Raw genomic sequence first — 210,668 nt, 5'->3', positions numbered from 1 at the left:
AGTCATGTACCAAAATGTTCATTGCAGCTCTATTTACAATAGCCCGGAGATGGAAACAACCTAAGTGCCCGTCATCGGATGAATGGATAAAGAAGATGTGGCACATATATACAATGGAATATTACTCAGCCATAAAAAGAAACGAAATTGAGCTATTTGTAATGAGGTGGATAGACCTAGAGTCTGTCATACAGAGTGAAGTAAGTCAGAAAGAGAAAGACAAATACCGTATGCTAACACATATATATGGAATTTAAGAAAAAAATGTCATGAAGAACCTAGGGGTAAAGCAGGAATAAAGATGCAGACCTCTTAGAGAACGGACTTGAGGTTATGGGGAGGGGGAAGGGTGAGCTGTGACAGGGCGAGAGAGAGTCATGGGCATATACACAGTAACAAATGCAGTAAGGTAGATAGCTAGTGGGAAGCAGCTGCATGGCACAGGGATATTGGCTCGGTGCTTTGTGACAGCCTGGAGGGGTGGGATGGGGAGGGTGGGAGGGAGGGAGACGCAAGAGGGAAGACATATGGGAACATATGTTTATGTATGACTGATTCACTTTGTTATAAAGCAGAAACTAACACACCATTGTAAAGCAATTATACCCCAATAAAGATGTTAAAAAAAAAAAAAAAAAAAAAGACTACTGAATAATATATAAAGCTCTACTCTTGTGGTCAAGCAAGCTGACACAGAAGTTGATATATAATTACCAAATGTGATAAAGTGTCATGACCAAAAGGAACAGAAACTTGGAGAGACTGACACGGGAGACCAATTGTAGATTGGGTGGTCAGGGAAAAGAGCCTTTGGGGAGATTATATTTAAGCTGAAACCTTAAAGATGGAGTCAACCATTTGAAGAGTGGAAGTGCAGGCAGAAGAAAAGTGTGTGGAAGAGCCCTAGAGCAGGGAGGTGAACCCCCGGAAGGGGTGGGGTGAATGCAGAGCGATGAGGTTTATTCTCTGAGTTTGAGTCCAGAGCAGTTTTCTTCCTCTTGGTTAAAGTGGTGAATGCCTGTAGTTTTTCCCTCTTGAAAATGGGCATAATACGTTTTAGCACTTAGCTGTACCATTGTGTGTGTATGTGTGTGTGTGTGTGTGTGTGTGCACGTGTGTTGCACAATGATAGGGACCCACTTGGGAACAGTCAAGTATGTTCTCCATATCATATGATTTTAGCACCTGCCTGCAAAGAGCCTCTGCTGGACTGAGAGCTTCTTCAGGATTCACTTGGAGAGATCGGATCATAGAAAATGTGTCCTGGGTTTCGGCAGATCCTTTGCAACCCAGGCGTATCGTGGGCGTGAGTGTGATGGGTGATGGGGGGAGGTGGGAACGAGTAGAGGTGTGATATGGGAGAGAACTCTGTCCTACCTGCAACCTCTCTGCCCACTCCACGTTAGTTCACTAACTGGAGATGTGTATCCGCTATCTACTGCTGCGTAACAATGCACCACAGACCTAGCAGCTTAAAACAATGCCCACTCATTAGCTTACAGGTCTGTAGGCCAGAAGTGGGGCACCATGTGGCTGGGTTTTGCTCAGGGTATCACGGCGTCAAATCAAGGTACTGGCTGAGGCTGTGGTTCTCCTCTGGACCCCGTGGTCCTCTTCTGAGCTCTCTAGTAGGTGGCAGAACCCATTCTCTTATGGCTGCAGGACTACGGTCCCCATTTTCCCCACCGCTCTCCATCAGCAGTTCACAGCATGGAGCTTTGCTTTCTTCCAAGCCAGCACAGTGTGTCTCAATGACATCCCCTTCTGCTACCCGTTGGAGAAGGCTCTCTGCATTTAAAGAAGCTGGTGTGATTAGGTTAGGGCCGCAGGGATAACCTCTCTATCTTAAAATCAACTCATTAGTAACCTTAATTACATCTACAAAATCCCTGGACCATGTAAAGTGACATAAACCCAGGAGAGACCCTGGAGGGTGGAGAGCGTGGCCATATTACGATGCTGCCTGACACGGGAGGCTGTTGCTGGTTTTGCACAGTGACTTAATGGAAGCGTAACCAAAAGTGGGGTCCGGCCGCTCGCCGCTCAAAAGCCAATGAAGAGGCAAGGTTGGTGGAAAGGAAAGTTTGCTTTATTTTGGAGGCCAGTAACCTGGGCGGGAGGGCAGACTCCTGTCCAAAGGCCAACTCCCCCCACTGACAATCAGGGGGCAAGAGCTTCTGTAGACGGAGGGAGCAGGCTACGTGCAGAAACAGCACAGGCAGCTCTGATGGTCAACTTCAAATTGGTCATCGGTGGTCTGATCAGTGTCATCTTGATTGTTTTAAGTACAGTTAGTCTTTAGTTCCAGGGTCGGTTGCTTCCCATTTCTTTGAGGCCAGTTCTCGGAATTGCGGCAGCTTATGTCATGGCTACAGCCTGGTCATGATGTAGTTAACTTCTTCCACCTGGTGGAGGTTTTAGTATCTACAGGACAGCTCACACGATAGGGCTCAGAACGTTACCTACAGCCCTTGAGGAGGAACTAGAGGTCCTTAACTATGCTCAATCACGAAACTATTATTATTTAGTCTTGTTGGACTATTTTCCTTTGTTTCTGCATTTGCTCACTTCTCTGGTTAAACGTATTCTTTGGCTAAAGTTTTTCTACACACAAAAGGCAGGCTGAGCACATGGGGAGGGGGAAGGACCATAGGGTCCTGCTCTGTTGGAAGGACCCAGCTTCCATGAATATACAGCTAAAAAATAATAATCTCCTCTCCTTCTTATCTCTCCCCATACTTAGTACCCATTGTATTAATTTCCTGCAGCTGCTGTAAAAAGTGATCTCAAACTTTGTGGTTTAAAACAACAGAAGTTTATTCTCTCACAGTTCTAGAGGCCAGACGTCTGAAATCAAGGTGTCAGCAGGGCTGCACCTCCTACAGAGGCTCTGTGGCGCAGGTGTTTCTCCACTTGTGCCTGCATCACTCCAATGTCTGCCTCTATCTTCATATCGCTTCATCTCTGTGTGGGTCTGGGTCAGAACTCCTTTGTTTTCCCCCCTCTGTTATAAAGACATATGATTTCATTTTGCACCCACCTGGATAATTCAGAGCAAGAGACTCAAGTTTCTTCACTTAATCACCTCTTTGGCCATATAGTCAGCCCTCCGTACCCGTGGGTTCTGCATCCGCGGGGAGATTCAGAACCCGAAGACATGGAGGACAGACTGTACTACGACATTTTATATAAGGGACGTGAGCATCTGCGGATTTTGGTATCCACGTTAGGGGCAGGGAGTATCCTGCAACCAGTGCCCCATAGATACCGAAGGAAAACTATATAAGGTAATATAAACTTTTTTGCCACATAAGGTAATATTTACAGGTTCTGGGGATTGGTACTTGGACATATCTTTGGGAGACCGTTTTTTAAATAAATTTATTATTTTTGGCTGTGTTGGGTCTTCGTTGCTGCGCGTGGGCTTTCTCTAGTTACGGAGAGCGGGTGCTACTCTTCGTGTGGTGCGCAGGCTTCTCATTGTGGTGGCTTCTCTTGTTGCGGAGCACGGGCTCTAGGCGCGCGGGCTTCAGTAGCTGTGGCACACGGGCTCAGTAGTTGTGGCACACGGGCTCTAGAGCTCAGGGTCAGTAGCTGCGGCACTCGGGCTTAGTTGCTCCGCGGCATGTGGGATCTTCCCGGACCAGGGCTCGAACCCGTGTCCCTTGCACTGACAGGCGGATTCTTAACCACTGCGCCGCCAGGGAAGTCCCGGGAGACTATTTTTCAATCAATCACACCCACTGCCCACATTCCTCATTCCCATGACCTGGGTACCAAGTATCCAGTTGTCAGATGGCAGGTATTTGTGACATTTTTACCGATTGCTCTGAGATACTGAAGGTGATTTCTTTTTGTCTTTTTTTTTTTTTTTTTTTTTTTTTGCGGTACGCGGGCCTCTCACCGCTGTGGCCTCTCCCGTTGCGGAGCACAGGCTCCGGACGCGCAGGCTCAGCGGCCATGGCTCACGGGCCCAGCCGCTCTGCGGCATGTGGGATCTTCCTGGACCGGGGCACGAACCCGTGTCCCCTGCATCGGCAGGCGGACTCTCAACCACTGCGCCACCAGGGAAGCCCTCTTCTTGTCTTTGACATGAAAAAACTAAAACATTCGTTTAGTCTGTATTCATGCTCGAAACTGCCTGATCTTGTTGGCAAGTCCAAAGATACGTCACCTCAGTCTCCAAAACTCTCTCCTTCTGGAGGCTGCATGAACCTCCATCACGTCCCTTGTGGACCAGATGTGAACCTGAGATCAAACATCTGCACGGACCATACAAGGTCTTCACCAGGATCCTACACACCACAGGGGGACTTGAGGGCTGGTCCCTTCTGCTTTTGAGGGTTCTTTTTGAAATGCAAAACCAGAGTTACCTACAGGTCTCTCCTACCTTTTTTTTTTCCTTTTGATACTTTTCTGTCTCAACTGTCTACTATGGTTTAATATAAAAGCGATTTCTTAAGAATAAAGGAATCCCTAAAATTCAAATGATGCATACAGATTACTTTTCAACTCATTTTACAATACATGATTTGTAAGTAATCTTAAGATGTGATGATTTCTCGTTAAATTTGGGATCTGATTATCCTTATCTACCACCTGGAAAGTGTCTGTCTGAAGCAGAACTGTAAGAATAATGAGAGAAATGAGTCCACATTGATTAATCATCATGTCCTGCAAAAGCGACAAAGTCCCTTTCAAAGTGATCATTGCAGGGAATCCTGAAAAGGATGGGGCATTACATGAAATAAGGGCAGGGTGGTCTTAGAAAAAAAGGTTCTCCATCAGTAGCAACTGCGTTAGTTTGCCTGACACAGTAGCATTTTCAATGCGTATTTCAATGCAATCATTCTAAACGCCTATTTATTTTTATTCAGACTTTCAAATATTGTTTGAGAAACATACCATACAAAAAGAGTGTCTGTAATGTATATGTACAGCTTAAGATTAATAATGAAATGAACATGAAGCATTTTTTTTTTCAAAGCAGTCGGCTTAGAAAGGCTCAGTATCACTGGGGTATGAAATACTTGACATTCTATCGTGGAAATGCCAACACACAAATTATCCTTGTTCGTGTATTGTTGCGGTAGCTCTGTGTTTCCCCATATAATGCTGTGCAAACATTTTATCAGAAATGGTAGAGGAAAGAAAACCCTATTGTTAACCACAGCTGATAAAGTAATTTTGTTGCCGGTATGACAGTCTCTGCACTTGGATGGCTATGTTGTTTTCTACATTCAAGGAGGGGCAAAAATAACACATTGAGGGTGGTTATAAAGAAGCAGGGTGGAAGTTAAAAAGGCGATATGCCATCATCGTTTCGCCTCCTTGCTTTCTTCATTTGAAACCCATTGTGAAAATATTACAGAGGCGCAGCTCACAGACAATCTGTGACTTTTAACACAGCCGGGAGGCCCTGGGGTGCGACGGGTCTGGACTGGGCAGGTCACACAGGGAGGCGCCAGGGGTGGTTTGGTCCAAACGCCAGGTGGTAGTGGGGTGGGGGGCGGCCTCTTTAGCGTCAGCCTGGGCTACGTCCTCACGCCTCCTGTACCTGGGTTTCTTCCTCCATCACGTGGGCAGGATAATGACACGAGCCTACCTTTGTTGTGAGGATGAAGCGAGTCAACACAAGTAAAGCCCGGGAAGGCGGCCCCGGCCTCGGTAACTGCTGATTGGCCGGATTCGTGTTGTCGCAGAATCCCAGCTCCTTCCATGCCTCCCTGATGCCACCTGCTTCCTCTCCATCCACTCCAGCCTCAAGCCTTTCTCTCCTGACTTCTGCCTTGCCGGCTGTGTCCTGGCTCCCTCGGCCTGCGACATTCCTCCCCGCCGTGCCCAGATGTCAACAGAAGCTTCCTCCTACCCTCCACTGGTAGCACATCACCCGCCTTATTCCTTGGCCTGTATCACTGTCTGAACTTACCATATTTATTTGTGTGCTCGCTGATGGCTTGTCCCCCACGTGGCGTGACCAACTGGTCCCCGTTTGCCCAGGATTTGCCCAGTTTTCGCTGCAGAGTCCCAGGTCCTGGGAAGCTCTGTGAGGGCAGGGACTCTGCTTCCCCACCTCTGTCTCCCGGGCCTAAACAGTGCCTGCAACACAGCAGCCCCTTGGTGAGTATTTGCAGAATAAGCCAGTGAATCACTAAGTGCCTGGGTGAGAACGAGGCCGGGCAGAGGCTTGATAAAGACAGGCCTGGAATCCTGCATCAGAACTGCATCAGTCCCCGAAGCTTGAACCCTAAGCCCACCACCGCCTGCTTCCTGGCATCCTCATCGATGGGAATGTTCCTGTCTCCATAGCCCCCGAGATGCCTCCGAGGCCGGCAGCAGTTCTGCATCCGAGATCAACACACACAAGTGTCTGGAGACCCCAGGCGATCAAGGCCAGGTGGAAGTTTTGGAAGCTGACACGGTATCACATGTCACTTCCTCACGGACCGAATGCCTGGAGCCAGCGTGTCAGAGTCAAACTTCGCGAGTCGGGCTCTGAGCTCTCCTGCGGCCTGCAAGCTGTGACACAGAAAAACACAAAGAACAACCGTTGACCCTCGAAAAACGATTTGAACTGCGCAGGTCCACTGATGGGCGGGGTTTTTTCACTAAATACGGTCCGCGGTGGGTTCCATTCGCGGATACAGAACCGCGAATACCCGAATACCCCGGCCAACGGGAAAGCTATATGTGGAATTTCAACTGTGTGTGGGTCAGCGCCCCTAACCCCTGCATTGTTCAGGGGTCGGCTGTATTCTAAATACGAGCAAAAGAAGTTGTAAGGAAGTGTCGTGAGGGGAAGAAAACAGAGGCTACCAGATATTTAGGAAGGAGCGGGGGGAATTTTGCAAAACTGGGTTTCTCGCTCTCTCTGTGATGATAAGGAAGCCCTAGCATTTGGCTTTCTGGTCAGGAGAAACATACACACAGAAATGCAAAGGAAGCCTGGAACTCATCCTATACCTAAGGAAACTACGCTAGGATGATCTGGTGAACACATTATCGGGCTAGAAGTGAATATCTCTCTGGGGGACTGTGAAATTCGTACTTCATTTTCTCCATTTATCAAGCAGCAATGGTCATCTCTACCCTGACTTCCCCATGTAACGAAGATGTTACGTTATCGTGTGATGATCATCCTGATCCTATGGGTTCAATGAAGTAAACAGCTCCCTCTCAGGGGATGTGTTAAGTGGGTCGGGTCATTCCAGTTGAGTGACTAAATCAATTTCAGTTGACAGGTTGGTTTCCTGCTGCTCCAAAAGTTTTTCCAACAGGGAGAATTTACTTTCTTTTTATCAACAGAGACAGCTGGAGCTCAGAGCTACTTGAGGTCTTCTAAAGAAACAGCCTAAAGAATCATGATGGCAACCTAACATTGGTACACATAAGAGTCATCCTTTAACCTATCAGGGTAAACGATTAATATTTTAGAATCCAGACTTTTAACACGAGGGGAAGGGGCGGGCGTTGGGCTGTGCACTGTCGGATGGAGATCCCACCAGCACCTGGGGTCCAGCTGGGGACACAAACCAATGTCTGGATATTCCTCTGAGGAAGTGCTTCTGAGGCTCTGATTCCTTGTCTCGTACTAAAACCTGACTTGTCACTCCTCTCCCTGCAAACCCCGTGCTTTAAGGTCACCTTCCCTCCTCACCTTTGCTTGTCTTGGTGCCTAGACTCTCCTGACCTTCCAGAAGCCATTACTGAAGCCCAGCTCAACGAGAACCCCCTCCAGGCTTTCCCTGCCAGGAAGCATCTCTCAACGTCCCCTCCCTCAGTGGCCACTGCTACCATGCAGGGTCTTTGGGTCTCCTCTCACATTATAGATCTCCTTTCCTTCTAAACAGCAAACTTCCTGGAGCTCGACCTTGTGCATTTTAGTTGTTGGATTGCCTGGAGCCTAGTACAGTGTGCTGAGCCCCATAAGGGTACGATAATTATTCACTAAGTTGAATCCAAGTGGGAGAGCAGCTGTGAAATCTACAAGCCACATGGAAGCAGGAATGTGAGTCTGGAGGAAGCAGGAGCGTGAGTCTGGAGGAAGCAGGAGCGTGGGTCTGGAGGAAGCAGGAGCGTGAGTCTGGAGGAAGCAGGACCCTGGTGCTGACTGTGATCAGGGCAGGTTTCAGAGGTTAGGTCAGCCCTGGTCCTCAGATGAGCGGGCACTTGTTCATGTCGGAACTGTTCTGCCCTGATCATGGGACGGACATTGTCTGCGTGATGTCATTCATCTGGAGATGCAGAATCTTTGCTGGCCAGTGTTCCCTTCGCAGGGATCCATCTTTGCTCCCCGAGGCCAGGCATAGGTGACCTTGGTGTCTGAGTCCTGCGGGGTACTCAGAAGCAGGGTCTGGGCCAGTTCCGTCCCAATGTCAGGAGAAAAGGGTGCCAGGAATGAAAGTCAACAGAGCACCCTAGGGATGTGTTTGATCATGAGAAACCACATGGAGGAAAAGCCTCCCATCTCCATGGAAAAACTGACAGCTTTTCCAGCCAGCTGTGTGAGTGGAGGAGAGATGGGGAAATTTGTAATAATTTGCAGGTTTGCCCAGAGGATGGAGTTGTGTCATTTTTCCTGCAACAATCTGTGCTGCTGGCTGACAGCATGGAATTTCTTCCTGGACTGAGTTGACGATTATTCACAGACTGTGCAAAACTGAAAACAGTGGCTTGTCCAAATCTGCTACAGTGGAGGATGGATGGAGTTCCCCAGCGGCTGCTGCTCTGCCCTGTGACCACTGCAGGGGTCCCTTTCTTCTCTCTGATTCACCTGGCCCCCTGGCTTCACTGGCCACTTGCTGGCTGGCCTGACCTCTTGACAAACAGTCCTTAGGCAATTCCTTCCTGGGCCTGGGCTGCAGCCTTCTCTCCTACACCCACAGTGCCTCTCCTTGCAGGGACCTCGGAGACAGATGGTGCAGTAATCCGGGAAGCATTTCCCAGGTCCAGCAAAAGGGATGCAGGTTTCTGATTGCTGGGAGGGATGCTTTCTGTGTTACCAACAGGCTCTGAAACTAGGGAAGCCAGGCCTCCCTCCCCGTGCACTCCCAATTGTAGAGGGGTTGAATAATCAAGCTGAAAGAGACTCCCCCCAACTACTAGCAAGCTGCCCTTTCTTAACATTTCAGACACCTTTTTCTCTGACTCAGTGCCTCCAGGTAAGGCTAACCTCAGAGACTTAGTACCCGCCCTATGAATATTCTTATTGCCTGATGGCAGGGGCCAGGAGTTGGCGTCTGGTGTCCATCTCTCTTAATCTTTAGCTCGGGCCCACTTTTACACACAGGTGCCTTCTGTGTAGTGTGACTCTCGCAAATCCGCCAGAATAGGGTTGCCAGATAAAATACACGAGGCCCAGTTAAATGCGTCATTTAAATGAACATCGAATAATTTTTTGTATAAGTCTTTCCCAAATATCGCCTGGGACATACCTATAGTAAAAATGACTTGATGTTTATCTGAAATTTAAAAGGATCTGGGTCCTGTGCTTTTCTTTGCTACCTCTGGCTACCCTAGCCAGGCAGTCCCTGACCCTCTCTGCGACTCCTAATTATCAGGCATCTGTTAGGTATCTCAGCAGCAGGCGTCTCTAAGGCCTGGTAGATCATTTAGCTGATGCCACCGAAATGCTGCTCAACCAATGACCTCAGAATTCAGTGGTTTAAAATAGGAATTCTTTCTTCTTGGGGATTTGTGGGTCAGCAGGAGTTGGCCGATCTAGGCTGGCTCGGCTGGGGCATCTCTGCTCCAGATCTTTCGTCCTCTTCTTGAGACCCGTGAGCCCAGGTAGGTCCTCGTCAGTGACAGCACAGGAGCCAAAGAGCAAAGGCAAATGCACAAGAATTTCAAGCCTTGGGTCGCATCACACAAGCTAACGTTCCCTCAGCCAGCAGGTCACATGGCCAGACACGCCCTCAGGACGCGGAAATGTCAGTGGCGTGGATCCAGGGAAGGGGGAAGAGGTGCCCAAACGCTCTCCCCTATGAGAAGAGGCGCAGTGAACAGCTAGGCAAGCCTAGGCTCTGACCCCACTTTGTCACTGTGCAGCCGTGAGACCTTGGAAAAGTCTCTCTGAACCACTGGTTACTTACCCCTGAAGTAGGGCTTTGGCAAAGGTTTAGAGTGACTTGACTAAGTGACCACTAAAGGGTCACCGTATCATTATGGTCAAGAGCAGGAGTAATATAAGTGCCACGTGCTAACCGATCGCACCACTAGCCATTAAAATAGAATGAAATAATGCCATTTGCAGCAACGTGGATGGACATGGAGATTATCCTACTGAGTGAACTAAACCAGACAAAGACAAATAGCATAGGATATCACTTATATATGGTATACAAAAAAAAGATACAAAACAGAAACAGACTCACAGTCTTAGAAAACAAACTTATGTTTACCGAAAGGGAAAGGTTGGGGGGAGGGATAGATTGGGAGCTTGGGATTAACATATACACAATAGAAACACATATATATTTATTTCTATATAAATTAGATAATCAACAAGGACCTACTGTACAGCACAGGGAACTCTGCTCAATATTCTGTAATGAGCTAAATGGGGAAAGAATTTGAAAAAGAGTGGATATAGGTGTATGTATAGCTGATTCGCTTTGCTGTACAGCAGAAACGAACACAACATTGTTAATCAACTCTACTCCAATATAAAATAAAAATCAAAAGAAAAACAAAACAGGGGTCATTGGGGGAGGCCATGGGGTAGCCATGACTGCCAGTGTCCACCTCTGACCCCTAAACTTCTGATCCTGCCTCAGAGTTTCCATGAAGGCTATGGCCAACAGGCTACACGGAGGACTGTGCGGTGTGGGTGCAGCAGTGTGCTGGGCCCTGTTCTGTGCCCGTGTCTCTGCCCCTCGGCCCTGCAGCCTCCCCGCCACAGACTCACCCCTACTGTGAGCCTTACCCTCCCTGCTGCAAAGGCAAGGCTGAGCTGCTGTCGGCTTGATCTGCTTCTGAAATCAGAGCTCCTTCCTTCTCTAGAAAGGGGTCTGCTTACAAGGGCTGAAGCCCTTCTTAGAGCTCCAGCTGTGGGCTCAGCTCTACTTCTGGATGGTGGGTTTGAGGATTAAATGACCTAATACAGGTACAGTCCGATTAAGAGAAGGCCTGGGGGGCTTCCCTGGTGGCGTAGTGCTTGAGAATCTGCCTGCCAATGCAGGGGACACGGGTTCGGGTCCTGGTCTGGGAAGATCCCACATGCCGCAGAGCAACTAGGCCCGTGAGCCACAACTACTGAGCCGGCGCGTCTGGAGCCTGTGCTCCACAACAAGAGAGGCCGCGATAGTGAGAGGCCCGCGCACCGCGATGCAGAGTGGCCCCCGCTTGCCGCAACTAGAAAAAACCCTCACACAGAAACGAAGACCCAGCACAGCCAAAAATAAATAAATAAATAAATATTTAAAAAAAAGAAGGCCTGGGGCTTCCCTGGGGGCACAGTGGTTAAGAATCCACCTGCCAAGGCAGGGGACACGGGTTCGAGCCCTGGTCCTGGGATCCTGGAAGATCCCACATGCCGTGGAGCAACTAAGCCTGTGCACCACAACTACTGAAGCCTGTGCTCTAGAGCCCGCGAGCCACAACTACTGAGCCCACGTGCCACAACTACTGAGGCCCACACACCACAACTACTGAGCTTGTGCTCTAGAGGCCATGAGCCACAACTACTGAGCCCACGAGCCACAACTACTGAAGCCTGTGCACCTAGAGCCCGTGCTCCGCAACAAGCCACCACAATGAGAAGCCTGCGCACCACAACAAAGAGTAGCCCCTGCTCACCACAACTAGAGAAAGCCCGCACACAGAGATGAAGACCCAAAAATAAATAAATAAAATAAATAAGTGTATTTAAAAAATAAAAGGAGGCCTGTTACAGTGTGTGGACTACATGACTGTTGGGGGAGACAGTTGTGTGGTATTTGTTGTGATTTTCATCATTATTATTATTACATTCTGGTCTTGTTTTGTGGTTGTGATAGCTTCTACCTCTGAAGGTTTAGTTCCTTTTTTTTTCTTTTTTTTAAAGTTTCATTCTGCTTCCTGCATATTTTGTTTTCTCTGAATTCCTTTGTTTCTCTTTGTTTGGTCTCTTATTTATTTTTCTCGAATGTCTGGTGGTCTTTGTCTCTGTTTTCACATTGAAGAGAGACAGGAAGGAGGTGAGGGGGGCTTAGAAGCCAGCCTTCAAAATGGTACCCACTGATTCGCACCCCCTGCTATCTGCACTTCCTATGTAGGTGGCTCCTACAGTGACTCAAGCAGCCTGGGTCACCAACATGATATTGCAGAAATGATGGAGTATGACTTCCATCCAGGGCTAGATCATAAGAGACATGGCGGCTTCCAGCTTGCTGTCTGGTACCCCTTGCTCTGGGTGAAGCCGGCCACCATGCTGTGAGGAAACTCATGGGGCCCTGTGGGCAAGTCTGTGTGGTGAGGAAACAAGGGCTCTGGCCAACAAACACCAAAGTGCCAGGGAAGGAAGGGATCACCATCTTGGAGGTGGTGACTCCTGCTCCAGCCAGCGTCCTGACCTCGTGAGAAACCTTCAGTCAGAACACACAGCTAAGCCCTTCCAGAATCCCTGACCTACAGGAACTGTGAGGTAATGAATGTTTATTTTTGTTTTAGGCCACTACATCGCCTGGTAACTTATTATGCAGCAATAGATTACTAATACAGGAAGGGTAGCTGGCTGACTAATACAGGGAGGGTAGTTGGCTGACTGGTTAGAGAGAGGAATCTGGGTATCTAACTAGTCATCAATTAAACTTTCAATCAACCCTGGGTGTACCTCCACCCTACACCCCGGTGTTTAGAGGTACTTGGTCCTCCAAATCCTGAGGCTTTCTAGAGTTCTACCAAGCAAATATGTCCCTACTTTGTAAAAAGTAGGTTTCAGTTTCCCTGTTCTGTGAAGTCAGTTATCATTTTTCCATCTGCTTTCACTTTTCCAAAATTTTATTGCCATGGCTTGTCTGCTGCCAACTCCCCTGTTGATCTCTTTGGGCTTGTGGGTTGTATCATTGTTTTTAATATACTGTCGTTTAGTAGGGTGTGGGAGAGGGCAGAGTTCATGTGTGTGTTCAATCTGCCACATTTGGTCAAAGTCGGAGGTGATCCTTCAGCATTTGGAAAACCTCCCTGGCTTCTGGGGAGCACAGCTACGGCCACTCTATTTTTAGAAGGTTGCTTGTGTGAGAACACAGAGCTGAGAAGTGTTTGAAAGACCCAGCAGACCCCTTGGTGCTGCAGTGCGGGTGTGGCTTAGGGAAGGGAGAGGAAGTGAAGGAGGAGGTCTACCCCAGCCCTTTGAGGAGGAGTCGTGTAAGATGATAAAAGGAAAGGCCTCTAAGATGCTAAGAACAAAGACATGTAATCAGAAATGGGCATGTAGAACGAGGGTGTGCATGTGATAAAACTCATCAATTCCATCCTCTGGATACCTGATGTTATAGACAGACCCATGGCTTCAGACAGCGTCATCCTCTACTCTACGGAAGATGAGGAAGAAAAATCAACTATATATAATACTTTTCAGTATTGTTTTAAGGAATACAGTACTGAAAAGGAGTGATGAGAGCAAGTATCCTCGCCTTTTTCTTGATGTTAGCAGGAAAACTTATAGTTTCTCACTTATAGTTTTTTGTTCGTATTCTTTATCAAGTTGATAAAGAATTCTTTATCAATTCTTTATCAACTTCTGTTCCTAGTTTATTGAGAGTTTTATCATGAATGAGTGTTGAATTTTGTCAAATGTTTTTTCTGTATCTATTGATAATATCATGTGGTTTTTCTTCTTTAGCCTATTGATGTGATGGATACATTGATTTTCTATTATTGAACCAGCTTTGCACACCTGGGGTAAATTCCACTTGGTCATGGTGTGTAATTCTTTCTATACATTGTTGGACGTGATTCATTAATGTCTTGCTGAGGATTTTTACATCTATGTTCGTAAGAGATATTGGTCTGTAGTCTTCTTTTCTTGTAATGTCTTTGTCTGTTTTTAGTATTATGGTAATACTGGCCACCTAGAATGAGTTAGAAAGTATTCCCTCTACTTTAATCTTCTGGAAGAAATTGTAGAGAATTGGTATAATTTCTCTTCCTTATATGTTTGGTGGAAATCATCAGAGAACCCAACTGAACCTGATGCTTTCTGTTTTGGAAGCAAACAGAATTGTTGATTCAATTTCTTTAGTAGATTTAGGCCTATTGAGGTTGTCTATTTCTTCTTGTGTGAGTTTTGGCAAGTCGCGTCTTTTAAGGAATTGATCCATTTCATCTAAGTTATCTAATTTGCGGGCATAAAGTTGTTCATACTATTCTTTGATTACCTTTTTAATGTCCATGAGATCTGTACTGATGTCCCCTCTCTCATTTCTGATATTAGTAACTTTTGTCCTCTCTCTTTCTTTCTTAGTTAGCCTGACTAGAAGCTTATTGATTTCTTTGATCTTTTCAAAGAACTAGCTTTTGGCTTCATTGATTTTTCTCTGTTGATTTCCTATTTTTAATTTAATTGATCTCTGCTCTAATTTTCATTATTTCTTTTCCTCTGCTTACTTTGGATTTAATTTGCTTTTCTTTTTCTAGTTTTCTAAGGTGGAAGCTTAGATAATTGATTTTAAATCTTTCTTCTTTTCTAATATATGCATTCAATACTATACATTTCTTCCAAAGCATTGCTTTTGCTGGATTTCACAAAATTTGATAAGTCGTATTTTCATTTTCACTTAATTAAAAATATTTTTAAATTCCTCTTGAGATTTCTTCTTTGCCCTATGTGTTATTTAGAAGTATATCGTTTAATCTCCAAGTATTGGGGGATTTCCCAGCTATCTTTCTGTTCTTGATCTCTAGTTTAATTCCATTGTGATCTGAGAGCAGACATTGTATGACTTCCATTCTTTTAAATTTGTCAAGGTGTGTTTTTATTCCAAAATGTGGTCCATACTGGTGTATGTTCCATGTGAGCTTTAGAAAAAATGTGTATTCTGCTGCTGTTGGATGAAGTCGTCTATAGATGTCAATATATCCAGTTAATTGATGGTGCTGTTGAGTTCAGATGTTTTAATTTTTACAAGGAGAATGTATTCATGCCTTGCATGTATTATTCCTGTAACTTATGAATGCAATCAAACAAAAACAATGAATGAAGTTTTTAAAAAGCAATAATGAGCCAGGGCAGAAGGCATTTCTGGGGAACAACCTTGTAATCGTTGCCACTCACTCAGCCAACCTTGCCAATCCAGGTGGGGATATGGCAGCCATGGCGATCCAAGACCTTGGACCCACTGCACTGACCACAGTCAGTGGAGGGGAAGAGCCAAGGGATGGGCTTTGGCTTGAAAGAGGGTGGCGTGTCTGTGAACTGCTCCCAAATGCAAGCACAAACTGCTGGTGATAGATGACTGAAGTCCAGCCAAGCCTGTTCAACCATGATTATAATAACAGGCATGACGTCTACGTTCATGCTCTAGGCTTGTTTATTGGATTAAGCAATCGAAGGTGTACATCATGTTTGCCCTGTGTTGTTTTGCTTTGTTTTGTTTTTATGAACTCACCCTTTTGAACTTTTTTTTTTTTAATGTATTTTTGGCTGCGTCGGCTCTTTGTTGCGGTGCCCTGGCTTCTCTCTAGTTGTGGTGCGTGGGCTCAGTAGTTGCGGACGTGCGGGTTTAATTGCCCCACAGCATGTGACATCTTAGTTCCATGACCAGGGATTGAACCTGCGCCCCCTGCATTGGAAGGTGGATTCATAACCCCTGGACCACCAGGGAGGTCCCATTGCCCTGTGTTTTTGGCTGGACGCTAAGCATGCCAGCTCACAGAACCGAAGGTACCTACCTGAGAAAAGGAAGACAGCACAGACGAAATGACATCTCCAGCCTTCTCTTAGGCAACTGTCATTGAACGTGTAACGCTTCTTTGCAGTATATAACTTGTTACTGCTCCTCCTTTCCTAATGGACGTGAGCTGTAAGAAATCTCAAGTTCAACAAGAAACCGTATCCACCAAAAACTGTCCAGTAAATGAATATGGAGCGTTGAATGTAAATAACCTAATGTTGCTGCAAGAGCTTCTCCCGAGCATTGCATCCAAGTTCTCTCCTCTGGGACTTCCCTGGTGGCGCAGGGGTTAAGAATCCGCCTGCCAATGCAGGGGACATGGGTTCGAGCCCTGGACATGGGTTTGAGCCCGTGCTCTAGAGGCCGTGCTCCACAACAAGAGAAGCCACCTCAATGAGAAACCCACACACTGCGATGAAGAGTAGCCCCCGCTCGCCGCAACTAGAGAAAGCCCGCGCACATCAACAAAGACCCAAGGCAGCCAAAATAAATAAATAAAAGTAAATAAAATCTGTTAAAAGTTATCTCCTCTGTCCCTTTCTTTATGTAACTCTCATCTTTCAAATGGGAGGAGTGCACTTAAAAGGAAGGGCTCTGTGATCTATTAAATTAGAGAGTCAGGTCCTGGGCAAGTCAGTGGCACCATTTTCCAATTGTTGACTTGTTCATCTGATTTATCAAAATTAGTTTCCAGATACCAACCACAGAGAAACTTGATTTTTATCAATATAGCAAGTGTGAGAGGTTAACTTAAAACAAACAACTGGTGCAGAGGGCGAGGGTGTGGGCATACATGTTTGCATACATATCTAAAGAATTGTGATAGGGCTTCCCTGGTGGCGCAGTGGTTGAGAGTCCGCCTGCCGACGCAGGGGACACGGGTTCGTGCCCCGGTCTGGGAGGATCCCACATGTCGCGGAGCGGCTGGGCCCGTGAGCCATGGCCGCTGAGCCTGCGCGTCCGGAGCCTGTGTTCCACAGCCGGAGAGGCCACAAGTGAGAGGCCCGCGTACCGCAAAAAAAAAAAAGAAAAAAAAAATTGTGATAAAATTTCCATGGTCATACTCAGAGGTGGCAAGAAGTACAGTGAATTAGACAGGATTCCTTGATCATTAATTTCTTAAGTTAGAATCATCTAGAATACTCTAAACGCTTTTTACCTCAACATGAGACTGACTTTGTGAGAGAAAGGGTAGGTGAATGCTGCATGTGTGTGTATGGGACTGTTTGGAAGATATGTTAGTTTACTATAGAGCCAATGATGTCGTGGGGAAGGACAAAGCTATCAAAAAATTCAATTTACCTGCTTGTTTGTAATAAACTCATCGTTCATGGGGAAGAAAAACGTTTCATAAATCAGCCTGTGTGTTGTACACAAATTACAGTATTTGGAGGAATAATGACTTTTGTTACAGTTTTATGACACTTCTCAGTGAATAAATTTCTCTAATCACTTCTAAATCAAATAACTTTCAACTTCTGTATTCAAAAGCAATTTCCTTACTAATTCTGCCAACCATTCCATTGTTTTAAGAGAAGAGCTCAAACTTATATGTAACTATGCTACAGGAGACCACCATTCTTAGAAATGTTTGATGTGAGGTGTCGTTTTTTGTGTTAGAGAATATAATTTTCCATTGAAAATGCTTTCCAAAGACTAGAGAAAATTAATGTGCACAGTGGCTCCCTCCAATAAGTCATTAATGTATAGCCTTTCTAAACATATATTTGCCTCGATCTTAAACGTAACTAGTTGGGGGCTGAGGAGAGATAAATTAGGAGTTGGGGATTAACAGATACACACTATTATATATAAAAGAGATAAGCAACAAGGACCTGCTGTATAGCACAGGGAACTCTACTCAATATTTTGTAATAACTTATAAGGGAAAAGAACCTAAAAATATATATATATATATAATATATATATATTCCTTAGAGTCCCTACGTGTATCTAGCTCTATACAGAAAAGTTACAAAATTCCAAATTCTACTTCCAGTGGTACCATAATACTTCTTTGGGGCGAAGCATTGCTTTTCCTGATGTCCTCTTACAAGGGCAAATGTGCCTGAGAACTACCCTCAGTGAATTCCAGGACGCAGGGTGGACAGGCCAAGGCTGCTCCGTGGATGGCTGTCAGTGAAAGAAGGAGCAAAGGGAACCTTTGTCTTATGGGTCACTGAGGATTAGATTTCGCTGCATGAAACACAAATATAAAAACTAAGAATGGCTTACACATGCTAGAAGCCTATTTCTTCCTTCCATAAAGGAAGTCCAGAGGCGAGCATCCAAGGATGGTGGGATCTAGACTCCACCTATGTTTCTGGGGCTCCATCCTAGCGCCTGGCTTCCCTCCTGAAGGTTTCCTCAGGGTCCAAGACAGGCTGCCAGGCTGCCAGATCTGCAAGCCAGGAGAAGAGAAGTAAATGCAAAAAGAGGCTCCACCCTGCTGAGTCAGCTCCCTTTAGCCGGCCTTCCGGGAAGTCCCCCAGAATGCATCACCCTGGCCAGAAGAAACTCACACGGACACCACAAGCAACAAAGGAGGCAGGGAAATCAGTCTTTTACTCCCGGTCATTATGTGCCCAGTTAAAAATAGGGACAAATAAAGAGGAAGTAAGGAGTAAGTTGAGAAGGAATGCTGGGAGTGGCAATTAGCCGTCTCTGCATTTGGCAAGACGTGAAGGTCACGACTGCCCTTGCAACATCTGGGCTGAAGTTGTTCTGGGCTCTCATAAGAATGCCTGCTTTGTCCAGGCTTTTCCTGGGTGGGGGACCAACCTAAGGGCTGGAATAGCCCAGTCCTGGCAAGTGTGTTTATTTGTCCAGAGGAATCAGGTTTCAAATCAATACAAACGCGCAAAGATTCACTGAGCGTGTTCCGCACAGCCCACGTGGATGCAGGAATAACCCAGGTGGGGGCCGGGGGGTGGGCCGCCCATCCCTGAGTGGCTTGTAAGCTGGGAAGGCAGCTCAGAACAGCACTTACAGACACTGATTTTTTCTCCAACCCATGGCAGACTAGTATGTGCTCCTATCATGATGACCCCGCGAGTTCAACACTCAACTTGGTTTATTCCTTCCTCGAGAAGACTAGTCCTCTGATCACACGCCTGGATGTCACAATGTCAGCTTTCTATAAATGTGTTCTACATGTTTGTTCTCAGTTTGGGGGGAGGTAGGGGTTGGGGCACGTGGAGAGATCATCCTACTGATACAGCCAAACCCGTCAAGACAAACTCCTTGCACTTTGGGAATTTTTCATTTTCATTGAAAATGATGTTTGAGATGAATGGATAAAGATGTGGTACATATATAAAATGGAATACTACTCAGCCGTAAAAAAGAATGAAATGTTGCCATTGGCAGCCACATGGATGGACTTATGCTGAGTGAAATAAGTCAGACAGAGGAAGACAGATAGTGTATGATATCGCTTATATGTGGCATCTAAAAAGTACAATAAAATAGTGAATAGAACAAAAAAAGAAGCAGGAGAGGGGAGGGGGGAGGGGCAACATAGGGCTAGGGGATTAAGAGGCACAAACTATTAGGTCTAAAATAAGCTACGAGGATATATTGTACAACATGGGGAATATAGCCAATATCTTGTGATAACTGCAAAGTATAACCTGTAAAAATTGTCAATCATGATATCGTACACCTGTAACTTCCCTAGTATTGTGCTCAACCTCACTTCACTTAAAAAAAAAAAAAGACTGTGGTTGAAGAACAAAAAATAAATAAAATAAAATGATGTTTGAAACATGTGGGAGTTGGATGGAGTCTGAAATAATTTGTTATACGGCTATGTTCTTAGTATCATGATATTTGTGGCAGAGATACTTGACTGGGGAGACACCTTGCATCAATTGATGACAAGAAAGAGATCACAATTGTAAAACATTTTCACCGAGGTGTCATTTACATAGACTAAAATGTACAGCCTTCAAATGTGTCTTTTGATGAGTTTTAGTAGTGTCTGCACTTGAGTAACCACCTCCTTAGTCAAGATATAGAACATGTCCATCATCCCGGAAAATCCCCCCGTGTCCCCCTCCGGGCCATCCTGAACCCTATGTCTCTGCTCCAGAGGCAAGCACTGCTTTTGATTCTATCTATCTAATAGAATCTTTTGATTCTATCTATCTAATAGAATCTTTTGATTCTATCTATCTATCATAGCTCAGATTTTTTTCCTAGAACGTCTGGGACTTCATACAAGGGGAATCATACAGTGTGTATGTACAGTTTGGGTGCGGGTTTCTTTTGTTCAGTCTTCATGTCTTGAGAATCATCCATGCCGTCTTATCAGGAGTTGACTCCTTTTGATTCCTGAGTAGACGTGCCTGCTATGAACCCACCCCGCTTCATGAATCCGTTAGCAGTGACTTCTACTTACTGAGTACTCACTACTGCCGAAAGCTCTTCTGACCATGTCTCATAACAGCCAGAGAGGGTAGGTGTGCCAGCCGTTGGAGGGGATTTTTGTTTGCGATTCTGTCTTTTGCTGTCCAGCAACAGCTCTGCTCTTACTAGACCTGGTCTGTCATCCTGTGTGGTCCTGGTGGGGGTGAAAGGCTGGGAATCTGAGCTTTCTTCTTGATGAAGCTGCAGCGCAGCCCAGGGGGAGAAGGTGGGGGGACCTTGGCCTGGCCAGTCCCACGCCCTCTCCAGGGACAGCGGGGGCCCTGAGCGAGTGAGCGAGGCTGTGGAACAGCAGGACAGCAGCACGTGGACCCATCCTGCTGTGACTCCAGGCCTGCCTCTCTGCATCCCAGCTTCCTGCGCCTTCTCCCTCCCTCCAGGGTTCCACCCACTGCGGTAACTTCCCTTCCGGTTTACCTAGGCAAACTTGGTTTCCGTGCCTACGAACAAGGCCATTACTGATACACCGGGTATTATCCCCATTATACAGACGAGGAAACCAAAGCCCAGGGGCAGTGAGTGACTCTCCAGGGGTCTCACGGCTGCCACGTGGCAGGATGGGGTGTAGCGCTCAGTGGATCCCAATCCAGGAAGAGAGAGGCAACGTCAACCTTGACCTTGGGAGCATCAGCCTCTCCACCCCCACGACCTTGTCTCCATCCTTGCCCTGCGGACAGGGTGGTGTGCTGTCCTGAGGAGAAATACACTCACCCTTTCTCAGCAGTCAGGGAGCTTGAGATTCTTGTCTCAAACCCCTGCCCGTTCCCACCTGCCCAATCCTACATGGGACCCACTTCTCTGTCTTCAGATCAGAAAGGAAAACCCCTCTCAGAACAAGGTACAATCTTCCATGCCTTTCGGTGGCTTAGCTGAGCATTACTTTAAAACTCTTATTCTGATCTTTGTTTCGTGTTTACAGAAGTGGATTCCTTTTATTCCTTTCCCCTGACAGGAATAATCCCTTTGGAATTCGAGCTTTTAAAGAGTAGCTCCTTGGGTTATCGAGAGGCCGCCCCCCTGCTGCTGCAGACAGGGGTGTGAGGCTGGCCCAGGCCTTGGAGGACACACAGCTCCACGGATGGGGGAAGTACGGCAACCCGAGGCTACGGCGTTCCGCCTCCCAGCTCAGATCTGGCCTCTCCCTTCCCCACAGCTTCCCCTCCATTTCTTTACTAGTCAGCATCAAGGGCAAACAAGAGGCAGAAGAGGGAGAGGCGGGCGTGGGGCGTGGGGGTGAGGTGGAGGAAGGTGGCCCTGCGACATTGCCCGCAGCCAGGGAAGGATGATGCCACAGCCAGCCCACCCTGGATACTGAAACCTGAAGACAGCCTGGAGGACGGAGTTGAGGGGGACTGATTCATCCCCAGCTCCCTCCCCAGTGGCGCAGCTGCCAGGAGGAGGGCTGTCAGCGGAAGGCCTCAGCTGTCACCCCCTTCACCCACTGCAGGGAGCCACCGTCACCTGGGTGCACCTGCCAGGGGTGGCCCGCGGCCAGGGATTGGGTACAGGCCTGGCTGCATCGGCTCAACTCAAGACGATGCTGAAAGGCTTGGGCCCTTCTCACAGCCTTTTTCCCTCCCTCACTCCCTCCCACAGTTGTTGGACCCCAGGGTTCTCCCTGCTCACAAACTCTCTGAGTTCACTTCCCGGGGAGCCCAAGCCAGGAAGCAGAGATTGTGGACATACAGGTTAACAACCTAACACCTGAAAAGACAAAGCACTGTGGTTGTCCTTTCACAGGACAATGACGAAATCAACGTCATATGTTGATTCGCTGCACATGGCATCAGTGAATTCCCTCAATCCTGGGTGGAGAGCTCCATCTCTATCGTAAGGAGATTAAAAGTCCTCAGAGGTGGTTACTACCCCCATTTTACAGATGAGGCCGCCAAGGACCAGGGAGGACACAGGATTTGTCCAAGGTGCCACGGCTCAAGGCAGAGCCAGGGCTGAGCCAGGAGGCTGGTTCCAGTGTCTGTGCTCCCAGCTCCAGGCAGCTCCCCTTCCTCTGCCCACTTGGACTAGCTCTTCCTTCTGGGCTGGGACAGGAGGTCAAAGGCTGGGTCTCAAACACCGTCAGGGGCAGGAAGGCGAAAAAGCAATGTAGGAAGACGAGAGAAAAGAAGAGCAGAACTTGAATATAAATGGCAAATCTCAAAAGACATTTTTTTCAAGTTAAAAGCATGACTCTCATAGAATATAGTTCAATAAAATGAGCACAGGCCAGACGTTTGTTGAACTGATTGTATTAGTGTCCTAGGGCTAGAGTAACAAATTACCACTAACCAGATGAATTAAACCAATAGAAATGTATCCTCCCCCAGTTCTGGGGGCCAGAAGCCCCAGTCAGCGTGTCCACAAGGTCACACTCGCCCAGAGGCTCTCAAGGAGAATCCTTGCCTGTCTCCCAGTGACTGGTGACCGTCAGTCATCTGCAGCCACCCTTGCTGGAGGACACACCTCTCTGCTCTCTGCCCTGTCTTCTTCACATCATCTCCTCCTCCGGGGCTCCTCTCCTGTCCCCTGTAAGGCCACTTATCGTTGGATTTAAGGCCCACGTGAGGAACCCAGGATGATCTCCGTCTCAAAATTCTTCATTTCATGACATCTGCAAAGACCCTTTTCCCAATAAGGTGACATTCACAGGGACACCCAACAGATGTGGACACGGCAGAGGTTTTGGGAACCACCATTCCATCCGCTAAGCTCATTAATGATGCAATCAGCAGGATGGTAAAGTTCATTCAAAGGAAAATCTGAGAAACAGAGATTTATCTAGTCAGTTAGCAAAGGTATGCAAAATAACTGTGCTTAGAGATAAATTGAACAGTTCATGTCTCACAGGGCAGTAAAACTGGAACCTTCGGGGTTGTCTTTTCCCACAGATGGAAATCTATTTGGACAAAAATCTTTAAGTTGGAATGTGACTTATAAGCTCACCCGAATCAATAGTGAATGGAGGAGCTTCCCTGGTGGCACAGTGGTTAAGAATCCGCCTGCCAATGCAGGGGACACGGGTTCGAGCCCTGGTCCGGGAGGATCCCACATGCCGCGGAGCAACGAAGCCAGTGCGCCACAACTACTGAGCCCGCATGCCAAAACTACTGAAGCCCGCGCACCTAGAGCCCGTGCTCCGCAGCAAGAGAAGCTACCACAACGAGAAGCCGGTTCACCACAACAAAGAGTAGCCCCCGTTCGACGCAACTAGAGAATAGCTTACGTGCAGCAAAGAAGACCCAACGCAGCCAAAAATTAATTAATTAATTAATTAATTTTAAAAAAGTTAATGGAGGGACTTCCCTGGTGGTCCAGTGGTAAGACTCTGTGCTCTCAATGCAGGGGGCCAGGGTTTGATCCCTGGCTGGGGAACTAGATGCCACATGCATGCCGCAACTAAGAAGTCTGCATGCCGCAACAAAGATCTCACATGCCACAACTAAGACCTGGTGCAGCCAAAATAAATAATAATAAATAAATAAACAAATACGTAAATAAGGAAGTTTTCTTAAAAAAAATAGTGAATGGTAAATTAAACAAAGTCCAACCGTTAGACCAGCACTCTCCAATAGAACTTTCCGCAATGATGGAATATTCCACATCTGGCTATCCAGTCCAGTAGCCACATGTGCTACTTGAAATGTGGCTACTATGGTTGAAAACTGAATTTTGAATTTTAGTGGATTGTAATTAAAGCTTAAAAACAAAGCCACCGGTGACAAGTGACTACAGTATGGGGCGGCGCAGCCCTAGAGAGTTCAATAACCCCTCGCAGGACCTCATAGGCAATGTTCTAATGTGACATTGAAAGGATATACTGTTATCACTTACATGTGGAATCTAATAAAATGGTACAAATGAACTTATTTGTTCATTTGTTCAAAACAGAAATATCTGTTCAAAACAGAAATAGAGTCACAGATGTAGAAAACAAACATGGTTACCAGAGGATGGGGTGGAGGGATAAATTAGGAGATTGGGATTGACATATACACACTACTATATATAAAATAGATAACTAATAAGGACCTACTGTATAGCACAGGGCAGGCTCATTGCTGTGGCTTCTTCTGTTGTGGAGCATGGGCTCGAGGTGCACGGGCTTCAGTAGTTGTGGTGCACGGGCTCAGTAGTTGTGGCTCACAGGCTCTAGAGCGCAGGCTCAGTAGTTGTGGCACACTGGCTTAGTTGCTCCGCGGCACGTGGGATCTTCCCGGACTGGGGATCGAACCCATGTTCCCTGCATTGTCTGGTGGATTCTTAACCACTGCACCACGAGGGGAGCCCTGAAGGGTGTTTTATAAGTGACACATTAAGACGATGGAACGGGTGAGTGGATGCACACATTCATTCAACAAATGGATGCACACATTCATTCAACAAAGCGCCAGTGCTCGGCGCTGAAAACACGAGGGATACAGGTAATTAAAAGAGCCGGGTCTCTCTTCTCACAGGGTTTACGTTCTACCTGCATGAGACAAACGGCAAACAAGTGAACAGAGGCAGAAAGAAGCTAGAATTCCAGATCGAATTCTTCAGCCTTGAAGAGAGGAAACCAGAATGTGCGGGGGAATGAGTGGGAGCTGGGGGTGGAGGTAACTGGGTCGCTGCTCCCAGAAGGTGGCATTTGATCTGGGACCTGGATATCAAGAAGGGGCCAGTCAGGTAACAATCAAGATTCCAGGAGAACAGATGGCCGGGTTCTTAACTCTAAGAATCATTTGGTAACATTTTTTTAATAGCCAAACTTTTTTTTAAAAAAAAGCTTAAATAACATACACACACTACTATACATAAAATAGATAAACAACAAGGTCCTACCTTATAGCACAGGGAGCTGTATTCCATACCTTGGAATAACCCATAATGGGAAAGAATCTGAAAAAGAATAGATACATGTTTAACTGAATCACTTTGCTGTAGAATTGAAACTAACACTACATTGTAAATTACTATATTTCAATTTAAAAAGTCTTTTGGGGGACTTCCCCGGTGGTCCGGTGGTTAAGACTCCACGCTCCCAATGCAGGGCGCCCGGGTTTGATCCGTGGTCAGGGAACTAGATCCCGCAAGCTGCAACTAAGACCCGGTACAGCCAAATAAATAAATATTTCTTTTTAAATAAATATAAATAAATAAATGAAATAAAGTAACTTTTAAAAAATTTAAATAGGAAAACAAAGAGATTTGAGAACAGAAGAGAGAAAAACCATCTGTCGTCTTACTACCTCGAGACCACTCGTATTTTTAGATAGAGTGCCTGCCCTCCATCTGGGCCTGCATGCGTATGTATTTTATAGAATTGATCTGAATCAACTGTATATGCAATTTTACGGTCACATTATAAGCAGTGTCTGGGATCACCATGGTTCTGACCACTATCATTTTCCATTTCTGCATTATCAGTGGGCCCACATACAGTATTTATCCTTTCCTCTGTTACCCACTTAGGTTGCTTCACACATTTTCAGGCTTGTGAACATCAACATCTTTACACAGACATAGTTTTCCTTCCCCTCTTTCAGATACCTTCCTTAGGATTAACTTCTGCAAGTGAGAGCTTCCTGTGTCAAAGTGAGTACTTAGTCTCAGAGCTTCCAAGCCCTCATCCTCTGTGAGGGCAGGAGCCTCGGCTGCTGTGCCCTTTACTGTGTGTGTGGTGAGGACACATATAACAAGAGCTCAGTCGTGGAATGAGGGACTGACTTCCAAGCTCAGGGTCTGCAGCAGAACTTGTGCTTCAAAGGATAGAAGTGTGCCGTCAGGAACAAATACTTTGCATCACTCTGCTTTTGTAGCTTTGGCTTTTGATTAAAAGAACAAAACCCATCAGAATGGCCACCATCAAAAAATCTACAAACAATGAATGCTGGAGGGGGTGTGGAGAAAACGGAACCCTCTTGCACTGCTGGTGGGAATGTAAATTGGTGCAGCCACTATGGAGAACCGTGTATGGAGGTTCCTCAAAAAACTAACTATAGAATTACCATATGACCCAGCAATCTCACTCCTGGGAATATATCTGGACCAAACTATAATTTGAAAAGATACATGCACCCCTATGTTCGTAGCAGCACTGTTTATAATAGCCAAGACATGCAAGCCACCAAAATGTCCATTGACAGATGAATGGATAAAGAAGATGTGGTACATATATAGAGTGGAATAGTACTCAGCCATAAAAAAGAACGAAATAATGCCATTTGTAGTCACTTGGATGGACCTAGAGATTATCATACTAAGTGAAGTAAGTCAGACAGAGAAAGACAAACACCATATGATACCACTTATATGTGGAATCTAAAAAAATGGTACAAATGAACTTATTTGCAAAACAGAAATAGAGTCACAGAGGTAGAAAACAAACTTACGGTTACCAGTGGGGAAAGGGGGGAAGGATAAATTAGGAGATAGGGATTAATATATACACACTACTATATATAAAATAGATAACTAATAAGGACCTACCTGTATAGCATAGGGAACTCTACTCAATATTCTATAATAACCTATATGGGAAAAGAATCTAAAAAAAAGGATATATGTGTATGTATAACTGAATCACTTTGCTGTACACCTGAAACTAACACAACATTGTAAATCAACTATACTCTAATAAAAATTGTTTACAAAAGAACAAAAACTAAATAGATGTTTATGGAGATTGGGCCAAGAAAGCAGACTGAGCACATATTCTGGCCTCTTCTTACAAATTTCTAGAAAAGACTTAAGAGATACCCATGTCTTGTGTTGTGTATCCATTTCTATGTGTTTAAGCATCTGTTTGGCTCCTCCCCACTCACTGGACCCAGGCTGTGGAAATGGATGCAGGATTCACAGAGAGCCCTGCCCAGCCTCCACTTAAACATAAGCACTGTCTCTGCTGGATTCTTTTTTTTTTAATTGAAGTATAGTTGATTTACAATGTTGTGTTAATTTCAGGTGTACTGCAAAGTGATTCAGTTATACATATACATTTTTCTTCAGATTCTTTTTCCTTATAGTTTATTACAGAATATTGAGTAGACTTCCTTGTGCTATACAGTAGGTCCTTGTTGTTTATCTATTTTGTATATAGTAGTGTGTATCTGTTAATCCCAAACTCCTAATTTATCCCTTCCCCCATCCCCCCTCTGCTGGATTCTTTTTTTTTTTTATTGAAGTATAGTTGATTTACGATGTTGTGTTAATTTCTTCTGTACGGCAAAGTGACTCAGTTATACATATATGTATATATATATATTTTTTTTCATATTCTTTTCCATTATGGCTTGTCACAGGATATTGAATACAGTTCCCTGTGCTATACAGTAGGACCTTGTTGTGTATCCATCCTATATGTAATAGTTTGCATCTGCTAATCCCAAACTCCCATTCCTTCCCTCCTCTACCCCCTTTCCCCTTGGCAACCACAAGTTTGTTCTCTACATCTGTGAGTCTGTTTCTGTTTCATAGATAAGTTCACCTGTGTCATATTTTAGCTTCCACATATAAGTGATATCACACAGTGTTTGTCCTTCTCTTTCTGACTTACTTCACTTACTATGATCATCTCTAGGTCTCTCCATGTTGCTGCAAATGGCATTATTTCCCTCTGCTGGATTTTTATAAACAGCCTCTGAGATGAAGACTTATGGGGAAGCTGATGTATTAGGACATTCTTCCAGGAAGAACGGATAGGAGAGTGGGGATGTGGGACCAGGAAGGGAGTGGCCGCTCACTCCCTGAAAGCAAACAGAGGCCCTCAGAAGATAACTCTGGCTTCAAGTGGGGAGCTCTGGCGACAGTACAGGTCACACCTCAAAGGTGTCCCCATTGAGGGGTGAAGACCTGGAGGATTTATATCCTCTGTTGGCATTAGCACATCCCCAGGAACATTAACTCCCAGGCACTGCTGGCTCTTGGGAGGGGCGGGGGGTGCCCTGGCAGAGTGCGGTCCAGCAGAGACACAGATGCACGGGAGCCTGTTCATGAAGATGGTCAAGGGATTCGCAGGCAGGTGGGGGGAGGCCTACCAGCTCCTGCTTCAAGCTCACAACAGTAAGCACATGAAAACCACCCCATGGAAGGAGACAGAAAATTTAACAAATGGAAGGACGAACGTCTGAGAAAGTAAAGTTAATTGAAAAAGACAGGTGACTCAAGAATACGTTTGATCAGTATCTGCACGGACATGGAAGCAGATATTACATTAAGTGAGTCAAATGGAGGTCTTTAAGCTTTTGATCACTGGCATTTCAAAAAAAAAAATGTAGTTGGATAAAATATCAGAATGGGAACAGCTGAAGAACTAATTAGAGAGCTGGAAGATTGAACTAAGGAATTCCTTGACAAGAGATGAAAAGTATGAAAAAAAGTTAGGAACACGGAAAATACTTTCATACGTTCCCACATCCAACTGAACACATTTTCAGAATGAGAGGATAAAGTGGATAAGTGGAATAAAATACTTCAAAAGATAATAGCAGAAAATTTTCCAAAGTTAATGAAATATATGAGTCCTCTGAACAAAAGTAACCAAAAGACCAAAGCAGGAAAAATGAAAGATGCCATATGGATAACGGTGACATTGTGGTGAGATTTCAGAATACCAGGGACAAAGCGATAGTCCTGGATCTTCCTAAGGAAAAAGCAGATTGCAGAATAAAATTAAAAAAGCAGATTGTACACAGGGGAAAAAAAAAAAAGAGTATCACACTGACCTCATACTTCTCATCAAAAACAGTTGATGAGAGAAGACAGTTAAGCTGCATCTTTAAAATTCTGATGGAAAAAGCTTGTGAATATAGACTTTGAGTGAAAATATCATTCCCATGGGGAACAAATAGAGACATTTCAGACAAGCGAGAACTCTGAAAATGTACCATTCACAAACCCCGTGTGAAAGGATTGCTAGAGAATGTACTCTACAAAACAACAAAAGTTAATTTAAGAACAAGAGCATAGAAAAACAATCAGAAACTGAAGAGAAAATAACCTGGTAAAATGCAATGTGAAGGGCTTCCCTGGTAGCGCAGTGGTTGAGAGTCCGCCTGCCGATGCAGGGGACACGGGTTCGTGCCCCGGTCCGGGAAGATCCCACGTGCCGCGGAGTGGCTGGGCCCGTGAGCCATGGCCGCTGAGCCTGCGCGTCCGGAGCCTGTGCTCCGCAACGGGAGAGGCCACAGCAGTGAGAGGCCCGCGTACCGAAAAAAAAAAAAAAAAAAAGTAATGTTAAGAAAAACAAGTATTCATCAGGAGTCCCATTTATTGAACCCCTAAAGCATGTGCCACAACTAGTAACCTACGATCATCTTCAAAGAAAGTGTCAAGCCAGTGAACGTTTCCAAACGGGTAGCCTCTGTAACAGCTTAAGGAAGTTCACTGAAAATTGGTAAGTGCACAGAGACAGGTCCACCACAGTCAAGAGGATGACTCGGTTGATAGAGGTGTGAAATCAAGGTCTGGCCAGAGCCTCAGGGTCTGGCCAGAGCCACAGACCCCGACGTTTGTCAACTGGACCAACAGTCTGTCCATTGGAAGGGCATCCTGCATAGCCTAGTCCCACTGGCCTGAATTCTCTCTTCTCAAATTACAGATTCTCTTTTTTTGTAAAATAAGAGAGTTTGACTTAGAATGAATTTGTAAAATTTGCCCTTCTGCTCTTTCTATTAGAGCGCTTAAATGATTCCACGGAAACCTGCCAAGAGCTTTCAAACCTTTAGCAGGACTGGGAAGTGAAATTGAATAACAAATGAGCTCGAGTCAGGGGGAAGCTCTTGTCTGAAAAGAGAGGATGCAGCTGCTTTTGAACGTTTTGCTTCAGATCCCCCTTATTCATAACACCTCTTAGAAGTTTAAAACTATTTGCTTTTCTCCGATGGATCTGATCCTTTTGGAGCGAGCTGCCTCTCCCAGGGTGCGCAAGGGCAGGAGGGTGGCCGGCTTTGTCTCAAGAGTCGTGTCCACCTATAAAGACAGCCTATTTTTTGTTTCCACATCGGGAACTTCAGTATCTCCCTCACCTGAGGGATTAGAGATTGTTAATTACTTTCTGTGAAAGAGGCAGCCGGCAGCCCTGCGGCCTGGCAGGTTTGCTAAAAATAGTGGCTATAGGTTATTTTTAAAAACCGTCTTGGAGGAATCATGACCCTGAGTCACATTTCTCCCCGGAGTTTGCCTGCTGAGGGAAAACCACACGGCCACGTCTGCAGAACAGTCACCCCAGCCCACCTAGGAGGAAATGGAGAAGAAATTGTACACGTGGAATTTTAAGACCCACTTTAGTTTAGAATAGATATTCAGTATCCAAAGGATGTGTGCTATTTTCTCAGCACTGGCTCTTAACTAGTGTTTGTCATGCTCCTGTACAGCTCTTTCTACTGATTGTTTGCTGGTTTTTTTTTTTTCCTTTCCGAGGGCTATTCATAATCTAACGAAGAGATATTCTCGGAGGAGGAATTCCATGGTATGAGAGGTATCTGTCTTCTTGGAGACATCAATTTCACTTGCTTACAGAACATTAAAAAGAAATTTTAAGTGATAAATGCATTAATCTACAGCTACTTATGATTAGGCTGCTCTGGCTAAAATGGAACACATCTGTAAGACATCTTTCACACTCCCAAGGCACTTTAAAATAATGAAAACATATAAAATAATATCTCAGTAATTAAAGTAATGGCAAATAAAAACATAGCATTATATGGTACTGCCCTATTGGAGTCATCCATCTCTTTTTATAAGCCCTTTGTGACATTGCTATTAATTTTTAAGTAACAAAATATTGCTCTTGAACCTAAAATGGGATATTAACTAACACAGGCACTATTAATTGCTTTGCGAATGCAAAGTGCTGAATTCCAGTTTATAAAACTAAGCCTTGGAGGTTATCTAATAAAATCTATACACAGTGCCCACTTCTGAATCATCTAAGCAGTGGAGGAGACTCCCCACGGTAAAGCCATAAAAATAATTTCATTAGACCCTGTGTCTCTTCCAGGAGCTGATTTGTGTGCCTTGGGAAACACGATGACTCAGGTACTAATTCTCCCATCCCCTTTCAGCTAATGAGTTTTCTGAGCTAAGAGGAGGACGCTTCTTAAAACGATGTCACCTTCTTCTTCTGTCCCCAGACCAGCCTGTTCTCTTGGGGACCTCCAACCATCATGATCACTTTAGGTCCCTGTGTCCCAGGGAATTGGGCCAATGGCCTGATTTTTCTTTGTTCACCAGAGTCTGTTTGATTGCCCAGTCCCTGGGGACTCAGTTCCAGCGGACACAGCTCCCATCGTTGGAGGAGGGTGAGGGGCTGAGGGGGCAGGACTCCGGGAGGGACTCCCTCTTGGTTTTGGATAATTGCAGGCTCAGCCTCTGACGGCTCCCAGAGTGAGTGCTTCCTTCAACCTCCTGCCCTGACTTATTCACAGGCCAGCTCTCCAGCCCCCACGTTACAAGTAGGATTCACTGGAAATAGCAGGCGACAGGCAGAGAGGGGGGTCAAGACGACGATCACTTAAAAGTGGGCAGTAGGAAAAAGAACAACAATGTGACACCAGAAAAAATAAAATAAAATGAATATTAATGTGTATCTCATAGGTTAAAATATGTTTTTAATTATATAATAATGTTTATTGTAAATAAATTAATGTTTATTGTAAAAAATTAAAACAAGAGCTATTTTTTAAAAGTGGGTACCAGGTCCCTCCCCTTTTCTTGCTTCTCATACCACCGGCTGTCTGCAAGGAACTCAAGTATTTCATGAAAACTGGAGCCCATAGAATGGGCTCCTCAACCTGTGAAACAAATCGGGTGTCACGTCATGAACCACTTCTTACCAGCACAGCTATAGACTCTTTCCAGGGAAGACACGTGCTACGTGTGCACAAAATCATGGAATTTTCTAACATTTTAAAGGTTACCTCTTTTCCTCTTAGAGATTCTCAATGTAAATTAATATATTAAAGGTTCTGAGAATTCTTGCAGGAGAAAAAAGCAGTTGTTTCAACTGGTGTCAGGCACCTTTCAATCACAGAACCCCTTTTGGGGGGCGGGGAGCGGCATGTGTCAACATCTTACAGGACCGGTGTTCTGAGGAAGCTTCGCTGGAGGGAGATGGGGATGGAAGGCTCAGGAGCAAGGGGACCCTGTCCCCAGTTCTGTACTGTGACCGCAGGAACAGCAGCAGATGCAAAGGCCCTGTGGCTCATCCCTCCCCTCTTTCACGGGCAGCCACCCTCCTTGGCGGGTCACAGGGAAAAGGGATCTTGATATAAAAGTGTGCCAGCCCCCAATAGGTACTCTCTATTCTGCTCCCAGAGAATAAACTTTGAAGGGGTATCTCAGGAGAACTCAGGGAAGCAGCCTGAGCCCAGAAGTTTGCTCTCCTTAAATATGTCTGAAACACCAAAGGCAAAAACCAAACAGTGGGGTCACTGAGCAGTGCTACCCGCTCAGCAAGTTCAGAGCCTGAGAACAAACACAAGACCAGAAAGCCCTACCAATCCTGCAAACCCTAAACCTTTCAATAATTTTGACAAGGCTCAGGCTTCTGATTGTGTCAGAGTTTAGTGACTTCAGTTAATTTCAGCTTCGAGTAAGCCTTGCATGTTAATACTGATTAATGGTCAGCCCAATCGTTATTCAAATATATCAATACATTTAAGACCAACATAAAAAGGCAAATATTTGCCCTTGTGCTAATGTAAACGACTGTTAAATAATAAATAGACTTTGCTTGAATCCTTTTTCTCCCACGTTTTGAGAGCTCTTGCCTAGCAAACTATATTTACTACATAATTAATCTGTTTTCCCTGTAAAAAAATTAACCCAAACACATATCACTTTGGCTGTCTTCCCAGCCAAAAGCAAAGATACTTGCTATCTGGGTTCTATTTAGTCGTTCACTTTTAATTTGGGGTTGATTTTGTCTCAGTGTGGTTTATATTTAAGTAGATGTACAGAACTTCTGCGATTCTGCCGACCAAGCTACCTAATGAATACGAATGAACGCTGGCGCAGCTGACAGGTCTTTAAGGACTGGAATTCGAGCACATTTTCATTCATTCAATTGCTTGGTTTTCAGTGGACGACTCCGGGACCTCTCCTCAGGAGAGCTCATGTCCCACTGAAATTTCCTATCCTCGGTATAATAAACCTGTCACCAAGCTCATAAAAAATTGGTAGGGAGCGCTTATTAGCTGCAGATCTGGGATGCTCCCGAAGCCTCCTCCCTACCTGTGGCGGGCGCCCGGCCCTCTGCTCCCTCCCTCCACCCTAGACCTCCCAGAGCTGTCAGACCTCCCCTCCTGTCCCCTCAGGCATCGGGGTACAGTAGGGACCTCTCTGGGATTCAGGATTTCCCATATAAGGTACCAGACCCTAGTGGGTCTGGTTTACTTTGTCCTGAAATTCACCAAAGATAGATGCAAAGGTAAAGATGCCTTCCCAGCTTCCTGGGTGCCCAGCCCTTGCAGCAGAGAGGAATCAGACGAGTGATATTCAACACTGTGGGAGTAGATTAACCTTTCTGAGATGGTCATCTTTACCCATTCCTTTGTCCTAGCTTCCCCCCACCTATCCCACAGCTGGGAGCTCCTTGCCCCAGGGGAGGGCTGTGTCTGGAGAGTGGAAGCCAAGGTCTGTTCCCCCGCTTGTACTCCATCAGCCAACCACACGCTTGCGCTTTGCAGGAGCAAAATGTTAGAACTGATACTTGAGGGAAGGGGATTCCTGGAGCTGGAAAGAGGAGAGACCTGGGTGAGGCTGGACTGAGAAGCTACATGCCCTGCTTCCCAGCGGGACCCTAGATGGGCAGCAAAACCCAAAAGAGGTTTGTGGAACCCAAGAGCGGGGACACCTGCTTCCCCTGGAGCCCACAAAGGCGGTGAGACTCTCAGAGGTGGCTGCCCTAGCCTGTCTCTGAGATTTCTGTCCCCTGAGAAGGCACAGACACAGCGGGTCCAGGCCCCGCCCAGCACAGGACCCAGGCCAGCGGGGTACAGTTACGTGCTCTTGGGGTGACCTGAGTGAGTGATGACCGAGGCCCCCGAGAGCCGCCCTCCCCCGCCACCAATGCCTGGCACTGCAGGCTGCCTATGGCCCCCAGGAAAGGCAAAAACTGATTGAGGTTCTGCTTCCACCACTCTAGGGAGAATGGGAACTTACATCAGAAATCAGTGAGTGTTTTACAAATTAAGTTGTGTTTATTTTCTACCAGAGTTATGGGCTGAGATTCTATCCACAACCGGAGCTGGAGATGAGGGGAAAAGGGCCTTGCCCGCCCTCCCCCCAACCCCTCGCCCTTCCCTTCGAGCACGGTCGAGTCTCATCAGGCCCCAGGTCCAGAGCTCCCTCTCTACTTCTCACCCATCACTCCAAACTGGGGAAGCCTTAGCCCTCTGAGCAGCCAAGTGCGTCCTTCCCCAGAAGCCAGAAGCCTCCCCCTCAAGTGGTCAGCATGGGGCTTCATTGCAAAGATCCTGGGGAGGACCACCTCTCTGAGCCTGGGCCCAGCAGCCTGGATGTGAGCGTCCACGGTGATAACTGCAGGGGAAGAAAGCCAGATGGGAGAATCGTGTTGCTTTTCCATTCACCCAAATTCCTAGTCTTTGGGGTTTTTTCCTTCAAGTTTCCAGGAGCAGCAAATTGAGGGTGGTGTGGACAAAAGATGTTACAGCCATCAGGCCAGCAGCCCCTGCAGCGGCCAACAGCAGTGCACCCTGAGGGGATTCAGGATGGAGAGAAACAGGACGCTGGCCCTAGATAGTTAGGGTGCATATCAGAGGAATGATTTCAGTGAGCCCAGACTCTTGCATCTTCCCATACATAGAAAAGCGCTAACTTCCTTAACTTGAGATGTCTGGTTTTCTTTGATTAACAGCAATCTTTTGATGTTCCCACTACCTGGTTTTTTGTGGCAAAAACTCCTCTCTATCCTGGCTCCCCGCCTCACCTCTATGGAGCAGAGCCTCAGAGCGATCTGAGGGGCTGTCTCCTGGGCGCCAGCCCTCAGAAAGTCCACCAAATAAAATATAATTCTCAGCTTGTAAGTTGTGCATTTTTTTCAGTTGACAGTGAGAAGAGAAGAAAGGTTTAATTTGTCCCACCTTTGAACACATTACCCGCCCTTACTTACAATACTGATAAGAATTAAGTGCACACACCCATACCCTGACGAAACAGCGGTGTTCAAGAGGCGAAGGAAGCGTGTCTTTTTACAAAAATGAGAAACTGAATCCCCCGTTAATACTATAGTTTCACTAAAATCCAGTACTCAACAGATAGATTTTGGTAGACTGCTTTTCTTTGGAGAGAAAAGAATGCTATAAAACCCAAAAGTCTTAAATTTAAGCGTTTGCCTGGCTCATAGGCCCTCACCGCCCACTTCTGTCTGATACCCACCAATAGTGAAAAGACCAGAGCCAAGACATGAAGACAGAGGAGGTAAACATTGCAAGATCTGGTGCAACTCCGCCCTGAATTGTTGTCCAATTACCCATCTCCTTGCCGTGGAAGTTGCCTGGGAGGTCCCAGCATCGATTCCTGATTCCTGTCCTATCATTTCCATTCTTACATCAGATTTCTCTTATTTGGACCCCATCCCACTTCCCTCAAGTCATTTAAAATGGGGAAATTTTCGGGCTTCCCTGGTGCCGCAGTGGTTGAGGGTCCGCCTGCCGATGCAGGGGACACGGGTTCGTGCCCCGGTCCGGGAGGATCCCACATGCCACAGAGCGGCTGGGCCCGTGAGCCACGGCCGCTGAGCCTGCGCGTCCGGAGCCTGTGCTCCGCAACGGGAGAGGCCACAACAGTGAGAGGCCCGCGTACCGCAAAAAAATAATAAATAAATAAATAAAATAAAATGGGGAAACTTTCTTAAGATCCAACTCTCAGTAGCCCACCCAGCTAATAAACAACTCTGTCCGTGGAAACCCAAGATAATCCAAATAACTAATTCTGTTCATTAATTTTAGCCTCTCCTACACAGGGAGATTCAAGAGCTGCTGAAACACCAAGAAATAAATGATTGAATTGAGTTTCACTCCCCACAGCCTACAGTCTGGTGACGGCGCTTAAGAGCCGTGATGTGCCCCAAGGGAAGCAGGAAACTAGGGGAGGGGAGTGGACACAGGTGGTCCAAGGGCTGGTGGCCAAGCACTAGGTGACTCAGAGTGGCCTGGACTTTCAGCCAAATCTGGTGTGGGTTTTACTTCTCCAGGTTTCATTAGTCATTAGAAATGACAATGAGTTAGACTCTTCCAGAAAATATTTCCCTGCTTTCCTCCCTCCGTCCCTCCCTCCCCAGCAGCAGGGTTGAGCTTTGCTAGAACACCTGTCACCCTGGATTTTACACGGGAATGCCAGGGGCCTGAAAGTGGATGCGGAATGGCCAGTGTTTCCGCCAAGCTGCTATCAAGCAATAGAACTCTGGGCTCTCAATTCCAGGAGGAAAAGACAACTCAAAGGGGTCATTATAGGGGGAACTATTATTAATAAACCTTTTTTTTTTTTAACACCTAGAATGTTTGCATTGTCTCCATTTAAAAACTTGACCTTGTCTCTTTCAATATGGTCCCTGAAGAATGAACAAAGTGAAACTGCTTTTTTAATACGTATTTTCTTCAAACGAAGCTCAGGACACGTGAGCTAGAACTTTAAATGCAGATTTCTTCACGGGACATAAGGTGAAGGGTCTTAAACCTAAGTGAGTTAGAAAGTGCGGAACTAATAATGGATATAAGAAGCATTTGGCGATTCTGTTCCAGATATAGCAAGTGGGATAATAAGAGATTTGCCTTGCTATTGAAAAGTAGAAAAATCTGTGTTTTGCTCTAGAACACCCTTATTCTGGATTTCCAGATATCTATTTTGATTTCCACCCTAGCATTTTATTATCAGCATCTGTAATTTTGAAAATGTGTTAAAGTGATTTTTTGCTTAAATCAAATAAAAACATTACTTCACCAGACCGTTGATAGAAGAAAAATATAAGCAATCCTGTCCAGTTTTACAAGCTGAAGCTATGTTAAAGTGACTGATTCATCCTCTGCAGGCCCTTTTCCTGGCCTCTCGTAACCTGAATAACATTTAAACCATTAGCTATAAAATACTTGCCTTCTGAAAACAAAAGGAAATGTGGGTGGTATTTGCCTGTCTTTTTCAAGTCAATACCAAATAATAGAATTGTATCAAGTTTCCAGGAAACACAGCACTGGAAACACAGCATCTGGCAAAACCAGGAATCAGGTCCCCTCATCTCCCATATCCAGCCCATTTCATTTGGTTCTCTGTTTCTCCTCCCAGCCCTTATTTGTTATGAAATGCTAAATCTGATAAACACAAAAAATATTGCAAGCTGGGTAAGCGTATAAAACTTAGTTAAGGAAGAGAGGAAAGAAAATACTGTCATTTGCAGCAACATGGATGGACCTAGAGATTATCATACTAAGTGAAGTAAGTCAGATGGAGAAAGACAAATATCATATGATATCACTTATATGTGAAACCTAAAGAATGATACATATGTACTTATTTACAAAACAGAAACAGACTCACAAACATAGAAGACAAATTTACGGTTACCGAAGGAGAAGGGGTAGGGGAGGGATAAATTAGGAGTTTGGGATTAACATACACACACTAGCATATGTAAAATAGATAAACAACAGGACCTACTGTATAGCCCAGGGAACTATACTCAATATTTTGTAATAACCTATATGGGAAATGAATCTGAAAAAGAATATATATATATATAATTATTTATATATATTCAGTTATACATATACACACACACATATATAACTTAATTGCTTTGCTGTATACCTGAAACTAACACAGCATTGTAAATCAACTCTGCTTCAGTAAAAAAATAATTAAATTTTTAAAAAGGAAGAAGAGAAGAAAAAGAAAGGAAGAAAGAACCTAGACAACAGAACAGAAAAGACTCAGCATCAGAGTCAAGGAACCTGCTTGAGAATCCTAGCTCCACCTTTCAGTTTTGTGGCCTTGGACAGGCCCTTAACCTCTCTGAGCTCCAGTTTCGTCATGTGGAAAATGGTGTAGTATTACTTACCCTACTGGGTTCATTGTGAGAATTAAAAGAGACAACATATATAGAACAGATGATTAGCGCTCAGTCAGTGGTTTTCCCTGATTAGCCCATAGAAGTCATGGTTTAATAGCTGAATATGTTGTCACTTTGCATGGGTAATTTTTGCTTTCATGTTTTTATAAGACTCTCTGATGCATTAACTCAAAAGAGGAAGCCCTGTGGGAATTTCCCAAGTTGTAGCAGATCAGTTGGGAAAGACCTGCCTGAGACATTGGGACTTCAGAGAGTTTATCCAATTATGCCACCAAGATTTTTTTTCTGGCCTTTTAAAGAAGACCCACCCTGAATCCAGGGTTATCTGTGTCACCGAAAAACTCCTGGCTTCTCGGTTTCTGTGGGTGATATCATTTGTGCTGTCATTCGGACAGGTGGTGGCCTGGGGCGTGGCATTTAGGCAGGAGATACATGTGGGGTAAAAGCCACGCTTTTCTCCTAAGATCCTCCAGGGTGTCAGAGTTAGGGTGACTAAGTGTCCAACTTGTCAGGGACCATGCTAGGTTACCCCTGTTGTCCACAAGTCTTTTTTTTTTTTTTTTGGCAGCGTGGCATAGCATGTGGGATCTTAGTTCCCCAACCAGGGATTGAACCCGTGTCCCCTGCAGCGGAAGCCCAGAGTTTTAACCGCTGGACTGCCAGGGAAGTCCCCGGAGTCATTATTAATAGAAGCTCCCTTTTCACTTTTAAAATTATCCCAGTTTGGATGATAAACTGTGTAGTGACCTTAATCAGAGTTCTGCTTATATGAATAAGGACAATAAGTAAGAAAAGGGAAAATGATGAAGTGCACTAATTCATAGACTCAAAGATGCTTAGCTCGCATCCACTCTAAGATACACCATTATGTCATGTACCATTAGTAAAGAAAAAACCCACTGCATTTGTCTGCGGGGGCTGCCATAACTAAGAACTACAGGCCGGGTGGTTTAAACAACAGAGATTTTACTGTGTCACAGTCTTGAGGCTGGAAGCTCAAGATCAAGGTGTCAGTTGGGCTGGTTACTTCTGGAGCCCTCTCTCCTTGGTTGTAGACGGCTATCTTCTCCCTGCGTCTTCACAAGCTCTGGCCTTCCTGTGTGACCATGTCCTAACCTCCTCTTGTTTTAAGGACACCAATCATATTGGAGTAGGACCCACCCACCCTGAAGGCTTTATTTTAACTTTGTTACTTCTTTAAGGACCCTATCTACAAATCCAGACACGTTTTTTTTTAATTGAAGTGTAGTTGATTTACCATGTTGTGTTAACTCCTACTATACGGCAAAGTGATTCAGTTATACACATATATATATATATATTCTTTTTCATATTCTTTTCCATTATGGTTTATCCCAGGATACGGAATATAGCTCCCTGTGCTCTACAGTAGGACCTTGTTGTTTATCCATTCTATATATAATAGTTTGCATCTGCTCATCCCAAACTCCCAGTCCATCCCTCCCCCAACCCCCTCCCCCGGCAATACAAATACAGGCACATTCTGAGGTGCTGGGGGCTAGGGCTTCAACATAATAATCGCGTGGGACATAATTTAGCCCATGATATGCATCAATTAAACTCTGGCATGCCACGGGTTATTCGATGTATCCTGACGTCTGAGATGTCAACATGTAAGCAGCAGTGCACGTCAGAACTGCACGGTTTGCGACGGAGAGACAAGCTTCAGTCTATCTGCTTTGGTGATGATGAGCACGGACATGTACAAACCTCTTCCTTTGAAACTGTCACTTTCCACCCTTCACGGTCCTGAGGGACCTAGGAGAGGAAGGGAGAACGAAGCCGCCTGATTGTGATCTTGATTGCTTCCCCTCCCTGGTGCCTCACTTCCTGCCAATTCCTCTTGTGTAACAGCGCCCATGATGGCCCCTTCCTTTCTCCCTACCCACACCCGCATCAGCCCTTCTCTTGTACCTGGCCCGTTTCCACAGCTTGTGAACCGGTCTTCCCACTCCCATCCCCTTCCTGCCTCCTAATCCGCCCTGACACAGGCACTGATCTGCAGAACGGCTCTCAAAACTGCAGCCCTAGATAACTAACAAGGACCTGCTGTAGAGCACAGGGAACTCTGCTCAATATCCTGTAATGACCTGTGTGGGAAAAGAATCTAAAAAACAGTGGGTACATGTATGTGTATAACTGATTCACTTTGCTGTACACCTGAAACTAACACAACATTGTGAATCAACTACACCCCAATATAAAAATTTTTTTAAATTTTTTAATGAAATAAATAAATAAAAATATATTCTGGATATCAAAAACAAAATAAAACAACAACAACAAAACACAAACGTGTCTTAGCCTAACACTTAGGTCAACCTGACTGTACCAGCTCCTGCCCCGTCCAGCTGCATCAGATACCCTCCACCAGCAGCCCCACCTTGGGGCATTTGCATGCTCACGCCCTGGCCTGGAGGGCTCCTGCTCTGGGTCTGTCTGAATGGACTAAGTAATTATTATACATAGTTATTTATGTCTGACTCTCCAACTAATAGCCAACCAAACTCTCAAACCTGGAATGTGCTCCATTAACCATGCTGGCTGAGAAAGGATTCGTTTCTCCTCGTCTCCTGCAAAAAGAATGACAAGCATTTCCCCACCTCTTTCTGTCTCCCTCTCCCGAGAGAAGGTAACAGGGCTTTGTGCCTGGAAGTCTGACTTCCCTGGGCCCTGGGGAGACTTAACAGCCTTTTTGTGTGTTTTCTGTGGGAAAAGGGAAGCTGCCTGGTGAGGTGGCCTCCCCCTTTGTTTTCTGAGGTGTAGGCCACAAGTTAAAACTGGAGGCCCGGGACATCCTTTATTTGGCCTCGAAGCATTTGATATGAATTTTAAATATTCATTGCAACGTTCAAAAAGTGGGAGATTTCCTATGAAAATCTAAATTTCTTGGCTCTCTTGGAAAACTCAAAGACGGAGCATCTCTGGGCCCCTACATTCACGTGGCAAAAACTGGCAAGATCACGCTGATCCCCTTTAGACAGGTCATGTACTTTCCACTTTACCACAATCGCCACCACTCCCTAAGGTCTTATTCTGTAAGAAGATAGGTTAGGGGGTCCCCAGAGAAAGAGAACCAGGCACCGGCTTCCTTGACATAAAAGAAGCCATTTCAGTCTAAGCCACTTTGTGATCTAAGCCTGGCCATGCTGCTTGCCCTTGAGCAGGTCTCAGTAATTAATGATCTTAAGGGAACAAAGGAATGCAGAAAAGGCAGTCAGACAATAGTGCATAAAAACAGACTCTTAGTTCCTCTTCAAGGGATATACATAATAATATATCTTTGAGTCCTGCAGGAACTAAGGCCCCCACAAGGGTGGAGGATGGAGTGATAATGTTGACCCTCTTGACTTCAATCAACGAAAGCTTGGACTCTGTTGACCAATTCTATGCTGAATTCTCCTCTGCTCCAGGCCCTTCATGAATAGGCATGTACCCTGAGCTGAAAATTCCCCCAATTTTGTTGTTCCTTGAGACACTGCTTTGGGAAAGATCCCCAGTGTCCTCCTTACTTGCTGCAAGTAATAATAACTCCTTCCTTCTCCCAATCCTCGGCTTGGTTGTATCTTTCGGCTCAACACCCACCAAGAGACAAATCCAGTTTGGGAGGAACAATACCACCTGCATCTTTCATTCAGGTACCTGCCAGCTCTTGTGAGAGTCTGAGTTTTCAACCCCGGCTTAGGCCCACCAAGGGGATTAATCGGAAGTATGTCAGGGAAAGGAGATGGTGGCTGTGAGCTTCAAGAGCGGAAGAGAGTATGGCGGCTTTATAGGCCTTAGAACCTGGGTCTATTCTAACATTCCTTCCTGAGGGGGCAGGACCAGGGACACAGATGGCCAGGTGGGTGCCTGTGAGGACTGGGCTGTAAATGATTTCACCTTGAGAGTGTCAGCAAAAATCCCCACAGCTGAGCTGGGCCTGGAGAGCCTGGAGAGATCTGCCTCAAGAGATACCCACCTTCAAATGAACATGGGCAAGCAAACGCATCAGGAATCACATCAACCGAAGCCGGCATACTTCCGTTGCAGAAATAAATGGGGTGAGAGGATGGTCACATCCCTGATCTCAGGTGAGTCCCTGGGATGGCCATCAGGTGAGGGTCCTTGGCCTCTCCCAGGAAGGCACTCAAGAGTGAGCCAAAGTAGAGTGAAAGCAGATTTATTCAGGGAGATACATACTCCTCAGACAAAGTGTGGGCCATCACAGAAGGCGAGAGACCCCAGCGTACAGGGTGGTTAGTTTTTATGGACTGGTTAATTTCATAGGCTAATGAGAGGGAGGATTATTCCAACTATTTGGGGGAAGCGATGGGGATTTCCAGGAATTGGGTTACTGCCCACTTTTTGTCCTTTCATGGTTGGTCTTGGAACTGTTATGGCACCTGTGAGTGTGTCATTCAGATGCTAATGTATTACAGTGAGCACGTACTGAGGCTCAACATCCACTGGGAGTTGAATCTTCCACCACCTTGGGCCGAGTTGGTTCTAACCAGTTTATGTCGTTTCCTCAAAGGCTATGTCATTCTTTTAAAGGTTGTGTCCTGCCCCCTTCCCTTCTCTCTCACCTCCACTTTGCTGCCTAGCGTAAGGCCCACAGTTCTTTTATAACTAAGTGGGAGTAGAGGCTGTCACCCTGCATTACAACTCCAGTCATAGTCTATAGAATACCTCCCCCTGTGGCTATTCTGAGACAGGAGGCTGTTCTGGAAATGCAGAGGACTAGGTACCAGATGAAGGAACAAGATAAAACCCAAGAAAAACAACTAACTGGAGTGGAGTTAGGCAACCTTCCAGAAAAAGAATTCAGAAGAATGATAGTGAAGATGATCCAGGACCTCGGAAAAAGAATGGAGGCAAAGATCGAGAAGATGCAAGAAAACAAAGATCTAGAAGAATTAAAGATCAAACACCTAGAAGAATTAAAGAACAGACAAACAGAGATGAACAATACAATAACTGAAATGAAAAATACACTAGAAGGAATCAATAGCAGAATAACTGAGGCAGAAGAACGGATAAGTGACCTGGAAGACAGAATGGTGGAATTCACTGCTGTGGAACAGAATAAAGAAAAAAAAAAAGAAAGGAAGACAGACTAAGAGACCTCTGAGACAATATTAAATGCACCAACATTCGCAATATAGGAGTCCCAGAAGGAGAAGAGAGAGAGAAAGGACCTGAGAAAATATTTGAAGAGATTATAGTCAAAAACTTCCCTAACATGAGGACTTCCCTGAAGGCGCAGTGGTTGAGAGTCCGCCTGCTGATGCAGGGGACATGGGTTCGTGCCCCGGTCCAGGAAGATCCCACATGCTGCAGAGCGGCTAGGCCTGTGAGCCATGGCCACTGAGCCTGCGCGTCCGGAGCCTGTGCTGCGCAACGGGAGAGGCCACAACAGTGAGAGGCCCGTGTACTGCAAAAAAAAAAAAAAAACTTCCCTAACATGGGAAAGGAAATAGCCACCCAAGTCCAGGAGGCACAGAGAGTCCCAGGCAGCATAAACCCAAGGAGAAACATGCCAAGACATGTAGTAATCAAACTGAAAAAAATCAAAGACAAAGAAAAATTATTAAAAGCAACAAGGGAAAAATGACAAATAACATACACGGAACTCCCATAAGGTTAACAGCTGATTTCTCAGTAGAAACTCGACAAGTCAGAAGGGAGTGGCATGATATATTTAAAGTGATGAAAGGGAAGAAACTACAAACAAGATTACTCTACCTGACAAGGATCTCATTCAGATTCAACAGACAAATCAAAAGCTTTACAGACAAGCAAAAGCTAACAGTATTCAGCACCACCAAACCAGCTCTACAACAAATGCTAAAGGAACTTCTCTAAGTGGGAAATAAAAGAGAAGAAAAGGACCTACCAAAACAAACCCAAATTAATTAATAAAATGGTAATAGGAACATACATATCGATAATTACCTTAAATGTGAATGGATTAAATGCTCCAACCAAAAGACACAGGCTCGTTGAATGGACACAAAACAACACCCATCTATATGCTGTCTACAAGGGACCCACTTCAGACCTAGGGACACACACAGACTGAAAGTGAGGGGATGGAAAAATTCATTCCATGCAAATGGAAATCTAAAGAAAGCTGGAGTAGCAATACTCATATCAGATAAAATAGACTTTAAAATAAAGAATGTTACAAGAGACAAGGAAGGACACTACATAATGATCAAGGGATCAATCCAAGAAGAAGATGTAACAATTATAAATATATATGCACCCAACATAGGAGCACCTCAATACATAAGGCAAATGCTAACAGCTATAAAAGAGAAAATCAACAGTAACACAATAATAGTGGGCGACTTTAACACCTCATTTACACCAATGGACAGATCATCAAAGCAGAAAATTAATAAGGAAATAAAAGCTTTAAATGACACAATAGACCAGATAGATTTAATTGATATTTATAGGACATTCCATCCAAAACAGCAGATTACACTCTCTTCTCAAGTGCACATGGAACATTCTCCAGGATGGATCACATCTTGGGTCACAAATCAAACCTCGGTAAATTTAAGAAAACTGAAATCATATCGAATGTCTTTTCCGAACACAATGCTATGAGATTAGAAAACAATTACAAGGAAAAAAACGTAAAAAACACAAACATATGGAGGGTAAACGGTACATTACTAAATAACCAAGAGATCACTGAAGAAATCAAAGAGGAAATCAAAAAAAACCTAGAGACAAGTGACAATGAAAACACGACAACCCAAAACCTATGGGATGCAGCAAAAGCAGTTCTAAGAGGGAAGTTTATAGCCATACAAGCCTACCTCAAGAAACAAGAAATATCTCAAATAAATAATCTAACCTTACACCCAAAGGAACTAGAGAAAGAAGAACAAACAAAACCCGAAGTTAGTAGAAGGAAAGAAATCATAAAGATCAGAGCAGAAATAAATGATATAGAAACAAAGAAAACAAGAGCAAAGATCAATAAAACTAAAAGCTGGGCCTTTGAGAAGTTAAACAAGATTGATAAACCTTTAGCCAGACCCATCAAGAAAAAGAGAGAGAGGACTCAAATCAATAAAATTAGAAATGAAAAAGGAGAGACTTCCGGGAAGATGGCGGAAGAGTAAGACGCGGAGATCACCTTCCTCCCCACAGATACACCAGAAATACATCTACACGTGGAACAACTCCTACAGAACACCTACTGAACGCTGGCAGAAGACCTCAGACCTCCCAAAAGGCAAGAACCCCCCCCCCCCCCCCACGTACCTGGGTAGGGCAAAAGAAAAAAGAATAAACAGAGACAAAAGGATAAGGACGGGTCCTGCACCAGCGGGAGGGAGCTGTGAAGGAGGAAAAGTGTCCACACACTAGGAAGCCCCTTCGTGGGCGGAGACTACGGGTGGCGGAGTGGGGGAGCTTCGGGGCCACGGAGGAGAGCACAGCCACAGGGGTGCGGAGGGCAAAGCGGAGAGATTCCAGCGCAGAGGATCAGGGCCGACCGGCACTCACCAGCCGAGAGGCTTGTCTGCTCACCCGCCGGGGCGGGCGGGGCTGGGAGCTGAGGTTCCGGCTTCTGTCGGAGCGCCGGGAGAGGACTGGGGTTGGCGGCGTGAACACAGCCTGAAGGGGGATAGTGCGCCACGGCTAGCCGGGAGGGAGTCTGGGGAAAAGTCTGGACCTGCCGAAGAGGCAAGAGACTTTTTCTTCCCTCTTTGTTTCCTGGTGCGCAAGGAGAGGGGATTAAGAACGCTGCTTAAAGGAGCTCCAGAGACGGGCGCGAGCTGCGGCTAAAAGTGCGGACCCCAGAGACAGACATGAGACGCTAAGGCCGCTGCTGCCGCCACCAAGTGCCTGTATGGGAACACAGGTCACTATCCACACCCCTCTTCCGGGGAGCCTGTGCAGCCCGCCACTGCCAGGGTGCCGGGATCCAGGGACAACTCCCCCGGGAGAACGCACGGCGCGCCTCAGGCTGGCAACGTCACGGCGGGCTCTGCCGCCGCAGGCCCACCCCGCACTCCGTGACCCTCCCTACCCCCGGCCTGAGTGAGCCAGAGCCTCCGAATCAGCAGCTCGTTTAACCCCGTCCTGTCTGAGCAAAGAACAGACGCCCTCCGGCGACCTATACGCACAGGCGGGGCCAAATCCAAAGCTGAGCCCCTGTGAGCTGTGAGAACAAAGAAGAGAAAGGGAAATCTCTCCCAGCAGCCTCAGAAGCAGCGGATTAAAGCTCCACAATCAACTTGATGTACCCTGCATCTGTGGAATACATGAATAGACACCGAATCATCCCAAATTAAGGAGCCGTGTGGATGAAAGGCTCTTGGTGCTGCAGCCAGGAGTCAGTGCTGTGCCTCTGAGGTGGGAGAGCCAACTTCAGGACACTGGTCCACAAGAGGCCTCCCAGCTGCACATAATATCAAACGGCGAAAATCTCCCAGAGACCTCCATCTCAACGCCAGCACCCAGCTTCACTCAACGACCAGCAAGCTACAGTGCTGGACATCCTATGCCAAACAACTAGCAAAACAGGAACACAACCCCACCCATTAGCAGAGAGGCTGCCTAAAATCATAATAAGTGTACAGACACCCCAAAACACACCACCACACGTGGACCTGCCCACCAGAAAGACAAGATCCAGCCTCATCCACCAGAACACAGTCACTAGTACCCTCCACCAGGAAGCCTACACAACCCACTGAACCAACCTTAGCCACTGGGGACAGACACAAAAAACAACAGGAACTACGAACCTTCAGCCTGCAAAAAGGAGACCCCAAACACAGTAAGATAAGCAAAATGAAAAGACAGAAAAACACACAGCAGAGGAAGGAGCAAGATAAAAACCCACCAGACCTAACAAATGAAGAGGAAATAGGCAGTCTACCTGGAAAAGAATGCAGAATAATGATAGTAAAGATGATCCAAAATCTTGGAAATAGAATAGACAAAATGCAAGAAACAGTTAACAAGGACCTAGAAGAACTAAAGATGAAACAAACAATGATGAACAACACAATAAATGAAATAAAAAATACTCTAGATGGGATCAATAGCAGAATAACTGAGGCAGAAGAATGGAAAAGTGACCTGGAAGATAAAATAGTGGAAATAACTAATGCAGAGCAGAATAAAGAAAAAAGAATGAAAAGAACTGAGGACAATCTCAGAGACCTCTGGGACAACATTAAACGCACCAACATTCAAATTATAGGGGTTCCAGAAGAAGAAGAGAAAAAGAAAGGGACTGAGAAAATATTGAAGAGATTATAGTTGAAAACTTCCCTAATATGGGAAAGGAAATAGTTAGTCAAGTCCAGGAAGCACAGAGAGTCCCATACAGGATAAATCCAAGGAGAAATACGCCAAGACACATATTAATCAAACTGTCAAAAATTAAATACAAAGAAAGCATATTAAAAGCAGCAAGGGAAAAACAACAAATAACACACAAGGGAATCCCCATAAGGTTAACAGCTGATCTTTCAGCAGAAACTCTGCAAGCCAGAAGGGAGTGGCAGGACATATTGAAAGTGTTGAAGGAGAAAAACCTGCAACCAAGATTACTCTACCCAGCAAGGATCTCATTCAGATTTGATGGAGAAATTAAAACCTTTACAGACAAGCAAAAGCTGAGAGAGTTCAGCGCCACCAAACCAGCTCTACAACAACTGCTAAAGGAACTTCTCTAGGCAAGAAACAAAAAAGAAGGAAAAGACCTACAATAACGATCCCAAAACAATTAAGAAAATGGGAATGGGAACATACATATCGATAATTACCTTAAATGTAAATGGACTAAATGCTCCCACCAAAAGACACAGATTGGCTGAATGGATACAAAAACAAGACGCATATATTTGCTGTCTACAAGAGACCCACTTCAGACCTAGAGACACATACAGACTGAAAGTAAGGGAATGGAAAAAGGTATTTCATGAATGGAAACCAAAAGAAAGCTGGAGTAGCAATTCTCATATCAGACAAAATAGACTTTAAAATAAAGACTATTAGAAGAGACAAAGAAGGACACTACATAATGATCAAGGAATCGATCCAAGAAGAAGATATAACAATTGTAAATATTTATGCACCCAACATAAGAGCACCTCAATACATAAGGCAAATACTAACAGCCATAAAAGGGGAAATTGACAGTAACACATTCATAGTAGGGGACTTTAACACTCCACTTTCACCAATGGACAGATCATCCAAAATGAAAATAAATAAGGAAACACAAGCTTTAAATGATACATTAAACAAGATGGACTTAATTGATATTTATAGGACATTCCATCCAAAAACAACAGAATACACATTTTTCTCAAGTGCTCATGGAACATTCTCCAGGATAGATCATATCTTGGGTCACAAATGAAGCCTTGGTAAATTTAAGAAAACTGAAATTGTATCAAGTATCTTTTCCGACCACAACGCTATGAGACTAGATATCAATTACAGGAAAAGATCTGTAAAAAATACAAACACATGGAGGCTAAACAATACACTACTTAATAACGAAGTGATCACTGAAGAAATCAAAGAGGAAATCAAAAAATACCTAGAAACAAATGACAATGGAGACACGACGACCCAAAACCTGTGGGATGCAGCAAAAGCAGTTCTAAGAGGGAAGTTTATAGCAATACAATCCTACCTTAAGAAACAGGAAACATCTCGAATAAACAACCTAACCTTGCACCTAAAGCAATTAGAGAAAGAAGAACAAAAAAACCCCAAAGTTAGCAGAAGGAAAGAAATCATAAAAATCAGATCAGAAATAAATGAAAAAGAAATGAAGGAAACGATAGCAAAGATCAATAAAACTAAAAGCTGGTTCTTTGAAAGGATAAACAAAATTGATAAACCATTAGCCAGACTCATCAAGAAAAAAAGGGAGAAGACTGAAATCAATAGAATTAGAAATGAAACAGGAGAAGTAACAACTGACACTGCAGAAAGACAAAAGATCATGAGAGATTACTACAAGCAACTCTATGCCAATAAAATGGACAACCTGGAAGAAATGGACAAATTCTTAGAAAGGCACAACCTGCCAAGACTGAATCAGGAAGAAATAGAAAATATGAATAGACCAATCACAAGCACTGAAATTGAAACTGTGATTAAAAATCTTCCAACAAGCAAAAGCCCAGGACCAGATGGCTTCACAGGTGAATTCTATCAAACATTTAGAGAAGAGCTATCACCTATCCTTCTCAAACTCTTCCAAAATATAGCAGAGGGCGGAACACTCCCCAGCTCATTCTACGAGGCCACCATCACCCTGATACCAAAACCAGACAAGGATGTCACAAAGAAAGAAAACTACAGGCCAATATCACTGATGAACGTAGATGCAAAAATGCTCAACAAAATACTAACAAACAGAATCCAACAGCACATTAAACGGATCATACACCATGATCAAGTGGGGTTTATTCCAGGAATGCAAGGATTCTTCAATATACGCAAATCAATCAACATGATACACCATATTAACAAATTGAAGGGGAAAAACCATATGATCATCTCAATAGATGCAGAGAAAGCTTTTGACAAAATTCAACACCCATTTATGATAAAAACCCTGCAGAAAGTAGGCATAGAGGGAAATTTCCTCAATAATAAAGGCCATATATGACAAACCCACAGCCACCATCGTCCTCAATGGTGAAAAACTGAAAGCGTTTCCACTAAGATCAGGAACAAGACAAGGTTGCCCACTCTCACCACTCTTATTCAACATAGTTTTGGAAGTTTTAGCCACAGCAATCAGAGAAGAAAAGGAAATAAAAGGAATCCAAATTGGAAAAGAAGAAGTAAAGCTGTCACTCTTTGCATATGACATGATACTATACATAGAGAATCCTAAAGATGCTACCAGAAAACTACTAGAGCTAATCAATGAATTTGATAAAGTAGCAGGATACAAAATTAATGCACAGAAATCTCTTGCATTTCTATACACTAACAACAAAAGATCAGAAAGAGAAATTAAGAAAACAATCCCATTCACCATTGCAACAAAAAGAATAAAATACCTAGGAATAAGCCTACCTAAGGAGGTAAAAGACCTGTATGCAGAAAACTATAAGACACTGATGAAAGAAATCAAAGATGACACAAACAGATGGAGAGATATACCACGTTCTTGGATTGGAAGAATCAATATTGTGAAAATGACTATACCATCCAAAGCAATCTACAGATTCAATGCAATCCCTATCAAATTACCAATGGCATTTTTTACAGACTAGAACAAAAAGTGTTAAAATTTGTATGGAGACACAAAAGACTCCGAATAGCCAAAGCAGTCTTGAGGGAGAAAACGGGGGTAGAGGAATCATACTCCCTGACTTCAAACTATACTACAAAGCTACAGACATCAGGACAATATGGTACTGACACAAAAACAGAAATATAGATCAATGGAACAGGATAGAAAGCCCAGAGATAAACCCATGCACCTATGGTCAACTAATCTATGACAAAGGAGGCAAGAATATACAATGGAGAAAAGACAATCTCTTCAATAAGTGGCGCTGGGAAAACTGGACAGCTACATGTAAAAGAATGAAATTAGAACACTCTCTAACACCATACACAAAAATAAACTCAAAATGGATTAAAGATCTAAATGTAAGACTGGACACTATAGGAAAACATAGGAAGAACACTCTGACTTAAATCACAACAAGATCTTTTTTGACCCACCTCCTAGAGTAATGGAAATAAAAACAAAGATAAACAAATGGGACCTAATGAAACTTTAAAGCTTTTGCACAACAAAGGAAACTATAAACAAGACAAAAAGACAACCCTCAGAATGGGAGAAAATATTTGCAAATGAGTCAACGGAAAAAGGATTAATCTCCAAAATATATAAACAGCTCATGAAGCTCAATATTAAAAAACCAAACAACCCAATCAAAAAATGGGCAGAAGACCTAAATAGACATTTATCCAAAGAAGACATGCAAATGGCCAAGAGGCACATGAAAAGCTGCTCAACTAATTATTAGAGAAATGTAAATCAAACCTACAATAAGGTATCACCTAACACTGGTTAGAATGGGCTTCATCAGAAAATCTGCAAACAACGAATGCTGGAGAAGGCATGGAGAAAAGGGAACCCTCTTGCACTGTTGGTGGGAATGTGAATTGATACAGCCACTGTTTAAAACAGTATGGAGGTTCCTTAAAACACTAAATATAGAATTACCATATGACCCAGCAATCCCACTCTTGGGCATATACCCTAAGAAAAACATAATTCAAAAAGACACATGCACCCCAATGTTCATTGCAGCACTATTTATAACAGCCAGGTCATGGAAGCAACCTAAATGCCTATCAACAGATGAATGGACAAAGAAGAAGTGGTACATATATACAATGGAATATTATTCAGCCTTAAAAAGGAATGAAATTGCGTCATTTATAGAGACGTGGATGGATCTAGAGACTGTCATACAGAGTGAAGTAAGTCAGAAAGAGAAAGACAAATATCGTATATTAACGCATATATGTGGAACCTAGAAAAATGGTACAGATGAACCGGTTTGCAGGGCAGAAATAGAGACACAGGTGTAGAGAACAAACGTATGGACACCAAGGGGGGAAAGTTGGGGTGGGATGGTGGGATGAATTGGGAGATTGGGATTGACATATATACACTAATATGTATAAAATAGAGAACTAAGAAGAACCTGCTATGTAAATAAATGAATAATAAATAAATAAATAAATAAAATTTAGGACGTTAAAAAAAAAAAAAAGAAAGAAGGAAATTACCCAGCCCATGAAAAGTAACCACCCTGTACCCTGGGGCCTCTTGACTTCTGAGATGGCCCACACTCTGTCTATGGAGTGTGTTTCTCTCTAAATAAATCTACTTCTTACCTATCACTTTGTCTCTCACTTTTCTGCAATGAGACATCAAGAACCTGAGCTTCATTAGGTCCTGTGATGAGGTGTGTGATCTCAGTTGAAAGACCGTGGGTTTAAGTCCCAGTCTGGGTTGCAAGGTTTCAGTTCTGTGCGCAACCTGAGTGCTATATACATGGTAGCCCTGGCTGGAGACTGTGTGTGTGTGTGTGTGTGTGTGTGTGTGTGTGTGTGTGTGTGTCCTATCAAAATGACTGGTTTGGACTTCTCACCAACCTTAAGAGTGGGGGCCGAGAGCTTTAATTCAATTTAAAAATATGTAATACGACTTGGTCACCAAGTGTGGTTTAGCAACTGGATTCTATAACAAAGAAGAAATGCTTCTCACAGAAAGCATGTTTTTGTTCTTCTGTACTCCTCCAATGGTGTTTTGCAAAATAAATATGTGTCCATTCTGACTATGGACCTCAGCATAGGATTTCTCTCCCCAGTAAAACTTAAATTTCCCATTTTCCTGGGTGACCAGTCTTAGGCAAAATTGGCTCATGCCACCCAAACTCACTTGAGGCTCCCATGTTTTACAACAAAGAATTTAATTTGTAAGTGAGCTTCCACTTACAGAGACCAGTCTGTGTGTAATCTTTCCAGGAGGGAGTTTGAACAAAGCTCTCTGCCATTAAGGTTCTGTCCACAGACTTAAAATTGAGTCCCTTTGATCAGAAATTCCACTTCAAGAACCTTATCCTGAGAAAATTATCCAGAAATGTGAACCAAGATTCATGGGCATGGATGTTGTCATATATTAATTACAGCAGCAATAAAAGGAAACAATCTAAATAGTCAACCACTGGGGAGCGATGAAATACATTGGGATGCATTTATAGGACGGGGTACCAGGAAGCCTCTGAAAATAATGTGTTCAGGGTATTGAATGGAATAAGGACATGGCCACCACATATTTGTAAGACCTCTAAACACGTCTAAATATGTTGCTAACATTGGAAAAGTTGTGGCTATTGTTAAAAATATTCACTCTCCTCCCCTCCCTTGACTGTGGCTTCAGCTGTGAGGTCTATTTTGGCCACTGGGATACAAGCAAGTGAGATGCTGGGGAGGTTTGGAAAGCATTGGTGGGTTTGGCAGGCTCTCTTGAGCCTTTGCCATTGCCTGAGAACAGACCTAGGTGAGCCCGTTGGTTCTAGAAAAGGATGGCAGACATGTGCGGCCAAACCAGACCACCTCCCACCCACCCCCCAGCTGAGTACAACCTGGTCCAACCCCCACCCCCCAGCAAACCACAGATCCCTGAGAGTAAAGTATTGCAAGCCTACTGATGGTTTATTATCCAGCCCTTTTGTGGCAATCGTTGGCTAACACAGGAAGAAGGTCCGCTCCAATTCTAGAAAGATCTTTTCTCCAAAGATACAGCATTCGAGGGAATACCCTGGCGGTCCTGTGGTTGGGACTCGGCACTTTCACTCACCGGGCCCGGGTTTGATCCCTGGTAGGGGAACTGAGAGCCTACAAGCCACCCAGCATGGCCAAGAAAATAATAAAAATAAAAAATTAAATTCAAAGATACAGCATTGGAAAACTTATGCAAACAGTTCTTGACTTATGCCTTCAAATGTCCATTTGATCCATACTGAGTCCACCCAGGTTCCAGGAGAGGGGACATAAACCCCACTCCTCCATGGGAAGAACATCCAGGTCAATTATAAGAAGTATATGTAAGGACTTCCCTGGTGGTCCAGTGGTTAAGAATCCGCCTTCCAGTGCAGGGGACATGGGTTCGACTCCTGGTCCAGGAACTAAGATCCCACGTGCTGCGGGGCAACTAAGCCCACGTGCTCTAGAGCCCGCGTGCCACAACTACAGAGAGAAGCCCACACGCCGCAACAAAAGTTCCCGCGTGCCGCAACTAAGATCCAACACAGCCAAATAAATAAATGAATATCCAAAAAAAGAAGAAGAAGAAGAACATGTAGGATGGGAGACGTTTTATGGCCTTCTTTGGAAAATACCATCTACCGTATAAAATTCTCAGAACACTGCTTTATAAGCACGATCTGTGTGTTAGCTATTTTCATTCAACACGTGTTTATTGAACATCTGTTATGCACTAGTTACTGTGCTAGGGAGATAAGCAGTGAACATCACAGGGGTGGTCCCTGTGTTGGTGGGCTAGCCGGAGGAAAGTTGCAGGCTCAGACCCGCTAGAAGAACCCCCTAGTAAAGGACCAGATGAGCTCGCAGGCTGAAGTTAATTTCCTAGTGAGTCGGCCAGCCCTAGAGGAACAGATAATAATTCTGGCTCTAGAAGTATTTTGCTGGGATTGTGTCTGTTGCGATGGAAGCTTTCTTGGCCGCTTCTCTGAGTGTCGAATGAGGAGGCCAGAGCTCTCAAAGGGCTTAGAGTCCAATTCCATTTCACTCAAGCCGTTCCTATAGCTTTAATGCAAAGCAGGTGCTGGGACTGTTAAAAAGGACCTCAAGGCACCTGGCTCAGCTGTGCAGCAGCTTTTTGCTCTAAGTGAGGTCCCATGGCACTGGCCTCCCCTAGGAGTTGTATAGAAATGCAGAGTCTCAGGCCCCACTCCTGAAAGGCTGAATCAGAATCTGCATTTTTTTTAAAGAATTTTTCATTGTGGTAAGAATGCACATCTAAAATTTACCTTCTGGGGACTTCCCTGGTGGTCCAGTGGTTAGGACTCGGGGCTTCCACTGCAAGGGGGCGTGGGTTCAGTCCCTGGTCGGGGAACTAAGGTCCCTCAGGCCGCGCCGCGTGGCCTAAAAAAAATTAATTTAATTAAATTTACCCTCTTAGCCATTTTTAAGAGTACAGTTCAGTGATATTAAGCACTTTCACACTGCTGTGTAAACGTCACCACCATCCTCTCCAGAACCCGTTTTATCTTGCAAAACTGACTCTGGCCCCATTAAACAATGACTACCCATCTCCACCTCCCCAGTCCCTGGCAAATGCCGTTCACCTTCTGTCTTGATGAATTTGACCACTCAGGGACCCCAGAGAGAGGAATCATACAGTGGCTGTCCTTTGGTGACACCCAGCATCACCTCTTCAAGGCTCATCCATGTTGTAGCAGAATCTGCATTTAACAAGGTCCTGTGTCTGCAGGTTGAAGGCGGAGGCGGCTCTACTATGCCTGGGCTGAGACTGGGCTGAGACGGGGGAGGAGAGCGCATTCCGGACAGTCCTGCGGGGACTCAGGCTTTCCCTCCTCCCCCGGCAGTCCCCCCTCCCCCGCTGTCGCCTCCATGGTCACGTGTGTGTGACAGCCAGCTTGGATTCCTGAGATCAACCACGGGGGCTCTGATCTGGCAACAAATGGATGGCTAGACCGGCCTCTGGACATCAGAAGTTCCCTGCCCACGGGCCATCTGCTTGTGCTGTACCAGTACGAGGGTAACCTGTACTTCACTCCCGCAGCAGGGGTGGCCGGTAGGCGTCTGTGGCTGGACGGCAGTTAGGGTTCACACTTGTTTAGTAACACACAGTCACACATAGTGCTGGCCACGATTCCAGGAAGTTCTCGAGCGTTAACACCTTTAACTCTCATAATAATCCTAGGAGTAGGAACTAGTATGACCTGCATTTAACAGATGAGGAAACTGAGGCACAGACAGATGAAGTAACTGTCCCAAGGTCCTAAGGCTGGTACATGGTGGAGCTGGGACCCTGAGGACCACACCCTGTGCATCCTCTCTGCTAACTGCTGGACCAAGTCTTCTGTCCAAACTGAGCGAGAGGGACTCATACAGATTCGGGGTGTGCTGTGTGGAGGGCTCTACTTTTAACCATAGAGGTTAGTTTATATTTAAAAAAAAAAAACAAAAAGCAAAGCTAGAAGGTCAGAAAGTAAGTAGGAAACCCTTGTGATCTGGTGGATATTTTCTCACTGGGGCATTTAGATTAATCACACGATTAAATAATCAGATAGACAGGTTTCCCTCCTGCTTCCCCAGCCCCACTTACTGTCCCCTTCCCAGGCCCCTTCCCCTCAACCTCCTAGAAACCTCCCCCTCCCCCTGCCCTCTCTCTCCCCTCCTCCATGTTCTCCCTCCCTCCCCTCTCCCCTCCCCACACTCTGTCCCCCATTTTCTCCCTCCCTCCCCCATACTCCCTCTCCCCTCCCCCATGCTCTCCCTCCCTCCCCTTCCCCTCCTCTCCTTCCCTCTCCCTCCCCTCCCCCATACTCCCTCTCCCCCTCCCCCATATTCTCCCCTCCCCTCCCCCATGCCTGCCCTCCCTCCCCCCTTCCCCCCTGCTCTCCCTCACTAACCTCAGTTGTTCTCTTGGCTTCCCAGCAGATAACCCCCAATTCATATTGCTCATCTGTGATCTTTCTTCCTGGTTCCAGACCATATTTCATTGCTTCCTGGTGTCTGTCACTCCAAGATTTCAAAATCCCCTTCTGGGAAGATGAGCCACACTGGCTTCTACCTTGGACCTTGGAGGTTGGTGGGGAGCCCATGCCACAGCCTGCCTGCTCTGGTCCTCAGCATGCCCATCACCCGCCTGCCCAAGCCCACTGCCCCCAGGCCCCAACTCACCACTGACCCACGTCACCCTCCCCTCCCCGTGAGGCCTGAAACCTCCCTCACCTTCTCCCCCTCCTCTTTTTTTGCATCCCCCTCCTCTGGAGGTCTCGAATCTGTTTTCTACTTGTCTATTGTCCCTGGCAGAGCTCCAGCCCTGTCATCTACAGCATGTCCCGAGCCCCTCCCCCACCTTCTTTCCCGAGGCCCACCCTCCACGCGCCTGGCAGGTGTCTTCCCTGAACGAACACACAGCCGCCGGTGCCACTCCTTAGCACTGCCCTTTAACTCCACCCTGCATCCTGCATGACTTTACCAACTGCTCAGTGAGAAGGACCGCCTTCCTTGCTCTTTTTTTTAAAAAGCAATCTCAAACTTACAGAAACGTTGCAAGTATACGTACAAACAGCCCTTTCCTCCCTGAACCATTTGAAAGCCTCTTGCAGACCTGATGCCCTGCAATTTCATCAGAGTCCAACCCTTTGAAAAGTTAGGAAACTAACATTGAGACATCGCTGCCATTTAACCCTCAAGCTCCATTCAAGTCTCGACAAGTAGCCTGAAAACAGCATTTTCTCAACAGAGGGATCCAGTTCAGAATCACCTGTGCGTCCGTTGCCCTGTCTCTTCGGGCTCCTTCAGTTTGGAGCAGCTCCTCCTTTCTTCCTTGATTTTTATGTCCTTGACACTTTTGAAGACGACAGTCCAGACTTGTGTAGAATGTCCCTCAGTTTGGGTTTGACTTGATGTTTCCCCTGGGTTAGAGTCAGGCGGGAATAGGGCCTCTTTGGCGGGAATATTGCAGAAGCAATGCTGGGTTCTTTGCATCCTACCGTGTGGGGCGCGACCTCAGTTTGCCCCATGCTGGTGACGTTGGTCAGAATGGTGTCCTCAACAGTGATTCTCTCCTCTTTCATGAGTATTTTGTGGAGACCCTTGAAACCACATAAATATTTCATTGCTCATCAGACTTTCAATTGAGTCATTTGTTTATATCAGAATGGACTAGTGGCTTCCTATTTTATTCAGTGTGTTATATATAACCTGTTACTATCATTACTTTCCTGCCCTCTCTCATCCCACTGTAATTGCCTATAGAAAGAAAATGTTAGCCACATTTTTGGCCATGAAGCCCTGTGTTTATCAAAACCATGTGCTTCGTTCCTATACGGCGTATGGTTGTTATCTGAGAATTTGTTACCCAAGTGCCTACAGTTATGACTCGCTCACGAAGCAAAAGTTGTCATAGCATGAAACTCTCTCTAATGGACCATAACACAGTCTCTCCCTGTTTCACACCAGAAACCATCCCGCCCGCACCCCCACCCCCACCCCGGGCAAATCAACACTTGTGTGGTTTGTAGCAGCATCCAAAATTACAATTCAAATCGAATGCAAATCAGTTCATAAGGTGAAATTGCAAATCTTGCAGAGTCGCGGGGTTTCCTGAAGTGGGTGAAAGTCACTTAGCAGGACTGATCTCAGCCACCTTGACCAAGGGCAGTTGGCAACCACCAAAGAGAAAACAGAGAAGTAAAACGAGACAACGGGTGTGACAAGGATTCAGAAAAGGCCCTCAAAATTGACGAGGCCATCAAATATTTTTGTGGGAAAAAAGTGCCCTTTTTTTAATAAATGTGATGTGAAAGTCAAAATTGAAGTAAAGAAGACCATACAATTTTATCAAAAAAAAAGGTTCAGATGTCTTTATTGGTCTCAGAATGAGCACGTGGCTGGAAATATAATCTCCATAAAGTTATTTTCATAATTCTGGTGTCTTTTTTTTTTTTGGCCACACCACACGGCTCATGGGATCTTAGTTCCCTGACCAGGGCTCAAACCCATGTCCTGTGCAGTGGGAGTGCTGAGACCTAACCACCGGATCGTCAGGGAAGCCCCCCCCTTTTTTTTTTTTTCAGGATAAAATGCCAATCTAATCTTTTCCCCTCTTTACTGTGAAGTTTCAGTCCCTTCCGTAACTGGGTCCCCTTTCAATGTCTTTGTCTCGTCTCTGTTATCTGTGGGTCACGACCCCTCCTGCGCACTCCGCAGGGAACGCAGAGCCACTTGGAGCGTAAGCCTCTGTCCCCTTCATGCCCCTTGCCTGTGGCACCCGGCCTCCCACTCCCTAGTCTCCTCTTTCTCTCCCCCTTCTTTCCCCCAGGCTTGTTTTTTTTACTTTCTGATCTCACTTTCCTCATTGATCCAAGGAAGAAAATATCTTCAAAAGAAGAAAATGACTTCAAATGTGTTGTTATAGTCAAATGAGTTCATGGATGTTGACAGCAGTCGCCAACCTGTATTGAACCTTTATTCCATGCCTGACCGTGTGCTAAGAGCTTCACTTGGATTGTTGCACTGAACTCTCCCCGAACGTGTGAGGTTAGAGGTCGTTATGTTACAGATAAGCAAACTGAGGGCCCAGGAGGTTAAGTAATTTATTGAAGTTTTCTTAGTCATTGGAGGAGTGAAGATTTGAGTCCAGTAGTTCAAGTTCTGAACTGCTAGGTTTTACCCTGTATATAAAAGGGTTCTAGACTTGTGGTTGCCAGAGGGGAGGGGGGCAGGAGAGGGAAAGACTGGGAGTTTGGGATTAGCAGATGCAAAGTATTATATAGAGAATGGATAAACAACAAGGTCCTACTGTATAGCATAGGGAACTGTATTCGGTCTCCTAGGATAAACCATAATGGAAAAGAATATGAAAAACAATGTATATACGTGCACTACCAAATGTCAAATAGCTAGCTAGTGGGAAGCAGCCGCATAGCACAGGGAGGTCAGCTCGGTGCTTTGTGACCACCTGGAGGGGTGGGATAGGGAGGGTGGGAGGGAGACCCAAGAGGGAGGGGATATGGGGATATATGTATAAGTATAGCTGATTCACTTTGTTATACAGCAGCAACTAACACAATACTGTAAAGCAATTATACTCCAATAAAGATGTTAAGAAAAAAAAAAAGAATGTATGTACGTGTATAACTGTCACTTTGCTGTACAGCAGAAATTAACACAGCATTGTAAATCAACTATACTTCAATAAAATAAATTATTTTTTAAAATTTGTTAATTCCCTGGTGGTCCAGTGGTTAGGACTCTGCGCTCTCGCTGCTGAGGGCCTGGGTTTGATCCCTGGTCCCTGGTAGGGGAGCTAGGATCCCGCAAGCTGAAAAAAACGGCGGGGCGGGGCAGCGGGGGTGGGGTGGGGAGTCTCTGAGGACTGAATGATGGGCTCTCTGAATATGGGCATCACTGTTATTATGCTTCCCCACGTATAATCTGATCCCTGGAAGACACCGGATGATAGAGGAGACATCACTAAAAGACATTGTGTGTGGACTGGTCGTTTAGACCCCAAAATACTCCACTACCGGCACGCAGTGGCACCCATAGGCATTGCTTAACCCCACTCAGACCAATGAGTCTAATGGATTGGCCTTGGAAGATCCATTTGGCTGTGAGTAGTAAAATACAAGCAGACCAGCTCACCCCAAAGGACGTGTCACACAGTCCTCACCCCCTCCCCCAGCAGCTCGAGCAGGTGCTAAACTTGCTCACTCCGCCCCGGCTTTCCCAGGTCTAGGGGGGTGGGACCAGGCAGAAGGACCTGAAAGGAAGTTTGGTTGCTGTCAGATGACAGAGTCTTCAAGACGTTTGTGGGGTTCACCGCTGGCACTAGAATCGGCTATTGGCAAAGGCGAATAGGCATGTTAAATGCTCCCCTATAAGATGAGTACAAATCCCTGTGCTCCGCCCCCTGCCCCCAGGGGCTACCAGGGCAAAAGCAGGACAGGTAGGGGTATCGGCGCAGTGTCCCAGCCTTCCCTAGGGACACCCTTGTTTCACGGTCCTCCCTTTGCCAAGGCTGTGAGCGCCCGACCCCATTGGACAGAAGTCCCACTGCTATGCTTTGCATTTTCACTCTTTCAGACACACTGAGTTTGTCCCCAGCCAGGTTCGGCAGGGGCCCCAGTTGGGGAGTGGGTGGGTGCTCATTTGCCTAACAGGCAGAAAGGGGGGTTGTGAGTCACCAGTGCCTAGGGGAGGGAAATGACAACCTGAGGACGCCCTGGAGGTGCTGGATCTGACTAAGGCAGTAAAACCACCAGTTTCACACATCTGAAGAGACCAGGCTGGGGGAAGGGGGCCAGCAGGTGGAAGGAAGAATTGTTTTTGTTGACACAAGCAGTGGAAGGCTGGGAGGAAAGCAAAGACCACCAAACCACCAGACTCCTTCCCGATCGGGACTTTCTGTGGGAGGGGAGAGTACTTGCAAGGGTCCTCTTGCTTTACACAGGAAGTTGAGACCCACAGAGGCATCAGGACGGAAGCAGGTATGTCCCGGTGGTTAAGGACAGAACCAGCAAGCAAACCAGGTCTGGTCTCCTCCTCTAGCACGTCCCCCGTGAGTTAACCTCACATACCCAAGGCTGAACCAACATGAAGCCGTGAAACGGCTCACGCGTATGGCCTGCGCAGAAGCCACAGCTTAAGCCTATCGGGCCAGAGCCCTCGGGGCGAGGGATCTCTTCTAAGATGGTCTGGGTGGTTGTCAGGACATCTGCCCACCCAGCAGGGCCGCCGATCACAGTTGTTCAGGTTTCACACTGTACAAGAGAGGAGACTGGGCTAATATCCCGCTTTATCTCTGCTCACTCAACCTTGTGTCCTGGGTCTGGGGCTGCTTTCTGCCCAGAGGAAGGTAGGTGCCATCTGCCCCCCAAATGGGGGGTGCACAAGGCTGCATTAGCCTGGAGGGGGTGCCTGGCTACAATTCACAAGGGCTCCCACCTGGGCTAGCTACGGCATCCTCCAGCCATTCCCCCTTCTTCTGCAGCTGAAATGCCTTTTTCTTAGGGGGAACCAACCCCAACCCAATCTCAGTCCTCTGGTTTCGTGGAGTGGACCCCATTCCCATCTCCAGGAATGGACCAGCAACCCAAAGCTGTAAGCAGTTTAAGGATGGGCACCTCACTCAGTGAGAATTCATTCCAGAATCATTACAGGAAGTATTGGTAATGAGGCAACCCTTTCCTTGGAGTGGCTTATCTTGGGAGAGTCAGGGGAAGAGAAAAAGATGACGGCATTGTTTGAAGCCTCGGAATCAGTTTTGTCTGACCAGATTCACCCTCTTAAATTTCCCAGGTATATGAACCCATTCTCTTTTTTTGCTTAGGCTGGCTTGTACTGAGTTCTGTCTCTTGCAGTGTCCTGATCACTAGAGCAATAGTCGAAGTTTCACCTTATATGAAAACTCCTGTAGCCACCTCCACCAGATTGGTCAAAGCTTGACAAACAGGACTGTCAAGTAAAGACCCGCATTTTAAATTGCATTTAAGCTCTTTCTGCAGAGCTGGGGTAACCAAATGAGACAGCCATGGAAAATGTATGACTTTCATTATTATGACATGGAAAGCAGAGCTGTCTAATTGCTTTTGTCCACTGGTGTATAAAGATTAAGACCAGATGTATTTTAAAAAGAAGGTGGGGGGGAGAAAGAAAGAAAGAAAGAAAGAGAAGTCTGTGTTGGCCGTTGCTTTGAACAAAGCAGCCTGATTTCCTCTTTCTCTCTCTCTGTCTCTGTCTCTCTCTGTCTCTCTCTTTCTCCTTCTCTCTCTAAGGGGAGGACCACACAAAAGTCTTTTAACTTCTTTTAAGTTTTCAGAGCCTCATTGATTTTGCTTTTCACAGAAGATAATATTGTGACATTGGCCTCGAAAACTTTATTTTCGCTTTCCTCGATTCGAAGGAATGGCTGTGGAACGAAAGGGCTGAGCTGGGGTCTGTCGCGTGCCCTTCTCTGGGGACAGCAGCTGCCCTGAAGAGCGCCTGGGAGGGGTGGGTCCCAGCGCAGATCAGACCCTCCTCCCCTGCCCTGGCTCTGCTCCAGGAATAAAGCCTTCACGTGTGGATCCACGGGCATGGATGAGATGATGATTATCTTTAAATAGAACCACCCAGAGCCCAGCTTCTGTGTTTCATTTTCCAGAAGAGCCCTTAAATCTGCTTCCACTTTTTTTTTTTTTTTTTTTAACCTCTCCAGTTATTTTTAGCACACCCAGCCACAGAGCCCAGCAGGCCCGCAGAGGCCCTAATGACGTCCCGAGCCGGACGGGTGGAGTTCACAGCTCCTTCACCAAAGATGAAATTGAAGCATTAAAAAAAAAAAAAGGAGCAGATTCCAGAGGGGGTGATGTAGATGCCGGGTTGCATGGCCCTGATGCTTCTGTGTCCGACGAGGGCGGCCCGCTAGAAATACAGTTCGTTTAATGATTACCTCGTTCTTTTCAAAATTAATTATTTTCCTGAAAATTAAGTGGGTGTGGGAGGTATTGGGAAAAGAGAAGTCTTCCTGAGCGTCCTCTCCTGAGGGTTCCCAGTCACCGTGAAGCACGCCTGGTAGACGGGAAGGAAGAGAAGGCAGATTCCAACATAAAACCTCAAAGCAGGGACTTCCCTGGTGGTCCGGTGGTTAGGACTCTGCGCTTCCACTGCAGGGGGCACAGGTTCGATTCCTGGTTGGGGAAATAAGATCCTGCATGCGGGGGTGGGGAGAGACCCGAGGGGGTACCCCGAGGAACCCTGAACGGGAACCCGAACCGGAACCCAAACCCCCTCAAAGGGTCCCCTCCAGCCCCTTCTGTGGTGTCCAGGCTGTCGCTTTGTCACAGGATCTCCTTACCATTTCTGGGTCTGGCGCTGTCATTTCATCTCCGAATATGTACAGGGATCTCTCAGCTTCATAGGGGTCCCTTCTATGCTCTGCTAGAGCCCTCCCTGCCCCACAGTTAATCCCTGATTGGGGGAAGATAAATAATTTTAATTAATTCCCCTCACATATTTTATAAGCATCAGGTCCTCAGTGATAATACCAGAAGAGAAAAAAAAAAAAAAAAAAAAAGATGGTGGGTAAGAACCCGAGATTCTCAGTGCTTATGCTGCAGTGGGCAACACTCCCCAGGGCCGGCTTCCACACGTGAATCCCTGCAACCTCACGTGCATGATGGTGCCAAATCAGAGCGCCACAAAATCCAGGCCACTTTTCTAATGCAGAGCCCTTGGCATTAAATTAATTCCAACCTGATTTCCAAAGGGAGTGACTAATGTAAGGCGTTAATGAAAACAGCCACGGGACTTCCCTGGTGGTCCAGGGGTTAGGACTCTGCACTTTCACTGTGGTTGGCCTGGGGTCAATCCCTGGTTGGGGAACTAAGATCCCACAAGCCAAGTGGCATGGCCAAAAAAATGAAAAGAAAGTGGCCATTACAGAGAAGTTGCCGTGAAGAAGGCGACGGGCTCATTCTGGGCCAGTACTTGGCAGTCAGGTGAACTTGAACAAGTAATTTAGCTGTGATGAGCCTTGATGTCCTTGATGGCCCCGTGGGGTGGTGGCAGAGCTAGGGACTCCTTTGCAGCATTGTTACGACACTTAAGTGAGAAATGAAAGTGGTGATGGATCAGTGGGACCGTCATTCTGATTACATCATGACCAGAGCCTCCCTGGTAACGTGACCCCAGGATTCATGCTTACGTCTCTCCAAAAGCGTGACTTCTTTGTAAAAAGGAGTTTGGCACGTCGGGAGATGGAGCTCAGTCCCAGGGACACTGTGGAGCCCAAGATTCCACCACATTCTCCTTCAAGGGCCCGTGCAAGGGTTGTCTACCCAAATATCCCCCTTCTGAGGAGGTTCTCCGCAGCCCCACCAGGGAGGCCTGAAGGAGCGGGCCTGGAGGCCATGTGCTGAGTCACGTGGCTCTGCTGTCCCAGCCCCCTCAGGACCCCAAGTGACTGGACCAGGGAAAGACATGTGATCTAAGGTCAGCCTGTCTCGGGCTGGCCAGCACTTTTAACACTTGGGAACTTGAGCTGGGAAACCTGGAAGGCCCTAGGCTGCAGCTCTGGGACCCAAATCTGACGGTCATAAAGCTGGGAGATGGGGGTACACGGTGGGAATCAGAGCACCCAGAGGAAGAAAACAGAGCAGACCTGTCCTCCAATTCCCTTTCCTGCCCACTGGTCCCTGACCACAAAACGCCTTTCTTCTGGGGCCGAGGAAACGAGGGACACGCCACGTCTGGTGTAGCGGGCTGACCTTGGCTCCAGGAATGACATGTCCACATCTTAATGCCTGGAAACTGTGAATGAGACCTTATTTGGGAAAAGGGTCTTTGCAGATGTAATTAAGGATCTTGCAATGACATCATTTTGGATTGGTTGGACCCTAAATCCAGTGACAAATGTCCTTCCAGGAGACAGAAAAGGAGAAGACACAGAGAGAGACGGGGAGGAAGGCATGTGAGGACAGAGGCGGGGCCTGGAATTATGGCACCAGAAGTGGGGGGCGCCTGGAACCCCCCGAAACTGGGAGAGGCAGGGCAGGATTCTCCTCCAGAGCCTCTGCAGGAGGTACAGGGCTGCCCACACTTCTATTACCTACTTCTGGCCTCTAGAACTGAGAGAACATATTTCTGTTTTTTGTTTATTTGTTTGTTTGTTTTTATCATTGAGTTTTATTTTTTTAATTTAATTTTCGTTTTATATTGGAGTATAGTTGATTTACAATGGTGTGTTAGTTTCAGGTGTATAGCTAAGTGATTCACTTATACATACATATATATTTATTCTTTTTCAGATTCTTTTCCCATATAGGTTATTACAGAATGTTGAGTAGAGTTCCACGTGCTATACAGTAGGCCCTTGTTGATTATTTATTTTATATACAGTAGTGTGTATCTACTATATATAGTAGTGGTTAATCCCAAGCTCCTAATTTATCCCTCCATGTTTCCCTGTTGGTCACAAATTTCTGTTGTTTCAAGCCACCAAGTTTGTGGCAATTTGTACCAGAAGCCACGGGAAACTAATACATCTTGTGAACCGAAACGCCTGACTACAACAGATGTGTAAAAATTCAGGGAAAGTTTCTCTTTGAGGATTTATGACTACCTTAACCACCTCCTCAGTTTTCATCCCTAAATTTTGTTTACTGCTGCAGCTACAAGAAAATTATAATAGAAATGGCTACCGTTAATTGAGCACATACTATGTACCAGGAAATTTAATGTGTTTTATACTTAATCCTCACAGAAAATCTTTTTTCTTTAACCCTGACCTAATATCATTCCCATTTTATAGTTAAGGACATGGAGGTTTACAGAAGTGAGGTACCCAGGGCTAGAAGCCAGAGGAAGCCCTCCAGCCCAGAAGGGTGGGCATGTTCTCTGCTTCCACATCCCCAGGGGCAGAGGCAGAAGGGAAGGAAGGTAGAAGGAAGCCAGGTGGGAGAGGTCTCGGCAGGCTCACGGTGACACGTTAGATCAGGTACATGTGTCGGGTCCAGGTTACTTGGTTGGCATCGTGGCAGGTGGAAAGAAGTTGGTCTGAATCCCGGTCCCGACGCTGCTTCCTGGCTGAGGGACCTTGGGCCACTACTTACGCTCTCTGAGCCTTGTTTCCTCTCCTGGGCAAAAGAGATTAGAATACTCCTTGTCTAGCGTTAGGATAAAAATAGAACATTGTGCTCAGTAGGGCTCAGAAGTTCAGCAAAGCTTGTCTGAGCAGGGAGAAAGCATCAGATCCCAGGCTGGTCAGACAGGTGTTTACAGTCTCTCTCCAGAAAGCCGATTTCCCCCTTTTGTCTTTAAAACTACGTATTTTGGGACTTCCCTGGTGATCCAGTGGTTAGGAATCCTCCTTCCAGTGCAGGGGACACAGGGATCGATCCCACATGCCAGGGACAACTAAACCCGCACGCTGGGTGCTGCGTGCCGCGGAGCGGCTGGGCCCGTGAGCCATGGCCGCTGAGCCTGCGCGTCTGGAGCCTGTGCTGTGCAACAGGAGAGGCCACAACAGTGAGAGGCCCGCGTACAGAAAAAAAAAAAAAAATCCCTTTCCAGGGCATCAGCCTGGGTGCATTGAATGAATCTCTACTATGGGGAAGCCTGGGAATCTGAATTCTTTCATAAGCAGTCCCAGATGTTTGTTCAAATCAGAAAAGTTTAGGAATGTCTACACTAAAGCAGCACTTTTATTTTTTTAATTTAATTTTTTATTTTGTATTGGAATACAGTTGATTCACAATTTTGTGTTAGTTTCAGGCGTACAGCAAAGTGATTCAGTTATACATATACACGTATCCATTCTTTTCAGATTCTTTTCCTATACAGATTATTACAGAGTACTGAGCAGAGTTCCCTGTAGGTCGTTGTCGGTTATCTATTTTACATATAGTCGTGTGCAAAAGCAGCGCTTCTTAAACTTCAGTGGGCATGCCAACTGCCAGGGGATATTGCTGAAATGCAGGTTCTGGTTCTGCCAGCTGGGTGGGCCTGGGAGTCTGCATTTCTCACAAGCTCCCAGGGGATCCCCGTGTGGCTAGTTGGGGAACCACACGCTGAGCTGCAGAAGTAACGAACTAGCAGGATGTGAATGGAATTTACAAGCTTTAGTTACAATCCTCAAGGTCTATCAGTGCTTTAGTCTTCGCAGGACCCACACTGGTCTCCTTCAACCATCAGAACAATCGTAGGGGTGACCAGTATCCCCTTTCTACATATGAGGGTCCCAGCAGCAGGGCAGTCAGGCAGCTTTCCGTAGGGAAAATCGTAGTTTTCCACGGATGTGCATTTATCAAAGCCCGAGTTCCCGGCACACGCTCCCTCATGCCTGTGTGCACCCCCAGGGCAGAAACGTCGCCCCCCCCGAGGAGAGTGGGGCTCTCCGTGCTCTCTCCGCCTGTCGGGCTGACTTTCTGGTCCTGGAAGTGCTTTGGTAGCACTTTCAAGCTGTGTCATCCCTTACAGAAGTTTCCACTCTGGAATCTCCCCTTGAGCCACCCCGCCTGTCACTCTAACTGTCCCAGTTCCCACGCCTGTCTGCTCAGCGGGGTGAAGCTCTCGTCACTTCCCCACTTTCCTGAATTTAGACTTCCTTTGCCTTCGGCCTGGGTGCACACACTCATTCTTTTTCCCTAACTTTTTACATTAAAATAATTTCAAACTTTGAGACGAGTTGTAAGAACAGTACGCATAGCAAAGTGATGCAGCCACTTTGAAAACACAGTTTGGCAGCTCCTTTGACAAGTTAAGCATCCATTTACCATATGATCTAGCAATTTCACTCCTAGGTATATCCCCAAAAGAAGTGACAAAAGGGACTGGAACAGGTAGCAGCATTATTCACAGTAGACAAAAGGGGGGAAACAACCCAAGTATCCATCAGTGGATAAATGAATAAACAATATGTGGCCTCGACATAGAGTGGAATATTAGTCAGCCATAAAAAGGAATGAAGTCCTGATATATGCTACAACGGGGATGAACCTCAAAAACACTACGGTAAGTAAGAGAAACCAGATGTATAAGAGCACATAGTGTATGATTCCTTTTATATGAAATAGCCAGGATAGGTAAACCCATAGATACAGAAAGTATATATTCCAGGGACTCGGAGAGGCTGGAAATGGACATTGAGTGCTTCATGGGTATGAGGTTTTCTTCTGAGATGATGAAAACGATTTGCAACTAGATAGAGATGGTGGTGGCACAGCACTGTGACTACATTAAATGTCATTGAAGTGTACACTTTTACATGGGTAATTTTATGTTATGTGAATTTCACCTCCATTTTTTAAAACTGTGCTAAGATTTATGGGACTCTAATTTTTTTCTCTCTCTGAACCGTTTATGCCAACCAAATAGTTCAGCATGAACAAAGACCGCTTACATAACTCCAGGAAAATTATCAAATTCAGGAAATTTAACATAATACAATACTATTACCTAAGCTACAGTCCACGATCAAATTTTGCCAATTTCCCAACGATGTCATTTATGGCAATTTTCCTCCCAACGCAGGATCCAGGATTATATAACGCATGAGTTGTCAAGTCGCTTCACTCTCCTTTAGTCTGGAACAGTCTCTCAGCCTTTAAAATGTTTCTTTTTAAAAAATTTTATTTATTTATTTTTATTAAAGTATGCATTTACTTTTTATTGAAGTACAGATTTACAATTTTGTGTTAGCTCTAGGTGTACAGCAAAGTGATTCATTTATAACATATATATTATTTTTCAGATTCTTTTCCATTATAGGTTATTGCAAGATATTGAATCTAGTGCCCTATGCTATGCGGTAGGACCTTGTTGTTTATCTTTTTTATATATAGTGTGTATATGTTAATCCCAAACTCCTAATTTATCCCTCCCCCCACTTCCCTCTTTGGTAACCATAAATTTGTTTTCTATGTCTGTGGGTCTGTTTCTATTTTGTAAATAAGTTCACTTGTATCATTATTTTAGATTCCACATATAAGTGATATCATATGATATTTGTCTTACTCTGTCTGCTTTACTTCACTTAGTGTGATATTCTCTAGGTCTTTTTTATGGGGGGTGGCGTCTTTCCTGACATTGCCAGTTCTGAAGAGTCTAGGCCTGCTGTTTTGTAGGCTGTCTCTTGACATGCGTCTGTCTCATATTTCCTCGTGATTTGATTCAGGTTGTACACCTTTGGCAGGAATACCCCAGAAGTGATGCTGTCCTTCTCAATGCATCAGGTCAGTTTGTCCTCTTACTGACGACATCCACTTTAATCACTTGGTTCAGGTGGTGTCTGCTGGCTCTCTCCACTGTAAAGCTGCCCTTTGTCTCTTTGTATTTAATAATAGTGTGTGGAGAATATAAAGCTATATATATATATATTTATTTATATTTATATATAATTTAAGATAGCCCCTGCCTTCAAAGAGCTCATTGCTTTGTTGGGGTGATAGGTTCCAAAGTCCCCAAATTCTGGAGTACTGATTCTGCCCATTATATTAGCTACTTCCTTTTTTTTTTTTTTTTTGCGGTACACGGGCCTCTCACCGCTGTGGCCTCTCCCGTTGCGGAGCACAGGCTCCGGACGCGCAGGCTCAGCGGCCGTGGCTCACGGGCCCAGCCGCTCCGCGGCATGTGGAATCTTCCTGGACTGGGGCACGAACCCGTGTCCCCTGCATCGGCAGGCGGACTCTCAACCACTGCACCACCAGGGAAGCCCTTAGCTACTTCTTTTCTCAATTTTGTTAAGCTGACGGCAAGAGAGACCTGTATGAAAATCAAAGACAGATATAGTCACGCTGGCCACGAAAACCGAGCACTTGTTAAGCCTTTTGCCCACAGTAGGACGAATGAGTCTAGAATATTCCCCTGGATTGAGCAAAGAACTGAAATCATAGTACACAGGCTAATGCCCAGAGTTTTGTTGTAAAACCTGTTTCAATATTGTGTGCTTTTAAAATAATCATTGCTTTTCCTTTCAGCTTAATAGTTTTAGTGGGCTGATTCTTTGAATTGTTGGGATAAAACCTGAATTAAAAGGAACTGAGAGCGTAGTAAGAAGTAAGTCCCACCTGGGGGTGTGGTTAAAGGGCTGCCGTGTGTCTGCAAATGGGTGTGTTTTCACCTATTCACTTTCCCTTATGTGATTAATCTTTACTGTCTCCACCGTGAATCGTCAAAAGGAGGGGAAAAAAGCATACTGACAAAAATATATTTTTTTGTGCAACTTCCAAGTATTTATGAAACTGTGTCACTTTATTCATTCTGAGTGCTAGAAAAGTGATAAAAATACTATGTGGAATTAAAAAAACATTTTACATATGGCTCAGATATTTTAAAAGATAGTCCCCACTCTATTATTTGCTTGATTTGCATAATTTCAGATTGATTTGACTATTAAAATTACCTATTTTACTGCAAATATATATATATATATATATATATATATATATATATATATATGTATTTATTTATTTATTTATTTTAAATCACCTAACAGAATATAGGCTCAGTTTCTAACAATTTCACAGCAGCTTGGAATAAATGTACTGATCCAGTCACATTTTCCGTGACTTTTTCTAGAAAAGACAGGCACTATGGCCACAGTGTACCTGACAAAACACACAAGTAAGCAGCCCAAGGAGGGGGTCAATGGGCATCTTTAAGTCACTGCCTTCCAAATGTACGAAAAGCTTATTTGCTCTCAACTTGCCTTCTTGTAGGTCTGCTTACATTTCTAAATCTGTCAGCTGTGATATAGTTTTAAAAGCAGCTCTTACTTTGTACTGTTTAAGTCCTTTATACTCACCACAGAAAAGGTAGAATACAGCACAGGAAAAGAAAAAAATCACTCATAATTCCTATCCAGAAATAATCACATAGGAACTTCACTGGCGGTCCAGTGGTTAAGACTCTGCCCTTCCACTGCAGCGGGCATGGGTTCAATCCCTGGTCAGGGAACTAAGATCCCACAAGCCACGCCATACAGCCAAAAAACCACACAAACAGAAATAATCATGTGGAAATGATTGGATATATGAAACTTTTAAGGCATGCTGCGTTCCCTTTCATTGGTGAAATACATGTGTGTGTGCAATACCCAGGAAAAATGAAAACCTACCATCTCTCCCCCCGCCAAACCCCCGCCAAACCTTGCACAGGTCCTCTGAGGCCCAACCAGAGAGCAAAGACAGCTTTTTCTACTCTTTGATTGCTAGTATATACATAGGGGCTGTGCCTGCTGACCTCCCCAACTCCACCACTGGGCAGGCAGCAGGGGCGCCAGGCAGAAGCCACCCTGGCTGGTCACTTCCTGCATCTCAACTCAACAAGGTAATAGTGATGTCTTCAAAATTGGGGGCGAACAAAAGCAAGGCCTGGGTCCCTCTCTTTAGACCCGCGTGTTTTGGTGCTGAGGCACGAAGGCTCAGGGATCTCAAGGAAATAAAAGAAATGATGGAACGGCAAACAAAATTCTAGGGCAAAAGCTGGATGGTCCCAGTAAAAATGGCCAACATTTAACAAGCACTGCTGTAGGCCACTCGTTGCGCTAAGGACCTAACTTTTTTTTTTTTTTTTTTGCAGTTCGCGGGCCTCTCACTGCTGTGGCCTCTCCCATTGTGGAGCACAGGCTCCGGAGGCTCAGGCTCAGCGGCCATGGCTCACGGGCCCAGCCGCTCCGCGGCATGTGGAATCTTCCCGGACCGGGGCACAAACCCGTGTCCCCTGCATCGGCAGGCGGACTCTCAACCACTGCACCACCAGGGAAGCCCCAGGACCTAACTTTTTATTCCATCCTTCCTACAAGATAAAAACTGTGAGTACTCTCAGTTTTCCATAGTACCGGAGGCTTAGAGGGTATAGCAGACACTCCAGTCACTCCACCCATATCTCCTTACCATTTGGGAGCAACTGAGTCTGGCTCCCAGTGGCCTGCCCCTGTATCTTTGTAAGAACCGCCTTTAGGCTGCAAAAATCCACTTTGCCCATGAACATGACAGGCCAGAACTGCCTGGGAGTTGACTACCCCCTTGGGAGGCCCTTAACGGGTATCCAACATGTAAGGGGTATACGTACCCCAGCCCCTTCACCCCTTGGCTGGGATGATTGTGAGTTTTGTGTTCCATACTGCTTCCTGGCGTTTCCCTGCCGGTTGAAGCTTCCGTTGCCCACTGCGGTAGCTGGCTTAATAATGCACCCTGTTGGCTGCTTCCATAGACTGAATGTTTGTGTCCTCCCCAAAATGTATATGTTGAAACCTAACCCCCAATGGGATGATATTTGGAGGTGGGGTCTTGAGGAGGTGATTAGGTCATGAGGGTGGAGCCTTCATGAGTGGGATTAATGCCCTTATAAAAGAGACCCTTGGGAGTTCCCTGGTGGCCTAATGGTTAGGATTCCAGGCTTTCACTGTCATGGCCCAGGTTCAGTCCCTGGTCAGGGAACGGAGATCCCGCAAGCCGCGTGGCATGGCCAAAAAAAAAAAGAGAGAGACATTAGTTGCAAACTTCTAGTTATGAGATAGATAAGTCATGGGAACATCATGTACAGCATGGTGACTATAGTTAATAATACTGTATTGTATATTTGAGAACTGCTAAGAGATTGGATCTTAAAAGTTCTCATCAGAAGAAAAAGAAATTGTCACTGTGTGTGGTGATGGCTGTTAACTGAACTTACTGTGGAAATCATTTCACAATGCATACATATATCAAATCATTATGTTGTATGCCCCCAATACAATGCTATATGTCAATTATATCTCGAAAATTTTTTAAAAGGCCCTAGAGAGGGGTTTCCCTGGTGGCGCAGTGGTTGAGAGTCCGCCTGCCGATGCAGGGGACGCGGGTTCGTGCCCTGGTCTGGGAGGATCCCACATGCTGCGGAGCGGCTGGGCCCGTGAGCCATGGCCGCTGAGCCTGCGCGTCCAGAGCCTGTGCCCCGCAATGGGAGAGGCCACAACAGTGAGAGGCCCGCGTACCGCAAAAAAATAAAAATAAAAAAAGGCCCTAGAGAGCTCCATTCCTCCTTCTGCCACGTGAGGACACAGTCTGTGACACAGGAGCAGGCTCTCACCAGACACGGAAGCTGCAGGCGCCTTGATCTTGGACTTCCAGCTTCCAGAGCTGTGAGAAACAAGATTCTGTTGTTTATAGGTCACCCGGGAAATGGTACCCATTAGGGCAGCCCAAATGCACTAGGACAGCTGCATTTCCCCCTTTCCCTGGGCTGTTCCTGCACCGACCAAGTCGCTCCTGCCCCGACCACTCATCTGAGGTTGGCCTCTGCAGGGACTCGGCTACAGAAAAGGGGGGACGGCCTGCCAAAGGCACCGGTGGTAACAGCGCCAAGGTTGCAATTGTGAGGTCTCTCCAGAGCCAGCTCCCATAACTTCAAAGATGAGTTGCTTCCCCAACTTGGGGAACCCCACAGGGCTGGCAGGGATCAAAGAGCTAGGGGGGAGGAAGTGGCTTTCTCAGGCTCTGTTCAGAGGCCCTGCTGCTCAGCCCGCAGACACCACTACTTCAAGGCTCCCCCAGAGAAGGAGACATCCCTGGGCAGTCCTTGCGACACACCTGGCAGGCCACGCATGGTCCTCTGGTCTGTCAAACGAAGCTGCCTGTCCCGGCCTTTCTAACCTCACTCTGCGGTCCACGCCTATGTCTGGAGTCAAGCAGCCAGAGGGCGTGCGGGGACCCGAGGCTCACACCTGGGCCCTGGGCCCACTGCTGGGGCAGGAGCAGGGCTGTCTTTGTCCCCGAACAGCGTCCCCGTGGCCTGGGGCTGGCAGGATCCAGGGCTTTGCCCTCCGTCTGGCAGATGGGCAGAAAGTCTGGGCAGTCTGCGTGCCTGGCCCACAGCCTAAAAGGACACACAAATGTCTTTGTGGTGGATGCCAGGGCTGAGCCGTGCCACGGAGAGCCGTGCAATGCCTTTAGAAAAAAATGAGGCATCTTTCCTTTCAAAGGAAAGCCCGTGTTTCAGAACCTCTAGGGAGTATGCAGCCGACAACATGAAATCATTACCCTCTGTCCCTCTGGGACAGGGAGTGAGGTTGCAAGTTTCCCAAGGAAAGCATGTGATTCCTTTCTTGAAGGCATGATTCATTCCAGAAAAGTCCACTTTGTTCTCCGAGTGATGGGGAATTAGAATCAGTATCTTGAACGTAGAAACCGGAGCAATGTCCCCTGTTGTCACATAACAGAAAGCATCCGATTCGGTAGGACTCTTGGAGGGAGGAGGGATAATGGGGTTCAGGGTTTTCTGAACACTGTTACTATCTCAGATTGTGGGAAGAACCATTTTAGGCAAAAGTCTCTACCGTACATTAAAATCTGCTTTAGCACGGGTTATTACCTGAAATCTATCGTGGCAGCCCTGACGGGAGTACCCAGTGGCACATCTGAATTTGCAGGAAGGACCCAGGTCTGCGTGGAGCAGTAGGTGGCCCTCCACTCAGAGGCCAGCCTGCCACCCGCCGCCTGGGCACCACCCCACTTCAGGACAAGCTTCAGCTGCAGGCAGCCAGGCCTTGCTCCTGGGAGAGACCACCTCCCCGGGCAGGTCCCAGCAGTCAGATCCTTTGCTCTCTCCCACAACCCCCCAGCACCGTCCTCTCTGGCTCGTAGCAGCATCCCTGCCTCTCAAGCCTAGCACTGTCCTCCCAGCTTCCCTTTGCTTCTTGCCCTTTGGAAAAGCCCACGGGCCCTTTTCACAGGATGCTCTCATCACGAATTGCAGGGAGATGCACTAGGAGAAAGAAGATCAACAACCACGGGAAAGATATATATTTTTTAAACCATCATCGAATTACAGAATGGCTCTTGTGAGGATTAAGCGAGGTTATAGAGAAAGACTATTCAATGCAAGTTAAGTAAAAGAAATGGTAGAATTGCAAGGTTCTGATATGGGCCATGCCAAGATGAGCTGTCTCAGTACTAACGGCCACCTCTTTTTTTTTTTTTTGCGGTACGCGGGCCTCTCACTGCTGTGGCCTCTCCCATTGCGGAGCACAGGCTCCGGACGCGCAGGCTCAGCGGCCATGGCTCACGGGCCCAGCCGCTCCGCGGCATGTGGGATCTTCCCGGACCGGGGCACGAACCCGTGTCCCCTGAATCGGCAGGCGGACTCTCAACCACTGCGCCACCAGGGAAGCCCTCTTTTTTTTTTTTTTCTTTTTAAGGCCGCACCGTACGGCATGAGGGATCTTAGTTCCCCAACCAGGGATCGAACCTGTGCCCCCGGCAGTGGAAGTGCGGAGTCTTAACCGCTGGACCGCCAGGGAAGTCCCACTAATGGCCACCTCTTAATGTTCCCAGTCTAGAGGGCCAAATCAGAGCCATCCACAAGAAATATAATGCAAACCACATATATAATAAAATGTCTAGCAACCACATTTCCAAAAGTAAAAAGGAACAGGTAAAATCCATCTTAATAGCATATTTTTTAACCCAGTATTATCATCTCAACATGTAATCAATATAAAAAATTCTTGAGATTGTTTACCATCTTTTTTGCATACGAAGCCTCTGAAACCTGGTATGTATGTTACACTGAGAGCATGTCCCAGTTCAGACCAACCACACGTGGATAGTGGCTGTCATACCGGACAGCTTTGGTCTAACGTGTTATTTTATTTCTCCTCTCTTCGAGTTGAGAACAATTACCACTCCCGTTTTACAAACGAGGAAACTGAGGCTAAGGGCTGTTTAGTAACCTGTCAAAGTGATCAGCAATGAACAGTGGTTTGATCATTAAACAGGGTCCCGTATGAATCGTGGTTTTGCCACTTCTGATTTCCGTGACCTCTAGCAGGCTGTTGCAAGTCTCCCAGCCTCAATTTCCCCATAACTGAAGTAAAAGAGAAGAAATAACACTGACTCTTAGTTTGCAGGGATTAGAGGTCATGTATGTGGCTGGCACATTTTTAAAAAGTTGAAGGAATGTTGTCTATTCTGGTAGTAAGGACCGAGCAGAATATCTCCTCTCGGGGTAAGTGACTGACTGCTTCCCTAGGTCTGTGAGCCTAAATGGGCACCTCCCCCTTTGTCGATCTGTCCTCTGTGGCCTTGGCACCCTTGTGCAGACCCAGGCTGCCCCACCCACTGGTACCTGTCCCCCTGGCAGCTCCCATGCCTCCCCTGGGACGCAGGAATCCCCCCCATCCCTGTCTTTTTCCCTGTGAGACTCGCTTTCCACTGGGTGACGGTTAAACCCAGGAACCTCAGTATGTCTGGTCTAGTTGTGTATGACTGCATAAAATTGACCATAAAACTTAGTGGCTTAAAATGACATTTATTTCGCTCACAAATCTGCAACTTGAGCATAAACTCAGCTACAAAATTTGAGAGGAGTTTTGTGTGCCTATTCAGTGCCAGGCACCCTGAAGTTGTGGACATGGAAACGAGTCCTCCCCCAGGGGTGCCTGCCCACTCCCCCTCTGGCAGGTGTTCTACTCCTCAGCGAGGACACACCTCAGAAATTCCGGGTCCCTTTGTGGGGTGGGGTTTTAATCCAGGTAGCAGCTGTGTCTGCACTTCTAGGGACCTGCAAGCCCATGGCAAGGCAGGAAGCACTGAAGTGTGGAGAGGGTTTGGGTGGGACCTCCGTTTCAGAAATGTACCAGCAGCAAGTCCCACTAAGTAATTTCATTTGAATCCTGAAGCTGGAATTTCTTTTTCTCAGTGTTTTTTTTTTTTTAATTTTTGTTGAAATATAGTTGATTTACAATGCTGTGTTAGTTTCAGATGTACAGCAAAGTGATTCATTTATACATGTATATTAAATATATATATTCTTTTTATAAATTCTCTCCCATTATAGGTTATTATAAGATATTGAGTAGAGGGCTTCCCTGGTGGCTCAGTGGTTAAGACTCCGCCTGCCAATGCAGGGGACACGGGTTCGAGCCCACGTCCGGGAAGGTCCCACATGCCATGGAGCAACTAAGCCTGTGCACAACAACTACTGAGCCTGCTCTCTAGAACCCACGAGCCACAACTACTGAGCCCATGTGCCACAACTACTGAGCCCATGCACCACAACTACTGAAACCCACACGCTCTAGACCCTGTGCTCCGCAACAAGAGAAGCCACCGCCATGAGAAGCCTGTGCACTCCAACGGAGAGTAGACCCCACTCGCCGCAACTAGAGAAAGCCTGTGTGCAGAAACAAAGACCCAACACAGCCAAAAGTAAATAAATAAATAAATTTATTTAAAAAAAAAAAGATTTTAAGCAGGACTTAAGGTTTAAAAAAAAAAATCGAGTAGTGTTCCCTGTGCTGCACAGTGGGTCCTTGTCGTTTATCTATTTTATATACAGCAGTGTGCATATGTTAATCTCAAATTCCTAATTTTTCCCTCCCAGCCCCCCCTTCCCTTTTGGTAAACCTAAGTTTGTTTTCTATGTCTGTGAGTCTATTTCTGTTTTGCAAATAAGTTCATTTGTATTGCTGGAATTTTTTTTTAACTTAAGAAAACTTCGCTGTGCTATTGAGAGAGGAAACCCTAGGAGTTCTCATCCCACGTGAAGTCATACATAACAGGACAACTAGAGATCGTGATGAGTTCTGTGAAGGAATAAAGCGGGTGTTGAAAGAGAGTGACTGGGAAAGGGAAGGCTTCCCGGGAGAGGCGACATTTTTAAGAGACACTGAACCAGAGAAGAATCCAGCAAAGCGGGGAGCTGTAAGACTCCCTCTTGGGTTGACAGAAAGTAAGCGCAAACTCCTGGAGGAGGAAAGGGCGCTTAGCATGTCCAAGCAAGAGAAAGAAGCAACAGAGTGAAAGGCAGCTGGAGCAGGGGGAAGGTGTTGGTCTGAGAGCAGAGTGTTTGAAGTTGACCTTTGGTACCATGACTGGTGTTGCCAAGTCAAAGCTGCGACGGGGGATGGATGCTGGAGAGGGGGAACAAATTACTGACAGTCGGGGGTACTGAGAGACCCTGATGTGGGTGTCGAAATGACCAAGAATGGGGACAGGAGTCAAATGGAGAGGAAGACAGTACGCTGAGAAGGTAAACCTTCAGTGAATAAAGTACAGCAGGAAGGCAGCTGGTTGATGGCTGCGTGGGGCGATGCCAGGAACAGAGGGAAACTGACAAGACCTTCCTAAGTCATTTAGGTCTTTGAGAGAGAAAGGAGGTGGGATGGTTCGGCCATAGCTCTGGGGAGCGAAATGGACATCTCTTCCCCTCCCTGGCCTAATGGACAATTTTTTAACACCTCGAAAATGGTCTGGAATGACACGCATCCACCTAGAAGGGAGGGGCTCTCTGTGTGGCCCTAGACGAGGGAAGGGGTTGTGGGGATTGTCTCTTTTGACTCACATAGTTGTGTTTTGTTTGTTTTGAACAAGGAATGTCTATGCACCACGTGTGCATTTTTAAAACAATGAAAACAAAAGATAGGATTCATGGGGGGAAAAGCCAACATAAACACTACACCACCCCCATCACAACAATTAACAGCAGAATATTCACAGGCAATCAATGGGTCTCAGGGTAGACGGTAGGCAGGACAGGTTCCCCAGACCCTGGAAAATCAGCCACTAGACTTCTCTGACGGAGGAACTGGGCTCGTCTCCAGGTCACTGTTTTCGTACCAGAAATGAGCAGTAAGGAACCAGAATGGGTCCAGAGGGGCCACTATAATCGACTGGGTAGTTCATGATAGTCTCAAATTTTAAAAGGAGGTGTCCTTCTCAATCTATCATCTTAAAGCTTATCCTGACAAGATTAACAAGAATTATCTTTCCATCATCTCCAAAGAGAGTCTGCAAAATGTTGGATGCTTCCGAGAGGGTCTATTAAAGTGCAGTATTTGGGGGTGTTTGCTTCTCTACAGTTCCCTATCTGCCCTCCTTTCTGGAGAGATTCCTTTGTTGGTTCCCAGGAGAACATTCCAGAAGAACTGTCTCAGCGCCGGAATCTCTAAGAAGCCTCTGGGTGGAGTTTGTGGTTTCGGGCCGCTTGGGAGGAGCTTGCATCTCACACTCCCAGGGCGCTGGCTTTGCAAGGCCACCCTGACCCCCAACCTGCCCCCCAAGGTAAGGGATCCAGATCTTGGGGGGTGGGACCCAGGAACCTACACACTTTTAACAAGATTCCCTCGGTGATTTCTTCTGCACCATAAAGTTTGAGAAATATTGATGTAGGGGCTTGACTAAAGTTTTGAAGGGTAATTTCAGAGGCATGACATCCGTTCATGAAATAAATACCCTGCCTCCTTCTTGGGCTTGTAGCTTGACAGGTGCCATTCCTGAAATTCAACGATACACTTAATAAATATAAAGACGGAAAGGAAACTGTTAGGCTGGTGCATCATTGATGAACTTAGACAATTTTTGGTAAGTAAGCGAAACTGAAACGCAGCCTATCTGTCACGTTGAGTTTGCATGAAGCTATGGATTTTCAAAAAAAAAATGTTTTAATCAAGTTAAGAAAAGTCATCTCCCAAACGCCTGAGTGTTTTGAACCCTGGCATTTAAACTTTAGCCCTGTCTGAGTCTGGATTTTCCTTTGAAATAAAAAGCACTGTAATAAAGAATAATAGAGAGGAACACTGAACTGGAAGAATGGTGATGGAACTATAAAAAAATAAAATCATACCGTTGTTCTTTAAGAGTTATTCAATATTCACGAAAAAAACCCCAAACAAACAATTAAGTTCCAGGCAAGGTTCTAGGCACTGGACCACAGCAGTAGAGGAAACTAAACAAGCATCCTTGTTCTAATGGAACTTCTATTCTAGTTGAGAAGGAGATACATAAACAAATACATTAAATGTCATGTGATGAGAGATGCTATGAAGAAAAATAAAGCAGGGTTGGGGGTAGAGAGTGGGGCAGGGGATTTTTTGGCGGGGAGAGGGAGGGAGAGTGTTATTATTTTTAGGCGGGCCAGGCAGGGCATTTGAGCAGAGCCCTGAGGGAAGCGAGGGAGTGAGGCAGGGTGGAACCTGGGGTGGGAACAGGGCAGATCTGTTCAGGCAGCTCAGGTACAGTGATCAAGGGGGAAAGAAACAGGAGATGGAATCAGAAAGGTGGCTGGGAAGGCCAGATCACACAGGACCATGTCGATTTAGATTCAGATTTTGCTCAGAGCTGGACAGCCACTGGAGGGTTTTGGACAGAGCAGCGACTTGATCTGACTTGGGATTTGCAGATGCAGATGCAGAATGTTTGGGGGCTACAGTGGTGGCAGGAAGGCTGACGAAGGGGCCACTGCAGGAATCGGGGTGCACGGTGATGACGGCTGTAGTGGGGTGGCTGTGAAGGCCGTGCGTGTTGCCCTCCTCACTTGCTTGCTGTTGGCTGTCAGCTGAAGAGCTGACTCAGAGCATTTAGATTCCCTATGAAGGGGACTTCCCTGGCGGTCCAGTGGTTAAGACTCCGAGCTTCCCATGCAGGGGGCCCGGGTTTGATCCCTGGTTGGGGAACTAAGATCCCACATGTCGTGCGCACAGCCAAAAAAATTAAAAAAAAAAAACCAAACCAAAGATTTCCCTATAAAGACACGGCACAGAGCAAGTCCAAGTTCACCGAACCCCTTCTCTATTCAGGTGTGCCGTCTACCCAGTTCTGCTTTTGCCACTAGCCCTTCCCGGAGCCAAGCCTCCAGGTTGTAAGGGTCACACTGCCCCATCCAGATTATTCCAGCCTTGCCAGGGGTAACAGTGTCACCCCCAAAGCCCATTCACTGAGAAGATTCTACAGATCTCTCTGCTCCCGCCATTCCTGGAGCTTTTTAAGGTAAAGTCTCCTTGCTCCTGGGGACAACACCCTTAATGGGCAGATAATTTATGCATATTCAAATGGACAGAAAACTTAGTTTAGGAAACTGGCTTACCTAGAATATTATTGACCATGGTAAACCATAGGAAAACGCTTTCTTAAAATCCCAACATCAACATATTTGCAAAAGGCTAATAAATGACACAGGTAGCCCTCCCAGGGACGCTCGTTTGTGAGAACAGGCCTTCAAAGACTGCTGCAAGGAAGTAATCGCATGGTGGAATTTGAGGTGTAGGTGAGACCAAGGGAGAGTGGCAGGAGATGCCTCAGTTGTAGCCTTAGGCAGCTGCCCACCTTCTCTGCTTCCTTCCTTCTTTCATTCACCAACTCATTTACTGACCCATTCATTCATCGATCAAATTTACTGCATCCCTACTCTGTGCCAGCACAGTGCTGAGCGCTGGGGCACAGAGACTTGAAAACAAAAACGAAAAGCAGACAACTCCTACTTGGAAGGAATGTGCACAGCTGGAAGCCCAGCTTTCATTCCCTGTCCCACAGGCGGAGTCCCTGAGATGCCCAGAACAAACGTGGGTCCCCTGCAGGGCTCTGCAGTCTCCTGGGCCTGCCTGCAGAAGAGCACACCCCACCCCCCCCCCCACCGTGAGCTACTCGCTTGAAACACATGGGTTTATCTCTGAAACCCTCAAGCGCAGGGCAGTCCCGATCTTAATTCTTAAATCGAAGTAGAAGGAAATAAAACTAGATGGAAAGATATGATACAGCAATCCCACTCTGGGGCATATAGCCAGACAAAACTCTAATTTGAAGAGATACAGGCACCCCAATGTTCAGAGCAGCACTATTTACAATAGCCAGGACATGGAAGCAACCTAAATGTCCATCGACAGAGGAATGGATAAAGATGTAGTACCTATATACAGTGGAATATTACTCAGCCATAAAAAAGAATGAAATGATGCCATTTGCAGCAACATGGATGGACCTAGAGATTATCATACTAAGTGTATGTGGAATCTAAAATGTGATACAAATCAACATATCTAGGAAACAGACTCACAGACGTAGAGAACAGACTCATAGTTGAGGGCTGGGGGGAGGTAGGGGAGGGCTGGAGTGGGAGTTTGGGATTAGCAGATGTAAACTATTTTATACAGAATGGATAAACAACAAGGTCCTACTGTATAGCACAGGGAACTATATTCAATATCCTGTGACAAACTAGAATGGAAAAGAATATGAAAAAGAATATATATATATATGTATAACTGAGTCACTTTGTTATACAAAAGAAATTAACACAACATTGTAAATCAACTATACTTCAATAAAATTTACAAAAAAAAAAGCAAAAAACAAAAATAACTAGATGGAAAGAACTTTCTGACTCAGAGTCTGAGCCTAGGAAGGCAGTTTGAGTATTCACGAGCTTAAAGAATTTTTTCAATGAGAAGAGAAAAAAATTCAGGGTGCAAATGTATACATACAGAATGATCCCTGTTTGTAGAAATAATATATTTAATCACAAACACATACACAGAGAGAAAATACTGGGGGAAAAAATGCAACTAAATGTTTCCACAGTTATCTCAGGATAGTGGATTTATGGGAGAATTCTATGTTTTCTGTATCTTTATTTTCCAAATCTCCTATACTGAGTGTGTATTACTTCTATTATCACTCCAAAGTAACTTTTTGAAAGTCAGGTTTTAATTATGCCATTTACGTAGCGCCGTTTACAGAAACTTCAAAAAAGCTCCACAGAGACCTTTAGAAAGCGGCTGCTAAGTGCCACTGAATTCTCCAATCTTGTGACCATCTTCATTGTAGAAATGAGCAACTGAGCCTCCGAAAGGTAAAAAGCAGGACCCGTGAGGGTCAGAATAAGACCGTGGACCCAGGAAAGCAGGGGAAGGTGTAGGCAGATCGCCCAGGGGGAGAGGGTGGGTGAAAATGCAGATTGCAAACGCTGCAGGTCCAGGACCCCACAGGAGAAGCAGGGCCTGGGGTCAGAGGCCTGTGTTAGAACCCCGGCTCTAAGACTGATTAGTGGGAGACTCAGTCTGGATCCCTTGCTTCTCTGGGTCTCGGTTTCCTCATCTGTAGATCAGGAAGATTCATTTCTACCTCGTGGGGTGGTTATGAATATAAAACAGGAAGATGGTGTCCGCAGGGCATTTCACACAGTGCATGGTCCCCAGGTTACACCATACTCACTCCTCAATACCCGCCAGCCTTACTGGAATCTATCAATGCCTCTCTTATTCCAAGTGCCCCAAGCACAGTCTCAACTCACCCACATGTAGATGTAAATATTGTCTAAGGGGCCTCTGTTTGCAAGAAGGCCTGGGAAAATACTAGGTCTTTCTTTGCTGGAGAAACTTATTTTGCACTTTTTTAAAAAGGTAAGGGATCTTTGGTTGAAATGTTTGCTTCGGGGCTGAGAATTAAAATGTATGTTCCTGAACCCACCAAAATCATTTGCTGTGAAAATTCCAGTTTTAAAAATAAGTGCCAAGAACCTTGGAGGAAGAAAAGAAGACAGCGTTGTGGTTTGTTGGTTTGTTTCACAGATGCTTCAAGGGGTTTCCTCTTACACAGATGGAAGCAGGGGGTGGTGACAAACAGAAGAGGGCTACAGAAGACCCAAGGGAGAAGCATGGTTTATTCACAAGCTCCCCAGCTCACCGTGCTGTCCTTTCTCTAAGGTCTGCCTGTCGGCACAACGGGGCCTCCTGAGCAAAGGCTAATGGTCACGCGTGCTCAGGTAAATCCCAGCAAGGAGGAAAACAAGTTAGGATGGGCCGAGGACAAGTCACCTGAGTTTTGTTTTCCCTCGTTTTGCCCTATAAGGGTGGATGAGGAGGGGAAGGTGGGGTGCTGCCTCTCTTGGTTCCTGGACCAGCCACCTGGGCAGGTGCTGTGCTCAAGCCCAGCATTTCTCTTAGCGATTGCTGTCTCCGGGGTGATTGCATGGCTTGATTACACAATCAGGTTGTTGGCCATCCGTCTAGACAACCACGGTAGTGACGGCTGAAATGGAGACCAGGAAGAGCAAGGGGACTCCTAAGGTTTCTGGGGCAAAGAGCAGGGGTCAGTAAATGCAAGATGACGACAGCATCAGAGCACTGCCCCACGTGACCTTATTTGATCCTTAGGACAACCTGGGAAGGATAACTTTTTTCTATCATAAATGGTTTATTTGCTTTTTTATATTATTATGGAAGTGTTGGAGACATAAAAAATAAATAAATGATTGTTAGTCAAAGGCAACAGCTGTCATTATTTTGGTATTTATGATTCCAGATTTTTTTTTTTTTTTTGGCCACTTGTCTTGCGGGAGCTTAGTTCCCCGACCAGGGATCAAACCAGGGCCCTTGGCAGTGAAAGTGCCGAGTCCCAACCACTGGACTTCCAGGGAATTCCCAGTTCCAGATATTTTTAACGTTATAATGTAGGTTGGTTTTTTTTTTTTTTTGCGGGGGGGGGGGCGGTGTTTGCGGGAGGGAGGGATAACTTAATAGCATCGTCTTATAACAGAGAGCAAGGATGAGATGTTGTGTCTGGACCCAATCACACAGACAGTAAAGTGTGGAATAATATTGAGGCCTCCAAGTATGAAATGTGAATAAATCATATAATATCTAATACAGAAAAAAAAATAAACATTCCCCAATTTCATATGAAGTTTGGTGAAATTTATACTCTGGTCAGGCTGAGGCTGTTTTAGGCCGACAGCTTCCTATTTATGGACCTCTGTGTACTTTTCCATTTGTGACTGGTTTGGTAGTTGTTTGTCCATTCACTCATTCATTCATTCGTTTATTCATTGAACAAATAGTTACTGATCGGCTGCTGGGTGAAACGCGAGAGGATGGGAAAGGAAGACGCACTGCCTGCCAGAGCTTGGAACGGGGGAGAGGAAAAGGGAGGGATGCCCAGCAGCTGCGGACACCTGGGTAGTGCTGAGTCCTCAGGGAGGATGCCCACAGGGGCTCCGGAGGGCGGGGCGCAGGGGGCCCCTCGGCAGTGCTGAGAATCCTCTTCACAGGAAATGTGAATCTAAGTCCAGCTTCTAGAAGCTCCGTTTTGCAACTCAATTCCTTGCGTGGAGTTGTTCTAGGTTCAGCACGAGGCACTCTGCTGCGTTAGGACTTTGCATGTTCCTAGGGGTTAAAATTCGGTTGATGGAAGTGGTAGTCACTATTCTCATCCATGCGCGGCCAGGGAAGTTGGGCCCTGGAGTCAGCCCTGAGTTTGAATTCCGACTCTGCCTCCCAACAGCCGGGTGACTCTGTTTGAGTTACTTAATCTCCCTAAGCCTCAGTGGTCTCATCTGTAAACTGGGGGTAATAAATGCATCTGCCTTAAAGGGCTGTTGTAAAGGCTAAGTGAAATAATGTAGATGAAGTGCTTAGGACACAGTAAGCAATCATACATCCCAGCTGGTATTTATAACACTGTACAGCCCCCCAAAAGATCATTTTTAGTAGCTTTAGAGTGGAAATAGGCTATGCGAAATTTTCAAGAAACCATGTGTTTCTTTTTATAACCATCCGGGCATGATAAATGATATTTTTTCAACTTTGTGATGCAGTTACCTTACCACAGCTTGCTGAGATCTTCACTAGTGATCTTCGTGTCTCTCTCCCATATTAGACTGATGTATATATATTTTAAATCTATTTCAAAGATCTTATTGGCTTTTATATGTTATTGTAAATATTTCCAGGGTTGGGATTATTACACTTACCAAATTAAACATATTGTAATTCTGATATTTGAAGTAGAATGAAAAGGCTGGGGGGGGGGAACCTCCTAGTGACTTCAGTGGCAAAAATCGTTCGAAGAATGCACACAGTTTTCACAGCTATCTTTACTGTGTGTGGACATAAAACGTGATGGCTCTGGCTGAGGGTTCTGGGGGTTTAGATGCCACTTGCCAAGTATGATTTCACACCTTGGAGAGGACAGATGGTCATCTGAGAGGTTGAACCCAGAGGACCCACTGATGGCCATGCCTTTTTTAGATTGCCTTACGCACAGCCTTTAAAAAAGAAATCACGTGGTCATCATGTTTGGGTATGATTGACCAACTAATTCTCTTGATTCAAACATCCTGGGGAAAAAAAACCCCAAAACATCTTTTACAGAAACAGCAGAACAGATCCTTCCAGAAACCACAGGGTCTGTTAATATTGTTTTAGGACCAAGTGAAGCCATTTGGAAATCGGTATTTAAACATTTTTATGAAGTGAGCCGTATGTCAAATGAAACAGGACAAAAGGAGCAGAGCCACGAAGAAGCAAATACAGAGTATCTGTATATGGCATCGCTTAATATGTCTTTTCCTCTAGGCAAAGTTTTTACTATTGTTGATGTGATACCTTTTATTCTGTTGTCAGAACCACCAGCGAGCGCAGGTAAGTAATAACTGATTCTGATTGTTATTTTATATCCATACTGTATGTCTTCCTCTGTAAATACCTGTTCATGTTGTGGCTATTCAAGTAATAGGATAACATCAGTGAGAGTCTGAAAGAAAACAGAAGAACATCCTCTCCATTCGCTAATGCAACACCTGGTATTACTGTGACAATACTTCGCTTTTTATACGGTACTTACGTGATTTCCCATTTCCCACGTGGGCTCTGCGGTCAGGCTGGTTGCGTTTGCATCTCACCTCCTCTTCTCACCAGCTCTTTGACCTCAGACAAATTGCTTCAACGTGTTGTGCCTCAGTTTCTCACCTGTGCAATGGAGATGATAGGAATAGTACCTCCCAGGTTTCGAATCCAGGGATCCAACCAATCGCAGAACAGAAATATTTGGGGGAAAAAATTCCAGAAAATTCCAAAAAGCAAAACTTGAATTTGCTGCGTCCTGGCAATTATCTACATAGCATTTACATTGCATTTACAACTATTTCCATAGTAATTTACATGGTATTAGGCATTATAAGTAACCTAGAGATGATTTCAAGTATACGGGAGGATGAGTAGGTTGTATGCTTATGCTACACCATTTTACATAAAGGAGTTGAGCATCCTTGATTTTGGTATCTGTAGGGATCCTGGAACCAATTCCTACCGACTGTATGGGTTTTGTCTCTAGCAAGAAATTTGAAGCACAGTGAGGCTAAATGACCTTCACAGGTTCTGAATTCAGGGCCAGTGGTATTTTTTAAGACACATGAGAGGACTTCCCTGGTGGCGCAGTGGTTAAGAATCTGCCTGCCAGTGCACGGGACACGGGTTCGAGCCCTGGTCCGGGAAGATCCCACATGCCGCGGAGCAACTAAGCGCGTACACCACAACTACTGAGCCTGCGTTTCTAGAGCCTGCGAGCCACAACTAGTGAAGCCCATGCGCCTAGAGCTGAGCCCGTGCTCCGCAACAAGAGAAGCCACCGCAATGAGAAGCCCGCGCGCTGCAACGGAGAGTAGGGCCCACTCACCGCAACTAGAGAAAAGCCCACGCACAGCAACAAAGACTCAACGCAGCCAAAAATAAAATAAATAAAATTATTTAAAAAAAGACACATGAGAAATGGTACATGTTTCTGCTGCTCAAGAGATGCCTTTTAAGGGAGAAGTCATTGCCTCTTGATGTGATGCAACGGGAAGTATGCAGGGTCACCTATGACTGGACTGTCTTGCCCCAAATGTTTAACTGGAATGAATCATACCTTTCTACGAAACCTCGAATTTACAGGATACAAAAGGGATCAAGGGGTCACGTAAACGGTACCACAAGAAAAAACAAGCAAATCCTGGACGTGGGAACATTCTGCAATACAAACTCGTTGTGTCTTTTCAACAAGCCAATGCTTCAATTAAAGAAAGGCAGGAGAGGTGGAACAGCTGAGGATGTTTCTGGGTTAAAAGAGACAAAACAAACCCAATGTGCATGGTGTTGGATAGGATTCTGATTTGAACCTAAAGGGAAATCAGGGACTTGCATGTGTACAGAATATTTAGACAATACTACAGAGTTATTGCTAGTTTTGTCAGGTGTGATAATGGTTATGTGGTTATTTTTTGAAGAAGCAGGTTGAAGAATTTAGGGGTAAATTGTCCTGATATCAGTTTACTTTAAAATGTTTTAGTAAATAAAAATACATAACAGGGGAATTCCCTGGAGGTCCAGTGGTTAGGACTCCACTCTTTCACTGCCAAGAGCCTGGGTTCAATCCCTGGCCGGGGAACTAAGATCCCACAAGCAGTGCAGCACAGCCAAACAAACAAACAAAACACAGATATGAAAAATATGATCAATTCTTGAATGTAGGTAGTGAGGTGAGTGTACGGGGATACTTGTACTATTCTTTCTACTTTTATGAATGTTTGAAATATTCATAATAAAAAGGAAACAAACGAAATAGACAGAAGTGGAGCTTTTTAGAAAGCAGAAGCTGTGTGTTAAAAGTTGTTGCAGAGATGGCCTAGCACAGCACACGTCCAGATGTCCACGCAGTGATGGTGACACACGGGACAGCTCTGCCTGCCACATCTTACACATCAGGTATATTTCATAAGGCAAGGACACGAAAGTCCCATTTAAAAAACAAAAGTAAACTAAAACACCCTATACTCCTAAGGAAAGCCTCTCTAGCCATTCCTATAAAGGGCCAAACCTAAACTGTCTGTGTAGTATTTAGATGTGCAATAAATAAACAGTGGGATGGTATCAATAATAATACGTGTGTTTTATGTAAACGTATTGGAGCACCAAGCAATTTTTTTTTTTTTTAATTAAGAGGGTGGTTGATGATTTTGGTAAAGATGGATCCATAAGTGGGGACAGAACTAAGAAAAATCTATAGAATTTGAACTCCCGATTCTGGGCTCTGCTCTAAGCCACTCATTTACAAGTGAGAAAGTTTGAGCAAAGTAAATGTATTCACCTCCAGGTGCATAAAATCTTGATTTTACTCTCAAGCCAAGTTCAAGGAAAATCACAAGTTTTCATTTCATTCTCTAGCAGTTTCCAAAAATAACATCTCAGATACATACCTCTTAGACCAACCCACCATCCCAAGGATTTATTTTAAGCGAAGGCAAAACCGGAACTAAATAAATTCTAATTATCGGAGCGTAAATCTCAGTCTTCGAAAGGATCCTTCTAATTTTTCCGCCTCTATCACTCAAGGACACAGCAGTGCCAAGGAGTGACCCAGAGTTGTGAGTAACTAGCTTTTCCACTGTTGGAGGGTTTCTGAATATAAATCTCTACTTTATGTAATTATATGAAAAAAATCTGTTTTCAAAGAAAAGGTATAGCTTTCAACCCCTGAATATAGTAAAAATTTAGAACTCTAAGAAGAGGACAAATATTACCCCAATTACCGAGTTCTAAATCTCTCTCCTAGGTTGGACAGAACCTGAACAGCTCATAGATGTTGCAAAAAAAAATGACCTTTTCAAACCAAAACTGCCGATTATGATGGTGTTACTACTTCTGGGAATCCAATGTGTGACTCTTACAGGAGGGAAGAAACACGTAAGGAGACTAAACATTTGCACCAACATTGTCCATACTTGTCCATACTGTGATTGACAAGCTTCCTAGAGAAGTTCCTTGCGCTTTAAACTTCTTTGAAAATCCCAGCTTGCACACCATCGGTTTCCTTTCAGGACTCTTGATTTAACACTTTGAAGAGGCCGGACTAACCTGCCATCTAAAGAGAAAGAGAATGAATTCCGTGTAACAGACACAAATCCTCTGGAATGATCCTTCACCTGACAGTTCTCCAAACAATTTAAGTGGGAGCATCAGGTACTTGGGCCATTCTGACTCACTCATGGAAAGAAGAACGTTTCTGGTCAAACCCAAATGTTTTCTGACTTACCTGTTTGTTCGGGCTTTTAGAGGCTTGTGCCACCCTGACCACCAATCAGCAGGTGGCCACACAGCTCCCAGGGCGTGGCCTTGGGCTGGAGCTGGAATAGGGCAGGGGTCCCCCCCTTGCAATTTCCCAAGCGACAGGAAACAACCCAAAATAGTATACAGGTTGGCTGCGTGTACTTCCAATTTATTAACTCTGGAACAGCCAAAGAAAGTCTGAGCTCACTGGATTAAGTCCTGAAAAATACTGATTAGACCAGGACAACGTGTTAGATTCGACCGATGATAGCTTAGGCCATGCCAGGCCCTGGACTAAGCAGTTTACAGACATTTCTCATTTAACCTTCTGAAAAATCGTTTTTTTTTTTTTTTTCCTTTTGGCCATGCCACGCGGCATGTGGGATCTTAGTTCCCCAGCCGGGGATCTAACCCGTGCCCCCTGCATTGGAAGGGCAGACTCTTAACCACTGGACCGTCGGGGAAGTTCCCCGAAAAATCTTATGTGGATAAACAACAAGGTCCTACTGTATAGCACAGAGAACTATATTCAATAGCCTATGATAAGCCATAATGGAAAAGAATATGAAAAAGAATGTATATATATGTATAACTGAGTCACTTTGCTGTACAGCAGAAATTAACACAACATTGTAAATCAAATATACTTCAATTTCAAAAAAGAATCTTATGAAATGGGTTTTATTATCCCAGTTTGTTTGGCAGGTTGGAGAACTTTCCAGAGTTCACTGCTAGTCAGAGGGAGTGTGGATCTGGAAGGAGGTCTGCTCCTTCCCTAACTGCCCAGCCCTGCGCTCCTCCCTGAGGTGGTGGAGTGGGGAAGGGTGAGGCAGGGGAGGAAACTGAGCGAAGCTGAGTTACAGTGCTGTGTTCATCTCTGCTGTACAGCAAAGTGACTCGGTTATTCATATACATGCATTCTTTTCCATGAGGGTTTATCAGAGGATATTGACTATAGTTCCCCGTGCTATACAGTAGGACCCTGTTGTTTATCCATCCTATATATACATCTGCTAATCCCAACCTCCCACTCCATCCCTCCCCCAACGCCCTCCCCCTTGACTACCACCAGTCTGTTCGTAAAGAGACTTCTTAAAGTCAGAAATGAGGAAGGGCATGTAGGAATCTTTGCTTCCAGCCTCACAGTCACGTGGGGCAAATGTCTGTCCCCACTTCACTGTAAGATTAAGGATGGCCTTCAGTTCAGTGAGTGTAATTCAGGAAGCAAGGTGCGTGTATGTGTGTGTGTGTGTGTGTGTGTGTGTGTGTGTGTGTCCGTGTCCGCACACATGTGCTGGATTAATGATTCTGTGCCCGGCCTGATGTCCACGGCTGAGGGGATGTGGCAGACAATGACGCAGACCAGGTCCACGGAGAGCAGTGCCGGGTGGACAGAACGAGAGCGCGCTCGCCTCCTTGGAGTTTACCTCTGGTTGCTGGGGTCCCCGCGGGCGCCCCATGTTTGAGATGTGGATTTGTCTTCTACAAGACCCCAAAGTCCACTTGCATTCCTCCAAGGGAGAGGTCTTGGTTCTGCTGCTAACTAGTTGCCTGACCTTAGGAAGCTCACCTAGCATTTCTGGACCTCAGCTTCCTCCCCTGTTAATACAACAGGGCACACTGGGTGTTGCTCTCCAGAGCTCTTCCAGGTTGGCATTCTGTAACCCTGATGTCAAGGCTGGGATTCCTTTCCATGCTGGGGGGCTAGGAGTCGCTTCAGGCCTCATCTTGGGGCCACTCGTGCTTCCCCGGCATCAGCAACACAGACCCCACACGTCCCTTATCGAGGGCTTGCTGGTGTAATCACACACCTGTGAATGACGGAACATTGGAGAAGGTGGGATAGGGGAGAACAACACTATTAAAACCATGGATGGTGGTCATTTCCTGCGTTCTTTTTTTTTTTTTTTTTTTTGCGGTACGCGGGCCTCTCACTGTTGTGGCCTCTCCCGTTGCACAGCACAGGCTCCGGTCGCGCAGGCTCAGCGGCCATGGCTCACGGGCCCAGCCGCTCCGCGGCATGTGGGATCTTCCCGGACCGGGGCACGAACCCGTGTCCCCTGCATCGGCAGGCGGACTCTCAAGCACTGCGCCACCAGGGAAGCCCATTTCCTGCCTTCTTTGGTTGTGTATTGCATGCCTACCAAGTGCCAGGCACTGTTCTAGAATAGTTCTAAGCAGACATGTTCTCCGCTATCACGGGATTTAAACTCCCCGAGCTTCAGCATTAAACAGTGATTAATGAGCACAGAGAATTAGGAATTAGGAGCTGCTTCCCTGAGCCCAGACTCCTCTGAGGGCTTCTTCCTGGTTTCCTGACTTCTTCCCCTCCTTCCCGGCTTTTCTATCGAACTAATCTTCTTAAAGCAGCCCTTAGGCTAAAATACCTCTAATGTCTTTTTCTTGTACTTTTATCCTGTAATGAAATCCAGGCTTCTCAGCTCACCTCTGCAAATTCGAGGTGACTACGTTTCACCCTTCCAGCCACCGCTCACTTTTCTAAGTCCTTCAAACAAATTTGTCTACTCACGGCCTCCCCAATCACTTCCTGAGTTTTTCTGCTTCCATATATTTTTCTTCTTTAAAGATTTATGTTTTTGCTTTTTTTTTTGATGTGGACCATTTTTAAAGTCTTTATTGAATTTGTTACAATGCTGCTTCAGTTTTATGTTTCAGTTTTTTGGCCTCCAGCCATGTGGGATCTCAACTCCCTGACCAGGGATCGAACCTGCACCCCCTGCACTGGAAGGCGAAGTCTTAACCACTAGACCACCAGGGAAGTCCCTAGTTGTTCGATTTTTAAAACGTAGTAAAAGAAGGCACACTTCTGTTAAGAAGTGAAACAGTACAGGGATATGTAATGAGTTGGCAGTCTCACCTCCATTTTCCCCCATTTCATCCCTCTGAGGTAACCACAGTTTTTCCCTCCAAATTTACAGGAAAGTCACAAGAATAATTGATACAGAGAACATTCTTCCACATATCCTTTACCCAGATTCACCGATTTGCAACATTTTGGCACATTTGTTTTCTTCCTCTCTCTCTCTTTCTAACACACATATTGTCATCTGTTTTTCTGAGCTATTACAATAGTTTTCAGACATCCTGCCTCTTTACCCCTTGATGTTTCACTGGGTATCTCCTAAAAACAAGAATATCCTCAGTATAGTTGTCAACCTCAGGAAATTTCACATTGATACAATACCTTTATCAAATCTAACTTCCATACTCCAATTTTTTCAGTGGACCCAATTATGTCCTTTATAATTGTCTTTCCCATTTTCCATCCAGTACAGGATCTGTTCCAGGATCATATATTACATTTAGTTCTCATGTTTCTTTAGTCTCCTTTCATCTGGAACCTCAACTTGTGTTTGTCTTTCATGCCAGCGACACTTTTGAAGAATAAGGGCCAATTTCTCTCTTTTAATTTCTGATAATAAAATATTTTGTATTTGATCATTTGTGTATATTTATATTTTAAAAGTAAAATGTTTTGACTCTTCCTGATGTTTTCCATATCTTTTTAAATGTCATTTCAGTCCCTGGTGATACCTCTCCATCTTTTCAAATCCTACTTGTTCTAGGTTCAGTTATAATCCCTTCTTCCCTGGCCTTTGCTGGAGGCCAGAGGATACCCCATAGACTTTACGTCTGCCACGCACCGGCACTGTGCTTAGCATACACAGGGCCGTTAATACATATTTGTTGATTAATTGATTTGGGGCTGAGACATGGGTACCGTCTGCTGCAAAGACAGAACGCATCAAGCAGGCTTAGCAAGTCAAGATGGGTATCTTTGCTGCCAATTGCTTCTGGGCCTTGTAATTATTGAGGTAACTTTTGGATTCAAAACTGGATCCTTGATTGTAGATTTGCCACACCATGGAACTGTGGGGAAGTTGATCCTTTTTTAGAAAGTTTCACAATAGACATTTAAGAGCGTGAAATAAAAGTAACTTTCCATACTATTTTATTCCTCCAAATTTCAGGAAACTGAAATAGTGTTCAGTTCAAGAAAAGGTTTCGGAGACTAATGAACCAAACAGTATATTCGAATACAGTCTGTCCTTACGTTATCAAAAACGTATAGGAGGTTGAAGGCTAGTGTGTTCAGAGGATAGGCCCCTCAGAGGAGATGCTAAATTATAAACTGAGAAGAAGGCTTTCATACTAAGCACTATCGGTTTGTCGACATCAAACCAACATTTTTGCCCTTGCCCAAGAAAGCTTTAGACTTATCAAGTCTTGGTAAACTGTGAAAATCACATGGCTGTTCAATGCCTCCATGTGGTAGAAAAAATAATTTAGCTCTGTCCTAGCTTCCTGTGAGAGCAAGGTTCAGGACCAATACAGTCGCACAATGCTTAGGGTCCTTCAAAGGGATCAGTGCTTTTTGATAAAAAGGCCTGTGGAAGAACGACCCGAATTGAAAATAAAAGCCCCAGATCTCATTAGGCTTCATGAATTGACCCTTCTTTGCAAACCTTCCTTATCCTTCTGTATAAGGAATGGCTTTTTCAGCAAAGGAGCGTCATAAAATAAAACAAGTGGACTGAAATCCACAGTGAACCCACCTTTTCAGAAAAGCTTTACAGAAATTCTTTTTACATGCCAAACATAAGGTTTTTTTCTTTTGACAAAAAACAAACAAAAAAGGAAATCCTTTCTATCCAGCCATAGGGTAACTTAAAAATACATATATGTATATTAACAAATGTTAATATATTATTAACAAATTTGCTTGGCAATTCTTTGGATGTGCAACTGGCCAAAGAGCACGGTCACTCTTACGAAATATTTGAAGTTCCGTGTAAGCAACAAGCCAGAAATAGGTGTGCTAGAAAGTCAGACGGGGTCTCTTTCTTTTGAATCAACCGTGTCATTTCACCTCCTAGGGATCAGTCAATACCTTCATCTTCAAGGGCTTCTACTTAAACGTACTTGATACTCTAAAGATGTCTTGAAGAAGAGGATTGGATCATTCTGAGAATCCGGAATAGGCAGTAATAAAAACTGGAGCCCACTTTTTCAAAGCCCAGGGACGTCACAGTGTTGCACCACATGGCCTCTGTGGCTGAATGCGTCTTTTAAATGTAGATTGAGCCTTCCTATCAAAGCAGCCACTGTATATGGGCACATTAGCCCGCACTTGACTTCCCCAGCGTTGGGGGCAGGGGCCGAGGGATATTGTCGTGGTATATCCTTTGGTTTCTTTAGGATAATATAGCATGAGAATGTATTACCTACTTAAAATATACCCGTCAATATGAAATAAAGAAATAATAAGGATTATTCTCAGAATGGGGAGTAGGGAACTTCAATAGGGGTCATTAATTGATTCAAGTCAATGTTATAAATTCAGTGATTCCCTTCACTCGCTTCCATTTTTTTCCACTTTCCCACCTGTCTCGATTGTTAATATGTTCTTTAAAATATTATCAGAATTCTTTTATATTTAATATATTGTTCTTCAGTGTAATTGAGACTCTTTCCATCACCACCCCCGTCCCCCAGCATTGCCAGGACTGGCAAAGTCATCGTGGGCCACAGTCACAATTCCGCCACTGACTTACTGCTTGACCTTGGACAAGACACGGTGGCTTCCTTTGCCTTAATTTCTTCATCTGCAACATAAGGAGTCTGAACTCAAAGCTGTCTTAGGCCCCTTCTTGGAAATAAAATCCTGTGATTCCTCAACCCGATCTTTCTCTTAGAAGGTTTCCTATATTGTCATCAATTCTAAGTCATAAAGACCCCGTGTCCTAACAAAATTCCTGAGAAGTAAAATAAGGGTGGGATTATTAATACTCTGAGTAACAGTTAATAAACCACTTTTTACTATAGATACACATTTGATCCTTCTTACAACCGACCAGTGAGTACAGCGCAGGTATTGCCCTTCTTAAGCTGAGGAAAGGGAGGCTTAGAGGGGTCAATTTATCTCCTTAGGCCTTGCAGCTAATAAGTAGAGAGCTAGAAGATTACAAATGAATTATTATATTTTTATGACGGAGACAACTGTACATGTAAAATAATCTGAATATAAAAGAATAGTCTTTCGAGAGCAGCGGATTCTTTTCTAAACATTTTGAGGTTATCGTTCCCCCTCGGCAGGTCATTCCCGAACCATAAAGCACTAACCAGGGTTAGAGATAAGAAAGACTAGTACACAAAAGAGAGCTAGTGTCCCTCCAGACTAGCTTGGGAAAGCGCTTCCCTATAGAGGAGGGGCCCTCCCATTACATGATTTATTTCCCCAGGGACCAGTCTCATCCAAGCATGAACAATGCAACACAAAATACTACGTTCAGTTTTTTTAAAAGTATTATTATAGTTAGTATCCACATATATGATTTATGCCAACCAAAGTTAAAGAAAAAATTCATCCACCGTCCCAGTCACATCAGCAAATCAAACCTCTTCTTCTCCTGTATTCTCTGCCAGCTCTCGTCTTGATACATATATGAGTTTTTACTGGTTGTACTCACAGTGTGGACATGTATTTTAAAGTATCAGGAACCCAAAATTTTCGTAAGAGGAAGTCTCAATTTTAATAACTGTCTTCAGATTATTTTTTTCATGTTTGCTCATTGTTTTATCTCGAATTTATGTTTTTTTTTTTATCAGAAGTACGAAAAGTATACAACCTGGTTTTAAGGAGATTTGGGGGCGTTGTTTTCAAATAACATACAACAGGAAATGTTATTATTTTTATATCCTCTACCAAGACTCCTGAAAGCAAACACACGCCTGGCATCTTTTCAAAATTTCTAGGCATTTGAGTGACTGAGGGACTGCTCCGAGGTAGGAGGCTGAAACGATGACGGGTTTTCCTCAGCTTTTGGACCCCTTGATTCTATGACAGTTCTTGGTAGATACAGCTTTCCTGGTAAGGATTGAACAAGAAGTCTGCACAATTACTTTGAGTTTTAATAAAGTTGGAGTTTCCTGTTGAGTGCTAGAAGGGGTTGAGGTGGGTGGTAGTAAGAAGTGGATATGCCACCGGCTTTATAGCTTGTGTTGTCCTGTGGTAACTGAAGCCACACTGTTGCCATGGAAAAGGATGGTAATTTGAATGAGACAATTTAGAGTGGCCCATGGAAATCTGACTGGACAGCTGCTGAAAGCACCAGACCTAGTATGTGTGACACCGCACCTATCTCTTCAATTCCCTTCAACTGAAATGACCAATAAGTGAGAAACTAAATTGTAATTTGATGGCTTAATCTTAAAAAAATCAATCTTCGTAAAAATACTAAATAAGGAACAATTCAGAAGAATTAGGACTATTATAGAAATATTATGATTACTTGAATAGCATTTATATCGCCGCTGCAGAAGGTACAGCAGGCCCCCAAACTTTAATCCAATTTCCGACACCAAAAATTCTAAATCCAGTCTCCTTCAGTAGTAGAGGGTTAATTCCCATTGATTTCTCGCATTTGTGAGGCTGTCACAGTCGGTTGGTTTTACCTGTCACGAAATCCTTTGTATCCCTTTTATAAAACACCACCTCTTTCTATAAAAAGTGACTGGAAGAATCCACAATCGTAAAATTGCACGTGCCTGAGCAGAAAACTCCTATCTTGGGATTTTCTCACAGGCGTGCCTAAACCGACCTCTGCTCCTGGAAGGTAAGTTGCCAGAGGGAGAAGCCAGGGTCAGCCCACAGGAAACCCTGTTGCAGGATTTCTAATTTCCCCCTTAAGCTGATCACTTTTTTAGGAGTTCCCGGGCATTCTCTAGTCCAAAGTCCTGGCCACCAGGTTACCATCATTTTTTTTTTTTTTTTTTTTTTTACCGATTTGCCATCCCCGCCCCTTCCAGAAGCCCTTTTGGGAAGAACTGACTCTCGTGACTGCCCTATTCCATACAGTTCCCGGCGCCCCCCCGCCCCCCCGTCTCGAAACGGCTTCCCCGCTCCAGCCCAGGAGCCGGGGGTCCCCAGACCACTTGAGAGGAAATTCACAGCCCTCGCCCGCTGGCTCGGCGTCCCGGGTGGTGAGGGCGCTGGGCTTCCCGGGGTCCCCCGAGCGCTGCTCGCGACCCGCCGGAGGTGTCCAGGGGGCGGGGAGCGCGGGTGGGTGGGACCGGGCCGGTGGGGGAGGGGCGGGGAGGAGGAGGAGTGTGTGCGAGCGTGTGTGGCTGGGGGAAGCCATTGCCTGTTTAATAGTTGCTGTTGCTGCACTTCCGCTTCTCTCCCAGCGAGAGAGAGACACGAGTGGCCAGGCCCAGCCGCAGCCGCAGCAGCAGCCGCCGCGGCGGCACGGAGCAGCCAGACACAAAGAGAGGTACGGGGATCCCCCCCGCCGCCAGCCGCCCCCCGGCCGCGCCGCCGGGCCTTGGGGACACTCCTCGCCGCCGGGTACGGGGCCGGAGGGTCGGAGAGGGGCCGGGCCCGCCCGCGGGGGATGGGCAGGGAACCCCGGGCCGCATGGGGTGCGGGGGCAGCCCGCGTCGGGGGCGGGGGGGCGCCGAGGCTCGAACTGTCAGCGCTGCCCCGGGAGCCCCCCGCTGGCCGCCGAGGGGGCCGGGAGCGGGGGAGGGGAGGCGGGGGAGCCCCGTTTTCCCCCGGGGCGGGGGCCCGCGGGGATTAACCCCTCCGGGGCTGACGGGCTCATTGTTATTCCTCCGCCAAGGAGGCCGAGTCCCCCCCCCACCGGGGGTGCCGATCGGGCGTGTGCTCGGGACCCCCGCCCCGGCCGCGCAGCCCCGAGCCGGACGGCCGAGGGGCGGGCGGCGCGGAGGGGCGTCGGGGCGCGGCGGGGGCTTCGGGCCTCGCCGCCTCGGCCCCCCCGCTGGCCTCTCCCTTCCCCCACCCTGGCACCCGCTCCCCGTCTCCGTCCCCCCACCCTCTTTCGGCTTCCTCTCGGCCCTCCTCTCTTCCCGACCTCGCCAAACTCCGCTCCCGGCCCCCCGGTCCCCCGCGACCCCCGGAAAGCCGCCGAAAAAACAGCCCGAGGCCGGTCGGCCGGTCGCCGGGACCTTCCCTGCCCGCTCCGGCCGGGCGCCCCGCGCCCCCGCCCGGCCGGCTGCTCCCCTCCCTGCCCCGAGGGGAGCCCCGGGGGGCGAGGGAGGGGCTGCTCGCTACGCCCCCGACCGTTTTCCCACCGCGTCCCCCAGTTGGGGCCAGAGATAAACAAGCAACGTCCGATTTGCAAAAGCCGTGATGGGCCTGAAGACTTTGGAAAGCGAGTGGAGGGCGGTGGGCGGCCGGGTGCACCCCGGGCCAAAGCCCTCCTGACAGCGCCCGAGTTCCTTCTGTACACTGGCTGCATGGTTTTTGTGTTTCTGTTTTGTTTCCCTCCCCCTGCAGGGGCTGTTTGCGGGGTGGGGTGGGGGGTTCGCTATGTCGGATGACGATTCGAGGGCCAGCACCAGCTCCTCCTCATCATCGTCCTCCAACCAGCAAACCGAGAAAGAAACAAACACCCCCAAGAAGAAGGAGAGTAAAGTCAGCATGAGCAAAAACTCCAAACTCCTCTCCACCAGCGCCAAGAGGTACCGTACCCCACCCCCCAACGCCAGCAGGCTTCCTATTTCCCGAACGGACTGCCTCTTGCTGCATTTGGTCTGCCTCCAAGGAGGGTAGCTTAAACGCTCCCCACGGGTTATGTGTTTTTAAAAAGGAAAAAGAGGGCCTTGGAAGCCCTAATGGTTTTTCTCTGTTGCTTCTTCTGTTTTCTCTTTTAATCATGGTCCACATGCAGCTGTTGTGGCTTGCCTTTCCCATATCTTGCTGCAGTTTGTAAGAATCCTTGTTAGTATTATTAGCGACCCCCAAGTCTGATTTCAGATGACTTGTCCTATTATAATCACTAATCTGTGACCCTCCCCAAGGCTGGCATCCCACTTTATTACTAATACCTGCCCGGACAGCTCTATCACAGCGAATTCTATTACCATTTTACTTCCTTCTCACCTGTTGCACATATGATCTGTTTCACAAATTGCATGAGGAATAACTAACTCACATTAGCAGAGTAAAACATGTAATAGGTGGAGATAGATGTTTTCGGATGGAATTTAAAGAGATGTTTCTGCTTTAGAGAGTTGAGGCAAGTGGATGAATCAATAAACGATGTAAAATGGTTATTTAGGCTATTTGGGGGATTCTTTGTTGTTCTCTTTCGGAACTTCAGTTTACCAAATTTCAGGGGAACTCACATTTTTTTCATGCTATTTTCTCTTAGGCTGTACAGTTGTTTTTTGGTTTTTGTTTTCAAGATGAATTCAAGCAGTGGCTCTTTTTCTTTCCTCTCTTCCTCTTACGTCTCTGGAAGAAGCTACCTTTTACCTTAATCTTTTTTCAGTAGCAGTATCCTCTGATCCCATGACCCTTAAAGTAATGTCTAGCAGATTCCTGGGAACCCTCATACCTTTTCATAAATCCTTCTGCTGTCAGGTGTACAGTCATTAAACTTTAAAGTGGCAAACCAGAAAGATAGTAAGGAATCCAAATGGTAGGTTAGAGAGAGATATCTGTCTTAAAGAATGTAAAATAAAATGGAACATGAGGCTTTAGATCTCTCCACCGAGTAGTGAGCCAAAACTCTCAGAGTTTGAAAGTTTGTCCTGTCATTCTCCCTGACTTGAAATTTGGAAAGTTGGTAAAGTGCTTTGGTGACCTGACCATAGGAGGTTGAAGGAATGACTTCAGCTTATTGCAAACAGCGTAGAGGTGTAGAGTTAAGTGGCAAGATGTCTTGGCAAGATTGTTCTCATTTTCAGAGGGTTAGTTTGATTGCGTCTCAGCTTCCCAGGAGTCCTGACTGGCTCTCCTTGATTAGCCTTGTGCTGGTTCTCCCCCAGAATTTTGGCTTCTACCCTGCCCACTTTGGATGGGGCTTTCCTTAGTCACCGCCCCCCCCGCACCCCAGCTTCTGGGCTCCCCGTCCAAGCTGGGGCAGCTTTTGGCCTGACCTAAAGGTAGAATATGTGCTTTAGGTCATTAGTATTTTCATATTTTGCTGCATATCCCTGGTGTACATGAATATATTTGGGGATTAAAGGCACAGGCATCAAATATAAAATAGTCTGCTTTGTGTCAGCAAATTACAGAGGGGATTTTTTTCATTAGACACAATTTGTCCATATATGCTAAGGAGGTTAAAAACTCATTTGGAAATGCTTGAGAAAGAGATGGTAGGTGTAAAACAAATGAAAGGTGGGAAGCTACCAACGGTACTTTTATGTATAAAGTTAACATCAGCTTTAGCTCCCTGGGAATCTTGCTGAGAGAGTGGCTGTTAGTGCAAAGCAGAGCTATGGTTAATGGTAAAGGTAAAGAAGTGGAGAGGGACAGTGTATCCAGGAAAGAATAAGGGGAAAAGTCATGGTAGTGGGACCCTATAGATGCTGCTCTGGGAAATGGGTTGATTTGGAAGGTGGGTGTTGTCCATAGAATTGGAAAAGGCACATAACACCAGGAGATAGAATGAAAGAGAAACCTGAATTGGCAGACGGAAGGTTACTTAACTGCATGTTGGAAACGGCATGTTGGTTTTGAGTCCACGCGTAAAGGAAAAGCCCCCATCAAGGGTGGTGTGGACAAGAATGACTCTGGAATGTATGTGTGGGTTACTCTTACGAATCTTTTACCAGTACTCTAGAAACGGTGCGGGTGTTGGTTGTAGAGATGAAGTGGACAAAGCTGTCTGGCATTATACTTTTTAGGTATTAAAGAAGCAGCTACCTTTTCAGTGAATGTTTTATAGGGAGAGGTTGGGTTGACAAGGAGAAGTGAAGTCAATGTGTGTTTTTATAAAAGTTGTGCTCAGGGCGAGGTTATTTTGGCCCGTGTACATAGGTCTTAACATATACAGTTATTCTAGTAGATGCAGGTAAAGAATCAGGAAGCCAGGGTTCCAAACTTTTAGTCTGACATGCAATAATGAGTCAAACAGCAGGGATGCCAAGGTCTCCGAACTGAAATGATAATTGATAGCAATAGAATTGAGCAGGACACAGCTAAGTAGGTATCAGAGATAGTAGTGAGCAAAGCCGTTTCTAAAGTTCACCAGAATTTGTAGGGGACAGGAAATGTCCTTCAATAGGAAAGTTGAAAGAACTTCCCTAATCAGCACCCCAATCAGAATTAAATTTCTCTTTACTTATAAATGGAAAGAACAGTGTCTTCTGAAACCTATATTCCTCATTGCATCTAGCCAGCCTGTCTTTCTACCTTCAGAAAACCTCCGGGAAGAGAAAAGCATCCATTGCGATTTTATGTATGTGTGTGTGTGTGTGTGTGTGTTAGTTTTTTACTACTGTGCAGCCTCGGTGAGATTTTTAAGTTGTAACGTAGCCCTTTAGGGCTTTATATGATAGGAGCAGGAAAGGTTATAAAAATAGAAGGCTCCATTTAGAAGGTGGAGGAGGCTTAAAGTCCTCAAACTTTGTCGTAGGAATTGATGCTCGAAGCGCCTAGGTAAGCTGAAGACAAAGGCCATGGCTCGGTGTGAACTGCCGGGTGGCGTCGGCCTAGGGGTGGGGGATGGGCTCTTTGTAGCGTCGCGGGCCGTTGCGGAGATGGGAAACTGGGTGGGGGTCCCGGGTTCTGAGCCGGTGTGGGGTGCAGGCCCAAGAGAAGTGAGAGGGTGTCCGGGCTAGAGCAGGGCCGGGCAGGTGAGCCGAGAGGGCGGCCGGTGCGTGCGGCCGGTGCACCTGTGCGGGCCGCGGGCCGGGGTGTCCGGGAGGCAGGCGGCGGGCGAGCTGTGGGGTCCCCAACCTGGCCCGAGGCTTCGTCCGCGGCCGGCGTGCGCGCGGGCAGGGGGGCGGGGTCGCCGGCGGGGGCGGGGCGGCCCACCGGGGTCCCCCGTGCGGCTCGCGCCGCCCCCAGCCCGACGGCGGCGGCTGGTCAGCCAGCGCCCGCGGGCCTCGCCGGGAGCGGCCATGTTGGCTTCGTCCCCGGGGACGCGGGCGGCCTGGGGGGGCGCTCTGGGGGGGAAGGGGGAAGCACCCGAGGTGCCGGACGGCCTGGGGGGGGCGCTCTGCGGTGGGGGAGCACCCGAGGTGCCCGTGCCCGGTTGCCGGGGGGGGGGCGCTCTGTGGGGTGGGAGCACCCGAGGTGCCCGGCGGCCCGGGATGGAGGGCGCTCTGTGGGGGGAGGGAACCTGAGGTGCTGGGTGGGGGGGCGACCGCGGGCTCCGGGGTGGTGGTGGGGACGTGCTCTCTCGCCCCCCCCCCACATTGTGATACAATTCCGGAAACTAGCTGCGAGTGAGGAGCTTCAAAACGATTTCCTAAGTGGAAATTGGTGAGAAATAGCCCTGCCGTAGTGCGTGAGGCGGGATTCGAACCCAGGGCGGTGGAGGGCCGGTTCTTTCCTCGCGGGGTGCAGGTCCTGTTCCCCGGCAGCTCGGTCCGCGGCGGCGGGGTGGGGGGGGGTTGTCTGCCCTGCGGGGCGGCCGCCCACCCCTGATTCTCTCTCCCCCCTTCGCTTCCTGTCTCCAGGATTCAGAAGGAGCTGGCGGACATCACTTTAGACCCTCCACCCAACTGCAGGTGAGCTCCTTTTACATTTTTTTCCTTTTTTTCTGTTTAAACTTTTAGGTGTTTTTTCTCGTCATTATAAACTTTTGCTTCTGTTCTTTGGTTAATGCTTGTTTGGGTGCTGACATAAAGTTAACAGCTGAAATTGAATAACCTGAATATAACGTTTTGATGAGCGTCTGACCATGCAGTCTCATGTCGAAGAGAAGTGGTGGATTTATTTGGAGTGGACCCTTGTACGTATGTGTAAAGTGAATTCAAAGATGTATGATCGCCTGGTCAGGGATCTTTGATAGGTCATTAAGGATGATGTAAAACCTTTTAGATGCTTAGGTACATTTTAGTTTAGAAAATTGCTTTGCTGTCTTAATCTGTTATTCATGCTCTCTACTAAGCTGATAGAGCATAGAGTTAAATCGAGCACTGGATCCTCAAACTTCTATAAATTTTGTTGGACTTTGGGCAGACCTATTCAGGACATAATTTGTGGCTTTGATAAAAAGGTTTTGCCTTAAATTATTGTATAGATTTAAACTCTTCCATGGGGATATTTTTCCTAGAAATTGCTTTATTTAGACTGTATACATAATGTGTGTTTCAGTTTCAAAACAATTTGATACCAGCTTTTGAAGGATTTGGTGATGACTTGATTTTATTTAGAATAGCCATTTGGTCACTGTTGAGTCAAGGTGGAAGACTTGATGATTTTACTAAATCAGCAGTGAAGTGAGGAGGGACTTAAATTACAACAGAGCCATTTGAGAGAGATTAATTGTTCCATTCTATTACTCCCATAGTTTAAAAATTAAGTATAACAGTTAGTCTCATTCTCAGTTCTCAGAATTGTTATTGGAATGGGATGTGAGGTTTCAGAAGTGTCCTAAACTTGTAGAGGTAGAGGAAGAATTTGTTACCCACAAGAAAATATTCAGTGGCTTTACACAGAATTTAAAGGGAGCCTGTGGAAATATTCAGGAATATTGAAAAGGGAAATGAAATATTTTGCTTATGAACACTGAACGTTCTAAACTATGGTTAATGGAGTAAATGGAAGCTTTAATACTGCCATTTTGGTAACATGTTCTTAATGTTGGTCAGATGTGGGATGTTCTTTAGTAAAATTTTGTCCCTGTTTTGTAAGGAAAGTAAGTCATTTTCAGTTTGAAATGCTCTTAAACTATAGTTTGTAACCAGTTAATCGTTCTGGAGGATTTCTCTTATGGCAGTTAAGAATCTTTTCAGACTGTTGTCCTGAACAGTGGAGAAATGGGTCAGGCTTAGGGCTGGGGTGGTTTCGTTTTTCATTTTAGTGGCATCGTTGTTCTGATGGAGGCCTGGAGCTTCCCTTGGTTGGTTGTGTTGAATCCATGGGCTTTCCCCGTGGTAGATCTGTGCTGTGTACTTATTGCCCCTGTCTGGTATGACGTCTCTTCCATGTGTCTCTTGTGAGTTCAGACAGCTTTAGCTGGTCAAGTTATCAAGTTTTTAAAGCATGGTTTCAAAACTTATAACATGTATCAAGGCATAAATGGCTTTCTTATAAGTGCAATGAAATTTAAAATTGTGAGCAATTTGAAGGTTTTCATGGAATTAATCACTTTAAAAAAATCAGATAAGTATACTTTTATTTCATACCATTTTAGCTGAGTTCCCATGTGAGAGATATGTGCTGCTGAACATGTAGAACTTCTTATCCTTGGAAAACCCTCCTAATTACCCCTTCAAGGTGAAACCTCTGACCATCACCTGTGGGTCAGGCGAAGCACCAAACTGGATGGATATTGGGTGGGGGGGGGGGGGAGACAAACTTCGACATACTTAAAACATTTTGAAAAAATATCTCTGATTTCAGAGAGAACACCAGGCATTTTTATTTTGCGAGAGAAGCGTGTGTTATGTAGACTTTTAAAAGTAAAAACTGCTTTATTTTCTGAAGACGTTCTTCAGTAGAGCTGTTTAAGTAATATGAACTGCAGTTTCTACTTTTGGTTGGCTTACTAGCGTTACTGACAGAATGTTATGTAGTAACCCCGATATTCAGCTAACTTAGGTGAGTTTGGTTTTATGTTTTGTATTGGTACCTTATAGGATGGAGTTATTTACTGTTTTAATGTACATTGTTTCAGATGGAAATGGATAATTTGCAGATACTTTTTGAAGTTAGCTTCCAATTAAAATGTGAATTAAGTGATCTGTTGAATGTGTGCATTTTTTTGTACTTAATGTTATTCTACATGAAAGCTTGGTTCTTATGAAGTTGTAATTTCACCAATTGTAAATTATATTTTGAATGAGTTAAATAATTAGCTTTCAATTAACGTGTTTTATACCCTGAGCTTTTGTAGAACTGCCTTTCTTCAGTCAGTATTCAGTGTGTGGTTTTAAATTTAAACACATTACTTTATTAAAATACAGCAGTGGACATATAGGAACCTCTCAGTAAACCATTGGTTGTTGCGAATCAATGGGAGAGTGCCTTCTCCTGAAGGTGTACTGGATGTGTTCAGTAATTTTAGCACTTGGCAAAAATATTTGAATTCGAAGTTATTGAACTTCAAAACTTGTGTGAAATGCAATTTCTAAAAAAGTTATAATGTGTGAGCACATCAAGTTAAATCCTCAGTGTTTTATATTATGTCGAGTAGATTTTTTTAGAACAAAATGTGGAATATATTCAATGACGAGGTCAGAAGTATTTTAAGTGAATTTTAAAAGTTGCTGTATATTGCCATTTAAGTCACATTCCTTGGTATCTCTGGACTGTTTGGTTATATTTATATGTACAGATGTAATAGTCTCTCAACTCATGTACCATGCTTTTGGTTGTTAGGCTTTTTTCCCTGCATTTTGACTCTTAATCATTTAGGAAAAAAATGCTGTCCTAATTACTGTAATGATTTCCTACAGCATTGGATTGTAAAATTATGCCTTTTAGATAGCTGGTGAACTCTGGGCCACTACAGTCGGTTTTGTAGCTATTATTTATAGCCCGGGGCTCACGCTTTGCTTAATTGACTAGTTATAGCTATGTAACTAACCTGTAGCCATAAATGTCCGTAGGCAGTATGTCTGCACATAATAAATGACACATTTTGCCCAAGTCCTTTAAACTTCAGATTTCACTTAATAGATATATTGGAATTATGAGCAAATGCTCACTTAGTGCCTCGAAACCTAAAATTTAAGATTGGGAGGGGGTTCTGTTTAGGACAAAGTGTCTTCAAGAAGTCATTAAACATTTCAAGCATGGTGGAGAATAATAAAAGTAAGATTTCCTTTTATATTACTTTATTACATTTTGACCATTATTTTTCTGTTTCCTAAATATATAAACCTAACTAAGTCAATGCTTTTTATTTTGGGGGGAGAACTAGAATGTAATCAGATAGAGTTGGTTTTAAAGTTTTACAGCTAAATCGCCCATTTTTAAAGATGATGTAAAGGCTCACATGAAGAGCATTAAAAAAAAATGTCAAGTAGTTGTCTAAGAAGCTTTTTCTCAACCATCTTTTTCTCATTTATTAAAAGGGCTGAATACCTGGCTGGCCTACCTCATAGCATTGTAAAGTTCAAATGAGATTAGAGTTTTCTGACTGTGTTAGATGGTGACATTGTTGGAACTGCCCATTTAGCTCTTTTTAATAGCTCATCTTTTTTCCTAACATTGCCTTTTATTGCTTGTATTTTAAATACAATTTTAGGCCATTACACAATTATGATATAAGAATGTGTGTTTTTGAAATGCAGAAGTTGTGGAGTAAAAAGTGGAAGGATCCCCCTCATGACCTCTTCTGATCCTGCCCCTTGCACAGAGATGCTCCAAGTTAGCACAGATCGTTTCTGTGAATTTACACTGTCGTATTTTGTGGTTTTATAAAATCTCCTGGCATTGGTGGTAATAATCATGAGATGTCAGTTTAGAAATCCCAGGCTGCTAACCTTGGAGTGAAAAGAGATGATCCTTTTCTCACAACAGTAAAGGCTTATACATCTCGTCCAAGTTTAGCATGTTTTGTATACTTGTTTGGGTTTAAGAATTGGGTTCAGCAGAAGTCATCCTGTACAAAACCCTGTATCATCTTACCTGCTAAAAAATGTCCTTCCTTTTATGTATCTTTCATTCATCTGCTAATGCCTTAAGGATATCAGTGTGACTTCCAGCATCTGAATGATGTTCAGTATCATCATAATTGTCATTTGGAGAGTTACTACTACAGTGTGCTTCCCTGTGTGTGCAAAAGGTAGTGTGGAAAAATAGTGAGAACTGGGAGACTGGCGTGGCAACAGATCAAAGTGGCACCCAGAGCAGGGTCAGGTTCCTGAAATTAGATCGTCACCTGGGGCCCGAGTGGGTAGGGAGGAAGGAAATCTGTCTAAAAGTGAATTGTTTCCTAAGTGAGTAGGAACTCTTGTGGCTGTTGTGCTTTACCGAATGACCACGTGTGTGGATTGTAAAACTGTACTGCTGCTGTTTCTCATAAAGTGAAAAAGAATTACCGTAGGGGGACTTCCTTGGCGGTCCAGTGGTTCGGACTCCGTGCTTCCACCACAGGGGACTGGGTTCCATCCCTGGTCGGGGAACTAAGGTCCCGCGTGCCGAGAGGCGCGGCCAAAAAAAAAAAAATTACTGTATGACCCGGCATTCTACTCCTAGGTGTAGTCCCAAAAGGATTGAAAACAGGGACTCAAACAAATATTGAGTCAGTGTTCCTAGCTTCTCATAGTAGCCAAAAAGTGGAAACAACCAAGTGTCCGTCGACAGATGAGTGGATAAACAAAATGTGGTCTATACACATGATGCAACATTATTCAGCCATTAAAAAGAATGATTTTTTTTTTTGGCCGCACAGCATGGCAGGCAGGATCTTGGTTCCCTGACCAGGTATTGGACCCACACCTCCTGCAGTGGAAGCGCGGAGTCTTAACCACGGGACCACCAGGGGAAGTCCCACGGAATGAAGTTCTGATACATGCTATACCATGAATGAACTTGAAAATACTACACTGGGGAAAATAAGCTAGACAAAAGGACAAATATTGTATGACTCCACTTACATGAAATACCTAGAATAGGCAAATTCATAGTGACAGAAAGATGAGAGGTTTCCGGGGGAGGGGGAGGGGAGAATGGGTAGTTATTTCTTAATGGGGACAGGGTTTCTGTTTGGGGTGATGAAAATTTTGCAAACAGATAGTGGTGATCGTTGCACAACGTTGTCAGTGTGATTAATGGCACTGAATTGTACACTCTCCAATGGTTAAAAATGGCAAATGTTATATACTTTACCACTCCAAAAAAGTAAAAAAAAAAATAAGACTATACTGCTGTTAAAATGTTACCGGTATTTTGAGGGAAAATTGCTTAGAGTTTAGGAGGCAACACTTCAGGTTTTTGGGATTCATGTACAGGATGCTAACGTTAGGTTCCTGCCACAGACCATGAGTGCCTGTCACGTGTGAAAAGTCACTGCCTTCAAGGAGTTCATTGTCTAGTAAGCATGGTGAGAAATGCCCGTACAGATTTGGGATCGTACTTGGAAACGCGAAAGTTACTTGGAAAGTATTAGTAAATGCAGATAACATATTTTAAAGGTTCAGAGGAGTGACATATTACTCTGACCCGGGTGCGGGGGGTGTGTCTGGAGCAGGGGAGGAGATGAGAAGTGGGTGGGAAGAGTGAGGGACACCTGTGGGGGGAGTCCAGCGCAAGCAAAGGCATCGCAGAGGAAAGGCACGAGGGTGCTGCTGGGCGGCAGGGAATCAACCTGCAGCCAAGGACGGGAAAGAGCGGGGGAACCAACGGATAAAACGTGCGTCCTCAGTGTCACCGGGGGGCCTTCAACGTGTTTTACTGATACCGGAGAACAGCTGACACGCTTTTGAGCTGGAAGTGTAACCCAGTTAGAGCTGAGCATCTGGACAGAGACAGAGCAAGGGCTGCGTGGAGCTGCTGCTGCAGTAGTCCAGGTGGGAGGCCAGGTGGGCCTGGGTTGGGGACTGGTGGTGGCCAGCAAAGTGGAGAGGGGAGAGAGGTGGACAGCAGTAGAATCAGAGAACTTGGCCACTGATTTACATGTGGAGGACTTGAAAGGAGTCAGGGGTCTTTGGGTGTCGGGGAAGGTGGTGGCGCCAGTAGCAGCCGTAGACAAGGTGTAATAATGTGCTTTGTTGGCCACGCACAACGCTTAGCATGTTGCTGCTGCGCAGTAGGCGCTCGGGAAATACTTGCGTTTCGATTATACGTTTGAGCTTATTACGAATCCGTCATTGAACTCGCAGATCTACCTAGCCTACTTTTAGACTAGACAAATTAAATAGATTATAAACTCCCTAAAAGGCATGAGCCATGATTTCTGTCTTTGATTCTGATCCTACCTGTTTTTTCCCCCAACTTTTTAAATTTGAAAAATTCCAAACCACAGAAGAGTTGAAAGAATACTGCAGGGAACAGCAGCCTTCACCCTGATACGTCAGCCGTGCACGTTTCGCCTTAGTTGCTTTGCCTCGGTCCCATCTCCATATATTTACTTTTGCGGAACCATTTGAAAGTGAGGCACAGGCATCGTGACACTCGTGTGTTTAGGTTTCCATGCGTTGAATCTGAGGTGGGCTGGCTGGGGGCTGAGGCTGGAACCGGCCTTGAGGGTCTACATTAGATTTGAAAGTGGGTGATAAAGTACATACACCCTGTCACCCAGGGAAGAGGAGAATTGAGACTTGTGCTCTGAAGGATGCCGCAGACGAGGGATGGGAAAGCAGAGAGGACCTGGAGAAAAAAGACGCAAGGTAGGAGGAGAGCTGCGAGCCCTAGGGGAGGTTAAGGTTAAAGTTATGCTTTGCAGAGTGAGAGGAAAAAAGTGAAAAGGCGAGAGAGGGAGATGCAGTGTTTTTTGAACACGATTGTAGAGAAGGTAGTAGAATATAGAATTGAGGCTGTAAGTGGAGAGCGTGTATTTTGGAAGGCCGGTGGCCTGAACTTGATGATGGAGGGACGGTTTCTAGAGGACTGGAAGCCTTCGTGGTCCTTGACTAACAGTCCAGCTACTTGAAAAGCAACATCTGTCCCCAGTGTTCTTTGGTTTGTTCTTTCCCGGGAGACTTCAAGTTCCTTGAGAGCAGGGGTTATGTCTTTGCATCCCGACATTGTCTGAGAGAGTGGATAAACAATAATACGCATTTGTTAAATTAAGATACAAACACAAAAACCTAACTTGGGTCTGATGATTTAATGGAACGTCCTCATTACCCTCTTCAGAAAATAATGGCAAGAGCTGGGGAAATTGCTGTTGCATTTTACTGCTGTCCGTCGCTGGCAGTCTTTCCAAGTTGGCACCCAAGCGCTTTTGGCAATTTTCACCTTCCCGGAATCACAGAGGAGCTCTGGACTGCAGTGTGATACAAAAGATGGTGCTGTGGGCTAGATTGGGAAGATGTATACAGAAAATGCCAGTACCTCTGATTCGCATGCTTTGACTTTTTAGGATTATTGTTTGCCAACAAATGAGTATGGGTTTAGGAGTGCTAAGTAAATTGGGCTTTCCGGAGACGTTCCTCACATCCCAGGGCTGTTCCAGAGTGGGTTATGTCGGAGATGCTGGCATCGCCTGAGACATCTGACACATTCCCCATCATCAGTGGAGTGAGACAGGGCTTCATAATGGGCCCATTCTTATCCAGCCTCTTTTTTTTTTTTTTTAATCCAGCCTCTCTTAGCAGTCATGCTCTAACGTGAAACAAAGGGCCTGGTAACTGGTGTCAGAATACGCTTCTAATCCTCTGGGAAACTTCCTACTCTGAAGGCTAAGAAGCTCATCAGAGCTCCTTGCTGGAGAACTGTAATCCAGGAACTGCTGTGTGCTAATTGTTCCTTTCTTGAAACATACATGCGAGTGACAGTGAATTGCTTGTAGAGTCCATGCCACACTGCATAGATGACAGACTTGTAGGCCAGAGTGATGTCTCACTCAGTCAGGAAAGTCCTACAGAGCCAACAGTTTTCATATGTCAGACATAACTGAAAGTTATCACCGGGTTTTGCTACTTGAAGCAGCATACTGTTCCCTAATACTTGAATTAACAAAGTAGTCAAAAACTGACCTCTGTCTGCTTTCTGAAGAACCTGAACATGAGAAAGTGAACCAGAACGTGACCAGGCCAGAATAGAGAGACTGTGTTATCCAGCTCTTACATAGCATCAGCATTGCATTTGTTGCAGGTGTCACCTCTCATTGTCTATAGTGACCTGTGTCAGTACTAAGTTTTAAATAGTAATAGTCAATGAGAGGTCACAGTAAGGTCGACCACCATTGAAATGATGACCGTTATGTGTAAGACCAGGAAATTGGGTGTTTGTATCTATTTAACTTGATAGATGGAAAATTGATGTGGGATGGACCCAAAATAAGTTCTATAGAAAAAGACATTGAAACACATTTTCAAATAGCAATAGATGGAGCAGCTTGGAATGACTCAAAGAAAAATTTTAGAGAGGGTACAGCTCAAGGAGTCAGAATTGTAGTCAGGAAGCAGTGCTGTGGAAGAGTGACAGCAGTGTGAGTGAATGAGATCGGATTCATTTCCAATGCAGGCAGACCTTTCATTGCGCTTCACGGATACCACGGCTTTTACAGATTGAAGATTGTGACAACCTCGCGTTGTCAAGTGATGATCAGCATTTTTTAGCAATTAAGTATTGTTTAGGGTGTTTACGTGGCTTTTTTAGACACGATGCTGTTACACACTTAGACTACATTGTAGTGTAAACGTAACTTATGTATGCTCTGGGAAGCCAGACAGTGTGTGTGACTCTCTGTGTTGCGATAATTGCTTTATGGCAGTGGTCTGGATCTGAACCCGCAGTATCTCCAAGGCGTGTCTTCTGTGTGCTAGGCTCTGTGGGTGACTCCACAGACCTGGCCTCTGGCTTGTGCAGCTTGAGTTTTAGTAGGCAGTACAGACATTAGCCAAGCTAGAGGATTAGTAAGTACAGGTTGTATTGACTCGTAGGAGAGAAATTAACAGTGCGGTGGTAGAGAAAAATCGCGGAGGGGGTTACTTAGAGAAGGCTTAGAAAGACATTTAGGCAAAGACCTGAAAGGTGAGAAGAAAGGAGATGTCCTTGTGAAAATCAGAACACATCCTTGGGAAGAGCAGCCCAGAGGGAAGCACACACACAGGCTGTGGGCTGCGGGAATCACATGATGCGGGAACAGTGGGAAGCCATTCAAGGTTTGGAAGCAGGGAAGTGACATTATTTAAGTAACGATTTAAAAGTCTTTCCCCACCCTCCTTGCTATGTGGGAAATAGCTGGGAGGAAGGCACGAGTTGGATAAAAGGTGACCAGGAAGGAAGGTGTGGCTTTATTCCAGGCAGCTGGTAGTTGGGACTTGGGTAGTGGCAGTGGAGGTGGGCTTAGAACCCCTGGACCTGTTGATGGGTTGCATTTGGCAGGTGAGAGAGGACTGAGAATGGCTCCAGGTTTCTGTAGTTTTAGAAACTAGGTAGATGATGGTGATGTTTTACTGGAATAAAGCGCGCGCGCGCGCGTGTGTGTGTTGGGATGAAGCAGGAAAGGAAAATCAGGTTTTTTGGATGTGTTAGGTTTGAGATAGATGCCAGTGACACATCCAAATGAAGGTGTCAAGTAGATGTTAGCTGTAAGTAATTGGAGTTCAGAGGAATATCGTGAACTCCAGACACATTAAAACTTGAGATGGGTATACACTTGGGGGACGTCAGTATATAGAGGCTCTTGAATGTTTGGGGAACATCTCTAGCTCACCTGGAGAGGAAAGGTATAGTGAGAAGAGGGCTCAGGATAAAGACTTGGACATCTTTAGTTAGAGGTTGTAGAATCTGAAGGAGAAGCCAGCAAAGAAGGCTGAGAGAAAGGAGGAAAATCAGGAGAACATGGGGTCAGAAAGCAGCGAGTGGACAGGGTTTTGCGGTAGAGTGATGATCTGCTCTGAAGTAATCCTGCTTGAGGTGGAAGAACGTGAAGACCAGCAAATACCCGTTGGATTTTATGACTTCACATTGGTTGGTGACCTTCACAAGACAGATCCAACAGAGGGGCTGATTTTTGAGAAGGAAAAGATGTTTGTGTTACTGTTCCCAACTAGAAGATTTCGTTGTGTTTATCAGGGAAGTGATTCAGTATTACCAGATTTTTTACACTAGTGTAGAATTTCTTAACGTATATTATTTCTCTTGGAGGCGGGGGTCTGTCATTTTCAGTGAATTCTCAAAGGATTGGGGCGGGTTCCTTTTCTCTCCCCCCACCAGAAAAAGTTCTGCTTTACTGGATTCAAGGCTTTTGTGATCTTTACTGCTAACATTGTGGTATGGATACCATATGTAAATAGTGCAGGATTCATATATCTTGATGAATCCCTTTTGCTGGACCTAATTTGAAAATACTAGGCAGTGGATAAATTGGAAAATCAGTGCATTGCTGCTGCCATCCTTAAGCGTTTTTACATGCTTTGATTTGCATCAATATTTTGTGCTCTTCACACTTGTGAATGCACTAGAATAAGGGGGTTATACGTGTTTACTTTTTAAAAAAATTAATTATGTATTTATTTTTGGCTGCATTGGGTCTTTGTTGCTGTGCGTGGACTTTCTCTAGCTGCGGCGAGCGGGGGCTACTCTTCCTTGTGGTGCGTGGGCTTCTCATTCCGGTGGCTTCTCTTGCTGTGGAGCTGGGCTCTAGGCGCATGGGCTTCAGTAATTGTGGCACATGGGCTCAGCAGTTGTGGCTCACGGGCTCTAGAGCACAGGCTCAGTAGTTGTGGCACAGGGGCTTAGTTGCTCCGCGGCCTGTGGGATCTTCCCAGACCAGGGTCCGAACCTGTGTCCCCTGCATTGGCACGCGGATTCTTAACCACTGCGCCACCAGGGAAGCCCTACATATTTACTTTTAACACTGCATAAGTTACTCATCATAGTATTTTTTCATCCTTTTCAGATTGATTGTTATGTTAATGTTTTGGTACATTAGCTAAAATTGGATAATTCCAGGTACGTTGAATGTACCTAGAACTCTTAAAGCATTATGTAAGCATCATCTTTCCAGTCGTCTACCCATCACGTTTTATTAATTTGTTTCAGATTATCCCAGGCACTCTGGGTCCTGTGTAACTTGATAATTGACATCCCCTTTTCAGAGACTGGTTCTCAAGGCACGTAATTGTAAATTACACACAGTCAGTCAGGGGACGTCAAGACACCTAGAGTGATTGCTGAATGTGGTTAATAGTTTCATATGAGAGAATGTCCCACAGTGCAAATGTTTATCTTAGTTCTTCCCATCAGCGCAGTGCGGTTAAATAGCAGCTGTGTAGAGCAGTCCCGACGCCAGATTCCCGTTCAGGTTTGGGGGTGAGGTTGGGGGAAGCGCTGCACAAGCACCCTGAGTGACCTGCTTGCTGTCTTTGTAGTCACATCACAGAAGTTGTCAGTCGAAGCACTACCTTTTAGCGTCACAAATACGTTACACTTCATTGACATTAGCTGTGTTAAAAGGTGGGTCCTTTGGGTTATGAATGATACCTTTCACATCTTAAGACAATTAGAGGTTATTTTCTCGTATGCCCTTATAGCAGATAAGTATTTGGAGGAGAAGTTTTTCATGATCTCTCCTGTTCAAATAACTTTGACAAATTTTTGAGTTAAAATCGACGACGCAGAGGGACCCGTTTTTATTTGTATGACGTGAAGCTTCAGACTTCAGTCCTGTTGCTGGGTCCACCTGGTGAGATGCGGGTAGCCAGTAAATGGTGTCCTTTGGGTGAGTCGGTGACTCAGGCTGCCTGGAGAAGTGAGAGCAGAGGTCTGGGAGTGTTGACCGTAGAATTTAGAAATTTTCAGGATTGGGAGACATTCTGCTAGTTCAGAGTATTCGTTGGAATCACAAAAGCATTAGGTACTGCCAGAGAAAAGCAAATGGTCCCTTGTGGAGCTGCAAGTGTTTTGGCCACATGGCGCTTTGCTCCCCAAATAACTTAAATTTCTCCTACCACCACTCATAACCTTCCTCCTTTATGGGAATACATCTCAGTTTTTTAAGGAAATTTATTGGAATTGGCTTTGTAAAATTTTATTTCTTAGCAGACTTTGCTAGAACACATTTATCCTAAAGAAAAGGAGATCGTTGAAATTGGTGTACATCAAAGACTCTGAAAGAAAACACTTGTTTTACAACAAGCACCCAGGAGGATTTTTTATATAAACATGAAAGATAACTTTCCTCTAACCTAAGTAAATAGTTCAGTAAATGTGTGTTAAGTATTTATAGTAATGTGTGAGCAGAGACTGGGAGTAAAGATAGCAATGCCTTCTGTTACTTAATAGTATATGATACTGCTTTGGCCTTGGTCCTTTTTCTGAATCACTTTAGGAAAGTCCTCAATGCATAGCTTTATTCTTCAGATTGGCAGCCCCCCCAGAAAGTGCTGCTTCTTTGTAGCTCAGAATACGGAGATGTTTCCACATCCAAAATGTATTTATTACATAGTAGACATTGCCGAGTGATATGGACCAGTCCTAAAATAAACCACATGTTAAGGACGCAATTCTTGTTAGAACCAAAAATTGAAATTGGTTTTCACTCTGTCTGGCCACACTGCTGGATTCCGTGTAGATGTAAGGATTTCTTCTACTGTATTTTACTGTAACTATTTGCATTTAGGTATATTGGGAGGAAATTCTGTACCTGTAGTACCTGCAAGTTAAAACACATGACTATGAAAAAAACCCTAAAAAGCTATTAAGGTCTTGGAGCCCAAATTAATTGTTACGATGGAAATTTTGTAGCTTGGAGGATTGGATGCTCCCTCTCTCTGTTTCTGTGTCTTGTTTACTATGAGATGAGTGAATTTTCATCCACAGATGACTGGTGGTGTGTTTGTCTTTTTCCAGGGCCATTCTTGAAACCTTTCTACATTTAGAGGTTTGTTACAGTCCAACTCTCATTGCTTTCCAAAGGTTTATTAAACTTCCCAGCCTGGTAGTGAGGCCCTCCAGTTCTGAAGCTTCTCTGAGATCCCACAAGCCCCTAGAGAAGTGTAAGGTTTGCTGATGGTAACATTTACTCCTTGCCATTTGACCTGGAAGTGCAGGAGAAGAAATGCTGTCTTGTTGAAAGGGCTAACTCAAGTCTCCGATACTAATGACATTGCCGCAGACTTAATTTGCGATTCCCTTTCTGGTTGCAGTCTTTGTCGGTTCACTCTGGCGTCTCTGGCCCCTCATAGCCCGCTGTGCTGCCTCCTCTCCCGGTCCCTTCAGAACAAAACAGTTAGCCAGTTGGGTGAAGTTTTCTCGGTCTATTCTGAACATACTCACTCGAGCCAGAAAACACATAGTTTGTGACACTTGACTTTTTGAGGAAGAGATACGATTGTGTGTATCCAGACTATATATGTGAATTGCTGTTGGCCTAAACTTTGAAAGTATGATTCATTCCCCAACAGGTATTTTCCAGGCCCAGTAGATTAGTAATTGTGTTTCTTGAATGAGTTTTTAAAATAATGTAACATACTGAAAGCACATGATTTGCATCATGAGAATTGTCTGTAATAATAACAGATTTTTGTTTGTTCCAGTTCAGTCTTATTACTAGTTTTGCAAGTACATGAGGCCTGGCTTGGTTATCAGTGACTCAGCTTGGGTGGGCAAGGCGTCTCCTGCCTGCCCCACCTGTGTTCCCCGCCTGCCTGTCTCCCTGTGACCCAGGCTGAGCAATACAGCTCATTGACAACACTGCTGGCGCCTTGGTCTGTGTCTGCCCTGGCGTGTTCCATGCATGGCCCTCTGACTTAAGACACAGCTGTGATCAGCTGCTCCTCAACCATATTCAGTCGCTCATCCTAACATATAGTGGGCATTTCCTGTCGTGCCAGGTACACAAGACAGAGCAGTGGAAGAGCTCTCGTGGAGGTTACATTCATATGGAGGGAGGGACAGTTTTAAAAATGTACAGAACAGTTCTCATCACAAGAAAAAAACTTTTTTCTGTTTCCTTGATTTTATGTCTGTATGAGATGGTGGATGTTCACTCCACTTGTGTGACAGTGTTTCATGATGTGTGTAAGCCAGATCGTTACACTGTACACCTTAAACTTGCACAGTGCTGTACGCCAGTTATACGTCAAAGAAACTGGAAGGAAAAATGTACCAAAAGTAATTTCAGGTAACAATACTAAGAAATTAAAACAGAGAAATGGCATTAGTGAATGACAGGGCAGGTGGGAGCCTTGGTGATGCCACTTGGGGGAGATGGCCCTGAGTGATGACAAGGACCCAGCCATGAGAATGGCATTTTTAGGCCCAAAGACAACAAATAGAAGACTGGACGTTATGAGTGAGGGTGAAGAGTAGTAGAAGATGAGGTAGGCAGGGGTCCGATCTTACTGATTCCGGTAGAAGGCCATTGAAAGTTTTAAGTAGAGGAGTGATCTACCACCGTGCTTGGCCTGTATTCAGACAAAATTTCCAACTCATAAAAAGAGAGCTTACTCTTTGTAAATACCCTTGGTTTTTGTTTTTTCTGTTTGTTTGGGTTTTTTCGGCCTTATGAACAGATTCATTGACATTTCTTTATATAGCAGTTCTGTTTCATCTGGATGTAATAGATCTATCATACCTATTACATCTAGATGTAATACATAGAATATTCTATGCTGTGCAGACTTCAAAAATAGAATAAAACTTAAATAGCGATTATAGCAGCTAACACTTATGTCATTATTATTGTTACTCCCCTTTTACGGATGAGGAAGGAGAGGCTTAAGGTGGTTACCCAGTTTGCCCAAGGTCACTTAACTGGGGGAGCTGTGTTTAGGCCCCAGCCTTTCAAAGCCTGCATGCCTAACCGTCCTGCTCATACAGTAGCCCTGAATTGAACCTTACGTCACGATATCGCCTGTTCAGTTTTTACTCCACAGAACTGTGTTTAGATTAAAACACAGCTTATTTCACAACTTAGCCACTGACATTGTTGCATCAGGCTGGCCACTTACCCCTCTGTATGTTCTCCAATGTAGGTTTCATCATCATGGCATTCCTCTTTTAAAAATCGAAGGACTCCAACTGCCCTTAGAGTTAAGTACCCCAGTTCTTTATGTGATGTAGAAATCCTTTACAGCCTGATTCCAGTCCACTTGATCCTCATCTTGTTACTTCTGCACCCTCACCCCGCCCGTAACTTAACTACATTCAGCCTACTCCCTGGAGCGTTCTCTCTCCCAATTTCTATCCTTATTATTTTTCAAAGCACAGACGAAGGGGCTTCACCCCACACAGCTCTCTCATCTGTCCCCCATTGGCACTTTATACTTACCTCTTTACAGCATTTATCACACTCACTTACCATTATTTGTGTTTTCTTTAAAATGCAACTGTTTTATTTCTTGAGCCTAACACCAGGAGATGCCTAAAAAGTTTGAATGATTACTGAAACAAATTATTTGACTAGCAGTAGTTGTATAAATGTTTCTTCAGATGTTAACATCAGTCACTAAGAAATTATAGTCAAGTTGAAGTGATGAAACCAGTCAGTTTTAATCTTTCATTGGTAGAAACAAAACAAAGTTATTTCTGCTACTTCGTGTAAATGTAATGTTTGTCCTTAAGATTTTAAATATAGGTGTAATTTTTAAGAAAATTAAAGAAAATACGCACTATACCTAGTGATTTAAAATTTAGATCAAAATGAGAAGATGGGATCATGCTTTGGATACCAGTGTTAGGTGACGCACCTGCTGGTAAAGGCATTGAAGTTGCTGCATTACAGATAGATGTAAAGTTACTTTTGCAGTAAAATATTAGAGTAACGGTCACCATCAGAAAAAAAGATTTGAAAAGTTTTTTAAAGATGTGCGAGGGCTTTCTCCAGTTGTGGCAAGCCGGGGGGCCACTCTTCATCGCGGTGCGCGGGCCTCTGAAAAGTTTTATTTGACTAAAACGATAAGCTGAGCATTTATTTATGTGTCTCTCTCTGTGTGTATAGCACTAAATTAGATTGTGTGCCGATAGATGCTCTCAACATAAAACGACATGAAACAGGTAGTGAACAAGACACTGTATATATTAAGGTTCGTTAGTGACCTAAGATATAACTGTTTGATTTTTTTCTAACCATAGTTCCCTTTCATCTAAACCTTCTGTCCGGTGATCCGCAGTGATTGCCAGTTGAGTCCCTGTTGCAGCACACCTGCGGGAGAGGGACTAGCCTGCCTATACCGGCCTTGCTTTCAGTACTGAGTAGAGGGGAAGGGAGAGGAGCAGTTAGCTGGGGGCTGGGAGGTAAAAGCCCTGCAGCGGTTCTGAGGGGCCTTGGAGAGGGAGGGGGGTGGCCTGAGAGGCAGCTGCTCCCTCTTCTCTTCTCCTCTCAGGGTGAACCAGGGGAAGGCAGTATGAACTGGAGGGTTTACAGACCGAGGGAGTCGAAGGGAAAGGTGGTCCTTGGGAGGCTCTGAACCGAGAAGGGAAAGGGGTCTAAAGAGAGGTGACCTATTTCTCTCGAGGTCAGAAATGGGGTCTCGCTTGTTTTTCCCCACAGGCTACATTTACATCCCCACATTTGCTATTTTGTACAAATAAGATACATCTGAAAGAGAAGCAGAAAAAAGCAAAGGAGAAACCGTGGATTGATTGGCCCTGCTGGACCTGGGTTCCTGGGAAGAGGAGCCCCAGAGTTTGCCATTATTTCAGAATTCCTAGAGAAGCCCCAGCGCTGTAAGATTGTGGACATGCTACACGCTTCCCGTCTCCCCTCTCCTTTTTACTACCTCGATGGCTGCACACCTGGAATTTTGGCTCTAGAATAATTTAAAAAACATTTTTGCCAAGAAAATATCTTTGGAAAAAATCATGTATGTATGATTTTTTTTTTTAAACTACTTCCTGGCCCTTCAGAACTCTTTGTTTTTTCCCCTTTGCCTTTCTTCCTCCCTCCCTCCCTCCCTCCCTCCCTCCTTCATTCCTTCCTTCTTTTCTTTCTCTCTCTCCTCCCCCTCCCGTATGTCTTTCTGAGGTATAACTGACATACAACATTATATTAGTTTCATGGGACTTCCCTGGTGATCCAGTGGTTAGGACTCCAAGCTCCCAATGCAGGGGGCACAGGTTCGATCCCTGGTCGGGGAACTAAGATCCTGCATGCCACACGGCCAAAAAAACCCACAAAAAACAAAACGTTGTATTAGCTTCAGGCATACAGTGTGATGATTGGATATTTGTATATGTTTTGAAATGATCACCACAATAAGCCCAGTTAACATTTGTCACCGTACATACTTACGGGATTTTTTTCTTGTAATGAGAACTTTTGAGATGTACTCTATTAGCAGCTTGCAGCATGCAGTAGTGTTAACTGTAGTCGCCATGCTGTGTATTGCATCCCTGTGACTTATTTATCATTGAAAGTTTGTGCTTTCTGACCACCTTCACCCATCTCCCCCTATCCCCCAATCACCGATCTGTTCTTTGCAGCTATGAGCTTGGTTTTGGGGTTTTTGATTCCACATAAAAGTGAAATCATATGGTATTTGTCTTTCTCTGTCTGACTTATTTCACTCAGCATACTGCCCTCAGGGTCCATTCCCATGATTGCAAATGGAAGATTTCATTCTTTCTTATGGCAGAGTAATATTCCACTATTTGTGTGTGTGTGTGTGTGTGTGTGTGTGTGTGTACACACACACATCCCACATCTTTATTAATTCATCTGTCAGTGGGCACTTGGGGTGTCTCTGTATCTTGGCTGTTGTGAATAATGCTGCAGTGGATGTGGAGGTGTAGATATCTTTTCAAATTAGTGTTTTCATTTTCTTTGGATAATACCCAGAAGTGGAATTCCCAGATCATATGATAGTTCTGTTTTTAGTTTTTGGAGGAACCACCATCCTCACCAAATGTTTTCATTGCCACCAACAGTGCACAAGGTGGAACCCTTGATTTCTTTCTTTTTTTAAAAATTGAGGTATAGGGCTTCCCTGGTGGTGCAGTGGTTGAGAGTTCGCCTGCCGGTGCAGGGGACACGGGTTCGTGCCCCGGTCCGGGAAGATCCCGCATGCCACGGAGCGGCTGGGCCCGTGAGCTGTGGCAGCTGAGCCTGTGCGTCCAGAGCCTGTGCTCCGCAGAGGGAGAGGCCACAACAGTGAGAGGCCCGCATACTGCAAAAAAAAAAAAAAATTGAAGTATAGTTGATTCACGATATTGTATTAGTTTCAGGTATACAACATAATAATTCAATATTTTTATAAATTATACTTCATTTAAAGTTATTACAAAATAATGTTATGTTCCCTGTGCTGTCCAATATATCCTGTTGCTTATCTGTTTTATACATAGTAGTTTGTATCTCTTAACCCCACACCCTAACTTGCTCTCCCCCATCCCCCCTCCCCTCTGGTAACCACTAGTTTGTTCTCTGTGTCTGTGAGTCTGTTCCTGTTTTGTTAATTAGTTTGTTGTATTTTTTAGATTCCACATATAAGTGGTAACGTAGAATATTTGTCTTTCCCTGTCTGACTTACTTCATTTAGCGTAATACCCTCTGGTCCATCCACGTTGTTGCAAATGGCAGAATTTCATTCTTTTTTATGGCTGAGTCATATTCCATGTGTGTGTGTATATATATGTATGTATATATATATATATACCATATCTTCTTTATTTTTTCATCTGTTGATGGACACTTCGGTTGCTTCCATATCTTGGCTATTGTAAATACTGCTGCAGTGAACACTGGGGTGCATGTATATTTTTGAATTGGTGTTTTTGTTTTCTTTGGATGAATACCCAGGAGTGGAAATGCTGGATCACAGGGTAGTTCTATTTTTAGTTTTTTAAGGAACCTCCAGACTGTTCTCCATAGTGGCTGCACCCATTTACATTCCCACCAACAGTGCAGGAGGGTTCCCTTTCCTCCACACCCTCTCCAGCATTTGTTATTTGTGGACTTTCTGGTGATGGCCATTCTGACAGGTGTGAGGTGATATCTCATTGTGGTTTTGATTTGCATTTCTCGGATGATTAGTGATGTTGAGCATCTTTTCATGTACCTGTTGGCCATAAGTTTGTCTTTGGAAAGATATCTGTTCGGGTCTTCTGCCCGTTTTTTTGTTTTGTTTGTTTTTTGCAGTACGCAGGCCTCTCACTGCTGTGGCCTCTCCCGTTGCAGAGCACAGGCTCCAGACGCGCAGGCCCAGCCGCTCCGCGGCATGTGGGATCTTCCCGGACCGGGGCACGAACCCGTGTCCCCTGCATCGGCAGGCGGACTCCCAACCACTGCGCCACCAGGGAAGCCCAGAACCCTCTATTTCTTAAAGGCAGGTGCTTGATCTCTGGGCTGCGCTTGGGCCATGCTTAGTCCTAGTTCAGTGAGCCCTTCGGGATGGTGTTCAAATTTATTCCAAACTCTTTACATCGAGTCTTCTGATATCCCCTTGACAGGACCACGGATGGGTTTAGTATCTCAGTTGTTACCTATTATAAATAGATTTAAGTTTCACAGATGTTGGTAGCCTGATTGCCCGATCCCCATTACATGCGAAAGTAAAAATCACAAATAATGAAGAATCGTAAAGTTTATACCGGTCGGGGTGATTGTTTTGGCAAGCTGAAATCATCTGCTGAATCTGAAAGCATGCAGAAGCCTTTAGGTTTAGAAGATGAGCGGAACAGAAGGGAGGGCCGTGGTGGGGTCTGGCTGGGTGGTGCCTGGGGCTGTGGGTCACCCAGTACTGCTTTTCTGTCTCCTGTACTGCTCTTCCCCACTCAGCAGTCGCGGAACCTGCCCCAGCCCCTGCGTGAGAGTGGCCCTGCCACCCGCCCCCATGCTGTAGGGAACGTGTGGAGCCAGGTGAGGGGTCTCAGTTGGAGCATTAGCTCCTCCGTGGAGTTGTGCTAATGGAACAACAAAAGCAGTAACTCCTGTCAGCAGTTACTATGGCGCAAGCTTTGTTTGCTTTGAGTGTGGAAACGCATTTAAAAAATTTAAACCATTCCTAGTGGTGGGTACTGTTGGGCCCATTTTACAGATGTTGAAGTCAGGGCCCAGGCTCTGTGTAGCTAGTGTGTGGAGGGGCCAGGAGAGGTGCCCAGGCAGTCTGGCTCAGGGGCCGTGTTCTCAGCCCCTCTACTCTGGTGGGGGGGAGTCAGGGAGTCCCGTCTGATTCCACTTTTGTCATTGGTTAAGACTCTTTATGTTGCAGGTAACAAAGTCCAGTTTCAACTGGTTTAAATAAAAAGAGGAGATTATTGTAAGGACATGCAAGTGTGTGACTCTATCAGATAACTCAAGGCCTGAGCTGTTCTGGGTCACAAACAGCAGAAGCAGGGATTCTTTCGGCTTCTCACCTCTGCTGCTCTCTGCACGTGCGCCTTGTTCTTTGTCACCTGCCTGGAGGAACAGGACCACAGGCACTCAGAGAAGCTGACTTTTTTTTTTTGGCCAATTCTGAAACTTCTGGATGGGGGGCCGGTTAGTGCAGTTTGATTGACTTCTGGGCCAAGCAGCTAGTTTGGTGACTGGTGCAGAGGACACCAGCGCTGATGGTTAATTTAACAAGATGGAAGAACCCTGTTCCCTTGGCTCTTCATAACTGGCCGTGGAGGTTCCTCAGTACTGAACGCTCTGTGCCAGCCCCCTAGCCGCGGAGCGCTTGGGAAATGGTAGCTGCCCAAGTGTTTACTGAATGAAGGAAGGAAGAAGTGAATGGTTGTCCTGAAAAAGGAACACTTCTAAAGACAGCATTTGGCTTTCTGGTGGTTGCCCACGGCGTGGCATAGATGCAGATAGTCTGTTTGGAAGACTTTCCAAACGGGGGAAGGGGCTGTTTTTCCCGGCTGTGAAGTGTTAAGGTGTCTTTTTTTTTTTTTTTTTTTTTACGTCTTTATTGGAGTATAATTGCTTTACAATGGTGTGTTAGTTTCTGCTTTATAACAAAGTGACTCAGTTATACATATACATATGTTCCCACATCTCTTCTCTCTTGCGTCTCCCTCCCTCCCTCCCACCCTCCTTATCTCACCCCTCTAGGTGTTCACAGAGCACTGAGCTGATCTCCCTGTGCTATGCGGCTGCTTCCCACTAGCTATCTACCTTACGTTTGGTAGTGTATATATGTCCATGCCTCTCTCTCGCTGTGTCACAGCTCACCCTTCCCCCTCCCCATATCCTCAAGTCCGTTCTCTAGTAGCTCTGTGTCTTTATTCCTGTCTTACCCCTAGGTTCTTCATGACATTTTTTTTCTTAAATTCCATATATATGTGTTAGCATACGGTATTTGTCTTTCTCTTTCTGACTTACTTCACTTATATGACAGACTCTAGGTCCATCCACCTCACTACAAATAACTCAGTTTCGTTTCTTTTTATGGCTGAGTAATATTCCATTGTATATATGTGCCCAATCTTCTTTCTCCATTCATCTGTCGATGGACACTTAGGTTGCTTCCATGTCCTGGCTATTGTAAATAGAGCTGCAGTGAACATTGTGGTACATGACTCTTTTTGAATTATGGTTTTCTCAGGGTATATGCCCAGTCTTTTAACTCCGTAGCACCACAGCTCCCGTTTCTTTCCTCTTCCTCTGCTTTTTGCTCAGTCTCCGCATGTTCACCTCTCAGCACTGCCTTAGTATACAGTGGAGATATTTGGTTTTCATTTTGTATTTCTTAAATAGAAGTTTTGGGCTGCCTGTTTCTAACCTAAAAAAAGAGTAGTGGGTGTGCCTCCCTTGAAAATGAACCATTTGATAGTCAGACACTAAAAAGTAAGAATGTAATAGACTATCCCAGCAAGGAGGATTTGTTTCCTAGACACCTTTGGAAGCAGCTACATTAGTTAATTAATTTACATGTAATACGTAAATTAATTTAATTTATGATGGTTTATTCTTTTTGACAATCATTTCTTTTCCCCATTTTGAGATTATTGGTAGTGATTCAGAAAACCGCATGCCATGTGGTCTGAAAGCCGTCCTGGAGCTGTTGTTAAAGTATTAAAAGTCATGGGGTAGAAAAGGATGCTGGAAAGCAGTGGCAGTGTTAGCAAAACTGGAGGGAGGGTGCGCTTCTGCAGTTAACAGCAAATTTTGTTGCCGATGTAAAGAAAATTACAGGCGTGACTGTGAAGAAAGAGGCTGATTCAAGATATCAAAAGTTTTATATCAGGAAATGTCAACTTTTGGTATTTATGACTTAACAGCTTGACTCCTGGTCCGTGTGCGGACGTTTTTTGAAAGATCTTTGGGCAAGGCCCACACTGCTTCATTGTTACAGAGCTGTGCAGTTACCTTTGCTGTAATAAGAGCTTGGTTTTGAGTCTCACAAAATGTTCATTCAGGTCTTAACTCTGCTTCTTGGTAGCACTGTAACCTGGGGCAGATCACTTAACCCCTCACAACTTTATTTTCTCATGCATAAATTGGAGATAATAACCCCTATCAAATTCTCCTTCAGAGGGCAAATCTTTGTCACCATTTAGGGTGGTTTTTCTAAAACCTGTCAAGTTGTTTTACTTTCGCACTTAAGGTCCTTCCTCTCCCCTTCAGGAACCTGGAGCAGTTCTCCACCCCGCAGCTCTTCTGAGGTCACTGCTGACGTCCCTTCCTCTAGTCTTCTGTTCCCTTTGAGATGAGGAATTGGATAATTTTTTTTCTTACACTTTTATGTTTTACATGTTTTAACTTAAACTGTTTTTATGATGGGAGAGTGCCCTTCGGGGACAGTTCTTCAAGTAGGCCACTCTCTGGGTGCTGACTGCACGCAACGCTCACAGCTTTTCGGTTGAGTCACTGTGCCTTTACCTAATACGTAAGCAGAAAGACAGGCCAGGGCTCGAACCTCTTGCTTTTCTGACTTTATAATGGACGAGGAGGACATGTTTCAGAAAGTCAGTTTTAGTGGGTATTCCCTTTCTCCTCTTTTAAATTAAGGAATTTCTTTTTAAAATTAAATTTGCACTGAATTTTGTTTTAAGGCTTGTGGTATTCCCTGGAATGCATACAAATCAGTGTGAGGAGTCACTACTCCAGTTGATAGTACTTAAGTTTAGAAAAAGACACTGAGTTAATTACTTGCCGGAAGTAATTGCTTAAAGCAGTCTAGCATTAAGTGTTGTAGTTTAGTGCAGTGGTTCTCAACTTCGTTGCTGTCTCAGTTACATGTAGCATTTTAAAAAATATTCAGAGGCCAGAGCCCACCCCAGCGAAGCATCATCCATCTCCAGGGGGAGGCCCAGACGTCTGCATTAAGACAAAATGCACAAGCCAGGGTAAGAAGGCATGTAGTATGTATTTTGCATAGAGTATACTTCTGGCCCTAATTTCTGTTTTTACAATGTAATCATAAGTTATTAAAACAAAGTAAAAAGGTAGTCATTCAATTTTAGAAACTTATTTCATTTTTCAGGCTTTTACAAGGAAAACCTCAGGGCGTAAAGATGTATAGCTTTATCAATTCATAAATAATTGTTTCAAGAACCCTGGTTAATTGAGACTGCGTTAAATTTGAGTGTGGGCCTGTGCATAATCTACGGAAATAAACCTCAAAGTAAATGGTTTATTTCAACATTGTAATAGCTTTATACTTAAAGGCATTAGGAAAAAGGTTGGGGGGCTGGGGGCGGGGTTCAGTACCTGTTCCTCTGAGTTTTAAGCTGTGTCTGATGACTTTTCAGCTGCTGCTTTTATGATCTAGTTGTAGCATAGACAAGGTATATGTATTTCAGAAAAAAGTTTTGAGTGTTTACTGTTGATGTTATGACGACTTTTTATGCTCCATGGGTCTTCTGGAACAAAAGCTGCTTAGATGTAGGTGAAAAATATTGAAACAGCAAGAACTAAAGCATTTTTAAGTCTTGTGAACGAGTCTTTAAAGCACAGTTTTTGTAACTAAAGTCAATAGATATATCTAAAATGAACATCCAGCTAATAAAATTAGCCACCCATTCATAGGATTTAGGAAACGGCTGATTTAGAGTGCTACATAAAAATATTTCCTCGTTTCACTTACTGCTCACAAGTTTTCACCTGCAGTGCATTCACTCATTAAACATCAGGTATCTTCCACAAGTCAGGTACATTGTTGGGGGAGCACATGTAAACAAGACAGGCTAGGCCCAGGCCCAGTAGGAGCTCTTATTCTGGGGGAGCAAGGGATTTTAAACAAGAAATAAAAGGGCTCTAAATGTTGCTCTGAAAACTACAAGGTGCTTCGATTCTCCTGGTCAGAGGCAACTCTTTAGTTCTTTTTTCTGAAGAGCAATATTGGCTTTTAGAGCTGAAAGGAAACTTAGACCTAGTGCAGTTCTTCATTTTACAGATGGGAACACTCAGGTCTAGGGAGGTGATGTGACCTTCCTACAGCAGCAGAGCTGAGGACTGGTGTGGTTGGGAGAGAGCACCAGCCTTCTGATTCCTGCCGGAGCACAAGTAAGCGATGTGTGAAGCAGGACCACGCACACCCGGAGTGCATCCAGCACCTTCCGTGGACCTGCTTTATACTCTCTTTGTGCTGGCTGCTGGGATTACTCACAATGAAGGGGACAGAGCTCTTGTCGCTAAATAGTTCACAGTCTAGAGTGAAAGACAGGCAGCTTTGAAAAAACGTTTATAAAGGAGTTACTCGTTTAGCATATGGATTAAGATGACAGGTTCTGAAATCAGACTGAATTAAAATCGTAGCTCCCCCCTTATTAGATATGTAAATTTGGGAGAAACATAAATCTCTGCACCTCAGTTTCCTTATCTGTAAATTGGAGATAAAAATGCTGATTACTGGGGGCTTCCCTGGTGGCGCAGTGGTTGAGAGTCCACCTGCCGATGCAGGGGACACGGGTTCGTGCCCCGGTCCGGGAAGATCCCACATGCCGCGGAGCGGCTGGGCCCGTGAGCCATGGCCGCTGAGCCTGCGCATCCGGAGCCTGTGCTCCGCAATGGGAGTGGCCACAACAGTGAGAGGCCCGAGTACCGCCAAAAAAAAAAAAAAAAAAAAAAATTATTACTGGGTTCACCAAAAGGTTCGTTCAGTTTTTTCCGTAAGATGGCTCTAGTAGCACTTAGTTGTCTTTAACTTTATTCGAAATAGTTTTGTTAGATTGCACGTGACAGCTGTCATATCAGCGTGCATTTAAAAAAAGACCACAATTGGTGAATTTTTGTGTAGCCATTTTAATATAGAAGGTGGAAGAAAAGCAACATTTTCGGCATATTATGCTTTATTATTTCAAGAAAGGTAAAAACGCAACTGAAACACAAAAAAAGATTTGTGCAGTATATAGAGAAGGTGCTGTGACTGATCAAACGTGTCAAAAGTGGTTTGCGAAGTTTCTTGCTGGAGATTTCTTGCTGGACGATGCTCCATGGTCAGGTAGACCAGTTGAAGTTCCTAGCGATCAAATCGAGACATTAATTGAGAAGAATCAATGTCATACCACGCGGGAGAGAGCCGACATACTCAAAATATCCAAGTCAAGCACTGAAAATCATTTGCACCAGCTTGGTTATGCTAAATCGCCTTGATGTTTGGGTTCCACGTAAGTTAAGGGAAAAAAACCTTCTTGACTGTATTTTTGCATGCGATTCTCTACTTAAACGTAATGAAAACGTTCCGTTTTTAGAGCAAATTGTGACGGGCGATGGATACTGTACAATAATGTGGAATGGAAGGGATTGTGGGGCAAGCGAAATGAACCACCACCAACTACACCAAAGGCTGGTCTTCATCCAAAGAAGGTGATGTTGAGTATATGGTGGGATTGGAAGAGAGTCCTCTATTATGAGCTCCTTGCAGAAAACCAAACGATTAATTCCAACAAGTACTGCTCCCAGTTAGACCAACTGAAAGCAGCACTCAACGAAAAGCATCCAGAATTAGTCAACAGAAAACGCATTATCTTCCATCAGGATAATGCAAGACCGCATGTTTCTTTGATGACCAGGCAAAAACTGTTACAGCTTGGCTGGGAAGTTCTGATTCATCCGCTGTATTCACCAGATATGGCACCTTCGGATTTCCCTTTATATCGGTCTTTAGAAAATTCTCTTAATGGAAAAAATTTCAATTCCCTGGAAGACTATAAAAGGCACCTGGAACAGTTCTTTGCTCGAAAAGATAAAATGTTTTGGGAAGATGGAATTATGAAGTTGCCTGAAAAATGGCAGAAGGTAGTGGAACAGAAGGGTGAATACACTGTTCAATGAAGTTCTTAGTGAAAATGAAAAATGTGTCTTTTATTTTTTCCTTAAAAACTGAAGGCACTTTTTGGCCAACCCAATACGTCATAGGTTTTTAGTATTTAAATACATAATTGTATGCAAAACACTTGGAGCAGTACTGTGCTCATGGTGAGCACTCAATACGCAATAGCTATTATCTGTGTTTTTAAAAATTTTTATTGGAGTATAGTTGATTTATAATGTTGCATTAGTTTCAGGTGTACAGCAAAGTGAATCAGTTATACATATACATCTATCCACTCTTTTTTAGATTCTTTCCCCATATAGGTCATTACAGAGTATTGAGTAGAGTTCCCTGTGCTATACAGTAGGTCCTTAAATAGATAACTAATAAAAGCATTCTCTTTAAAAAGTTACACTCTTCCGGTTGTCCTCCGTTTTACAGAAGAGGAGGTTGAAAGCATAAAGTTAGGTAACTTGCCTGTGATCACACAGCTAGAAATTTTGGGAGCCGGGATTTAAAAACAGGAGGTCTAACCACGTGCTCTGTGTAGATTTAGGGGGCTGAGCCAGAGTGTGTTCTAAACTTACTACCATACTAGATAAGCTCTCAAAATTCTAAGCATCCAGGATATTGGTGTCACAAAAAGATAGTAATGTGTTAACTGTGAAGTGTTTAGTGATACATTTGCTTTCTTCTGAAGAGAGGAGGGACTATATTTTGGGGAATATTGCCTGCTTCACCCAAGTCCAACTTGCCATGTATTTTATTTTTAGCTGTTGGTTTATCCCAACTTGAAATTCAGAGGATTTCTAGTGTGTTAAAAATCGTGTCTTGTTGGATTTTCTAAAGCATTGGACATAGTACTTGGTTGGTTGGTTTTGGTTTTGGCTTTTGTTTTGTTTTTTAATAGTAGTAGCCTACATCTGATTTGAGTGAGAATGGTTTAAAATAGCTTTTTTTTTTTGGAGGAACTTTTGACATAAAGAGGATTAGATAGTATGTAGTAGTATGTACTTTCAGTAGAAGACGGACTCTGGTAATATGGAGAATTGAATATTATAAATCTTTATCATTCTCTTATAAATTTCCCTTTCTTTCCACCCGCCCATTAATCTGTGTTGCTTTATACTACACGTTGATACTTTTAAGTCCCTGCAGGAGAAGTTTTTCATATTGATTAGTACGTGTCTAATAAGTGATAACTGGTACATGAGTTTTTAATATTTAAATACTTCTTTTAAGCAGCATGTAGGGACTTCTTTTCCAATTTGACACTCTTTGTATTTAAATCGGAATGTTCAGACCATTTACACTTAATGTTATTGTTGATGTGATTGGGTTGAAATCTACTGTCTTACTATTGGTTTTCAGTTTATCCCATCTGTTCTTTATTCCCTGTTTGTTTTCTTCATGCTTTCTTTTGGGTTGAGTTTATCTTTTAATGATCACATATGCTTTGTTGGGTTACTGGCTATAACTCTTTTTTTTTTTAGTGGTTGCTTTAGAGTTTATAAAATATGTCTTGAGCATACTATAGTCTGCCTTCAAGTGATGTTATGCCCCTTCCTTATAGTACAGGATCCTTCATCATTTATTCCTCCTAGCAGATGTGCTGTTGGTATCATAAATTTTATTTCTACAGATTATAAACCCCATAATACTTTGTTACTATTTTTGCTTTAAATACTTAATTATCTTTTAAAGCGATTTAAGAAATAAAAATTTATATTTTCCAAATATGTTACTATTCCTGGTGTTCTTTATTCCCTTGTGTAATGCCAGATACACACCTATTATCATTTCCCTCCACCTGAGAGATTGCTGATGAATTCTTTCAGTTTTTGAATATCTGGAAAAGAAAATATTTTGCCTTTGTTTTTGAAACATTTTTGCTGAGTATAGAATTCTGTGGTAACAGTTTTTTTCTTCACGTATTAAGGATCTTGCTCATCTGTCTTCTGGCTTGCGTTGTTCCCTACGAGAAGTCTTATAGGAAAGACTTATCCTTGTTCTTCCATGTATTGTCTTTTCCCCCCCCCATGTATTGTCTTTTTTCCCTGTGACTGCTTTTAGGATTTACTCTTTATTACTGGTTTTATGCAGTTTAATTATGATCTGCCTTGTGTAGTTGTCTTCATGTTTCTTGTGCTTACGGGTTGTTGAGCTTTTTGTATCTATGTGTTCATAGTTTTCATCAGATTTGGAAATTTTTTTGGCCCTTAATTTCTTTCAAATATTTTTTCTGCCCTTTTCCTCTTTGTATATTAGGCTATTTGAAGTTGTTCTGCAGCTCACTGATGCTCTCTTCAAAGTCTTTAATTTTTTTATTTTTGTCTGTTTCATTTTGAATAATTTCTATTGATGTGTTTTCAAGTGTATTCATCTTTTCTTTTGCAGTGTTTAACATGCTGTTAATCCCATCCAGTGTAATTTTCGTCTCAGATACTGTATTTTTATGTCTGGAAGTTTGACTTGGGTCTTTTTATAATTTCCTAAATTATAATTATATATTTATAATATGTATATTTATAATAATATTATAATTTATAATTATATATTACCTAACACTCAGGTATTTGTCAGTCATTTAGAACTTAGAGAATAGTCATAACAATGTTTATTGTCTTTGTCAATTAATTTTATTATCTATGTCATTTCTGGGTTTGTTTCTGTTGATTAGTTTTTCTCCTCGCATTTTCAAACTTTTCCATATCTGGTAATTTTTTATTGAATACCAGACGTTGTGAATTTTACCTTTTTGGGTGCTGGGTATTTTTGTGTTCTTAAATAATACATTCTTGAGCTTCATGATTGAGATGCTAAGTTACTTGGAATTAGTCTGATCCTTTTGAGACTTGCTTTTTAAGTTTTGTTTAGAGTGATCAGAACCGCTGTGAAGCTTACTTTTCCCCTTTGCTGAGGCAGTACCATTCTGAGTATTTTACCCAGTGCCCCGTCTTCTCTAGCAAGTGGGAATGCAGACTATTAGCCCTGAGGGAGCCCCGGGGCTGTCCCCTCTTTCCCTTGTGGGTGTTCTTTCCCTGCAATTGCGTGTGCCGATAAGTACTCATTCGGACCTCTGGAGCTCTCTTCCTGGGCACCTCTTCTTTTCCAGCAGTTGTGTGCTCTGGCCACCTGGGTTCTGTCTCTGTATCACAGGGACAACTGTAGCTCTCCGTGTGTGTGTGTGTGTGCGTGTGTGTGTGTGTGTGTGTGTGTGTGTGTGTGTGTGTGTCTTTCTCAGGAATCAGCTGCCCTGAGATGCCTGACATCCAGTGTTTAGAAACTATTGTTGTTTCATGTATTCTGTTTTTTTTTTTTTCTCTTTCCGAGTTGTTTAAAGCGGTAGGGTAAATTTGGTCCCTTGTTACCCATCTTGGCCAGAAGCTGAAGTGACTTAACAAGGCCAGGACATTTTTTTGTAAATAAAAGTTAGTCATTAGAAAGCAGTACATTTATGTTATTCCAGTTTTTATACATTTATTATAGTAATACTTTCAGAAATGTGGGTGAACTGTTTGAAGATTGGAAAGATATAAAGTTACTGGATTCTCGTCATAATGATTGGGGGAGGTGGAAATTAAGTTCATCTTAAATGGCTTGTGTTTCAAGGTTTATCTGCTATAAATGAATAAGAGATTTTATTTAAAATTTGTCTTGACATTTGGAGACTGGTACTGTTTCTAGCCATATCAACTGCACTTTGCAATTAGAGTTTTTAGTTGTTTCAGACTGTTGGTTTATTTATACTCCTCTACTCTTATTGACTTAGGGTTAAGTGTGCTTTGAGTACATACTAATTCTAACATGATTATAGGTCAGGCCACATCAGAAAAATATTATGTGTTGATTATAATAGGACTTAAATGGCTACATTGTTACAGATTACACTTCTGTTTTCCACAAATTTCTGTTGGATTTGCAGATGAAATATTCTGAATCTGATAGGGAGAAAATGTAAAGGCCATATATTCATCTCTTGCACTTCTTTCATTTTTAAACATTGCCTTTTCTAAACCAGTGCCATTCAGTGGTGGGATTGTGGAGCTACGTTTGTAGTCACAGTGTTGTACTGTACTGTTCTGACACAAATTTGAAATCCTGTTGGTTGGTGAGTGAAAGAGCCACATGCAGCTTAGAGTCCCAGTTTTATATCATTGTCCTAGATCTTCTTGTTTTGTGAAGTGTGTTTGGGTGGTGGTGGTGGTTTGCGGTTCCGGTGGGAGAGGGCTGAGGGCATTCTGGGGGAACTGCTGTTGGGGGGCAAAGAAGACTTGAGGCACACGGTTTAGTACTGTGATTATTCTAGCAACTGTTACACTGGACCAGACAGTTAATTTACCCTAGAACGTTTATTGTAACCAGATAAAAGTAAATATGGTTATATAACTTTTAGTTTGACTGTAATGGGTGGTAAATCTCAGATTTAATAGGCTTTATGTTGGGATCAGGCAAGAAGGTAGATTTGAACTATTTCGTGGCTCATTGGGGATTTTTTTGATTTTGGGTGAATAGCAGTTTTTATGGCATGATGTCGCAAAAGTTTAAGTATATTTTTAGATTATTAAAATTTGATTGTTAAAGTCATACATAAGATTTTATACTTTTTGAGGAAGGGAAAATTCCTTATTGCAGAGGACTAAATGGAATAGATGCTTACAACTTAGACTTTCCTGGAATAGCTGCTCAAAAGCTTTATTTTTCTTTACTTGATTTACGACCTCTGAGGAAAGCAGTGGCTTATTTTACTTACGTAAAGAACCTTATCATTACTATAGTTATGGTAAAACTACCATAAAGTATACCGTGCTGTTATAACATAGTATATATTCTATATATATAAATATGTGTAAATATATAAATATAATACTATACACTATCGTATACAATACTAATTATTATTGTAATACACCATAGTATATATATTATATGTAAATATATATTTAAAAGTATGTATTATAGCAATATAAAGTATGGTATAAAGCTGTTTTTCTGGCAAGAGCACAGTTTGAGGACAGCTTCCTTCAGATTTCTAAGATTACAATTGACTTTCTGTCTCCCCAGAGTAGGTTTCGTTGGGGGTGGGTAGAGGGGCAGAGGGGTGTCCATAACACCTTGACTTAGTCTGTATAATTGTGAGGTTCATGCCAGTCTTGTTAACCACAGGCTGTGCAATGCCTAACATATTGTCTAGCACATAGTAGATGTTAAATATTTATTGACTGACATTCTGAACTGTGCACAGTATTTGCTGTCAATAAGAGTGAGTCAGGGCCACTGCATCGCACAACTCTGGAGCACCATTCACATAGTAACACTCTAGATTTTCTCAGTTCTTTGTTTGCTTGCAGAAATCTGTCTTAAATCTTTGGCGCCTACTGCTGTTAAAGTAGAATATAATGGCATGTGAACACAGAGTTATGTATTTAGTCTTTATTACACATGGTCAACTGAGTAAATGAGAGCTGCAATAATTTACTCCCTGCCTTCACTCTCACGTTCCACAGTCATTTCCTGCTCTGCCTCCTAGTGGTTTGTTTTGTTTGAAAACCTCCCCGAGCATCCGTATCATTAGCATCCTGTACGTCTTCCACACCACTGTCATCTTTAATAACTCTCTGGCAGGTAGAACAACGGGCAATCCGGATGACTCTCAAATGCATGTCCAGCCATCCTTGACTGTCCTCTGGGGTCGGTGCTTTCAAGCAAACATTGGAACTTAAAAGCAAAACATGTCTAAAATTATCTAATTCTTCTTTCACCCAAATACCATTCTGTTGTTCCTTTATCTCTTAACCGGTATCATATTGTTTACCCATGTTAACAGATATTGCCGTCTTTATCCTGCATTCTGGTTATACCAGTACCAGTTCAAGATGTCTTTTTGATATTTCTTTTTACCATTTATAATTTCTTACACTTAGGGCTCCTTTAATAAAGGTCTGTTAGACGTGAAACTGGAGTAGGTAGAAATACCCAGCGGTAGAGCTGTGGTGTGTGCCTGCGGTGCTGTGGTTGGGTGGCATCTGCAAGGTGCAGGCTACAGCAGCTAGCTTGGTGGGTGTTAGCGCTCTCCCACCCCAGAGTCGAGGGTTCGTATAAGCTAGGTTCCTTTTTCTCCTCGTCTCTTCTTGCTTGTTTTATTCCATTTTATCCTCATTTTCCACCCGTGTTAACCCCCAGAGCACCCATTCTGATGTGTTTCAATATACCATGGGTAAGTGCTCTTGCCAGTGTATTCAGTGAGTTTGTGTTTTTAACTTACGTAAATGACGATGTCATTTATGTAAGGACAATGCTTTAGGCGCTCTCGCTGTTGCTGTGCACAGGTCTGAGTCATTGCTTTGGTCCGCTGCGTGGCACTCTGTAGGGTGTATCCATTCTGTCCCCACAAGCCCAGCTTGCCTGGGCAGCTCCGTCCCCACCGGCAGGGCCACAGCAAGCGTTCAGTATGCATCCTTTCATGGGCCTCCGTAAGAGTTCAGCCAGGCTGCAGGGGATCATAGAGTTGGCTTAAATTTAATTTAAGTTGTGCCAGGTAGCTCTGCAGAATGGCTGTCCCCATCTCCATGCCCAGCAGTAGCAGGGCATGGCAGTTCTTGCAGCCCCGTATCTCCTTGGAGGGCTCTGATTTTCTAATTTTTGCCAGTCTGCAAGTGTAAGGTGGTATCTTGTAGTTGGATATGTATTTCTTGGATTATGCCACCTGTTAGCCTCTTGTCCGATACTCGTCACGTTCTTAGGTATCCTAGTCTGTATATTGCCTAGTCACCATTTGTCCACTTTTCTATTGAAGTGCTGTCTGATGCCTCAGATATTAAAGCTTTGTTCCACATTTTGTAAATGTCTTCTCTCTGACCACTGTTAACTTTATAATATAGAGATGTTATTTCTCCCCCTTATAAATTTAATTCAATCCCAATTTAAATTCCAGTTGGAATTTTTTTTTTTTTTTTGAGGCAACTCTATAAACTTACTCTAAACTTATATATGGAGAACATATCCAGACAACTAGGTCAATCTTAGGAAAAAAAAAAAAGCAACAGTTGGGTGGAGGGCAGGAATTGTTGCTTTACCAGATGTGAAGACGTGCCCCAGTACTACACTGTTTCAGCCCTGGCCTTGTGGTTAGGTAGAGCACTGTGGTAGGTTTAGAGTGCTTAGAGATAGACACATGTACATGTAGGATTTTCATATGTGATTACAGTGACACTTGAAAACCAGTGGGGGAAAGGATGGATTGCTTAATAGATGGTGCAGGGGAAACTAACTCACCCTATGGAGGCAAATAAAACTGGATTCCTACCTAATACCATATATGGGGAGAGAGCAAGATGGATTAGATGGATTAAATGCCTACCTTGGAGATGTAAACTATAAAGTTAAAGAAGAAAATGGGACCCACGGGCTAGGAAGGACCTTTTAAGCACAGACCTTAAGGTGAAATGAAATTAATTTATCACATGAAATTAAAACGTCCCGCTTAGTGGACTTCTCTCTCCCTCAGACCCTATAAGTGCCTGGCACGTGCATGGCGTGTTCTTTTGGGGAGGGGCCGGGTTGGCTGTGCGTGTATGTACTGTTGGCAAGGGGCAGGAAGCCTCTGCACTAAGCTCTCCCGTCTTGCTCAACTATGAAATTAGAAGTCTCCACGTGACACGTCCCCCTTCACCTGGGCATCTGTAGAGGAATAGTGTGCAGAGCAGTGTTTTCTGAATAATACAAGGTCTACAACAGAATTACCCACGGTGGCTGTTTAAGATGAAAAGGCCTCTTTTCTCCATCTCTCCCTCCCCTGTTGTTTCAGTAAGTGGAGTGGAGAGGATCTGCCTTTTCCTGAAAGCCTCTAGAGCAGGGGATGGCAAACTTGCAAAGTAAAGGTCCACATGGTAAATATTTTAGGCTTTGCAGGCCGTGTGGTCTCTATTAAAACTATCCAACTCTAACCATAGTATAAAAGCAGCCATAGAAAATAATACATAAATGAAAGATCATGGTGGTGTTCCAATAAAAATTTATTTATAGACACTGATAAAATATTAGTGTCACAAAATGTTCTTTAAAAAATTTTTTCAATTATTTAAAAATTGTAAAATTCTCCATTCTTAGCTTGCAGATGGAACAAAAACAGGCAGTAGGCCCGATTTGCCCCGAGTGTGTGTGTGTGTGTGTGTGTGTGTGTGTGTGTGTGTGTGTGTGTCATAGTTTGTCAACCCTGCTCCACAGTGGTCCATAGGCAACTGAAGTTTGAAAACTGGTGCTGTAAATTACCTGATATAATTGTTATTGTTGGGGGAAATGTCTTATTTCATTATAACAAGAACTTCCAGGACCTGTGAGGGGGAAGTATTATATTTTGTTTTTGTTTTGAGTATAATTGCTTTACGATGCTGTTAGTTTCTGCCGCACAGTGAAGTGAATCAGCCATACGCATACACACACACCCTCCCTCTTGGACCTCCCTCCCCGCGCATCCCACCCAACTAGGCCATCGCAGAGCACCGAGCTGAGCTCCCTGTGCTATACAGCAGGTTCCCACGAGCTATCTGTTTTCCACATGGTAGTGTATTTATGTCGATCCTAACCTCCCAGTTCATCCCACCATCCCCTTACCCCACTGTGTCCACACCTCTGTTCTCTACGTCTGCCTTTCTCTTCCTGCCCTGCAGATAGGTTCATCTGTACCAGTTTTCTAGATTCCACATATATGCGTTAATATACGATATTTGTTTTTCTCTTTCTGACTTACTTCACTCTGTATGACAGACTCCAGGTCCATCCACCTCACTACAAATAACTCAACTTTGTTTCTTTTTATGGCGAGTAATATTCCATTGTATATATGTGCCACATCTTCTTTATCCATTCATCTGTCGATGGACACTTAGGTTGCTTCCATGTCCTGGCTGTTGTAAATAGTGCTGCAATGAACATTGGGGTACATGTGTCCATTTGAATTATGGTTTTCTCAGGGTATATGCCCAGTAGTGAGATTTCTGGGTCATATGTAGTTCTATTTTTAGTTTTTTTGAGGAACCTCCATACTGTTCTCCACAGTGGCTGTATCAATATACATTCCCACCAACAGTGCAAGAGGTTCCCTTTTCTCTGCACCCTCTCCAGCATTTATTGTTTCTAGATTTTTTGATGGTGACCATTCTGACTGTTGTGAGGTGATACCTCATTGTAGTTTTTTTTTTTTTTACATCTTTATTGGAGTATAATTGCTTTACAATGGTGTCTTAGTTTCTGCTTTATAACAAAGTGAATCAGTTATACATATACATATGTTCCCATATCTCTTCCCTCTTGCGTCTCCCTCCCTCCCAACCTCCCTATCCCACCCCTCCAGGCGGTCACAAAGCACCGAGCAGATCTCCCTGTGCTATGCGGCTGCTTCCCACTAGCTATCGGTTTTACATTTGGTAGTGTATATATGTCCATGCCACTCTCTCACTTCGTCCCAGCTTACCCTTCCACGTCCCCATGTCCTCAGGTCCATTCTCTAGTAGGTCTGTGTCTTTATTCCTGTCTTACCCCCCTAGGTTCTTCATGACATTTTTTTTTTTATTTGCATTTCTCTAATGATTGGTGATGTTGAGCATCTTTTCATGTACCTCTTAGCCATCTATATGTCTTCTTTGCTGAAATGTCTGTTTAGGTCTTCCACCCATTTTTTGATTGTGTTTGTTTTTTTGATATTGAGCTGCGTGAGCTGCTTGTATATTTTGGCGATTAATCCTTTGTCAGTTGCTTCGCTTGCAGATATTTTCTCCCATTCTGTGGGTTGTCTTTTCGTATTGGCTATGGTTTCCTCTGCTGTGCAAAAGCTTTTAAGTTTAATTAGGTTCATTTGCTTACTTTTATTTTTATTTTCATTACTCTGGGTTATGGGTCATAAAAGATCTTGCTGTGATTTTTGTCAAAAAATGTTTTTCCTATGTTTTCCTTTAAGAGTTCTATAGTGTGTGGTCTTAACATTTAGGTCTTTAATCCATTTTGAGTTTATTTTTCTCTATGGTGTTAGGGAGTGTTCTAATTTTATTCTTTTACATGTAGGTGTCCAGTTTTCCCAGCACCATTTATTGAAGAGGCTATATTGTCTCCATTGTATGTTCTTGCTTTGTTTGTCATAGATTAGTTGACCATAGGTGTGTGGGTTTATCTCTGGGCTTTCTGTCCTGTACCACTGATCTAAATTTCTGTTTTTGTGCCAGTACCATACTGTCTTAATTACTGTAGCTTTGTAGTATAGTCAGAAGTCAGGGAGCCTGATTCCTCCAGCTCCATTTTTCTTTCAGGGTTGCTTTGGCTATTCGAGGTCTTTTGTGTTTCTATACAAATTGTATAATTTTTTGTTCTAATTCTGTCAAAAATGCCACTGGTAATTTGATAGGGATTGCATTAAACCTGTAGATTGCTTTGGGTAGTATAGTCATTTTCACACTGTTAATTCTTCCAGTCCAAGAACATGGTATATCTCTCCATCTGTTTGTGTCATCTTTGATTCCTTTCATCAGTATCTTATAGTTTTCTGAGTACAGGTCTTTTGCCTCCTTAGGTAGGTTTATTCCTAGGCGCTTTATTCTTTTTGTTGCGATGGTAAATGGGATTGTTTCCTTAATTACTCTTTCTGATCGTTTGTTGTAAGTGTATAGGAATGCAAGAGATTTCCGTGCATTAATTTTGTATCCTACAACTTTACCAAATTCATTGATTCGCTCTGGTAGTTTTCTGGTGGCATCTTTAGGATTTTCTATGTATAGTATTGTGTCATCTGCAAACAGTGACAGTTTTACTTCCTCTTTTCCAATTTGTATTCCTTTTATTTCTTTCTGGTTGCCATGGCTACGACTTTCAAAACTATGTTGAATAAGAGTGGTGAGAGTGAACCTCCTTGTCTTGTTCCTGACCTTAGAGGAAATGCTTTCAGTTTTTCACCATTGGGAATAATGTTTTCTGTGTGGGTTTGTCGTGTATGGCCTTTATTATGTTGAGGTAGGTTCCCTCTGTGCCCACTTTCTGGAGAGTTTTGTTGTTGTTGTTGTTGTTGTACGCGGGCCTCTCACTGTTGTGGCCTCTCCCGTTGCGGAACACAGGCTCCGGACGCGCAGGCTCAGCGGCCATGGCTCACGGGCCCAGCCGCTCTGCGGCATGTGGGATCTTCCCAGACTGGGGCACGAACCCGTGTCCTCTGCATCGGCAGTCGGACTCTCAACCACTGCGCCACCAGGGAAGCCCATCTGGAGAGTTTTTATCACAAATGGTGTTGAATTTTGTCAAAAGCTTTTTCTGCATCTGTTGAGATGATCATATAGTTTTTATTCTTTAATTTGTTAATATGGTGTATCACATTGACTGCGTATACTGAAGAATCCTTGCATCCCTGGGATAAATCCCACTTGATCATGGTGTATGATCTTTTTAATGTGTTGTTGGATTCTGTTTGCTGGTATTTTGTTGAGGATTTTTGCATCTGTTTTTATCAGTGATCCTGGTCTGCAATTTTCTTTTCTTGTGATATCTTTGTCTGGTTTTGGTATCAGGGTGATGGTGGCCACATAAATTGAGTTTGGGAGTGTTCCTCCCTCTGCAGTTTTTTGGAATAGTTTGAGAAGGATAGGTGTCAACTCTTCTCTAAATGTTTAATAGAATTCGCCTGTGAAGCCATCTGGTCCTGGACTTTTGTTTGTTTGAAGATTTTAAATTACAGTTTCAATTTCATTACCTGTGATTGGTCTGTTTTTATATTTTCCAATTCTTCCTGGTTCAGTCTTGGAAAGATTTATCTTTCCAAGAATTTGTGCATTTCTTCCAAGTTGTCCATTTTACTGGCATATAGTTGTTTGTAGTGGTCTCTTATGATCCGTTGTGTTTCTGTGATGTCAGTTATAATCTCTCCTTTTTCATTTCTAATTTTGTTGATTTGAGTCCTTTCCCTTTTTTTTTCTTGATGAGTCTGGCTAAAGGTTTATCAATTTTGTTTATCTTCTCAAAGAACCAGCTTTTAGTTTTATTGATCTTTGCTATTGTTTTCTTCGTTTGTGTTTCATTTATTTCTGCTCTGATCTTTATGAGTTCTTTCCTCTACTAGCTTTGGGTTTTCTTTGTTCTTCTTTTTCTAGTTGCTTTAGTGTAAGGTTACACTTTTTATTTGAGATTTTTCTTGTTTCTTGAGGTGAGCTTGAATTGCTATAAACTTCCCTCTTAGAATGGCTTTTGCTGCGTCCCATAGGTTTTGGATCATCGTGTTTTCATTGTCTTTTTTGTTCTAGGTATTTTTAAAATTTCTTCTTTGATTTCTTCAGTGATCTCTTGGTTATTTAGCAGTGCACTGTTTAGCCTCAGTGTGTTTGTGTTTTCTACAGTTTTCTTCCTGTAATTGATTTCTGATCTCATAGTGTTGTGGTCAGAAAAGATGCTTGATATGATTTCAGTTTTCTTAAATTTTCCAAGGCTTGGTTTGTGACCCAAGATGTGATCTATCCTGGAGAATGTTCTGTGTGCACTTGAGAAGAAAATGTATTCTTTTGCTTTTGGATGGAATGTCCTAAAAATAGTAATTAAGTCTCCCTGGTCTATTGTGTCACTTAAAGCTTGTGTTTCCTTATTTATTTTCTGTCTGGGTGACCTATTGGTGTAAATGGGGTGTTAAAGTCCCTCACTGTTACTGTGTTACTGTCCATTTCCCCTTTTATGGCTGTTAGCATTTGTCTTATATATTGAGGTGCTCCTGTGTTGGGTGCATAAATGTTCATAATTGTTATGTTTTCTTCTTCGGTTGATCCCTTGATCATTACGTAGTGTCCTTTCTTATCTCTTGTAACAGTCTTTATTTTAAAGTCTATTTTATCTGATACGAGTATTTGCTACTCCAGCTTTCTTGTGATTTCCGTTTGCATGGAATATCTTTTTCCATCCTCTCATTTTTAGTCTCATTTTAGTATGTGTCCCTAGGTCTGAAGTGGGCTTCTTGCAGACAGCATACGTAAAGGTCTTGTTTTCGTATCCATTCAGCCAGTCTGTGTCTTTTGTTTGGAGCATTTAACCATTTATATTCAAGGTGATTATCACTATGTATATTCCTATTACCTCCTATTACCATTTGCTTAATTGATTTGGGTTTGTTTTTGTGGGTCTTCTTTTTTTATATAAATTTATTTATTTATGGCTGGGTGGGTCTTCTTTTTTATATATAAATTTATTAATGGCTGCGTTGAGTCTTCTTTGCTGTGCACGGGCTTTCTCTAGTTGCGGCAAGCAGGGGCTTCTCATTGCGGTGGCTTCTCTTGTTGCATAGCACGGGCTCTAGGCACGTGAGCACAGTAGTTGTGGCTCGTGGGCTCTAGAGCACAGGCTTAGTAGTTGTGGTGCGTGGGCTTAGTTGCTCCATGGCATGTGGGATCTTCCCGGACCAGGGCTTGAACCCATGTCCCCTGCATTGGCAGGTGGATTCTTAACCACTGTGCTACCAAGGAAGTCCTGTGGGTCTTTTTCTTCTCTTATGTTTCCCGCTTAGACAAGTTCCTTTAACGTTTGTTGTAAAGCTGGTTTGGTGGTGCTGAATTCTTGTAGCTTTTGCTTGTCTGTAAATTTTCTAGTTGCTTTAGTGTAAGGTTAGACTTTTTATTTGAGATTTTTCTTGTTTCTTGATTTCTCCGTCGAATCTGAATGAGATCCTTGTTGGGTAGAGTAATCTTGGTTGTAGGCTTTTCCCTTTCATCACTTTGAATATATCCTGCCACTCCCTTCTGGCCTGTAGAGTTTCTGCTGAGAAGTCAGCTGATAACCTTATGGGGATTCCCTTGTATGTTATTTTTGCTTTTCCTTTTGCTGCTTTTAATATTTTTTCCTTGAATTTAATTTTTGTTAGTTTGATTAATAGGTGTCTTGATGTATTTCTCCTTGGATTTATCCTGTATGGGACTCTCTGTGCTTCCTGGACTTGATTGACTACTTCCTTTCCCATGTTAGGGAAGTTTTCAACTATAATCTCTTTAGATATTTACTCATACCATTTCTCTTTCTCGTCGTCTTCTGGGACCCCTGTAATTCAAATGTTGGTGTGTTTAATGTTGTCCCAGAGGTCTCTGAAATTGTCTTGAATTCTTTTTTCTTTATTCTGCTCTGCTGCAGTTATTTCCATCATTTTATCTTCCAGGTCACTTATCCATTCTTCTGCCTCAGTTATTCTGTTGATTCCTTGTAGAGAATTTTTAATTTCATTTATTGTGTTGTTCATCATTGTTTGTTTGCTCTTTAGTTCTTCTAGGTCCTTGGTAAACATTTCTCATGTTTTCTTCATTCTGTTTCCAAGATTTTGCATCATCCTTATTATCATTACTCTGAATTCTTTTTCAGGTAGTTTGCCAATTTCATCTTCATTTATTTGGTCTTGTAGGTTTTTACCTTGATCCTTCGTCTGTAACCTTTTTTTGTCGTTTCTTTTTTTTTTTTTTTGATGGGTGGGGCTGTATTCTTGTCTTACTGGTTGTTTGGCGTGAGGCGTCCCACACTGGAGTTGGCAGGCAGTTGGGTAGAGCTGGGTCTTGGTGCTGAGTTGAGGACCTCCAGTAGGCCTCACTCTGATAATTATTCCCTGGAGTCTGAGGTTCTCATTCCAGTGGTTTGGACTCAGCGCTCCCACCACCAGAGCTCAGGCCTGACTCCTGGCCTGGGAACCAAGATCCCACAAGCCGCATGACGTGGCAGAAGAAAAAGAAAAAAAGGAGCAGTACAATAACAAAGAATAAAAAATAAAATAAAATTAGAAAGGTAAGAAATATATTAGGAAAAATAAAAAATAATTGAAACATCTCCAACAAGATAAAACAAAACCACAACAGAAAAAGGAAAGGAAAGAAAAAAAGGAAACAAGCGAAAAGGAGCAGAACAATAGCAAAGTATAAAGAATAAAATTAGAAAAGTAAAAGATTTATTAGAAAAAATAAAAATATAAATGAATCAACAACAAGGTAAAACATAACTACAGCCTAGAAGAGGAAAAAAAATAGAAAAATAAAATAAGGAAAAGGCTTTGGCTGTGGGGGGCAGAGCTTAGGCAGGGGGTGGATCTTAGGCAGAGGTGGGGTTTAGGGTGGGGTGGGGCCTAGGTGGGGCGATGTTCAAGCGTGGGGCGGGGCCTAGGCTTAGGACCTGCGAGGCAGGGGAGAGGCAGCATGTCCAGAGGGGTCCTGAGTGTGGAGTTCCGGACTTTGGAGGTAAGGCCTGGGTGAGGGTGTGTGTGTGTGGGCTTAGGCCCAACGCAGTTGGAGGGAGGGGGTCTCCGAGTGCAGAGGTGGGGCCCGGGGGGTGGTGTAGGGGCAGGGCTTGGGCTCTGCATGGCGGGAGAGAGGCTCCAAGGGCAGAGGATTAGGCCTGGGAGCCTGACATGCTCCCTGGTGCCCAGATGGGCAGGGAAAGCGCTGGCCACCCTCCCCTCCTTTCCTCCACTCTCCCGAGGGTTTCTCCCGTTGCCGCTGGACCCCTAACCCTGGGTGGGTCCCGCTGGGTGTAGGAACTCCTCCCCTCCCCCAGCCGCCCCTCAGCGGTGCAGGTCCCGGAGGTCCTGCCTTTACTTTTGCTCCCCCTTCCCTCCCTCCTGCTCCCTCAGGACCCGCGCGGCTGGAGGGGGCCTCGTTGGGCAGAGGATCAGGCCTGGGATCTCAGCCGGTTCCCAGGGGCCCAAGCAGGCAGGGGAAATCTGGGTGCGCTCCCTTTTGATCCTCTGCCCTCCCAACGGTCCCCCGTTGGGGATCCTTTCCCCTCCCCCAGCCTCCCCTCGGGCGCTGGTTCCGTCCCACCTCCATTCCTCCTCCCCATTCACTGCCCCCATGCCCCACGTCCTACCCAGTCGCTGGGGGTTCCTCCCGTCCCCTTAGGTGTCAGCGGCCCCCCACCGGTGCCTGGTAGGTGCCCTGGTTGTGCGGAGACACGAATTCTGCATCATCCTAGTCTGCCATCTTGACTCCGCCGCCTTTAATATTAAATATTAAGCAGGTATTTAGTGAATGTTAGGTCCCATCATGTTCCTTTGCCCAAGTATGTCCTTATACTTGAGGAGCTGGGAGGAAGATAAATCACAGTATAACTTGATGAAAAACAATAAGACTGCTAGTTAAATGCCCAAATATGTGATATAATCAGACACTGGCCTGGCAGATCAGACATGGGAGACATCAGAGTATAGTCAGGGAAAATCTTTAGATGAAAGTAGTGAGATGAGGGAAGGATTTACACAGAAGGCCAAAGCGGAGGACACATAAGAAAGGAAGAGAGAGTAGCGTTAGCAAGAAGGCCCTAACGGGAGCCAGAGTGGGAGGTGCTGGTAAGCAGTGGGGTGCCTTCAATGCCGTGTGGTCACTTGTGACTGGCCCTTCCCTTAGCACAAGGCTGTCAGAGTTCACCAATGTTTTAGCAGGTAGCAGTTCTTTATTCCTTTTTATGGGTGAATACTCTTCCCCCGTAGGTTATATCACATTTTATCCATTCGTCATTTCATGGATGTTTAGGTTATTTCTACCCGTGGTTATTATGAATAATGTTACTGTGAACATTCATGTGCAAGTTTTTGTGTGTTCATGCTTGATTTCTCTTGGGTATATATCTAGGAGTGGAGTTGGTGGGTCAAATGGTAACTCTGCTTAACATTTTGAGGAATTGCAAAATTATTTTCCAAAGTGGCTGCACTATTTGACATTCTCATCTAGGCAATACTTGTTATCTGTGTTTCATTATAGCCAACCTAGTGGGTGTGAAGTGGTATACATTCAGTGTGGCTTTGATTTGAGTTTTTTCAATTGAAGTATAGCTGATTTACAATATTAAAATGAGGTGTACAGCATAGTGATTCAGTAATTCTACAGATAATTGATCTGCATTTTCCTAATAGCTAATGATGTTGAGCATCTTCCCATGTGCTTCTTGGCCATTTGTATGTCTTTGGAGAAATGTCGATTTAGGTCTTTTGCCCATTTTTTGATTGGGTTGTTTGATTTTTTGATATTGAACTCTATGAGCTGTTTGTATATTTTAGAAATTAACCCCTTGGCGGTTGCATCATTTGCAAATGTTTTCTCTTATTCCCTAGGTTGCCTTTTCATTTTGTTTATGGTCTTCGTTGGTGTGCAAAAGCTTTTAAGTTTAACTAGGTCCCATGTGTTTATTTTTGCTTTTATTTCCATTATTCTAGGAGATGGATCCAAAAAAATATTGCATAATGTTCTGCCTATGTCTTCCTCTAGGAGTTTCATAGTATCCGGTCTTACGTTTAGATCTTTAGTCCATTTTGAGTTTATTTTTGTATATAGTGTTAGAGAATGTTCTGATTTCATTCTTTTACATATAGCTGTCTATTTTTCCGAGCACCACTTATTGAAGAGACTTTTTCTCCATTGTATATTCGTGCCTCCTTTGTTAAAGATTAATTGACCATAGGTATTTGGGGTTATTTTTGGGCTCTCTATTCTGTTCCATTGATCCATATGTCTGTTTTTGTGCTAATACCATGCTGTTTTGATTACTTTGGCTTTGTAGTATTGTCTGAAGTCTGGGAGGGTTATGCCTCCAGCTTTGTTCTTTTTCCTCAGGACTGCTTTGGTAATTTGGGATCTTTGATGGTTACATATAAATTTTAGGATTATTTGTTCTAGTTCTGTGAAAAGTGTCATGGGTAATTTGATAGGGATCACATTAATAATATCTGGCCATTTAAACTATATTAATTCTTCCAATCCAGGAGCATGGGGTATCTTTCCATTTCTTGGAATCATCTTCAGTTTCCTTTACGAGTGTTTTATAGTTCTTCACGTATAAGTCAATAGTGTCTTTTTAAGAGCCAAATTTTAAAATTTTGATGAAGTCCAGTTTGTTAGTTTTTTCTTATGTGGCTCATGTTTTTTGTATTCTAGGAATTCTTTACCTACCCCAGGATTATAAAGATTCCTCATACGCTTTCCTCTAGAAGTTTTGTAGTTGTAACTCTTAAATTTTGGTCTTTTCATTTCTGTTCATGAATCAGTCTTTAAGATAAAATGCATATAGGAGAGTTGGCAGGGGAAGGGAAGTACCCGTCACTGATGACTTGTTTTTTTAGTAATGAGTAAATTGGTGAGAACAGCTAACTACATGTAAACCTGTAGGCCTGCTTGGTATAATTTTTGCATTTGATAGTCTGCCGGTGCGCCTCAAAAAACCCTGGTGGTGTTCGTTGAGGAATACTATCCATGACTGTCTCTGATGGCCGTATGTCATTTGTACACCTAACATCCCCTTGGGGTACCAGTACCTCTCATTTTATAACAACCTTTCCTGTTCCGTCGAGAGTCTCCCCTTCCCCTAGTAGTGGTTGGTGTGTGACTCAAGCCCAGCCCTCCAGAGCTGCAGTGATGGCCTCAGAGCGGGGTGTTGGACCCAGTCTGAACTGGTTGGAGCTGTGGCAGAAGTACTGGGGAGGGCTGTTTTCAAAGGTCGTCCCTTTTCCTGAGGTCGCTGTCAGTTGGATGTGAATCTTAAGCTTCTGTTATCTGTCTGTTCCAAGGCATCATGTGTGGAGAGCCTGTCTCAAAAGGAAGTCACCCAGAGTCACGGTGAGACGCTCCTAATGACCCTGGTGGTCCACGTGGGTCCGCCCTTGCCTGACCTTTTCAATTATGGGGGCCAACGCATTCTTCTTTCGGCTCAGGCTCATTGAAGTCAGGTACCTGCACTTGTAACTGAAAAAGTCCTGATAAATCTTCTCAAATAAGTGTCTCATGTGTAGGGATTTCAAGTAAGTGAGGATTCATTTTATTGACAGAGAGATGGTAGAGGAACAGTAACTTCTCTGTGTGTGCTGTGGGCCGAAGCAGCGCCTGGTGGTTTTTACAAAAGCTAGGAGAGCCTGTTAAATACCTAGGATCGTGATACTGCTTTTGCAGAAGACTGAATTTAAGTCCTAAGGTTAAATGAGAATTAACTGAGAAGTACATCTTTAAGTTTCTGCTTTTAATGAGTATATGGATTAATTATTCATTTGACCAACTTCTTGATGGTATTTTATGGGAGAACTGGATGCATAATAGAGGCTTGGCATTTATGAAGGCAGATTCTTCCCTGAACAGGTTAGGACTTTTGAGTGTAATTTTTATTACTTTAGAGTAATTATTTTGTGAGACTATAGCTTGAAATTACAATGAGGACTATTTTTCAACTTACAGAATCACAGAGCAGTTATTTTGGGATATGTAGCTAATGTAAGAATAGAGAGTTCACTGTGTGGTGGTGAAATCAAAGCATGCTTAGAGCAGTCTTCGGGCTTAGAAAGGTATATGTCTAAAACATCGCCTTTCCCGTATTTGGGCAACTGAGGGGTGTGAATATGCAGCCTTCTATAGCAGTCACTTCCACATTCTTACTAGTTTATGTTTTTTATTTAAAATTTTATTGAATTAGTACATATCTTAATAATCCATGTAATATAAGTTAATTTTTGTATTATTTGATTTCAGTATAATGACTTCATTAATTACGTGGAATTTTACTATAATTTTGAAATTTGAAGTGAGAAGATTAACTTGATTATTGGAAAGCCAAATGTAGCTTTAGATTTTTGTGACAGCTGTTACTGATACGCAAGTAAGCAGTCACTATTTCTATGAAAATTTTATCACTTACTGTTTTTAAAATAATCGTGTGCGTTTAATAGTGCTTTAGGGCTCAGAGCCCATTTATGTAGTCCTTCCTTTACTTCTCAGGGTCCAGCAGTGCCGTGGTGTGTACGCTCCCATGAGCCACACTCTCCAGATGAGGCTTGAACTGGGATTTGCACACGATTCTGATTTTCACGTTTCCTGTGTGTTTAGTTATATCATGCTATTAAGTGTATTTTTCAAGCTTCTTGAAAGCAGCGTAACCCTTCCTTAAAACAGATTCAGGGAAGTGAAGCATTTAAAACATAAAGCCTTCTCTCCATTTGGAGTACAGTTTTTGAACATCGTTGCTTTTTAGTAGGTATTTCTAGTGTGTTACCAAGGCCCACGAACTTGCTAATAAGACAGCACGCTAAGATTTCTCACTAAATTTGTATCGGGTTCTGACTTGCCTTCTCCCTTTCTCCTCCCATTGATGCCCATTAAAGCCGCTCTAGACCCTGTGTTTTCTTTTTGCATTGGAAAGTTTGAACTTTTTGTAACCAGGTGTTAGATTCATTGATACAGTATGAAGGAGAGATTTGATAGACCACACATTTGCCTTTGAAAGAAGCACACACTCTGAAATGAAAGGGGAAAAGAAGAAAGAGGAGTGAAGATAGAAATTCTCACGTTCGAGGACTTCCCCGGCGGTCCAGTGGTTAGAACTCCACGCTCTCACTGCCCAGGGCCTGGGTTCAATCCCTGGTCAGGGAACTAAAATCCCACAAGCCATGGGGTGCGGCCAAAAAAAGAAAAGAAATTTTCACGTGGAAGAATTGAAGTCTGAGGGAGCAAGAGACACCAAGATAAGTGAGAAGTCCTTATAAGTAACGCATTCAACACTGTAAGATGTTTTTCCCCGGGCTTCCCTGGTGGCGCAGTGGTTGAGAGGCCGCCTGCCGATGCAGGGGACAGGGGTTCGTGCCCAGGTCCGGGAAGATCCCACGTGCTGCGGAGCGGCTGGGCCCGTGAGCCATGGCCGCTGAGCCTGCGCGTCCGGAGCCTGTGCTCTGCAACGGGAGAGGCCACAGCGGTGAGAGGCCTGCGTACCGCAAAAAAAAAAAAAAAGGTGTTTTTCCCCAAACCCATACCTTTTGGTTGCCCATCAGACTGGAGATGTGCACCAGCCAAGACCAAGTTACTCTGTTTAGGACGGAGTCTGGCCACAGAGGCTCCGCCCCCCTGTCAGCTGGCTGGTGGTTTGGAAGCCCCTCGTGCACGGAACCTGCTTCTGGTGTGGGTCCCTTTGAGGACCAGGTCTGGGTGATGGAGGTGCCAGTGACCGTGCGGGGAGACAGGCCTTGCCTGGGTCTCAAATGAGAGGCGCTGGCCAGTGGAGCCGCAGGCCTGGGGCCAGGCCTCTCCTCCGCAGAAACTGCTGCAGGAGCTGTCACTGCAGTAGTGAACTTGGAGCTTCAGCACACAGAGGGCTGATGCAGGGCTGCGGATTTTAGCTCGCCTTGCAAGGACGTTGAACACAAAGTCACAAAAGAGGGAGAACTTGACATCAGAACGAAGGACAGCCCTTTTAGTGAATAAATTAAAATTTATGAAAAACATGATACTTGATCCCTTTCCCTCTCTTCATTACCCTTTGGCGAAAACTTAGTCTGGGACTTGCGTGTAAGGAGCCCTGACCTGTATCAGGGAGGCTGCTCATTTTGGGAAACTTGTTCTCAGGACTTGTCCCCTTTCTCCACTCTGCACATCGCGAGTCTGGCGTGTGTGCGTGGGGAGGGGGAGGGAGGGTCGCCGCGTGAACTGTGTGCGGGGCCCACTTTGCTTTCGCCCATCTCCTCTGACGGCTCACCTGGCACTGTAACTTCCACGGGAGTAGGCACCAGCTCTCACACTCTCGTGACTCTTGTAAGGATTTGTATCCCGCGTAATATTGAACAGCTGTTCGTGTCTAAACAGGTGTTTAAACGGGCTGTACGTAAGACGGTTGGGATTGTTTACGTTCTGCCCTCACCGCCCCACGCCCGGAGGCCCTGACTGCCAGAGCCGCTGAAATCTTCCTCCGCTTCCTGCTGAGGAGCCGCCTCTCCCCCAGAGCCGCCTCTCCCCCAGAGCCGCGTCCTCTGTGTCACATCTGTGTGCTCAGAGCACACGTGCCCGGGTCTCCTGAAGAGGAGGGTGGCTCCGGCAGCTGTCCCCGCGGCTCCCGGGTGTCGTCACCCTGCCTGAGTGCACGCACGTTCCTCCCCCAGGTCGGGTTTCCGGGGCGTCGGGACTGCGCCCCGGGGCCGGTGACCAGCCGACGGCCCTGGTCTTGTTTCGTCTTTGCAGCCGTGCCTGTGCGGGTGCACTGTCCCCTCAGCGCCCACTGACAAAGCTGGCTAAACGTCCCGAGTTGATGTGGGTGTTCTTTTATCTCATGCTGATGCCTGTGTAGACCGTGCCTGTTTGTGAGTCTTTAAACTTGTGAGCCCTGGTTCTTAATCGGAGCACAACCCTATCGAGCTGTCAGATAAACTGATTAAAAGTATTCATTTTGCTTAAATGTGTTTCCTTCCAGTATCTGCTTTATTTGCTGTAAGGCACAAACCCATTTAAATAAAACCACAAACGCATTTAAATAGTGTTTATAAAGGAATGCTAAACCTGATATTTTTTAACTTCTTGAAATAAACATAGTGCCCAAAGTAGCATGTTCACTATATTTTTTAACTATTGCAAACAAATCAAACAAGCATATAGCTAATAATTTTCGGAGCTAAAATCAGGGTGTGTAGTTTTCTGAAATGTTAAGGTATTAAATGTACAAAGTTATATACATAAACTCAACATTTTGTTTTTTAGCAAATAAAATGACTTAACCAAGTGGTAGTTACTACCTAACTACCAGCAGTACCATGTAGTTAGTTAACTAAGTACATGGTAGTGCTGGGAAAGGTACTTGGGATTTGTAGTCAACAATACTGCGGAGAAAGAGGCTGGGAATGCTGGGGAGAGACAGTTTGGATTCTGTATTTGTGTGTGTGTGTGTGTGTGTGTGTGTGCGCGTGTTGATCAGAGGATCTGTGCTTTATTGATAACCCTTCAGGATTGTTACCGTGAAGTACTTCCGATTTCCCCAGAGACAATTCTGTTCTCACTGTCGCTGCTCTAATCCAGGTTCTTAGGTTCCCATAGCCTCTTAGTTAGGCGCTCTGCTTTGTTCATTGAAGGTTGAATGTGTAGCTTCCGATTTCTGAATAGGTGGATGTTTTCAGTGTTTGGGGTTTTCTACTTCTTAAAACAGTGACTTTTTTCACTACACTCCTGTAGGCAATGCAAAGCTATTAAAATCTAAATTGCTGGGGCTTCCCTGGTGGCGCAGTGGTTGAGAGTCCTCCTGCCGATGCAGGGGACATGGGTTCGTGCCCCGGTCCGGGAAGATACCACATGCCACGGAGTGGCTGGGCCTGTGAGCCATGGCCGCTGGGCCTGCGCGTCCGGAGCCTGTGTTGTGCAACAGGAGAGGCCACAGCAGTGAGAGGCCTGTGTACTGCAAAAAAGAAAAATCTAAATTGCTTGGTAGGTATTTAAGGTCCTCTGTGACTGGTTCTTCTCATGTAGTCTCTCCAGCTCCATTTTCAACTGCATTCCTGCAGGAGACGCACATCACACACACGTCTGTACCCAAAGTTCTCCATTTCGGTTACCCCTCCCCTGGAAAAAAAGCCTAATTGGGCTCTCTAAGCATAACTTAGATACCACTACACTATGGGACCTTCCCAGGTCTCCCTAGAAGGAACTTATCTCTGTTCCTGTTTCATATTTTTGTTACCATTTTAGTTTGCGTTTTACTCTATGTGGTACAGGGTGCGTTAAACTGTATGTAGTGAATCCGTGATGTTAAGCCAGTATTTTATGCTTAATTTCTTGTAGTTAAGTGGATGATCCTTTGGCGAAATAGCTCACACACACACTGTTGTACTTGGAGGGCCTTGAATCGGTAAAAAGGAGCTGTGCCACATGGTTTTAAAGTTTTTGGTTTTCCTTTCCATCTTTTCTTGGTTTTTAACAACATAGTTTAATATTTCTTTAAGGTATGTTTCAAAGGAACGACTGTTCCCAGCAGCTTTCCCCATGTTTGGCTTTCCAGAGGCAACCACTTGTGCCTCTTCGAGCTGGTTATTTTGCTGTTCACCTCCCCATTTTTAGGTAGTATGTCCAAGTTGACTCGCTGTTTCAATTTTTGGCAGTAACTCATTCACAACAATGAATGGTGATGATTTAGTTATTTCCTCCCCAGCTACCCCCCATACTCTTTCTGTTTATATCTTTTGTTTATATTTTGATATACGCTGTATATCAAAATATCCCTGTGTATATTACGTGAACATTATTCACAGCTGTACGTGGTACTATGGACCACGGTAGCAAACTGCGATTACTTTTTTCACCTGCATAACCTTTTCCCTCCTCTGGAGTTAGTTTTTCCTCTCTCTTGTCTTCTCTTTCCCTCTCCACCCCAGAGCTTTCCATACTTACCACTTCACATGCTTTCATGATCTTCTACATCTCCTGAAAAGACAGGCAGATGCATTGGGTAGTTTATGAATTTCATAATTTTGGAAGAAGTCTCTCCTGGAGCCTCCTGACCTGCTCCAGTCTAGACAGAGGCCACTAAGTCTACGCACAGCTGTCGTGCCGGGCTCTTCACATGGTCTTTTGGGGGATTCTCTCTACTCTCTACTCTCCATTGAATCTTGTTTCCTTTCTCTTTCTTCTTCACTCACTCCCAGTGTTGCTGTTGAAATCCAAAGTCAAGCGGATTGATTCATTGTACCTTATCTTTTTTCCTCGCTGAGTACTTGATGTGTCTGTTTTCCCCCAGTGTACTGTGCCCTTTCAATCTGAAAACTTATGTCCTGGGAAGTTTTCTGAAATTACCTTTCATGCTCCTCTCTGTTTACTCCTTTTGGATCACTGTTAAATCTATTCAAATCTTGGACCCTCTTATGATCCTTTAATTTTTATATGTTTTCTCTCCTAATTTTTACCTGTCTTTTTTCTACTTTCTTGAAAGATTTCAACTTTACCCTTCATTACAGTTTTGAAATCTTTTGTTTGCTTACTTTTAATTTCCAAAAGCTCCTTTTCTTCTCCCCCCGCCCTGTTTCATTGAGCTATAATTGACATAAAGCACTGTGTTAGTTTAAGGTGCACAGCGTGATGATGTGGTCTATGTGTATATCGCATAATGTTTACTACGAAGAGTTCAGTTAACATCCATCACCACACACAGTGACAGACTTTTTCTTGTGACGAGAACTTTTAGGATCCACTTTCTTAGCAGCTCTCGAACGTACAGTATTGTTGACTGTGGTCCTCGTGACTTATTTATTCTGTTATTGGAAGTTTGTGCTGTTTGACCACCTCACTCATTAATCCCACCCCTTTGTCTTTTCCGAACGTTGTTTCGTTTTAGCCATGTTCTTCTTTCATTGATGCAGTATCTTCTGTCTCTCTGGATATGAACGATAAGTTTATTTTGAAATTTCTTTTGTCATTTCTCTCGTCTCTGACTGGCCACCTTGCAGTCTGTCTTGATCTTTGTTTGCCATGTGAGAGGAGCCGCGCCCCTCGGTTCTGTTCCTGTCCGAGGTCCTCCCTGCTGCCCTGGCGCCCAGGAGGAGGGCTGGGGTCCCGCCGTCTGGCCCGCGGCGGGTGCGGAAGCTCCCTTCAGCTCAGCATCTCCCTCTGCCCTCGGCCAGGGTAGGTACCCTGCTTCAGAGACCCTCAGTTTTGGCCTCTCCAGAAAGTAAACTGCAGGCCGGCGGGATTTGTCTCTGTGTAGCAATGACTGCGACTTGAGCAGCTCAGAACAGCGCACACATTCAGTACTGTGGTGAGTGTGGGTGTGGAGTTGGGGCACCGCGCTCCTGGGTCCTGGGTTCAGGGTCTCTAGAGGCCGTGGTCGAGGGTGCCCGGGGTCCTCTTCCAGCTCACGTGGCCGGGAGAGAGGTCAGCTCCTGCCGCCGTGGCACCAAAGCCACCGCTCCTTCCAGGCCAGCGGGGGAGCCTCAGTCTTAGGGGAGCCGGATGGAGACACGGCCTGACCCGGGCGGTGGTGCCCACCAGCGTGGCCTTACTCTGCGGGGAGGGACGGTGCTGCCCGGCTCGGGAGTGGCCTCACAGCCGGTCTGGGGACGCAGCTGCTGCTTGTGTGCACTTTTACCCGTCCTCACTGTACAGCCTGTCCCTGCCCCGCCCTGCACTGGCACAGGCGCCACAGCGCCTAGTCTTCTGGGGACTTTACGTGGGACATTGGGCTTGGCTTGATCTTAGCCTCCCGACAGCCGCTGTAGGATTCAGTCTTGGATGCCAAATCTTTGACCACTTGTCTATTTATTTGCCTTCTTGCTTCCAGACTTTTGTTGGCCCCATCTTTGTAGGTTTTTGCCTTTTTAGGAAGTCCCTTTCCGGTTCTGTGGGTGGTGCTTGAAGAAGGAATAAGTGTTGGTACATGTGTGCAGTCTGCCATCTTGATGCACATGTTCTGAGACAGCCTTTTCCCTCCTCTGGTCCGGCACTTACGTTAGGTTCGGGTTTTTTTTTTTTTTCTCTTCCATAAAAGAAGGGGAAAATGAGAAATTAAATATTTCCCACTTCAGGGGCTTCCCTGGTGGCGCAGTGGTTGAGAGTCCCCCTGCCGATGCAGGGGATGTGGGTTCGTGCCCCGGTCCAGGAAGATCCCACATGCCGCGGAGCGGCTGGGCCTGTGAGCCATGGCTGCTGAGCCTGCGCGTCCGGAGCCTGTGCTCCACAGTGGGAGAGGCCACAGCAGTGAGAGGCCCGCGTACAGGAAAAAAAAAAAAAATTCCCCACTTCATATTTCATATTTGTTTATTCTTTAATCTTATTTTCCAGTCATGTATGTGGGCTCTTAGCATGCGTTATGTGCCCCTGAGCGAAACTCCTCACCTTGGGCTTGGAGCAATTGCCGCCTCTTCTCTTAATCAGAATTTGTCTTGCCTTTTGGCCTTTTCTGTCAAACTTATCCTGAATAGATAGGCATATCCTTCAGCAATTAGTTCTCTGAGAGTATATCTCATATAAAATTGGAAATCACTAGCTGACATTTTTGGTAGGACCCTTTTCTGTTTGGGGAGAATGCCCTTTGGTATTAAATGATTAGAATCATTTTAGGAGGCAACTGATCCTAACATGAGGAAGCGCATATGTGCGCTACGTGTGTTCATTTACGGGCCAGAGTGTTGGCTGGCCAGTGGCCCCTGGTGAAGGTCCTGTGCATCTGCTTACCAGTCCCAGTTCTGGATGTGTGAGACTTGGGCAGCCGTGAAATGTCACATGTGAACGCTACACCTGGGCGTCTTTAGCAGCTGCTGCAGGACCCGACTCGATGAAAGCTTTTATCTCTACTGCTCCACCAGAAGGTGTGCGTAGCTAGCAGCACAGAGATTTGGCTGTGACGTTTCGCAGCGGGAAAGAAACCAGACCCTCCCCTCCAAGTCCAGCCTTGTATTTTTGAGATACAGGGCACAGCCTCGCTCATTCAGTCTCTCAGCCCTTTGCAAATATAAACAGCCTTCTTCCCCTTCTGTCCTGGCCAGCTGGGGCCGAGCAAGAAGCCAGTGACTCTCCAAATGCAGTACATAGCTGTGCTCACATCCTGACCCTGTGATTTCCTGGTGGTTCTGAGTTGCAATGGAGACGGAGGGAACAAGGAGGCTGCAGGGGCCCCGGCTTCACAGAGCACTGAGCAGGGGTGGTGGGTGGTGGTGTATCCTCAGGCGGGGGTTGACCTGCCTCTCACTGCAAGTCAGTTCGGTGATGGCCGGCCCTCCTTGGTGCCATGTGAGCTGGAGTGGAGTGGATCGGAGCTCCGGCGCTGTGTCTGGGACCAAACGAACTTCTCAGCTGCGGAAGTAGGTGTCATGTTCTATACCTGCTTTTTAGCTTTTGTCTTCGCCTGAAGAATTGCATTTATTTCTTTTTGCTCTTTGCAATTTAGGAGCATAACATTTGGACTGTTATTCAATTGAACTGATTCTTGTTTCCCAAAACCATCTTTGGTTTTCATTAAGCGGGGGATTCTCATCATTTTTGGAGTTGTCACGTCATCAGCAAAATCCCCTCTCTCCACACTAAGTAGGTACTGTGTGGTGTGTATGTATTTCCAGTTAATTCATTTCTACAAATGAAGTGAATCAATTTTTGCTTTAAGAAATTTTAATAACACCTCTTAGCAGATCACAGGATTTTCTTGTTCCTGTTTAATTCCAGCCTCCATCCAAATGAGAAAGAGAAATAAAATAATAAGGTAGGAGAGGCAGACTAGTAAATGTGATTAAATGAAATTGGTGGTGAGTCTGAAGACAGATAATTTTATCAGAAGCTCCATGGGTGTAGTGGAAAGAATGTCAATGTAGGAAAGCCTGGATTGCATTGGCCAGAACTGTGACTTTCTAGCTTTAGGACTTTGTACAGGCACATACATCGCTTAACCTCCTGCATCTGTTTCCCCATCTTTAAAATGGGGATAATGCTACCTTTCCTGATGCAGAAGGTTTGGGTAAAGATTGAAAACGTCAAAGTTTATGAAAGAATTGTGGAAATGATAATGTTTCTCTGCAAATGTTGGGTGTTTTTCTGCTTTTGATTTATGTTGGTTCTTGGAGTGGAATTTTAAATGTGCATATATTAGGTTAGAACAAACCGATACCTAATAAATTCTGGAGAATTGAATTCAAACATTATTTTGCTTATTATACTTGGATAAATTTCTGTCTACTTTATTGAGGAGTACTTTGCATACAGTTAAATCCACCCACTTCAGAGTCTTTCATGTTTTGACTCTTCAGGTAAACTGAGTACTTAGATAGATATTTAGGTAAATTGAACAGATCATCTTAGCTAACAGTTGGTATGTGGTAATGTGTATGCCGAGTGGTCTATCAGATCCCCCTGCCTTGATCTGAAAAGTGTTTGCTTCCTGCTGTTGGTGTGTATGTGAGCTGCTTTGGTTTACACTGCTGGGGGGTTTGTAATCTCTCGCTGAACTAGTCTCTCAGCTCCTGGTTGGGGGCGCGGTGCAGAGGAGAGGCTAGGAGGGAGCCCCTGAGTTGAAGGGAGGAGGGAGGAGGACAGGCTGGCGGCGCCCGTCGGTCTCCGAGCTGAAGGTCAGGGGAAGCCTCTGTCATAGGGCTGTAAGTTGGAGGCAGGAGCGCTCACAGTCATTGCCTGTGAAAGGCTATTTTACATATTCACCCGAAGGTGCAGTAAGTCAGTGGGTCCCTGTGGAAAATGTCCTTGGGCTCTGAAGAGCAGGAGTGAATTCGTCTGAAGTCTCCTCTCCACGACTCTGTTCTAAACCACAGACTTTGAAAACTGGGCCTCAGTAGCCCAGATGGAGGACCCCCATCCCCTAAACCCTTAAAGGTCTCGCTTTCTCCTCAGAAGCCCTGTTTACCCCAGGGTAACCACAGTTAACTTGCCTTCTCTGTTACTAGGTGGGTTAGATTCCATTTCTTCTTCTACCCTTTGTAGAACAGTAACACTGTAATCATGAAAGTTAAAGATGATCGTTTTTAAAAATCCCAGTAATTTAGATCTGTTTAAAGGAGAAAATAAACCCCCCGTCTCTCATCCTGCAGGTGGAATCACTGTTAACAGTTTGGTTGTGTGGTATGTCTTATAAAAAATGAGATTGCTTTACATACTGTTATGGAACCTGCTTTTTCAGTTATGTACATTATGGATTTCTTTAAACCCTGTTCAGGATGCATACTTCATCTCATTTAAGAGCTGTAGAGTGTACCATTATATGCTTTACCACGATTTATTTAACCTATCTTCTAGTGATAATTCAGCTCGTTCCAAATTTTTTTTTATCATACATAAGGTTCTTATAAATATCCTAATACTATAGCCATGTGCACGTGTCCAGTTATTTCCTTAGGTTAAGTTCTGAGAAGCAGAATCTCTGTGTCAAAGGGTGTACTGGATTTATATTTGAATATCTTATTCCTAATCACAGTCTAAAAGAGCTGCTAATTTACTGTCCCACAAACAGTGGAAGTGAGCGCCTGTTTCCTCATACAGTTAACACAGAAGGTTTTCAGTGTTTTAAATTTTTGCCAGTCCTTAGAGGTAAAATGTGTCTCATGTTTAATTTGCATTTCTTTGAGTCTAAGCAAGATTGACAGTTTGTTTATTGGCCATATGGGTTTCTTTTGAGAAATGCCTGTGTACTTTCATCCATTGCTGTTAGTATGTTCAACGTTTTCCCAAAGTCAGGATATTAACCCTCGATCACGTACCCCAGCCTTTGATAAACTGTTGATGACATCTTTCTCTTAAAGGTCTTCGGTTTTTGTGTAGTCACATATGTTCATCTTTCCCTGTGTGTGTGTGTAACTTCATTGGTGTCTCAGCCTTGGTTCCCGCCGAAGGAGACTCTTGAGATGAGAATTCGAGCACAAGTCGTTTTTGTAGTGTAAGGAACAAAGGTAGAGGTGGGGAGTGAGACGGAAGGACGAACGCCTACTTGCCAGCACTCCGCCGATGGCTGAGGCTGCTCTTGAGAAGTGTTCAGTAGTTTATTCCTGCCTTACGAGAACATCGCAAACTAAACCCTGTGAAACAGCTACCAGCATGTGTAGCTGCAGCTCACAGGCGTCTGCAGGCTTCCTGACGGCTGTCGGCCGGGCTGCGGAGGCTCGGGCCTGAGGTGTGGGACGCCGAGCCTGCCCAGGCCTCCCGCGCTTGCTGCGCTTTGTCCACAGCGTCCCCAGTGTTCAGGTGCCCGGTAGTTCAGGTTTTCCTAGGTGCACAGAGAGAGTGCCAGACAGCTGCGGCGGAGGGGGGTCTCACCACCGAAAGAAAGGACCCAGCCTGGGGAGTCTCGCTGTGCCACTTAGCTGTCACTCTGACCGGCCCTATTCAGAGGGAGGGGAATTGGACTCCGCCGCTGGGAGCGGTGTCAGAGGATGGGGGGATTGTGTTGTACAAGTCCACAGGTTGTTACTTAGCTGCACTCCTGCCTGCTGGCCCCGACCGAGCAGCTTTTAGGCACCAAGTCGCAGACGGGCAGCTGGGAGCGGACCGGAGCTGGAACGGCGAGGCAGGAGGCCGTGCGTGAGACGCTGGCGGCCTCTGTGCAGGGCGGCAGGTTGAGAGGTCCCCAGCCCCAATAGCAGACTCCTCGCTCACATTGCTTTCTAGTTCCTGTTGAAAGCTCTTCGGGTGTTTTCTGTTTTGTTTTGTTTTTTAAATATCTGATGGGAGTAAGAGTCAAACACTTATTTTAGTGGTTAGCCAATTGTGCTAATATTATTTTAAAATAATCTACCCAACAGTTCTCAAACTTTTTAAAAAGTTTCAGGACCCCGTTACGTTCTTAAAAAATTATTACGAACAGCAACAAAGCTCTTGTTTATGTGGTTAATAATTATGGATTTTTACTGCATTCAAAATTATAGCTGAAACATTAAAAATATTAATAGTTCATTTAAAAATCATAAAAGACAGGTTCACATATAACTCTATTTTCCAAATCTAAAAAAACCTAGAAGAGTGACAGTGTTTTATATATTTGCAAATTGCTTTAATGTCTGACTTGAGAAAACAGCTGGATTACCCTGTCTGCTTCTGCATTCAGACTGTCCCCATATCACCCCTCGTGTAGTCTCAGGAAAACTTCACGGTGCAAATGGGAGAGATAGAGAGGGAAAAAAGGCCAATCGTGTTAGAATTAGGAAAGTAGTCGTGCCCTGTGGGCCTGTTGAAGGGGTCTCGGGGAAACTGCCGATCTAGTCATTTTGCCTGATGATGTCAACGCCAGCTTGAGCTGAAGGCGTTTTACCCTCCAAACCCACCTGGGTTCTGTGCTGAGGGAAGAGGTAGGGCCTGGACCTAGGATGGGGAACACCTGCTTGGGGTGTTGTACTCAAAGTCCCGGAAAAAGGGTGCAGGTTGAGGATGGAGACCCAGCGGCAAGATTGCTAGAAGTAGGAGACCGCGGGGGAGTCTGCTCCAAGCTGATGGGCCAGTGCAGGAATGTGGTCTGAGATCCCCTCATACGTTGATTAACCATGTCACCTCCAAAGTGGAACACTTTAAAGGACAGTAAAAATTTAAAATTATTATTAAATAAAAGCTGTATCAGACAATAAAATAATTACATAATTCACACCACGTAATAAGCGACCCCCCAAAATCCCCTGCAGCAGGGTAGTTCAGGCAGGTCTGTCTCTGGCGGATGGTGAGCCCCGTTGTGTGAGCACTTCCACTTAATGCCACTGCCCACGTTTCCCACTGTGAGGCCGTCCCCTGCTTGCCCACCTGCAGTCGGAGGTGGCCAGCAGCTGCAGAGTGGAGCCTGCACAGAAGGTGATGAGTGTGAGTGGATAGGAAACCTTTATGAGAGAGCTCTGTAGCCAAAGATGTGTTCCAGAATCTTTTCTTGGAATTGAGTGGAACCTGGTAAGTTCTTTGTTGAGAATTTTGGTGTCCTTTAAATAGCTCTTCCTTGTGGCACTATTGCTTTTGAGCATCAGCGCTAAGGTGTGGAGGGTACAGGTGTTAACAAGTGTGCCTTATCCCCCCAGAAGTCTAAATGAGAGGCTCTCTTTCCCCCCAACTGCCTGTCATTTACCCACAATACAGTCACCATCCCGACAGGTGAGCTGGTTGTGCTTAGTAGACCCTGTGGACTGATGAGTGTAAGAGCCAGACTAATAAGTTGCCCCTTGTTCAAGTTGCCCCTTGAACAACGCAGTGGTTGGGGGGTCCCAAGTATAACGTTCGACTCCCCCCAGAACTCAACTACTAATAGCCTGCTGGTGACTGGGAAGCCTTACCAATAACATCGACGTCGATCAACACATATTTTGTATGTTGTATGTGTATATACATTTATTTTATGCCTTCGTGACATACCTAATTTGTCCTTAATTTTTTCGATATTTCTAGGCTATGCAGTTCGGCTGTGAGTTTTTTCAAATTGTCGCAAATCCCCCCAGATTTTTTAATATATTGATTGAAAAAAATACACACATAAGTGGACCCTCACAGTTAAAGCTCGTGTTGTTCTCAGCAGTTTTACATCAGTATATGCTGATGTAAGCACTGCACCTGAAAACTCAGGACTCAGCCACGTGACTCTAAGGCTTCTTTTAGTGGCGATAGAGGAGTAAGAGCCTTAGAACTTGACCTGCTCTGACCATTTCTCTTACCTCTCTGGGGAAAAACACCAAATTAGAATTGTTCTAAGTCAGGCTTGTGTGGCTCCTGCAGAAAAGAGCTCTAGGCTGATGCACTTGAATCCTGAATAGCACCTGTTTAACGTGGTGTAGGAACGTGGCTTGTGAGGCACGGGGCGTGCTGATCTTTCAGTTCTCTGCACTCTTTCCTGTGTCGTTCTCCCCACCTCCCCAGTCTGATGTTCTAGTCCCTTGACTTGGGACTAGTTTATCATTTCACTTGCTCGCTACCTACCCCGCACTCTATACCCAATAGTTCAGAAGTTAAAGCACGATTCTTGGCTCAGTTAACTAAAAACTCTCATTACTCAGCCGTCCCTCGTTGGGAGTAAGGAACCCCTGAGGGCCATGGTTTTTTAGGTCTGCAATTCTTTCACTATCCCTAAGGGGGTGTCTTTCAAATTATCTTGAAACTAGTTTTAACTAATTTTCTTTTAAAAATTGTGTCTTTATGTGCATCTGATTTTTTTTCAATATTGGAATGTGAATTTACAGAAGGCCCTGTGGCTTTTTTCTAAAGCAGTTGTGTAAGATAAAACTATAATTGAACGGCTAGCTGGGCAGGATTGAGCTTTCGTGGTGTTTTGATATTTCACCTAATTTGGAAACGTTGTCATATAACCCTAGACAGTGGTACGTATTTTGACCAGCTAATTAAACACTGTTAATCACTATCAGGCCTACAGACCTGTAGTCTGTGTGGGAAATGACTAATCTCTAGAGACTTACCATCTGACATAAGAGAGGTCGTGCACCCACATAGCTGTGGCGGTCTGTAAATCACCCACAGACAAATCTGTTCTCGTGAGAACAGGACTTCGGGGGGCCTTGTGGGAAGGCTTCCTGGGGGACGTGGATCGTGTTGTTTTCGATCCTGAGCTTGAGTTCGTTTCCCTCCCATACGTAGGAAAATGTACCCCCTATTTGGACCCACTCTCTTCCAGAGTAACTGCCTAGACACACAGGATACCACTGATGTGAGTTCTTACCCACGTGGGCACCAGCTTTTCTGGGGAGTACTTTAGGTTGGCCCTTGGCCTAGAAGTTCTTTATGAGGGACAGTAGCCAGAACGGTGTGTGCGACGCAGCCCTGCCTTGTGCTCGTGTGAGGAGGCCTCTCAGAGCTACCAGGAAGGATGCACAGGGGAGTGCCCCAGTTCTTCACAGCGCTGCCCAGGCCGCGTCACTAGCCTGCTGATCGCTTGAGTGAGATCTGCTGATCTTTCACGTTCCTTCTGCCACTCGCTTCTAGGTTACGTGGTTACTGTTTTACGAAGATATGCCCAGGACAACACAGTTTTTGGTTTTGTTTTTATAAAATTCCTCTGGGTGTGTTAAGCAGATCTCACGGAGAAGGCGGCTTTCATTCCCTAGAGCATCTGTCTGTTGAGAGGTGGTTGTGGGAGATGAGGATTCCCTCTGGTAAACTGGTAAAATAGATTCATGCTATTTTATCGTATTCTTCTTGAATTTCTCAGGAAAAGGAGAGTAAATTAAGAATGGATTTTGAGTAGTATGCTTTGTGGTAGGGAGCGTAGATGTGATTGTGGATCTCTTCCTATAAGCATTTTCTGAGTTCTGTGTGTACGGTATTGATTTTACAGTCTTAACAGAGCAAGGCATCACCAGGGTTAATACTTGTTTCTTACTGCAGAGAATTACAGACAGACAAGGAGAGAGCTAGATAATACAGATAAATGGTCATCTGAGTCTAGAAGATTGGAAAGGAGAGCTGCTGTCCATTGCCACTTCGTTTCTCCATAGCTGGCTTCTCAAGCTTTAATGCGGTTAGGCATCATTTGGAGTCTTTGTTAAAATGCAAATTCTGATGCCTTAGGTCTGGGGTGGAGTCTGCATTTCTAACAAACACCCAGGGGATGCTGGTGTTGCTTTATTCAGGGACCACATTTTGAGTAGCAAGGGTCTGTAGAACACTAGAACACGTGCAAATCTAACGTTTTTGGTTTTGTTTTGTTTTGGCCGAGCTGCGCCTGCCTTTGCCTTTGGGGATCTCAGTTCCCCCGACCAGGGATGGAACCTGGGCCACGGCAATGAAAGCGCCGAATCCTAACCACCAGGGAAGTCCCGCAAACCTAACTTATAATAATGACAGCCGTATATGTTGAATGTTTTTTCTGTACCGGGCACTGAGCAGTGGGACAGAGACCAGAGGGTGGGCGCTGGAGTCTGGCAGTAGGGGTTCGAGCTGAAGCTCTTCTCTTTCCTGTCTGATTTTGGGCACATTTTCTCTAAGGCAGGACTCTCAGCCTTGGCGCTGTTGACCTTTTGGCCAAGAGAATTCTCTATTGCGGGAGCTCTCCAGGGCATCGTAGTATGTTGAGCAGCACCTAGCATGTACCCACAAGGTGCCAGTAGCGCCCCCTGCGCCCCGTCCTGTTGGGACATCCAAAACTGCCTCGGAGGCAGCATCACCCCCCCGCCGTGGGGAACCACTGCTCTAAGGCTGCTGTTGAAATGGGGCAATTGGGGGATTTTGTGACGTGCGTGATGCACTTTACATAAGCAACTAGTTTTGCTTTATCATGTCGCTCCTACAGAGAAGAGGAGGGAAGACACATGGACTAGCCAGTCCACAGTCTCTGCCGCATCCCGTTTCCTGGGGACTATCGTTGGGTACTCCAAGTGCCAGTTCTTTATTTTCATGAAACGTTACTCATTGTACTGCGGGATAATAGCAGGGATTCCTTGGGATATTTAGGTGGGAAGAACCGAGCTGCTAACCAGCTGGTCCTGAGCCCCTCCCCTTTCTCGGGGCGCGCCGGCACACGCTCCCGGCCTGCTGCTGCAGTCCACACGCTCGCGTGCGGCGTGTTTCTTATCTTTCTGTCTCCGGACCTCTCATCCCTCACTTTTTTCTGGGGTGTGAGACTAGATAACTAAGTCGTCTTTCAGGATTATGCCTAAAAGAACATCTGAGTTAGGGTTTTCTATGTTTGTAAGCAAGGGTCATCTCTCCCAATAACAATTAAAAAATTGATCAGGTAGAAATACCATTTCTTAAAATCGATTATAATTTTTGCCTTGCTTTCAGGATATTCTTTATAAGAAATCGGTGATACCTTTTGAAAACTGAAGTGCAACTTTGGTTTCTAACGGTTGAAATGGAAGCTAAGTCTTTAATAAACTAATACTGAGGATGGGAATGGGGGAGGATGGAGAAAAGCATGATTTTAAGACAAAACACAACGAAGCTTAAACGTTGGCTTGTGCAGTTTTCTTGGAGAAGTCGGTCCAGAGGGCACATTTAGATGCCAGTAGTTAGACTGCTCTAATGACAGTTTTTAAGAGTTGGTTTTATTAATTTCTTTGGATGATACCTTAAATGACTTGTTAATTACTTTTTATACTGTTCAGATTCTATTTAGGACCATATGTGCTAAGCGTTAGTTACACCCGTCAGCAGCTCTGTGCTTCCTGTAGCTCCCCAGAGAGTATCTGGGAGACAGGAGAGCTGCAGCGTTTAGCGGCCCTTCCCAGCGCTCACTGCCGGGAGGCCCTCGAAGGTGGGAGGCCTGGACCACGGTGAGTGCCTGCCAGCCGGCGGGCTTCATACGACCCCCGCTCCCACTGTTGATGGGTCCGTAGGGCATCAGAAACCACTACAGAAATAAGAAAATACTGTGTCAAAAGTAGAAGTTACCATCATTTTTCTTAAAATGTTTACTGCGGCTGTATTTACTTTGACCAGAAGGGAAAAAACAGAATTAAGGGCACAGTTCTTTCTTTTTGCCTTGTATAAGAGTTCTGTGTGTTACACTTTTTTTTTTTTTTCCCTTGGCTGTTCCGCGACCAGGGATTGAACCCCGACCCTCGGCAGTGAAAGCGCGGAGTCCTAACCTCTGGACCGCCAGGGAATTCTTTTGAAAAATGTTTGTGTTGCAGATAAACGTTATGTCCCTGTTTAACGGAATCTGGAAGGCAAAGGCATGGGCTCGTTTTCCCTTCTCAGTCTCAGCTGCCTGCAGAGATTCCAGTCACAGTTGGGTTTCACTGTCTCCAAGCAGGGATGTGTATTTTTTGTCGTTGTTCCCATCTTTCCCTTAATGCCTTAAATTCAGTCCCCACATCTCCCAATTCAGAAGTTTCCATCCCTTCTAATCACTTAGACTGATTAGAATACTTCAACTGGTATTTAAAATTGGAGTTACGTTTCTTGTTGTGAAACCAGAAGTATCTTCTGTTACAGGGAGGGGGTTGGAAGGCAGGGGGAGGCATGTGCTGACCTGAGGGGTCCAGCCGGTCACTTTATGGAGGAAGGGGTGGGGTGCTTGGACACACTCCCCCCGGAACAGCCTCACGTAGCTTCTCCCTGACAGTGGCCTTCTGAGAGCCAGGGACTTGTGCCCTCGCCCCCTCCCGTGCCCCTCGCCCCCTCCCGTGGGTCTGTCTACTCACCTTCTGGACAAGTAGAGCCCAACTTTTCCAGTGAGAATTGGAAGGAAGAAAAAAAAAGCAAAAGTTTTGCAGGCCCCATATCATAATTTTTGTTTTATTCTGTGATTAAGAAAATGCATAAGACAAAAAGCTACGTGGATTCATCCAATAACAGCCTCTGAATAGCTGAAGCTTTTATTCAGGCAGCGTTGCTTGGTCTTTTCAGTGGGTTCTCAGACCCCTCAGGGTAACTTCCAAGCCTCCTGGTTGAGGACCCACAGGTTAGGGATCTGTGCTGTGGAATCTCTTGCAGAGCTTTAGCATTTCAACTACATTGGGTATTACTTCACTCATGACTTTTCTTACTATAACCCACCTTCATTCTCCACTTTTTTGAAGCTTATGTTGTGTGCTTGATTCTTGAACTCTCTTTCTCCATACTTTTTTCTGAACTTTCCGGAAGGTTCACAGCCGAACTGAAAGCTGATTACAGACAAGTAGCGATCCTGATTTGGATTTCTAGCTGTATCACAGGTGACAAGCGTGAAATGTTAAAGCTCGCGTTCTCAGCCTGTCGTCCTACTCCCAGTCACCTGTACAAGGGGGTCCCAAATGCAGACCACCTGCTCAGAGGTCCCCAGAGGAGCTTTTTAAACATGTAGATTCTCGGGTTTAAGCTCAGGAGGCCTGGGCTTAAAGGTCAGGAATCTGTAATTTTTAAAGTTCCATAGATTATTTTGATGATGAAATTTCTGTACAGTCATAAAATCTGCTTGTAGTGGCATGTTGTTAGACCTTTGTTCTTCTTTTATCGTTTTTTCTGTACTAAGGGGCCGGCGGAATTGGGCCTCTGCGAACATGTCCCCGCCAGGGTTGGACTGACTTTACTGTTACTTTTTTCTGGGTCTCTCAGCGTCACCAGGCTGACGGGGAAAACAGCATGGCTGCTGATGCGCTAGTGTTCTGGGTGGCCTAGCTTCTGCTCTTGGCCTTGGTTCCTGTCTGTAAGAAGAGGGGTACACAGTAAACGACAGCCTCTTGCCTTTAAGTCTTAGATGCCGTGAGTTCTTATCTAGTTGGATAAGAGAGAATAGTTTGTCTTTTTATCCGCAGCCTCTGTGTCAGTGTCATCTTCATCTGCTCAGTCCACTTTTCAGTTAACTCCAGTCTGGTAATCAGGTATCATAGCTGCATCAGCCATGGCTTGTGGACTTTCTGTTCAAGTACATATGCTGGATGCAGACATATAAGCAGGTCAGCAAACTTCAGATGGCCAAGGACCAGTTCTCATCTCAGGCTGTGAAGCAGCAGCAATCAGAGTTGCATCCTTTCACTTGGAGGGGTCACTGCATGTTTTTAGAGGGAGAGGGTGGGTTAAGAGCGCTCCCTACCTTGCACCTTCTGAGAACTGTGGTCAGATGTCATGCAGAATCGGAAGTCGGGGAGTCGTCTTTTTTTTTTAAACTCGAAGATTGGTGTCTGCATATACGTGTGACTTAATATTAGAGACAGTGTTAATTAAACGAGCTCTCTTCCCATATCTGTCCAGTGTAAAACAGGTTTTTAATAGTTGTTGGGAATACCCATCAATCACAAGGATATATTCAGGGACCATAGTATTTGAGCCAGTGGGAATAATCAGATAACTGGAAACGGAGGTGACAGCTGCCATTTAATGGGAGATTACTGTGGGCCTGTTGTTCTGCAGAGATAGTCATGCCCCCCCCCCCCCATATTATCAGTATTTTAGTTCTCAGAACATTCCTGTGAGGTGGGTGCTCTAAGCTGAGTAACTTGCTCGGGGTCACACAGCCAGCAAGTGCTCAGTGAGTGTCTGAACGATTTCTACCTCTTGACCCGTTTGGGCCCTAACCCTCCCCATTGGCCCCTATCCTTTGTCTGTATCTTCTCCCTCCTTTTTTGCCACAGCATGTTTTCCCCCCGAACCTGTTTTCTTCGGGTTCTCTTTTACAAGCTCATTCCCCTAACCTATGTTGCTGTTGTTTCTCCCACTCCAAATTTCAGGTTGAAAGAAAAAAATCTCTGGTGGGTTGGGGGAAAGTATAGGGCCACAGGTAGGTTTTCTCTTTATCTTTTTTTTCCCCCTTCTCCCTTCCTGTTCATCTCCTCTTTCTCTTAGAAGGACTTGAACCCCATCTCTAACCAGTTAGCAGCGGGCATGTTGAAGGCAAGCAGTTCTTGTCTTGTGCGTTAGGGAACCTTGGCATCTAGCATCTCTGTCGGGCATGGGCCGTCCGTGAGTGTGTGGGGAGTGGATCCAGTTCACACCATACGTTAGTTGAAAAGAGCCTTGCCTGCTCTGTAGAAATTATGCTGTGTATCCACTGGGATCTACAAGCCTCTCCAAGCGAAGACCTTTTGTTGTTTGGCCAAAACACACTGCTGTCCTCGAAGCGGCTGTTAATAGTTAGGCTTGAGCGTCTCAAGTGAAGCCGTGTCAGCGAAGCCATCCACGCCGTTACCCGTTACCCTGCGCTGTGGGCAGGTCTGTCTGCATCGGCACCGAGACCGTCGCCCAGACTTGCGTCTTCTCTCTCGGTAGCGGGGCTTTACGCTCACTTGTGTGGACAGATGTGTTAGCTAGCCCTCGGAGGTCTTGCTTGTATTTTTGTTTATTAATACGCTTGACTACAGAGCACTCTGTGAGCCGACACAGTGCTGTGGCTACGCGTGAAAAGCGCTGATCTCACGGGTGAGGGTAGCTTAACGTGTAGAGAGAGAACCTGATTGTGGAATCTAATGTGTGCAGAAGTGAAAACTGAATGACTGGTAACTGGATCCTTTGGAGGAAGAGCCCCAGGCAGAGGGTCAGAAAGGAAGCTTTGGTGCTTAAAATGGTCCTCAAAGATGATGTAGCCGTGAGCAAAACTTTGTCACTAATTTAATGAGTTCTGGTGTGCTGAGAGGCGTTTCTCTTTTTGTAAAGTATCGTTTACGTTTACATTTTCTTATGATGTATCAAGGAGAGGGTTTGAGAAGTGAGGGGTTTATTGCTTCTTCACAGTTAAGCGGGCATAGACTGGTTTCAGCGTCCTTTTTTACCATATACTTGACCTAGGGCTTGTTGGAGGCCTGCATCAGAGGCCTGTCTGAAAAATACCTGTGTTTTGTGGAGAGAATCCACACACCAAACAAAAAGGAAGGAGAGGCGACCTTTCCCCCTTTGGGGACACACTGTAAACGTGGGGATGCCCCGCCATCTACTCACCTTCTGGTGTATTATTTCACAGCGCTGGTCCCAAAGGCGATAACATCTATGAATGGAGATCAACCATCCTAGGGCCTCCAGGGTCCGTGTATGAGGGTGGTGTATTCTTCCTTGATATCACTTTCACACCAGAATATCCCTTCAAGCCTCCAAAGGTAAGAAACTCCCCCTGATTTATGCTAAAATTTACATACTCCCGTGAAAGGTTATTCAGGCTTTTAAAACTGAGTTGTTAATCGCAAAGAAATAGATTTCTGTTATATCTTGACAAATCTCTAAGTACACTTGAACATACACAAAACACTTCTTTGGGTTGACTTTGCCTCTTTTGGCAAAGACCATTTCTAAGAGTACGTGCTTTGTTTTGGTGGGGCTTAAAATCCTGCTAATATTTATAGTAACACAGTCAGCAGCCTATAAATAATCCTCTATTTCCCACTCAACAGAAAAAGTTTCTGAACAGATAAAAATGGTGTCAGAATATCCACGCACTAAAGCAGTTAGAGAATCTCCTACCAGACAAGCCTTGGATTCCGCTCCTTGTCATCTTCTGGTCTTGTTCAGATCCTGCCCCAAGCTTGCGCTTTCTCGTCTAGGATGGGCAGGGGTAGCTCAGTCACTGTCTCCTGTAACACTCAACACTGTGATTCTCATTCGCCCAGTCGGAAGGAAAACCTCTTCTCGGGGATGGGGTGGACTGCTAGGGAAAGAGGTACAATTGCAGCCCAAGAGGTGACCGCAAGTCTGTCACTTTAAAAAAAAAAAAAAAGTGGTAAAGTGATAGGGTTTTTTCACTTTTGAATGAGTCAGTGTATTTCACAAATAAAAAGTAGGAGACCAGACAAAGTAACCCAGGTTCGTGGGGCTGTTGATTCGTCTGCTGCTGTGGTCCTTACCCACTTGTAGCTCCTTACCTGTGGAGATTCTGTTTAAGTGAATTCTCTGATTTAGGTAGGCACGATGATCTTGCAAGATCTGATATATAAAGGTCAGAAAAAGCAGAAACAAACCTCATCTTCCAATATATTTTTCAGCCTTTTAGGTGTGTGATCATTGTTTGCTAAGCACTTTGTCTTTATGTACCCACTGTGTTTGTTTGAATTAGATTCTAAAGCTTGCTTTGAGGCCATGTAGTACTACCAGCTAACACAAGAGGTCAGCAAACAATTAGCTGTTCAAACTTGGAAACGTTTGGAAAATACTTAATACATTAAAACTGCTAAAGATGAATTCAAGAACTATACAGGGAACTATATCCGATCTCCTGGGATAAACCATAATGGAAAAGACTATTAAAAAAAGAACGTGGGGCTTCCCTGGTGGCGCCAGTGGTTGAGAGTCCGCCCGCCGATGCAGAGGGCATGGGTTCATGCCCCGGTCCGGGAAGATCCCACATGCCGCGGAGCAGCTGGGCCCGTGAGCCACGGCCGCTGAGCCTGTGCGTCCGGAGCCTGTGCTCCGCAACCGGAGAGGCCACAACAGTGAGAGGCCCGCGTACCGCAAAAAAAAAACAACATGTATAACTGAGTCACTTTGCTGTGCAGAGATTAGCACAGCATTGTAAATCAACTATACTTCAATTTAAAAAAAAATACTGAGGTTACCTTGCTTTTTGTTGATGGATATTACTTTTTAAATGAAATTGAAAATCCCTGAGATTGTATCAGTGAACACTTTCTAATCTCAATTTCATGAAATAGTCTCTTACCCTGTCTCTTATCAGCAGCCTTAGTTAAACTGTTTTAAAAACAGTTCACTTTTTAAAAAGACCAAATGTCTCTTTCTTTAAAAGTTTTAATTAGGACCATTTAATTGAAGAGGCAATTTAGTAAAAAGTTTGTTTGCTGTTCAGATTTCATTTAACACTGTCTTGTTTTTTAGGTTACATTTCGGACAAGAATCTATCACTGTAATATTAACAGTCAAGGAGTTATTTGCTTGGACATATTGAAAGATAACTGGAGTCCAGCACTAACCATTTCTAAAGTCCTTCTTTCTATCTGCTCACTTCTTACAGACTGTAATCCTGGTAAGGTTAATAATTCTTTACCTTGTTTTATTCCTCCTCACCTGGAAAATGGTTATTTTCCACGTAAACTAAGATTTTCTAAAGATAAAGTTCAGATTTTATTTTTGAATGGGCTTTCAAGGGACAAAAACTCATTGCTTTTCAAAGCAAGTTCTTATCAAGAGTTCCATCTACTAGGTGAAAAATGCAGCGGACTTCACCATTACTTGACGTGTTCTAGCAACAAGGTGTTATAAACTGAAGACTTACAAAGATTGCCTTAGGTTTTTGCATCTTCATTCTCTGCCCTTTACCTTTTTTCCCTTTTTGCGTGTCTCCCATGCAGAAACGGCACGCACACTTGGGAATGTTGTCACCCACCCTCTGCCTGCGGGTCTGCTCAGCACCTGCCCACAACTGCTTACTGACGTGGCGTTGTTTCTCTGCTGCACACTTAGTGATTACCAGACTGTGGTTTCGTCTGGGCCTTAATTTCCTCTTATTAAAGACTTTTTTTCTAGATAAAGAAATATAAATTTAATTACTAAAGATTTTATTTAGGTTTCAGAGGAACACTGTACTCAATCGGAAGTACAGGTTCTGACCTGGCAGCTTTGGGTCTTTGCGGGTCAACAGAGTAGAGAGGTAAATAGCGTTCGCCTGCAGTAGCCCTGAGGCCTTCACAGCGCTCAGTGTCACAGGTGGTGCCATTGAGCAGGTGGTCCTGTGGGCACAGCTGGGTGTTGTTCACTGCAGCCTAGGGCCTTGCGCGTCCCGTGCCCCGACGCACAGGAGCAACACCCTTCCCGTGGGGGTGGTGGTCGGGGGAGAGACGGAATGAACTAAGGAGGCGGGGCCAGACCACTCTGTCTGGATCAGGATCCCCCTGCATCCATGCTGTTTTTTAAAGGCCAGGAGGAAAAGTATCCCAAATGGTGGAGTGGTTTGATCACAGCTACTCTGTCCATTTCCTTGCAAGCTGTCACTAGCTTATTTGCTGAAACTTAACAATGTTCCTTTCCCTTCTTCGAAGTAACGTACATTCTTTTCTTCCAGCCGACCCCTTGGTGGGAAGTATTGCCACTCAGTATATGACCAACAGAGCAGAACATGACAGAATGGCCAGACAGTGGACCAAGAGATACGCTACATAAACTGGGTTGTCACAATTCTCTACATTCTTTGTCTGTCACAGAGAGAGCTGCTTATGATTTTGAAGGGGTGGGGGAGGGTGGGCGTTGGTGAAGAGTAGGGTATTTCTATAACAGATATTATTCAGTCTTATTTCCTAAGATTTTGTTGTAACTTAAGGTATCTTGCTACAGTAGACAGAATTGGTAATAGCAACTTTTAAAACCGTCATTAGTTCTGCAGTATGAGCTGAAATGCAGTACAGAGAATAGACGTTTGGGTTCAGTTGCTTGTAGTCTGTAAATCTGAAACAGCTTAATTTGTACAGGTTACACACCTGGCCATTTATGTAAAGTCCTTCCAAGACTACAGTCTTTTGTTTTAAAAAATTGGAATTTGTTTTCCCTTCTTGGAGGGGAACAGTGATACTTAACAGCTTTTAGAGACTGTCATCTCATATATACAATGGACACATGGCTATAAGACACCATATAGGAAATATGAGTAGTTATGTACTTTATTTTATATGCCAGTCTACTTTCTTGTGAAAAGACAGAGGTTGAATCAGGACTTGTGAAAACCTGTAGTAAAATACCTTAAGCTGTTAACTGTAAGGCGTGGAATAGGAGTTGCTCAGTGGATTGGTTCTATGTTGTGGACTGCCTAAGTCTGCATTTGTTACTGTGCTAATAAACAATATTAAAACCACCGCCTAACGCTGCTGTATTCATTTACTTCCTTTTGCCTTTTTTGTAGTTTCTTTCTTCTTGATAGATCTTTGCTACTCAAACAGCCTAGAAGGTAATGCAGACTGTGCGCGCTGGTGTTGTCTACCCAGCACGTGTGTTAGGATTGGTACGTTACTCTGGATTTATCCAACAGCCTTGCAAGATAGGTGCCTTAGGGAAGGTTAGATAATCTAACTCATGATCTTCCAAAGGCAGAGTTCTGCTGTATCTTCGTCAAAGCATTTTCCAACTTGGAAGCGCTGTGGTGGTAAGTGTGTGCGTGAGAAGTGGGCTCTCATGGAGAAACACCCCCGCCACAGTGGAGGGAGCCTGGCGGGACCTAGGTGCACACACCTGCTCCAGAGAAGCTCGTCCAGGGCCCAGGGCGGAGGTACCTGCACTCTCATGACGCATTTAAAAAGAACGCGGTCACTCTGTGTACTAACGGATCTAAGCTGCATTCAGCAGACGAGCAAACTGCAGGATCTATTATATTATTTTTAAAAAACTGTAGAAGTATTTATCCATCTATGTAAAAAAAGAAAGAAAAAACAACAAAAAAAAGCTAGAAGCCCAACACCGGGAGAAAAGGCAGGAAATGACCTGACCATATCTGAGTGACAATTGTTTTACCCAAAGAAACATGATGAGAAATGTTAAATAATTCTAAATCGGCTAGTGCGGCCGCCACGTAAGTAAGTTTTCTATCTTTATATACGGTAGTTCTTGGCTTGCACTCACTGAACTGAGCCAATTGAGTTTTTTTTTTTTTTGTGGGAGGGTGGCTGCACTGGGTCTTCATTGCTGCGCGTGGGCTTTCTCTAGCTGTGCCGAGCGGGGGCTACTCTTTGTTGCGGTGCGCGGGCTTCTCACTGCGGTGGCTTCTCTTGTTGCAGAGCACGGGCTCTAGGCGCGCGGCCTTCAGTAGTTGTGGCTCATGGGCTTCAGTAGTTGTGGCCCACGGGCTCTAGAGCGCAGGCTCAGTAGCTGTGGCGCACGGGCCTAGTTGCTCCGCGGCATGTGGGATCTTCCCGGCCCAGGGCTTGAACCCGTGTCCCCTGCATTGGCAGGAGGATTCTTAACCACCGCGCCCCCAGGGAAGTCCCACCAAGTGAGTGAGTTTGAATTCACTGAACCGGGCCTTAAAAGTATTCAAGATACTGCTATTTACTAGACGTTTTAACATTTCTTTGCTGGACAGCTTATCTCATACTTTATATTGAAAACTAATAGTGCACTGTTTTCACGGTCAAAACCACTAAGTAGCTTGCTTCCGACTTTACAGTTAGTTAACAGTATTGTCAACTTGCTCAACATAGTCAGCCCCGCTACTCAGATCTTGCCAAAATCTTCAGAGAACCATAGCACAAACTCAGATACCTAACTAACTTGAAGACGACTCCAGAAGGTATGGTATGCCTTGTGGGAAATGGAAGCGTCACTGTCCGTAAGTGTTCAGCAGTTTCCTACAGAAGGAAGCACCAGCTGGAACGTATTTACACCACCTACTCAATTCATGCTAAGCATAATTTGAACAAAGCTAAATCACAGGTTTAGCAAGATCCCTACCAGATAAAATTTAGCTTAACTTAGTACCCAGATTGTTTACTGTTGTGATCCAATTTGGACACACACAAAATGTCCTTTCATAATCCTAGACCTTAGATGATGAGTGAACTTTTCAAAAACAAAATTAACATTTGAGCGGGTAAGTCTGCATAAAGTTACACAGAATGACAGCTTCTGAGACGGGTTAAAGGTGAGGGGAGCTACTCACAGGTACACATGCATACCACCCAAATTTTATTTTATTCTTTTGGCAAATGCAACATAATACAGATAACAAAGGTGCTAATTTTAGGGACAAGTCTGAAACAAGGAGAACGCAAGTATATTATTATTTCATGTCAGGGAACAGTAACTGAATCATAACTGGAAGTGCATTAAATTACTTCCCCAGGGTCTTCCTAAGGACCAAAGGTAGACAGAAATGGCCTGTTTTACATAAGTTCACAGACACCTCGAGGCAGTCACCATTCAAGGGACAGTTGTGCACCCTAGGGTTTAGTTCTCAGAGCTGGAGTTGCCTTTGCTTCTCCTCCCAGGCAGAGGGAAGCTCGGTTTGCTCTGGGGCTGGGAGAGTTTGCGGGCTAGCAGGGTGAAGGGCTCGATCAGGGTCTTGCGGTCTGTGACCGTCACCTCCCACAGATGCACCTTCTCACTCCTGGCCCACCGCTGTGCCACTTCGGCGTCCACTTGTCTCTGCTCAGAAAGGTCAGTTTTGTTTCCTAACACGACAATGGCCACCTGAAAGAAACGGGTAAAAAAGATCACACTTTGCCAGCATCAGTTCCTAGACAAAACGGAGGAAGAAAACTGTCCCATTTAACAAAGTGCTTCATCCAAACTGATCCTCAGGCGTGAGGCTGAAGGGTAAAGGGCATTACCTCACCCCTCCTCACTTGGTGTATCTCCTTAAAAACGCAGATGCTCTACAGGCTGCTGACTATGCAACAGCTGAAGTTACTCAACTTCGGATACGGCTGGAAGACAGACTTGGGGAAATCACTATCGAGGGTACAGATAACAGTTTGACTGAGGTGTGTCTACATTTCAGTTTAGCTCTACCTGCTGTCTGGGAAACCTGCGATACGTACTTGAAGATACAACCACGGAACTTCTGGAGCCGTGAGAGGTCTGCAGCCCTGGGGCCTGAGTTCCTTGAGAACGGGAATTGTTCTGTTCACATCACTCCTAAACGTAGCAAAGCACCTGACACAAGCACTAAATATGTGTTGAACGTAGCACCCAATAGGTACATTTTACCCTAAATGCAAGGCAATCGATCCTTCCCTCGAAGTGGAGCGCTCGCTACCCCCAGGCACTGTTTCAGGCGACCAGAAGGGTGGTCACAGTCCGCGCGAGGGGAGACGAGTGGTGACCTCCAGACGCTGAGAGAGTGCCTGGAAAGGCACCTAAAGCAGGAGGCCGGGGAGGTGGAGGGGGGCTCCTCTGCGCCACGGCCGGGCTCCCGCCTTCGAGACGTGCGCGCGCTCCGATGGGAGGACGGAGCGGGATGGAGCGGCACGGAGCGGCAGGCAGGGCTCTCCTCCGTCTCTCAGCAGGAGCCAGCCCTCCCGTTGCCCCCCACCACCCACCCCGTCTCTGCGGCGAAGGTTCCCTTCCCCTCTGGCCTGGCTGCGTGCTCACCCGGCCGCCCGCAGGGCACAGCGGGGGAGGTGTCCTAGGCTCGGGGCCACCTCCAACGCGGTCCCTTCCTAGAAACCCTCAGGCCGAGGGCTGCTGCTTCTGCCTTGCGCCCCCTGCCCCCTGCTCCCCGGCCCGGCTGTTGCTGCCCATCCCAGCGCTGGCCCGTGGTCACCCCACACGCTACTCCCGTCATACTGGTGGTGATTTCAGCAGCCCTGGGGGTGACCCGATAACCTCATCCCTCAGCTCCTTGACTTCAGAGATCCTAACTGCCCTACTGACCTCAGCCACTCGCTCCCACGAACCAGGACAACCACTCTCCTCTCTGACCTCGAGTGCGGGAATCCCGCTCCGCCCGCTGCCTTCCTGGTTCATCCCCCGCACCCCTCTGCAGCAATCCCGCAAGCACCGCAGGGACCCACGAGCCCCAGCGCTACCACCTCTGTCTCGGTCCTGCAACCCCGCTGCTGCCCTCGGCGCTCCCCGCGCCGAGCTTCTCCTCGTTCGCTCCCTCGCCATCGTCATCACGCCGTATGCCCCCGCCGCCACCTCGGTTAAGTTGAACTCTTAACTGTACCTTTTGCCGACACCATTTACCGAACGTGGCGGGAGAAAACACAACCCCGCTGGCCGGTCCCGGCTCGTAACCACCGACCTCCAGCGCGCTGCTGTTCTCCAGCAAACACATCACGTTCCCGCCACTTCCCCTGGAAGGACGGCATCTCCTACCTTGGTCCTCCTCCAACCTCCACCGTTCCCTCTGCCTTCCCCGTCTCACCCTCATCTGATATCCACACTACGTCAGCAAGAAGACAGGAGCAACTAGAAGGGAACTGTCAGGTGCTTCCACCGCCACGTCTACCAGCCCCACGGTCCTCTAAGCCCATGTCCCCACCCTCTTCAACCTGGACAAGGTGTCACTCCATCGGCTATCCCCTCACCTGCGTCTCTCCGCTGAATCATCCCACTGCGTACAACCATCTCTCTCATCTGAAAAACAAAACCCTCTGATACATCCTTCTCCAGCTCCTCTCTGTTCCCCTTTTAGGGGACAATATATTTACCCTTTGACTCAAAACTCTTTCAAAGAGCTATGTTTGCTGTGCTCAACTCTCTCACATCCAGTCCATCAGACTCTGTCTCACCGTTTCACTAAAACTGTCGTCGTTGAGATGTCCCAAGTTACTAAAGCTGGCCACCTCTCGGCTCTTTTGATCTGCCTTTAGTATCTGACATAGCTTGGTCACTTCCTACCTTTTAAAGTGCCGACTTTACTTGCCTTCTGGGTCACCCTTATCTCTTGGTGTTCCTCGTACTTCAAAGGCCACTTTGTAGACTCCTTTGCTGCCTTCTCACTTCTCCAGCCGGTAAATGTCAAAGTGCTCTAGAGCGAGAGCATCTGAACTAAACTCTGCTTCTCACCTTGTCCCTCAAGGTGAAAGTCAACAGTGATTTTTTTTTTTTTTTTTTGGCCGCACAGCATGCGGGATCTTAGTTCCCCAACCAGGGATCAAACATACGCCCCCTATAGTGGAAGTGTGGAGTCTTAACCACTGGACCACCAGGGAAGTCCCAGAGTGATCATTTTAAAACAAAACAAAAGATGAGACTTCCTGAGAGAGTGGCATGGACATACATACACTACCAAATGTAAAATAGATAGCTAATGGGAAGCAGCCACACAGCACAGGGAGATCAGCTCGGTGCTTTGTGACCACCTAGAGGGGTGGGATAGGGAGGGTGGGAGGGAGACGCAAGAGGGAGGGGATATGGGTATATATGTATATGTATAGCTGATTCACTTTGTTATAAAGCAGAAACTAACACCATTGTAAAGCAATTATACTCCAATGCAGGGGGCCTGGGTTGAATCCCTGGTCAGGGAACTAGATCCCACATGCATGCCGCAACTAAGGAGCCCGCCTGCAGCAACTAAGACTTGGTGCAACCAAATAAATATTAAAATAATAATAAAAATAAAAATAAGTCAAAAGAGGTTCAACTTCGTTCACATTAAGGACAAATGAAACTATGAAAATACCATTTCACCCAGAAGAGTCACAAAATCCAAAAATTTAACCACACATTGTTGTCAGGACTGAAGAAACAGGCATTTTCATACCATTCCTATGGACAGTAACTTGTCACTATATTTACCTTTAACTCAAGAACCTAACTTCTGCTGGTTGATCTTTCAACTCTACGTTAAAATGTACAAAATAACAAACGTCTAAGATTCGTCACTGCAGCATAGTTCATGATAGCAAATGACCAGAGAAACCCTAAGTCTCCATCAATCTGAGCCTGGTTAAATAAGTGTGATACATCTACAGCCACACAGTGAATACTAGGCATTAGTTTAAAAAAAAAAAAAAGGAATCTGAGAACTGCTATGGAAAGGACTCCAAGATACATTACATGAAAAATACAAGGTGTACAACAATATGCTACCTTTGGTACAACAGAGAGAAAAATAAGAAGAAATTATATACATTTCTGTTTGCTTGTATTTACACAGAGAAACTCTGGAAGGACGCCCCCAGACTAGGAAAGGGGTAAAACATTAAAACAGCACGCTTGAGGTACAGGAGATAGACGGTTGAACCCAGGGGTGGGAACAAGTTCACTAGAGTCCTCTCTATAGATCATTTTCATTTTGAACCATGTGCAACCATTACCCTTTCAATTTTTTAAAACAGACATGAAAACAAGTGCGTGCCACCCAAGCTAGACCCTGCCATCCCTTTGCCTCCCATCCCGAGGCGCCCTCAGCTCTGCCTCCTCCCAGCCCCGCCCGCTCTGGCCTCAATGCTGCTCCTGGCGCAACATGCTCCCGCCCCCGCCCCTGCTCAGCTGGGGCCTCCGCCTGGAGCAGCCTCCTCTAGACATCGGCTTGCGCCCTTCCCTCACACCCTTCAAATCTCTGCTGCAAGTCACCTCACCAGGCCTTCCCATATCACCTACAGAAAGCAGTGCCCTCACTCCCCACTCTGCTTGACGTTTCTTCCTACACTGCATCACTCCTCACAATACATACTTGTTCGTTGTCCCTCTCTCCCCCACCCCCCAGACAGAAGCTTTATGGTAACAGGGACTCTGTTCTATTCTCTACTGTATTCCCTCCGCCTCACCTAGAACAGTGCCAGGCACATAGCCCAGTAAGCATCTGCTATCAAAACTACAATGAGGTAGCACCTCACACTGGTCAGAATGGCCATCATCAAAAAATCTACAAACAATAAGTGCTGGAGAACAGGGAACCCTCCTACACTCTTGGTGGGAATGGAAATTGATACAGCCACTATGGAGAACAGTATGGAGGTTCCTTAAAAAACTAAAAATAGAACTACGGTATGATCCCGCAATCTCACTCCTGGGTATATATCCGGAGAAAACTCTAATTCGAAAAAATACATGCACCCCAATGTTCACTGCAGCACTATGCACAGTAGCCAAAACCTGGAAACGACCTAAATGCCCATCAACAGATGAATGGATAAAGTAGACATGGTACATATACACAATGGAATATTACTCAGCCGTAAAAAGAAACAAAATAATGCCATCTGCAGCAACATGCATGCAGCTAGAGATTATCGTACTAAGTGAAGTTAAGTCAGACAGAGTAAGACAAATATCATATCACTTATATGTGGAATCTAAAGTATGACACAAGTGAATTTATCTATGAAACAGAAACAGACTCACATAGAGAACAGACTGGTGGTTGCCAAGGGGGAGGGGGTGGGGGAGGGATGGACTGGGAGTTTGGGGTTAGCAGATGCAAACTATTATATACAGGATGGATAAACAACCAGGTCCTACTGTAGAGCACAGGGAACTATATTCAATATCCTGTGATAAACCAAAATGGAAAAGAATTTTGAAAAGTATATGCATGTGTAACTGAATCATTTTGCTGTATGGCAGTAATTGACACAACATTGTAAATCAACTCTACTTCAATAAAAAAATTTAAAAATAAGCATTTGCTGAATGAATGTGCTTCTTAACTCCCCATAATATACCATATGAGAAAGGTACTATTATTCTCCTTATTTTATAGATAAGGAAACTAAAGGCAGAAAAGTTGAGAAGCAGAGCTAAGATTCAAGTATCAAGTACATGAGTTCACTGAACTATACTTTTAACTTTAGGGGGGCAGGGAGGGAAATCTGGGGGATTCTCCCCCAAAATAACAGCACTTATCTGTCTCAGTGAGAAAGATGGGAAACAGGTGGAGAGGAGCCTTCATTACTTACCTTTTTATATCTTTTGAAGACTGAACCTTGTGAATGTTGTTATCTATTCACAAAGTAAGTTAGTATTCAAAATAATAAAAATAATTTAAGTATCAACCACCCAGAGGTCCTTGAACAGGTGAGTGGTTAAATAAACTTCGGTACATATACACCATGGAAAACCACCCAGCAAGAAAAAGGAATGAACGACTCATACACGCAGTTACCTGGTTGACTCTCCAGAGAATTATGCTGAGTGAAAAAGGCCGATACCAAAAGGTTACAAACTGCGATTCCATTTACGTTAACACTCTTGAAATGACAAGGTTACAGAAATGGAGAACAGATAACGGTTAAGGAGGGAGAGGGGATGGGAGGGGAATACGTGAGGCCGTAAAAGGTCCCATGAGGGGTCCCTGCAGTGCTGGAAAGGGTCCCTCACTGTATAAACGTCAGTACCTCGGTTGTGTTATTTTACTATAGTTTTGCACAGTGTTATTAGCATTGGGGGAAACTGAGTTAGGGATCTCTATTACTTCTTAAAATTGCATGTGAATCTACAATTACCTCAAAATTAAAAGTATGACATAAAAAATACATAAAAATTAGGTTAAGTAAAAATTAGGTTAAGAACACCTAGCCAGTGCTGTTAATTGGGTTCATGACATGGTTCCCTAAACCCTGAGGAGTCAGCCATGCCAAGACCCAGAGAAAGACCTGCGATGAGAGAGTTCCAGGCAGGGGAACGAGCCACTGAGAAGGACTTCACAGGGGGACAAAATTATCATGCTGGAAAAGCAGAAAGTTGACCACTGGAGTACAGTGACAGAGGAACAGAATGCTAAGGGTGAAAGGACAGCCACGGGCCAGATCATCTAAAACTTTACAGACCATAGTAAGAATCTTATTTTCAAATGGTAAGTGGATAGAAGCCACTAATTATTTATTAGTTTTTTACACTTCTTTTCTTTTCTTTTTTTTTTTTTTTTTTTTAAGGCTAAGGACAATCCTATTTCTCCAAGAAGACAATAAAAAGCCCTAGGAAACAATGATCCCAAATAACGTGAAATGAACTATGTAGTATTTGCAATATGGAGTCATTAAGATTCAAGTTGTACATGGGAAGAAGCAAAGGCAGAAAGTCAAATGCTGGTCCTGGTTGAACTCAGTCCTGTATTTCCTGGGCTAGGGAAAAAATCATGAAGATTACAGATACTGTGAATACAATTTAATGCTTTTAAAATATTTTAATTGCCCAAAAGCCCATGCTACCATTTCAACGTTATAATTCATAGCTGGCATTTTTTAACATACCCACGTACCTCTTTTTTGTCTTTGAACTTATCAATTTCTTTTTTCAGAAGCTCCACTCTTTGAAAGGATTCAAGGTTATTCACACTGTACACAAGAACAAAGCCATCAGCAAATGAAAAATAATGCTTTGGCAGCTCCACGCCTTCCTGTAGGCCTCTGGTGTCGTAAAGATGTAACTGTTCCTTGACTCCCCGATCCGTTTCCACTGAAGCCATATACACATCTTCCATTGTTTCACAGTCCTCCATTCCTGGGGTTAAAAAGGAATTACTTTTACATATACAAATATCGAATTATTATGTTATTCACCTGAAGCTAATACAATGTTATGTCAATTATGCCTCAATTAAAAAAAAAAGCTGTTACTCTTTCTGGATAACTCAATACCAATTGTTGAGTACTTTCTCGTCCTTTAGAAGGTGGCCTTCTAGGTTCCTTATTTACTACACATAAGAATCATATTTCCATTTACTAGCTTCTTTAAAATGAAAGGTAATTGTTACAGTAAATGAACAAAGTGCTTTTTAAGATTATTTCTTCCATACAGACATAAAAAAATAAAAATATGGCAGTGAGATTTACTATTACTTATTTTTCAGAAGTAACTTACAAGAGTCAAAGAACTTACTATCTCAATTGGAGAATTAAGGGCTGGTTTTTAAAGTACCTTCAACAACTAAGTGGCCCCATTTTCTTTTTTTTTGTTTGTTTGTTTTTTTTTTGCGGTATGTGGGCCTCTCACTGTTGTGGCCTCTCCCGTTGTGGAGCACAGGCTCCGGACGCGCAGGCTCAGCGGCCATGGCTCACGGGCCCAGCCGCTCCGCGGCATGTGGGATCCTCCCGGACCGGGGCACGAACCCATGTCCCCTGCATCGGCAGGCGGACTCTCAACCATTGCGCCACCAGGGAAGCCCCCCATTTTCTTTTTCCTCAGCGCCAAGGACAGGACCTGGGTTTGATTTTTCTCTGTACAATTTCCACTGTTTCCAGGATCTGTTTCAAGGACTCAGAAAAGTACATGTCCAGTCTGGGTCTAGGCACCAGGCCTTAATTCCCAAGTACCTACTGTGCACTTTTGTGTGAATGTCCTCCAAGTCCTTCAAACTAACAGGACTTGTTATCTTTCCTGCCCCACCTGTCCCTCCTCCTTGCTTTTGTCCCTTGATCACCATCCCACCTGGTCAGTCTTCAGCGTTCTCTTTGAACAAGGAAAGTATGGGTGAATGTGGTCCTAAATCAGCCACTCTACACCTGAGACATCTGCTCGATCCACTGCCTGCTTCCACTCCCCCTGGCTTGCTCCCTTCACCTGAATGACTGTAACAGCTCAGGAAACACCTGGTCAACACCTCATCCTTTCCAGGCTCTGCTGAAACGTCAGCTCTGTAGATTTTCTTCAGATTATCCACTTCCCTCCATCCTGCTCTTACTGTGCCTTGTACAGGTAATACCACTTCACCCTAAACTCGTTTCGTATCTGTCCCCTCCGGAGCTGCAGTGGAAACTCCTCGAGAGCCAGGACTGTGGCTAATCTCTCTTCGGAGCTCTGAGGACTAACGAATTGACTTACATACATAGAAAGTCCTTAGTAAACATCTGAATGAATGAATGAATGCGTGAGCTCATAACTGGAGCCCCAATTTCATTCCCCTGCTCGCCTGATGATGAGCCCTGTAAAATCCATTTGACTTTGCTCCATTTCTGTGGGTTTTGTCTCTTCAACTCACCTAGAACTTCCTCAAGAGAAACAACACTTCTGTGTACACAGCAAGTATGCAACAACCATTTGTGGATGAGGGGATTAAGGTGAGAAGATGAACACTTTGAATGTTAATGACTAGTGCAAGAGGTAGTCTATGGAGACATAAACTTATTGGGCTTCGATTACAAAAAATTTAAAAGCAAAAACTACCAAGACTTTTGTCATGGTGGATGTTCTGTCCACCAAAAGCCAGGCTGGTTCCCTTCCTTCTCCCATTAAGCTTAGACCTTTTGAGATTTTCTCACCCTATACATCAAGTGAAGCTACGACTCTGCATCTCCTCTGCCACTCCACGCCACCTCTGTCCTAGCAGGAGACTAAGGCTGCACTTCTAGAAAGGGTAAAACAGGCTGCTGAGATGTGGGACAGAGGGTATGAGTCCGCAGTGAAAACAAGGGGCAACTCAGTGACGTGCCCCCTCTGCTCCCAAAACTTCGGCGGCCAACTCTTTATCCTCTAGGCGGAGGGATCTGGGGAATCTGGCCAGTGAAAACAGAGAAATCCTAAATATGCTAACCTCTGAGGTAAACCAACAAATGCCCCACCCAGGTCACCTTATAATGAAGCAAGGTCATGAACCCTATCCACATGCTTAGAGCTTTAAATTAGCTTTTCAGTTCTCCATTCTTAATTACAAGCAGACAACCAAGGATTACCAGATACCTGAGAAAGAGACCAAAATTCAGGAAAGAGCACCTGAAAAGAAAAAGACTGTGCAAAGAAAAGAAAACAGACAAAAAAACTACCAAATATTATACTCAAAGAGATAAGATAGTGCATCCATGAAATAACAGGATACTAAGAAATGACAACTCAGTAGAAGGGCTGAAAAATAAAGATGGGGAAAATTCCCATAGAGTGGAACAAAATGCTGAGAAATTTCAAACAGAAGAGAAATTTTAAAAATCAGAGGACGAGTCCAGAAGATCCAGCATCCAAAAAGAGAGCTCCAGAAAGAGAGAACACAGAAGAGAAATAATTCAGAGCTGAAGAACACACATCTCCATATTGAAAGGGCCCACCAGGTGCCCAGCACCGTGGATGAACACAGACTGATCCTATGATACACCACTGCGAATTTCAGAGCACTGGGGAGAGAGCCTACGAAAGCGTCCACATCCGAAGCAACAAGAATCACGATGGCTTCTGGCCTCTCAGAAGCACTGGAAGAAGATATTAGAATCTGGTAAACTGAAGATACACATGGTCTATGAGCCTGCGATTTCATTCCTAGGTATATCCCCCCAGACCTTGTCCAAATCATAGCTGGGATACGTGTATAAGACTCTTCACAGCAGCACTATTTCTAATAGCCCCAAACTGGAAACAACCCAAATGTTCATCAAGATACAAGAGGTAAATAGGGACTTCCATGGCGGTCCAGTGGATAAGACGCCACGCTCCCAATGCAGGTGACACGGGTTTGATCCCTGGTCAGGGAACCAAGATCCCACATGCCACATGCCACACGGGGCGGGGAAAAAAAAAAAGATACAAGAGGTAAATAAATGGAGGTATACTGAGACAATATACCTATCGTGAAAATTACACCACACCTACTTAAAACAATATGGACGAGTCTTACAACTATAATGTTGAGTGAAAAAAAAACAAACACTGAAAAATTTATACGGTATGATTCCGTTGATATCAAGTCAGTAAGAGACAAAAATAAACGATGTCATCCAGTGATACATACACAGGTGGCAAAACAATAAAGAAAAGAAGGGATTAACCAAAAGTCAAGGGAAGGGCTGAGTTTTGATTGAAGAGAGGAACACGGGGAGCTGACAAGAGTACCTGCGGTCTTCTACCTTTTGACCTGTGCGGAGGTTATGCAAAGGTTTTGTAATTATTCATTAAACCACATGCGTGTTTTATGCACTTTTCTATATGTATGATGCATTTTATAATAAAAGAAGGAGAAAAGATGATAATGGACCAATGCTTTCAAAATTTTGGAAGGAACTTATTCTCCATCTAGAATCCTATACCCATCAAAATTATAACTCAACTGTGAATGAAAGTAAAGACATTTTCAAACACGTGAAGCCTCAGAATACGTATCATGCACATTTTCTCAGGGAACTCTTTGAGGGAGGCCCACCATCAAAATTAGCATGTAATCATAGAAAGAGGAAGACACCAGATTCGGAAAACAAAACCTCACATGAGAGTAAAGGGAAGCATAGGGACAACAGTAAATACCTTTATTCAGAAGCCCCAGGATTACTACTGTGCACCAGGCATAGAGGGCATTCTGAGGGCTGTCATCACCCGATGCCTCATCCCATTGGGCAACCTTTTCAACCCCCAAAAGAGCACTGCAAGATGTGCTCCACCAAAAGAAGGGCGTAAACAGAAGGTGACAGGAGATCTAGGAAACAGGAAATCAAACCCAGGAAGAAAGAAAAAGTAAAAGGAAGTTCTATGTTGTACAATAGGCCCAGATAAGAGAACGCTAGCTCCTGGAAAAATATCCCCCCAAAAAAGGGCGGGGTGGATTACTGATATGATTGACCTCATGGAGAACTGAGAACCATCTGGACATGTGGAAGAATCAGCAAAAGGTATGAACAAAACTAAACAAGTGATAGAGCAAATATTAGCCTCCATAAGAAGAAAAAGAAAGAAAAGAAACAATCATAGTACATAATACTGCTCAGCTGAGGATATTTACATGTGCCAGCAGTTGTCAAAGTGTGGTCTACAGAGATCCCTTGAGGTCTCCTTTCAGGGAACCCATATGGGCAAAACTATTTTCATAATAATATAAGACATTTGTCTTTTTCACTGTGTTGACATTTGCGCTGATGATATAAAAGTAATGATGGGTAAAATTGCTGGTGCCAGGACTTCCCTGGTGGCACAGTGGTTAAGAATCCGTCTGCCAATGCAGGGGACACGGGTTCGAGCCCTCGTCTGGGAAGATCCCACATGCCGTGGAGCGACTAAGCCCGTGTGCCACAACTACTAAGCCTGTGCTCTAGAGCTCACGTGCCACAACTACCGAGCCCACTGCCACAACTACTGAAGCCCGTGCTCCGCAACAAGAGAAGCCACTGCAATGAGAAGCCCGTGGGAAGAAGAGTAGCCCCTGCTCGCCGCAACTAGAGAAAGCCTGCACGAAGCAACGAAGACCCAACGCAGCCAAAAATAAAATTAATTAATTAATTGAAAAAAAATTCTCTAAAAAAAAACTGCTGAGGCCTTAGTACAAATCAAGGCAGTGGCACCAACTGTATTAGAGGTTGAATTCCTCAACACCTCATACTTGCAGTTTCAAAAGAAAAAGCCAGTTTCACTTAAGAATGTCCTTGATGAAGCAGGAAAAATTACCAAATTTATTAAATCCTAATCTATGAGTATGTATCTTTACATCTCTTTAATATTCTATGTGATTAATGAGAAGTGTACATGAAGTATTTCTGCTTAATGAATAATGGTAACTGACTGGAGGAAAAGCTCTTGCGTTTGAGTTTCAAGCTGAAATAGCTTTTTTTTTTTTTTTTTTTTTTTTTTTTTGGCTGTGTTGGGTCTTCCCTGCTGCGCACAGGCTTTCTCTAGTTGCGGTGTGCGGGCTTCTCATCGCAGTGGCTTCTCTTGTTGCGGAGCACGGGCTCTAGGCGTGGGCTTCAGTAGTTGAAGTGCGTGGGCTCAGTAGTTGTGGCTCGCGGGCTCTAGAGCGCAGGTTCAGTTGTCACGGCACATGAGCTTAGTTGCTCCGCGGCATGTGGGATCCTCCCAGACCAGGGATCGAACGAGTGTCCCCTGTATTGGCATGACGATTCTTAACCAACGCACCACCAGAGAAGTCCCACTTCTTTTTTTTTTTTTAAAGAAGGAATAACAGAAAAAAACCATGGTTATTCAGGGTATCTGACAGACATTTTCTCAAAGATGAATAACGAGAGCCTATCATTTCAAGGAAAATAACTGATAGTATCTGTTGTTAATGATAATATTTGAGCTTTCAAGCAAAAATGAGAATTGTATCCATCAGCAGAAACTTGATAGCTTCCCAATACTGATGAGACTGGTGATGATATTAATAAATGGTATTTGGAAGATCTGCTTACCTCAGTTAACCAGTATTTTCCAAATGACCAATTCATAAATGTTAAGAAACCATGCATGGGTAAAAAACCCATTTGAAGTGCAAGATAAATCAATGAGATTTTAATGTAATAGAACAGGAGAAGTTCACTGATGTGGCTTCAGACTCCACACTGCAATAACCTTTGAATAACCATCACTGATTGAGTTTTAGTGAAACACCAAAGAAGAAAGTCCACAATTATCTGCAAAGCTATTAAAATATTCCTACCTTTTTCAACCACATATTTGTGTGAGGCCATATTTTCTTCACATATTTCAACTAAAAAAACATATAACAGCAGATTGAATGCAAAGGCAAGCAGATACGATAACCCAGCTGCCTTCTATCAGGCTGGACATTCGATTTTCAAAAACGTAAATCAGGGCTTCCCTGGTGGCGCAGTGATTGAGAGTCCGCCTGCCGATGCAGGGGACACGGGTTCGTGCCCCGGTCCGGGAAGATCCCACATGCCGCGGAGGGGCTGGGCCCGTGAGCCATGGCCGCTGAGCCTGCGCATCCGGAGCCTGTGCTCCGCAACGGGAGAGGCCACAACAGTGAGAGGCCCGCGTACCGCAAAAAAAAAACAACAAAAAAAACGTAAATCAACACTCATCTTCTCACTAAATTTTTTTGAAAATATAACTATTTTTCATTAAAATGTGTTACCTTAGCATATAATAAGTTTATTGTTATTATTTTACGTGATAAGTTTTTTTTTAATTTCCTCAGGTTTAATCTCTAATACAATAAAAATATCCTAAGACACAGCCTACAGAAACAAAATCTGTTGGGGTTTGAAGAGGGGAAAGGGATTCTTTTTTTCCCCCTTTGGGCATAATTTACTTTTTCACTGGCATAAATTAGAATCTGAAGGTGAAAAATTCAGAACCAATAGTGCAGCACTGTGATAGGTTTTCAGACCTTCTGGCACAGGCATCGTTATTAATAAAAACCAAATATGGATTTAACCGAAGTTGTTAAATATTATTCTGGGAAGGTGGAAGAGGATCAGAGTTCATCAAAATGGTTAATAAAAGACAGAAATGTGCTTGAAGCCACCTGCCAGCGATAAATACTTCAAAGATCTATGATTCTACGTATATCTTTAAGATAAGCCTTGTTTCATTCTAACGTGTTATGTCTGTCCTTCCTTACCGAACTGTGACCTTAAAGCCAGAGATGCTTCTCCACCTCTAAATCCTCACAGCCTGTATCAGAGAGCAAGTACTGAACAATTATTTAACTCAATGAATGAATAAATGAATGAGATAATCCGATTCACAAAATTAGGTCATATTGCAGCAAACAGCTGGCTCTTCCATTCTTAAAACCTATACAGCAGTACTGGAAAGTCATGTTTGAAATGAGAATGAGAGATCATTCAATGTATTCTGAAGTCAGTGAGTCTGTGATTCCAAGACCACTCTTCATCATGTAAACACACTGGAAACCACATAGAGACAACATTTTTCTTACCTGTTATGACTCTTGTTCTAACAGAGTTAAGCGCAAGCACTCTGGAATTTCAACAACATAAAGATGTTTTTTTCCTTGCGCCTACTTTCCCCCCCTCATCTCTGTCGATTTCTATGACACTTTTGGTCCCTCTCGATGACACCTCACTTTTGTGCACCACCGCCCATCTTTAAGTTAGCATGACCAACAAAGGACCCTGACCAGTTCCCAGAACCTGCAGGGAAACTAGGGAAAAATAATCTTACCAATAGTATGATTCCCATAAAGAAGCTGCTCCAAAATTGCCGTTTTCCCCACAGATAACAAGCCACAAACCACAACCTTACAGCCCTTTCCCATCTTCCCTTAGGATATCACTGTGAAGAAAAGAGAAGATCTTTAAAACTGTGTACTGTTAAAAAAAAAGAAAAAAAATCAACCTTTCCTTTTTCTTTCTTTCTGTGTTTAAATTTAATTAGTAATACATACACAGGGGGAAACTGCAAGTATAAAAAGAAATGTAGAATACGGTACATCGTTCCAAACCCCATTCCTGGTTCCCGTCCTCCCTTAATCAGTGTTACTAGTTTCCTATATATCTCTGCAGAGGTGACCTAGAGAAACATAAGAATACATGTATAGATATATGTTTGTTTTCAAACAGCATAAACACATCTTATACAAAGACTAGTCCAATACTAATTAAGCCTATAGGAATCCGAACCGAATCCTAGATGAAGCAATCCTTGAAAGACTGCCTGCTCGTCAATGTTTACCTGGAAAAATAAGCATTTACGTAAAAATTTAAGGAGGCATGAAGATAAAAATTTGGACAGAGAGTAGACATCATTTTTTAAAGAAGTATTAACACCATCAATGCAAACGTCAGTCTTTTCTCAAGAGTGAGAAACTGGATTTGGGGCTGTCTTAGTCGTACTTCTTTTTGCGTCACAGTTCTTCATGCTAGAAAAATTGCTCAGGCACTTTAAACTGAAAGAAAGGAAAACTCATTTCTCCTCGCTTCCTCACATACGCATGGAAGAGCAAGACTGGGTAACACTTTCTTGAATTTTCCTCAAAGTTTTTATTTTCCAGAAGGCAAGGTACCAGCAGACAAGACAGAAAGGGAAAGGGGGCTCATTAAATACAACAGAAAAACTTGGGAAGAGAAGTTAAAAGTTCCACATTGTCTTTTGCCTCCTTTCCTCCAGTTCTCTTACCTAGAAGTGTGAACATGCAATAGCTCTGACGAAAAAGCACGCCACAACGCCTTCAAGTCAGAAAACAACAAGAAAGTCCAAATGAGCATTCAAATAAAAGGGACGGTGGGCGTCTTTCTGTATGTGTGTGCGCACGTGTGTCACATATCACTATTTTTTTTTATCAACACCTAAAACATTAACAAATGAACTTCCTGTAAGTCTTCTCTACTCTGTTTTCCCAAAATCTGTAAATTTTTTTGATCGAGGTATAGCTGATTTCCAGTGTTATGTTAATTTCAGGTGTACAACAGAGTCAAAAATTTTATAGATTATACTCCATGTATAGTTATTATAAAATATTGGCTATCTTCTCTGTGCTGTACAATATATCCTTGTAGCTTATTTATTTTATACATAGGAGTATAATCCCCTACCCCTACTTGCCCCTCCCCTCTCTCCCCCCACTGGTAACCACTAGTTTGTTCTATCTCTGAGTCTGTTTCTTTTTTGTTATATCCACTAGTTTGTTGTATTTTTTTTAATTCCACATATAAATGATAACATACAATATTTGTCTTTTCTCTGACTTATTTCAATATGCGTAATACCCTCCAGGTCCATCTACGTTGTTGCAAATAGCAAAATTTCATTCTTTTTTATGGCTGAGTAGTATTCCATTGTATATATTGATATCTTCTTTAACCATTCCTCTGTTGATGGACACTTAGGTTGCTTCCAGATCTTGGCTGCTGTAAATAGTGCTGCAACAAACATTGGGATGTAGGTATCTTTTCAAATTTGCATGTTTGTTTTCTTCGGATATATACCCAGGAGTGGAAATGCTCAATCATATGGTAGCTCTATGTTTAGGTTTCTGAAGAACCTCCATATTGTTTTCCACAGTGGCTGCACCAGTTTACATTGCCACCAACAGTGCAAGGGGGTCCCCTTTCCTCCACATCCTTGCCTACGTTTGTTATTTGTAGACTTTTGGATGATAGCCACTCTAACAGGTGTGAGGTGATATCTCATTGTGGTTTTGATTTGCATTTCTCTAATGACGAACGACGTTGAGCATCTTTTCATGTGCCTGTTGGCCATCAGTGTGTCTTCTTTGAAAAAGTGTCTATTTAGGTCCGCGGCCCATTTTTAAATTGGGGTCTTTTTTATATTGAATTGTATGAGTTGTATTTTGGATATTAAGCCCTTAGCAGTCATACCGTGTGCGAATATTTTCTCCCATTCAGTAGGTTGTCTTCATTTTGTTGATGGTTTTCTCTGCTGTGCAAAAGCTTTTAAGTTTAATTAGGTGCCATTTGTTTATTTTTGCTTTTGTTTCCTTTGCCTTAGGAAACAGATTCAAAAAAGTATTTCTAAGATTTATGTCAAAGAGTTTTCTGCCTATGTTTTCTTCAGGGAGTTTTATGTTTTTTGATCTTACCTTTAGGTCTTTAATCCATTTTGAGTTTATTTTTGTGTATGGTGTTAGGGAGGGTTCTAATTTCATTCTTTTCCATGTAGCTGTCCAGTTTTCCCAGCACCAACTTACTGAAGAGGCTGTCTTTTCTCCATTGTATATCCTTGACTCCTTTGTCGTAGATCAGTTGTCAAAGTCCATAATTTCTTATGACCCAGATCAGCCATGACACTTATCTCCTGACATGAAAAAAATTTTTTTTTTTTTTTGGCTGTGTTGGGTCTTTGTTGCTGTGCATGGGCTTTCTCCAGTTGCAGCCAGTGGGGCTGCCCTTCATTGTGGTGCGTGGGCTTCTCATTGCGGCGGCTTCTCTTGTTGCGGAGCACAGGCTCTATCTGTGCGAGCTTCCGTAGTTGCGGCATGGGGGCTCAGTAGTTGTGGTGCGCAGGCTCTAGAGTGCAGGCTCAGTAGTTGTGGCATACGGGCTTAGTTGCTCCGCGGCATGTGGGATCTTCCCGGACCAGGGCTCAAACCCGTGTCCCCTGCACTGGCAGGTGGATTCTTAACCACTGCGCCACCAGGGAAGTCCCAAAGTGGATTTATTTAGAGAGAAACATGCTCCACAGACAATGTGGGCCATCTCAGAAGGCGAGAGCGGCCTTCGGACAAACACACTACACAGACAGGATGTGGGTCATCTCAGAAGGTGAGAAAGGCCCAAAGGGCTTTTAATAATATTAAAATTTAAAGGAAGTTGCCACCTAACTACGTGAGAAGAGGATAAGAAAGTGATGGTGGCACGCAGAACAATTCTGTTGTCAGAAAAGGTTGCCGTTGGAATCTAAATTCTGATTTTTCTATTGTTATTTTCTATTGTTATTTCCCTTCCTCTGAAATAATATTAGTATCAGCAGATAAAGTCTGTTAAAAATATGCACTATTTTGTATCTGTGTTTGTATAAGATAAATTGGGGGATTTGTTTCAGTATTTCAGAGAAGACTTCAAGGGCAAACAGTAAAAGCAACTGAAAAGAGGTAACTCAAACACTAGGTAACGATTTTAAGGTTTTTTAGGATGGTGAGAGAAGGAAAGAAATAAAACAGATCTTGGTAAATATTTTATACCATCAAAAAGGAAACAAAGATGAGAGGGTAAGTGTGATTAATCAAAGCACACCTGAAGCATTCTAGCTTCCTAGTTGTCTTCAAGTGGGAAACAATACTACTACATAAACCTGAAGATTAGGACTTCCCTGGTGGTGCAGTGGTTAAGAATCCGCCTGCCAATGCAGGGGACACAGGTTTGAGTCCTGGTCCGGGAAGCTGCCACATGCCGCAGGGCAACTAAGCCTGTGCACCACAACTACTGAGCCCACGCACCACAACTACCGAAGCCCGTGTGCCTAGAGCTCATGCTCCGCAACGAGAAGCCACAGTAATGAGAAGCCCACGCACTGCAATGAAGAGTAGCCCCTGCTCTCGCCGCAACTAGAGTAAAAACTGAAGATTAGTGACCTGCTTTACCATCAATTAAAAAATATGAATTCTTGGGACTTCCCTGGAAGTCCAGTGGGTAAGACTTCACCTTATAATGCAGGGGATGAGGGTTCAATCCCTGATCAGGGAGCTAAGATCCCACATGCCTCTCAACCAAAACACCAAAACATAAAAACAGAAGCAATATTGTGACAAATTCAATAAAGACTTTAAAAACGGTCCACATCAAAAAATCTTTAAGAAAAAGAATTCTTGAGGTATAAACTACTGTGTATAAAATAAATAAGCTACAAGGCTACATTGTATAGCGGGCCTCTCACTGCTGTGGCCTCTCCCATTGCGGAGCACAGGCTCCGGATGCGCAGGCTCAGCGGCCATGGCTCACGGGCCCAGCCGTTTCACGGCATGTGGGATCCTCCCGGACCGGGGCACGAACCCGTGTCCCCTGCATCGGCAGGCGGACTCTCAACCACTGCACCACCAGGGAAGCCCCATAAAATTAATTTTTTCAAAGTATGTGTTCTGTAAAAAAAATTAATATCTAATGTAAGATTTTGCATGAATAACATTAAATACACATACAAAAACACTTTATTTTCCATATATGATCATGATGGCAAGGACTCACGTTACATATAAGAAAGTTGTTCTCACACATATATATTCAATATGTACAAAATAAAACCTACTAAAAGGTTAGTTCTATAAGCATTATAATATTTCATAATTCCCAAACACAATAAATAGGCACCATTCCCTTCCAAATATAAAGGGAGGTCATCTGCGGCACCCTGAAAGGGCAGGGAATCACATGAATAGATCCTGGGGGTGGCCACGCCTCCTACTAAACCCAGGTTTCCAGAGTTTGAAAGGCCCCAGAGTAGATGGATGACCTTTAAGGTCACTTCTAATACTGTAACGCTATGAGAGCGGAAACTACTTACCCGGAAACTGCATCAACACGAGGTTAATACAAAAAGCGGTAGCTACAGCTACCTGTATAGTCCCTACCCTAAGAAACTGCTGGACAATACAATTCAATCTGTGACCTATTAATCCCTGACAGTCTGATGTAAATGACTAAGAGTGTGTGCTTAATAGGCAAAATCCAATGCAGTCTAAATACATATTGCTTTGCTTTCCAGGCTAATCAATAATGTGTCTAGAGAATAAAAATTGATCTGATCCATTCTGCTGAAAACACTGAGCTTGGTCAGTATTCTCTTTGAAAAGCCATCAGAAAGAGCTACCCAGAATTGTCAGTACTTCTGTTCTTCCTCTGTTCTTCTAAGGAAATCATTCTAGTTTTAAAGTAAAACACAATTTTTTAATGCAAGCTGAAAAATATTATCACCACAACACTGTTAACGTCATAAAGAGATGTCATAGATCTTATTATGCAAGCATTACAGGAAGAAAACCTCTACACTCCGTATTTGTTTATGTAAACATCATGGATTGTGTGCAATACTTTCACTTAGCCATAGATGAATACACTTAACATACATAAAGACATATTAAAAGAGTTTTGCAAACAATACTGCCCAAAATGAAATACAATAAACAGATTCCAGTAACCATTATTTTACTCATTCACTAAATATTTACTGCGAGATTATCCTAATGCCAGGCATTAGGGACAAACTAGGAGGCAAAATCAGAAATGATCCCTGCCCTCAGGAATCTCAAAATCAATTGAAAATACCAATCCAAATCTTGCAAAACTGCTAATTGAGAAACTGCAAATCAACAAACGAAACTGCAAAACCTAATTAAGAAATAGCAGTGATTAATCACATTGCCAGAATCTTCTTTCCAAATGATTATTCCACCTTTGTAGTCAATCCTTCTTGACTAATTTTCCCCATAACCCACATCTGATCCATCAATAAACCCTCTACCTTTCAAACACATCCAAGGCTGGACCACTTAGCACCTCCATCACTCATGAAGTAGTCCAAGGCACTATAGTCTCTCATCTGATCTCTCAAAGATGTCCACATCATAATCCCCCAAATCCATGAGTATTCTACTTTACATGGTAAAAAAAAAAAGACTTTGTGGTTGTGACTAAATGAAGAACCTTGAAATGGGGAGATTATCCTGGATTATCTGAGTGGACTCAATGTAATCACAAGTGTCTTTATAAGGCGGAGACAAGAGTGGCAGAAGTGAGAGAGAGAGAGATTTGAAGATGCTATGATGCTGGCTTTGAAGATGAAGAGGCCAGAAACCAAGGGATGCAGGTGGCCTCCAGAAGCTGGAAAAGTTAAGGAAATGGAGTCTCCCCTAGCACCCCTAAAAGGAACACAGCTCGACTGACAACTCGATATTAGCCTAGTGAGATTTCTGACCTACAGACCTGTAAGACGATAAACGTGTACTCTTTATTTTTTTATTTTTTGGCCGTGCCACATGGCATGTGGGATCCTAGTTCCCCAACCAGAGATCGAACCCGTGCCCCCTGCATTTGAGGTGCAGAGTCCTAACCACTGGACTGCCAGGGAAGTCCCTTTGTACTCTTTTAAGCCAGTAAATTTGCTGTAATTTGTTATAACAGCAACAGGAAAATGAATACAACCTCCTAACCGTCCACACTTTTTCCCTTCTTCCTTTTAGCCTCAAATAATCCTTTTTCTTTTTTTCCTTTGGCCACGCTGCGCAGGCTTGCGGGATCTTAGTTCCCCAACCAGGGATCGAACCCAGGCCAAGGCAGAGAAAGCTGAGTCCTAACCACTGGACCACCAGGGAATTCCCCAAGTGATCCTTTTAAAATGTAGGTCACATGAAGTCACCCTTCTGCTCAACATTGTCCCATGGTTTCCAATCTCAGAAAGTTTGAAAACCCGAAGTCCGTAAGAACATTCGTCTCTTTGATGTCACGGGCCAGTTTCCCCTCTGCCTCCTTGCTGGTCCTGTATTAACACAGGCACGCTCCAGCCCTGGCGCTCTTCTCCCTGACTGAAATCAGTCCCCACACCTCCAAGGTCTTTTCTCAAATGCCACTTCTCAACACTTACCTGAATATTCCACCCAAAATTTCCACCCCTGCCCCAACACGCCCTACCCGTCCCCTCCCCTTAATATTTGTCCTTAACACTTATCACAGAGCATAATATACATGTTATGTCTATTGTCCTTTTCCAAGAAGCTAGAATTGCTGCGACGACCACTGCTACCATCCCAGCAGCTGGGCACATAGGAGGCCCTTCAGAAATATCTGTTGAATGAATCAATGCACCTGTGAGGGCTTTTACAACGGTAAAGCTGCAATTAAAAAAACAACAACAAAGGATATTAGGAAATGGGGTAAAAAAAAATAACCAAACCCGCTAATTTACAAGATAAGAGTCTCTTAAACCTTCGCCACATTTAAACTTAGAATTCGTAAGAGAATTAAACCACATGACTTTTCTAAAATGAAAATATTCTGGAGATGCAAAAAAGCTAGTAAATAAACTGTCAATAAAGAACGCAACAAAAAACGCCTGCATTTTCTCGGCTTTTTTCCCCAAAACACTCGTACCTGACGACCAGATTTGGGCATATAAATATTTCGCCTTCCTAAAAAGACCGTGGTTCTTACGTAGCAAATGTGGAACCAGATCTGCAAGCAGGAAAGGCACGGACCTGGGAAGGCGAGGACCCGCCTGCAACACCCCCTCCCATCCCCCCCATCCTTTTGGTGCAAAATTCCTCGGAGCGGGGCCTGCAGCCCCAATTGCTCCGGGGGGGACAGACGCGGCTCCCACCGCCAAGCCCCCGTACCTCGAGTGCCCCACCTGCCGGCTGGGGCAGCGCCGCCGGAGCCCCCAGTTTCTGCGCGCGTCCGGGGAAAGCGGGGAGCCCACAGCGGCCCCCACCCCAGGTGAGGCGCCCGCAGCGCAAAGCGGCCCCGCCGGACGCCCCCGACAGACCCGCAGGCCCAGAGGGGAGCGGCGCGCGGGCTGCACAGCAGCACCGCGGGCTGCGGCCCCGGGAGCCCCGCCCCCAACTTGCCTCCTCGCGGCGGCGGGATGTCGGGACGCTCTCCAGCCCAGGCCTTGCCGCGGACGGTCGCCGCCGGCTCGCCTCTGCCTCTCAGGCTCGAATCCCGGGGAGCGGGGCACGGGACCCGGGGGCAGGTTGCGCCGGCCTAACCCCGCCCAGCGGGCTCTCTGCTGGAACTACATGGCCCATGAGGCTCTGCGCGGACGCCGCTTTCCACCGGAAGGAGGCTCGCAGAGGAGGGGGAGGAGCGCGGAAGGGATTGTGGGAGAAAGGGTCGTTCCTTTCCGTTTGGCGGCAGCCATCAGGTAGGTTGTGGTGGGATATTGGCTATTCTATCCGCCGCGGATCTCTCTTCATCTCCGCCATCCAGGCTCGGGGACCCTGCGACCTCGGAGCTCCTCCTGTCTCCTGTGCGGCGCGGGTTCGGTCGGGATGCGGGGCAGCGCGGGCGTGGAGAGGCGGCCCCCCGAGTGGGCTGGGGGGAATGCTGTGATGGCGGCGCGAATCCGAGCTGGGGCCAGAGCGTGGAGGAGAGGGAGGCGTGGGGGCTGAGGGATGGGCGGTCGGGCCTGGGGCGTCCGAAAGCGAAGCTGGGGGGCTGGGGGGAGGGAGAGCTTTTCTTCGAGGAGTAACCCTTGGCGGTGGCGGCGGCACCTTCCCCTCGGGGGTCCCGGCAAGGCCTCTGCAGGCCGGGCCTGGGGCGCCGCCCGCCTCGGTCCCCCGCCCCCGGGCGCCCAGGGCCTGCTCGGTTCCTTCGTCCGGCAGCAGCGTGCGGGGCGCCGAGCTGGGCCGGCTGCGCCCCGCGTTCGTGCAGAGCCGTTTCTTCTTCATCGGGGCTTTCCTTGTGGTCGGTAGGGACTCGGGCGGGCGGACGAGGGCTTGTCGTTACACGTGAAAAGGGTGTTGTGTTTCTAATACCTGGCTTACGTCAAAGGTGAGCCGAGATGGGCGCTTACAAGTACATCCAGGAGCTGTGGAGGAAGAAGCAGTCGGACGTGATGCGCTTCCTGCTCAGGGTGCGCTGCTGGCAGTACCGCCAGCTCTCGGCGCTGCACCGGGCCCCGCGCCCCACCCGGCCCGACAAGGCGCGCAGGCTGGGCTACAAGGCCAAGCAAGGTGAGCGGGCCCTGCGCGCAAGCCGGGAGGAGATGGTGTCCCCCGGGAAAAGCCGGGAAGCGGTCTTCGGGGAGCCGTTCCCCTCGCCCAGGGCCTCGGCAGAACCCGGCTGCTGGCCTGAGATAACGGTCGGTGTCGGCGCGTTAGAGACAAGGCACTGAGTCCCGCGCGCCCTTCTGTGGCCCTTTTCTCTAAACAGGTTACGTGATATATCGCGTTCGCGTGCGCCGCGGTGGCCGCAAACGCCCGGTCCCGAAGGGCGCCACCTACGGCAAGCCCGTCCACCATGGCGTCAATCAGCTCAAGTTTGCCCGGAGCCTTCAGTCTGTTGCTGAGGTGAGTGGGTTTCGAGTCGCGCTTGCGTTGGCCGCCTCCCGGAGGAGGATTTGGGCACCTTTCCTCGTGGTTCGTTTGGACCCAGGCGAGCCCTGTTGCGTTTAAAATGGGGTTGGGTGATTTTTTGTGTTTTTGACTAATCCCAGCGAGGAGTTGGTAGCGGACTTTGTCAGTTTTTTGTTGGGAACCTGCCTTTGCTGACGTAGAGGAAAGTGCTTTATGATCAGCGTGCATCCGTGGAGCCTGCGCTTTTAAAGGGCAGCGAACGTTGTCTTGAAGAGCGCGTCTCCCCAGGCGTTAGAGAAGCTGTGTGTGTTCGCACCACTGATTTCCTGTGCTCGGTAGGAAGCTGTCTTTCTTGGCTAGTCAGTTCAGCTGTGCTCTGTTGTAGAGGTTGGCAACAAGGGCCTGTTGCCCTCCACGAACTAAAAAGGTTTTGTGTTTCAAAGAATAGGCAAAGAAGACCATTCGAAAGAGACTCGTGGCCTTCACAGTTTTCTGTAAGAGTTTGCTGACCCTTCTATTGTGCTAGAAAAATGCATGGTTCCAGAGTACTAGATTTGGTTAGCCAGATACTAGCATTCGTGTTTTACTTGGGAAGGAGGAAGTAAGAGAGAAGGGTTTCAGATCTTAGCATGTCTGTGTGCTTTGTTTTATAGTAAGTCTCTACCTTATCGTACTTAGGGTCCCAGCCTCTGGGGAGCAAATCAGTCTAAGGATATTTATGTGTGTTGCGTAGTATGTACATCTACCTTATCATAATGGTCCCTGCCTCTGGGGAGAATTCTTGCTGCCTTATTGGCCACTAGGATGTGTGGGATGCTGACCTTGGACCTTTGTTTCCTGTTCTAGGAGAGAGCTGGACGCCACTGTGGGGCCCTGAGGGTCCTGAATTCTTACTGGGTGGGTGAAGATTCTACGTACAAATTTTTTGAGGTTATCCTCATTGATCCCTTCCATAAAGCTATCAGAAGAAACCCTGACACCCAGTGGATCACCAAACCAGTCCACAAGCACAGGGAGATGCGGGGGCTGACGTCTGCAGGCAGGAAGAGCCGCGGCCTCGGCAAGGGCCACAAGTTCCACCACACGATCGGTGGCTCTCGCCGCGCAGCCTGGAGAAGGCGCAATACTCTCCAGCTCCACCGCTACCGCTAATATAAGTAATGTTTGTAAAATTCTTACCTAATAAACAGTTTAGGACATCCACGTCTGCTTAAAAGTGTTTTTTAATCTGTCTGTTAAAACTAGTTGTCTGCAGATTGCTTCACTGAATGCATTGTCAAATTCTGAAAGTTAAAGTGCAATAATGTTTGAAGATTTTAAGTGATGGTGTGTCTTGTTTCTAATAAGGGAAATGCCTTTGTTTTTGCTTTATTAGGCAGTTGATATGTCCGTGTGTAAAGTGCTGTCTGGTAACAACAGGTGTAAAATTCTGTAAAAGAGGAGCGCAGAAACTAGCCCTGTAGATTTGTTGGTGCATGTGATGAAACCTACAGCTTTATTGGGGTGAGGCAATGCTCTGCTGGTTTACTCTAAAGTGGCTGTTTTATGGAGTTTGGCAAGGACAAACTTTAAATTGGGTTTTCCTTGGGAATGTGAAGGATGTCATGATCGTTTATCATGGTCATTATGCCGAGAAGTAAAGTTGACTAGGGCCCACATTTTTAGACTTAATCTGCTATTCCATATATGTAACTGCTGCTGCCAAAAGGCAGAAAGTAAAGGGTTGCCACCATTTTTTAAGAGAATTTAATAAACCTGTTGCAGGATGTTTCTCTTACAAATTGAAACAAATCCTGGTTAGCCTAAATTAAATTGCCTTGGCCTCCATGGTACCACTGAAGTTCACATAAAAGGTGGGAGCTCCTGGTTCAATCCCGTGGCTCTGATCTGTAGAACACTTAACTTCATGCAAAATAGTCATGGTATTTACACTAGTGTATATTGAAACTGATGGAAATTGAACATTAGGTAAATGAGAAGGGAGTTTTTAACCCTAAGGTTTGTAAGCTAGTGATGCTAGGATTGGGAAATTGGTGTTCATAAGGTCCCTTTCAAGTGTGGGAGGATAGAAGGGGCTTGGATCAAATTTTTAAATGTTCTATTTTTAGTATTTGTGACCCATTATGAAATCTAAGCCACCTTGGGGAAAATTGGGTTGGTTTTATTTAAAAGTAACATTGCTAAGTCTAATCAGTGTTATCTTGGGTCAAGCCACTTTATCCATTCCCATAAGGCTACTAAGAAGAGTCGTGTAGTTGGTGTCAATACAAGTTCAGTTGGTTTCTGATTTTATGTGTGGTCTACAGTTATTTTCTCATCCCTGCTCAAGGTACCCCCAAGAGCCTCACATTCCACAAACGTGCCACGCCACCCACCGGTTGTGGTCGCGCGTACCACCACATTCTGCTTGCATCATGACTTCCCCTAGACTGAGCTTCTGTTTCCCAGGGTGGAGTTGAGTGCGTAGGAAATATGGAAGAGGAGTTGCCCCAGTTCTTTCCAGTTCTTGGTTTGCTATCTTAATAGGTAGTTTAATTTGGAAATCTAATTGCTGGTTTTCTTGCAAACCAATTTTCCTTGTATTTTCTTCAAGGGTCTTATAAGGCCCACTTAAATGATTTCCAGAAAACATGTAGCAGGCTCGCAAAACCTTCTGAGACCCAAATTCCTTCCCACTCAGAAAATCTTAAACCATATTACTTTGTGTGTAGAGGTGGTTCAACTATATATAATGATAGAATAAACGTCTTATTAAACTAAAACAAATGGACCTCCTGTTATCTTTTGTGATCTAATACTAATAATGTGCTTTAAAGCAAACAGTACCCTGCAAAAAGATACAAAACACGGCAGCAACAGTCAAGAATTTCAGGGAAAATAAAATGTTTAGTCTTGAGTTTTTCTCTCTTGGTTCTTTGGTCCTTGCATGAATTAGAAAAACTCATTTAGAAGTTTTTTCCCAACTATTGCAGGATGCCGACTTAGGGAGGGGAGGGAGGATTCACACTGAAGGTCAGCATTTACGAATCTCCCAGAAGGGCTTGCTGCCCTACAGGTAGTCTACACACAGCAGCTAGGGGATCACAGGAAACTAAACCGCAAATGGCTTCTTCCATGGTCTTCCCACTCCCACCCTGAGATCTCGTGTACCTAGTGCTGTCCTCATTCCGTCTCATCCACCTTCCTTGCAGTTTCTCAGACGCACCAAGCACTCTCTAATGCCTTTATCATGGGAAAACTCCCTAGGCGTTCCCTGACTGCCTCACAAGCTGTACCTTTTTAATATTTCTAGATCAGCAGGTGGTTCAAACACACCCCAATTGATTCTTTGAGAGTTTTCTTCAGAAGTAGAGCAATTGGTTTCTTACAACCCCACAAGATGGAGGCACTGATTCTAACCCCCCTTTTGTCGATGAACAGACATAAAGATGAAGCAATTTGCTCACGGTCACACAGTGGCAGTCTGAATTCATATCCTCCATATAAACATTTTAAAATTTAGTGGGGCTTTCCTGCTGGTCCGGTGGTTAAGACTCCATGCTCCTAATGCAGGGGGCCCGGGTTCAGTTCCTGGTCAGGGAACTAGATCCCACATGCATGCCACAGCTAAGACCCAGTGCAGCCAGATATATTTTTTTAAATAAAATTTTGATTAGGTAATACATAGGCATGGCTAAAAATCCGAAAGATAAAATAGGGACTACAATAGAAGTCTCCCTGCCCACCGCCATCCCCCCAGTTCCCCTTCTGGAGGCAAGCAATGTGATCAGTTTGTTTCTTCCTGACCATCAGGAGAGATTTTCATAAATGTACAAACATAATACATACGTATTTTTTTCGTTTTTACCCAAATGGTAGGATATTATACACATTGATTTTTTTTCATGTGGTTATGTATCTCAGAGCTTATTCTATCTCAGTTCATGAAGAGCTTCCGCATTCTTTTTTATGACTGCATGGTATTCCATCATATGGATGTACCATAAGTTTGTTTAATGTGGACCCTGCTGATGATTATTTAAGATTTTTTCCAATCTCTTGCTTTTACAAAACGTTTTTTACATAGATCTTAGTTCATCTGTAGGAAAAATTCCTAGAAGTAGAATGGCAGAGTTAAAAATCGTGTATCGACAGATTCTGCTCTGCAGCCTGATAGAATAATATTGTTCTCTAGTTTTATTTTTGCACTTCTGAGTGTGGCAGAGGCAAAGCCACACACACACACACACACACACACACACACACACACACACACACACACACACACACACACACACACACACACACACACACACACCCTGTATCTTCTTCCCTCTCCCCCCAGGCGTACAGCTGAACTATGTTTACCAGGTGCCTCGTACATTTAGGTAGGGGTCTTAATGACATTCTTGCTAACAGAATGGGAGCAGAAGTGACATTACCTCCTTCAAGGCAATTAAGAGTTGGTATGCCAATGGAGGTTAATGATTCGTAGCTAGAAGATGGAAGAAAAAGCTGCTCAACCCCTAGCAGCCTGCACAACTGAGAAAACTTTGTTAAGCTACTGAGTTAGGTGCATTTGTTGTTATGGTAGCATGGCCTAGTTTGACCCTAACCAATTCAATAACTTGAGCATGCTTTTTATATTTAAGAGTCTTATGTTTGCCTTACGGTGACCTTCCATTGTAATCTTTTGTCCATTTTTCTGTCAAAATCCATACATCTGGGCTTCCCTGGTAGCGAGTGGTTAAGAATCTGCTTGCCAATACAGGGGACACAGGTTCGAGCCCTGGTCCAGGGAGATCCCACATGCCGCGGAGCAACTAAGCTCGTGTGCCATGACTACTGAGCCTGCGCTCTAGAGCCCAGCGAGCCACAACTACTGAGCCCATGTGCCACAACTACTGGAGCCTGCACACCTGGAGCCTGCACACCTAGCGCCTGTGCTCCACAGCAAGAGAAGCCACTGCAGTGAGAAGCCCATGCACCGCAACAAAGACCCAATGCAGCCAAAAAATAAATAAAAATAAATTTTTAAAATGATTAAAAAAAACCCATAAAAACAAAACTCCATGCACCTTTAAGTACCATGCCATATGAAATGAATTGGAGGGTGGCTGCTACCTTATTGCTGCCATGCTTCATCATTTCCCTGCTCTTAAGCTTCTTTTTTTTTTTTTTTTTTTTTGCGGTACGCGGGCCTCTCACTGCTGTGGCCTCTCCCGTTGCGGAGCACAGGCTCCGGACGCGCAGGCCCAGCGGCCATGGCTCACGGGCCCAGCCGCTCCGCGGCACGTGGGATCTTCCCGGACCGGGGCACGAACCTGTGTGCCCTGCATCGGCAGGTGGACTCCCAACCACTGCGCCACCAGGGAAACCCTCTCTTAAGCTTCTTAAAGGTGACTTTATGTAGAATAAGTTCTTGAAAGTTCAACTCTTCATTTTATCCTTTCAATTCTAAGATCTCATTCCATCTCTAAATTCTGAAATTCCTAAGGGAAATTAGTAGGTATACTGCATCAGTCAGGTAGACTAGATCAGGCTACAGTAACACACAACCCCCAAGTCTCGGTGGCTTAAAATAATAAAGGTTTATTTCTTGAACAAATTACATGTTCATTGATGGTTGGTCATGGTCCTCATTCCAGAAACAAGGCTACTGGAATAGCCACTGCCTGGAACATTGCCAGGTGCCCATAAGCATGCCCTGGCTTTTAGAGCTTTTTCTCAGAAAGTTGTCTGAAAACAAGTCCCAAGGCTACACCTGAGTTCAAAGTGTGGGGAAGTGAAATCTCACCAGTAAGAGGGAGAACCAAATATTTGTGAACAGCCCAATGGCTAATCCATTTGATTTCCTTTTGTCCTTGTACACACTTGAGGTGTTGTGGAGAACAGTTTGTATACCAAGAGGGGAGCAGGAACCACTACATTCCACACTGGCAGAGAGGGGTACTTTATCACTGATATTGCTTAGAACTGTCAGCATATGATGATAATAAAAACAGACTTTTAATCAGCTTTTGTTGTTTTTAAATTCTCTACAGACAGCCCTCTGGTTCAGTTGATTCTTTTGGCAAAATACGATTATCTGCACACAACTCTGCAACCAATTTACCTGCCTCTTTGTTATGTGACAGCTTCTTTCCTATAAACCACAGACATATTTACTGAAAAATACATTAGAATTGCACTATCCAATACGGTAGCCGTTAATCACCTGTGACTAAATTTAGATCTAAATTAAATATAATTTAGAAGTCAGTTCTTCGGTCACACTAGCCGCATTTCAAGTGCTCAGTGGCTGCTTTGACTACCATATTGGACAGCACAGAAAACATTTTGGCGATCACAGCAAGTTCTATTATACAGTGCTACTGTAAACCTTGACATTCTTTTCTCCTTTTTTGTGGTGTTTCTCAGTAGATAAAGATGAGGCATCTGAAGTCTGGTTTTCCCACACACAATGTATTTGAAGCTTAGATTTCATATTAGAATAGTATTTGTTGCTACAGATTTTTAAAGGGTGTAATGATCACTTCCTTTGCCCAGTTGGTATTGGGTTTTTAGAAGTTTTTAACAACAGTTGTATCCCAACAGTACTAACTATAAAAAAAAGAAGGAACCGCTACAACACCTTTTCTAACAATAAAGGTTTTGGTCTAAAAAGACCTAGTTTCCCACTGGCTTCCACTGCCGGATACTCAAGTTTTATAAATACGCATCATTGGGAGAAAAAACAATTCTTTGTTTTTGTCCTGGAAGCGTCAAGCTGCCTGACACCAGGAGTGAGGTGACATGCAGCCTCCAGCTACATCTTGATGATCCCACAGAGACTCACCGAAGTGGAAGTTTTTACCCAGGAACCCTTTCCCCATAGCCCACCACCAGCCTCCAGTTCAGCCTTGGGAATGTTGGCTGGACATTTACAGCGTTCATAGATTTTAGCTCTTGTTATTCATGCTGCAGTGAATATCATCATTATACATATAGTTTTTAAAAATAAATATATTTATTTATTTATTTTTGGCTGCGTTGGGTCTCCGTTGCTGCGCGCTGGCTTTCTCTAGTTGCGGCGAGCGGGGGCTACTCTTCATTGCGGTGCGCGGGCTTCTCACTGCGGTGGCTTCTCTTCATTGCGGTGCACGGGCTTCTCACTGCGGTGGCTTCTCTTGTTGCGGAGCATGGGCTCTAGGCCTGCGGGCTCCAGTAGTTGTGGCGTGTGGGGTCAGTAGTTGTGGCTCGCGGGCTCTAGAGCGCAGGCTCAGTAGTTGTGGCGCACGGGCTTAGCTGCTCTGCGGCATGTGGGATCTTCCCGGACCAGGGCTTGAACCCGTGTCCCCTGCATTGGCAGGTGGATTCTTAACCACTGCACCGCCAGAGAAGTCCCTATACATATAGTTTTCAACAATTTTTATATAGGAAAAATAAACTTACAATACAGCCTGTTAGTAGGAAACACTGATCAATTTCCTTAAAAAAAAAAAGTCTGCTGAAAAGGTAGTATCAGGTAGTAAAGCCTGTACCTTTAAAACTCATCATCAAAGCACTCAAATTTAATGAAGCAGTCAGAAAACACACCTCACAGCTCGCTCTCAAATCCTGGTAAAGGGCAACTCACCATCCCTCTGAAACTGATTAATCATTTAATTTAATTAGTATGCTATCAACCTCTGAACTCATTTATTTGCAATTCTCATTGTCATTTAGAGAGAGGTTCATTATCTGGCAGTCCTAGTTGATTTGGAAACAGTAATTGATGGGTAATGTAATTATCAGTCATCTAATCACTAAACTTCTTTCTATGAGACCGTGAACATACTATTTAGGTTCCAGAGGTCGATTATTAACTAAGCGAGGAAATTTCACTTATCAGATAGACAGGAAAATTCAAAAAATGATCATCCACATTAAAGAATTCAGCCCATTGGCTCCCAGTTGGATTCTGTGGGGAGGACCTGTTAGAATCCATTGCTGTCAACACATCTAGTATAATATTGTGATTAGAATGAAAAATGTTTAAATGCTCAGCCCCTCCTCCCAATTTAGTAGTTCTCTAATTTGTTCATTCTTGGTATAATGACTGCTCATAGATTTTGCCCCTCTATGCCCCATTCTGTTCTTTTTCTTCTCTCTTCTTATAGTCAGTCAGTGGAGAACTGGAGGCCCCCAGAGTCAGATCAAGAACAAAGCTGAGGACAAGACCAAGAGGGGCCAACCCCAAAGATAGAAACCACCACGAAAGCTGTTAGCTGCCAACTGAAAAGCTTTCCTGATGGAACAATGTAACAGTAGAAATTAATATGTCTAATTATGCCACAGTATCATGGATTATTTTTATGTGATTTCTAAAACACGTCTGAAGTTCTGAAAATGCTTTGAGCAACAGATTTCTCACTGTTTCACAATGGTGGTCCTCGTCACGTGACTCTTCATGAATGTCACCAGGTGTCAGAAAAGCCACTGCCTTCTTCAGTAGAATAGAAGTTCATCTCAAGGTCTGGTAGATTTGGAACAGGCTTTAAGTGGGGTTGGGTACCTGGATTGGTCAAGACTCCTTTGACTTTCTAGGTAGGGCTCTTAGTGGTCACCACCACGGCCTCCCCTCAATACTCTGCAGTGTGGCTGGGACCAGGAGAAATCATTTAAAGAGGATTTTATTGAATCTAGAGGGTAACAGGAAGGAAAGAACTAGGCAGACAGCCGACCAGATAGTCTAGTTTTACAAGATAAGAAATACGTTTGGGGACCCACTCTGATGCCTTAGGCAAGCTCCTTAGTCTGACTTGGGCCTGTCCCTCTCACAATAAACACAAGAGACAATGTTGTGCATTTGGGGCAGCAGTCAAGGGCAAGGGTGCTGGAGAGAGGTTGCTTGAGTTTAGACCCCTGCACTCCCATTTCCTGAACAAACTGTCTCGGGGAAAGTGGCTTCAAGCCTTTAAGTGTGAATTCTGTCATCTGTAAAGTAGGTCAAACAGTACACCCAGGGTTTGTCAGTATTTTTCCAGTTCCACCTGGGGAGAGGAGTACTCCAAGAGCCTGGATGTCTAGATCAGACTTTGTAGACATAAATACTTCTGTAGAGGAACAAAAGGGTCTATTCGGTCATGACAGCTTGAGTGAAATTCCTCTTCAGAGCCAGTGACCTTCAGCATCCTGCATTTCTCCAAGCCACCACTTTACTTAATCGATAATTCGATCTTCCAGGAATAGCCCTTTTTCTGCAGACCACAGATCTAGATTGCCAGTTTATATATCACGGATGTAAAATGTACTTACCTGAATACTGTTAGTTCCCACTAACCCTCCAGTCCCTCATAGTTCCTCAGTGAACTAACATTAAGTGGCTAAATATGTAAAGTGTCTTTAACTCCAATGTATGTCATAACTGACTTGTATGTAAAAATAAATCCTGCTGCATCCTTGATAGGATCAGAAAAAAATTTTTATACTAATATTTTTCCCTAAAGAAGTTGAAATTTGAGATAGAAACGGATTCCAAATCAGGGATTCCTGTGCCAGTGGTTTATCACAGAAGTGCTCCCAGGGGAGGTCGACAGGGAAAGAGAAGCCAAGTCCCAGGGTGATTTCTGCCTGATCCCACCGGGAACACTGGAGTGGAAGTTCTGCCTCGGAGTTTGTCTCAGCTCGTGGCAAGGAAGCTGAGCTTTCACACTTTTCCTGCACTGGCCATGGGCTGGGGCTGCCCAGGGGGAGAGTAAACCGGTAGGCCAAGTGGCCCCTGTAGCTCCAGGGCGGCCTCCTGTGAGAGTCACAGGCGCCCAGAAGCTGAGGAGTGCAACTAGAAGCTGTAACAGGATCCAGCGGGATCTGAGTACCCACAACGTCTGTCTCACAAAAGCACAGAGATTTCATTGTCCTCTCTCTAGCTGGTTTTGTTTTTGTTTCTTCACAAGACCACTGTCATCATCAACAATTTCTTTGGCCGATGTTTCAAGTATAATCAAATCAGCTAACAGTTTTGCATACATTAACTAGCCTTGGATGTTTGGGAACTGTTCTTAAAATATAACCAGTTTTAGGTAAATGTTGCAGTGTGGTGTTTCAAAATACATTGGTACCTCTAGTGGGGGCATAATTTTTTAATTACATGTAGCCTTTCCTATCGACAATGATTTTCTATTTTATTTATTTATTTTTTTAATTGAAGTAGAGTTGATTTACAATGTTGTGTTAGTTTCAGGTGCACAGCAAAGTGATTCAGTTATACGTAGACATATATATTCTGTTTCATATTCTCTTCCATTATGGTTTATCACAGGATATTGAATATAGTTCCCTGTGCTATACAGTAGGACCTTGTTGTTATCCATACAATGATTTTCTAATAGTCAACTAAATATTGTAATTTCCAGGCCAAAGATATTCACAAAGCTCTCACATATCTTAAAATGAATGAGAACATTCCTAACAGGCTTATCCTAAATCACTTTTTAAAAAAAAATTTTGATGACTTTTTTTATAATATCAACTTTACTTTTTAAATTGTTTTTTTAATTTTTGGCTGCGTTGGGTCTTCGTGGCTGCGTGTGGGCTTTCTCTAGTTGGGGTGAGCGGGGGCTGCTCTTCGTTGCAGTTCGCGGGCTTCTCATTGTGGTGGCTTCTCTTGTTGCAGAGCACGGGCTCTAGGCACGTGGGCTCAGTAGTTGTGCCTCGTGGGCTCTAGAGCACAGGCTTAGTAGTTGTGGCGCTTGGGCTTAGTTGCTCCGCGGCATGTGGGATCTTCCCGGACCAGGGCTCGAACCCGTGTTCCCTGCATTGGCAGGTGGATTCTTAACCACTGTGCCACCAGGGAAGCCTTCTATTTTTTTTTTTTTTTTTTTTTTTTGCGGTAAGTGGGCCTCTCACTGTTGTGGCCTCTCCCGTTGCGGAGCACAGGCTCCGGACGTGCAGGCTCAGCGGCCATGGCTCACGGGCCCAGCCGCTCCGCGGCATGTGGGATCTTCCCGGACCGGGGCACGAACCCATGTCCCCTGCATTTGCAGACGGACTCTTAACCACTGCGCCACCAGGGAAGCCCAGCCTTCTATTTTTAAATATGCTTACAATGTGTGGGACTCCCAGACTTCTTAAACATAATGCTATCAAGCAAGAATTTTTTGTTTTAATTACAGAAAATTTGAAAAATACAGAAAATATTATCTGAATTCCACTATTCGGAGAGAGACAT

General features: G+C 44.6%; 3 protein-coding genes and 1 long non-coding RNA gene across 11 annotated transcripts; 2 read left to right on the top strand and 2 right to left on the bottom strand.

Annotated features, from left to right (window-relative positions):
• Nucleotides 1–2,066: 2,066 nt before the first annotated feature.
• LOC109552303 (uncharacterized) lies at nucleotides 2,067–57,361 on the bottom strand. Of its 4 annotated transcripts, none has more exons than XR_012331273.1 (7): nucleotides 56,589–57,361; nucleotides 54,960–55,074; nucleotides 29,278–34,823; nucleotides 25,122–25,178; nucleotides 24,334–24,586; nucleotides 15,874–16,002; nucleotides 2,067–6,519 (listed from the first exon to the last, which is right to left on the bottom strand). It is a non-coding gene; the product is annotated as an uncharacterized lncRNA (long non-coding RNA). The 4 variants fall into 4 exon arrangements; XR_012331274.1 differs by lacking the exon at nucleotides 56,589–57,361 and adding an exon at nucleotides 55,278–56,283; XR_012331275.1 differs by lacking the exon at nucleotides 15,874–16,002.
• Nucleotides 57,362–97,998: 40,637 nt separating this feature from the next.
• UBE2E1 (ubiquitin conjugating enzyme E2 E1) lies at nucleotides 97,999–173,835 on the top strand. 2 transcript variants are annotated; one of them, XM_033855260.2, is made up of 6 exons: nucleotides 97,999–98,076; nucleotides 99,102–99,286; nucleotides 103,241–103,291; nucleotides 170,009–170,141; nucleotides 171,868–172,015; nucleotides 173,051–173,835. In XM_033855260.2, the coding sequence occupies exons 2-6, from the start codon at nucleotides 99,135–99,137 to the stop codon at nucleotides 173,146–173,148; spliced, it is 582 nt and encodes a 193-aa protein (XP_033711151.1). In that variant the 5' UTR covers nucleotides 97,999–98,076; nucleotides 99,102–99,134; the 3' UTR covers nucleotides 173,149–173,835. The 2 variants fall into 2 exon arrangements, with proteins under 2 accessions (XP_033711151.1, XP_033711152.1); XM_033855261.2 differs by lacking the exons at nucleotides 97,999–98,076; nucleotides 103,241–103,291 and adding an exon at nucleotides 98,135–98,150.
• A 1,808-nt stretch (nucleotides 173,836–175,643) lies between these two features.
• On the bottom strand, nucleotides 175,644–198,186 carry NKIRAS1 (NFKB inhibitor interacting Ras like 1). Of its 4 annotated transcripts, XM_073803653.1 has the most exons (5): nucleotides 198,050–198,186; nucleotides 190,424–190,548; nucleotides 190,201–190,311; nucleotides 182,627–182,868; nucleotides 175,644–176,160 (listed from the first exon to the last, which is right to left on the bottom strand). In XM_073803653.1, the coding sequence occupies exons 3-5, from the start codon at nucleotides 190,292–190,294 to the stop codon at nucleotides 175,918–175,920; spliced, it is 579 nt and encodes a 192-aa protein (XP_073659754.1). In that variant the 5' UTR covers nucleotides 190,295–190,311; nucleotides 190,424–190,548; nucleotides 198,050–198,186; the 3' UTR covers nucleotides 175,644–175,917. The 4 variants fall into 4 exon arrangements, with proteins under 4 accessions (XP_073659754.1, XP_019804184.1, XP_019804185.1 ...); XM_019948625.3 differs by lacking the exon at nucleotides 190,424–190,548 and having other exon boundaries at nucleotides 198,050–198,184; XM_019948626.3 differs by lacking the exons at nucleotides 190,424–190,548; nucleotides 198,050–198,186 and adding an exon at nucleotides 197,819–197,969.
• Nucleotides 198,187–198,228: 42 nt separating this feature from the next.
• RPL15 (ribosomal protein L15) lies at nucleotides 198,229–201,785 on the top strand. Its single transcript, XM_019948624.3, has 4 exons — nucleotides 198,229–198,345; nucleotides 198,975–199,156; nucleotides 199,356–199,492; nucleotides 200,345–201,785. Exons 2-4 carry the CDS (start codon nucleotides 198,985–198,987, stop codon nucleotides 200,648–200,650), a joined length of 615 nt encoding a protein of 204 aa, XP_019804183.1. The 5' UTR covers nucleotides 198,229–198,345; nucleotides 198,975–198,984; the 3' UTR covers nucleotides 200,651–201,785.
• The last annotated feature ends 8,883 nt before the right edge of the window (nucleotides 201,786–210,668 follow it).

Source organism: Tursiops truncatus, chromosome 4 (genome assembly GCF_011762595.2).
Source record: "Tursiops truncatus isolate mTurTru1 chromosome 4, mTurTru1.mat.Y, whole genome shotgun sequence".
Taxonomy (NCBI): domain Eukaryota; kingdom Metazoa; phylum Chordata; class Mammalia; order Artiodactyla; family Delphinidae; genus Tursiops; species Tursiops truncatus.
Note: the sequence above shows the minus strand (reverse complement) of the source record. Positions and strands in the feature narration are given on the sequence as shown.

Bases quoted from the DNA above. Each gene is read 5' to 3' on its own strand.
- UBE2E1 (XM_033855260.2), top strand. From the start codon at position 99,135: ATGTCGGATGACGATTCGAGGGCCAGCACCAGCTCCTCCTCATCATCG. The intron at 103,292-170,008 runs GTGAGCTCCTTT...ATTATTTCACAG, and splicing joins GACCCTCCACCCAACTGCAG to CGCTGGTCCCAAAGGCGATA. The intron at 170,142-171,867 runs GTAAGAAACTCC...CTTGTTTTTTAG, and splicing joins ATCCCTTCAAGCCTCCAAAG to GTTACATTTCGGACAAGAAT.
- NKIRAS1 (XM_073803653.1), bottom strand. From the start codon at position 190,294: ATGGGAAAGGGCTGTAAGGTTGTGGTTTGTGGCTTGTTATCTGTGGGG. The intron at 182,869-190,200 runs GTAAGATTATTT...TTTTAACCCCAG, and splicing joins TTATGGGAATCATACTATTG to GAATGGAGGACTGTGAAACA. The intron at 176,161-182,626 runs GTACGTGGGTAT...CGTTTCTTTCAG, and splicing joins AGTTCAAAGACAAAAAAGAG to GTGGCCATTGTCGTGTTAGG.
- RPL15 (XM_019948624.3), top strand. From the start codon at position 198,985: ATGGGCGCTTACAAGTACATCCAGGAGCTGTGGAGGAAGAAGCAGTCG. The intron at 199,157-199,355 runs GTGAGCGGGCCC...TTCTCTAAACAG, and splicing joins GGGCTACAAGGCCAAGCAAG to GTTACGTGATATATCGCGTT. The intron at 199,493-200,344 runs GTGAGTGGGTTT...TTCCTGTTCTAG, and splicing joins GCCTTCAGTCTGTTGCTGAG to GAGAGAGCTGGACGCCACTG.